Source organism: Festucalex cinctus, chromosome 7 (genome assembly GCF_051991245.1).
Source record: "Festucalex cinctus isolate MCC-2025b chromosome 7, RoL_Fcin_1.0, whole genome shotgun sequence".
NCBI classification, from domain to species: domain Eukaryota; kingdom Metazoa; phylum Chordata; class Actinopteri; order Syngnathiformes; family Syngnathidae; genus Festucalex; species Festucalex cinctus.
The window spans coordinates 467604-710124 of NC_135417.1; the positions used below are offsets into that span (position 1 = coordinate 467604).

The 242521-nt window shown below is 39.6% G+C and overlaps 8 protein-coding genes across 24 annotated transcripts; 6 read left to right on the plus strand and 2 right to left on the minus strand.

The window, feature by feature from the left end:
• The first annotated feature begins 2881 nt into the window (after positions 1-2881).
• tp53inp1 (tumor protein p53 inducible nuclear protein 1) lies at positions 2882-12905 on the plus strand. Its single transcript, XM_077526660.1, has 4 exons — positions 2882-3129; positions 5218-5541; positions 7898-8384; positions 9675-12905. The coding sequence occupies exons 2-4, from the start codon at positions 5409-5411 to the stop codon at positions 9892-9894; spliced, it is 840 nt and encodes a 279-aa protein (XP_077382786.1). The 5' UTR covers positions 2882-3129; positions 5218-5408; the 3' UTR covers positions 9895-12905.
• Positions 12906-13488: 583 nt separating this feature from the next.
• ccne2 (cyclin E2) lies at positions 13489-19825 on the plus strand. Of its 5 annotated transcripts, none has more exons than XM_077527061.1 (12): positions 13489-13865; positions 15498-15536; positions 16055-16136; positions 16265-16321; positions 16934-17076; positions 17163-17298; positions 17439-17585; positions 18323-18418; positions 18508-18642; positions 18742-18853; positions 18947-19104; positions 19268-19825. In XM_077527061.1, the coding sequence occupies exons 2-12, from the start codon at positions 15523-15525 to the stop codon at positions 19382-19384; spliced, it is 1197 nt and encodes a 398-aa protein (XP_077383187.1). In that variant the 5' UTR covers positions 13489-13865; positions 15498-15522; the 3' UTR covers positions 19385-19825. The 5 variants fall into 5 exon arrangements, with proteins under 5 accessions (XP_077383187.1, XP_077383188.1, XP_077383189.1 ...); XM_077527062.1 differs by lacking the exon at positions 13489-13865 and adding an exon at positions 13873-13945; XM_077527063.1 differs by lacking the exon at positions 13489-13865 and adding an exon at positions 13950-13964.
• Positions 19826-22156: 2331 nt separating this feature from the next.
• LOC144022314 (neural-cadherin) lies at positions 22157-132933 on the minus strand. The gene is made up of 34 exons (XM_077527019.1): positions 131739-132933; positions 70401-70589; positions 67567-67792; positions 64904-65108; positions 63292-63403; positions 62971-63220; positions 61812-61954; positions 60045-60217; positions 59811-59979; positions 59413-59583; positions 57108-57280; positions 56698-56865; positions 52023-52272; positions 50861-50988; positions 50562-50748; positions 50347-50490; positions 43723-44006; positions 41215-41844; positions 40151-41147; positions 38612-38705; positions 34483-34667; positions 33497-33732; positions 31733-32010; positions 30596-30813; positions 28828-28955; positions 27444-27574; positions 27240-27351; positions 26994-27174; positions 26727-26896; positions 26388-26652; positions 25308-25491; positions 24638-24888; positions 23533-23690; positions 22157-23448 (listed from the first exon to the last, which is right to left on the minus strand). Exons 1-34 carry the CDS (start codon positions 132682-132684, stop codon positions 22951-22953), a joined length of 8634 nt encoding a protein of 2877 aa, XP_077383145.1. The 5' UTR covers positions 132685-132933; the 3' UTR covers positions 22157-22950.
• Positions 132934-170453: 37520 nt separating this feature from the next.
• On the plus strand, positions 170454-172468 carry gbp (glycogen synthase kinase binding protein). The gene has a single exon (XM_077527987.1). It carries the CDS (start codon positions 170586-170588, stop codon positions 171102-171104), a length of 519 nt encoding a protein of 172 aa, XP_077384113.1. The 5' UTR covers positions 170454-170585; the 3' UTR covers positions 171105-172468.
• A 1524-nt stretch (positions 172469-173992) lies between these two features.
• On the plus strand, positions 173993-184518 carry dpy19l1l (dpy-19-like 1, like (H. sapiens)). Its single transcript, XM_077527396.1, has 22 exons — positions 173993-174352; positions 174627-174651; positions 175160-175247; positions 175524-175661; positions 175852-175972; positions 177539-177632; positions 177890-177947; positions 178025-178116; positions 178471-178570; positions 178683-178760; positions 179037-179123; positions 179183-179242; positions 179344-179424; positions 179690-179791; positions 179861-179932; positions 180027-180112; positions 180484-180508; positions 181797-181916; positions 182008-182182; positions 182263-182362; positions 182442-182567; positions 182685-184518. Exons 1-22 carry the CDS (start codon positions 174004-174006, stop codon positions 182845-182847), a joined length of 2340 nt encoding a protein of 779 aa, XP_077383522.1. The 5' UTR covers positions 173993-174003; the 3' UTR covers positions 182848-184518.
• An 88-nt stretch (positions 184519-184606) lies between these two features.
• pkdc (protein kinase-like domain containing) lies at positions 184607-187024 on the plus strand. Of its 3 annotated transcripts, none has more exons than XM_077527398.1 (3): positions 184607-184986; positions 185399-185784; positions 186199-187024. In XM_077527398.1, exons 2-3 carry the CDS (start codon positions 185408-185410, stop codon positions 186788-186790), a joined length of 969 nt encoding a protein of 322 aa, XP_077383524.1. In that variant the 5' UTR covers positions 184607-184986; positions 185399-185407; the 3' UTR covers positions 186791-187024. The 3 variants fall into 3 exon arrangements, with proteins under 3 accessions (XP_077383524.1, XP_077383525.1, XP_077383523.1); XM_077527399.1 differs by lacking the exon at positions 184607-184986 and adding an exon at positions 184997-185218; XM_077527397.1 differs by lacking the exon at positions 184607-184986 and having other exon boundaries at positions 184997-185784.
• Positions 187025-187403: 379 nt separating this feature from the next.
• herpud2 (HERPUD family member 2) lies at positions 187404-193872 on the plus strand. 10 transcript variants are annotated; one of them, XM_077527301.1, is made up of 10 exons: positions 187404-187465; positions 187572-187663; positions 188015-188291; positions 188570-188647; positions 188904-188996; positions 189067-189194; positions 189276-189371; positions 190204-190545; positions 192230-192362; positions 193448-193677. In XM_077527301.1, exons 3-10 carry the CDS (start codon positions 188145-188147, stop codon positions 193592-193594), a joined length of 1164 nt encoding a protein of 387 aa, XP_077383427.1. In that variant the 5' UTR covers positions 187404-187465; positions 187572-187663; positions 188015-188144; the 3' UTR covers positions 193595-193677. The 10 variants fall into 10 exon arrangements, with proteins under 10 accessions (XP_077383427.1, XP_077383423.1, XP_077383432.1 ...); XM_077527297.1 differs by lacking the exon at positions 187572-187663 and adding an exon at positions 193702-193872 and having other exon boundaries at positions 187415-187511; positions 193448-193634; XM_077527306.1 differs by having other exon boundaries at positions 187415-187465; positions 188096-188291.
• A 3429-nt stretch (positions 193873-197301) lies between these two features.
• tbx20 (T-box transcription factor 20) lies at positions 197302-209310 on the minus strand. 2 transcript variants are annotated; one of them, XM_077527296.1, is made up of 8 exons: positions 208967-209310; positions 206846-207137; positions 205435-205599; positions 204227-204335; positions 202966-203124; positions 202669-202745; positions 199744-199856; positions 197302-199662 (listed from the first exon to the last, which is right to left on the minus strand). In XM_077527296.1, exons 1-8 carry the CDS (start codon positions 209094-209096, stop codon positions 199340-199342), a joined length of 1368 nt encoding a protein of 455 aa, XP_077383422.1. In that variant the 5' UTR covers positions 209097-209310; the 3' UTR covers positions 197302-199339. The 2 variants fall into 2 exon arrangements, with proteins under 2 accessions (XP_077383422.1, XP_077383421.1); XM_077527295.1 differs by having other exon boundaries at positions 199744-199859.
• Positions 209311-242521: the final 33211 nt, after the last annotated feature.

Here is a 242521-nt window from a genome sequence, read left to right on the forward strand (position 1 = left end):
ATTTGTTCTCACTTTCATTATTCCTAATTCATTTTTCCCTACATTTTCTTTCTACCTCTTTTTTGACATTTTTCCACTCTTGTAATTTTCCATTCCCCCCACCCTGTATCTATGCCTTATTCTCCTTTTGTTTTCCATTATTTTCCTTTTTGAATCCTTAATTTCCCCCTTTTTCGTTTTCAGTTTCCAATCTGTTGATTTTAGTCTTTCCCCTTTTTTTTCTTCTGACATTTTCCACTGGATTTTTTTTTTCATTATTCAATAAAAATTTTAAATGTTAAACAGATTTATTTGAAAAATCTGAATAGCATAGGCTTCTGTATGCAAATAAAACAAGAAAATTGAGAAATTAAAAAAAATGAATAGCTTTAAAAAAAAATCCTAATAAATCAAAAGAAAATAAAGAAAACCATTTAAAATACAACATACAAAAAATACCCCCCCAAAAAACAAATAACCTAATTAGACTTTATTATTATTATTATTATTGTTATTATTATTATTATACGCGATTTTTTAAGTGCTGCTAATGAATTTAAAAGACTCTAAAAACCAAATTTCAGCTGCCTTGATACATCTATTTTTGCATGTTTGATTGGATTGTTGTTGAGACGAGACGCAAGCAGATTTGTGACTTGGAGGACTTTGCAACTGTTTTGAAGTCAAGCAATCTGATGCAACACCATGCATGAAGCATGTGCGTGTGTACATGTACGCGCGTGATTTTTGCTCCTCTGGGTGTGTGCACATATTTGTGGCCCAACACTCCACCCAAAGTATGAAACAGCTTGTAAATATGTCATGACAATTACATGGAATTGTGTGAATAAATGAAGAAGAAAGTCAAAGCAAAAAGCAAAAGTGCCACACAGTCGGATCGGAGGTCAGTGTTTCTCGTAGGCACCGCCCACATTCCCCTCCGTGTGTTGACACTGAAGTGTGGGAAGGTCCTGACCCTGTGGACCCTCCAATGAGGTCACCACTGACAGTAAAGAAAAAAAAAAAAAGACTTGTGATTTTTATTTTTTATTTTTTTTTAATGTGCTATATAAAATAAAGTTTTCAACAGTCTTAACAAATTTAAACAGTAGGACGTACATAAACAAAAATTTAAGAAATGCAAAAAAAAGCTAAAATATACAACAAGCTAAAAAAAAATACAAAATTATTTTATTTAATAATTAGAGTCATAAAATTATAGACAAAAATATTTTTAAATACTAATAAACCAATAAAAACAAAACAAAAATAAAACATAAAATGTAATGTGTTTCCCAGCCTTGACTTGCAACTGTTTGTAGTATAAACATTTCCAAATATCGAGGTGTGTCTAGTTTTATATTTCATTGATGTCGTTGATTTTTATAACAGCAATGTGACGCATTGCATAAAGCCTCCATTTAGTTTCCTTTTCCATACTGTACATCTTGTCCCATTTCCCAGTAGAGCACAGACGAAAACAGTAGGTTATTGACCTCTGCGTGAGCCCATGCGCTACGTATGCAGTTGTGCAACACGCAGCAAAACACAGTTATGTAAAGGCAAGCCCACCCAACTTCCACATATGGACGGACGAGGCTCTTTATTATTGTTTTGCTGGAACACTGACACACTGCTCCCAACTGGAAACTGGAGGAGGACGTTTTGTCCACGACCATTGAACAACTTGTGTGCTTCATTACTTGAGAAGAAAAGTAATGTACAGTGCTTTAACTGCAGAGAGACCGCTATGTTTTGTTTTGTTTTTCAGGGCAAGATGATATTTGGGCCCAATATTCATTTTCAGTCAAAGCGAAAATATTGACATCAAAATTTAAACCCCACCAAAAATACAAACTCAAACATTTGACTTTTTTATGTATTACTATAATTTAGTGAACTGGTTATTTAGTGACATACATGTATATTTAAAAATGCGAAATGAATTTCATGAAGCAATGTCCCTGGTGGAAAGTTTTGGAAGGTCCTAGTAGCGCTGGAGCTGATGTAACGCAGAGGCCATCAAGGACGTTCTTATCAGTGTTGTGATGTCATCAGATGTCCAGGTGTGACCTGCTTGCACACAAATGGAAAAAACGGCAGGTCAGGCAAGTGGGCCTTATCTCCCGTGTCTGTTTTTCCCAATCTCGATTTATGGTTTTGTTTTGGTTTGGCTGATTCAAGTCAAGATTTACAGAAAACAAAGATACCAAGTCATGTGACGGAAAGCCACCAGTCGGGACGAAGAACGGAGCCACTGAGAACCAGACTGGGCCAACTCTATTTTTACTTTTAGTGCAGAAATTAATTGGGAAAATGCATACATGTCCTTCAAATGAATATCAGTCTAAATTGAGGTTTACTTCCAATTTTGACATAAAGAGGTCACTCCATTATCACACTCAAAAAAGTGTTCAGAAGACTCAAAAAGATTTCCTTATCTTGGAAGTAAGTTAATATGTACGTAATAGTTATTACCTTTAATGGCTGTTTGGACCTATTGTACACACTATTTTTCTTTCAGGAAATCTACATGGTACGGACTGGAATCTAACCTATGAAAGTAAAAAATAATAATACAAAAATAAAATACTTTTATTCTCATCCAGCTTTTTCTTCTTCTTCTTCTTCTTAAAAGTAAAACTACCCCCCTAAACAAAAAGTGACTTTAATTCGAAATAAATATTTGCTCATTTATTGCATTTATAATAGTGACAAAACGCAACCGGAACCGGAAATGGTCCGGTTTATGTAACGTTGCAGTGTTTTGGTGCTCCTGCGAGCGTTGCCCAGTCATGTCCTTCAGTGAACGCGGTCACGTGTGTTAGTGACAAACGGTGCTGCGCCCCGCGATTGGTCGAGACGCTGGTGTTGGCCCCGCCTTTCAATACGTCATGTCGATCAGCTGTTGAGGAGGCCTACACACCCGCACGCACACAACAATAACAAAAGGATCAGTCGGGGAAAAAGAAGAAACAACAGCCGATGTTAAGTTCTTAACGTAACGCCTTTTTTGTACTTTATTTCTTCTACGAAGAAAACGTCGAGTTATTCATTTTTTTTCTAAACGGCACGCATCTACCTCGAGTTCGAAAAGGAATTTAAATTTTGGTGTGTTTTTTTTTTTTTACGTCGTCGGCTGAGCTGCAGGTGGGTTCTTTGTTTTCTCCCCCCACACTCTTTTAGCTTTCGTTATTCGATGCACTTTCTCCACTATTTAATTTTTAAAATAAATATATATACGCACTCATTACTCTGAAGTTACAGGAACTTGGTTGTGTTTTTCTGATTAATTAATTTGATACCGCCGTATTCATGTCGTTGTACAATTTGTTCCACTTTAGCTAGCATATTAGCCGCTCGACGGTTTTTAGTCTAGTGCGTTTTTACTGCGCTTTTCCTTGGGTGCATTCGATTGTGTGTCATACACCGTGATAACATTGTTTTTCGGCAGACATCGGTTGGTCCAGCCCCAGCCGTGTCGAATAACAACCCCCTCCTCCTTTCCTCCCTTCTCTTCCACGCCCGGCTGCTAACGAGCTAAACCGTCTTACACAAACAGGCTTCTCAACCCCCAACTTTAATTATCTATCACTTCATGTCCAATAAAGACAGCCGATAAATCGACCGATCGATCTGCGTTAATAGTAAACAAACAAACATAATATTCGGTTGGTTGCACAGGTTTACACGGTAGTTTGTCTAAAGTATCCTGCTTTGTCAACGGGATTAGTTGGTGTCCATCCGTATCAACCCGTGTTTACATGTCGTTGCCGAAAGTAATTCACTTGTCAACAAATACTCACAAATCTGGGTCTGCAACTACCTGTTAGATTATTTTAATCTGCCATCAAAGTAACTGCTCATTGGGTGTTTACTGGTCCTGGGTTGTTGACTGGAAGAGGAACAGCAGATTATTCCCCCTCCCCCCCATGTAACGGTGTTTGTCGCCCGTTTTTTTCCTTGTCCAAACATGTTGAGAATGTTTATAAAGTTCATCGACGGCTCCAGAAAACGTTGAACTCGACACAGAAATGTACGAGTCTGGAGAGGTGGTCCTAAACGCAGCACAACCGCAGTGAACCCAAGTCGTGAATTTGCTGTGCGTTTAGGTGCTGGCGAGCAAATCAGACATTTGTAAAGTTTTAAGTAGCATGCATTGGAGTGTCAGCTTCAGTTTTAGTTCAAATGTGGTAAAGAGTTGTGTGGAAGCGTTCTTCTATTAAGGAACAAAATCCCACGAAGTAGAGTTTCTGACGAAAAACAATCACAACATGTGCTCTTTCCGATTCGGGTAAACAAAGAACTTGTGTACCATGAACGTCACGCGACTTCTATAACGACAACTCGATTTGAATCTTAGCGGAAGTAGACAAGGTTGCACAAACAAGCTCAAGTCACGAAACGTTATTTACGTTTTTCAAGGCTATGATATGGCAGTTTATGAAGTGGAAAACGCTTTCCCACTGGACAGCGGTGGCGAGCTAACGACGCGTCCACTGACAGTGATTATACGGGACAGTGAGTATTTTATAGCTACCAACACGGTAAAAAATGCTAAATATTTATATTGACGTCGCTATTTTTAAAGTTGAGGTCCACTACGGCGTTGTACGAGCTGAGGTCGAGGTCTTAAACGCACCACATCTCAGTTCAACCTGATTTTGGCAAGTCACGGGTAGTTCAAATGTCGCCAAATAAATCCGACATTTGAGCGTCTGGCGAGTTTGAAAAGTCCAGATGGCAGAAATACTGACTGGACAGAAATGTTCGCCCACAGTAAGTGTTGTCATGGCTTTAAATAAACCAACGAAGAGTCCCCGTGGCGCTGAATGACTGCGCTTTGTCCTTCAGTGTACCGACCAACTCTGAAGATTGGCTGCTCTGTGTGGGTGACTTCTTTTTACTGCTGTTGAATGAAACAACGTCTTATTTTGTCAGTTTAACAACTGAAAGCATCGCAGCTGTGGACAGGATAATATTGAATATTTACAACACAATAGAGCCACAAGTTGATGTAGTATCTATTTATCACAAGCTATAGATTTCAGACCCACACACGATGGGTAAAAATCTGATATAGAGAGATGTTAAAATACGAAAAAATAACCATTCCACAAAGCCTACTATTAAATCTTAAAAAAATAAATAAATAAAAAAAATTCCTCCGTGCCTGTTTTCTCTTTGCTGTCAAATGTCTGACTTGAATCGTTAAACATCACTTTTGAAAACTTTCAGGTCTCCTCGTCCTTTTCTCTGTCCGCATCCACACCACACGTCAAAGCATGTGCAGCCCCCTGGCTCTCCGATGAACCGCGCCCGCGCACCCTTGATGCACTTTAGCGCCCCGGCCGAGCGCCTGCCCGCCCGCAGCTGATGACCGAAGCGCCTCGCCGCCCCTCCCCGAGCCACGCCCACGCCCCAGCAGGATGTTCCAGAGGTTCGCCAGTGCCCTGTTCGGCGATGACGTCGCCACGCCCGAGCCGAGCTGCCGTCATCGCCACGACGAGCAGCCTGAAGAGGAGGAGGGTGAGGAAGACTGGATCCTGGTCAACTTCCTAGGTGAGTCTCGCCTTTGTTGTGCTCAAACCCGTCCAACCAGCAGCCGACCTTCATTGGTGTGTACAGTGAACCAAATAAGGGCTCCTTTGTACTTTGATCTGGCCTTTTGGGCATTCTTCTTCAATTGCTTGATTAAAGAATTTTTTCAATGATAGTTAAAAAAAAAAAAAAAAAGTGAAGCTGATCTGTGATTGGTTGTTACTCGAGACCTGAACACCATTGATGTAATCTGCAAGTGGCAAAATGGCCGCCCCCCTGAGATGGATAAAAATGGCTAGATTTTGCTGCTTAACTCATTCACTCCTAGCCATTTTTACTGAAGTAGCCTTCTTTGATCCCAGCTGTTTTACTGGATTTTGACTGATTTTGCAAGGCCCACAGAATGAATATATATATATATATATATATATATATATATATATATATATATATATATATATATATATAACATTGAACCTACCAAAAGAAAGAGTAGCATCTCTTCTTTCATCAGCAAAAAAACATGTATTTGTTAACGTTTTACAGCAATTAGCATTAGATTATAGATACGTTTCATCAATATTCACATTCCTGGTAAAAAAAAAAAAAAAAAAAACATTGACAAAAAGAGCTTGTTGCAACATGGCTGATCTCTTATACTCTACTGCCACCTGCTGGCTTTTTTTTTTTTTTTTTTTTTGTAATAACTAGCATTGCTTTAAGTCACCTCTTCATGTCAGAAGCTGCATCAAAGCCTTCGATGTGCTCTTGCATACAAAAAAACAAACAAATGTGTAAACACGTTTTGGGAGGGAAGGACAAAGTATTAAAAAACAAGTTTACACGTTTTTGGCATTGAATGAGTTAAGTCATATTCCACTCACAATATTAACCAGAATACCATATTTAGACCAGTGGCACTGAATAGAACATATTTATTGGTAAAAAAAAAAATGTGGGTTGACTTCCACTTTACGAAACATTTTGTATCATCTCAATTTCAAAATGACCTAACCTATCTGTCTGATTTAAATATTTACACACCTAAAGTTTGCTCACCCTGGTCCATAAGTAATAGTGTAAATAAACAAGTGATCCGAGAGTGTCATGCCAACTTTCTGCCTGAGGTTTGAAAATAAGGTCACAGTCAAAACATACACTATGAGCCTGCATGACACAAGTCGAGTCGGCTCAGATTCCACAAGCGTGTGAATTATTTTTTATTTTTTTTGGTGGAGTCATTGGGTGCAAGTGCAGACCGCACAAATCTAAAAATGGACCCCATATCCAATTTTTACTGTATTCGGATACTATTTATAGTGATGAGGCAGATATTTTTCATTGGATGTCATTTGCTGGTGCACTTAATGAAGTATCTTGTGGGTAAGCCCGCGGGTGTGGCCTCATCAAGTGCTAGAATTAGGGATTAGGAATGGGGGTGATGTGTTAGAGGTGGGATTAGGGAATTCTATCAAGATTAGGGGTTAGATTGAGGATTAAAGGGGAAGCAAACGCCAAAATTGTTTTTACAATGATATAAGTATTGGGGTTAGGTGTATAAAAGTTGGCATGAGGGTTCGAAATTCCAGTTTTGGGATGAGGTTCGTGTAAGGTCATGTCATTCACTGTACCTAATGAAGAATCCTGTGGCTAAGGACATGGGCGTGACGCGTGCCTCCAAACAGGAAGTAAACAAACAGTGCACGGGTTTATTTGCAAGGTTCTTGCATCATCCCTTCAGTCAATTGACTGTTTGTTATTAGGCCAAAAAGACAATTCCAGATGGTGAAGTCAATAAATTGCAATCTTTGAATTGTGGTTCCTCAAAAAGAAAAAGTTAGACAGGTTATTTTTAGCTTCCGGCCAGCTGAGATCTCAACTTCTTGTCTGGGTGAGTCATTCGAAGCAGACGCTGCTCTGTGTGCGCGCTTTGGCCTCCATGTTTGGTTTCCTTTCGGGCTTCAAAAATAATGTCAGTGTTTGTTTGTAGAGCTGTTATTAGTGAGCCTGTGGTCTGGTTTGGTCACGTGACATGGCTGCTCACCATCAGGGGAAAAAAATATGAACACAGCGCCTCTTGTTGGTACACACGAGACACTGCACTTTTTTTTTTTTGAAAGCATTCATATTTTTCTTCTTCCCATCATTTTAACATCTATCAACTTCCATATAATTTATCCTATGTTCACAAAAAAATCACACCTTGCATGCAATTTTTTTTTTTCATTCCAAAAATTTAGTTTTCTCTAAATTCCACATTTTCAGTGTGGTCCATCAAATTACATAGCTGACCCAGCATTTATTATCCGTTTTATATTACAAGCTTGAGTTTGACTTTTATGAACAAAAATTGTACCGATTATTATTGCATCCTCAGCTGACAGCTGCTCAAGCCAGCGTGGCGACGGCCTCTCCGGTTCCGCCGTCGGCCAGGGTGAAGGCGAGGACGAGGAAGACGAGGAGGACCTGGTGATGATCCCGTCCCCCATGGCCAGCCCTCCCATCCGCTACGCCTCCTGCATCTCCCTCAACTCCACCGCCGACACCGACCCGGATGGCGGCGCTGAGGACGACGAGGGCGAGGAAGAGGAGGAGGGCGACTTCCTGCGTGTGGACGCGTCGTCCCTGGAGGAGAGTTGGTTCGTCACGCCGCCGCCGTGTTTCACCGGCCGCGGCGTCCAGTCCGTCCTGGTGGAGACCAGTCCTCTGGAGAACCTGCTGATAGAACACCCCAGCATGTCTGTCTACGCCCGCCCCAGCACCCACAGGCTCAACCCGGAACCCCTGCAGCGGTCGCTGGATCTGGAACTGGCCGCCCCCCCCAAGGAGAAAGGCAGGCGTGCTTTGGACGGTTCGCGTCACAGGTAATGATCTCGCCGATTGGTTTCGGGGCAGGGATTGAACGTTTGAGGTTTGGGGATTGGGATTAGGGATTCAGGCAGTCGTGAATGAAGGAGTTTAGTGTTAGGTCAGGGGTCTGCAGCCTTTGACTCTGGGTCCACGTGTGGCTCCCTCCGGATCTCTAAAAATTAGTAGAAATTGAAATATATATATTTACATATTTTAAATGATTAGATGAAATAATTTTTAATAATTTACATGCAAAATGAATGATAAAATATTCAATGAAAGAGTCCAAATGTGTAAACTGGTAGAAAAAGAGATGGAAGGTAGATTAAAGGTTGTTGTTTTTTTTAAACCCCGAAACATGTTGAAAAGTGACCATAAAAAGGGAAGAGGAAAAGCAGAAAATTACCATATAACATACACAAAATTATGAAAAGCTCAGAAATCTTATTTTAAAAATAGCAGAAAAAAACATTCTAAAAAAAGAATCATAAACTGTTGCAAAAACAAAAGGCAGACAATTACCATAAAATGTCTTTGGAATTGCAAAAAAAGTCAAAAAATTAATTTAAAAAAGGCAGAAAATGTTAAAAAGTAACAATAAAATGTCCAAAAAACAAAAGAAGAAATCCCAAAAATTACCACATTATGTGCACAAAATTGCCAAAAAGTCAGAAAATTAATTTTTAAAAAGGCAGAAAAGAAAACTTGAAAAAGTAACTATTAAATGCCCAAAAAACAAAAGAAGACATCCCAAAAATTACCATATTATGTACACAAAATTGCCAAAAAAGTCAGAAAATTAATTTTTAAAAAGGCAGAAAAGAGGACTTGAAAAGGTAACTCTAAAATGTCCAAAAACAAAAGAAAAAAAATCCCCAAAATTACCATAAAATGAAAATTGATAGCAAAAAGGCAGAAACAATTGTTAAAAAAAAAAGAAAAAAAAAGCCATCAAATGTCCAAAAAAAGGGAAGAGAGGCAGAAAATGACCATAATACAGTATATCCTAAAATTGCCAAGAATGTCAGAAATTTGACAGAGAGACACAAATGTCTAAAAATGTATGGGGAAACTAAGTATGAAAAAGTACATGTACAAAAAATCCAAAAACAAAACGAAAAAACAAAGCTTTGTTCATCCTAATGTTCAAAGATTTTGTGGCTCCACAGATTTTTTTGTTAATTATTTGGCCTAAAATGGCTCTTTTGAAATTAAAGGTTACTGACCCCTGTGTTAGGTAACCAATCCCAACTGTAACCCTTAACCGTCACCATACCCACTAAATCTGTCCCCCTCCCTCACAGGCCAGACATGTCGTCGGCCCAGCGTCGCGCGGGCCTCCACCAGTCTGCGTGCTACGCGGCGGCGCTCTCCACCCGCGCCGGCCTCCTGCCGCCACGCCCGGGCCTCGCCGGCCAGCCACTTCTGTCCCGCAACGCGCTGCGCCGCCTCAACCTGCTGCACCCGCCCAAGGCCGGCCCCACCCACCTGCACCAGCCCAGCCAGCGCCACCTCAACTTCTGAGGGCGTCGCCTTCGCCTTGGCGTCGCACAACAAGCACCAGCAGCACGTCCGGGACGGCATTTTCACAGCCGAGGCGTCTGATTGGGTAAACGAGCAGCGTGGGAGGCCGTTTTGTGTGTGTCTTCTCTTTCATGGACTCTTCTTCCTCGTGTGTAGAATCAGCGCTGTAGGTCACTTTACTCAGAGGCAGGCTCACTTTTAATATCCCGTCGCATCATGATGACATCATTACCCGACAACCTATCACGATACTTGAACATCCCTTGTCACATTTGAGTGCTGGAAGGCGGGATTCGAATTACTGTATGTGGGGAAGGGGGTCTTTGGGGCTTTTTATTTATTTTATTTTTTTTAAATCACAGCCATTTGCCCGAAGGTAGATTGCCGCATTTACTTTTTTTTTTTTTTTTTTTGCATTTGTTGCTGAAAAACAAAAATGTTTTGGCTAGTTTTGTGCTCAGGCCAAAGCCCTGTCTAATATTTGTGTCACTTTGGCGCCATCTTGTGGCAAAAACTATGTTGACGTTAGCTGAGCATCATCTTGTGCATACATCTGAAAACTGCCACCAGATGGCAGCAAAGCACAACTTTTCTACTACAGGAGATGGCCTGTCTCAACGAAGCGCCTCTCCTCACATCAACATAGTTTTTTGCTCCCAAGATGTAAATGAGATGGCGCCAACGCAATATATATATTCGATGTATATATTCGACATGTGGCCTGATCCATAAAACAGTGGACAAGTGTGATTTCCAGCAAATAACGGAGGATCAGTTCCTCAAAAAAATAAAAATAAAAAGAAATGGGCGAATTTAAGAATAGATAATCACAAATATTATTATTATATATATATTTGTTTGCAATTCTACTATTGAAACTCCAAAAGTTGTTTGTATGTAGATACAAAATAAAGCATTTTCACAATATTTAGACTAATGAGTAATCCTGACAAAAAAAAAAAATTATGGTGAAAGTGTAGAGGTTTTTCACACTGCCCTCCTGGAAAATTTTCCGCCTGTCCCTTTTGGACAGTCACTGCGGCTTTTCCGTATTCTGGTTGCAAACCCTGACCTGAACCCTCTCGCCCCGTAATGCAAACTTGACGTCTTTTTGCTCTTTATTAACCCCAAGATGAAACCTTTTAAAATGCTTTCTTTTGATAGGTGTCATCATTTTTTTAATGTCTTACGTTCCAAGTTCAAGCTCAAACCTGCTTGAATGTGTTATCTCGTCAAGTCAACGTCAACTCGATGAGTGTAAATAGAGAACCGAACTGATTGTTCTTATTCTAACAGAATATTCACTCCAATGCGGCTACAGGGGAAAGTTTTAAATGTGATCCTGCCTCTGACTTTTTGTCATTTTCACCATATTTTCTTCAACGTAAAAGAGGAAGAAAAAAGCTAAAAAAAATTAAAAAAAACTGGGTTAGATATCACTAAACTTGCCTTGTTTAAACAGTAGCTTTATAATGAATAGAAATGTAAGAAAAAAAATGTATTTAAAAAAAAAAAAAGTTCAAAATATTTTTTTTGAAAAGTGAAAAACATTACATATCAGTATGAGGTTGTGTGTGTGTGTGTGTGCGCATACGCGTGTGTTTGCGTCACTCGTGGTAGAGTTGTTAGTTGGGTAAAAGAAAAAACTAAGAAAATGGAAAGAAAAATGTTATTTTTCGGATGTTTTTCTTTCTTCTTAAATAAATCTGCAGTCCATTTCTCAGGGTCACAACCAATCACTTTTTACTCGGAAAATGCAGATTTACTTGACGGCTGATGATGATTATTATTATTTTAGGTTTCGTTTGCTTGTGAGACATTTAGTTTGTCCCTGGACTGTTGATTGAGACATGTTTTGTTCTTGTTTTATGTTAAGTGTAGTAGTTACACTCTTGGTAAAATGAACCAAAAAAAAGGGTAGCAAGAATCTGTAATCTTTTAGTATGATATTAAGATGATGCTTGTAACTTTTGTTTTGTTGTTGGTATTGGCGCTCTTAACATGATGATGAGGCTGATGAATAATAATCCACATTTGCGTCATGGTGTAAACGGTATATCTATGTTGTTGTTGTTTTTTTATTATTATTACTTTTAAATGTAATTTTAGTGGATGTTATGGAAGAAGTGGGCAGAGTTTTGCTTCCTGACCATAAGGAGTGTATATTGTACCGTACTCATGTTGTATTTAGGATGATTATTTAACTAAAACACAACAGTAAAGGGCACATTTGACAAATGATAACAATCAGGACTTGTGCGTCATTTTAAAGCACCAACAAATGAAACCTGGTGCATTTGAAAGTTTTTCGTCATATCTTGAATGTCAGGAATCATGTCATTTTTTCCCGTATCTGACAGAAGGGATTGCAGGTTGTTTCTATCAGTCTGTTGTCATGAAAACTAACAGGGATTTGACATGTTTTTTTTTTTTTTAATTGTTCAATGCCTTGAAAAATTGTGCATCACGTGCCTTCCAGGTTGAGATGTTATTAGGACAATGCATCGATGAAGAACTTGGACTTTTTTTTTCTGTCTTGTGGTTTGAAACATTCAACAAGAAAACAAGAGACCCAAATGGATGTCAACTATGCACCACACTCTCTCTCACATCCTTTTTTTCTAAAGACTTGCAAGCGAGCAGACGGAATCATGTAGCAAAACCTCCAGTTGTTTATTCTCAAGAGTGAAGAATATTATATGGCATTTGGACTTGGAGTTTTCTTTTTCATCAAGTGTTACACGTTTTTGTTTTATTGTGTAGTTTACTGGAATTATATCGCACTTTGCCAAAAGTAAAAAAAAAAAAAGAAAAAAAAAAAGAAAAACATGGTGCAGGAGTTGTAGGGTTAATTTTTTTATTTATCAACATATTTCCTCTATCTTGTATATGTACGACTTTTCAACTCACCTTGCTTGGAAATCTGATGTGTGGGGGTCGTCTGTTTTCAAACTGTAATAGTTCATATGTGTGATCTTTTAATAGTCGCAAAATAAATGTTTTCATACTCACGTCCAGTTGTCAAAGTGTTTGTGTATGCATGACTATTATACCGCCCCTGGTGACCAAGTTGTACTGACTAGAAAGAGCTGCAATGAATGATTTGTTTTAAAAAAGTAAACTTACGAAGTGCATTTTTTTTGTTTGGCTTTTTGGGTCAGATTAAACGTATTAATAGCATTTGTAAATCAGAATTCCTAATTTATCTATCTATCTCATGGGGCTCATGCTAGATACGTAATGCAGTTTTTATTTAAAACAAAACAAAACAAAAACCTCAAGGGTGATATAAATCCACTGGAATTGTTATTTGGGTCCTAAATTTACATTACAAATGTGTCCTATATGACACAATGTGGGTATAACGTTGACAAGTCCACATTTTCACTTTGTTGACAAGTTTGACAGCAGCTCCACGTGCTCGTCTGTTTACATTTTGGTTGGGAGTCACGTGCCCAGCCCGGCTCGGCCTTCTATTGGCCCAACGTCTCACCGAGTCCGCCCCCAAACCCGGAAGTTCCTCTGGCTGTGGGTGAAAAAACTGTCCAAAAATGCCACTTTGCGACCACTTTGCCGTGCCGTTTACATTCCGAACTACTATATGGGGTGTGCCGCGTTGTTTAAATCCAACCGGAACAGACGGAAAGCCTTATTCGCGTGGAAAAACACCGTGAAGTACACTGGCCGATTGAAATGTACGCGGTCTGCGTGGGTACAGCGGGAAAAAAAGCTCGACGAATTGGCGAACGTTTGTCCCGAATGAGCGTTTCCGTAGCGATAAAGTCGCACCAGATCCGGGGCTCGCGTAGACACGACGGCCAAAGAATATTTCCTCTCGTTTTCAAACTTTTGAGCGCGTTTGTATGCGAACCGGGAACGCGCATGCGCAGTTTCCGCGCGGCAGAAGAGGCGGATACAAGGATTGGCGCCGGCGCGACAGCTGATCCACTCATTCATTCTTCCCCCTGAAGGTAAGACACACGCTCCGATGACTGCTTTTACGCATTTTTAGGCCATTTTTAAAGTTGGTCTCCACACTTGGATGCGTTAGGTGATGTTTGTCTTGCTTGGTGAGGCGAAAACAGTCGTTTTCGTCGTCGTTTTGTTGTTTAAACCACAAAAGCTCGATTTACGGCGAAAATGCGTGTCATTTATCTACGTTTTATGACCTAAGATACAAATTACACACACAAACGCCATGTACTTGGTATGTTACATGTCATTATCACCGTGTTCGGTGTCATTTTTCACTTTTGAACGACAATTGACGCGTACGTACGAACACAAAAGTATAGTTGACAGTCCTCATTCACAAAGTCGCTTTTGTCGTCTGAAGTTACTTTTTTAATTCTCGCTGTTGTCGTTCGTGTAGCGAGAGGCGTAAATAAACCCGGCGTTTGTTAATATTAATAGTTGTGCTACTATAACAGCATAGATAGCAATGTTGACCCAGTTAGCAAACCGGCTAACAGCAGCTAATTACAGTAGCTTCCCTCCCAAACTTGAACTCGTATTAAAACACGCTCAACCGCTTTCAAATGGCCACAAATGTGGGTAATATAGAAGATAAGGCTTTAATTTAGCCCTCGGGGGTACGAATAAGTCAACATTGTCATATTTGGGGGGCTTTTAAGGCTACTTTGTGGCCGCAGAGCGAGTCGACCTTCGGGGTGCTCCTACAATCCTCCCGCTTAGCGCTGCCCAAATTGGCGCGTCTTTGCGTTTCTATTCTCGCTTAAAGTTGATATTTCGGCCATTTTCCTTCGCTCAAAGTTCGTCGAGGGGGTTTGGAAACGTTTATTCTAACACTGGATGTTTAAAATGTGCGTTTGAGATGGGTATTTATTGAGTTTTTTTTGTTTGGAAGCGAGGGAGCAACAACCCCCCCTCGCCTTCCTCAGTAGTGAATCAGTCTGTCTCTTAGATTCATTTTTGTACATTAAATCCACCATTTTGTTGAGTCTCAATCACATGTGTATAGCTTATGGTTTACTTTTTGTCATTTACATCATGTTTAACTCCCAATAATGGTAATTACATGTGGAATAAGCCTTTATAAGCTTTAGTTTTACACCCCTGTTTAAATCATTGTGACATATGCAAGTCAACCAATGTGTCGAAAACCCACTGACACAAAAGCATATAATGTGTAGTACACTGTTATTCCACATTACTACAACATACAGATAACTGTAATAGAGTAGTATTGGCAAAAAAACTAACAAAAACACACCAAACACTCACAATACTTTTAAACTAAGTTAAGTTATGGATAAAGTGAGTCAGACTGACTACCACTTTGACTGTTATTTTATATTCGTTATTTCATCCTAAATAAACAATTTTGTAGCTTTTTGTGATTAGTTGTGTATTACAACATCAAATGTATGTAATATTGGGCTTTATAAGCTTTTCAGTGACTCTTTTGGACCCCTGTTGACTTATAATTGCCAGTTGTGAGACAAAAACAACAAGATGGGTCTTTAGCACATAGGTGACGATCAGCCACAGTGGCTTCAGAATGTGACTTCATCTCGGGTCCTCCATCTTATGACGTACACTGACATTTTATGGCTTTTTTTTTGTTTTTGTATTTTTTGCAGAAGCACAAGTCCGGTCACCGCAACCATGTCCAGACGCAGGTGAGCGCCTGGTGCTGCTGCTGTTTGTGTGAGGGATGAGAGTGGGTGGGGTGTTGGTTTCAGGAGCGAAAGGGCGGGTGAGGATTTTCTCCTTTCCGCCAGCCCCCTGCGCGGCGGGATTAGGCTGGGCCGGGTGGGGCGAAACCGTTATCATGTTATTTAAACGTGTCCCTGCGTCAGTCAAGGCAAATCATGTAGCTTATTGTGAGGCGTATCATGTTCCAAGAGCCAAGAGCCACCAGTCGGTGTAAATCTGCAACAGAGATCTAATTAAAACATTTTGATTGGTTTTACCTCTCCCACACACTTTAAATACAAACTTATCAATCAAATCTTGCTATCCGAGATGCCACGGAGGGGCTAACAGAAACGAGTTACGGTCATTATAAACAACTGCTACTTCATCACACAAAAGCAAAGTTTTCACACCCAATTTTAATTTGAGATATGCTTCAGTGCACCCACAAGCATGATCGAAAAAGGATGATTCTAATCCTAATTGTCATGTTTCTCCTTAGTGGTCGCATCACCCTTCAAGCCAGAGACTCAAATACGCCCGAACCCACCATCAGAGCGCCACTGAGGAAAAGGAAGTGTGAGGTTAGTTGATATATGTCACCGGCACTCCAGACACTTGTTAAGATATTAAAACCACACTTTTTTGCATATATGTCCTCTTTAAAGTTAATATGTTGGTGTGACTGGTCTCATGTTTTTCTATCTGGCAGCCCCCCAAGAAGAAGAGTCAACCTGCTGCCAAGAAACAAAGCTGCTATGAAATTCAGGTTTGTGTTGTTTTTTTTTTTTTTTTGCACGTCATGAGCACACCGATTGTGTGGTGAGAGCTGATGACTCTCCTGCTGCTTCTTGCCTGCCTTTAATTATTATAATTGCATTTACTCAAGTCATCGCTAGCCTACAGCAAAAGCCATTTTTCATTTGCCATCGCAATATCAATAGAAAAAATACTAATGTGCTTTCTAAAAAAAAAATTTTTTTTTTCTCTGTTTAAATTGTCAGTAATGGTTGGTTTAATTGTGGTAATTTGACTCCTGTTTGTTGATTTTTATTTTTAGATTTTTCTTCTTGTTTTCCAAAAACATTCAAAAATAACTCTGCCGTTTATGCTATTAGGCTAAAGTAGTGTCAGGATGACAGTGTTATGTATTTGAAAGCAATTAAATGAAAGTGACTCCCTGTCACCACAAGGTGTCGCCATATCACCTTTGACCTTTTTTTGTGTGAAATGCTGAGATTTACATCTGTCACTTGAATTGCTTAAAGTGGCTATAAAGCCTTTTAAAAAGTCAAGTCAGCCATTTGATATATTTTTGGTCTTATCATGGCAATCATTTAGAGTATTTACTACTATTTTTGATTTATTTTTGGTGGTGTAGAAGTGCTGGTCAGAGGAGGGGGCGAGCCCGTGCGTCCTCATCGAGACGCCGCACAAAGAACTGGAACCCGCCGACCCATCCAACTTCAAGCAGTACCGCTTCAAGAACCTCTTCATCAAGTCCTCGCCTCTACCTCGTCTCAGGTACCGCCCTGCAATGCCTCACTAAAATGGCCGCCTTGCGTTACATCAAGCACGGTATATTTACTGTATGTTGGCGCTCGTCGCAGTTGGGCCAGCTCGGACGACGTGTGGGTCAAGATGCTCAACAAGGAGCTCAAGTACGTCCACAACAAGAATTACATGCAGAGACACCAAAAACTGCAGCCAAGCATGAGGGCCATCCTTCTCGACTGGCTACTGGAGGTCAGAACCACACACACATGCACACGCATGCACACAAGGTGCTTTATAAACAGCAAGAATTTGGAATGTTGCATTAATACACAAAATAAACAGTTACTGTAAAACCCTGTTTTTAAAGTTGTAAATAATGGTTTGCTTAGGTGAGCGAAGTGTACTGCCTCCACCGGCAAACGGCGTACTTGGCGCAGGACTTCTTCGACCGCTTCATGCTGACTCAGGAGGACGTCAACAAGGACTACCTGCAGCTCATCGGCATCACCGCGCTCTTCATTGCCTCCAAGATCGAGGTTAGTCACATGACACACAAGTACAAATGAATTTTTACTATTTATAATCAGATAAGTGTAATTTCATGTTCAATGGTTATTAAAGCTAAATGCAAAAAAATGTTTTAATTAGATAACTTAAATTGAAGTAAAAAAAACATGCTATTTATAACATTTATGTCATAAAAATAATTACATTAAAATGTATATTAGTGCACTTTGTTTAACTACCACTTTTATAATAACAATTTTCCTCTTCATAAATAAAGTGAGTAGGAGTGTGACGATATATCAATATCGCAATAAATCGTGATACTTTGTCTCCTAATAGATTATCGATACGCCTACGCAAGTATCGCGATATTTGTAGATAATTTTGCATATGAAAAATGGGTATTATAGCTTCAGTTTTAACATTTTAAAACATTTTATTTTTCAACTTTTTGAAGCACACCATTTCTGAGGAATATTAATATTGATTTATCCATCCATCCATTTTCTTGACCGCTTATTCCTCACAAGGGTCGCGGGTAATATTGATTTAATACTTAAGTCATTTTATTTATGTTACTAATGAAAAATTGTGTCACAGTTTATAAAATGAACCAAATGACTATGTAACTGACTGAGATCTTACTTGACAATAGTGTTGAAGAAAGACACAATTTTTTTTCACAGCCAGTGGTCTGCATATTTTTTGTGTTGACCATCTGGCAGTCCATCTTATAAATGTCTCAAATGTATATGCTTGACCTCAGGAAATCTACCCGCCCAAAATCTCGGAGTTTGCCTACGTGACGGATGGTGCGTGTGACATGTGGGACATTCAGCAGACGGAGCTTCACATCCTCAAGGTGGCGTCTTCACTCTCAACTAAATTCCCGTTGAAGCTTAAAAGAATAAAAAAAAAAATCAAAACATGACATTTTTTGACTTGTTGTAGGCATTAGACTGGAATCTTTGTCCCGAGACTCCCATCTCTTGGCTCAAGCTGTACGCTCAGGTGGAGGCCCAGAAGGACGATGAAAACTTCCTGGTGCCGCAGTTCTCGCAGGAAATGTACATCCAGATCACGCAGGTAAGGACTTCCTGTTGCTAACATGCTAACAAGTGGATGCTCACGTGGCAACACTTGAAGACTTCCTGTTCTGAAGCATTGTGTTTTTTGTCCTCTCAGCTGTTGGACTTGTGCATGATGAATATCCGCTCGTTGGACTTCAGCTACAGCGTCCTTGCGGCTGCCGCTTTCTGCCACTTCTCCACGTTCGACATCGTCAACAAAGTGTCCGGTAGGTTCCATACTGAGATGCTGCTAACTCCAGTATGGAAACTTGCTGAGTCAGCCCAATAACTTAGATTTTGCATGTTTTACGTGCGTCAAGGCCTGACGTGGGAGAGCGTGTCCGAGTGCGTGCGGTGGATGAGCCCCTTCATGGACACTCTGCGCTCGGAGGCCAAACCGAAGCTCAAAACCTTTGACAAAGTCAAGACCGAAGACCGACACAACATCCAGACGCACGTCACCTACTTGGACTTCCTGGTTAGCCGACAGTTATTTTGGTCCTCCATTTTGTTTATGGAAAAAAAAAAGAAATCTACTTCCTGTCTTGTGAAATCCAACAATACCTGAGCGTTAAAGTTGGATTAGTTATTATTTAAAAATTACATTCAATAAAGAAACTGTTCTCTGATTGTGCCTGCAGAGAAAAGCTCAAGAGCGCCACACTCAGGACGCCGCTGACTGCCCGTTATCGCCAATTGTTGCTGTGGCGACTGTCTTGACTCCGCCCAGCAGCACGGAGAAACCGACCAATCACTGAGCGGGGGTGGGACCTCGATGGCCTTCCTAGCAGCCAAAAATCAGAACAAGTTTAATTTCAACACAAAATGTGATTTTTGTGAAAGACTTCCAGGTGCTCCTTCATTCCATCCCATTAACCGGCATGGGAAAATGCAGCTCTGTGGTTACCATGGTGACCACTTCATTTGTGGTTTTTATGTTTTTCCTGACTGTTTCATTCCTGGAAACTTGACCTGAGCCGTCGCCGCCGCATGCACGCAGCCATAAACTCGTATTTATTGAATTAAACAAAGAAAAAAAAAAGAGGAATCTGGAGATCTATTTATGACCACATGTCCTCATTTGTGCCTTGGGATGCTCAGACATGTATTTTGTTTGTGTACATAGTTTCACTTTTTTGGAATGCTCTTTTTTTTTTTTTTTTACAAAATTTTGCAATCTTTTAAATAATAAAAAATAAATCAGCACTCAGCATTGCTATTCATTGATTCATAGTTAATTTTTATTTTGTTTTGACTTTTAAAAATGTTCAAATTATATTCCTACTTTATTTAGCCTGTCTCATTCACTTCCATGTCTCTTGTCAAGTAATGTTTTGTTGCACTACCAAATACATTCACAAGATGGCAATATAAAGCAGCTATTTTAAATCGGTATCAAAATCCGGTCCTCGAGTCCTGCGGGTTCTGGATGTTTCCATTCTCCAACACAACTGATATATGAAAAAAATGTCTCGCTATATACATGGTCACAAAAAAAAAAACGCCTTACTATACATGGTCGTTTTTCTATTTAAAAAAAAAAAAAAAAAAAAGCCTCGCTATCCATGGTCATTAAAAAAATGTCCTACTATAGATGGCCGTTTAAAAAAACAAAACTATACATGGTCGTTTTTTTAAAGTTTTTTTTTAAGGTCTTACTATACATGGTCGCTTTACAAAAAAAAAAAAAATAAATTTAAAAAAAAGCCTCGCTATACATGGTCATTAAAAAAAAAAATAAAATAAAAAAAACGCCTTACTATACATGCTTTTTTTTAAAGGTCTTACTATAGATGGTCATTTAATTAATAAAAAAAATAATAATAATAATAAAACGCCTTACTATACATGCTCGTTTTTTTTAAGGACTTACTATAGATGGTCATTTAATAAAAAAAATAAAATAAAAAAAAAGCCTCGCTTTGGTATACATTAAAAAAAATGTCGTTTTTTTTAAAAAGAAAAAAAAATGTCTCACTATACATGGTCACAAAAAAAACGCCTAACTATACATGCTCGTTGTTTTTTTTAAGGTCTTACTATAGATGGTCATTTAATTAAAAAAAAAATACAAATAAAAAAAAAAGCCTCGCTATACATGGTCAGTAAAAAAAATGTCTTACTATACATGGTCGTTTCTTTAAAAAGAAAAAAAAATGTCTCACTATACATGGTCACAAAAAAAAAGCCTTACTATACATGCTTGTTTTTTTTAAGGTCTTAAGATGGTCATTTAATAAAAAAAAAAAAAAAAAAAAAAGCCTCGCTATACATGGTCATTAAAAAAAATGTCTTACTATCCATGGTCGTTTTTTTAAAAAGAAAAAAAAATGTCTCGCTATAAGTGGTCACAAAAAAAAACAAAAAACGCCTTACTATACATGCTTGTTTTTTTTTTAAGGTCTTACTATAGATGGTCATTTAATTAAAAAAAAAAAAAAAAAAAAAGCTTTGCTTTGGTATACATTAAAAAATGTCTTACTATACATGGTCGTTTTTTTAAAAAGAAAAAAAAAAGTCTCACAATACATGGTCACAAAAAAAACAAAACGCCTTACTATACATGCTTGTTTTTTTTTTAAGGTCTTACTATAGATGGTCATTTAATTAAAAAAAAAAAAAAAAAAGCCTCGCTTTGGTATACATTAAAAAAAATGTCTTACTATACATGGTCGTTTTTTTTAAAAAGAAAAAAAAAATGTCTCGCTATACATGGTCACGAAAAAATGCCTTACTATACATGCTCATTTTTTTAAGGTCTTACTATAGATGGTCATTTAATTCATAAAAAAAACAAAAAACAAAACAAAAAAACGCCTTACTATACATGCTCGTTTTTTTTTTAAGGTCTTACTATAGATGGTCATTTAATTAATAATAATAATAAAAAAAACAATAAAAAATAACGCCTTACTATACATGCTTGTTTTTTTTTTAAGGTCTTACTATAGATGGTCATTTAATTAAAAAAAAAAAAAAAAAGCCTCGCTTTGGTATACATTAAAAAAAAAGTCTTACTATACATGGTCGTTTTTTTTAAAAAGAAAAAAAAAATGTCTCGCTATACATGGTCACGAAAAAATGCCTTACTATACATGCTCATTTTTTTAAGGTCTTACTATAGATGGTCATTTAATTCATTAAAAAAAAAAAAAAAAAAAAAAAAAAAACGCCTTACTATACATGCTCGTTTTTTTTTTAAGGTCTTACTATAGATGGTCATTTAATTAATAATAATAATAAAAAAAACAATAAAAAATAACGCCTTACTATACATGCTTGTTTTTTTTAAAGGTCTTACTATAGATGGTCATTAAAAAAAAAAGTCCTACTTTAGATGGTCGTTTAAAAAAAAAAAAACCCTTACGTACATGATCGTTTTTCTAAAAAATAAATAAATACATAAATAAATAAATAAAAAGCCTCACTATACTTGGTCATTAAAAAAAAATGCCTTACTATACATGGTAATTTTTTTTAAATAACTTACTATACATATACTGTTATTTGAATGAAAAAAAAAAGAACAATCAGGGAAAAAGTCATTTTTATTTATTAAAATTAATGTACAAAAGGAAATATTCTGTCAGGTAGTTATAAAACGTCCATATTTACATTGTATCATACAATTCAAATAAGCAACAAACAAGACCTTTTCAATTGAATGAAGAAGCAGCAGCAGCACACATACTTCAGGTGCGTAGTTTACAGGGAAAGAGATTTTGTGTTTAATTTTAAACTCAATTGACAACTGAAAAATATTTCCCCACCCAAAATCATCTCTTGTCTTGTAGTCTTCAGTGTTTCAGATTAAATGTGTGTATATATATATATGTATGCATATATATATATATTTTTTTTTTTTGCTGTACTGTGAACATGTGCAGGCATTAAGGTAGTGCCTTGGTTCAAATGATTGTTTATTCTTTAAAAAATAAGTCACAAGTACATTCCTAAGGCAGCTGAGGACTTAACATTTTTAATCTTGATATTAGGTCGAAAAACAAAACAAAAACATGACCAGTGAAGGACAAACTTTACCGAAGGAACTTTTACTTTTGTTTTGGACTATTTGGACCTCGGGAAATCAAAATAGAGTTGAAGGGGAATTGGACATCTGAAGAGGATGCAAAGGGTCTTAAAAAACTCCAGTTGGAAAAACGTTCAATGAATGTTGCCACAGAGTTTTGAAAAACGTTCACTCTGCCCACTTGAAAGATGGCGGATGTCGTCTATTTTGTAATCCAGCCTTCAAGTTTTCACTTCTGGCAAAAGTGACACAACGTCCAGAAATGAGAATGAGGCAAAAATGTCACGGGGCCCCCTAGTGGCTGGGAGGTCGCCGCATGGCTGTCCCGTACGCGAGCGCCACCTGCGGGCGGTCGTACATGTCGCTCAGCGTCTGGAATTTGGGTCCCCAGCGCGACAGCCTCTCCTCCGACGTTTCCCCTTCGTCGTCCTCCTCCTCTTCCTCGTCGTCGTACCCCAGCGAGCTCAGGCTTCCCGCCGGCGTTCCCGATCCCTCGTCCCGCCACACGTGGAAGACGTCTTCCGGGAGCGCGTCGGCGTCGTGGTCCGCCTCCCACACGATGCGAGACACGTAGCTCTTGAAGTCCACGTGGGAGCGCGACGATGGGGGCGGGGCCTGCGCGTGGGGGCGCGGCTGCGGGATGCTGAGGTAGGGCGCGCAGGAGGGGGCCGGGGGGTGCACCTCCTCCTGCGAGCCGGGAGACGATTTGATGAGCGGCGCCGTGGTGCACGAGGACGACTGAGAGAGGCTGGAACGCAGGGGGCGCTTCAGTTCCGTCATGTCGTAGCCCTTCTGCACATTCAGACACATTCCGTCACACTTGCGTTGGGGGGTTCGAGATGCGCGTGTGGCGGTGTTACTGGTGATTGCGCTGACCTGATCCTGCTCGCCGCCGCCCTCCTCGTTATAGTTGAGGATGTTTTCGCGCACGTCCTCCCAGCTCTCGTGCTCGGCCGGGATGTGGTAGACGCCGCGCTTGCGGAACTTGTTGCGGCTTCCCTTCTGGTTCCACACCGTCACCGCCACCAGCACCGCTACACAAACACACGTACCAACACACATTTCAGTTTTAAAATTGGACAAAAAACATAAAATAAATAAATAGAGATGGAAATTTAAAATGTAAAATATGTCAATAGGTTTACAATTGACAAATTGTAAGAATATTATTAAAAGTGTACACTTTAATTTCATATTAATAAACAAACTGTGATTTTTGATTACATTTTTAAAAAAGTGTTAATTCAATTATAATTCATTTCTCAATGAATTATGAATTAAAATGAATAGCAAATGTTTTGTATATCCATTCATTATCTGAACCGTTTATTCTCACTCATACTTAAAAAAATGCCATTCATAAATGCCACAAACACACACAAAAAAGTGTTAAAATGTGCAAAAAGGTGTATTTATTTTATAAATTAAAAAAGCACAATTTTAATTGGTACTTTTAAAGTTAATTTAATTACGAGTCCACAAATTATTGAATACAAAAGTATTATTAAAATAAATGTGTATTTATTTTATAAATTAAAAATACCTAATTTTAATTTGTACTTTTCAAAGTTAATTTAATTACAATGAGTCCACCAATTATTATGTTAAAATAATAGTTAATAAAAGTTGACCAATTTTTACAGTTAGTTAATCATACATCATTTTTCTATCTTCATTTTATTTTATGTGGAATAATACCTCATGTAAATAAGAAAAAAAAATCTCATTTGATAATCAATTTAATTAATTATAATCAATTAACCAATTATTTAATAAACTACATACACAATATACTAATATTTACTTTATTTTATACTGTATATTAAAAAAAACACATTGGTCTAATAAATAATCCCACAATAATTTTCTAATTTTTGAGATTTGTTTACATAATAAACTAATAGTTACAAAATTTTATTTAAAAAACATGTTTTTATATTTAAATTTTATTTATTTATATGCCCGAGAGAATGCAACTGACCAAAGAAGACGAGCAGACACATGCTGATAGCCAGGATGGAGCTTGGGCTGAGGGCGGCCAGCCGATGTCCTCGGTACTGGCCCAGTTCGCAGCGCTGTCCGCGGAAACCCTCGTGGCAGCGGCACCGGAAGCCGTCGGCCGACAGCGGCTGGCACGCGCCGCCGTTGCGGCATGAGGCGGGGCCGCACGGCGACGGCACGCAGCGCTCCGCGCCCGACTCGTCTGTCAACGTCACCTGACCGCCCGGGCACCTGGGAGACAAAAGGTCATTCATAGTTCTCACTTCAACTTTCGGATAAAATCACGACGAGTAAAGTTCTCCAAATAAGTGGTGACGCCGCTGTGGTGACTGTAAAGTTTACTGTAAACCTGACATAAAAAAATAACATAATGACACTACGAAAACCCACTAGCTTAATGCTAACACAATGGAAGATGTCATAGACGCGCTATAGAAATTAGCATCAATGTTATGTAAATAAAGATGACTTGACTTGATTATAAAATGTATAACATTGTGCTGCTCCCCACCTTGGCCACCTGGGGGCAGTGTAAGACAGGCTGACAGATATACATAAACAACTATTTATCTAAAATATTTACAATTGTGTGTTAGCATTAGCTTTAAATTTTTCTCCGATGACAATAAAGTTGAATCTAATATGTGTACCTGCACTGGTGTTTCCTCCACAGGTCGACACAGCGAAGCGGGTCGGGGCAGGGTTGCGCCCGGCAGGCGTCGCTGAAGCAGCCCAATGTGACGCCGCGCCTCTCCAGCACGCTCACCAGCTCACCGCCGCTTCGCCCGTCCAGAGGGAGCACTCGGCTGTTAAAACGAACATCCCGCATGCAACCTGAACACGAGACGCATGAGTTACTTTAATTCAATTGTCACTATACTATAAGCACTTGTTACAAATCAACCATTCAAATTTAAACTTGTTTAAAATTGTATATTTAAACACAAATATTCTCAATTTTATCTAAAGAAAGTGCCTAATGCTAACATAATGTGAAACATCAGACAGGCTAACATAAATTAGCACATATAGTAATGATAATGTCCAGTGGAACCATAATACTAGTTTAAAAAACAACAACCAAAAAACATATACTATTATAACTAACAAAAGTCTACTAGATTAATGCTGAAATAAAATATGAAATGTCACTGACAGACTGATAGACGTTAGCATAATAGTTACAGGAATTATAATGTTCAACCAAACCATAATGTTAGAGCTAATGAAAGTTTGCTAGCTTGATTGTCTCATAAAATGTGAACACCAACCGAAATTAGCATATACGTTACATTCATAATAATGTTCAACAGAACCATAACATTATAGCTTACAAAAGTCTGTTAGCTTAATGCTAACATAAAATGTGAGACACCATAGACAGGCTAATGTAATTAGCATATATGTTACAGCTCAGTACAATGTCCAGTACATAATATTATAGCTAACAAAATTCTGCTAGCTTAATGCTAACATGAAAAGTTAAACGCGTTAGACATGCTAATTTAAATGAGCATATATAACTAAATAAAATGTTCAAACAAACCAAAATATTATAGCTAACAAAAGTGTTGTAAGTTTAAGGCTAAACCTGTGAAACGTCATTGTCAGGCTAACCACTATTAGCATGGATGTTACAGTAAACAACAGGAACAACAGCATACAACACTGCTTAAAAATCTGTGCTATATGAAGGACTAAAAAATGTAACGCCATTCATCCATCCTCACCCTGAAAGTCGCCATCTTCCCCTCCGTGGGCTCCCTTCCCCACCGTCACGCTTCCCGGGTCCACCACCAGCTCCCGCCGCTTCCCCAGCCGGGCCCGGACCTCCCGCGAGCCGCCGCCCTGCTCCAGCCGCAGGACGAACAGGTTGTCGTGACGACGGAGGCCCACCAGCACCCACTGGCCCACGTCCACCCGCTGGCCCGGGAGCCGCAGGGCGTGGGCCCCGTCGCCCAGGTCGGCCCGGACCGACAGGAGGCCCTCGGCGATCTGGGTTAGGGAAGATGATGTCATTGTGAGAGCCTTTTTAAAAATTGTAAACACCCTTTCCACGATGCTGGCACCTCCAGCAGGATGTACTCGTCGGCTTCCCGGGACGTGACGGAGAGCAAGGTGCCCGAGGCGGAGCGGGTGCGCAGAAGCAGCTGGATGTCGGTGCGCCGGTTGGTGCTGCCCCCGCCTCGAAGGTGGAACCTCAGCATGCTGTCGGAGTCCAAAGAGAACTCCGGAACCACTGAAAGATGAAACCAATCACAGGGAACTCAGACAGCTGTTGGCTGTCAAACTCTACTTTTGCCACAAGATGGCGCCAAAGCAACACATGCGCGCACCCGCGTCACACTTGTGCCCGCTGTGTCCCGGGTGACACTCGCAGCTGAAGGATCCCCAGTCGGCCAGGCAGGAGCCGCGGGCCCCGCAGGAGGGCCCGGCTGCCGTCAGACACACGCCGTCCGTCGCCCTGCACCCCGGGCTGCTGTCCGCGCTCTCGCCGGGCTGTGCCAGGTCGTACACCTGAGTCACGCACACGATGTGGTAATTAGCCAGTGAAAAAGAGTCACAATGTCGATATTGCGCACCTGCGTGTCCACGGCGAGGTTTCGGATGCAGCCGCGGAAACTCGCGTAAGGCATCTGAGGAGACGTCTGCTTCACGCCACCGAGCTGGAGAGGCTGATACACGTTCATGTACCTCAACAACAGTAACGAGAAAGGAGGATCAGCGATGGACGGATGGATGGACGGATGGATAGCAGCAGTTGACGGATGTCTTGTGGTTGCCACCTGTCGTTTCCTGGCGTTTGTCCCGCCACCCTGCAGCCGGACTCGTCCGTCTCTCGGGGGTCTCCGCCACCGACCCCCTCCGGCTCGCTCACCGCCGCTCCCGAGCACTGATCCAGGACCAGCTCCACGGCCTACATCGCACACATTTGATGACTATTAGCAGTGGGAAGAAGGAACCAATTGCTATACGTTATTACTTTTTTTTTTTTTTTTTTTTTTTTTTTTTTACTTTACTCGACTATGTAATTTTCTGATATCTTTTTCCCCTACATTTGAAAATGGATGTGTACTTTCTACTTCTACTTATTTTTACTTTTGTATTTAAGTGTATTTCAGAATTTTTTATTTTTTTTTTATTTAAGCGCAATCAAGTCTTTTTTTTTTTTTAACTTTTGTATTTAAGTAATTTTTTTCCTTCTGTACTCTAGTGTATTTCAGAGTTTGTACTTTTTGCTTTTTGTTTGTACTTTCTTTAGTTTTGTAATCAAGTATATTTCATAGTTTATTTTTCTATTTCATGAGTAAAGTTTTAAATCTAAATTTTTAACTCAAGTATATTTCAGATTACTTTGGTACTTTTGCACTTAAAAAAAAACCTTTTGTATGTTTATTATTATTAGAGTATAAACGGTTTTCCATTTCATTTTCCATTTATACTTAAGTACATTTTAGTCTGTATTTTTATTTTATTTTTGAAACTTTTGTATTTCGGTAAATTTCACAGTCTATATGTTTGCACTTAATTATATTTTATAGTATTGTACTTTTCTACTTAAAAAAACTTTTTGTGCTTGAGCAAATTTCAGTCTGTACATTTTTTTGTACATTTGTACTACATTTCAAAGTATTCCCTTTTTTTATACTCAAGTATATTTCAGTCTGTACTTTTTTTATTTTCCGCAGTAAAAAATATATTTTGTCTCGAATAAATCTGATAATTTCATTATTTTCATGTACAATTAATACCTTTAAAAACTAATTTTTCCACTTGCTGTCGACTGACGATGACATCACCTGTACTGAGGAAATAGGTAATGACCAATCATGGCTCACCTGTTTTCTGGGTTTGGTCAGCAAACTGAACCATGATTGGTCGTTACCTGTTTCCCCAGCACAGGTGGTCAGCTTCAGTCGACAGCAAGCGGCAAAATTTGTTTTTAAAGGTATGACTTGTTCATGGGCTCTGGGTGGAGGAATGGAACCGTCACTTGCCTTCAGTGCCCGTTAGCGTATCTTTTTAAGTACAGGAGTTGAATGAGTTTGTTTCCTTTTACCAGAGTCTATTTGTACTTCAACTTACTTACTTATTACTTCTTTTGCCAACTGTGCTCGTTATTGTCCTCGTAGAAGTTAAGTAAATAAAGAGCAAGTTACAAGTTCCAACCTTGCCATCGCTGATGACGTCAAGTCGATGCCAGCGGCGGTCCGCCACGTTGGATTTAGGCGGTAGCTGCAGGGTGAGCGTTCCGGAGCCGTGGTTCACGTTGAGGACCGGAACGCCGTTCTTCAACTCTGCATGGAAAAACTATTTCATCAATCCACGTAGTGATTATACTAATTGCCACTAGGGGGCAGTCATCAACTCTGCAGTGAGAAAACCATCTCAGAAGGCTTGGAACAGCAGATGCCAAATGATATCAACAGTTATGAAATATTTGCTGCATTAATTTTGCTAGATTAGTTAAAATGAACTCATTTATTTTTGTCTATTTGTATTCATTTATCTCATTAAATATTATTATTGTTATTTTTGTAAAAATGATTAATTTGACCTGTAAAGTTTGAGATTTTTGAAATTTAGAAAAAAAAAAAAAAGTTTAAAAAAATTATATAGTGGAGAATTATTTACTTTCAATTAATACATTTCTATTAAAAAAAACAAAAAAAAAACTTAATGAATGCAATTGCTTGTTCCTCAAAATTATACCCATAAACCCCACAAAAAGGTTATTTTTGAGATTTTTTACAATTTTTTTAACAATAAAAAGTAGCTATTTTTTGTTGAAAATGTAGTTTTTATTTATAACATAATACATACATTAAAAAAAATCTCTTACATAACTTTGTGTGCATAATTTGAAGAAAATGATGATCCATCCAGAAAATAGTCACACTGCTTCAATTATTGATTTATTTATGTATTTATTCATTATTGATTTAGGTTTTTAACATTTTGAAATATAAAAGTTTGATTGCAAAATGGAATAAATTCATTTTCCCCCTTGTTTCATTGTCTCCACATTTTGTAATGTTATTATCTTATTCCAAAATGCGGTTGTTTTTTTTCAAATCAAGAATTATTTTTATTTCGATTAAATTTGCAAACATTTTCACAAACTGTTTTTTCATGTTGTCATTATGGGTTGCGTATAATTTTTATTTCATATTACTTTTTACTTGCACTTTGGCACAAGGCTGTAACATGACAAAGTGAAGCTCTGCAAAGACTTTCCAGCTGCTCTGTAAAGTGATGGGCTTGTGTGTTTAACTGCTGTGTTAGCTGATGAATCCCATTAAAAAACAGCACGAACGCGGCGGGTCAATTCTTCCGTGCTGCTTTCAACATCCTCATGTCGGCCATCGCTATCGAACGCCTTTAATGACAAAAGCACTCCCAGCGATCAATGAGGCGGCCATATTTGATTTCCCCCCCTGGCCGGGAAACGACGACAAGCAGGCGGGCGGGATAATTACGTAAGTTTAATGGCGGCAGATTATGCAAGACGTGTCTAGCAAAAGGCCGGGAGCGGCGGCGGGGCGGGCTAATCCTATAACGCCACATCAGGACCACCGGGAGGTGACATTAACGTCCCATGATGCTCTTTGTCTGCTGACACGCCGCATTGATCTGGTCCCATTGTTGTGGAGAACAAGAGGATCAGCATGTTTGATAAGTACAAATCCAAGGTTTTAGTACAGGGAGGTAGTCCTTATATATAAAAAAAAAAAAAAAAAAAAAAAAAAAAAAAAGTCTATAAAATATACAGTGAGTAATAAAAATGGTCAAATAATGTAAAAAAAATTGGCTTTGTATAAAGGAAAGTCACAACACCAACTGTAATGTTTTCTATGTGTGCCTTTAAGGCTGTTAACACTACCTATCATCCATCATTCCCTCATTTCCCTCCTTCCTAATAAATATACTGACTCACCGATAGAAATGAAGTCTTGAGGCTCTCCCGGCTGGGCGACGGGACCGAGCGGCCCGTTGTAGAGCAGCAGCCCGTTGGCCGCCTCGGTCAGGAACTCCACGGAGATGTGGCTCTGGAAGCACGGCGTCAAAGGGGGGAACCATGCGTAGCCCCCGCCGCCGAAGCTGTGCTTGGTCTGCTGGCACTCTGGCCCATCAAACATGGGCGGACACTTGCACCTGACATGTGGAATGAAGTTATTCGAATGTCGCAATTTTCTTCTTATTCTCACTATTATATCTTATGACTGGAAACAACTAACCACGATTGAGCTTACTAGCTGACCAACTGATTTGAAACGGTAACAGACTGGCTGACCACTCGACCAAATAGCGGACTGGCTGACTGACTGGCTAACTAACTAACTAACTAACTAACTAACTGAGCAGCTGACTAGCTATTTCACCAGAATGACCAACCACTTAACTACCTCAGTAACGAGATGACCAACTAACTTATGGACTGACTGATTGACCAACTACTGTAATGAACTGACTGACTGACTAAGTTTATTAACTGAGAAGCTGACTATCTATTTCACCAGCCTGACCAACTATTTATCTACCTCACTAACCAGATGACCAACCAACCAACCAACCAACCAACCAACCAACTAACTAACTAACTAACTATTTCACCAGACTGACCAATGATTTAGCTACCTCACGAACCAACTAACTTATGGACTGATCGGCTGATCAACTAACTAACTAACTAACTAACTAACTAACTAACTATTTCACCAGACTGACCAACGATTTAACTACCTCGCTAACCAACTAACTTATGGACTAACTGACTGATCAACAAACTAACTAACTAACTAACTAACTAACTAACTAACTAACTGGGTCAGTCTGGCTGACAAACCAACAGGCCAACTAACTATCCAAACGACTAACTACTGTAAGCAACAAACCAGTGACAATTCAACTAACTGACCAACTAACTGATTGACTGAGTAGTTAGCTGATTAACTAGCCAACTAATTGACAGAAAGAATGATTAACCAAGCAAAATTTCATAAAACTTCGCAGAACGGAGAAGGAAAACCCCCCAGTAAATATGTAGTCTGCAACAGAAGATTGATTGGGCCACCTGTATCCCAGCGGACCATCTTGGCAGGCGCCCCCATTGAGACAGGGGTTGCTTGGGTAGGATGAGCAAGGCAGGTGCGTGGCCTCGCGTCCGTGGCAACCGCATCGCACCGTAGTCCTGGCCGGCAGGGAAACCAAAGACACGTTGCCCGAGCTGAGGGCCGACGGAGTCTGACCGAAGGACACTTGAGTGGAGCAGCCTCCGGAGAGCGCGCAGTCCGCGTGGGGACAGTCGTCCACGCCCACCTGGGAGATGGCCGCGCCCAGCACGGCTTCCAGCTGAAAAAGACAACATCAAAAAATGTGTACTTACTAGCAATCCAGACATAAACAAAGACAACACTTTTTACAATTACATTACAGTTTAAAATAAGTAAGATTACGGGTTAGGGTTAGAGTTAGATTTACGGGATTAGGGTTTGGCTGTTGGGGTTAGGATTTACGATTGGGGTATAAGATTTAGGGTTGGTTAGACTCTAATGACAAAATTCAGACAGGAGGTGTGTTATCTCATCATCATGTGTACAATTTGCAGTCGATCCAAACTTTTGACCTTGGTGGAGGTCTGTGATCTGCTGAGTGACATTTTAGTGTGAGTGTGTTTACATGGATGACTGACTCTCGGCACACTGTGTTGGGGTCAAGCAAGCAGCTGCTGTCAGGCTTTTAAGGCATCTTAAGTATTCATGTACACGTGTGTTTGTGTGTGTACATGGTGTGTGCGTGTACGTGTGTGTGAGAGACACATGGACATCCACTTCATGAAACACATTTGAGTATGAAACTGCTACAGTATTGACCCACAGTGTGTTAAATGCTTGACATTCCGTGCTAAGTGCACATGTGAAAACAACATTTTAAATCCTTCTGTTATATGGTCACCTACCTACTGACTGAATGACCAACCACTTTGGGAATTGACTGAAATCTTCTGTAACTCACCAATGGGCTCTTTGCACAGCTCGACTACTTCCTGAACTGAATACCACGTTTTTGTTTCCTGTCTTTCATGAGTGGACAAACTGATTAATCCAGGTGTGTCTGACCAATGTTGTTGTAGTTACTGAGATCAGGCACACCTGGATTAATCAGCTTGTCCACTCATGAAAGACAGGAAATGAAGGACTGGTGTTGAGTTCAGGAAGTAGTGGATTTGTGCAAGAGCCGACTGACTGATAGACTAACTGCTGTAACTAAATGAGTGACCAATGAATTAAATAGCTGACTACAAAACAACGGATTAACAGACTAACTACTGTAATTGACTGAATAACTACCTGATTGACTAACTGAGCAAATGGCAGCGTAAAAGACCAACTATTGAATCAAAATGGCCAACTCACAAAGTATTTTGGTAACTACCTTAATAACTAAAAAACGAACTAACTAACTGAATAAGAAACAAACAGACTAGCTTACGATCTAACTGACTGACTAAGTAACTGATCGACTGGCTAGCAAATGTAATAGACTGGCTGACGCACAAACAGACTACCGGATTAACGAATGACCGACTAACAGACTAACCAAATAAACAGCTGAACGGCCTAGTAACCAATTAACTGACTAGGAGGTCAATAATCAACTACTGTAACTTAGTAACTGAATGAATGACTGACAAAAGTAAACATCTGGGCTTAAAAATGCATGTTTTTTCACATTTAAATGTAAAGTAAACAAGTCCGTTTTTAGTGACCTTAACTGAGATGTAAAATGTGTATAAAACTGTAAGTAGTTGTCTTGATGTTGACTTGGTGGAGATCACCTTTGCTTTATTGGCCGCCACATAGCCATGCAGCTTCTCGGCCTTGTAGTACGGCGAGCCATGAGCGGCGAACCAAACGCTCAGCTGCCTTTCCTGCCCTGGTCCGGCATCTTCCATGGAGAATACCTGGACCTTCTCTGGTGCCGTTTGCAGGAGGTCGGCCAGCGCCCGACTCAAACGAGAGAAGCGACTCTCCTCACCGCTTCTAGACGAGAACAGTTCTTCCACTGTCATGTCTGAAAGGAGAACAAAGAGCCCACTTTCAGACCGTATTGAGCTACTTTTGGAAACTATGGAATGGATCTTATCTGACTGGTGTGGTGCATTTGATTCCATCAACTATTTCACTAACTAACTAACTAACATATCTTACAACTGGCTAATTGACATAACTACCCAACTAACTGACTAACTAATTACACCGCTAAATAATAAACTACCATAATCCCAGACGGACTAACTGACTGACATAACTGGAAAATACTAACTAACTAACTAACTAACTGATTTATCTTATGACTGGCTAACTGATTGACTGACAAAGTAGCTAACTGACATCATGAATAAGCTGACCAACTAATTACACCATTAACTAATAATTACCTTAATCACAGGCTGATAACTGACTGATAATTAGAAAATAGTATATAATAAAAACTAACTAACTAACTAACTAACTAACTAACTTACTACTGGCTAACTGATTGACTGACAAAGTAACTGACTGACATCATGAATAACTAACCAGCTGACTAACTAATTACACCATTAACTAATAACTACCTTAATAAAAGACTGACTAACTGACATAATTACAAAATACGATATAATAAAGCTAACTAACTAACTAACTAACAGCCTGGCAACTACCTGGCTGACCGAATAACTAAAAAAAACAAACAACAAACAAAAAAAATGGACTGACTATTGTGCTGAACTAACTCACCAACTAAAGAAAGCATAAGCTTTCCTGGCTTTGTACTTACTGCGTAGTCGGATGGAGGCGGCGTTCAGCAGCGCTTCCCGCGGCAGCTCTATCACGTCCACCTGTGCCGTGGACGTGACGTCCGGCCAGGCGGGATCGGCCACGCGCACCTGCAGCTGGTACGAGCCGGGCGGGACCCCCTCCCTGATGCTCAGCTGGCCAGAACTATGGTTCACGCTGAACAACCTGGACAGAAACAATGATTGAGATGTTTGTTTTGGGTCATCTAATGCCTTTGATATCAGTGCCGAAAACCATACATGGACCATGTTTGTAGTTAACAAAACAAAAATGCTGTAATAACCCTGAATTCCAGTACCATCTTTTTCAGCTACACGCCTGTTTTAACATCTCCCCTACTTCCCACACAGAAAAAAACAGCATCCAAACAAAGCCCTTTATGGCCAATAAAAGCCCCATTTAGTTTAGTCATGCAAACTTGCAAATTAAACACTATATTTTCCCACATTATGTTTTCAGCTAAATTTGCATACTTACATAATTAAACTGTTCCTTTTTGATTACATTTTTTAATAGCAGAAACACACTTATAAATATGTAATTAATATATCAGACCACCGTTGTACTTTTAATCTCCATAGTTTGGGAATCCTTGTCAGATGGCTTACGTCCAAAGCTAATAAAGGCCACAAAAATGAATGACTTCCTTAGTGATGTTTGGAGGGGAAAAAAAAGTCTTTCTTAGCGCCTTGGTTGCCCGGGCAACTGGCAAGGACGAGTTATGTCGTGGCACCTTGCCCAGACATCCTGTAGCGGTATAAAATATTAAATATCTGCATTAAAGTGAGTTTTTTTCCCCTCTAAATTGTGTCACTAATGTTTTGGTTCTGAGCTATATGATGTCGAGCATATATAGTGCACAGGGTGGGCCAAAAGTCCATTTGCACTTTTGAATAAACTTATTAAACGAAAGAAGGGGGTGGTGATGGGGAGGGGGGGTATGAAGAAAGGAAGAGGCAGGAGGATGGATGGGATGAAAGGAAAGGAAGGATGGAAAGAATGAACGACTGAAACCTTATCTCTTGTTTAAAACCCTAACTCTAGCTTGAAACCATGATTTGAAAGCCTAACCTGGGCTTAGAAACCCTACTTTGAATTCCTGGATCAAACTGTCTTGAAACTTTACTTTTAAAACATAGTTTTAGGGGTGTCAGGTGATTAAAATTTGTTATCATAATTAATCACATGGCTTCAATGGTTAACTCAAGATTAAAGTTTCATACCCTTGTGAACATAAAAATGGGAAAAAATGTTAAACTGGTAGAAATATGGCCGCTACTTTTCGTTTCGATTATTGTGAAAAAACAAGTGTGATATTGATTTGTATTGGTCATTTATCTGCCACTAGATGGCATAATTGCATTTGGAAGACATTGGTGACAGTGCTCAGTGCATTTTTCTTTTCATAATAAGAGCTATCTAATCTTGAAGTAACTTGTGAAATTCTACACATTTTTAAAATTGTAAAGTACAACTTGACCCCAGTCTCCACAAATATATGCATTATATTCAATTTATTACTGCAAAATTTTGACGTGGAAGTGTCTGCTGCGTTGTGACAGGAATTCCTCCAGTACAGGCTTTCTAAATCATTAAGTGCGCGTTAAAATAAAATTAGTGGCGTTAAAGGAACTTTAAATTAACTCAAAATTAACAAACTAATTTTGATACCCCTAATTATTTTCAAAACAAAAGTGATTAATATACATTATAATTGTGACAGCAAATATTAAATGTAAATGCATTTAAACGAATTTTCTTTTAAGTGTATACTGAGCCTACTTCTGGCTTTGACTGTATTTATGTCCATATATTTAAAGGCCTATCTTAAGATGCAGATGAGAGCAGATGTGCTCTGTGGTGCAACACGCGTGTTCCGAGCGTCTTGAAGTGGAAACCCTCACGCTCTGCCGCACTGGAGACGTCAGCGCCGCCCGGCTACCGTGCTGGATGCGCGCCATCACGCTCGTGTAGCGTTAAACAAGCGTACGCCGGCTCCGCCGCCGCGCCCTTCAGACTGCGCGCCAGATGGGCTCATTAGTGGCCAGCGAAAGCGAGCCAAAACGTGTCCGACGTGTCGACAGCATCGCCGCCACGCTTGGATTTGAACCCTAAAGACGTCACCCGCCGTGGCGAAGCACGTCACCCGTCGCCGCGTTGCCATGGAGATCCATAGCGTGAGGTGAACACCATGTAAACATGTTTTCACCACGTGGTCCAGTGGGTATTTTTTATCAATGTGCTATGTGCTGCTTTAACGTCTGAATTTTCACTTCATGGGCTCATCTAATCTTATCTCATTTGATACTCGAAAAGCAAAAATCAGCCTTTAAAAGATGAAGAATTGCTGTTTACACGGTCACTTTTTGTGAAAATATGGCAAGTTCTGAGTATCATCTTTGCTAATATTCTCTCTTGGAGCCGTCTGATCTTGGAGTCTTCACAAAGAAATTTCAAGACTTCTTAAGTATAAATAGCTCCGATCCTCCACGCTTTTTACCCAATCTTCTCCCGCAAGTTTCCATGTCGCCGTCTCTTTGTCACGGCACACCTTTGTACTGTCTGCCACGCTCTGGTTTAAATCTGTCGCTTGCTCTTTTAGCTCAACCTTTTCTTCTTCTCCTTATATTCATCTCCAAATGTGCAGAGGAAAACCTTTTTATCCATCTACAAAAACTTCATTGACTTCATTTGAAAATTTGGAGCGGAGTTATTAGTCTACCTGCTTCAAATTTGGTCACACAGCGGCAAAATCTTTAGGACCAACTGGTCTTGGACGATGAACATTTCTTTATTTCAGTGGGTGCAGACGCCTGGTTCACACATCAAGAGAATCGGGCTGTTTTTGTCCCGATATTGCCCCTTCCTGGCCAAGGACGTCAAACGCTCCCAAAAATTATTTGTCTTCTAAGATTATCTTATAAGATTATCTTTATATGTGAGATGTGTTAAGAGTAGATTTGTCCCGATAATTGGGTCCAAAACCAGTCGGGGCCGACAATCTTAAAAAATGAACGTGTTCAATACCCTACCCCAAATGTGACGTCAAACGGAATGTAGCCAATCAAGAGGCAACCTAAATGAAAAAGACGGAAGTGCGCGTATACGAAAACAACAAGCATATCAGAAAGCATGTCCGACTAGAAGCACAAAGTCCGGTGGACCTCCACCATGGAGGACCAGCTCGTGGGAGAAGTAGTCCGCAAACCACCATCATTACTTCCAGTTCGTCGCCTTTGTTGTCTTCCATGGTGCGTCTTATCGTTTCCCAGTTGTTTCAGTTGTTTGTGTTTTTCCCCTTCCGGTTTTGATTAAATCACGTGTAATCACGCGAGAGGTCTCTCACGGGGGAGCGGAATCTTGACCAGTGTTAAGATGATAATCTTTATGTTTGTGAGGGAGCTGTGATGAAATTATCTGTGCACCTTACACACAATACGACCAAAGCTGTTAAATGCCAGATTTTTTATCTTTATGTGTGGCATCTGACAAAGATAAAAAATATTTTAAGATTTGAAAAATCCTTATATGTGTACCAGGCTTTAGTTTGTCTTTGAAGGACCTGCAAATAGCTGCTTTGAAACAAATTGGCTGACTTGCTACTCCAGACTATTTTATATGTTTACTCATGATCGTCCTGTTGCTAAGTGAAACTGGCTTAAGGCGGCTGATTTTTCCAAAAATTCATCATCTGCATGTCTCTGGAGAATGTGGCGGGTGATTGGTAGAGACCCAGGAAGTGCCATAATATAGCTTTATAGCAATTGCTGAGCAATATCATTTCCTTTGTTTCTCTTAACCCTCACAGGAGAGTCACATTTTTCCAAACAAGAAGCTCTTACACTCAAATCATTAACATCCTTTCTGATCACAGCAGTAGCAGCAGTAGTACTGGCCTGGTCTCTACCGATCTTGAACAAAAATCCTGACTCCGCCCTGTCCGAGACCGAGACAAGACCAAGTAAAAATGGCTTTGATTCCGAGACGAGAACATGTTAGATTAGGCTTCTTAATGATTAGATAGGTGACTTGAGCTAGGCCGTTGTGTCGCTGTGACCTGTCCTGGTCTCAAGACCAAGACCAATCTTGAAAACCTCGGCACTACTTACCTGGATGGCTTGCCTTCAAATCGGTACGTCTTCTCACTCCAGTCGTCGAGATCCGGGGATGGGATTTGGCCCAGCACTGTTGTTGGCATGATACCTGGTTTCCAACAAAGGAAAGTCCAAAACAATAAATTAGCTTTGAAAAGCAATAAAAAAAACAAGCTTAGTCCCTTGCAGTAAGTTAGGATGGCCGACAGCTGGTCTGAACCATTAAATAAGTGATGTGTTCTGCAGCGAGACAGCGGAAGCACTCGACTGTGACAAAGATGTCTTATGAGCTGAGCGGTGGTTGTGTTCCGTTGATGTCGAGGACACACCGGGGGAGTGTAAAGGTTAGGACGACCAGTCACAAAAAGTTCATCATCAAATCCTGGTCGTAATCAGCTGACAACAAACGTAAAAGAACCTGCCAGTCACTCAAAAAACTTCCCAAAAGTCTTAAACTGAACTGGTCCTGTTTTTTTTTTTTTTTTTTTTCCTGATCTTGAAAGCAGTGAGTTCCAAACAACACAGGAAATGGTCCAATATTTCAATAATGGTACATTATAGGGGGGCATCTTTTTATGTCCAGAATCAACAATGTTCAAATTCTGGACAGAGATGACTGCTGGTTTGAAATAGGTGTGAACGAAGCAATGTCAAACTGGTGTGCCCCTCTCGAAAGAGGAGTTTTACAATTGTCTCACACTATGGGCAAAGTGGCCGCTAACAATCCGTTTGCCACTAGGCAGGTTAACAACCGGTCGTTATGCAAGACATTCTAAAGCTGCACCTTATTTATATAGTCTCTCGATCGTGGGTGGGTCAGGAACATATTGCCAGTGATAAAACGGGAGTTCTTCGTAAAGGTAAAATCTTTTCAACAACCAGAAAGACTCCAGTAGTCTCCATTCAATTCCATTCATTGTGCAGATTACCAGAAGTGGGCGGTGGGTGCATCCATGAATTTTTTTTGGAATTTCGTCTGTCACTCGGCAATCATCAACAGGGAAACTCTTCCATCATCGTCAATCCGTCAACATAATCAAGCCGAACCGCATTGCCGTCATCAACCCGTCATTCGTCGATTGCTCAGCAAAATGGGACCTCCATCATTGATGGATTGTCAAATTTATTTATGGATTGACGGAAGAAAACCCCCTTCCGGCAATGCTTATTAGTTAGTCAATTTTGTGAAATTTCTTGCCAATCCGCAATCTTCAACAAAATGGCCGTCTGTCATTGAGGGATTGACGGCTCTTCCATCAATATTGATGGAATGCCCACCTCTGTATATCACTGTTTCTCAGCCCCGGTCCTCAAGTACTCCTATCCAGCCTGTTTTTCATGTCTCCAACAGTCAACACACCCGAGGATCATTATCAGGCTTTATGCAGAGCTTGCTGATTAGCTAATCATTTGAAACACCTGTGTTGGATGTGGGAGACCTGTAAAACAGGTTGGATAGGGGTCCTTTGAGGACCGCGGTTGAGAACCACTGCTGCAGATTATCATTAACTGACTGACTGCAAATCTAGGCAGACAAACTTGGATGATACGTACCTTCGTAACTGTACACAATGAAGTTGGCATGTCCTGGCGAGTGCGGGTGGTCGTTCCGGTCTCCGATGACCACCGTCAGAGTGCTGGTGGAGCTCATGGCGGGCGAGCCGCTGTCGATCATGAGGATAGAGAGTCGGTACTCCTTCTGGCGCTCGCGGTCAAATGTCCGTAAGGCGGTGACGGCGGCGCTGCCGTTGCGGAAGTCAGTCAGATTGAAATAGGCGGCGTCCGCCGTGAGAGCGAGGAGCCGTATGGAAAAAGGTCCGCCGTTGGACGAGAGGTCGCGGTCGGTGGCGTGCAGCAGCAGCGAGCTAGCGTTCATCCAAACCGCCTGCGGTGCCGCTGTGTTCTCCCACACCACGGGTCGGTAGGGGGCCTCGAACTCGGGCCCGTTGTCGTTGATGTCCAACACGGTTACCATGACGATGGCTGTGCCAGTCAGGGCCGGGCTTCCGGCGTCGGTGGCGAGGACCACGACGCGGTGCTGAGAGATTTTCTCCCGGTCCAAAGAGTTAGCCACCACCACCCAACCGGACTGATCCACGAGGAACTGATTGAAGGGGTCTGACTCCTTGGCGATACTGTAAGAAAAGCGGCCATTTTGTCCAGAGTCCAGATCGGTAGCCATCACCTGGGCAACGATGGTGCCCACAGGAACATCCTCAGACATGGCCGGTGACTCATAAAACTGCGGTAAGAAAACGGGAGCGTGGTCATTAGCATCTTCCACTTGTACCAGACAGTAAGCCAGACTGAAGAAATCCGCATCCTCTGCCTTCAGAGTGAGGTTGAAAGTCCTCTCCTGGGGCTTCTCAAAGTCCACTTTCTTCTTGAGCTTTATCATGCCTCGTCGGTTCACCTTGTCAGTCTCCACTAAGAACTTCCTGTCATCATCTCCCCCCACAATGCTGAAGGTCACCATGGCGTTCTCGTCCTGGTCTCCATCGGTGGCGGAGACCACGAGAACTTCGCTGTTCACCTCCAGGTCTTCAGTTACCTGAAGAATGTGGCGTGTGTTATTAAAACCTTGAGGATACTGTCATGAAAGAGGAGGATTGACTCACCTGGGCGGTGTAGACCCTCTGAGAGAAGATCGGTGGGTGGTCATTGACGTCTGAAACCAGGATGGTGGCCGTCCCGGTCCCGGCCAACCCCCCTCCATCCCTGGCTTCCACCACCACCAGATATCGCTCCTCTGCCTCCCGGTCAAGGGAGCGCAGCACGGTGTAGATGGTCCCCGTGGTGGCGTTGATGGAGAATAGATTGAGGTTGATCTCGTTGCGGACGTTCTTGACGATGCTGTAGCTCAGCGCCGCGTTCTTGCCTTCGTTGGCGTCGTCCAAGTCCATAGCTCTCATCTCCATGACGGACGTGTCGGCGGGGGAGTTCTCAGCCACTTGGCCCACAAAACAGCCGTCCACTTCCAGTGCCGGGCACGGAAAGAAGGGCGCGTTGTCATTGATGTCGCGGACTTCCAAGAGGACGTCTGCGAATCCCGTGAGACCCGACCCTCCCTCATCCGTGGCCAGGACTAGAAACCTCCAGGCTGGACGTTCCTCGCGGTCTAGGCGGCGTTGAGCGAAGATCCTCCCGGTGCGCTCGTTGATCGTGAACTCGCCGCCCGCTCCTTGACCGTGGAGGGAGTAGCGCACAGCAGTCTGGTCAGCGTCTTGGTCAGGATCGGTGGCGGACACCTGGAAAAATAGGAACCACATCATCACAATCCTCCATGTTGGCAGAACAAACAAGGATTGACACTTCCATTCACAATTGCCGGCAATTTAGAGTCACGGTTGAGCCTCTGCAGCTTTAATTAATTTTGATCATACTTCATTGATACTGTGACCAAGCAATCCGATAACCACCTTGGTCTTGCTCACGTCTTATCACAATGTTTTTCATTAAGCAGCCACATAAAAATAAACATTCCCCTTTGCGTCCTTTTATCTCCCCTGGCGCCGCCACCCGGCTGTCAGCATGCAATTAAAACTTAATGGCAAAGTCGACGCGTAAGAGAAAAGCTAAATGACACCTTTGAGTGTTCTGTCTTCTTCTTGTTTACAGAAAGCTTTGATGTGATCCCGCTGCCGCCTCATCCTCCCTTTTATATGTGTGTTGCCGTGGCGACGCGACAGACGAAGGATTTTCAACCACGGTGCCGTGAGGGATCATCAGGTGTGCCACGGCAAATGATCAATTTCATTTACTAATTGGTTCCCTGTACAGTATATCTATCTACTTGGTGCTTTGCTGGACGGGAAACTGGCAGAGACCATACACAGAGCAGGAGGAGGCCGGAGCACAGGTGATGTGAAAACCATTCATTTCAAATTGGATTTTCCCCATCTGTTGGATTGTGTGAACACGGGGGGATGAAAAAGAGGGCAGGGGGATGGCACGCCAAAGCGAGCGGGGTGGGCGCACATCAAATCAATTCCAGGGGAAGCGGGACCGGGCGGCGGACCGGGTGACACGCCGGATTACTTCCCTGCCCTCGACGGCGCGCCTCCATCTTGCTAATCTGATTGAGAGCGTTACGGCGGGAAGGTGTGACCAATGGCGGATGAACAGCGCAGGATGATGAAGAAAGGAAAGAGGAGGGGGAAGAGGTGGAGGAAGAAACTTTTCAGAGGACGCCTGATTTGTGACCGGCACGTCTGAATCCGTCTGACCGGAACCTTGTCACACTCTTGTAATGTGTTACAAGAGTGAACAAAAGTATTGGGAAACCTACAGGAAGTAAACTGTGAAGAAAATGTGGACTGAAGTTTTAGGACAGACACACAAAGTGAAAAAAAAAAGGTCATGGAGAGTTTGGACAAAAGTATTAGGACACTTACAGTGACTGAAAAGTGAAGAAAATGTGGCTAAAAGTATGCTAAGTAGTGAAGAATCTAGAACAAAAGTAATGGGACACCAACAGAATAACGTGGAGATTGGGCAAAAGTATTGGGTCACAGATGTAGACAAAGGTATTGGGACACCACAGAAAATTAAAACATATGGAGATTGGACAAAAGTATTAGGACAGCCACAGGAAGTGAAAATGAAAGCAAATGTGAAAAAAAGTAATGGGACACTTACAGGAAGTGAAAAGAAGATAGTATGGAGACTGGACAAAAATATTGGGACATCCACGGGAAGAGAATGATTATGAAACAAATGTGGACAAAAGTATTAGGATACCTACACAACGTGACGAGAAAATGTTGAGCTTGGACAAAAGTATTGGGACACCTACAGCAAGTGAAAAGTGAAGACTGTGGAAAAAAGTACTGGGGCTGCTACAGAAAGTGGAAAGTGGAGAAAATGTTGACAACTATATTGGGACACTAATACTGAGTAGAACAAATGTGGAATTTAAACAAAATAAAGGAAATAAAGAAAGCCCTTATGGAGCTTGGACAAAAGTATTGGGACACCTACAGGAAGTCAAAATTTTTTTGAAATTTCGGCATAGGTTTTGGGACACCCCCAGTCAGAACAAACTCAACAAACTGTGGACTTTATCCCAATACTTTTTGGTCATATAATTCCGCCCCTCAAATTCCCCGACACGACCGACGACGCACCTCCATGATGAACACAGGCAGCTCGGTGAGCTCCTCCTGGATGACGGCGTGGTACTCGCTCAGGCTGAAGACGGGCGCCTCGTCATTACGGTTGACCACCTGCACCACCACCAGCGTCTCGTTCTCCCACTTGCCGTCCGATGCCACCAGCCGCAACTCGAAGCGCCGCTCCATCTCGTAATCCAGCGGCTGCGCCACAAATACGGTGCCCACCTCGGGCTCCACGTCAAAGGTGCCCATCGTGTTGCCTGCCGCGATCTGATAGCGCAGCTTGGCGTTGGCGCCTGTGATGGAGTACAGATAATTTTAACTAATTTGCTCCCAAAAACGTATAAAAACGTTCTATTTGAAATATTGCCATGGTCTCAAAAAAATAAATACGTTTTTGGGACGTTTATACGTTTGTTTGTTTTTGGCGAGAGCATACAAAAGGCTTTGATGCAGCCTCTGACCTGAAGAGGACGCTTAAAGCAATGGTAGTTAGTTAAAAGAGAAAAGGAGGGAAAAAAAAAACGTCCAGCAGGTGGCAGGACAGTATAAGAGATCAACCAGGGCCATGTTGCAAAAAAAGCTCTTTTCCCCAGTGTTTTAAACAGATTTGTGAAAAATGATGAAACTTAGCGATATTCTAATGCAAACTGATGCAAAACAGAAACAGATAGAAATATACTTATTTTCTCTGATGAAAGATGAGACTCTAATCTTTTTTTTGTAGGTTCCATGTTTTTATAGCAATAGAACACAATATCCTGTTGACCTTGCAAAAACAGCCCGGAGCGAAAGGGGGTTGCTTCAGTGCAAAATGTCTGGGAGTGAATGAGTTAAGACGTTTTAGTACTAGACATAAGATCTCAAATACATTGAGTAATGTGATAGATGATACATAACCAGGGTTATTATAGTTTTGGAAATGACATTTTTGCTATAATTATAGTTTTAGTTAGTTTTGTAAAATTAAAATGTGGTTTCAGTTAGTTTTGGTTTTTTAAAATTATTTGTGTTTTTATTTTATTTCAAAATAGTTTTTTTGAATTTTAGTTTTAGTTTTTTCGTTAGTTTCAGTTAACTAAAATAACCTTGTACATAACATGATAAATGAATAGCAATGCAGCTCCTTCAATCCCCGGCCACTTTATTAGATACACGTGACACTTGTGGAGCTTGTTGCACGGTGTTCACAGTGGACCATTTACATACCTTGCATATTGCGTATGCAAATAAGCAGCCTCTTGCATATTTACATTCGTATTGTATATGCGTCTTCATGAAAATCCTTGGTTTACGTTTGTCTCTGTTCGTTCTGTGGTACTGCTGATATTTCTATGTTGTTAATGTGCAGGTCCTGACTCGGTTCCATACGTCCATCTATCAATCCACATCACGTATCAAAACAAAAATATCAGTAGAATTCAAACAAAATTGCGTTTGGCACACTTGGCCTTGGTAAACACACATACACACACGCAGACAGATGCATGATGGGAGCCCAGAGGCAGGTCCGTCTGGGTCGAGGCTCGCTCAACATTTACTGGCACTGAGGAGAATTTAGCAGGCTATCACCATCTGTGGAAACATGCAGGACCTTCATCAAGCACACACTCCAACTGGGTGTGTGCGTGAACGCTGAAGCTCACTGGTCCTTCACAGCCTCTGCGCACGATCTGCGGTGACCAGTGTGTGTGTGTGTGTGAGTTGGAACGTGTGCGAGGGGAGTAGCTCCAGTGGTTCCTTGCCTGCAGCAGCCTCACTAATGATCAGGCGGGCCATATGGCATTGCCCTCTTCACACACATACGCAGGCGCGTGCGCGTTTACACTTGCGCATACACACACTGACGCTGATTTAATTGGCAACCCAGCAGGAGGCTCTAAAATGAGATGAAGGTCAGCAGAGGGCTCCTTGTGAGGTGGACCCGAGGGGTAAGTTGTCCCCCAGCTGTGACTTGCAGGTCCACGCTCTGAAGGACTCCTCATCACTCACAGCTCAAAAGTTTCATTACATCATCAGGAAAAAAAAAAGGCTCGAGTGGTCCAACACGTCAAACCGTATGTTCGGTTCTGTGTGGATTTTGTGATGTTTGTGTGAGGTTCTTTGTGGGTGCTATTTAGTTGGAAGTTCTATGTTAGTTCTTTTGTCTTCTTCTCTGAGAGTTTTATGTGTGTCTTTGTTTTCTGTTGTTGTTTGGCTTTGGTCTTGGCAACCGGCTCAGGGTGTACCCTGCCTGCTGCCCATAGCCAGCTGCGATAGGCTCCAGCAACCCCCACGACCCAGCAAATGGATGGATGGATAGCGTTGGTTTATAATACTGGGTCTGTGTTATTATGGTTGTCTTTTGTTATTGTGTTGGTTGCGTGACCATTCTATAAGGTTCTACATTGGTTCGGTGATGGTACTTTTTTTGGAGATCTATGTTCAGTTCTATGTTGGAACTGTTTTCCGTGTTGATTTTGTGTTTCCGGGCGGCACGGTGGTCTAGTGGTTAGCACGTCCGCCTCCCAGTTCTGAGGACTCCGGTTCGAGTCCAGGCTCTGGCCTTCCTGGGTGGAGTTTGCATGTTCTCCCCGTGCCCGCGTGGGTCTTCTCCGGGTACTCCGGTCTCCTCCCACATTCCAAAGACATGCATGGCAGGTTAATTGGGCGCTCCAAATTGTCCGTAGGTGTGCTTGTGCATATGGATGGTTGTTCGTCTCTGTGTGCCCTGCGATTGGCTGGCAACCAGTCCAGGGTGTCCCCTGCCTACTGCCCAGAGCCAGCTGAGATAGGCGCCAGCAACCCCCGCGACCCTTGTGAGGAATAAGCGGTCAAGAAAATGGATGGATGGATGGATGGATTTTGTGTTTCCTCTATTGTACTGATTCTGTTATGATCCCATCTTATGCTATTTGTGACTCCATGTTTGTTTCATAATGTGTTTATGTTGGTTTTATGTTGAGCCGCCAATGGTTTCATGTTGAATCTGTGTTGGTCTGTTTTCTGTCTTGGTTTTGTTTTGTACTTTTAGATCAGTTTTGTGACCAAAACCCAAACATGCTCTTATTGGGGTTCTGCGCATGCTCTATCTGCAAGTAATCACGATCTACAGTTCAAGAACTACTTTTATGCGCGGTGGCCATCTTACGTTGCCTAACTTGAAAACATAGATTTCCCAGTGGCACTCTCATATTATTTTCTGTCTCGATGGTGAAAATGCCACAGTGTGTAATGTGGATATATACACATATAAAAGTTCGTTTGGTATAATTCTGTATTTAACGTCTAATGTTGTTTTGTTTTTTTAAGTTGGTTTTATTGCTTTGGTCCTGGTATACAACCCCTAGCAAAAAGTATGGAATCACCAGTATTGGACGAGCACTCACTCAGACATTTTATTCTGTAGATCAAACTCAGATAAAAAGCATGAAACAGTCGAAAGGTCATTCCAAAGTGCAACATCTTGGCATTCAGAAACACTAAAAGAAATGAAGAAAAAACATTGTGCTGGTCAGTAAATGTTACTTTTATAGAGCAAGTGCAGGGAAATAAATATGGAACATTCCGAGGAAAAAAATATGGAATCACTCAATCTTGAGCAGAAAATAAGGACACACAATTATCTTCTTTATCTTCAATAAATGCACGAGTTAACATTGACTATTTGGACAGCTTTCGTATCCCTTTAATTAAAAAAATGTTTGGGGATGATGAAATCATTTTCCAAGATGACGATGCATTAATCCACAGAGCAAAACTGTGAAAGCATTCCTTGGAGAAAGACGCATCCAAGTCAATGTCATGGCCTGCAAATAGCCCAGATCTCAACCCAATTGAATAACCTGTGGTGGAAACTGAAAAGAAAATGGTACACTTCAAGGCTCCGACCTGCAAAGATGATCTGGCAACTGCAATCAAAGAGAGTCGGCACCAGATTGATGAAGAATACTGTTTGTCACTCATCAAGTTCATGCCTCGTGACTGCAAGCTGTCATAAAAGCCAGAGGTGGAGCAACTAAATACTAATGATGTGTATTGATTGTATTTTCTTTGTCTGTTTTTCATGATTCCATACTTTTTTCCTCAGAATGGAGTGATTCCATATTTATTTCCCCGCACTTGCGCCATAAAAGTAACATTATAAACATTATAAACAGCACAATGTTTGTTCTTCATTTTTTTGAGTGTTTCTGAAAGCCAAGATGTTGCACTTTGGAATGACCTTACGACTGTTTCATGGTTTTTATCTGAGTTTGATCTACAGAATAAAACCTCTGAGTGAGTGCTCGTCCAAGACTGGAGATTCCATACTTTTTGCTAGGGGTGGTAGTCTATGTTAGTACTATGACGGTTCTATGTGTCGGTTCTTAGTAGCTTACTAGACGCAAGTGTGTGCGTGTGTGTGTGTAAGAGTGAGGGTGCTCATCCATGGCGTATGGGTTTGCCTATGTGTTGTTTGTAAATGTGTTGAAGTGTTTAAGTGTGTGTTTGTGTGTGTGTGTGTGTGTGTGTGTGTGTGTGTGTGTGTGTGTGTGAGACGCTCCAGGCGACACCGGCGCTAAAGAGCCGACTCGGCAGAATCTTAAACAGCCTTTTGATCTCATTAGCAGACGCACTTAGTTCGGCACATTTTCCAGTCGGAGGGCCGAGTAGGATGCAGAAATCACACAGGGTGACAAAGAGCTGCACCGACTAATCAGCTTTACGGGGCAGCACGGGGAGGGAGTGGAGTGGGGGGAGGTGAGGGGGGGTTACAGGAGGGGCTTCATCCACACCGTACTTTGCCTTTCTTTCGCTCTACAAACTACACATCAAGATGAAGAAACACATCCATATATTAAAGGATTTTCTTCAGCTTCACATATAGTGAAAATGCAAATATTGGAATCAGTATGTTGTTGCTATGTTGGCCCTGTTTTTTTTTATGTTATTAAATGTTGGCCCTGTTATGGATCTATGTTAGGTCTGTGATGGTTGTAGTATGTTGGTTTCAAGTTGGGTCTGTATCGGTTTGCTTGTTGTTATGTGTGCGTTAAAATAGCACTCATTTGAAGGTTTAAAATTAGCATAACAACCATGCTAATTTCCTTTAGCTTGTCTATGGTGTTTTCATTATATGTTAGCATTAAGCTAGCAGGCTTAGCTCTTCTGATTTTCTTGAACATTTTGGTGTTTAAATATAAAATTTGTAATTTTCTTTTATGTATGGTCTTCTCTACCTGGTACAGGTGGGTTTGGAACTCATCTTCCAGGTTCACTTAAAATTGTACCTAATAAGGTAAATAAGGAATATGGACGCAAAGCCCCCACCAGAGAGCGTGCATCTCCCATGGCGCGAGAGAGCAGACGCAACAAAGGGTGCGAAAAGAAAGTGAAAACAAGGCAACCCCTTGGAGGCTGCCAGGCGTCGCCAGCATCCGCCGTCATCACGACGGCACAAAGAGAGGAGCCTGTTTTGTTGATTTGTGGCCTCCCGCTGCTCATTGGTGGAGAGCGGAGGAGGAAGACGAGCGAGGGACAAACACAAACACAAACATCAAAACTATCCTGCTCAGGGGAGCGTGGTGGCGCTCGCTAACGAGGGGAGGAGGTCGGCGGTGGGAGGAGGAGGGCTTGTGGAGTTTGGATACTGACATGTTACAAACAGAAACACCGAGATAATATTAAAGTAGTGTAAAAAAAGTTATGTGTCTTGTGGGGTCTGGATTGTGATATGTTACCCTTTTGTGACCCGTGTTTTTGGCACCACAAGAAGGCTGTTGAGTTTTCCTAGGCCAAGGGTCAGCAAGCCAACCTTTCCTAGAAAAAGAGCCATTATCGGCTAAATAAGTCACCAAAAATGTATCTGGAGCTGTAAAACATTTGAAGATTGCAATAAAGGAAACAGCGTAATGTCTATTTAGAGCTGCACCACAGCACAAATATATGCAGCATCCAATACATAGATTCTTTTTTTTTTTTTTTTTTTAATTATTGTTACACTTTTTTTCCTTTCTGTTAAATTTATGACATTTTTTAGTAATTTTATGGACATATGCTAATTTGGGGGATTTCTTCTTTTGTTTTTAGACATTTTATGGTTACTTTTGAGCATTTTATTTCCTGCCTTTTTGAAAATTAATTATCTGACATTTTGGGCAATTTTGTGAACATTTTATTATAATTTTTGGGATTTCTTCTATTGTTTTGGGACATTTTATGGTTACTGTTGAGCATTTTGTTTCCTGACTTTTTGTAAATTAATTTTCTGACATTTTTGGCAATTTTGTGAACATTTTATTATAATTTTTGGGATTTCTTCTTTTATTTTTGAACATTTTATGGCTACTTTTTGAACATTTTATTTTCTGCCTTTTTATTCAATTCTCTGCCATTTTTTGGCAATTCTAAAGAGATGTTATGGTAATTTTCTGTTTTTTTCCCCCTTTCTTCTGGACATTTTATGGTTACTTTTTGGACATTTTTAGGTAATCAAAATAATTTTTAGGTTATCTAAATCATTCATTCATTTGTAGAATATTTGATCTAAGAATAAAAACGTAAAAAAATATATCTATATATATTTTCTCATTTTTTAAGATATCCACAGGGAGCCACAGGACATGTGATTCCAGAGTCGCAGGTTGCAGACCCCTGTCCTCGGTCGTAACTGACCTTCATCATGGTCGTTGGCTGTGACGGTGATGATGACGAAGCCCACCTCCTTGTCCTCTTCCACGCTCACCTCATACACCGAGCGCGGGAATGTCGGAGCGTTGTCGTTTACGTCTGCCACAAAGATCCTGACGTAGGCCGTGTCTGGTAGGATGACATCAGTTAGTCAGATCCGTGGATTATGTTTTGTTCTACTCTGGTTCTGAGGCGGTTACCTGTGTTGGGCTGTCCCTGCTGTCCCACTCTTGCCGACTCGGAACCATCCTGTGACTGGACCTCGATGAGATAGGAGGCTTTCTGTTCTCGGTCGAAGGAGGCCCGCGTAGTGATGACGCCGCTCATTGGATCGATGCTGAATAACCCGGAGTCTCCGCTCTCATCTTTCAAGATGGTGTAGTGGACCTACAAGGACCAGGAAAGACCACGGCTGTCTTCAGAATCATTTACTCATTCCCTCATCACCATAAAGGTAATATGCAAACAATAGGCACGTGGGCGATAGCGAGGTTCTCACCATGCCGTGAAGGCCCGAATCCAAGTCGATGGCCGACACCTGAGCCACCGACGTGCCCACCTCGGCCCCCTCGGGAACCGTGGCCTCGTACGTGGAGGACAGGAAGAAAGGAACGTTGTCATTCACGTCTGAAGAAAGAAGACATCATGGTAGAGATGTAAAGAAGAGCTTCATTAAGCGTTTGCGTGATCAAGTGTCCTGTAATTGTTGTCTAAAAGGCGAAGTCAGCCAAAAAAAACGTTTTCTTGACAATAATATGTTCTCTGCAGCCCCCAGTAGTCTAAATACAGTATTCTGGTTAACATTGTGTTAGTGGAATATGAGTTAAGAAGCAAAATCCAGCAGTTTTTATCAATATCAGAAGGCATCCATTTTGCCACTTGCTGTCGACTGAGGATGACATCATAGTTGGTGTGATGTCATCTTCAGTCGACAAGTGGCTGCACCCTGGGATGGATAAAAACACTGACCTGTATACATTGTATGTGACTGGATAGCTGATAGCCCCTACACGCCTGTGCAAGCTGTTGAAGTCACAGGGCGGCCATTTTATTACTCCCACTTCACGAGCAGACTACTGTATCAACTATACGGTATATGTACAGATGAGACATATAGAGGTCGTAGGCAGTTAGTATAAGGCAGGAGATGGGGTTGGGGGTTTGTGCTAGGATGGTCACTATTTTTTAACAATTAAAAAACAAAACAAAAAAAACAACAACAACAACAACAACAACAAGTGGACCACCTTTTTCTTTTATTTCTCAGTTCCTTAGACCCCAATATTAGATTTGGCAGACATCTTTTTACAGTTATAATCGTATGCCGAGAAACGTTTCTTGGGAGAAGCAATATGGCGGCCGTCCGACCTCAAAAGTCTTGGCCTATCGGCTATCCAGTCATATATATAGATCAGTGGGTAAAAACAGCTGGATTTTGCTGCATAACTCATATTCCACAAATGTAATATTAATCAGAATATTATGATTAGACTAGTGAGGTCACATATAACATGTCAAAAAATTAATTTAGCTGTTTCAACCCTTAAAATTACTTAGTTGTGTTTTAACATACTATATATTGACCACAAATCTAAGAACAGATTAATTTGAAACTAAGCATAACCGTCTTCAAGGTTGAATTTGACCAAGGTCTTTTTCACCTGTGACGTTGACGTAAACGGTGGCGAAGGAGGCGAGCGGCACGGCGGCCACGTTTTGGACTCGAACCCTGAGAGCGAAGAAGCGCGTGGTCTCGTAGTCCAGGTTCTCGGCCACCAGGATGGACGCCGAGCCGCCCGCGCGGTTGGGTTTAATGTAGAAGCGCACGGGCATGTTGGTCTCGGGCACCTGACCCTCCTCCAGGTTGTAGGTGACACGCGGGTCACCCAGCGCAGATGTTGCCTTCACCGTCTGTGGTGACGCAAGAAAGGGGACGGCATTAGTTTGATTATACAGATTGCGTCTAATTGATTGGTCTGTGTCGGTTATTGATTAATTGTTGGGTCAATGTTGTTGCTGTGTTTCTAGATTGGGACTATGTTGGTTCTAGAATGGGTCTGCATTGGTTCTCTGAATTTAGAAATTTGCTGCTGTTCTGTTTTTTTTTAATCGCTTCTGACTGATGACAGGTGATTTTCACTTGCAGTCTTTTTGTATTTCTAGTGGTTGACGTAAAAGTTGGATGAAATTTGAGAGCGGAGTGGAGGTCGTTTGCTTTTTTTTTTTTTTTTCCACGGTGACTCTTGACGAAGATCAGACGCGCCGAGCGAGGGCGTCGCCATGACGACGCGTGAAAAGAACGCCTGGCGCGCTTTCACCTTTGAGCACTGCGAGGCTGCACATCATCCTTGTAAGGACAGCAAGGAGCAGCCTCAAAAGGGCGAACATCACAGAACATTCCCGAATATTCTGGAACATTCTTCACAGAGCGCGCATGCTTCTTGAAATGGAGGGGAAAGAAATCAAGTCAGTGCACAAGTTACAGTTTGACCTGTTATACAAACGTTCAAACAAGATGGACTATGTTGAGTCTATGACTCTTTTCTGTATGTTGTACGGTTTTTTTTCTTGTAGGAATTTGTTGGATCCGTAAATATGCTATACTGGTCTTTTAATGGGTCTGTTAGTTCTGTGATGGTTCAATAATGATCTGTCATCCTTCTATGTTGGTTCTGTGTTAGGTTATTGATGTGTCTGAGATGGTTGCACGTTGGTTCTGTTTGATCTGTTATGGTCTATGTTCATTCTGAGATTTGTCTTATGTTGGCTCTGTGTCATCCTACATTGGTTCTGTGATGCTTTTGTGTATGTTCTGTTTTTTTTTTTTTCTTTTTTCTCTTAGTGTTATATTGGTTCTTATGTTATGTTAGACCTTGGAGCATATCATTTTCTGGATTTTTCACAGAGCTCTAATTGTTGTATTTGACCTCGCATTAACCTTCACCTTCTTCTTCTCCACTCTAGGGGGGAAAAAATTGCAAACTTGACCTCAGCAAAGAACAGATTGAAAAAAAAAAAGAACAGGCACCAGGAGGAATGTGTCCATGGAAGTGACAGCGTTTTCCAGTCGTGACGCTGTGAGTGAGAAACGCTGTCCGAGCACTTAAAACACAGAAACACACTCAGCCGGGCTGTCGTCTGTACACTTAAACAACACGCTTACCAACACACTGCGGATTATTTCCAGCAGTTGAGTTTATTTCCATAGTATGAGGTGATGGTTATTAACACCAATAAAATCTGGAGAGATGAGAGATCTAATAAAATATATGACCCGTATGCTGTGCGTGTACATTTTATTTTGTGACCCTGTGAGATTATCATGAACGATTGTCTTGAGGAGCATTCATTAAATAACACATACATGTTTATTTCTGTTGTGCAAAGTGGTGGTTATCATGAATAACTGCCAAGTAACCATACTTGTTTGAACAAGAAAAACTGTTTGCGACCATTAAAACTGTTTAAGAATGGCTGGCAAACGTCTTTGCAACTTTTTATAACCTTGAACTAACCCTGACCAAAAAAACAAAAAAAAAAACAAAAAAAAAAACATTCGTTACATGTGCACATACTTTAAACCAGCAGTGTCAAACATACGGCCCGCGGGCTGGGATAAACCCTTTTGCGGGCCTGATCCGGCCCGCAGGCCGTATATTTGACAGAAAATTTGGTAAAGTAAAAAATAATTTGCAATGTCGGACCAATTAATCAACTGGCCACAATCAAAGCATATAAATTTATAAGTCCTCAGATGAGCAATGCAACTTGTACGGGGTATCGTGCTGGATGTCATTGTTTTACACACAACTTAAAGTTAAGGTTTGTTTATTTATTTATTTTTTTAAATCATAGACCGACATAAACATGTTAAACTCTTTGACTGCCAAAGACGTTTCATGATGATTAGTAAAATTCCAGTGAATGGAATGCGATCTTTCATTTCGTAGCCACATTGTATATGTAGTAAAGGCAAACAATATTCTTTTTGCCTTGAAAGATGAGTTAAAATGCTCAAAAGCGGCTGGCACTGTGGATTTTTTTGTTTTGCTTTTATAACGCCTGGCAGTCAAAGAGTTAAATACGACACAAATTAATTACTGGTAACACAATAGATATGACAAGGATTAACATCCTTATAACGTCATTAACTAATTTGCTCCCAAAAACGTATAAATACATTCTATTTTAAATATTAACAGTGCCCCAAGGACGTATTTATACGTTTTTTTGTTGTTGTTTTTTTTGTTTTTTTTTTATGTTAGAGCATACCGAAGGCTTTGATGCAGCTTCTGAACTGAAGAGAACTGTTGAAGCAATGGTAGTTATTACAAAAACGGCCAGCAGGTGGCAGCAGAGTATAAGAGATCAACCAGGGCCCTGTTGCAAACAAGCTGTTTTCCCCAGTGTTTTCAACAGATTTGTGAATCATGATAAAACTTAGCTATATTCTAATGCTAATTGCTGTAAAATGGAAACAGATAGAAATATACTTTTTTTTTTATCCTGATGAAAGAAGAAACTCTAATCTTTCTTTTGCTAGGTTCTATGTTTTTATAACAATAGAACACAATGTTCTGTGGGCCTTGCAAAAATCAGTCAAAATCCAGTAGAACAGCCGGGAGCGAAGAGGGTTGCTTCAGTGAAAATGGCGGCGAGCGAATGAGTTAACTGTGCCACACAATGCATTCTGGGAACAATATATGTGCAAAACAGGTAGATTTAACACGTCCAGAACACATACAGGCATAGTGTTGCCGTGGCTATTTGCATTCATGTTATTTTTTTGGAACAATATGATTACAGTTGAGCTCCGTAATTTAGGGCTGGCCCACAAATAGCGAAAATCTGCGTATAATTTGATGGCAATTGTTTTTAAGTTATATACCATTATTTACCAATCCGGCACACTTGGTAATATATTTTTCCTCCATGCGGTCCCTGAGCTAATATGAGTTTGACACCCCTGCTTTTCTTAGTCCAAAATAATTGTTTACTGCCACCATACACAATTCAAATAAAAAAAATAAAATAAAAATAATAATAATAATCTGGATGTTTTTATCTAAAAAAATTCCACTGTATAGTTTCCAGCAACCATTACGCCACAAACATGTTATGATACATACAAAGTTTTGGTGGAGATAAGTGAACTTTTGTGAAGTTTTAAAAATAACCTGAGCACATATGCCGTTAAGAAAAAAAAAATCTTAACACAACATGACAGACTGCCTCTCTACCTCGTTAGCGGTGTAATTAACAAGACGGCTAAATTTAAAACTAGCGCTCCTCCGGCGTGTGATTAGCACTCGAGCGGAGAGCAAGGAGCCAGACTGGGAGACTCGGGGGCCACTTCATTAGGTACACGACATCACTACATCCAAATAGGAGCTCAATAAAATATTCTAGTGTTATTGAGATGTTCGACTTGTGCATTTCTAATATTTTGGTTAATATATCACATTGGATTGTTACGAGAAACTAATCAATCATGTACTTTTTTTCAAATGAGCACATTTCGCAAAATGAATACAAAGAAAGCCTTTCACAGCATTTTGTGATGTGTTGCTCTACTTACAAACATTTTCACAACATAAGTCAAGAATTTTCAAATGTTTTCAGTAGGGATGGGCGAGTACCGATACCAGGTATCGGTATCGGGCCGATACCAGTCTTTTTTCCAAGTACTCGAGTACTCGTGACGCAGACGAGTACAAGCGACCGATGGCAGAGGAGGAAGACGTTAAGTGAGTCCTCCTTGCCTGTAACTGGCGCTAGCTTTCAGCAGTTTTTCACCAAAACTTCACCGCTTTGGAAATACTTCAAAATTGTGAATCTTAAACTAAAAGAGCATTTTTGTGTTTTATTTTGAGCGTTAAGACTATTGAAGAGTGACTGTGCTGTTTTTTTTTTGGTCAAAATTAAAGGAAATATATTTGTTTAAAAATATATTTTAGTGATTTTTTTTATTTGTCAAAATGTACTACTCGTTTCGGCAGTTGGTATCGGTATCGGTGAGTACTGAGGGTCTGAGTATCGGTCTGAAAAAAAGTGGTATCGAACATCCCTTGTTTTCAGTCACAAACCATCAATAAACACATCGATGGCAGCCATTTTGTGTTGTAACTGCATGGGTCCAGTTTTGGTTCAGTAAACTCATAGGTATGCATGTATATAGGGCATTATATAGTGTTTAGGGAGTAATTTTTTCACTCTTACTATGTGAAAGAACAGAAGTTGAATCAGGACTTCTACATTGACCAGAGTCTTATTTAACACTGGTATCTGTCCATCTTAAGTAGCTAGCAAGTGTGAGAATGTCTGAGTTGTACTTACCAGGATCTTGGCGTCCCTGACGGTGTTCTCGGGCACGGTGACCCAGTACTCGGGCTGCTCCCAGTGCGGCGGCTGGTTGTGGACGTTGGTGATGATGACGGTGAGCTCCACCGAGCTGCTGCGGTTGCCGCCGTCTGACGCCACGATCTGTTGGTTGATCTTGGACGTCTGCGAGGAGGAATTTTTAGGGCATTATCTTTTTTTTTTTTTTTGACTCATTGTAATGTGAGTAGTGTCAACTTTCTATTAGAATAAATGCTATGTGGCTATATTTCAAGCATTTGCTAACGATGCTAAAAACTCACGCCAGATAGCACAGATGGATTGGCCCAAAATAGTGTTCGTTTTTATTGTGTATGGACATTGGCAGCGAATTTTGATGTTTCAAAGGGCTCCCTCCATCCATTCACCTGTGAAATGGGTTGATTGACGTAAATCCATCCTGTGCTGGGATTGATGTGGAGGTACGCCGGCCTCTGCGGAGACAGCGAGTACGCGATGGCCGCGTTGCTGCCCTGGTCGTCGTCGTGCGCCGCCGCCCGCAGGAAGCTAGTCCCAACGGCCGTGTCCTCTCGCAGGAAATCTGAGAGAGGCCAAGACACACGGGGGCGTCAGTCCGCCTCCAGAAAACATACCACGGCCACGTTAAATATTTGATGCGACCGACATGACAGCAGATGTGTAAAATAACGTGGAGCGCAGCATTGTGTCGCCTCCGTTTTGCCCCGTGCTGCAAAGTCAACAGCTGACATTTGGACTTTTATGGAAATCCTGCAGACTTTCTGCTGACTGGACAACGAATGTCAAATGCTCATCACGCAAAGACAAAAACTAAAATGTTCGCATTGCTCTTACCTTGTTTACAGCATCACAGCCGCATCCTGTCTTAAATCCTTAATTTGAAACCTTAACCCTCATTTGAAATGCTAACCCTGTCTCGAAACCTTGTTCGTTTGACTTTAAAGCCCAAACTTGAAACCTTAATTTCAGCTTGAAAACCAACAGAACCCTAACCTTTGTTTTAAACTTGAATCATGGCTTTTTTTTTTTTTTTTTTAAATACAATGACAGATTAAAAAATAAAAAAATAAAAAAAATAAAAAAGACCTGTGTACCACAATAAAAAAAAATTTCTTGAAAACCACTAACCGGGGTTTAAAGGTGCATTGTGCCATTTAAAAACGTCATGCATGCTCCACCAATAACCAGATGAGTACGAAGAATTTTACTCTGACTGCACCTCGGAGTAGCGGACATGTGGCGTCGTGCTAGCATTAGCCTGTAGCATTAGCTAGCGAACGACACTGCACGGCCAGAGGTGGCAGTTGCGAGTAAAAAAGTGACAAACTGCACAAAGACAAACTGCACTCTAATCCTGTCTTGAATCCTTAAATTAAAACTCATTTTATAATTTTCTTATCACGTATCATGGTTTGAAACCTTTATTTGAAAATGTAACGCTTGTTGAAACCTTACACTAGGGTTAACCCACTAATTTGAAGACCCAATTCTGGCATGAAAGCCTAATTTGAAACCCAAATCATTTGAAACCCTGACCCCGTGTTAAAAACTCTAATTTGAATACCTAAAAATAATCTTAAAACCCGATTGAAACATCAAACCTTGTTTAAAACCCTAACTGAAAACCTTATTGTAAAACACAAATCCTTACCTAAAACCCATACCTTGACTTAGTTGAAGCCCTACTTTCAAACCCTAAACATGGCTTGTTGAAACCGTAATTTGAAACTCCCAACACTGGCTTGAAACCGAACCCTGTTCCCATTACAAACCCTCACCTCATTTTAATAATCTGAAACCTTCAACCTGACTTGAAACTCTAATTTAAATACGTAAACCTTGTTTGGAAAAATAAAAAAGTAGACGATCACATACATCATTTGGGAATTCTTGTCTAAGATTTGAGTTAAAACACTGCATTCTGTTATCATTAACTTTAATGAGCCAATCAAATATGGATTTTATTGTATGATGATGAATGCTAAAACACACTCACTCACGCACGCACGCACACACACGCCAGAACCATTCAAACGTGTGTGCTAAATAGTTAATGAATTCCTCGTGCGCTAATGTGACGAGGACGACTTGTGACGCGGCGCTTATCAAAACACACAGCCAAACAACACACATCACAAACAAACAAACACACCGAGGCCTGAAGAGCTTCTTCATCTCTCCTTCATCCCTCCTTCATCCCCGCCCGCCTCCCGGCCTGACGCCGATGCAGACTGACGGCTAACAGCCGACTGACAAACTTCACCTGATCCCGACAGAAGGGCTCAGGCGAAACAAATCCAAGGGAGGATGCGCCGAGAAGCGAGCGCAAGGATGTGTGAGCGTGAGATAACTGTGAATATGAATGAGCTCGGCAACAGATGTGCGCTAAGAACACCCGAGTACGAGTGACAGCTGTTAGCCCAAATAAAGACCTCATCGCAAATATATACTGCACAATGCACATAGCGTGAACGGAGTTTGAAACTTTCAACCTGTACATTAGCTCAATCTTTAAACAAGTTAGCTATCTTAACAAGCTAGGCCCGGTTGTTCAAGACTCAGTTATAGCTTTAACCGTTGGTTAAGTAGATTTAACCGGCGGTTAGTAAACAGTGGTTAAAATAACCGAGAATTGAACAACCGGGCCCTCTAGTAGTTTATGTTAACGCTAACGATTAGGAACCAAACACTCACACTGGTAGCGGCTGTTCTCGAACTTGGGGTCGTTGTCGTTCTGGTCTGCGACGAGGACGGTGATTTGGCAGATCCCGATAAGCGGCTCCTCGGCCTGGTCGGTGGCCGTTACCGACAGCGTGAACTCACGCTGACGCTCCCGGTCGAAACTCACCGCCGTCGTGATCACGCCTGATAAACAAAGATGCCCAATAAATAAGATGGTAGCTTCAGTTCTGACTAAAATTCGTTACATGATGCAATTAACTTTTAAACCAACTCTTAATTTTTCCTATTGAAATGAACTGAAATGACATTAATAATAATAACATGAGTTGGGCACTGGTAAATCAAGATTACAACTTGGATGTGTTAGACTGAGTGATTGACACCAGTGAAGACGTGGCACCGATACCTACCGCTGTCTGGATGGATGTCAAATCCAGACGACACCCCGTCCCTGTGCATAATCCCGTACTTGACTTCTCCGTTTACCCCCATGTCGGCGTCCTGGGCTTGGACCCTCAGCACAAAAGTCCCGGGTGGCTGGTTCTCCAGAACGGCGGCTTTCAAGCTGTAGTTCTGACACTACAGACATAGCAGTGATCAGATCACTTTGAATCTTGAAACTGTTGAGACTATCTGGTTGTCACCTCCTGGAAGACGGGCTTGTTGTTGTTGATGTCGTTGATTCCGACGATGACCTGAGCCGAGCTGCTGAGTGGGTACGGACCGCCGGACGCGTTGTCGTCGGTGGCGGTGATGGTGAGGACGTACTGAGGACCTTTTAGTCTAGGCGGAGGGCTTCGCCGTAGCTTAATGATGCCTTGAAACACAGGAAATACACACGGTATTGCAGTACAAATTGATATGATACTAATACCTACACTTAACCGCAAACCATACCCAAAACTTTAACTATATACCCTAGGCGGAAACCTAACCCCTACTCCCACACCCTAGCCCTAATTCCTACCCTACAACTTCCCCTACCCTAGATATATCTAACCCCAACCATAATCCCTACCCAAAAACCTAACATCAACTCGACCCTAATCCATCTCCTTAACCAAAGACCCCTAATACCTAGATGTTAACACCCACCCTTACACTAACCATTAAACCTAGCTGAAACACCTAATCCTAACCTTAACCCTTGTTTCTACCATATAGTACGGTTCAGTTCCATTCCATTTTTGGCATTTCCATTGTCTATTTATTGATCAGAATTTATCCATCCACACGACATCACGGTGTCCAAACCTAACAGGACCACTGAGCAGACACGGCTACGAGGCTAAGAAACAAGGCGACTTGCAAACTTAGCTGCTATGCTCGATTTATATTCCTTCTTTCTCTTTCAAGACTGATCATAACTTGATCCCAGAACTTTTACTTCACACCAAATTGGGAAGAGAACCTCACGTGGCTGTTGAAGGAATGTCAGTTAGCGTCTACTTTCAGCGTGGGTGGCGAAAACCCCGCATTAGTCCACCTTGTTGAAAAAACAGTCGTGTTTTCATGCGCGTACAATCAAGCGGGCATTAGCATAACCCAGCAAACAAACTAACACATAAGCAGCTTTGCCAGGGAGCCATCTACATGAAAATACTTACTACACACTTTGAAGTGACAAAGCCCAACATCCCAGCACGCCAAAGGCTATCTGCCGTGCGTGGGTAACAATAAAACACTGTTATAGCCATTTATGTGTTTAACGCTTTGGTGTGTGTACTGTATGTGTCTGTATGCGTGTGTTTAAGTGTGCTCGTGTGTGCGTGCAGCAGAGGAGTGCATGCTGGGCGATAAGGTGCAAAACACAAAAAGATAAACATGTGCAACACGGCTGAATATCAATAAATAATTATGTGTGTATTCGTGTTTTATATGCACGCCTGTTTGGGGGCTCACTAGCTTTGTCCCCAATATACCAGTTACCAAGGCAACAACCGCTGTACTTGTGTGCGTGCGTGTGTGCGCGTTGATGTTTCTGTCACTGTTGCATGTTGTTATGCTAATGCATGCTAACAAACAACATACCGACTATCCAGGGAAGAACCAGCATCAACACGGTTTTGTGTTTCTCATAAAAACAACTGCATGTTTATTATTTACATAAACCTGTGACAAATAATTGGAATTATTTATATTTTGCGATTTCATAGTTTCTTTTTTCGTTTAGAAAATGTATATGCTGTCAAACTAACTAGCTATTATACTACCTGTACATCTATAAACACATGGGGACCGCCAACCACAACTTATGGGTACATCTGCTAACTGTTTATGACCTGGTTCGAATAGTAAGCATTCTAGAGTGTGAATTTTTATGAAACTGGATTAAATAACAATAAACAGCCATTCCCAGAGGGCCTTCGCAACACCTGTTACCCAAGCTCAAAAGAGTGTGTCTTTCTCACCTTTCTGGTTGTCCAACAGGAAGTTGCTGTCCTCATTGCCGCCGGTGATCGCATACGAGACACAGTCACCATCAGGGTCGTTGGCATGGACAATGGCGACAAGGGTGTCGGGGCCCGCGTCCTCACTTAAGAACGTCTTGTAGCTGAAAACAAGTTAAGACGAGTGGAAGTGTGGGTGAGATTCAGATAAGTTGATAACAGACAGCCTATCTTCAACTATTTGCTATCTACTAACAACTAGCCTAGCAGCTTTAGCCTATATTCTTCCACTACTATGAATCTGGTAAGAGCTAGCCTAGCTTCTTCTTGTACTTGTTGTCTAGCTTCTTCTACTACTATGGTAACTGATAGTCTAGCTGCTTTTTGGCTACTAATATGGTAACCGCTAGCTTAGCTACTTCTTCTAGTTGTTGACTAATTTCGACTACGACGTTAACAGGTAGTCCAGCTGCTTTTCATCTACTAATATGGTAACTGCTAGCCTAGCTTCTTCTTCTACTTGTTGACTAGCTTCTTCTACTACTATGGTAACATAGTCTTGGTGCTTTTCTTCAATTTATCTGGTAATTGCTAGCCTAACCTTTTCTTCTACTACTTATTGGCTAGCTTCTTCTACTAATATAGTCACAGGCACCCTATATTCTTTTATTTTACTAAACTGGAAATAACTATCCTTTCTTTGTCTACTAATCCTCCAAGAGCTAATCTGTGTTCTTCTTCTTCTACTTATCTGGTACCAGCCATCCTAACTGCTTCTGGTAATCTCTTAACAGCTATCCTATCTTCTTTTACTACTGATCTGATAAATCTAGCCTAGCTTCTTCCTTTACTAATCTGGCAACAGATCTATTTTCTTCTTCTACTCATCTGGGAATAGTTAGCCCAGCATCTTCTATTAATCTGGTAAGAGATATCCAATCTTCCTTTAATATGGTAACAAATAGTTTCTTCTTTACCTAATCTGGAAAATCATATAGCTACCGGCTTCTTCTGATATGATAACAGATTGGATTGGATTCTTCTTCTACTAATCTGATGTCAGATAACCAAATTTATTTTAGTCCTAACAGCAACAGTTTCTTCTTCTATTAATAGGATAACAGCTAGTCTATATCTTCCTGTTTTTACAAGCGAGAGAGAGCGAGCGAGTTTGTCATACACGGCCTGCGAGAAGACGGGCGTCTCGTCGTTAGTGTTGGCCACCCGGATGCGTACGGAGGCGGTGCCGGTGCGCGGCGGCGTCCCTGCGTCCACGGCGACTACCAGGAACTCGTAGACGTGATTGGGCCGCTCGTAGTCCAGCCGGCGGGCGGCGGTGACTACGCCCGCAGACGTGATGTCAAAGTCGTCGCCGTGGACTGAGTAGGAGAGCTCCGAGTTCACTCCCGAGTCGCAGTCCCGGGCCAGAACTGAGGATGATATAAGACTTTTATACTCCCACAATGGGGAAGTGAGATGGAATGTGTTGATGCAATCCAACCTTGCAGCAGTGACGTTCCGGGTGCGACATTCTCAGGAACGTTATCCCGGGTGTAGATGGAGTGCAGGAACTCCGGGGTGCAGTCGTTCTCATCCGTTATGTAGACAACAACCTGTAGGCAGCATCTTGGTGTTATTAAGTATATCGCTCCATTTATAAACTTCCTGTTTTATTTGAAAAAAAAATGAAGACAAATGTGAGAGAAAATTCCTTCTCTCACTCTCAATCGTGACTCTGTAGCAAACGTTCCAACTCATTGGAGCTCAAACCCATACGCAGTTTTCCATCCCCGTAATTTAATGGGAGCGGCTGCTCATTTTCCAGTCTCGAGCTTTTGGACATGCCAAATGTTTCGGTAACGGTGGCGACCCAGTGGAGTATAAACGACTGGAGGTGCGCATGCGTTAGCGAACGGTTCCGGCAATTTTAGCCGGAAGCTGCATAAAATTTGATCAGTGCATTTCCTGAACTATAGACGCCGTGCCCCAATCAATGGCCGAGCTCAAAACAGCAGCACCTACCGAGGCAAGTAAACAGTCTCCCGGAGGAATTGAAGCGTGGAGTCTTTAGCATGTTGAAAACAAGTAAACATGCTTTTGTTATGTGGAGCGTCTTTGTTGCTCAACTGACTATTCTGTAGTTGCTAACCAAAACAGCAGCACATATCAAGGCATTTAAACAGTCCCTCGTTTGAATTGAACTCTTACCAATTTTTGTGAACACTTTCAAACAGAATATTGTGTTATGTATACACGTTTTTTTTCCCTCTTAGCATTCCAGTAAATTCTGACTTGTGGTCTCTCCACAATGTTGTGTGCCGGGTGACATTTCTTCTAAAATGTCCTTTGGGGCTGAAGGCAACACAACCTATAGAGGCTACCGTGAGGTGCACTATAAATAGTGTTACTGAGATGGAGGCAATGCACACACATCACGCACACACCCTTGGAGTGGATTAGCCAGCCGAGCTAATAGAGTAGCCAAAGCCTTTAGGGGACACTGGTAGCCATTTTAAAGCACTTACCAACATTTGGACAGCAGGGGAGGTGATAATGGACTCCTCCAGGTGTGTGTATGTGCACGTGTATTAATGTGAGCCGCTATGACATCTTCAGAGCTTCCCATGAGGAGTCAGCTAAGTTTCCCCACATTTACACAAGTTTGTGTGTCTTCGATTCTGTGTGTATAAGAAGTGTGTGCGTGTATAAGTGCTGATGCGACGGCGATGGCGTCTGATCACTGAGCTTGGGAACGCAGCTTTGATGTGCTGACTTTTCATCAAGCGCCCCGATGAAAATGAGGGCAACGGCGGGGTGCGCGCGAGGCGTGTGTGCGGGAGCGTGCGTGCTTGATGAGCGGCACAAGCGGCAAATTTAAGGGTTGCATCACAAAGTCTGATTCAGCAGCTGTGCTTGGAAGCTAAACCGTCATCGCTCAATGCAAGTTTGAAAATAAAAACATTTAAGTGTTGCAACTTCAACTAAAATAAGCTAATTGCTAAAAGTGCTATGCACCTCACACGTTCGACCTTTGACCTTCGAGGTTACATATTCACCCTGTTCTGTAATTTGATTCTATCCTACAACCATCAGTGTCGTGTTATTTCCCGCACCTCGCTGACGCCGCTGAGGCCCGTGTCGGCCTCGGAGGCTCGGACTTGCAGGGTGTGCACGTTGTGTCCGCTCTCGTAGTCGACGGTGCGGGTGAGGCCGAGGGCGCCGCTCTCCTGGTTGATGCTGAACAGGTTGCCGGGATTCGACTGCAGCACGTAGGCCAGCGTCTTCTTCTGGAAGGACACGGCCTGGACGGCACCCACGCTGCACGGTAGTAGACACAATTTAAAAAAAAAAAAAAGAAGTGTATTGTTGATTTTCATTTTTTTTAGAGCAGTATCTTACAGTAACATTGCAACAAATAATACTATTTACTTCATTCATTTTTTCACTATATGCTATGGATATAATGTAATGTATTAGGTAAATATTTAACTATATTACATTATACCGTTTATTGTGTATGGATTGCTTTTTTTTTTTTTTTTTTTTACTCTACAACTGCAGCATGGTTTGCATTACATAAACAATCTGTTCTCTGTTGCCTTACCTGAATAAATAAATAAATAAATACATAAATAAATAAATAAATTAAGTTGTGTCGTCAATTAATCAAAAATGATAACGGGGCTTTCTTTTACAATGTATATTGTATGTCAATGTAACATTATGCAAGATATAGGAACATTTAAAAACAATCGATAAATAATGTTTTTTTTTTTTTTTAAGAGATAGATCAATATGGTTTTTTCGGGGCCGATACTGATACTATTACTACTTATTAGTAGTCAAGGACACAGATATTGAAGCCGATATTTATTTTCACTAAAAAGGGAAAATATTAGCATCAAAATGTTGAAAAAATACAAACTCCAGCTCTTAAGTTTTATTATTTTTTTTTAATTTTAAAGCATATCTTTATTGAGCAACTTTTAGTTAGTAAAATATGCTGAGTTTTTTTTCCCTTTTTTTTTTATTTTATTTTTTTTAATTTTTTTTAAAAGTACTAAATTTGTACTTATCTTAGTTTTAATTTCAAACAAAAACAGAAGGTGCAGAGAGTTCCCAGGGTCGGCAAAAATGAAAATGAAAACTTGATTATTTTTATTTTAATTAAAATAAGTTCCCTCAAATGAACACTTTTTTTTTTTAGTTTTTTTTTTTTTAATGTATCTATTATCAGCCATATGATTTTTCAAAATGGATACCGATATTTCTCAAAATGCTGAATATCTGCGCTGATAATCGGTCTATCCCTAGTATTTTTTAATTTCAAATTAAAATTTATTGCAAACAAAGTTTGATAAAACTAAAACAAAATGTAAACACATTCAATCAATCAGTGCAAATGTACTGATTGATCTTAAAAGTGAAATATAACTGAACTGTACTGCGGCAATGATTCTTCCATGCACCACTAGAGGGAGCTCACGTACCACTAATGGCACTCATACTGCACTTTGAGCGTCACTGTTAGGAAAAAATATCATTAACTCATTTGCTCCCAAAAACGTATAAATACGTTCTATTTTAAATGTATTGTGTCCCAAAGACATATTACTATGTTTTTTATGTTTTTTATGCTAGAGCATACAGAAAAGCTTTGACTTTGATCCATCCTTTCAACTGCAAAGAACGGATGAAAAAAATAGTAGTTATTACACAAATGGCCAACAGGTGGCAGAAGAGTATAAGAGATCAACCAGGGCCATGTTGAAAACAAGTCGTTTCCACAATTCTAACCAGATCTGTGAATAATGATGATATATGATATATTCTAATGCTAATTGCTGCAAAACGGAAACAGATAGAAACATGCTTTTTTTTCCCTGATGAAAGAAGAGACACTAATCTTTCTTTTGGTAGTTTCCATGTTTTTATAGCAATAGAACACAATATTCTGTGGGCCTTGCAAACTCAGTCAAAATCCAGTAAAACAGCCGGGAGTGAAGGGGGTTGCTTCAGTGAAAATGGATGAGAGTGAATGAGTTAAAAATCAAAGTTACAATAAACATTAGCAATGGCTTTGTTCGCATGGCATTATGGGAAATGTAGTTCCTCTTCAATTAATGAATGAGTGACGCTCAAAATGTCTTCTTTTTTTTTTAAGAAATGAAAGCTGAACGCGACACGGGCGACACACCAAATGCATCCAAATGGATGCACTGCACACACACACACACACACACACACACACGCCGCACGTATAGACACATGCCCCCCAAACACACGACTCACAGGGTGGCATGGACACTCGGATATTATTAACACAATGTGCTTTGCGCCAGAAGCCCAAAGGGACACACACACAAACACACATGCACACGCACACACATATCCCTTCATGTTTATCCAGACCTCGCTTTTAATAAATATTTGAATTTGCCACACTTTCAAACTCTCAGCCTCGGGCCACACACACTCTTGCATCTGGGTCCTCTTCATCTGTCATCCAGCCCACCAACCTCCATCCTCCTCATCCATCCATCCATCATCCATCCATCCATCCATCACGCATGCTCCTCCACAACACATGTAATGCACGTACATAATACTACAAGTCCCACAATGCATTGCTCAGTGACTGACAATTTTATGTTTTATCCTAAATGTTTCATTATTAAGTTGAGTTATTTGTATCCACAAGCGGATAACATGCTTTGTAGTAAGTCAAATGAAGTAACACAGACAAAAAAGAAAAAAAGTAACGATGGTCACTCACGGCTGTCCGACGGCCATGTTCTCGGCCACATTGAGCTGGTAGGTGGCGTTGGTGAACTGCGGCGGGCGGTAGCCGGCGAGGACCGACACGGTGGCCGGCGGACCTTTGCGGCCGTCGGCGTCCACGGCCTGAACCCGCAGATGGTACTCGTAGCTGGGGGCCAGGGGTCGCCCCGTGGTCCTGATTTCGCCTGAGCGCCGGTCCACCTCGAAGCAGTCCACACCGCCTGACAAATAAAAAAAATATATTCTGTATTATTTCTAATTTCTTATTTACTGTTTTCTATGAATTACCCTTTGTATAAAAACATACAAAAACATTCTGAACGTTCATTAAACAAATAATTAAATAATAAAAAATAAAATTATAAAAATGAAACTAATCTGAATTCAATTCAAATGAATAAGAAAATCATACATACAGTAATACTACAATATGTATGTTCTGTAATATTTATTTATTATTTATATTTCTTACCTATTATTTTCTATGAATTACTTTTTTTTTTTTTTAGAAAAAATACTAAAATATTCATAACTTTCTTTGTAACATACAAATAAAATTATGAATATAAAATAATCTAAATAAAATTATAAACATGGATTATTATTAATTATTTATAAGTAAATTAAGTTCAATAATCATATATTAGTAAAATATATCAAAAATGAAATAAAAATCCAATTTAAAATTTTATATTACATCATTAATTATCATGTTTTGTATTTAATGTTACAGCATCAAAGCGGTTTAAGAAAATATGAATATTGTCTTCTACTAATTTTAGTGCATTGATTTTTCTGTAAAATCCTTAAAAAAAAAAAAAAAAAAAAAAAGTAGCCTGGATGAGAAAGGTTTTGGAATGAGCCCAAGGTAAAAGAGGACAGATGAAGAAGATGATGATGAAGAAGAGGAAGTGGGATCCTCAGCTGTTGACCAGAGGGCCTCCGCTGGTCGCAGCTGCATCCCACCTGTCAATCATTCCGTCCTCCCGCTACAATGATTCTGCTCATCATCACTGTGGTGGAGGAACACTGTTTTCTATTAACAATAGATCAGCTCTGGCCGAATTTCTGAAGCGTGTGCATCCTGGTGGACATGCACAGTTTGCACTGCAGGGGTCCCCAACAAGACTTACCCAGTACTAAATTAGAAAAACTGACACCAGTTTCAGCGATCAGCACGATATTTGGTGGACATATCGATACAAACAGGACAAATGAGATAGTCTAAAGGAAACATGTTTGAAATGTAACAGGAAGCTGATTATTTTGGTTTAAAGCAGCCAGTCTAACAACAACAAATACAAAATGTCTGAACAAAGATAACAAAGCTAATTTTGGAGAAGCATTCAATTATTTTTTTTTTTACATCTATGCTATGTCATACTGAGTTGTTTCTAATAATTTTGCAACCATGTTGAGTACTTGAGCTTGAAAAGTGAGACTTATTACTTTTGTAGTGGATAATTCTTGTATTGCCTCTTTGAAATGGTGTAACGTAACAAGTGGTGAGTATATAAATAGAATTGTGTGAAGTGGGACTTAATCTCACTTAAATCCACGTTGGCAAGATATGAGAATAAGTCAAATTAGTGGTTTATTTGCGAGGACACGTGTCGTCACATTATGCCAAAGGGATGCAGTTTAAAAAAAAAAAAAGAAAATCAACTCTTAAAATATCTTCTTCTTCTATTGCTCTTAAAAAAAATAAAAATACAAAAATCCACAGCCACCGGCGCCCATCCGCCCACCTCGCCGCCTCTCCGGAGACGCTCTTATTATTCCCCAACGTGGGAGCTCTCTCGGCCCCCCAGGGGAGCGTTTAGCATGGGGGGGGGATCGTGCCGTTTAACAGCATTTTTTTTCAGCATTCTTGACGCTAATTGAAATTCAACAAGTCACTTTTTATTTAGATAAATCTGTGGCTCTCCGAGCTAAAGCAGGTTTGTCACACATGCAAATTCCTCTGACAGGTAATACATATACATTCTTATTTGCATGTATGCATGTCATGTATGTATAAGGATATATATAAACAACTACATTTAACACTAACGGTAACACTAACACTGTGATTTTATTCCACCATTCATATGTTTGATTTAACACTTATTAATATTTACATTCCAAAAGGCCTCTCCTTGTTTGCTTAGCTTGCTTTTATGCCTTTAAGGCTATATACTTGCACAGTAAGACCCCCAGGGGCTGAATAAATGCAAAAACAAACATCTGTAGTGTTAGCGCTAGTGTGTTATTAGCATAACAGTTGGTTCAAGAGTTTGACTTTTATGCTTTTTGTGCTTTCAAGGCCACCATAATTCCTAGTATATAGGGGCTAAGGTAAAACAAAACAACAAAAAACATCTTTACTACTATTGCTAATGTGCTAGTAGCATAAACAAGCTAACAAGAGCATACAATTATTTTGTGGAAAACAAAAGTGCATCGCTCACTATGTCACAAACAAAGCTGTGCCAGTCGATCTTTAAAACAATAATCAAATCACTTAATTAAAATTACTATGAAAATTAAATCAGAATGAAATACAACAGAAGTGCCCGCTGATTTTTAGCAGATTTAACACGACTATGCGGACAGCCACATGGCTTTGTCCAGTCAGCATTTTGCCTGGCTTAGTTTTTAAAGTAAATAAAACCATTTCCTTTCAATCAGTCTTGGTACTTTAGTAATAATAATTACCTTAACAAACCAAAAATACATCAAAAACTTGCTGTGCTGTGATTGGCCAGTTTGTGTTAACAAAAACTCCATAATGATAACGACACAACAGGTTATAAACATTTGATTTTCATTTTAAATATAAATGCTCACCGTCCAATAGAAGGAACTGAGGTTGTCCGAGGGTGCCGTCACGTTGCCGTGACGACAGGCGGTAGACCACAGACCCGGGGGCGGCGTCAGGACCCACGGCCGCCAGATAAGGTGCCGGGAACATGGTCCATTGCAGGTGGGCCTGACTGAGCGAGCTCAGAATCAACCGGCACAGGTACCACTCGTCACCTGCAGGAGAGACACAGACGACTCAGTCACATGCCAAGCAACAGGTGACGCCAAACCATGAGGTCATTGGAGCCAATCAGAAGGCTGATGGAAGTCATTAGTAGAAAAGGGAAAATATAGTGCTACTGACAGTGATGTTAACTTATTCCTGAATTATACAAAATCTTCTGGAATCATAACTTTGGAGCAGATCTGGATAAAGACGCAGAATTTTCCACTTTTGGTTGTTATGGTCGGTCATGTTAGCTTTTTGCTAAGCACAACATGCTACGTTCTTGTCATGGTTTTAACTATTATGTGAACGAATAGCGTCATGTTAGCTTTTACCTACATTGCTTTGGTTGTTTTTCTATGGAATGTAGCATGATGTAGTGGCTTTGGCAGCATTTGTTTAGATAGTGTTATGTTAGCTTTTTGCTAGTTCAATGCTAGGCTTTTGTCGTCAACTTGACAAACTCAACTGTTGTTTTGTGTGTTCTAGCCGTTGTTCTCCTTTTGTCGCCGTCGTTAGCTGTTGTTTCGGCACCCTTCTTTGTTGCTAAACTAGCTAGCGCTGCGCGTTGTTCAGTAGGTATCATGAAAGCCGGTGTCTCTGCAAGCCCCGAGGGGACACGCTGACATTAGTCGACGAGCTCATATCGCGCCTTTTATCTGCTTCCTGTTCCCCGGGAAGACAACAGCTACATTTTTTTCCCCCTTTTTATGACGTTGCCGACAAAAAAAGATGCAGGTTTTGTTTTGAAACTCTGGGTCGTGTGCTTTTTTTTTTTTTTTTTTTTCCGTGGAGGGATTTGTCGAGAAGGCTGGAAAACAACAACTCCGTGTCAACTTCTGCCAACAAATTGTGTCAGAGGAACGATGAAAAAAAATGATACTTTGGACCAACTTGAATGACTAATTTGCTATTGCTAAATTTATTAACTGATTTATTTTGATCCCACTCACAAGTATTACTTTTGCTTTAGTCAAGTAATTACATTAACAAGACCAAAGACTATTTGTGTACAACTGTAAAAATTTATTCCATATGGATGACTTCTGAAGTCTTTTCACTTTGTTCAGTAAAGTGGAGGAAAAGGTGAAGATGAAGTCATCCTCACGTCCTCCTCTGCCTGGATGCTCGTCACTCCTGGCTGGTTAAATACAGAATAATGGTGTCTATTTAAAGGGTCTTGTTTTACATACGCTGCACCCCTCCAGCGGCGTAATGGAACGCGGCCCATTAGCACAATCAACATCAACGCGGCCTGACGGCTCAGAAAGGAGACTGAGGAGGAGGTGGGAGAAGGAGCAGGTAGAAGGAGGTTTGAGGGGGATAGGACGAATAAGGAGTAGCAAGAGGAAGAGGAGTTGTGGTGTCATTTGAACAAAATGTCTGCTGTCCTAAAACATCAACAACAATGTGACTTGAACATGACTCAGATGAGTTCAAGAGGGTGTCTGCGTTGTTCCTCGTCATGTTTTCGTTTAAAAACATGATCAACGCTTTCAATTATTCAAACATTGACTACTTCCTGTCTGCTCAGACCAGCAACACAATGGGCGAAATCATTTTATGTTCTGCATACACTATAAAGACTATAGTGATCATTCACTCTACAACAAAAACAAAAGCAATTAAGTGTAAATCTATTTAGCTAGCGCCTTAGTAGAAAATAAGGTACCATGATCCCTCTCTCACATTTGCTCCACTCATCCTAGTCGCCACAATAATGTCAAACCAACATACACATAAGGCAGCTTGCCGGAGCGTACCGAGATGTTGAAAAGGCAAGCGCTGACCGCAGAGACGCACACGTTTGCGCTTTCACGCGTGTCGACGTGACGCTTGTCTGACACGAACGGTGCGCTGTCGGAAGGATTGTTAGGACGGCGGGACCGCCTTCCGTCGCTCTTTTGTCACTTGATGTCCGCTGCATTTTTCATGCGGCGAGGTGACGGCGCAAAAGCGGAAAGCAGAAAGCGAAACCCTCAGGCCGGGGGGGGGGGGCAGCCTCCTCACACCGAGCAGCTCATGAATACGAGTTTGGTGAGAGTCAAGATGCCCGCGAGGGTCACTTCCTGTGGCCCGTTGAGTTTGAGGCTCAATGAACTTCAGCGCAGATGAGTCTCAGGGTCAGATTCGACTTCCCGTAATGCCCTCCTCATTAGCCATGTTTTCAGCATGGCATGAACAGGACAAAATAACCTTACTTGCTGTGGTGGTCCCAGACTTGGATTGACGTGGACAGACTTGGGTTAACGTGGACAGACTTGGGTCTTGGGTTGATGTGGACAGACTTGGATTGATGTGGAGACTTGAGGTGACGTGAAGACTTGAGGTGACGTGGAGACTTGAGGTGACGTGGAGTCTTGACTAAACATGGAGAAACCTGACTAAACGTAGAGAAACTTGACTAAACGTAGAGAAACTTGACTAGACGTAACACTATCAGCACTGCACACCTCAACAGAACAAGACAAGGCAAGACAATGCTCCCATAACACATGAACAAACACCACTCCCTAAATACAACACTAACGAGACACTAACAAGACACATCTGGGAAACAGCAGGCAGAGGGCACTAATTAGCAACACAAAGGGGAGGGGCGACACACACAGGTGGACGAGGTTAACTATGACGAGACTAGGGGAGACAAAACCAGACAAAAGACCACATAAGCACCCAAAACTCAACCCCAAAACTGAAACATGACAATTTTGGTTCGGTCATAGTTATGTGTTGATCTATGTTGGTCCTGTATTGGTTCGTTGATGGTCCTGTATTGGTTATTTCATGGTCTGTTTTTCCTGTGTTGGTTCTGTGATTCTAAGTTGTTGTTGTTTGGTTTTATGTTGAATCTATGTTTGTTCTGTGATGTTCTAGGTTGTTACTGTGTGGGTCTTCTGTGGGTTCTGTGATTTCCTGTTTCAATCCTGTGATTGTTCTACTGTATTTTGGGTCTGTAATTGTCATAGCTTGGTTCCATAATGGTACTATGCAGGATTTATGTCACTTTTATGTTGGTTCTGTGGCTGTTCTGTCCTGTTACCATGTCGGTTCTATGCTAGTTATATGTTAGTTTAGTTATAGTTATGGTATGTTTGTTGTATTTATAGGTTTGTAGTGGTTTTATGTTGGTGCTGGTTTGTGTTATTGTGTTGCTTCTGCGCTGTCCTAGGTCCTGTGTTGACGCGATTCTGGGTCTACATTAGCTCTATGTTAGCACTGTGTTGTTCCTTTCCCATCTGAATTTGTTCTGTGATGCTTCTAAGTTGATTGTGGAAGTGTTTTGTGTTGGCTTTGTGTAGAATCTATGGTGGGTTTTGTGCTGTCTGTGATGGGTTGTGTTGATTATAAACTAGTGCTATGTTAGTACTGTGTTGAGACTACATATATTGGTTCTGTGATTGTTCTATGTTGGTGAAACGCTAACTATGTAAAGTAGCTTTTGTGTTGTTCTAAATTAGCTTTAGATCATAGCGTGTTCAGTCGTCATGTTTTGTTGTGCTTTTCACAACTTTTGTTGACAAATCACAAAAGTGTCCAGCTTGAGTCTGAACATTGTTGAAGTTCATCATGACAAACCTTCACATCAGCTGAAGCCAAATAAGGGCAGGAAGTGAAAGATGCTAAAAAGTCTTTTAGCGTCAGCGTGTACACGTTTGTGTACTCATGTTTGTGTCACACCGGCAGCTTTTTCACCACACGGGAGGAAGCAGACGCGAGCCGACTGCTACTTGATGTTATTCAGCGCGAAGGCGCTGTCGAAATAGACGAAGAAGGAGAAGAATCTCCTGCATGCCGCCTCACCGGAGGAGCGTCAATTAGCAAAGGGAAGGAAAACAAGATGCCTCTGAGGGAGGAAGGAGGGGGTGGGAGGTGGAAGGGGGGTGACGGGATGACGGGAAAAGAAATAAATCAAAGACAGACAAGAATGGAAGTAAGCTTTTGCCAACTCATATTCATTAGTGTGGCCAAGGAGTAAATATGCTAATTTTTGTTAGCCTGCTGATAGCATTTTGTGTTATATCTTAACATTATTGTTTGATAAAATGACAGCGGTGCCTTGAGATATAAGTGACCCGACTAATGAGTTTTTCAGGATCATTGTTGGTTCAAAACGTCTTTTTGTTTCCATCCATCCTTTTATTTCGTTCAACTTATGCAGGTTTAGGTTGCAGGGCTCGAAAACTATTTTAACTGCATACGATCCTGTGTGTGATTGACAGGGTGGGATACATCGCCATGGCAACCCAGAGCGGCACAGGTGTCCCCCAAGGGGGCCGGGTGCCATGGCGACATGTCAAGTTGACATGTGAGAAGCACTCTGTCGTTGCCTCATCTGTGTGTGTGTTAACACGCGTGTGCGACGCTAGCAAAAGCGCGCGACTTCAGATTCCCGCACAAGTTACAGTGAGGTCACGTAACGGCGAAAGGACGCGACGGCAGCGAGGCGAACTCGTCTCGACCAGCGAGCAAACAAACACGCTTCTGTTGGTGAACCGGGCCCTCCATCTGGTCCGTGGGATCCAGCGGACAGGGAGGCCTGCTGCATCCTAATTAGCAACCTTATAGACTGGCCTACTTTACGCAGCCTCTCATACGCACACACACACACACACACACAAAGACAAAGTCCTGCAGGCACACAGTTAATTAAACCTCATTCGCACTGCTGATGATGAGCAATGCAGGAAATGAAAAATAATAATCATTAAAGCCGCATGCCTTTTTCATGGCGAATCCTCAAAGCGATCGTCAAATTATGACACCATGCTTTGGACAGCAGTGAACGTGGACCGGAGTGTGTTTGATTGATGTCATAACCCACTGCTGTATAGTTCTTGTTGTGATGTAAGTGTGTGTTTTTATATGCATTTAAGTTTGTGTGTATCCCTGACCTGCCCTGCGATTGGCTGGCAACCAGTCCAGGGTGTCCCCTGCCTACTGCCCAGAGCCAGCTGAGATAGGCGCCAGCACACCCCGCGAGGGCGGCACGGTAGTCGAGTGGTTAGCACGTCCGCTTCCCAGTTCTGAGGTCTCCGGTTCGAGTCCAGGCTCGGACCTTCCTGGGTGGAGTTTGCATGTTCTCCCCGTGCCCGCGTGGGTCTTCTCCGGGTACTCCGGTCTCCTCCCACATTCCAAAGACATGCATGGCAGGTTAATTGGGCGCTCCGAATTGTCCCTAGGTGTGCGTGTGAGTGTGGATGGTTGTTCGTCTCTGTGTGCCCTGCGATTGGTTGGCAACCAGTCCAGGGTGTCCCCCGCCTACTGCCCAGAGCCAGCTGAGATAGGCGCCAGCAGCCCCCGCGACCCTTGTGAGGAATAAGCGGTCAAGAAAATGGATGGATGGATGTATCCCTGACTGCCAGTACCCAGCTGCCGATTAAAATCGGGTGATTATTGGTCTTCAAACATCTGCCAAAACAATTGGCCAACTGGGCAAAATGGCCGATTATTTTCCCCTTAAAATGTTATAAACATTATCGAAGAAAACCGAAGTTTCCGACGGTTTAAAAGTACCCTGAATGCACCATTTTGCTCACGTAGCATTAGCAACTAGCAAGTGTGTAGCGTATGTTATTAGGATTATTCTGTTGTCCCCAAAGCGTCCTTTAAGCTGTTTAATGACATCCCAGTTGGGGTTAACTGTAAAACTAAACAGATTACACTAAGAATAACATCCACTCTAAAAGCGAAAGGAGGATCCCATTCAATGCTAACCGGACGTTAGCATCGACTTCGGGAGTGTTTTTCCTTCAAATAACAAACATTCACACACAAATGCTGTTGGAACACATGGCCACGGGTAAAATAACACTACGCAAAAGCACAAATTCTTCCCAATGTGTGAAAAATGAGTTATTAGAATACAATCATAACTTTCTTCTGTACTCACTTTAAATGTGTACACCATGGATGCACGGCACCACACTGCCCCCAAGAGGCCAAAATGCACAGGAACAGTCAGTATTTATTAGGGCCCGAGCAGCGACCGCTGCGAGGTCCCTATTGTTCCTGAAGGAATTCTTATTAGGGCCCGAGCAGCGGCGGCGGCGGTGCCGCTGCGAGGCCCTATTGTTTTTGTAGGAATTCTTATTATTAGGGCCCGAGCAGCGGCGGCGGCGGTGCCGCTGCGAGGCCCTATTGTTTTTGTAGGAATTCTTCTTATTATTATTCTTATTATTATTCTTCTCCGCAAACAATCGCATTTTTGAGACACTAAACGTGACCGAAAACTCACCAAACTTTACACGCACATCAGGCCTGGCGAAAAATTTGATATTTTAAAGTCGCCATACATGATAACAGAAAAATGGCTCCTTAGCGCCCCCTACATAGGTTAAACGGATCCCTGTCCCGCTACGATTGTCCGACGGCTATGAAAATTGTGTGGCACCTGTAGCACATCCCAATGAACAAAAACCTCTTTGAAGTGTGTACCCTAAAATAGACAGAAAGTGAGGTATGAGTATTTAAATGTCCAATTTTTGCCAATTTTTGCACATTTACAGGGGTCATACTTTTGCCCGCTTCTCCTACACGGTTAACCCGATTGACTTCAAACTTGGGATGTACCATCTCAACACCTGGGACAACATCATTGTGAAAAATGAAAAGTTTTTGATATACTATATGACGGCGGCGGCGCATCAAATTTAGAGTTTAAAAATTCTTACTTCACGAGGCATTGCCGGTTGTACGTTTAATCTAGAGCTACGAAAATTGGTACACATATGTAACAGGCTATGACCTACAAAAAACTCTTTTTGAACCATATGCTAAACCTAACAGGAAGTCCACCATTTTGATTTATTTTGGAACGTGTTGCCATTTTTTTGGCCATTTCATTGGAGTCTTATTTTAACGAACTCCTCCTACAGTGTTTATCCGATCATCTTCAAACTTGGTGTGATTCATCTTAAGATGTTGAAGATGAAAAGTTATTGAAAGCTTTGTATTTCGTCGCACGCTGTTGTCATGGCATGCACTGTTTGCAAAGGAAAAAAAATATCCTTAAAGAAGCATTGCCAGTTGTACGAAGCAGCTAGAGCTACGAAAATTTGTAGACATATGTAACAGCCCAAGATGTACAAAAAAGTCTCCTGGTGCCCTGTGCTAAACCCAACAGGAAGTCCCCCAGGGGCCGGGCATCACATTTTGAGCTAAAAAAAACCCCTCTTTAACAAAGCATACCCGGCTGTACGTTTCACCTAGAGTTACCAAAATTTGTAGAGGTATATAACAGCCCTCGATTTACAAAAAACTCTTTTTGAACCATATGCTAAACCTAACAGGACGTCCGCCATTTTGATTTACTTTGGAATGTGTTGCCATTTTTTTTGGCCATTTCATAGGGGTCATATTTTAACAAACTCCTCCTACAGAGTTTATCCGATCATCTTCAAACTTGGTGTGATTCATCTTAAGATGTTGAAAATGAAAAGTTATTGAAAGTTTTTTATTTCGTCACATGCTGTTATCGTGGCATGCACTTTTTGCAAAGGAAAAAAATCCTTCTTAATGAAGCATTCCCAGTTGTACGAAGCAGCTAGAGTGACGAAAAATTGTAGACATATGTAACAGCCCAGGATCTACAAAAATGTCTCTTGGTGCCATGTGCTAAACGCAACAGGAAGTCCCCCAGGGGCCGGGCATCACATTTTGAGCTAAAAAACTCCTCTTTAACTAAGCATTCCCGGTTGTACGTTTCACCTAGCGCTATGATAATTTGCAGGCATACATAAGAGCCCACGATGTACAAAAAAGTCTCTTGGAACCATGGGCTAAACCAAACAGGAAGTCCGCCATTTTGATTTATGATGGGATTTGTTGCCATTTTTTGTGGCCTTTTTCAGGGGTCATATTTTAACGAACCCCTCCTACAAAATTTATCCGACTGTCTTCAAACTTGGTATGTTTCATCTTAAGATGTTTAAGATGCAAAGTAATCGAAAGTTTTTTATTTTGTCACACGCTGTTGCCATAGCAATGCATGGGAATTGCACACCATATTTTGCGTTTTGATTAAACACCTAAAGCTATGATAATTTGCAGGCAAACATAAGAGCTCAGGATGTACAAAAAAAGTCTCTTGGAGCAATATGCTAAACCAATCAGGAAGTCCACCATTTTGATTTACGTTGGGATTTGTAGCCATTTTTTGTGGCCTTTTTTAGGGGTCATATTTTAACGAACTCCTCCTACAAAATTTATCCGACTGTCTTTAAACTTGGTGTGCTTCATCTTAAGATGTTTAAGATGCAAAGTTATCGAAAGTTATTTATTTTGTCGCACGCCGTTGTCATGGCGATGCATTGTTTGCCAAGTAAAATGTTACTTTTTTTTTTTGGTCTAAACATGTGCAAAAACTCATGAAACTTTACACACACATCAGGCTTGTCATCAGCATGAATATTTTAGAGATTTCTTATTCAATTTGCAATAAATGGTTCAATAGCGCCCTCTAGACATTTTTATGAAGCTTTTGCAAATGTTTTGTGTTTTATGATTCAGCTAGATTTGTAAAAATTGGGATACCTATCAGCCTAAGACTTACAAAAAGGTTTCTAAAGCCATATGCTGAATCAAAAAGGAAGTCTGCCATTTTGATTTACTTTGGTATTTGTAGCCATTTTTTGGGGCCTTTTATAGGGGTCATATTTTCAACAGAACTTATCAGATCGTCTTCATTCTTTGGCGTGTTTCATCTTAAGATATTTAAGATGAAAAGTTATTGAATTTTTTTATTTTGTCACACGCCTTTGCTGTAGCCATGCATTGTTTGTGAAGAAAAATGCTTTTTTGAGAGTCTAAATATGGGTGAAAACTCACAAAACTTTGCACACGCACCAGACCTGTCTAGAACATGAATATTTTATTTAGAGATTTGTTGTGCTACTTGTAATAAATGGCTCAATAGCGCCCTCTAGACATTTTTATGAAGTCTTTCCGATTATATGATTCAGCTAGATGTGTGAATATTGGCAGGCATGCCGAATATATTCAAAAAGTATTCTATATAGCCATGTGCCAATCCATTTTGATTTTATTTTGTTAATTGTGCATCGTTTTTGGCCTTTCCATGAAACTTTAAAAACACAAAGCATGGCAAAAACGTTTACAATTTAGATGGTTTCCTATTTGACAGTACCCCAACATGCCAGTACCCCGACGTGCAAATACCCCAACGTGGCCCGGGTTGCGAGGGCCCTTTATAGCTGCTCGCAGCTCTAGTTATTATTATTATTATTAGGGCCCGAGCAGCGACCGCTGCGAGGTCCCTATTGTTCCTGAAGGAATTCTTATTAGGGCCCGAGCAGCGGCGGCGGCGGTGCCGCTGCGAGGCCCTATTGTTTTTGTAGGAATTCTTCTTATTATTATTATTCTTATTATTATTCTTCTCCGCAAACAATCGCATTTTTGAGACACTAAACGTGACCGAAAACTCACCAAACTTTACACGCACATCAGGCCTGGCGAAAAATTTGATATTTTAAAGTCGCCATACATGATAACAGAAAAATGGCTCCTTAGCGCCCCCTACATAGGTTAAACGGATCCCTGTCCCGCTACGATTGTCCGACGGCTATGAAAATTGTGTGGCACCTGTAGCACATCCCAATGAACAAAAACCTCTTTGAAGTGTGTACCCTAAAATAGACAGAAAGTGAGGTATGAGTATTTAAATGTCCAATTTTTGCCAATTTTTGCACATTTACAGGGGTCATACTTTTGCCCGCTTCTCCTACACGGTTAACCCGATTGACTTCAAACTTGGGATGTACCATCTCAACACCTGGGACAACATCATTGTGAAAAATGAAAAGTTTTTGATATACTATATGACGGCGGTGGCGCATCAAATTTAGAGTTTAAAAATTCTTACTTCACGAAGCATTGCCGGTTGTACGTTTAATCTAGAGCTACGAAAATTGGTACACATATGTAACAGGCTATGACCTACAAAAAACTCTTTTTGAACCATATGCTAAACCTAACAGGAAGTCCACCATTTTGATTTATTTTGGAACGTGTTGCCATTTTTTTGGCCATTTCATTGGGGTCTTATTTTAACGAACTCCTCCTACAGTGTTTATCCGATCATCTTCAAACTTGGTGTGAATTCATCTTAAGATGTTGAAGATGGAAAGTTATTGAAAGCTTTGTAGTTCGTCACACGCTGTTGTCATGGCATGCACTGTTTGCAAAGGAAAAAAAATATCCTTAAAGAAGCATTCCCATTTATACGAAGCAGCGAGAGCTACGAAAATTTGTAGACATATGTAACAGCCCAAGATGTACAAAAAAAGTCTCTTGGTGCCCTGTGCTAAACCCAACAGGAAGTCCCCCAGGGGCCGGGCATCACATTTTGAGCTAAAAAACTCCTCTTTAACAAAGCATACCCGGCTGTACGTTTCACCTAGAGTTACCAAAATTTGTAGAGGTATATAACAGCCCTCGAGGTACAAAAAACTCTTTTTGAACCATATGCTAAACCTAACAGGACGTCCGCCATTTTGATTTACTTTGGAATGTGTTGCCATTTTTTGGGCCATTTCATAGGGGTCATATTTTAACGAACTCCTCCTACAGAGTTTATCCGATCATCTTCAAACTTGGTGTGACTCATCTTAAGATGTTGAGGATGAAAAGTTATTGAAAGCTCTTTATTTCGTCGCACGCTGTTGTCGTGGCATGCACTTTTTGCAAAGGAAAAAAATCCTTCTTAATGAAGCATTCCCAGTTGTACGAAGTAGCTAGAGCTACAAAAATTTGTAGACATATGTAACAGCCCACAATGTACAAAAAAGTCTCTTCGTGCCATGTGCTAAACCCAACAGGAAGTCCCCCAGGGGCCGGACATCACATTTTGAGCTAGAAAACTCCTCTTTAACGAAGCATTCCCGGTTGTACGTTTCACCTAGCGCGATGATAATTTGCAGGCATACATAAGAGCCCACGATGTACAAAAAAGTCTCTTGGAACCATGTGCTAAACCAAACAGGAAGTCTGCCATTTTGATTTACGATGGGATTTGTTGCCATTTTTTGTGGCCTTTTTCAGGGGTCATATTTTAACGAACTCCTCGTACAAAGTTCATCCGACCGTCTTCAAACTTGGTGTGTTTCATCTTAAGATGTTTAAGATGCAAAGTTATCGAAAGTTTTTTATTTTGTCGCACGCTGCTGCTATAGCGATGCATTGTTTGCCAAGTAAAGTGCTGCTTTGTTTTTTTATCTATACATGTCTGAAAACTCATGAAACTTTGCAAACACATCAGACTTGTCATGAACATGAATTTTTAGAGATTTATTGTGCAATTTGCAATAAATAGCGCCCTCTAGACATTTTTATGAAGTATTTCCGATTGTATGATTCTGCTAGATTTGTGAAAATTAGGACAGACCCCTATCAGCCTAATACCTACAAAAAAGTATTATGTAGCCATTTGCCAAACCAAAGAGGAAGTCCGCTATTTTGATTTTATTTTGGGAATTATACATCATTTTTGGCCTCTTTCATAGAACTTTGCACAGACAAGGCATGGGAAAAACTAACATTTTAAATGGTCCTTGTTCCATGTAACAGTACCCCAACGTGCCAGTACCCTGACGTGCAAGTAACCCAACGTTGTGCTCAATAGCGCCCTCTATGCATTTTTATGGAGCATTTCCAATTGTATGATTCAAGCGATACACAACTAAAGATGACTTGACCTAGATTTTTGAAAACTGGGAGGCATACCTATTAGCTTAAGACCTACAAAAAGTATTCTGTAGCCGTATGCTAAACCTAAAAGGAAGTCCGCCATTTTGAATTTATTTTGGGAATTGCACACCATCTTTGGCCTTTTGCACTCACAAAGCTTGTCAAAAACATTTTAGATGGTCCTTGTCCGATTTGACAGTACCCCAACGTGCCAGTACCCCGACGTGCAAGTACCCCAACGTGGCCCAGGTTGCGAGGGCCCTTTATAGCTGCTCGCAGCTCTAGTTATTATTCTTCTTCTTCTTCTTTTTCTTTGTTATTATTCTTTTCCGCAAACAACCACATTTTTGAGGCACTAAACATGAACGAAAACTCACCAAACTTTACACGCAGATCGGGCCTGGCGAAAAATTTGATATTTTAAAGGCGCCATACATGGTAACAGAAAAATGGCTCTGTAGCGCCACCTACATAGGTTTAACGGATCCCTGTCCCGCTACGATTGTCCTATGGCTACGAAAATTGTGTGGCACCTGTAGCATATCCAGATGAACAAAAACCTCTTTGATATGTGTACCCTAAAATAGACAGGAAGTGAGGTATGAGTATTTGAATGTCCAATTTTGGCCCATTTTTGCACATTTACAGGGGTCATACTTTTGCCCGCTTCTCCTACACGGTTAACCCGATTGACTTCAAACTTGGGCTGTACCATCTCAACACCTGGGACAACATCATGGTAAAAAATCTAAAGTTTTGGACATACTATATGACGGTGGCGGGGCATCAAATTTACAGTTTCAAAATTCTTACTTAACAAAGCATTGCCGGTGGTACGTTTAATTGAGAGCCACGAAAATTGGTACACATATGTAACAGACTATGATCTACAAAAAAACCTGTTGGTGCCATATGCTAAACCTAACAGGAAGTCCGCCAGAGGCGAGGCATCAAATTTTGTGTTTCAAAATTCTTATTTAATGAAGCATTCCCGGCTGTACATTTCACCTAGAGTTACCAACATTTGAAGACATATGTAACAGCCCTCAAGGTACAAAAAACTCTTTTTGAACCATATGCTAAACCGAACAGGAAGTCCGCCATTTTGATTTACTTTGGAATGTGTTGCCATTTTTTGGGCCATTTCATAGGGGTCTTATTTTAACGAACTCCTCCTACAGAGTTTATCCGATCATCTCCAAACTTGGTGTGATTCATCTTAAAATGTTGAAGATGAAAAGTTATTGAAAGCTTTTTATTTCGTCGCACGCTGTTGCCGTGGCATGCACAGTTTGCAAAGGAAAAAATTCCCTCTTAATGAAGCATTCCCAGTTGTACGAAGCAGCTAGAGCTACGTAAATTTGCAGACAAATTTAACAGCCCACGATGTACAAAAAAGTCTCTTGGTGCCATGTGCTAAACCCAACAGGAAGTCCCGTAGGGGCCGGTCATCACATTTTGAGGTAAAAAACTCCTCTTTAACGAAGCATTCCCGGTTGTACGTTTCACCTAGCGCTATGATAATTTAGAGGCATACATAAGAGCCCACGATGTACAAAAAAGTCTCTTGGAACTATCTGCTAAACCAAACAGGAAGTCCGCCATTTTGATTTACGTTGGGATTTGTAGCCATTTTTTGTGGCCTTTTTTTAGGGGTCATATTTTAACGAACTCCTCCTACAAAATTTATCCGACTGTCTTCAAACTTGGTGTGCTTCATCTTAAGATGTTTAAGATACAAAGTTATCGAAAGTTATTTATTTTGTCGCACGCCGTTTCATGGCGATGCATTGTTTGCCAAGTAAAATGCTGCTTTTTTTTTTTGGGTCTAAACATGTGCAAAAACTCATGAAACTTTACACACACATCAGGCTTGTCATAAGCATGAATATTTTAGAGATTTCTTATTAAATTTGCAATAAATGCTTCAATAGCGCCCTCTAGACATTTTTATGAAGTCTTTCCGATTATATGATTCAGCTAGATGTGTGAATATTGGCAGGCATGCCATATATTTTCAAAAAGTATTCTATATAGCCATGTGCCAATCCATTTTGATTTTATTTTGTTAATTGTGCATCATTTTTGGCCTTTCCATGAAACTTTACAAACACAAAGCATGGAAAAAACGTTTAAAATTTAGATGGTTTCCTATTTGACAGTACCCCAACATGCCAGTACCCCGACGTGCAAATACCCCAACGTGGCCCGGGTTGCGAGGGCCCTTTATAGCTGCTCGCAGCTCTAGTTATTATTATTATTATTATTCTCCGCAAACGATCACATTTTTGAGACACTAAACGTGACCGAAAACTCACCAAACTTTACACGCACATCAGGCCTGGCGAAAAATTTGATATTTTAAAGTCGCCATACATGATAACAGAAAAATGGCTCCTTAGCGCCCCCTACATAGGTTAAACGGATCCCTGTCCCGCTACGATTGTCCGACGGCTATGAAAATTGTGTGGCACCTGTAGCACATCCCAATGAACAAAAACCTCTTTGAAGTGTGTACCCTAAAATAGACAGAAAGTGAGGTATGAGTATTTAAATGTCCAATTTTTGCCAATTTTTGCACATTTACAGGGGTCATACTTTTGCCCGCTTCTCCTACACGGTTAACCCGATTGACTTCAAACTTGGGATGTACCATCTCAACACCTGGGACAACATCATTGTGAAAAATGAAAAGTTTTTGATATACTATATGACGGCGGCGTCGCATCAAATTTAGAGTTTAAAAATTCTTACTTCACGAGGCATTGCCGGTTGTACGTTTAATCTAGAGCTACGAAAATTGGTACACATATGTAACAGACTATGACCTACAAAAAACTCTTTTTGAACCATGTGCTAAACCTAACAGGAAGTCCACCATTTTGATTTATTTTGGAACGTGTTGCCATTTTTTTGGCCATCTCATTGGGGCCTTATTTTAACGAACTCCTCCTACAGTGTTTATCCGATCATCTTCAAACTTGGTGTGATTCATCTTAAGATGTTGAAGATGAAAAGTTATTGAAAGCTTTGTATTTCGTCGCACGCTGTTGTCATGGCATGCACTGTTTGCAAAGGGAAAAAAATATCCTTAAAGAAGCATTGCCAGTTGTACGAAGCAGCTAGAGCTACGAAAATTTGTAGACATATGTAACAGCCCAAGATGTACAAAAAAGTCTCTTGGTGCCCTGTGCTAAACCCAACAGGAAGTCCCCCAGGGGCCGGGCATCACATTTTGAGCTAAAAAAACTCCTCTTTAACAAAGCATACCCGGCTGTACGTTTCACCTAGAGTTACCAAAATTTGTAGAGGTATACAACAGCCCTCGAGGTACAAAAAACTCTTTTTGAACCATATGCTAAACCTAACAGGACGTCCGCCATTTTGATTTACTTTGGAATGTGTTGCCATTTTTTTGGGCCATTTCATAGGGGTCATATTTTAACAAACTCCTCCTACAGAGTTTATCCGATCATCTTCAAACTTGGTGTGATTCATCTTAAGATGTTGAAAATGAAAAGTTATTGAAAGTTTTTTATTTCGTCACACGCTGTTGTCGTGGCATGCACTTTTTGCAAAGGAAAAAAATCCTTCTTAATGAAGCATTCCCAGTTGTACGAAGCAGCTAGAGCGACGAAAAATTGTAGACATATGTAACAGCCCAGGATGTACAAAAATGTCTCTTGGTGCCATGTGCTAAACGCAACAGGAAGTCCCCCAGGGGCCGGGCATCACATTTTGAGCTAAAAAAACTCCTCTTTAACGAAGCATTCCCGGTTGTACGTTTCACCTAGCGCTATGATAATTTGCAGGCATACATAAGAGCCCACGATGTACAAAAAAGTCTCTTGGAACCATGTGCTAAACCAAACAGGAAGTCCGGCATTTTGATTTAGGCCTTTTTTAGGGGTCACATTTTAACGAACTCCTACGAAATTTATCCGACTGTCTTCCAACTTGGTGTGTTTCATCTTAAGATGTTTAAGATGCAAAGTTATCGAAAGTTTTTTTTATTTTGTCGCAAGCCGTTGCCATAGCGATGCATTATTTGCCAAGTAAAATGCTGCTTTTTTTTTTTTTTTGTCTAAATGAGCGAAAACTCATGGAACTTTACACACACATCAGACTTGTCATAAACATGAATATTTTAGAGATTTCTTGTGCAATTTGCAATAAATGGCTCAATAGCGCCTTATAGATATTTTTATGAAGCTTTTGGAAATGTATGATTCAGCTAGATTTGTAAAAATTGGGATACCTATCAGCCTAAGACTGACAAAAAAGTTTCTAAAGCCATATGCTAAACCAAACAGGAAGTCTGCCATTTTGATTTACTTTGCTATTTGTAGCCATTTTTTGGGGCCTTTTATAGGCCTCATATTTTCTACAAAACTTATCAGATCGTCTTCATTCTTTGGCGTGTTTCATCTGAAGATATTTAAGATGAAAAGTTATTGAAATTGTTTGTCACGCCTTTGCTCTAGCGATGCATTGTTTGCAAAGAAAAATACTTTTTTTTTTGAAAGTCTAAATATGAGCGAAAACTCAAAACTTTGCACACAGATCAGACCTCTCAAGAACATGAATATTTTAGAGATTTGTTGTGCAATTTGTAATAAATGGCTCAATAGCGCCCTCTAGACATTTTTATGAAGTATTTCCGATTATATGATTCAGCTAGATGTGTGAATATTTGGAGGCACACCTATCAGTCTAATACCTACAAAAATTATTCTATAGCCATGTGCCAAACCATTGTGATTTTATTTTGTTAATTGTGCATCATTTTTGGCCTTTCCATGAAACTTTGCAAGCACAAAGCATGGCAAAAACATTTACAATTTAGACGGTTTCCTATGAAACAGTACCCCAACATGCCAGTACCCCGACGTGCAAGTACCCCAACGTGGCCCAGGTTGCGAGGGCCCTTTATAGCTGCTCGCAGCTCTAGTTATTATTAGGGCCCGAGCAGCGGCGGCGGCGGTGCCGCTGCGAGGCCCTATTGTTTTTGTAGGAATTCTTCTCATTATTAGGGCCCGAGCAGCGGCGGCGGCGGTCCCGCTGCGAGGCCCTATTGTTTTTGTAGGAATTCTTCTTATTATTATTAGGGCCCGAGCAGCGACCGCTGCGAGGTCCCTCTTGTTTTTGTAAGAATTATTATTATTATTATTATTATTATTATTATTCTCCGCAAACGATTACATTTTTGAGACACTAAACGTGACCGAAAACTCACCAAACTTTACACACACATCAGGCCTGGCGAAAAATTTGATATTTTATAGTCGCCATACATGACAAAAGAAAAATGGCTCCTTAGCGCCCCCTACGTAGGTTAAACGGATCCCTGTCCCGCTACGATTGTCCGACGGCTATGAAAATTGTGTGGCACCTATAGCACATCCCAATGAACAAAAACCTCTTTGATGTGTGTACCCTAAAATAGACAGAAAGTGAGGTATGATCATCTGAATGTCCAATTTTGGCCCAGTTTTGCACATTTACATGGATCATACTATTGCCCGCTTCTCCTACAAGGTTAACCCGATTGACTTCAAACTTGGGCTGTACCATCTCAACACCTGGGACAACATCATGGTAAAAAATCAAAAAATTTTGACCTTCTATATGCCGGGGGTGAGGCATCAAATTTAGAGTTTCAAAACTCTTACTAAATGTAGTATTGCCGGTTGTACGTTTAACCTAGAGCTACGAAAATTGGTACACATATGTAACAGACTACGACCTACAAAAAAGTCTGTTGGTGCCATATGCTAAACCCAACAGGAAGTCCGCCAGAGGCGGGGCATCAAATTTTGCGTTTCAAAATTCTTACTTAAAGAAGCATTCCCGGCTGTACGTTTCACCTAGAGTTACCAAAATTTGAAGACATATGTAACAGCCCTCAAGGTACAAAAAACACTTTTTGAACCATGTGCTAAACCTAACAGAAAGTCCACCATTTTGATTTACTTTGGAACGTGTTGCCATTTTTTTGGCCATTTCATAGGGGTCTTATTTTAATGAACTCCTCCTACAGAGTTTATCCCATCATCTTCAAACTTGGTGTGATTCATCTTAAGATGTTGAAGATGAAAAGTTATTGAAAGCTTTTTATTTCGTCACACGCTGTTGCCGTGGCATGCACTTGTTTGCAAAGGAAAAATATTCTTCTTAATGAAGAATTCCCAGTTGTACGAAGCAGCTAGAGCTACGAAAATTTGTAGACATATGTAACAGCCCACAATGTACAAAAACGTCTCTTGGTGCTATGTGCTAAACCCAACAGGAAGTCCCCCAGGGGCCGGGTATCACATTTTGTGCTAAAAAAAACAACTCCTCTTTAACGAAGCATTCCCGGTTGTACGTTTTACCTAGAGTTACCAAAATTTGAAGACATATGTAACAGGCCTCGAGGTACAAAAAACTCTTTTTGAAACATATGCTAACCCCAACAGGAAGTCCGGCATTTTGATTTACTTTGGAACGTGTTGCCATTTTTTTGGCCATTTCATAGGGGTCTCATTTTAACGAACTCCTCCTACAGAGTTTATCCGATCATCTTCAAACTTGGTGTGATTCATCTAAGATGTTGACGATGAAAATTTATTGAAAGCTTTTTATTTTGTCGCACGCTGTTGTCGTGGCATGCACTTGTTTGCAAAGGAAAAAAAATCCTTCTCAATGAAGCATTCCCAGTTGTACGAAGCAGCTCTTGCTACGAAAATTTGGAGACATATGTAACAGCCCACGATGTACAAAAAAGTCTCTTGGTGCCATGTGCTAAACCCAACAGGAAGTCCCCCAGGGGCCGGGCATCACATTTTGTGCTAAAAAAAAAACCCCTCCACTTTAACGAAGCATTCACCGTTGTACGTTTCACCTAGAGCTATGATAATTTGGAGGCATTCATAAGAGCCCACGATGTACAAAAAAGTCTCTTGAAACCAAATGCTAAACCAAACAGGAAGTCTGACATTTTGATTTACTTTGGTATTTGTAGCCACTTTTTGGGGCCTTTTATAGGGGTCATATTTTCTGCAAAACTTATCACATCGTCTTCATTCTTTGGCATGTTTCATCTTAAGATATTTAAGATGAAAAGTTATTGAATAATTTAATTTTGTCACACGCCTTTGCTGTAGCGATGCATTGTTTGCAAAGAAAATGTTTTTTTGAGAGTCTAAACATGGGCAAAAACTCACAAAATTTTGCACACAGATCAGATCTCTCACGAACATGAATATTTTATAATTTGTTGTGCAATTTGTAATAAATGGCTCAATAGCGCCGTCTCGATATTTTTATGAAGTATATCTGATTATATGGTTCAGCTAGATGTGTGAATATTGGGAGGCATACCTATCAGCCTAATACCTCCAAAAATTATTCTATAGACATGTGCCAATCCATTTTGATTTTATTTTAATTGTGCATCATTTTTGGCCTTCCATGAAACTTTGCAAACACAAAGCATGTCAAAAACATTTACAATTTAGACGGTTTCCTATGAAACAGTACCCCAACATGCCAGTTCCCCGACATGCAAATACCCCAACGTGGCCCGGGTTGCGAGGGCCCTTTATAGCTGCTCGCAGCTCTAGTTCTTCTTCTTCTTCTTTTTCTTTGTTATTATTCTTTTCCGCAAACAACCACATTTTTGAGGCACTAAACATGAACGAAAACTCACCAAACTTTACACGCAGATCGGGCCTGGCGAAAATTTTTAGATTTTAAAGTCGCCATACATGATAACAGAAAAATGGCTCTGTAGCGCCACCTACATAGCTTAGACGGATCCCTGTCCCGCTACGATTGTCCTACGGCTATGAAAATTGTGTGGCACCTGTAGCACATCCAGATGTACCAAAACCTCTTTGATATGTGTACCCTAAAATAGACAGGAAGTGAGGTATGAGTATTTGAATGTCCAATTTTGGCCCATTTTTGCAGGGGTCATACTTTTGCCCGCTTCTCCTACACGGTTAACCCGATTGACTTCAGACTTGGGCTGTACCATCTCAACACCTGGGACAACATCATGGTAAAAAAAATCAAAAGTTTTTGACATACTATATGACGGGGGCGGGGCATGAAATTTGGAGTTTAAAAATTTGTACTTAACGAAGCATTGCCGGTTGTACGTTTAAACTATAGCTACGAAAATTGGTACACATATGTAACAGACTGTGACCTACAAAAAAGCCTGTTGGTGCCATATGCGAAACCTAACAGAAAGTCCGCCAGAGGCAGGGCATCAAATTTAGCATTTCAAAATTCTTACTTAATGAAGCATTTCAGGCTGTACGTTTCACCTAGAGTTACTAAAATTTGAAGACATATGTAACAGACCTCGAGGTACAAAAAAGTCTTTTTGAACCATATGCTAAACCTAACAGGAAGTCAGCCATTTTGATTTACTTTGGAACATGTTGCCATTTTTTTGGCCATTTCATAGGGGTCTTATTTTAACGAACTCCTCCTACAGAGTTTATCCGATCATCTTCAAACTTGGTGTGATTCATTTTAAGAGGTTAAAGATGAAAAGTTATTGAAAGCTTTTTATTTTGTCGCACGCTGTTGTCGTGGTATGCACTTTTTGCAAAGGAAATAATTCCTTCTCAATGAAGCATTCACAGTTGTACGAAGCAGCTATAACTACGAAAATTTGGAGACAAATGTAACAGCCCACGATGTACAAAAAAGTCTCTTGGTGCCATGTGCTAAACCCAACAGGAAGTCCCGTAGGGGCTGGGCATCACATTTTGAGCTAAAAAACTCCTCTTTAACGAAGCATTCCCGGTTGTACGTTTCACCTAGCGCTATGATAATTTAGAGGCATACATAAGAGCCCACGATGTACAAAAAAGTCTCTTGGAACCATCTGCTAAACCAAACAGGAAGTCCGCCATTTTGATTTACGTTGGGATTTGTAGCCATTTTTTGTGGCCTTTTTTAGGGGTCATATTTTAACGAACTCCTCCTACAAAATGTATCCGACTGTCTTCAAACTTAATGTGCTTCATCTTAAGATGTTTAAGATGCAAAGTTATCGAAAGTGTTTTATTTTGTCGCACGCCGTTGCCATAGCGGTGCATTGTTTGCCAAGTAAAATGCTGCTTTTTTTTTTTTTTTTTTGTCTAAACATGCGAAACTCATGAAACTTTGCACACACATCAAACTTGCCATAAAAATTTACATTTTAGAGAGTTTTTCTGCAATTTTCAATAAATGGCTCAATAGCGCCATCTCCACATTTTTATGAAGCTTTTGGAAATGTATGATTCAGCTAGATGTGAAAAAATTTGGATACCTATCAGCCTAAGACTTACAAAAAAGTTTCTAAAGCCATATGCTAAACCAAACAGGAAGTCTGCCATTTTGATTAACTTTGGTATTTGTTGCCATTTTTGGGGCCTTTTATAGGCATCATATATTCTTTGGCGTGTTTCATCTTAAGATATTTAAGATGAAAAGTTATTGAAATTTTTTATTTTGTCGCACGCCTTTGCTGTAGCGATGCATTGTTTGCAAAGAATTTTTTTTTTTATATGATTCAGCTAGATGTGTGAATATTGGGAGGCATACCTATCAGCCGAATACCTAGACAAAGTATTCCATAGCAATGTGAACAAACACAAAAAGCATGGCAAAAACATTTACAATTTAGACGGTTTCTTATGAAACAGTACCCTAACGTGCCAGTACCCCGACGTGCAAATACCCCAACGTGGCACGGGTTGCGAGGGCCCTTTGTAGCTGCTCGCAGCTCTAGTTATTCTTCTTTTTCTTTATTATTCTTTTCCGCAAACAATCGCATTTTTGAGACACTAAATGTGAACGAAAACTCACCAAACTTTACACGCAGATCGGGCCTGGCGAAAAATTTGATATTTTAAAGTCGCCATACATGATAACAGAAAAATGGCTCTGTAGCGCCACCTACATAGGTTTAACGGATCCCTGTCCCGCTACGATTGTCCTACGGCTACGAAAATTGTGTGGCACCTGTAGCACATCCAGATGAACAAAAACCTCTTTGATAGGTGTACCCTAAAATAGACAGGAAGTGAGGTATGATCATTTGAATGTCCAATTTTGGCCCATTTTTGCACATTTACAGGGGTCATACTTTTGCCCACTTCTCCTACACGATTAACCCGATTGACTTCAGACTTGGGCTGTACCATCTCAACACCTGGGACAACATCATGGTAAAAAAAATCAAAAGTTTTTGACATACTATATGACGGGGGCGGGGCATGAAATTTGGAGTTTAAAAATTTGTACTTAACGAAGCATTGCCGGTTGTACGTTTAAACTAGAGCTACGAAAATTGGTACACATATGTAACAGACTGTGACCTACAAAAAAGCCTGTTGGTGCCATATGCGAAACCTAACAGAAAGTCCGCCAGAGGCAGGGCATCAAATTTAGCATTTCAAAATTCTTACTTAATGAAGCATTTCAGGCTGTACGTTTCACCTAGAGTTACTAAAATTTGAAGACATATGTAACAGACCTCGAGGTACAAAAAACTCTTTTTGAACCATATGCTAAACCTAACAGGAAGTCAGCCATTTTGATTTACTTTGGAACATGTTGCCATTTTTTTGGCCATTTCATAGGGGTCTTATTTTAACGAACTCCTCCTACAGAGTTTATCCGATCATCTTCAAACTTGGTGTGATTCATTTTAAGAGGTTAAAGATGAAAAGTTATTGAAAGCTTTTTTATTTTGTCGCACGCTGTTGTCGTGGTATGCACTTTTTGCAAAGGAAATAATTCCTTCTCAATGAAGCATTCACAGTTGTACGAAGCAGCTATAGCTACGAAAATTTGGAGACATATATAACAGCCCACGATATACAAAAAAGTCTCTTGGTGCCATGTGCTAAACCCAACAGGAAGTCCCCCAGGGGTCGGGCATCACATTTTGAGCTAAAAAACTCCTTTTAACGAAGCATTCCCGGTTGTACGTTTCACCTAGCGTGATGATAATTTTGAAGGCATACATAAGAGCTCAGGATGTACAAAAAAGTCTCTTGGAGCCATATGCGAAACCAAACAGGAAGTCCACCATTTTGATTTAGGTTGGGATTTGTAGTCATTTTTTGTGGCCTTTCGTAGGGGTCATATTTTCACGAACTCCTCCTACTAAATTTATCCGATTGTCTTCAAACTTGGTGTGTTTCATCTTAAGATGTTTAAGATGCAAAGTTATCGAAAGTTTTTTATTTTGTCGCATGCTGTTGCCAGAGCGATGCATTGTTTGCCAAGTAAATTGCTGCTTTGTTTTGGTCTATACATATGCGAAAACTCATGAAACTTTGCACACACGTCAGACTTGTCATGAAAATGAATATTTTAGAGATTTCTTGTGCAATTTGCAATAAATGGCTCAATAGCGCCCTCTAGACATTTTTATGAAGCATTTCCGATTGTATGATTATGCTAGATTTGAGAAACTTAGGACAGATACCTATCAGCCTGAGACCTACAAAAAAGTATTTTATAGCTATTTACTAAACCTGAGAGGAGGTCTGCTATTTTGATTTTATTTTGGGAATTATGCATAATTTTTGGCCTTTTTCATGAAACTTTGCACACACAAGGCATGGGAAAAACATTTACTTTTAAAATGGTCCTTCTTCTATGTAACAGTACCCCACGTGCCAGTACCCCGACGTGCAAGTACCCCAACGTTGTGCTCAATAGCGCCCTCTATACATTTTTATGGAGCATTTCCGATGGTATGAGTCACCGAGATTTGTGAAAATTGTGAGGCATACCTATCAGCCTAAGACCTACAAAAAGTATTCTGTAGCCGTGTACTAAACCTAAAAGGAAGTCAGCCGTTTTGAATTTATTTTGTGAATTACACACCATCTGTGGCTTTTTGATAAAACTTTGCACACACAAGGCTTGTCAAAAACATTTTAGATGGTCCTTGTCCTATTTGACAGTACCCCAAAGTGCCAGTACCCCGACGTGCAAGCACCTCAACGTGGCCCGGGTTGCGAGGGCCCTTTATAGCTGCTTGCAGCTCTAGTTCTTCTTCTTCTTCTTTTTCTTTGTTATTATTCTTTTCCGCAAACAACCACATTTTTGAGGCACTAAACATGAACGAAAACTCACCAAACTTTACACGCAGATCGGGTCTGGCGAAAAATTTGATATTTTAAAGTCGCCATACATGATAACAGAAAAATGGCTCTGTAGCGCCACCTACATAGGTTTAACGGATCCCTGTCCCGCTACGATTGTCCTATGGCTACGAAAATTGTGTGGCACCTGTAGCACATCCAGATGAACAAAAACCTCTTTGATATGTGTACCCTAAAATAGACAGGAAGTGAGGTATGAGTATTTGAATGTCCAATTTTGGCCCATTTTTGCACATTTACAGGGGTCATACTTTTGCCCGCTTCTCCTACACGGTTAACCCGATTGACTTCAAACTTGGGCTGTACCATCTCAACACCTGGGACAACATCATGGTAAAAAATCTAAAGTTTTTGACATACTATATGACGGTGGCGGGGCATCAAATTTACAGTTTCAAAATTCTTACTTAACGAAGCATTGCCGGTGGTACGTTTAATCTAGAGCTACGAAAATTGGTACACATATGTAACAGACTATGATCTACAAAAAAGCCTGTTGGTGCCATATGCTAAACCTAACAGGAAGTCCGCCAGAGGCGAGGCATCAAATTTTGTGTTTCAAAATTCTAACTTAATGAAGCATTCCCGGCTGTACATTTCACCTAGAGTTACCAATATTTGAAGACATATGTAACAGCCCTCAAGGTACAAAAAACTCTTTTTGAACCATATGCTAAACCGAACAGGAAGTCCGCCATTTTGATTTACTTTGGAACGTGTTGCCATTTTTTGGGCCATTTCATAGGGGTCTTATTTTAACGAACTCCTCCTACAGAGTTTATCCGATCATCTCCAAACTTGGTGTGATTCATCTTAAGATGTTGAAGATGAAAAGTTATTGAAAGCTTTTTATTTTGTCGCACGCTGTTGCCGTGGCATGCACAGTTTGCAAAGGAAAAAATTCCTTCTTAATGAAGCATTCCCAGTTGTACGAAGCAGCTAGAGCTACGAAAATTTGGAGACAAATGTAACAGCCCACAATGTACAAAAAAGGCTCCTGGTGCCATGTGCTAAACCCAACAGGAAGTCCCGTAGGGGCCGGGCATCACATTTTGAGCTAAAAAACTCCTCTTTAACGAAGCATTCCCGGTTGTACGTTTCACCTAGCGCTATGATAATTTAGAGGCATACATAAGAGCCCACGATGTACAAAAAAGTCTCTTGGAACCATGTGCTAAACCAAACAGGAAGTCCGCCATTTTGATTTATGATGGGATTTGTAGCCTTTTTTTGTGGCCTTTTTTAGGGGTCATATTTTAACTCCTCCTACAAAATTCATCCGACCGTGTTCAAACTTGGTGTGTTTCATCTTAAGATGTTTAAGATGCAAATTTATCGAAAGTTTTTTATTTTGTCGCACGCTGCTGCTATAGCGATGCATTGGTTGCCAAGTAAAGTGCTGCTTTGTTTTTTTTTTATCTATACATGTGTGAAAACTCGTGAAACTTTGCACACACATCAGACTTGTCATTAACATGAATTTTTAGAGATTTCTTGTGCAATTTGCAATAAATCGCACCCTCTATACATTTTTTATGGAGCATTTCCGATTGGATGATTCAAGCGCGAAATAACTAAAGATGACTTGACTTGACCTAGATTTGTGAAAACTCAGAGGCATACCTATTATATTATTATTATTTTTTGTACCTTACAAGATTATCTCTTGTGCCACATTAAACCCCTTTGCAGGCCTGAGCCAAACCACGGTCCATACATTTGATACCACTGCTTTATTTCAATGGTCAAGTACTTCATAACCACACCTACTTATGCTTGTCCTTGCATATATAGTAGACAACAAAGAGCTCTTTCAACAAAAGACATTTCCATCTACAAAGTCATACAAGGTAAGCACTCTATAAATTCTGCAATCACTACACTTCTATTCCTAAATTATCACTTCAAATACCAACAATGGTTAATACAGCTACAAATTTCTTGTATGTTTATGAAGTATGATACTGTATTTATTTCTACTCCTTTGCTTTTCTACAGAACATGAACAAATCACCAAGCAAATTCTCTTTTGATAAAGACCCTCTAATCATCTCCATACGCAAAGATTGCCAACTTTTTTCCGTAAGTATACAATACATAAACTAAACAGGACAACTTTCTCAATCATATACAGTATGCCATACATATATGTATTAAGTTCTCATTTATTAACAGGTTTGTTAAAGGCACCTTTAGTGTGTTTTTCTGTTTGTAATGTTTCTCCACGAGCACGTCTAGCCATTGATATCATGTAGAACACATATGCTAACCTTTTAGAGACAATTGAAGCTTACTTGCACAGTAGCCACTATCTTAACCACTTAATTCACATGTCTACTTGACAACTTATTACATGTAGTGAAATGGTACTTTGTGCGTCTTATGCTTTTTTCTGAACACTGCTTTTCAACTCTTTCCTTAAAACCAATACATGCGGTACTGTTATACTGTATAAATATATATGTCCGTGTGTATATATTTGTATATTCTTTCAAATAAACTCGTTTTGACACACACAGCCATTGAGTAACATGCAACACGACCACAACGTTTTGCACCAACACGTTACACTTACATAACCATTTATGTACCTGTCGTATCCTTACTTTTATTCATCATTTCATCACACAATCCTAAAACATTGCTTTTTGACCCAGATGATTCAACTATACCATTTTTGCGTGTCTTATTACTTACTAGCTATATTATTTATTAACGGGCAAAAACTATGAATATAAGATCACCGTCAAATATTACGTCTGTAATATCCATATACAGTGCATTACATAATATGCATTTGTATTAAGACACTACCATGCTAAAAATATGCACACGACTGTTCTGTAAACTACACCTAAGACAACCAAACTTCACAGATCTAACATGATTCTTCATTCTTTTTTGTTCTACAGATGTATCAAATGCTGCCACAGAGACAGAAGAAGCCACTGAGGACATGCACGAAGACGATGATCACAATATAACAGGACAGGTTAACCCCCCTGAAGTTTTAGCCCGCAGGTCAAAGCGTCCTAGGACTAATTCATCCATGGAGGTTACATTATCCTAAGACAGACTATGTGCTAACCCAAACTCTTTGACCCCAAGGGATTCATCTGTCCCAGAAAACTTTTACACTAAAGAGTTTATCTGTCCTAGGGCGCTGTTAACCCCAGGTTAAAGTGTTATTTAATCTGTCCTGTTACAACAGCTATACATAAACAGCTGCATTCCTCTCCTGTTCCATCTCTCGCACTTCTTTCATCTCTTTTTCTCCTCTACTTATACCTATGCTTGCTCATGTGCTTTTTTCCCCTTTAGATGATGTCATTGGTTAGCCTGCTTCAAAGCTACATTTTTTCTTGAATAACTGTCACACATTTACTGTTTGCTGGACCCTACAAAACTGTCACAATACTTCACTATGTCATGAATACATATGTGTTGCACAGCGACACCACATTAAGAGTCATCAAAAAGCTTTTTATTTGATCACACACCATCTCTGTGCCATGCAATGTTTTCAAATGAACAGATGCTGGTTTTGAATATCAAACGAGCGACTTTTCATGAAACTTTGCACACACATCAGAAAGTCCACACTTTTGAATTTATTTTGGGAATTGTGCATCATTTTTGGCCTTTTACTGCACCTTTTTACACACAAGGCACGGCAAATGCATTTCTATTTTCCATGGTCCTTGTCTATTTAACAGTACCCCAACGTGCAAGTCCCCCGATTTGCATATACCCCAACGTGGCCCGGGTTGCGAGGGCCCTTTATTCTTATTGTTTTTTCAGTTGCTCTTAATTGAGTAGTGTATTCTATTCTTATTTTACTTCATTATTTTTATTTTGTCATCGTCCTTTCCAGTTATTTTTAAAGTTATTTCAATGATTTAAAGAATGTATTTTCTAAAATTCAAGGATACAAACATCCAAGGATTTTTTTGTTGTTGTTGTTTAGCACACATTTCCACATGACATGGCACGAAATACAATCCCATGATTTATTTTTTTTTTTTAAATAATCGGCCGATTAATTGTAATCGGTATTTTTTTCTACCAAAAATCGGTATCGGCATCAGCCTCAAGAAATGCATATCAGTCGGGCCCTAACCCCCATCTATAAGAATCCTGTCAGAGACTCTCAGGAGAAGCGTGCAGGCCAAGTGAGGAGCAACATGAAAAGTCACTTAGGGGCTGCGAGTTGTGGTTAACGTGGAGAAGATGCACTTTTAAACAAGGGAACCAGATGTATGAAAATGAAGAAAAACACATAAAAGGAAGAAAAGATGATTTGAAAAGGATGCCAAAACACATCATCATACTGAAATGTTTAGTCTCTGTCTTTTCACAAAGCAATGAGAAAGGGAAAAAATAATTCAAGAGTAAGCGCCATTTTGACAAAAATAGTAGCAGGCTGCCTATCATGGCATCATTCAGCGTTGCATGTTGTTAACACCAATAAAGGATCCCAAGTGGACTCTCTCCCATCAACCTGATCCTTTTTTTTTTTTTCTTTTTTTTTTTTATATATAATACATCTGAGGTCAGTTTGAGTGCCTGCGCCATGATAGCGAGACTTGAAATGAAATATGGCCACTGAGGAAAAATGATGAGGTGGTTGCATCAGTGACGTTATTGTTCCATTCCCGCCAAACCCATTCCCTCTTTCCCACGGAGCCCAGCTCGCCAGACCCTGCAGGGCCCCTAGGAGGCCCTCGGCACCAGTCCGCTTCAGCTTCACACGCCTCGTCGCTATGGACGATCAATGGCGGCCCGGCCAGATGAGAGGAGAAGGAAACATCAAGACGGCGACCGAAAGACGAAATATTGAAGCAACCCAAAAAAACAAACAAACAGAAAAACACACACAAAGAGGGAAATAAAAAAATTAAATCAAAGCGTGGAAAATGTGATGTCAAAGACTGAAACGGATGGGAAAGGCATCATGGGAAGTGGGGCAAGCGGACGGGTCGAACAGGATTTACCGATAATTCACAGCATTTGTTTTAATCACCTTCGAGGAACAGACGGGTGGAGACTGTCTCCACAGAGGCCAGTTGATGTGTGCGCGTGCGTGTGCTTGCATGCGTGTGTGCATGCGCAGGTCTGCCGTGCAAGAGTTACGCCAGGAGATGAAACTAGGGAGTAAACATGAAAAAAACTTCTTAAGTAGAAATAGATTCAATTGCATACTAAACTGAACTGTTGGGTGAAAAAAAAATTGCCAAAAAGTGGTCAGTGAGTCGAATTTAGGGTCTGTTAATATTTGGTATATTTGATTCAAAAGGCCAAATTGAACCAAAAATGTGGATTGTGGCCCAAAATGGAAGACTTCTTGTGTCTTTTATAGCATGGTTTCTTTCTGAGACTTTTTTTGTGGGTCTCCTCATGATAGACATGATAGACATGCCTACCAAATTTCATGTTGCTAACATAAATTAGGTAGTAACTGGACAGAATCTATAGGGTAAGTTTACCTTTGAAGGACCAATGGAATTGCACACATTTATCATAAATGGTTGTTTCAAAACCAAATGGCACGCTATATGTTTGTTTCATGACATGGATTGTTGAGACTTTTTTGTGGCTCTACTCAAGATAGACATTTCTGTCAAATTTCATGTTGATAAGTAAAACTGAGTTTGTGGGTTGAAATTGTTTTTAATTCAGGAAGTGCTACTACCTAAACATGCTTGACACCTAAAATGGCATCTTAAATGCAATTTATCAGACTTACTTTGTCATTCTGGCATGACTTCCTGACACATTTTTTGTGCATTACCACATTTCACGTTGCTGAGTAAAACTATAGCTTTGGGAGCTAAAATGATTCATAATCCAGGAAGTGATACCTACCTGAGATGTTTGACACTTAAAATGGCCACTTAAAGCCAAAATGAGACTTGTGTGTCATTTTGGGTAGGGTTTCTAAAAACTTTTTTGTGCGCTACCAAATTTCATGTTGTTGAGGTAAACTGGCTTAGGGGGCTAAAAGTGTTTTTAAAATTTGGCGGCTGCTACTCTAACTAGCGTTACCAACCAAACCAAGCTTGGGGGAGGTAGTAGTAAGAGTTTGTATCGCGCTTCCAGAGGACTCCTGGGAGGATGAGGACGAGGATGAAGAGGATCCGGGATATGTGCTTTGTGTGCAACGTGGTCACGGCGCCCGAGGAAAAAGAAGAATCCGCTGCGATGCGCGAGAAGAGCGGGGCTCGTCTGAATTATGAATATCTGAGGACTTTTGTCGGCCATTAAAAAATAAAGCGCTAAATGTTTAATGCGGCGCCTCGTCCATTATTGATAACGCGGCGCGCTGACAAGTGTGCGAGTGCGTCCGCCACGAGCGTGTGTCACGCCGTTGTACACGCGTGTTCTCCTGTGAGACGCTTTCGTCGCTATCTATGACATGCTAACAGTTGCTATGCCAACTTAGCAGCATATAGCGTATTTCGAAAGTGCTAAGGCAGATTGGATGAGATTTAAAAACTACTTCTTCATTTTATAAAGTGCTAACATGCTAGCAGTTGGTATGCTAACAAATAGAAAGGTAGCAAATTGAGTTTAGAAAGTGCAAGCAGATACTTACTTTTACATTATAGCCTACAGTCAGGTACTGTTTTGCTATCATGCTAACTGCTGATATGCTAACAAAGAACAAAATAGCAACAAAAAAGTGCCAAAATAATAAGGATCTTATTACTTAGTAGGATACTCTTTCGAATGATAATTGATAAATTGCTAACATGCTAACAGTTGACGTGCTAACAAATGGTAAGAAAGCAAGTCATGTACAAAATGTACTTAGAACTCAGTACTTTGAGACAACGTTTGCATTTTATGTACGTGAATGTGGGTGTGAGTGTGTTCGATTGTGTATTTGCTCAGCAGCTCAAAGTGCTTTCAACTTTGGTGAAGGGATTTCCTCCCCGTGAATCAAAGGGAATTATCTTCGGCCGTCATCTGCAGCGACAAAGACGCATCGACACCAGAGCGTCACTGTGCACATTCTTTCATCTGTGTGTCTTTGCGTGTATGTGTTTCCAACATGTTCGTGTATTTCTCTGTGTGTGTCGTTTTCACTTTGGCCCAGTGGAAGTCATCGCGTTCCTTTGTTGATCCGGGAAAAAATCTGAATATGATCATTTTGGTTATTTTAACCAAAAATTCCGGATAACCAAATGTTAGTATTTTGTAAATGGTCATTTGAAATAGTGTCTTATTACAGGTCAGAACATGACTTAAGTCCTTATTGACCTGCCTTAGTGCTTTTTGTACCCACGTTGTCTTGTTAACTGTTAACATTTTATCAATTCTCCTATGAAATAGTGCCAAAATACAGAAAATCATATCAAATCCTTAAAGATATACCTTAGTGTAAGCACGATGGTAACAAAGCAACTGCTTTTATGTTAGTTACGGTTCTATCATCTGAAACCTATGGTCTGCCTAGGTACCTTTTTTTTTTTTTTTTTACACAGGTTGCTGTCTTGCTATATGTTAGCATGATAGCCTTTTATCAATTGCTATTTGAAATAGTACCTGAATTCAGGGCATGGTATACAAATATTTATTGATCTTTAATGCACTTTTGGTATGCCAAATGTTAGCGTGTTAGCATTTTACATCATCACATTCTATGCTCATGTTGCTATGTTCCTATATGTTAGCTAGCTATTAGCATGCTAGCAATTTATCAATTCAAATTAGAAATCTTCCCAAATTAACACATAAAACATTGAACAAGTGTGTGTGTGTGGGGGGGGGGATACAATTAATTCCATTATATGACAATGAAGTGCAACTATTTATAGGGCCCTGGGCTTGATGTGGAAATTATGACAACAACACGCACGCGCGCACAAAGATGTGCAAATCCAGTGAGCACAGTAACACAAATAGAAGAACACACAAACTGTGATGAATGGAATTAATCCACAGTGAGTCTCTGATCAACTTGGATGCACTTATGAATATCACGCGCTTAACGCACACGCACACAAACATACACAAAGGCTCAGATTTGTTCCATTATGAGAACAAACAGCAACACATATCCAGCATTCAGCCAATTTGGTCCAATCTTGTAAAGCTGCGCGTATGTGTGTGCGCTTGTGTTGAGGGGCGGCGTGGTGCGTCTCCTGAGTCCTGTCATGGCTTAAGTCCATTGTAGGCGATTGTGAAGTGTTTGCCACAAAGCAGATTGTTCAGCCTCACTTGGTGTGTGTGTTGTGCATATCTGTGTGTGACGGTTGTCATAAACTAAAAGATGTTGCAACAAAGATAAATGTGTTAAAAGCAAATTATTGTGACAATCCAGATAATACAGACAATATGCTTAATTTGTACATCTGTTTCTGACACTTTTTATACTATATCAGCATATATCAGCTGTTAGCATGTTAGCATTTTATCAGTTGTTGGAAAAATGATAAACAATCCTTAATAATTTTGCATGAGCAATTCTTGTAATCATGATTTCATGTTAGCTTACCCAACTGTTAGCATGTTAGAATTCTACGGTACCTACAGTATGTGAGTAGCTATATACTTCAGAGGCATGAGATGTTCTAAAATTTCCATTATAAGTCGACAAAGGTTGTTATCATCCAAACGGCTAGCATGCTAGTTGTTAGCATTGTCCCATTGTGTTGCGGGCGGGATTGTACATGAACTCAGTGATGTTATATGTGTCATGTACAACAACACAATCTCACAAGTAGAGACAAGCATCAGCTCTGAGCATCGTCTCAGGAGAAACAGCTGTGAGTGAAAACATCGGAAGTGACCAAAGTTGTGATTCTGCTTGTTGGTTTATTATTTTTTATTTTTTTTCCCCGTCCTGTTTCACTTGCGTGTTCTCATTATGTCTCACTTCATCCACTTCTCAGCTCCTGTTGGACTCAACGGCAGAGTGAAGGTGACTCACGTACCAGAGACAGTCAAGGAAATGCTAACGCCTGCCTGACTCATCATCTGCACTGATGGGACGCAAAAGCGCACATACACAGACAAAAAACAAAAAACAAACCTAAACTAATTTCCTGCTATCTTGCTGTATACCGAGTGATAGCATGTTATCATTCTAGTGATTGCCACAATATAGGGTGCCGTGTAAAATCCATATTGATCTGCATTAGTGCTTTTTCAACTGCAGCTACTATCTTGTTGTATGGTCAGGTACCATCTGATAGCATGTTAGCATTTTAATCCATTGGCATGTGAAATATGGTAACGGAATACAGGATATGAGATAAAGCCTTTATTGTCTTGTGTGTTGTTTGTTTTTGTGTTGTTATTTTATAAACTATATACATTTGAAATAGCACCTGACTTTAGAAAACAATATCTGTGTTTTTTTGTACTCGGGTTGCTATCGTGCTCTAGCATGCTCACTGTTAGCACGTTAGCAATTTATATACTGCCAGTTTAAATTAGAACTTTTTGATTAATATCTTATAGGTGTATTCAAACTGTTAGCATGTTAGCTTCTAATAGACTGTCTTTATAAACGCTATCCAATTATAGGGTAACGTCAAATCCTCATCGTCCATTTTGAATTCAGGCTGCTATTTTGCGATATTGTAGCATACCAAATATTAGCATGTTAGCATTTAGTACCCGACTAGAGGCCATCATTTAAAACCCTCTTCAGCAAGCCTTAAAACTTTTTGTACTCAGGTGGTTAACATTTATATAAACTTTTCTGGTTATATACTCAAATGTAAACATGCTAGTATTTTATTAACAGCCAGTTGAAGTCGTAACCGACGGGGCATGAGAGTGCAAGTGCGGGAGCATCCAGGAGGCGAGCGGGATCATCTTCGCAGACGCAACGCGAGCTCCCCGAGGAGGAGGCGACACCAGGAGGAACTTGTCATGGAGCCGAGATGCCAGAGAAACGCTCCTCCATTATGAAGGAGCGCAATCTCAGTCAGTCGGTCGGGGAGACGCAGAGCAGCGACAAAAAGGAAGGATGGATATAACCGCGTTCATTCCCTCATATTTAATCTGTTTTGACTCCTTTTTGCCAAGCCAGAGATAAAACAAAAAGGAGTCGCATTAGAGGAAATATAAAAGAAAGATAGAAGGTGCAGAAGAAAAGCTAGAGGCTACAAGAGGAAAGGAATAAGACAGAAAGAATACATAGAAGGAGTAGAGGAGGAGAGAATGCAAAAATTGAGTAGATAAGGGGAGAACAGGAACAGAAAAAGGAAAAGGAAGAAGAATGGAGAGGAGTAGATCAGGGGTGTCCAAACTTTTTCATTTGAGGGCCACATACATAAAATCAGAAGGACGCAAGGGCCACATAATGTTATGAAGAGAAATTGTGTTTTGTCCTTAAAATTGTACAAATAATTTATTTCTGCTTTTGCATATTTAGGAAAATGCTACAGTATATAAACTATTTTATTTGCAATATGCCAGTGGGGTTATTTTAGTTAGTTTTTATAAGTTTTCTCTTTTTATTAGTTGTAGTTCTTTAATAAATGCTTAGTTTTAGTTTAGTTTTAGTTAGTTTCATTATTAGTACTAGTTTTTTTTTTTTTTAAATGTGTATTTCTTGTGCGCAATATTTAAAAAACACCATGGGCGCAACGTTATCTGGAGGTGCTTTTCTAATGGCTGCTGCTAGATGACGACACTTCTGTGTGACATACTTTCAAACGTCATTATTCCGGTTGATATCAAAATAAATCTACTAAAAATCACACCAAAGACTAAAACGAAGGACATTTTTGCTATAATTATAGTTTTAGTTTTGTAAACATAAAATGTAATTTCAGTTAGTTTTTGTTTTTTAAAAAGCATTTTCGTTTTTATTTTTTCATTAATGAAATTTTTTTGTTATTTCGTTAGTTTTAGTGAACTAAAATAACCTTTAATAGCACCTGTGTTTTTCGACACCCTACCTTCTTACTTTGACCATCTCCAAACATTTTTGTTTTTATTTTATTTGAACTGAATAAAAATGCCATTTTTAGCATATGTCGCGGGCCACTAAAAAATGGACGGCGAGCCGCAAATGGCCCCCGAGCCGTAGTTTGGACACACCACTGGAATAGATGGGGAAAAAGACGAGCAATAGGAATAGGAAAATCAGGAGTGGATGAGGAGGCAAAATGTCAAACAAGGAGTGAAACGAGGTTTAGAAATACAAGAAGAGGGCTCAAGAAAAAGAAGAAATAGATGGAGAGACTTGAGGAGGAGAGGAAAAACAGAAGACTAGAAAATGTAAAGTGTAGATGAGGATATGATGAGGAAGAGTAGAAGAGGAGGTGGATGAAAAAAAGAGTATATGAGTTCATCATGGTGAGCGGAAAGAAGAAAAATTAAAATAATTAACGGAGAAGAAAAGAAGGGATGAATTCAGACAAAATGAAAGGAGTATATGAGAGGAGCTGAAGAAATGAAAAGTGGACGAGAGGGGGAGTGAAAAAAAGGGATATAATAACTGGAAGGAGTGGATGAGAGGAAAAGGTGAATAAAAACAGGATTAGAGGAAGGGAATAAATAGAAGGAATTGATCATAGGAGCAAGAGAAGAAAAAATGGGATAAGGGGAGGTGAAGAAAAGGAGGGATGAGTAGAGAAGAAATAGAAGACAAGTAGGTGAAAAAACGGAGGATGAAGAAGGAGAAGGGTGGAAGATAAAATGTTATAAAGCCTCCTGTGAACTGGAAAACACTCCTAGGGTGTGTGCGTGTATGCGTGTGCGTGTAGCCTGCAGGGTTGCTGCAACTCTTCGCCCTGATGTCCATCCGGCCTCGATTACAGCAGGGCCCGCCAGGCTTGCATCACACACACACGCTTCATTATTTTGTGGGTGTTGATGTAACTTGTTCATTCGTTCACCAGACTGACTCTTCATCTCATCCTTTGTCCTCTTTTCATTTGTTCTTCACTTCCCTTCCTTGTCTTCAACTTCCTTGACTCCATTTTGTTATCTCCACTTCCTTGTATTCAATTCCTTATATTCGCTTTGCCCACGTGGTCTCGGCATTCTTCTTTCCGCGTCGTCATCTCCACTTCCTCGTTCATCTTACCTTCACTTTCCTTAACTTCCTTGTCTTCACTTCCTCCTCCTCTTCAGTGTTGTTCACACCTCAGGTGCGATTGGCGCTTGATGCGAAATGAAACGTCTTCATTCGCAGTTCATTAACACTTTAACACTCACTCATACTCAAGTGGAAATCAAATAAATAAACAAATAAAAACTCCGGCATCCTTCCTCGTTAATTTGCACTGCTCTCGCTCGCTCTCGTGGCTAATTACCAACGCCTTTGATCTGTCCGTTAACCCCCCAATGCACCCCCCACCCCCTCACCCGCCCCCCCTGTTAACGCTTCAATTAGTCAGCAAGCATTCAGGTGAGGATTGATCCCAGCCCACCAGACTCTTAATGGACTTAATTAAACAGAGAGGCCAAATGTGCGCGTGTGTGTGAACAGTGGGGCTGACCGACGGTTACCGTGGTAACGCCACTGCTGCAAAACCCCCGCCAACTAAAAAAAAAAAAGAAAAAAAGAAAATAAAAACACACAAGCTCCAAAATAGTTTTCACGGTAAATTATGAATGAGCGCGTCGGTTTGACGTTTCCTCGCCGCAGGAAGTGATGTCACATTTATTATGCGCCGGCGAGATGGCGTCTTGCGCTTACAAATGAAGCAAACTGTGATTTAAGAAAAGGCTGAATGATACGGAAAGCCGTTTGAACACTTATTCCACATCTTTTATATCCACTTTAAGTTCCACCTAGTATACTCTTTGTCATCACTTGTGACAGTAGAACAACTAGATTGTACTAGTAACATTTTTTCAACTATGAGGCTCCACTTTTGTCCCATTAGTATACCATTACAGTAAACCTTAGTGGAAAACCACTGTGCTGCACTGGTAGCAAGTAGGCATGCGTCATGCATTCGTTGCTTTCTGGTCCCTTACTAGCATCGAAATGTAGTTTCGCCCCACTAGCAACATGTAGTTGGTTAGTTGTTCGACATTAAATGTCAGTCATTTTACTAGTGCAACCTGTTTGCTCTAGTGATTAATTTTCAACGAACATACTAGTACAGGGTGTCAAACTCATATTAGCTCAGGGGCCGCATGGAGGAAAATATATTACCAAGTGGAAAATAACGGAACATAACTTAAAAACAATTGCCGTCATTTATGCGCAGATTTTCGCTATTTGTGGGCAAGACCTAAATTACAGAGCTCAACAGTCATCATATTGTTCTGAAAAATAACACGGACCCAAATGGAACGCGGCAACATTTTGCCTCTATAAGTTCCGGACGTGTTAAATCTACCTGTTTTGCATATATATTGTTCCCAGAATGCATTGCAGTTAACTCATTGACTGATTTTGCAAGGCCCACAGAATATTGTGTCCTATTGCTATCAAAAATGGACACTACCAAAACAAAAGATTAGAGTCTCTTCTTTCATCTAGAAAAAAAAGGTATTTTTCTATCTGTTTCCATTTAGTAGCAATTGGCACTAGAAGATAGCAAAGTTTCATGATTATTCACAAATCTGTTTTAAACTGTGAAAAAGAGCTTGTTGTAACATGGCCCTGGTTGATCTCTTATACTCTGCTGCCACCTGCTGGCCGTTTTTGTAATAACTACCATTGCTTGAAGCATTCTCTTCAGTTCGGAGGCTGCATCAAAGCCACCCATATGCTCTAGCATAAAACAAACAAACAAACATACTATGCTTCTTTGGGAGCATAGTAATATTTAAAATAGAACGTATTTATACGTTTTTGGGAGCAAATAAGTTAATGACGTTATAAGCACGTTAATCCTTGTCATAGCTATTTGTGTTACCAGTAAATTAATTTGTGTCGTATTTAACACATTTATGTTGGTCTATAATTGGAAAAAATAACAATAATAATTAAACAAACCGTAACTTTAAGTTGAGCGTAAAATGACGACATCCAGGGCGATTCCCTGTACAGGTTGTGAAATTACAAATTTTATGTTTATGTATTAAAATATATAATAATATAATGTTGGTCTTTATAATGGTACTAGGAGCTCTCAGTATTTAGGTCGTACTTGGTTTAAAAGCTTTGAGAACAACTGCACTGTCTTACTATTTGTAGCAAGGTTTTTCCACTCCACTGCCTTTGACTACAGCGGATTTCTACACACTCGTAGGACAAATTTGACATACTAGTATGGTAACTACATGTGCACTAGTTGACAACTGTCTGCTACTCGTACTAGTAGTGATCCATCCATCCATCCATCCATGTGAATCGCTTACTCCTCACAAGGATCGTGGGGGTGCTGGAGCCTATCCCAGCTGGCTATGGGCAGCCAATCACAGAGTACTAGTAGTGATAAGATCAAATTTAACAGAAAAGCCATACCTGTAAAGCTACAGGAATTTTCAGCCATTTTGACTAGAAGTGTGAAGCGTCCATTTCAGGATTATTTCTCCATTTCCAGTTATCCTTCAAAGAAAAACTCAACCAGTGGCTACCAAATTTAAACTATTAAACTAGACGAATGGAAGACGCGGCATTGTAAAAATTTCAAATTTTCATCACTGCTCAAGTGCTCATGGGTGTAGTATGGCGGCGAGCTCTGGTAAGATTTGAACTTGAAGCCAAACGTCCTCAAACATAATACATCTGTTTAAACTTGACCACATTTCCATAACGCCATCGCACATTGAGGGTCTCATGCACTTGAATGAGCGCGTAATGTAAGCGGGGACCCCAAATGGTTAAACACGTCATCCGTCCGACTCGTCATAATTAGTCAGAATATGTTACAAAATGTCTGAGGGGCATGAAAAAGATGAGAAACGCATCACTTCAATGACACGAAGCAGCCAGCCGTGAAGCTGCTACCGTGTTTGTGTGCGTGTGTGTGTGTGTGTGTTCATGCTTAAGAGACAATGAGGCGTATTGAGGACAAGGAGGGCATGACAAACACAGAGTTTATGCCCTCTGTCATGTCAATAATGACTCACACACACACACGCACTCATAAGTGCCGCCTGCTGCGTGCCGTCACCTGCGGGACCCCAGGGCGCCCTCGCCCATTGTGCCCCCAATGTCGTTTCCTTCCTCTAAGGTCCCGCCCCCCTCACGTGTGATTGGCAGCCGAGGTTAAAGGGCGGCGCTGTTGTGTGAAAACATTGACGGTGGAAAACACAAAAGATAACAGGCGAGAATCTTAATTAGCAGGAGTGTCATTTAAAAAAAAAAAGAAAAAAAAAAAAGAAAAAAAAAAGTATGGGTCGCTTCATTAGGAACACCATCAACACATCCATTATGAGCATTCGGCCTTTTAACAGAGTATAATTATATGAGAAATTAAGACGTATTTTATCGTATAAAAGTGACTATGAAAGTCATTATTTGAGAAATTAATATGTAATTTTATTCTAAAATGTGATAAAATGTTATTAGAGATGCTGAGACATAATTTCTCCATTAAAGCCATAAAATGTCATTATTTGGCAATTTAGAATTTCATTAGTGATCAATGGGAATAAATGACATCAAAACGTGATTAAAAAAATATGTTTCTTCATAAAATATATTTTTCTTAAATAATTACATCTTTTATATGATCAATGGGAATAATTGACATCAAAACGTGATTTAAAAAAGTTATTTTTTCAAAAATTATATTTTTCTTAAATAATGAAATCTTTTGTGATTTCAATTTCTCAATAACATTTTTAAATCATTTTGTACATGTCTGTTTTTTTTCTCATCGACCACTAATAAAATTATCATTTGCCGAATAATGACTTTCTATATTAATGTAAAATTATGTCTTACCATCTCTCATAACATTTTGTCACATTTTAGTATAGAATTACATATTATCATTTTAGTTACTCCAAATGCTCATGAGAACATTTTTAATCAGTCTGCATCATTTTACATTCAAATGAGGGGTTTTAATTGCAACGGGGGGCAAAAAAAAAATCCTCTACCTCATTGTATAAGAACACACTTGTTGTATGTGTGAGCGCGCGCACACAAACAAGCCGGTGCCCCCCCGCATGACCCCTCCCATAATTGCTGTCAATCAAAGGTGCAAACAAACACAAAAGGCTGCGCCTCTGAGGACCCGCAAGCGGCCGCTTAGATCAGGCGGGGCGGCGCACTTTCAGCCTGTCAGGGCCGCTCAATGGAGTCTTTTGTGGGGCTCTTTAGCCCACGTCGGGGGGCATAATTGGCCCGTGCAGCAGAGACCCCAACAAACCAACAATGCATCATTCAAGCAAGTTTGCTGCATTCACATGACGGCTTTGATTGTTTGTGTCTACACATTAAAGATAAAGATAGCACTGGTCTACTTTAAAATGGTGTTTAAGTTAAGGAACAAATACTTTATAGTGTTCTTTAAGATCCGGTAAAAGTGAGATTTGTTTTTCGAAACAGTTTATACTACATGAAGAACTACATGAGAGGCAATTCCCCTGCTATTAAAGAAGATGAGCACCAATTGCAACGTGCAATTAGCTCACTAAAATAAGTCTTTCTTTCTGAAAATCTGCTAGCGTTGCTGTTTTAGAGTGCATCGTTGTTGGCCATGAGTATGTGCATGAAAAGTAGGGGATTTTTATTTACTTATTCATTTATTTTTAATTTGGACTTAATAGCTAAAGTGTGGACCGGGGCTTTAGGCTTGCAAGACCACTCTAGAGTGCCTCATTGTTAGCCATGAGTGTGCACATATCAGTGAAAAGCGGCAGAACGAGGATGGGAAAAAGAAAATGTGACAGCCAGCGTGCGGACGAAAGCTCTATGCTGGCGTAGAGTGCCTCATTGTTGGCTATGAGTGTGCGCACTTCATGCACAGGGTCCCCCCCACCAAAAAAAAAAAAAAAAAAAAAAAAAATCAATATTATTAAATTTTTTTATTTTATTTTCTCTCCTCCCACATTCCAAAGACATGCATGGCAGGTTAATTGGGCGCTCCGAATTGTCCCTATGTGTACGTGTGAGTGTGGATGGTTGTTCGTCTCTGTGTGCCCTGCGATTGGCTGGCAACCAGTTCAGGGTGTCCCCCGCCTAATGCCCAGAGCCAGCTGAGATAGGCGCCAGCAGCCCCCGCGACCCTTGTGAGGAATAAGCGGTCAAGAAAATGGATGGATGGATGTTTTATTTTCTTCTGGTATTTTTCCCATTTTTTCCATGTTTCTATTTTATGCATAAATGTATATTGAATATTAGCCATGTTTGAAGACTTTAAAACTATTTTATTGTTTTATTATTTTCCAGGCGGATGACTGGTTAGCACATCCGCCTCCCAGTATTGAGGACTAGGGGTTCGAGTCCAGGCTCCGGCCTTCCTGGGTGGAGTTTGCATGTTCTCCCCGTGCTTGTGTGGGTCTTCTCCGGGTACTCCGGTCTCCTCCCACATTTCAAAGACATGCATGGCAGGTTAATTGGGTGTTCCGAATTGTCCCTAGGTGTGCTTGTGTGTGTGGATGGTTGTTTGTCTCTGTGTGCCCTGCGACTGGCTGGCAACCAGTTCAGGGTGGACCCTGCCTACTGCCCAAAGCCAGCTGAGATAGGCTCCAGCACCCCTCGTGACCCTTGTGAGGATTAAGCGATCGAGAGAATGGATGGATGGCTGGCTGGCTGGCTGGCTGGATGGAATTCGGCAACATCATTGTCAGTAGCACTATATTTTCCCTTTTCTACTAATGACTTCAGTCAGCCTTCTGATTGGCTCAAATTACCTCATGGTTTGGCGTCACCTGTTAACTTAAACCTAAGGTACAGAGCATTACATTCATAACACATGACACTTAAACATTTAATGTCATATTATTATCATTTCATCTGTTGTTGTTTTTGCCATCACCCCGTTTGTATCTTGGCTGGTGTGTTAGCTCAGCGCGAGCCAGCTAAAGCTCCTCACCTCTCTGCGGGCCGTTAAATCCGACCAGATGCCTGTTGTGCTAATCCGGCACGCAGCAAAGGGGTGAGGGGGCCCGGCCAGAGCCCTGCGGTACGCCAGGCCACAGAGCGGATTCCGGTGGTGTCGGTTTTAGGTTTTTAGAAGACCTGACACCATCCCACAGCAGATGGATGCCGCTGCTGTGTTTTTCTTTCTGTTTGTGCATGTGTGTGTATGTGCGTGTAGTACAAATAAACAAAATGCCGCCTGTGCTCCGGTGAGCAGGATTATTGTTGTTCAAGTGAACAGCAGCTGTTGTGGGTTTCTGGCCTGTAATCCAAAAACACGGCATTAATTATTAAACGAAGCATGAGCGGGAAATCATTTGAAGCGATTGTTGTAGCTAACATCAGGAGCTAAGATTAATCTTGCTTAGCTCCATCGTTAGAGGTACTCTTAGAAGTAATGTTGGAAGCTAACCTAAGGAACAATGGAAGTTAACATTAGAAGAAACAGTGAAGCTAATTTGGAAGCTACTAATCAAAGTAACATAAGCGGTAACTTTGGAAGCTAATGTTGCTCTTTCTTAGAGTCAACATTAGTGGTAATGTTGAAAGTTAACTCAAAAAGCAGACATAGAAGCTTTTAGATGCTAACATCAGAAACATAAACGCTAACATTGTGAACGGCATTAATGTTGAAAGATAATGATGGTTTTTCCTTAGCTCAAACATTGGAAGCTAACTCATGAAGAATATTGAAGGCTATCTTTGGAAGCTAACAACAAAGCAAACATTAGAGATAATGACATTTCTAACTTCGGAATTTCACGTTTGGAGGTGATGTTGAAGCTAATTTTAGAAGTTAACATTGGAGCTAATGTTGGAAGCTAACATCGATTTTCCTTAGCACTAACGTTCAATGTAACTTTGGACGCTAACTTGAGAAGCTTATGTTGAATCTGAATTTGTGATTCACAATTTATTGTACCGTCGCTGTGTTAGCATATGAGCTAATGCTATTAGTGAGTAAGGGTGAAAAAAAGCCAAATGGTGGCTAGACTTGTGGCCTGGACTCTAATGAGGCTTGCTGTCGCTATCACTGCTAATTAAGTCCACCGCTTCGCTAAGACGTGGCGCTAATCCTGTTAGCGCGCAATCGAGGAGGAAGCGGGAGGGAAGGGGGCGAGAAGATGTGAAAATGGAGAGATGGAAGGAGTGGCTCCTCTCCACGCCACACTTTTATTTCCCAATTAGCCGCGCAGGAAGTCGTTAGCAGCATCGTGGCGCGGCGACGCTTCCTGTTCTCCTGATTAGCCGCCAAATCTGCATCTTGTTCCTTCATCACAATCTGCTCCACTTCTTCTCATCTTTTGAGCTTTATGGAGACAAATTGGGTGTTAGCGGAGTCTGTCGCGGGTGCGCACACACGTTCAACATCATGATGACCCCAATAAAAACCTCATTCAATTAAAACGGGAGCGCCCCTATGGACATTTTCCTTTTTTTTTTTTACTGGCAATTTTGTCATACTTCAAAGAAATGTGACTTTTCATAATAGAGTGACGTTCTATAAAGTGAGCATTGTTATAGTTTGTCACTATTTAAAACTTGCGCAAAAATTCAATATAGACAATCTCATTTAGTGTTTAATGAAGCTAATACACGTGTTTTTGGAATGTATGTGGAAGTGCCCAGGAAAGAAATGCGAGAGATTTGAGCGTGGTAGCTAACAACTGTGAGGCACATTAAATGCTAACCACTAGCGCACCATGCAGCCAATTTACTCACTTTATTTCCTATAACATGACTTGTTTGAGAAACTTCATCTGCTACTTGAACTACTTGAGCAAACACTTTTTCCCGCCTGCGTATGTGTGCGTTTTCACTTGAAAGCATCTTTGGCAACATTGTGTGTGCGCGTGTGTGGGTGTGTGTGTCCGGTTGCCTTATCGGTCCCAGTCGCAGGCTCCGGAGCCCTGCGGTACACATTCCACCAGCTCTGAACACAACGCCAGCTGGCACACGCACACACACTACAGCCTCAACCAACCCTGCATTTGGCCCTCACACATCGGGGGGATAACGCCCGAGGAAGTAGTGACAGAATGAGGAAGAAGAGGAACATGTTTTTGATCAAAGCCACCTTCCAACGGCGAACTATGACCCCTGAACTTGTGTGCATGTGCACATGTGTGTATATGTAGCAGCGGGAGTGTAATGTGAAGCAGACTGTTTGCAGGGGAAAAGGATAAATAAGAATGATGGGATGACAATATGGTGCTAATGGAAGGAAGGAGGGGGGAAATGGAGTCGGGTGGCTCGCAGTCAGCGGTTCTGGGTTTGAATCTCAGAATTTTACATGCACTCTGAACATAAGTGGTAAATAAAACCCAGGGATGGATGATGGAAGAAGAGGAGCGAAGAGGAGGCTATAAGCCATTACATTAGGTACACCTGCACAATCTACATGCATAGAAAGAAGAGGGCAATTAGGATTTTATAATGGTAAAGTCACCTAATTTACATAATCCCTCCCCCACACCAAGTTTCTCCAAATGTCTTGGGAGCTTGGCTGTTTGAAGATGCAGAGCTTCCGTTCCAAGCCATGGAAGAGCTATCATGTCAAAGCCAAAAGGTAAGCAAAGCTGCAATGCTCGCAGTAGGGCTGGGCGATAAATCGAATTAATTCGATTAATCCGTCCATTTAAAGTACCATGATGTGAAAATTAGCTAAATCGTGAAATCGAGGTATTTATAAATTAAATACACATCCTCCCCCTTGAGCGGCTCGCATCTGCTTACGCTCGTTGTCTTGTTGGGGTCCTTCGTTTGGTGGCTGGCCTGCTTGCTGATGACATCACGCTACTAAAGCCTGTTTGCTACTTCGGCCAAATACTACGCTGCCTACTCGTGCACATTATGTCTGCTGCAGAAGACGAAGACTTGATACCAAGAAAAGGGACTCATATGTCCATTATATGGAATTGGTTCGGCTTTTACAAGAGCGACTGAGAGCATACTACAAGCGTGTGCAAGGTTTGCCGAACAGCTGTTAAAACGAAGAGTAGCAGCACAACTAGCTGATTATTATAAGCTGTTGATCTTGAAGTTCTGTTATATACAAATATTATTGTGAGTTGAGTTGTATTTTTGCTCAAGTGGTAGAATACTGGATGGGTGGTTTACAATACCTGTTTACAACTGTTAGAACTACTTACTTCTGATATTTAAGTTATGCAAAAGCTATGAGTAGCTTTTTTTTCGCACAAGCTATGTATGTAGCATTTAAGTTGAGCAAAAGCTATGAGTATCTTTTTTGAACCAGCTATGTGGCATTTAAGTTATGCAAAAGCTATGAGTAGCTTTTTTTTCCGCACCCGCTATGTATGTAGCATTTAAGTTGAGCAAAAGCTATGAGTATCTTTTTTGAACCAGCTATGTGGCATTTAAGTTATGCAAAAGCTATGAGTAGCTTTTTTTTCCGCACACGCTATGTATGTAGCATTTAAGTTGAGCAAAAGCTATGAGTATCTTTTTTGCACCAGCTATGTGGCATTTAAGTTATGCAAAAGCTATAAGTAGCTTTTTTTGCATAAGTTATGTATTGCATTTAAGTTTAGCAAAAGATGTAAGTAGATTTTTTTTTGCACCTGCTATGTGGCATTTAAGTTTAGCAAAAGCTGTGAGTAGCTTTTTTTGCACAAACTATGTGTGTTAAATTTACGTTAAAACCGATTCAAAATCAGATCAGTGTACGTTATTGTCTGAACATTTTGCACAAGATTTATTTTTTGATAAATCAAACCTTGTTTAAATGTTTTTTTGTTTTTTGTTTTGTTAAACTTGTGATTAAAATCGATTAAAATCGTAATCGTCCAGAATGACAGAAAAAAATCGAGATTTTAATCTTTGGCCATATTGCCCAGCCTTAGCTAGCAGCGTTGGGCTAAGTTGTCGACATGAGCAATTTGTGGTGCATGACGCTACAATGTTTGACAAAGTGTAATTTGGTGGCTTTGTGACGAAGTGCTGCCTCCGTCAGTGAAAACACAAATATGTATCAGTGGGTGTGTAGTGGCTTCTATTTACTTCTATAACTTTGAAAAATTGATGCTAGATGGTTTACAACAGCTGCTAAAATATGCTACAAAGCTGTGAGCTTGAGCATCCCAAGTTGTCATGGAAACAGAGATAGAACCACACCCCCTTAAACAGAGTGATTTCAAGTACAAAAAGTGTATGTGAAGTATATTTTAAATGTTTATTCTTTGTGAATTTGGGCAAAAAAAATCAACTATTTTAACCCTTAAATTGTGGATGATTTTTTTTCCTCCTTTAAGGCAAGATGAAGATGAGGAGATGAAGAGGAGGAAGTGGAGGAGGTGCTGCTGAGGTGTCCTCAGGCTGTATGTTCAGCTTTACTCCATCAAGCTTGTTTTGGGCCCGAAAAAGTACCATGCTGAGTCAGGTGTGCGTGTTTGTAAATGTGTGCGCGCGCGTGTGTGTGTGTGACCTGAGGATGGAAGGATGAAAAGAAAGTTGAAGATGAAGGAAGAGGATGTTCACACTGGGCGAGTGAGCCGTCAGATCAGAACCGGTTTGAAGTCGGACGCTCGTGACTGCGAGTGGTCAAAGAGGCTCCGAGGGACGTCTAAGGACACACAAGTGCTGCCTCCAGCTGTTGGACTGCTGCTCATTAACAATATTTGCTAATTAGACGGAATTTTAAAAAAGCACAACTCAGCAGATCTCGCATGTACTCGGGCTGCGTTGGAAAATAAAGTAAAAACTGCAAAGTTTGGGTTTTGGATGACACGCAGTATGTTTACATGAACTAAAGAAAACAGAACTACAGTGCTAAATCGTGGTTTATTGCTAGCGCGCTGGCTATATTTTTTAAAGTAACAACTTTAGGGTAACGTTAATATATTTTGTAATGCTCCCTTGAAATGAATGTTTGCAACCAGCTACAAGAGTTAGCATGTGTACAATTGTTAACATACACGCCATAAACTCTCTATTGAGGCTGATAGCTAGTGAACTAGCTAACTAGCATGGCTAACAATCAGTTCATTTTGTTTTTAATTCCTGGTAGACTGCTATGTCTGCACTTCCATATATGGGCAGGTTGTCAACTAATCATTTCGCATTTCACATTTACTAAGTGCAGTGTGAAAAGAGCTTTGTATGCTTATATGTGGTAAAAAAAACAAAACAAAACAAAAGTGACCGCTTAAAAAAAAATCTACGGGGGTGCAAACGAAGTTGCTGAAAGGCCGAGCTTTCGTCACAAGGGCCCCTTAACGAGCAGCTTCTAAGCTTCTTCCCCGGGTTCAAGCTCTCCTTCCTCCCCTCCGTCGTCATTCCTCTTCTCCCGTCTCCTCGCTAACCTGCCCCAGCGTGCCCACGTCGCCGCTGTCATCTCGCCGCGCCGCCGCCGTCCATCACCCGCCACCGTCTGTCATCAACCCTTAACCTCCCCCACGCCCCTTGGCGGCGTTTCCCGACGCGGGGCCTCCTCGGACATCTGCACGCCATTCATCCATCTATCCCGTTTTCCGTATCGCTTATTCTCACTAGAGTGAACTGGAGCTGACTTTTGGCAAGTCAGTTGCACCTAGGACTGGTCACCAGCCATTCACAGGGTGCGTAGATGAAAAACGTGTTCACATTCACACCTATGGAGAATTAAGTCTTACATAGTTGTTTATTTGGAGTTGCGTCGCCTCGGCAACAAAGTATAAGGAACATATATCAGTATGATGCAGAGCAGTCTGCAGGTGTGCATAATCTCACGGTCTACGAGTGACTGCATGTGATTGGGTGTCAGCTGAAGGGCCGCCGACATGGCGTCTGTCATCAACGCGGATGGAAGGCGACACCCCCCAAAACACACACGCACACAAAGGCACCTCTTTACGTCTCATTGAGAAAAGTGAAGTATGCAGGTAGTAACCAAAGTTTGAGTCAGAGAATATTACAAGAATTAGCAGAGAGAGAGAGAGAGAGAGAGACGCCTGAAGATTAAAGCCAACAAAATGGCGTCGACGTATCTTCTTGAAACACTCTCTGGGCCTGGAAGCCACTTTCAAATGTGCCTCCTCCTCCTTCCTTGTCTTAATCATCCAACTTCAAAAAGCAGCCATCTCCAGAAGGGCAATACTAGCAAAAATCATTATTTTTACTCCTGTTTGTTCAGGAAATACGACCCAACCTTACAACAACAATGTCAGATTAGGTTGTTTTTTTTCAAGGTTTATTTATTTATTTCACAAAGAAAGTCCAATTTTTTTTCTAGACAAATGGTCAGTTTTACTAAGAAAAAAAATTGGGGGTGAAATACAATACTAGTAGAGTACAACAGGAAAAAGTCAGAAAAAGAAAAAGAAAAGTTAGAAAAAAATCAGCATTTTTCTAGAAAATGTTTTCTTAAAAAAGTAATTTAAAAATGCTCAGAAAGCCATATTGTTAGGAAGTCAGGTTTTTCTCAGTCCGAAAATTGCAAGAATATAAATAGATTTTTTTTCTTAGAAAATGTTTCACACATCAGAGAAAGAAACCACATAATATTATGAGGAAAAAAGAAAAAAAATATTTTTTTTCCTTTTCCAGATAAGTGATATTTTAATTAATGCAGAAAAAAAATCATGGATCACTAATATAATCATTACAATAAATCGATACAATTTTTTATTAATAAAATAAATAAATAAATAATTAATAATGTAAATAATAATAATAATAATAATTATTATTATTATTATTATTATTATTATTATTATTAATTAACAATTAATCGTTTAAATTAAAAAAGAATATATATATAAAAATATATAAATATAATATATACATTGTGGCACTAATAAAAGCATTACAATAAATTTATACAATTTTTTATTAATAAATAAATTAATTAATAATTTAAATAATCATAATAATAATAATAATAATAATAAGTAATAATTATTAATAATTAAACATTTAAATTAAATAAGAAATGAATAAATACAGTAAAAAGAGTTCCTCCACTTTTTGACTCTGCTCACAAGTACATTATGGTCCCCTTCATCTGACCATTATTATATGGATTTTAAACATAGAAGGGCCAAAACATGCCTTGTAAAAATTAAACTGCACTATATAAGTAGCCACCAGAGGGTTCTAGAACTGCACAAGTGGAAATTAACCCGACTTTTTTTTGACAGATGTGATGCTTTTCATATTGTGACATGACAACGACATATTATATATATAGTTATATTGTGGCAATTTTAATATTGCGATATCATGATATTGCAGTTATCGTTACATCCCTAGTAATGTCACAACATTTTTTGGTCCTTGATAAATACGACTACTGTAGGATGACAACTTTTTCTCTTTAAAAAAACCCCAACTCGATTGTCATCTCATTCTGTGATATTTATAATTGCAACCAAAACACTGCAGATCAAACAACTTCACACGTAAACATTCCCGTATGACAACAAGACAACGTTGTGCTTTCTGCTCGTGACGAGCATCATCGCTGACACACACGCACACTGTACACGCACACGCACACCCCATACATAAAGTCACACACACTTCAATGAAACTAAAGGTCTAAACTTGTTTCAAGAGTCACCGATAGCTCTTCAGGGAGGACAAAACGCACACGCACGCACGCAGACGAGCCCGAGGCTGCGAGCGGTTGGTCGTCTTGTCAGAGCTGATTTGAAGCTGCAGTGTCGCAAACACAAACCTGCTTCATATTGGATTACCAGCCCCGCGATGAAGAGGTGTGCGCTAACATGTGTGTGTGTACGTGTGTAGTTGTGCGGGAGGGGGTTCCGTGCCAAACGGTCCAGCCTCAGCAGTCGTTAACACCTACTTGAGCCAGTTTGTGTGTGCGTGCACAGGTTCATTGTCATCACGAATCTACCTCCCCATGTTTCTGTTTAATGTGTGTGAGTAAATGTATGTGCGTTGGTATATGAAGTATCTTTGTGTACAGTAGTTACATCATAACAGATTTGACTTTGCTGTTTATTGGGCAAACACTCCCAAGATTCACAGCATTTCCTTTAACAGGAAGTAAAATAAATAAATCAATAAATACATTTTAGCGCACAGTGTGTGTGCATGTGCGTGTCACTTTACGCACCTTTCCAGGCTTATTTTTACCAGGGTTATGATAGTTTTGAAATTTTTCATTTTTGTTATTATTTTGTTTTGTTTTTTTAAATGTAGTTAGTTTTAATTAGTTTTCAGGGTGGTTCTGTTAGTTTTTTTTATTAGTTTTAGTTCTTTAATAAATGCCTAGTTTTAGTTTAGTTTTAGTTAGTTTCAGTATTAGTTTTAGTTTTAAAAAAATGTGTATTACTTGTGCGCAATATTTTTTAAAAACACCACGGGAGTGACGTCATCTAAAGGTGCTTTTCTATTGGCTGCTGCTAGATGATGTGTGACACACTTTCAAACTTCCTTATTCCGGTTAATATCAAAATAAATCTACTTAGAATCACATTTAAAGTCATCCCCAAAGGCTCATGCATTAAATTAATTACCAAAGACAAAAACGAAGGACATTTTTGCTATAATTATTAGGGATGTAACGATAGGGTCAATATCGTGATATTGAAACTGCCACAATATTGTCGTCGTCATGTTCACAATATTTAAAAGGAACACATCTGTTAAAAAAGTCGGGTTGATTTCCATTTGTGCAGTTCTAGCACCCTCTAGTGGCTAGTTTATTAGTGCAATTTAATTTTCATTAGGGATGTTTTGACCTTCTATGTTTAAAATCTATGCTAATTGTCAGATGAAGGGGAAGCTAATTTGCTTGTCAAATGATCAATGTGTGCTTGCATTAGCAAGTAAGTGCCTCAATATTATTAGAGATTGTGGTTTATATACATTGCTGTTATGTACAAAAGCACAATATTGTGCTTTTTTTAGTATGAGCGCTTTTTTTTTTTTTTAATATCACCAACCCGCCCCCACAATATTGTGATAATTATCTCATTGTGACCTTCATGTCGTGATGTTTGCATATTGTTACATCCCTAATAATTATAGTTTTAGTTTTGCAAACATAATATGTGGTTTCAGTTAGTTTTAGTTTTTTAAAAAGCATTTTCGTTTTTATTTTATTTCATTAACGAAATTGTTTTTTGAATTTTACTTTTAGTTTTTCCGTTAGGTTTAGTTAATAACCTTGATTTTCACTGATGGAGCTGATTTCTATTGTGCAAGGAGGCAATTCTTAATAGAGTGAGTAATTATTTCTGTTGTGAAGTTGCACATGCGCAACGCATCGCCACGGCAACGCAATTGATGGTCAACTCACCTTGTATGTAAAAAAGAAGCTGACATGTAAGCATGAAAGCAAGTGTTTGTGGATTATATGCGCGTGTGTCCATGTGGTGAAAGAAGCATGTGGGTCAGGTTTCCAGAGACTGCTGACAGCTGGCTGTGTGTGTGCGTGTGTGTACGCGCGTGATGGGAGTCAGCCATGATTGAAGTAATTATTACAACAGTCCCGCTTGTCCTTTCTACTTGTGTGCTTTAATTGACTACAAACAGACCTGAAGTCACCCCGTAACCTGGCAATGACACAGACATCGCACAATGCAACACTGCAGGGGACACTATTACAAAGCAGAAATATTATATAGCCCATTATACAGTGTATTTCATATATAGGACCTTTGATGACTATATTCAAAGTGTGTTGGCTTTCATCTGCTTGAACTGCAAAGAGAAAATTACCCAAAAAGTAGTGTTACATTAATATTTAGAAATAATTATAAATCCTATTAATAAAATCTAAAACTTATATTAAAACTAGTTCTGTCAGAGTTAAATTTAACTAATTAATTAATCACAAAAAAATGATCGCATTAATCATGTATTAACACAGATTAATCACACTTAATTTTGACCACAGATGATCCTTTAATTGACAGCGGATGTTTACATTAAAAGGTAGCACAGGTTGTGTGTGAGCAATAAACATAACTACATGCATTCAAGTAAAGCATTTAATAAATGTTGGCATATAACATTCAGAATATTTGTTCATGTCAAACTATTGGGTTCATTTTTTTCATTTTAAATTATGCAAGTACTCTAATAAACTGATTAGAAATAGAGGCGTATGAGCGTGTGAAGTGGATAAAAAATTCTGAAGACGTCCTCATAACATTAAATATAAAAAAAAATAATTTCAATTTGGCGGGCAAAAAATTTTTTATTTAAAAAAAAAAAGTCTTAATAATTAAGTGATTAATAGTGATTAATCAAAATTCTAAGATGTGATTAATTTGATTTAAAAATGTCATTGTTTGACAGCTTTAATAAAAACATATTTTTACAAAATAAAAAACAAGAATATACCCATTTTTAAAAAACAACTTCTAAATTATAATGATTTAAACTATAAAATGCATTATTTAAAAAAGAAAAAAATTGTTTTATAAATATATAAATATATATATATATATATATATATATATATATATATCTCTACCAATTTAAATCATTTTCCCCCAACATTTTTAAAGTCACTGTAATTTACAGTTAAAATTCTGCAAATGCGGTATAGTTGAAGCTCCTCAAGTGAAATTTTTGTAATTAAAAAAATATATATAACTAAATAATATATAACTATAATATATAACTCTCTTAATACTCTTAAAAGATTTTGATGTTGGTAAAAAAAAATTAAATAAATAAAAATGCCCCCCCCCCCAAAAAAAATAAATAAAAATAAATAAATAAATAAATAAATTAATTAAAAATAAACAATGGAAAATGGTAAACATACATGTATGAAACAGTAAGAAACAGTAAGTGAAAATGTATATCTAAATCTAAAATTAAATAATTTAAAAAAATGATGGAAAATGATAAAAAAAAAAATACAAATTTAAAAAACATGAAGTGCACATTTACAGTTCAAAATCTTTTTCACATAGCTGAGGTTTCTCAGCAAAGTTTTTTGAAGTGCATATATTAAAAAAGTTCTGGACTTCCTGATGACTGGGTTGCCTTGGGGGACGGATCCCCCCCGGGGGAGACGCACTGGGAGCAGATAAGCTGCACGGCAGAAGAAAAGCGTGTCCCCTGGTCCTCCTCTCACCCTGCAGAGGGACTCCCCGAGAGGGAAAGGCCACTGGGAGGGGGCCAGATAGAGCACGAGGGCGTCACGGTGGAGATTGACGGACAGGCTGAGGAGATGGAAAGCTTCCTAACAGCATTTGCCACGCCGTGTTTCAAATGACTTTCTTCAAGTCTGCTCTTTAAACTTTTAATAAGAATATTGATAATAAACCAGTGGTGAGCCGTCCATAGCAGCAAGATGTCATAAAGTGGCAGCAAAGCACTACTTTGGTCCAAATGAAGCTCTTCAACTCACTTGATGCCCCAAAAATGGCATCAAAGCATTACTTTTGACTAAATGAAGCTACTCAACTCACTTCAACATAGTTCCTCAGCACCAAGATAACACAAGATGGTAGCAAAGCACTACTTTTGACCAAATGAGACTCCTCAACACACTTCACTATGCTTCCTTTCCTTGGCACAAGATGCCACAAGATGGCTGAGAAGTAATACTTTTGTCCAAATGGAGCTCCATAACTCACTTCAACATAGTTATTCAGCAACAAGATACCACAAGATGGCGTCAAAGCATGACTTTTGTCCAAATGAATCTCTTCACCTCACTTTGCCAACGCTCCTCTGACTCAAGATGCCCTCAAATGGCATCAAAGCATTACCTTTGACTAAATGAAGCTACTCAACTCACTTCAACATAGTTCCTTAGCACCAAGATAACACAAGATGGTAACAAAGCTCTACTTTTGTCCAAATGGAGCTCCACAACTCACTTCAACATAGTTATTCAGCAACAACATATCACAAGATGACGTCAAAGCATGACTTTTGTCCAAATGAAGCACCTCAACACACTTTGACATCATTCCTCAGCACAAGGCACTATTAGAAGATGGAAATAAAGCCCTCATTTTCCCCAAATAAATGTGCTCAATTCACTTCAAAGCACTACTTTTGTTGAATTGGAGCTCCTCAACTCACTTTAACATAGTTTCTCAGCACCAAGATATCACAAGATGGTAGCAAAGCACTACTTTTGTCCAAATGAGACTCCTCAACTCAGTTCACTATGCTTCCTTGGCACAAGATGCCACAAGATGGCAGAAAAGCAATACTTTCGTCCAAATGGAGCTCCTCACCTCACTTTAACATATTCACGTCATTCCATTCAAGCATTCTAAGTGGATCAAGATAGAAGAGGCTGGAGGAGAGGAGCAACATGGAGACAATTAGCTAACACACGTCAACACACATGCGGGTACTAGCATCATGTGCGTGTGTTGCCCAACGGGGGGGCGTGTTTGTGTGTATGTGGGGGGTGGGTGACCACACGCACATGCATACACAACACATGACCAACATCTAACACATCACAGCTGAGCTCAGATTTGTGTGTTGTTTCGGTGATTCTGCAGGGGAGGGGCAAGTGATAAAAACATTTTACATTGATGTTTTTTGCTATTGTAACACAGGATCGTCGTGAAGACGAGTGTTTGTGGATCGCTCCAAACAGAGGTCGTGGAAAAAACAGTCGGAGAGGGAATAGCTCCAGCTTTCACTTTATTTCCTTGTCTCGTTCTAATTCAACTTCCCTCACAATCGTTCCCCCTCCTTTTTCTCTCTGTATCCTTCCACGCCACACGCTCATCTCCCACAATGTAGTTCCGGTCCCCCCAAATCAAAACAAAATAGACCCCAACAAATACATATAATAATATGAAAATAAATCCTCTTACACTATTATATTATATATTCACACAATTTTATTTATGCTTTAACACAAATATCTCAGATTTAGGTCGTACTTTAAGGGATACATTATAGCAATAAAAAGTTAATATTTTGTCTATAATTAATTTGATACTTTCATTATTTTTCACGTACAATTAGTACCTTTAAAAACACATTTTGCAACTTGCTGTCGACTGAAAATGACATCACACAAAGACTCAGGTAACCAATCACAGATCAGCTGTTTTCTAGGTTTGGTCATGTGACATTCACAAGCTGAGCTGTGATTGGTTACCTGAGCCCTCATTTTCAGTCGACAGCAAGTTGCAAAATGTGTTTACAAAGGTACTAATTGTACATGAAAAATAATGAAAATATCAAATTTGTTATAGGCAAAATATTCATGTTTGACTGCCAAAAATGGCTAAGTAAGTAAAGAATCCCTTTTAGTTTTTATTATATTTATTAGTTGTTTTTTTATGAATGCTGTATTTTTTATTGTTTTTAACATTTTACATTATTTTTTATGTTATGTAATGCATTTTGCAAAAGTTATAATCTTTGTGATCTATTTTCATTTATGTGATTTTTTTACACTTACACATCTGAAGTGTCTATTTTATTTTTTTCTTAAACACATTTTTATAAATACATTTTTTTAATTTTATTTTTAAGTATTATCCATTACAGCTTACACCTTTTACTTAAAAAAATTAAATATAAAAAAATGAATAATATAAAATACCATTACAAAATAAATGTTTTTTTTTGTTATTATTATTATTTATGCTTTTGAAGGTCTGTTCACGGCTTGGAGGATTCAAGGAATGTGATTAGTGTTTCCACGGTTACTGTTTGGTCTCTTGGTTCCATGGGATGCGTGCTGATGCTGATTGGACGACCTTGTCCTAGTTGGCCTCGCCCCAGGCTGCGGCTGATTGGCCGTCAATAAGCCATTAGGACGTTCCACTAAGGCCAGAGCGAAACAAAACAGAGCATCGACGACTCACACAAAACTACACTGAGTGTGGATAGCGCCCCTAGAGGCCATCGACTGCATTACAGATGTGAGTTGAAATTGCCTAAGAACAAAAAACGCTTATAGTGAAGTTTAGAAATACTTTTAAGTAGCAATTTATGTTAGTGAAAGACTCACTTTAATATACTTACTGATGTTAAGTAAAAAAAAAAAAGGCTATTTCTTTTAACTAAAAAAGAAATTATTATAATTATATTATTCCTATACGTCTGTGTTACAAGTGTACTTCCCCTTAAGTACAGTATTGTACAAAACTGGTTGTCAATTTTATGTTAAGTAGGGTTGTTGGTATTTGTTGAATTTAACTAATAAAGTAACTTGTAATCTAACTTATTTACAGTACTTTTAAAATCAAGTAAATAATAGCTAAATAGCTAATGCTATGCTAGCTTCATGTTTGCTCTGTGATAGCTCCCCAACTGTGATGCTAAGCTATCACAGAGCAAATATGAAGCTAGCATAGCATTAGCTGTAATTTACTTGATTTTAAAAGTACTATAAATAAGTTAGATCTATAGCTCCACAACTGTGATGCTAAGCTATCACAGCACAAACATGAAGCTAGCATAGCATTAGCTAGCATTTTTTTTTTTTTAAGTTTGTTGCTGCTTTGTTGTCCTTTAAAAGGTCATTTCGGGGAGCGTCAGCATGTGGCCACCATAATTTAGCCGCCGGCATTTTTTGCACACGCACACACACAAACATTAGCACACACACCAGCGAGAAAACATGCATATTGAGAGTGGTGTGATCAATGTTTGTGACAATGACAGACACACAAATACACTCTGTGTGAAGCTCGGCTGCCTCCGGGACACACAATCCGATGGTGTTTGCAGTTGCGCGCGCACACGCACGCACACACAACGGTGGCAGGTTGCTTCCCGCCTTTGGCTAAATCCACAAATAAAGACAATGGAATAAACCGGAGCGACAAACCTTGTGTGTCACCTCGGGGCTCACACGCACACACAAAAAAGCGGCGACACAACTGGACGACGTTTGTGTGTGTGTGCGTTTGTGTATCCACAGTGTGTGACTATAAATATTAGTTAACGGCTTAATGAGGGACGAGTCGGTCGCAATAACTGTGGCCGATGGGAGCGTTTTTCTCATTCCGATGTTCACATAAACACTTTTGGTACACACAGAGGAAGACTTGTGTGCTTGTGTTGCTGCAATAAAAGTCTTGTTTTAAATAATAACTTTTTACAAGCGCACACATTCGCAGCCATATTCTGCCTCACTGGGTTCTGTGTGAAAGGCACAGGTGGATGGATAAAGGCACAAACGGATGCTGAAATATGCTGGATCTTTGCATTGCAAAGAGGCACGCATGAGCTCTGTGGAGTTAAAAATGTTTCTTGCTGCTGTGTTCAGAGTGTTGTTGTGTGAAATAATCATAATCATCCTCTTTCTGCGCTGCGTTTGAATTTTCCTGGCCGCGTTTTCAGCTCGTTACAAGCCTTTTGTCTCGGTGCGGCACTGATCTTTATTTGGCTGAAAATAATCGTTTCTCTCGCGCCGCAAAGACAACTTTAAGGGTTTATAAATGACTCTGTTTGTGCCTATGATCAAGTCTTTCCTTTGTTTTTTCGCCGACAGTAGAGGAAAAACAAATTGTGATTCTCTTTCGGTCTCAAAGTGTGTCGCCGGAGGCTTGTTGGCGTTGAGGAAGCAGCGTAAAATAGGTTGCTGCCATGCAGAGAAGCCAGGATATTGCCACAACTGAGTTGGATTTAATACTGTGACACGTCACAGTATCGGCATCATCAATGACTGGAATTGATGATTGATGGAAGTGCCCACCTTTTGGCATGAGCTTCGGCACTTTCAGTGAATGCTTGATAATGCAAAGCCTCACAAAAATACACGGATTGATAAGGACAATGCATACTCACCTCAATCGACAGAAGTACTCCTGCTCGGTATGGACATTTTTTTCAGTCTTCACATTATCAAGCATTCGCTGAAAGTGCTGAAGCACACGCCAAAAGGTGGGCACTGCCATCAATCATCAATTCCAGTCAATGATGATGCCCACCTCCGGTGACACGGCATGCGACAGTCGGATAATTACGTGATAACTTGGTCTACCCTATTCGATCGACAATCCAGGGAAAACACGGAAACATTCCGGCTTGAACAGGCTGCGAAAGATGTTAGCTTAGTTTAGCTCAGTTTATCATGATTCAAACAAGGTTTGAACAGTGAACGGTCTTTGGTTAAAGTGTCTTGTTGTTAGCTTAATTCCTGTTAGTTACCTTCTGTTAGCTTATTTTATTTTAGCCTAGCCTGTCTTATTTAAGTATTCCAGTACCTTACTCATATTAAAAACTGTTTAGCCATTTAAGACGTCTGTTGTTAGCATAATTTCTCTTAGCCTAGAAGGTTTTTGCTTTTGTTATATTCAAACTGGGATTGCCTAATTATGATGTTAGCTAACTTTACCTGTCAAACATATTTTTCCAATAATTCTAATGAACATCATTCAACATTGAAGATGTCTATTGTTTGTATCATTTAGTTTAACCTAGCCTGTCATAGTTGACATAACTTACTCAAATTGAGTACCACGTATGTTGGCGATGTCTGTTGCTAGCTCCATTCAGCTTAGCCTAGCTAGTTAACTTTTCAAATACCTCACATGGATTGAACACCAGTCTTATGAAAATTGATATTGTGAGCTCGATTTAGCTTAGCTGAAGTTTACAATATGTAAACAAAAAGCCATGTGTGGAAAGGTGGGGTCACATGTGCAGCACACAGCAGTAGCACCTGATGAAACAAAGGAGAGCTCCAGGCAGGAAGAACCGCACAGCCCTGGAGATCTTTCAGCACCTGTGTAACCTCAAGACCACAGGAGGGACTCTTCCAAAGAGGCAACCTCACCCTGTGAGGGGTGGAATCAAATGGCCCAAGATGGAAGACTTATGTGGGTTTACCTTTTTTCAATTTAGCTTACCTTCTGTTTCCCCTAAAGTTAGCAGAGCCTACATTCAACCATAAACCCTTGTCTCTTGTCAATTCCGGGGACCGTGCCGACCAGTCAGACCCCTGACGTGGCGACACATCCGCCCTGGTTGGACGGGTGACAAAAAGCAGAGCACCTCAATCAGAGCTGGAGTTTATACTCCGTTCAGCAGCGTGTCCCACAAATCACACCAAAGGAAAGGCCAGCTAGGCCCGACCGCTGTAACAAAAACAAAGCTTCCTGTCGGATGGGCCCAGGGGTCTGGGCGGCGCACCCCCCTATCAGAAGCGGGGCCTGGGGGGACATCCAGGTGAGCAAACATGGCTAATTAGCGCAAATAAACAACAGCCACGCGGCCAGCTCTCACTGATTGAACAAACGTGACCTGGATGCTAAGCCGCCGCCCATATGGGGCTAGTTTAGCGTCTTGCTTAAACATTTACTTTGCTGGTGGCAGCACAGCAGGGCTGTGGAGTTATGGGGGGCGGCGGAGAGACCAGCATCTGGATGTCGTTTCATCTTGTCAAACAGGACGTTGTCATCTTCAACACTCCTCTACTTTGTTTTGAAAAGAGTTTACTCTAAACTTCGCAGTTTGGATAAAGACCACATCCGCCTTTACATGAATATGATGTCAATCAAGTTTTTTTAAAAATTAGGTATTTTTATGGCCCCAGCAAAAGGTGTGGAGGCCCTCTTGAAATTTTGGTGATTTTCCATATGCACAAACTCTCCAGATTTTGAAGACTTGATTATTTACATTTGGTATCAGAATGCATGATCCCTATAAAGACGCTCAGTAAAGAACCCTTTATTTTCTTTATGTATTTATTTACCATTCTGCACTTAAACCAGTGACATGAAATTTGGTAGTTATGTCTGTCATGAGTAGACCCACAAAAAGTTTGAAGAATTAACCTTGAAAAGATACAGGAAGTCTATTTTGTTTGAAGTAGCAATTTTATGGTAATGTTGCCCATTTTTAGGGTAGACCACAAAAAGTCCCAAGACTCCATGCTTGAAAAGAAACAGAAGATCCGCCATTTTGTTTTGATGCAGCCATTTTATAGTCAATTTGCTCAATTTTCAGAAGTACTTTGAGCGTTTTGAAAATCAGCCAGAGCCTGTTTCACTTAAATTCAGTATGCATGTCTGTCATGATTAGACCCACAAAAAAAGTCTAAAGAAGCCAACCTGAAAAAATGCAGGAAATCTGAGATTTTGGTTTGAAGCGGCCATTTTAGAGTTGATTGGGTCGATTTCCAGGGTTCACACATGGACGAATGGACGCTGCAATTAATTCTGTTCTCGCAGAATTACTCACCGTTTCTCGTTGAACGTTGAACAGCGAGAGGCACTTCGTACATTTCTAGCTGGTTAGATGTTCGTGCTCCCAAGACCAATCCCCCCCACTGACAAGAACGTAGACGAAATTTTCACCCGTGGCTGTGATTGGTTAAAACAAACGTGTACAATGCCGCATAGTCCAATCAGCTCAAATTATTGTGCAGAATGTCCCGCCTTTCCCGAGCAAATTACCATGGCGAGGTACCAGATGGATATTGCGGAGAACTCCCTTGAGTGAAGCGCAATATCAATCTGGCTATTGCCAGGTTAAGTTTCACGGAACCACGTGAAATTTGGTCAGATACATACTTTATTTTGCCTCACTGATTGCGACGTATGCTGTGATGTATAAGTGTTACAGCTCATTTCCCACCATAAACACACCGCTGCGTCAAGCTAAAACACTAATCAGTGCATGTTTTTAAACCCATAAAATACTAGGCACGGCTTTTTCGTCAACATGAGAGTGAAATCTCGCAGGTGATTGGTCAAATGCAAACAACTTAGCAAAACAAACAAGGATGCAGATAAAGTGCCTTTAACAAACAAAAGCACACACTTGCTGAGAGTGACTGTCTTTGTTGTTGTGTTTGTGCTAATACAGCAACTGTGTGTGAAGTGTGTTAAAGTGTTTACACACACGAGTAGGGACAAAATAATATAGATGATGCTGTAAAACACTTCAAACTACAACGACAAAAAAGATAGCTCTGACAGAGTCAATCAAAAGTTAACATTATATTTTTACACTTACACAGACTTGCACACGTGTGGACAAATTATTGGCGGTCGTGCAGATACTTTTGTTAAAAAAAAACAACAACTAGATAACTGTTTTCAAATATAGGAATCAATTAAGTAAGAAAAAAATATTAAAGAACAAGAACAAAGCACTTGCACTTTGTTACTGCCCACTACTGGCAATAAAGAATGTGTTAAATTAATAGCTTTGAGAATGTCAATCGAAGCGAGCATCTAACAAACATAAGCATGCTCACATGAATTTTGCCAGGATTCCCTACATAAATACTATTATGTATTCATACAATAAATCCCTTCAAAACATTTTTTAGTCACTTCAGAAGTATTCAATCCAAAAGTCAGCTTAAAAAAACCCAATGAATTAATTAAGAAAAATATTCACTTCAGGTGCAAAAGAGATCAAATGGAAACGAGTGTTGTTCCTACCTCTGTGTTTGTGGATCTTGACCATCACCTCAGCGGGCTCCGGCAGGCTGCGCGCCAAGAACACTCTCCCGGAGTCCCTCTCAATCTGCACCGGCGAGTCGGCGTCGGAGATCACCTCGAACCATCGCTGCTCGAACCTCCGGTCAGGCACCGTGAACACCAGGTCCCCGACGCCGGCTTGATCCGGGACGCTCACGGCGTGGGTCACCTCCTCTGCCAGGGCGCGCGACCTCCGCGTGGCCGGCTTGGTCCTACCCGGTCGGCGCACCAGGACCTCCAGGAAGACCGGCCCGTCGACCTGCGGCTTTTCCCCACCGTCCTTGACGTAAAGCCGGGTTGTGACTCGGCTCAGCCCGCGGAGGGAGCCAACGAGCGTCAACTGTCCGCTTTCGGGGTCCACGCGGAGCAAGCCGGACTCGGGTTGTGCGTAAAAAGTGACGCGTCCGTTGACATCCGCGTCTTCGTCCTTGGCGTCGAACCGGGCCAACTCGGTGCCGAGAGGGGTGAACTCGTCCGCCTCCAGGGTTCTATTACCAACCGTGAAGCGGGGCGCGTTGTCGTTCACATCCGTCACCTCCACCTGGATCAACACCGGACCACCCGCACACCGCTCCACGGTCAGCTCGTACATGGCGATGAACTCCCGGTCCAAACATTTGGATGACACCAGAACAAGGTGGCGCCGGCGTCCGTGGAGGCGAACGAGCCGGAAGTCGGACGCGTAACTCCCTTTCAGCGTGGCCCCACCACCGGGGCAGACACCGGCTAACACCGGCACGGCCACCCCGTCCACGGGCGTCCCGGCCGGGGAGTTCTCCGCGATTCTTCCGGAGTAGTGAGACCGGCGAGCGGAAGTGGAGAGCAGGTGGACGAAGAGGAAGAGGAGGAGGAAAAAGTGCAGGGATACTTCTTTTTGGGCCATGTTTCCATTTAAAATCAAGAACATCAACAACAGTCCTTCTATACTCCAATTTTAACTCTATTTAGTCAAACTTCCTTCATTTAACTCCTAAATCTGTTTTCAAGTGCTCAAAATCCATCCTCTCCTCCATGAAACAAAGTCTGTTTAACGTGATGGTTCTCTATGAGTTCAAGAAAATCGTTTTTTTTTTTTTTTTTTTTTGATTAACATAAAAATATAAAAATGTGAGACGTATAACGCTAAGGAAAGGCGAGTTTGTCCATCGCTGGATGGAGGCTGAATGAGAGTGAAAAGGGGGGAGAAAGGAGACCGGGAGAGGCAACCCAACGGGCTCCATGTGGCTCTGTGGGCAACGCCCACCCCACGCGGAGATGGACCAATCGGGAAGCAGGAGTGAGTTTTGATTGACCGGTAGTTTTGGAGAGACACAGTTTTGGTACCTGCAGTGTTGGCTCGGGGGGCACGAACAGGCAAATTAGTTACTTAGTATCTTCTAATTTTTCTTCAAAAAATGCTGATAAACATGAAATGGAACATTTAATGTCTTATTTGGTGGAGCCGATCATAGATTTTGCATAAAATGCTAATTATTGTCGGATCCAAATCCAGCCTATCAGTGTAAAGTCTGGTTTAAATTACATCGGCCAGCAGTACTGATTGTGAAGGCCCTGGGCAGATTTGATTGACATGGCAACACATTGACGCCGTTATCTGATTGGACAAAAAAAAAAAAAAAAAAAAACATCCACATCCACTGTTTAGGCTGTATTTTAAATTGATATTGTCTCTAATGTAGTGGTTTGTCAGTATCATTAGAGTGTTTTTGTTTTTTTTGTTTTTTGGTAAATAAGTAAATGCTGCGTCATTGAACGCAAACACAACAAAGTCTCATCAATACACACAGCGACACCTGTGATCAATCCACATGCTGATTGGCTGGCTCCATTGCGGTCACCATAGATCACGTATTGATCCCAAAGGAGGTGAAGATGGTCGCTCTTGTGTTTTTTGATTAATTGCTTTGTGATGACATCACTTGTTAGCAGCCCTGCGGCGCTCATCTGTCAGCTCAGATGTTTTGAATTGGGGGAGAGAAAAAAAAAAAAGCACACTTTTGCAGACATGAATGTGTTTTCTTTGCTTTGAAAAGAGTGACAACTCAAAGCTGCAGTAGAGAAGAGGAAGCCCCCCCTCGGAGACGTCAGAATTATCTCCACATGTTGGCGGCGGCGGCCTGATGAAAGCAAAGCGACGCTTTGAGAGCGAGTGGCGAGATGGCAAAATGATGTGAAGGATGAATGGAATCACTTTGCTCTTTTTATTAGCTTGTTCTCGTTTAAATGCAAGCGCCAGTCAAAAAAAAAAAAAAAAAAGATTGAAAGGGACATCAAAACCACACCCGAATCAACAGGGTTCTTCTTAGAGTAGGGAAACATAATAATTCCTGAACGTTTGAAGGACTTTGTTGGAACATTAAGGAAAATAGAGACTTAACAGGAAGCATGTGCTGTACTTTCTGATCTGCAGAAAACTTAATGTCCAAAATGGCTTTTTTTTTTTTTTCCCCACAAATCTATGCGTATTGCAATCTTTGCGAGGGAACGCAAAGTTTTTTTGTTTTTTTTTCCCTACCATGTCCCCTTAGAGGCTCCGTACAGCGATGTTCTAAAGGGTTTATATTGGTGATATGTACTTTACACAATAATTGTATGTCACTAAGCCTTATTTCACAACTTTCAAGACAATGTCAGAAACATGCTCGTGTGTTCGCAAGGACGAACTAACAAACTCAAGGCAAATATTCTTTCCTAAACGTCAGACCAAACGTAAACACAAACTAGTGTTCCCACAGTTAGCTTAAAACAGTAACTGAGTTACTGTTGTACTTACTTTAGTTACTTTATTACTAACTACAAGTACTTTAGTACTTTTTTATTGATTACTTGCTTGAAAAAGTAACTCAATTACATTACTGGTTATTTTGAAGGGATTTGTTGACTCATTGAGCCATTTTCAGCAGTAAATAGTTAATATTTTGTCTATAATTAATGTGGTAACCTCATTATTTTTCATGTACAATTAATGCCTTTAACTCTTTAAAAGGTTTAATAACGATTTGTAAAATCACAATGCCACCATAAATGTTAAATGACATCAACTACTTATTTATTTATTTATTTATTTATTTATTTATTTATTTATTTATTTAAATCAATATGGATGTGCAAGATCTAAGTGCAGTGCTGCCAGTTCAATGGGTTGTGGAATCAAAAACACCCACTAACTATGGCCAGCAGATGGCAGCATGTATCTCTTTTCAAAGGGCTGCCGGTGGAAGGAATTACAATGAAACATGACTAAATCTGATGAAATTTGATGAAATAGAACATTTTCAAGGATGACGTGAATGATCAAAGCCTTTGTCACATTAAACCTAATTCAGAGAGTCACTAAACAAAAAAATGTAGTGTCAAAGTCACTGTTGTGGAGAAAATATATCTTTTCACTAAAAGCTTGTTTTCTCTTATCTTATCTTAGCTTCTCTTATCTCTTCAATTTTCGCTCAATGTCACTCAAATTACCTATTTTGAAAGAGTGATTACTAAAGAACAAAATAAGGTAGAAAGTAGTTTTTTTTCTAATGAATTAATGGAATATAATCTTTCATTTTGTACCCACACTGTACAGTATTTGTAGTATAAACACACAATATTATATTTGCCTTGAAAGATGAGTTAAAATGCTCAAAATCGTCTGGCACTGTTTTTTTTGTGTGTTTTTTTTTAAATAACGTATGGTAGTAAAAGAGTTTTTTTTTAAAAGTATTTTTTCTACTTGCTGTCGATTGATGATGACATCACCTGTGCTGAGGAAGTAGGTAACGGCCAATCATGGCACCTGCTTGGTCGTTACCTACTTCCTCAGCACAAGTGATGTCATCATCAACAAGAGGAAAAAATAGTTTAAAAGGTATTAATAGTACATGAAAAATAATTAGGTTATCAAATGAATTCTGGACAAAATATGAACTTTTTACTGCTGAAAATTGTTCAATGTGTCAAGTATCCCTTTAAAAGTAACTGAGTTACTTTATTGATGACTTTGTTTATTTAAAAAGTAACTTGGTTAGTTTAATGATTACTTTCCATTATTAGATTATTAGTCGTTACTCAAAAAAGTGCACAATTTGGATTCACGCGTTACTGACATCACTGATGATGACACACAGAAGTCATGTGAGCACATAGTGAAGTACTCGAATCAATCTATCAACAAACCAATCAATATTTAGATGGTGCTTTTCATGCAGAAAATGAAACTGATTTAAAAACAACCCTGAATGACCAAACTTTTGAAGTTGAATGACCACACGGGATCGTCCCTCAAGTCACATGACCAGACCGTGTTGTCCCTGAGGTCACATGATCACACCGCGTTTACAAAATAAATCACAATGATCACACAGAATCCTTTATGAAGTCACATGACCACACCTTATCTTCCACATTCAGTCATAGACAGATGGTTTCAATCAGTATTCATCTGTTCACAAAATGTCACGCGGCAATCTGACAACCATCAACCTGAGTGACACACAACTGTTAGCGTGCGCGCGTGTTTTCGCAGCAGATGGAGACCAGCCGCCAAATGACACTCGAAATTGTGCGGCATTTCCCAATCACAGGTGACTGACAGGCAAAGTGAGTGATTATCTAACACGCACACACATGCGTAGCCCATACGCACACACTTAACGGCCGCTAACTGTAATTATAATTAGGCCTGACAAACGAATCAAAAAATGTAGCCGAGTAAAATATGTGATGGCTGTTGGGCTCTTCAGAGTTGAAGGCGTGCCAGACACACAAACGCACACATTGAGTGGGTGTTTGAAGCTATTTCTTTCCACTCTGCCTCTAATAACGGTGTTTTCAAAGAGCTGTCAATCCACTGGCGCCCGCGTCTCCTGCGCGCAGATGCATGATGGGATGCGATGTGATGTTTCCACAGCAAACGAACTGAAGGGATGTGTGGATGGACTCAACGCAAAGATGAGAGTCAACGGCTTTATATTCCTTGCTCGCATGGCTACTTGACACTTTGTTGTGGCTCGATTTATGATAGACATGTCTATCGAATATCATGCTGCTAAGTCAAACTGCACGGGTTCAGGGTTCAGGGGCTGTTATCTAAAAACAATAACAAAAACTCTTGATTTTTAGCAATTTTGCGTCATCCGTCTATCTAAGTATATGTGGTTCAATTTTGGTAACAATCAGGCAAGTTCTCCTTAAAAGAGAAATTAACCTAAAATGGCTGTCTTAATCCAAAATAGCAGACTTTTCAGGCATGGTTTTTTATTTTAATTTTATTTTTTGTATGTGTGGGGCTACTCATGATAGATATCACAGTTTATGTTGCTAAGTGCAACATTTCAAAACATTCGAAGGACCCCTGCATATTAACCAACTTGACCCTAAAATGGCCTCCTCAAACCAAAATGGTAGACCTATGTCTTTTCAGATTTAGCTTCTTGAAAGTTTTTGTAGGCCTACTCATGATAGACTTGTCCAACAAATTTCAAGTTGATAAATGAAACAGGCTTCAGAGGTTGAATTTTCAAAACATTCAAAGGACCCCTGAAAAAAAATGACAAAATTGACCCTAAAATGTTTGCTTGAACCAAAATAGCAGATTTACTGTCTTTTCGGTAATAGCTTATTGAGACTTTTTTGTAGGTCTACTTATGATAGACATGTCCACCAAATTTCATGTTGCTAAGTGAAACAGGCTTCAGAGGCTGAATTTTCAAAATATTCAAAGGACCCCTGAAAAATGACAAAATTGACCTTAAAATGGTTGCGTCAACCAAAATAGCAGAATTCCTGTGTCTTTTTGGTAATAGCTTCTTGAGACTTTTTTGTAGGTCTACTCATGATAGACATGTCCACCAAATGTCATGTTCCTAAATGAAACAGGCTTGAGGGGCTGAATTTTCAAAACATTCAAAAGACACCTGAAAATTGAACAAATTGACCCTAAAATGGCCCCCTCAAACCAAAATGGCAGCACGCCTTTTTCTTTTTAGACTTGGCTTCTTAAGACTTTTTTGTAGGTTTACTTATGATAGACATGCCCACAAACTTTCATGCAACTAAATGAAACAGGCTTGAGGGGCTGAATTATCAAAACATTTAAAGGACATCCGACAAATGACAAAATCGTCTCTAAAATGGATGCTTCAACCAAAATGGCAGACATCCTGTGCGTTGTGAAAAATGTCTTGTTAAGGCTTCTTTAAAGACTCACACATGATGAACTTGCCTACCAAATGTCATGTTTGCTGAGTACTAAATTTGGTAGAATTTGGACAAAATTTGTTTCAAGCACCCCTGACCCTAAAATGGCCTCTTCAAACTAAAATTTCAGACTTCCTGTCCTTTGCTTTTTACTAAGTCTAATCGGCATACAAATGTCATGTTGCCAAGTCAAACTGGCTACAAGGGTCTGAATTTCCCAAACATTCCTGGGTGCATAAAAATGTTGGCAAATATCTTCTTTGTGTTTAAAGCAACACAAATGGAGGTTTTAACACCCTTAAAAGGGATCATTCGCATAAAAAAAAAACAACGTAATTTCCTCTCTGCTGTTAGGCTTTTAAAATGTGTGGTAGTTAGAGACGGCTTGTTTGGGCTATAAAAGCCCCTCGTGTGCCAGTGTGGACCCAAAAAAATAAAAAATAAAAAATAAAAAAAACATCATTACGATTTTTAATGCTAACTAAAAATATATTTTGATGTCCTCAATCTGCAGCTGCTGGAGCAACGACGACATTAATTACACGTCGTAAAGGGATTACACGTGCACACTAAAAGGGATAATATGCAATATTGCACGTGGTGCGTTTACATCACGCGTGGTAAAGCCGCTAATGTGAGTCGATAAATTAGCTGCAATAAATAACAAGATTGCTTAGCGGGCAAGTGAGAGAAAAAATAATAATGTTTGTGTGTGCGTAAAGTCTAAAGACGATAAACAACTAGCATGTTGGAAGTATGTTTACTCAAATTAGCACTGTGTATGAAGTCACATGACCACAAAGTGAAGTTGCTGAGTGACTTTACCCACCATGACTGTAAAGTGTAATTCTTTGTTTTGTTTTTGATGACTTGAAGAATAGTGTGACAAGTTGGATGTTAAGAGCCCCGTCAAGTCTTTTTCCTTTGTGATTTTGACACAGGAATGTCACAGAGATTTTATTAAGAGACCTCAGGGAACTCGTGAATTGTGTGGGGGGAAGCACAATATGTCACTTTCTTTCAATTGTGGCACCTTACCCGTCTATTTCATTTGTTCCGCATCTTTCACAGTATAGGTTCCGAAAGTGACGCCAGCGACTTCCAAGGAGTGACTTAAATCCCTGACGACACAGACTCCATATTGTCGAGTACGTCTGTCGTGTTCTCTACATCTGCACCCACACAACTTCAACTGTTTAAACACACGCAGACGGACAGGAAATGGCCGTCAACCAGTCACTCAATCAATGTGTGTATGCGCATCGCGCCCGTGCGCCCTCCCGACTGACCCAGAGGATCATCGTCATCATCAAAGAAGTCATATTGGCATCGCTTCAGTGTTGGAAAAAGTAATGGGACGCCTACTAGAGAAAAGCGAAAAGGAACGATTCAGTTTCAGAAGTATTGGGACACATACAGGAAGTGACAAAGTAGGGAATTTGAAGAAAACATTTGGGACATGTGCAGCAAGTGAATAACAATCAAATGTGGCATTTGGACAAAAGTATTGGGACACCTGCAGGAAGTGAAAAGCAAATATGGAGTTTGGAAAAGAAGTATTTGGGGACCTCTACACTAAGTACAAATTTTGAGTGTGGGCAAATGTATTGGGACACTCCGAGGGAGTAAAAATTGAAAAAATATGTTGCCAAAAAATCCAAGAAATTTAAAAATATATATATATGGAGTTTGGGGGGAATGAAATATTAGAACACCTGTCCTACAGCAAGTGACTAATAATAAAATGTGGCATTTGGATTAAAGTATTGGGACACCTGGAAGTGAAAAGAAAATATGGAGTTTGGAAAGGAGTAAAAAAATGAAAAAAAAAAAACATGGCTAAAAGTATCTATGAAATTAAAATAAATAAATAGTAAAAAAGGAGTTTAGGGAAAATAAAGTATGAGAACACCTACAAGCAAGGGAATAGTAATAAAATGTGGCATTTGGACAAAGGTATTGGGACACCTGTAGAAATATTTTTGGGTAAAAGTATTGGGACACACAACACAGAAAATGACACTGAACTATGGAGTTTCGACAAAAGTATTAGAACACCATAAGACGTGACTGGTAAGGAAATATAAAGTTTGGACACAAGTATTTGGAACATAAAAAGCTGTTCGGTCACACCCAAGAATGATAAAAGTCATGGCAGGAGGGAGCTTCTGAATGAGAGTCAAATCAGCGTGATATTGAAAGGATGGCGAGCGACGGCTTGGTGAGGCCCGGGGGACGCGTGTAGGGAAAAGATGATCAAGATGAAGCAGGCGCTGCGGGTAAAAAGCACTTTGTCAAAGCAGGAAGGCACAAGTAAAGCTGGAGGCCAAAAAGGAAGTGGCAGGAAGTCCCAGTAGAGACAGAAGGGGAGTGCGTTCCAGTCAAGACGGGGGTTGTGTTGGAAATCACTACTGTATTATACCCTGTATAGTGAGTTCGCCATTTTGTATTACTGTTTGAATTTAGGTTAGGTCTGTTTGGCTCAAACACAACACTGTAGAGAACCCCGGTTAACATGACTGTGATTGGTTCTTTCTGAACAAAGGCACATTATGAGGGTGTGCACACTTATGCAACCACTTCAACTCAGTTTATTAAGTTTTACAGGTCAGCGGTGGAATAAGTTTTGCAATGATTTATCTTGGTCTCCTTTTTTAATATGACGAAAAAATGGTATTTGAACAGTGGTGTGTAGACTTTTAATATACACTGTGTTTAAAAATCCCTAAATAGTGATTAGGAAGTTGGGAATTAAGTGAATAAGCTCTAACACATCCCGGGAAGCGCCACTTCCTCAACGGAAAAAATAAAAGGAGTCTTCGGTGAGCGTGGAATCCCTCCGCCTGATCCGCCCGTCATGGTCGAGTCCGCCACGCGCGTTAATGCGCTGTAATACGTCCACCACTGCGCCGCGCCACCACGTACTTTGATGATGATGATGATGCAACACGACGGGCAGCTGAGACGCTTCCCGAGAGGAACACTTCACTGAGACCAGACTAGGGCACGTCCATGGCGGGAGGAACTGAGCAAGGATGGGAAAATCTTTCTTTTTTTTTTTAAACTAACAGAACAAGCCCAAAGTCACAATAACAATAATACTCCAAAATATGTTTAACATGATTGGAAATTGCTAGGGTTTCAAGTCAGGATTTCGTCACAGTCAACAGAAGCTTGTCAACAGCAACGTGAGATCAATAAAAACAATCAATAATTGATCATCACTTCAAGTCTTAATTGTCCTCCGTGTAGTCATTCACTTATTTACTGTCTTGACTGCTGTTGTTGCAGCACATTCAAAATCTTGCTTTTGTTCCGCACCAGCCGAGCGGAAAAGCGGAGGCGTTTTCTACGCGTGACGGCGAGGAGCAACGGACCACCAGCACACCAGCGAGAGACAGGTGGGAGGGAGAAAGACAGTCCAAAGAGAGATAGGTGGGAGGGAGACAGGCGAGAGATATCTTAGTAGGAATAATGTTGCGCAACATCATCGCAAGACGTAGTGAGACAATGCTGCAAAACATAGGAGCGTGGCATTTTAGTATGGAATATTAGCGATGTCACGTTACGAAAACTCATTATGTCATCGCGACAAGTTGCGGCATCAAGTTGGCGTAAAACAATGACGCACATCCGAGCGTAACAACGTCATTTATGAACACTGTAGTGTGAAGTCATAGGTTAGCTTAATGTTGTCTGAGAAGAGAAGGTAGTAACATAGTAAGCTAGATAGTGTAATGTTAAGAAAGGAGTAAGATTTAAGTTAATTTGTTAAAATGTATATTTACCTATACATTTATGTTTCTAGAATTATTACTTACACATTAATATATATATATATATATATATATATATTATTACTTTTTTTTTATTATTATTATTTTTTTAATACAAGTAGCTAAATCGACGTGTTGAATCTGCTGTTATAATTCACTTGCATTTACCTAAAGTTTGCTAGCTCCTGATTGGTTAGTGTTGGTCAGCTGATGGTCAGTTGTCAGGAAGTGTTGTCCTGTAGTTGCGTGTGTGACGAGTAAACAGCGCTGTTACAGAAGAAATCCGTCTCCATCCTGCTTTCTTTTCCTATAAAAGTGTTCCATTAACCACCAGCGAACACTCACGTTACAGATAGCATAGCAACACGTAGTCACATAGCGGTGCTACTAGATAGCATATCATGACATCGTAGCAGCATATTAGTGCAAATCATCTTAGCAGGATAGTATAGTAAGATAGCGTAGCTAAGTAGCGTAGCAAAACGTCACAGAAACACATGAACGATCGTAGGAAAATAGCATGGCAAGATAGTGTAACTTGGCAGTGTAGCAAGACATCGTAGCAAAAATTATTGGTGTGAAACAGGATAGCATAACAAAACATTGTAGGAGCCTTTCCCAGCTGTCTTCGGCCACATATCAGTGCTAAACATTTTAGGGGGATAGCATAGTGTAGCGTGTTAGGATAGCTAGGCAAAATAGTGTAGCAAGGTAGTGTAACTGGTAGTGTGGCAACACATTTCAGCGACACATCATAGCGAAACATCATAATGAATCGTTATATAGCTAAACGTCCGCGTGAAAGCATATTAGCACAGTGTAATATCACAGCTTAGTAATAAAGCCAGTGTTAAATAAGCAAGCTACGTAAATATTAGCACCTTAGCTACACGTTAACAGATGCAACATGTTTATTAATGACCCAATCCGGTTCTTAACTCGCTACCGTCACCTGAAGGCTACGGGTGATTATTACGATGTGAATGTTGCAAATATGGCAGCCGGGGGACGAGCTGCGGGAAAATGTGTCGGGTCAGTGAAGCGTGAACCCCAAAGAATTTTTAACGCGTCCACAGGGCGACATCGCGAGGTGACTTCCTCATGAATATTCATGAGGACTTAATGTCACCTGACCGGAGGCAGCTAATCTCACCCCAGGTTAAATAGCAAAAAATATCATTTTATGTGTAAATTAGATTCCGCAAACATATTAGCTCATATTTAAAACATGGTGAGTATAATAGGTTTTGAAAACTGCTTTTATTTTCAAAAACAAATGAAGGTATTTAATTAGATGTATGACACATTCTGACTACTTTTTAAATACAGAAATACACATCCCTGATATTACATATGAAGGCTGATTAAAATTTTGTCAGACGGACAAAATTATTTTCTGCTATTTTACACAGATGTCGTCTCATTCCTGATACTATACGGCAGGAAAAGAGAGCTTCATTCCGATTCTTCATTCATCCCCGACTCTGAAAGGCAATGTGAAAGGGGCTTTAATTTGACACCGACTTCCTAATAATGATTCATAGTTTTACTTTATTGATCCCAAAGGAAATTCCAATCGTGTTTGAGTGAAGTGCTTGTGTGTGTATTGTGACTCTCATCCAGTCTGTTTCATCGCCCACGTTCTTTCATCTCCACAGCGCGCCTGAAAGCGGCAGACAGACGGGAGAGTGACGACGACGCCCGCAGGTCCCTGGACGCACCACCAGACGTCCTCCACAATTCAGCACGTAAGTCATGAAATCTCCCGACGACATCACGCCTGTCACAAACATACACACGCGCACTTCCAAAGAAGACTTCCTGTCTCATCAGATAATTTCCTCCATGTAGGAGGTATCGTTAGGAATCCCACTGACTCGCTTTGTGACTTCCTGGAACTAATTAAGCGATACTCACGTCGTGTAGCAGCGTAACTTTAGTAGCGTAACTTCATAGAATACATTGTAGTGCTGCTTAGCGTTTCCTCGAAGTTTTATTTCGTGACTACTTCATAGCAAAATTTTGTGACATAACTGTCACATAGCAACATTTCACACCTTATAGTGTTACTTTGTAGCGTAACTCTATAGCATAACTCCGCAGCATAACTGCTTACTGTAATTTCGTAGCACAAATATGATAGCGTAACTCATTAGCATAACTCTACAGTGTATCTTCGTAGCACAACTCTCTAGCATAACTTTGTAGCGTAACTTAATATCGTAACTCAGTAGCGTAATTCCTTGCGTAGCTCGGAAACATTACTTCCTAGCATTACACTTGGTTGTAGAATTACTTCGTAGCATTACACAGTAGCATATTTTTGTAGCACAACTTTGTATCATAAGTCAGTGTAATTCCTTGCGTAGCTCGGAAACATTAATTCCTAGCATTACACTTGGTTGTAGAATTACTTTGTAGCGTCACACAGTTGCATAATTATAGCATAACTTGATATCATAGCTCAATAATATAATTCCTTGCGTAGCTTGGAAACATTACTTCCTAGCATTGCACTTGGTTGTAGAATTACTTCGTAGCGTAACACAGTAGCATATTGTTGTAGCATAACTTTGTAGCGTAACTTGATTTCATAACTTGGTGTAATTCCTTGCGTAGCTCGGAAACATTAATTCCTAGCATTACACTTGGTTGTAGAATGACTTCGTAGCGTCACACAGTTGCATAATTATAGCATAACTTGATATCATAGCTCAATAGTATAATTCCTTGCGTAGCTCGGAAACATTACTTCCTACCATTACACTTGGTTCTAGAATTCGTTGCGTTACACAGTAGCACATCTTTGTAACGTAACTTTGTAGCGTAACTTCATTGCGTAACTTCGTAGCGTAACTTGCTATCGTAACTCAGTAGATTAACTCTAGATTAACTCGTGTAATTCCTTGCGTAGCTCATTGTAATGTAACTCAAAAGTGCAACTTGGTAGCATTACTTTGTAACGTTAGGTGATATCGTAACACGGTAGTGTAGCGGTGTTGCTTTGTGGAAATAATTTGTAGCTTAACTTTGCAGTTTATCACTGTAGCTTGGTAGCATTACTTTTTATTGTCACTTCGTAGGCATACTTTGTAGCTTAATTCCGTATCATAATGGCTCTATTGTAGCTAGAGGTGTGCAAAATTTCCGATTCTTAGATTATTCACGATTCGGCCGTGGAACAATCGAGAACGATTCACAAACGTCCAAATTCCGATTATATAAATATGCCAAGGGAAGCGAAACGAGCGAAAAGTACGCGGAACTGAAACGCAGTAGCGCGCGCGGTCTTCGGGACGCTTTTTGGGACGGACCGAGAGTACACATCCACAACTCACGCCTCGAGATTCAAAACAACAACAAGCATGGCTGAGCTGACCAACCCACCTCTTCGTGAGATCAGACCTGCTCCGAAAAGGCAAACAACTTCAGGCGGAAGTATCAGCTAGCTGGCTGCAGTGCGTCGGTTAGCGTTCTACAGGGCGCCGCGCAGTGATACGAACGAACGAACAGAAAAGTAGTGGCTGGCGGTAATGGCGTCTGACTTTATTCAGAAAAGAGTATTGTGGTGGAAATGTATCACGCTTTTGAAAACAAAAAGTTTTTAGAAGAAAAACGCTTTATTTCCGAGACCCCAGCCAGCTTGCTGGACTATTTTCTTTTTTATTTTCTTCTCGTCCAACGTCGAACTAGAACGCGTGTCACCGAACGCTGTCAGAAAGAAGTCAGTGCTGATCGCACACACGGGAGGTGAGGATCAAATTGAGATTCATGTTAAAAAAGCCGAACGATCCCATTAATGTTTACACGTTCATGTTTACACAAGTTAAAAAGCAGAAAAGCACTTGAGGGTTTTTTTTTTTTTTTGTACCTCTGAGAAACTTTAATGTTTACATGTTCATCTTTACACAACTTAAAAAGCAGGAAAGCACTTTTTTTTTTTTAGGCATTTGTATTGAAGTAGTAGTTCACATTGTCTTTCATTTATACCTCAATGCACTTTTGAGTGGATAAAAATAATATATTTTTGCTCAATGCTATGTTTTATTCTGTTGAAGACTGAATATACTTAAAAGCTGTTGTTACAGAATGAGGACTTGAGTATTTTATTTACTGTTTTGAACTGTTAACTTGATACTGAAATAGTAGTTTATTTAGGCCTGAGAGGACTTTTGTACTATTTTTGTAACTAATGTACGAAACATTAAAAGCACAAAAATACATTGTTTTTTTTTCTGCTGCCTGGGGGGGAAATCAATAATCGTTTTATAATCGAATCGTAGCCTCTGAATCGTAATCGCAATCGAATCGTGAGGTGCCCCAAGATTCCCACCTCTAATTGTAGCCATACTGTACATTGTAGCCTGACATCATAAAATCAAACAATGATGTCATTCCTTCTAGTGATTGAACAACATGAAAGTGGAACACAGGAAGGAGACGTTTGTTTGTCACCTGACTGCTGACCGTGCCTACATTAGGTGTATGTGTGTGCGTGTGTGATAAATTGGGTCGCAGAGGGTGTGTGCCTGAGGGCCCCTTGTCTGACACCCCCCTCCTCTAAACGCTCACGCTGGTGCACGACTGCAGCAGAAAAAAGTAAGAAAAAAAAGGATGGACGTGCTTCCTGGTTTGGGATGAGATGAGCACGCTGGAGCAGAGCCAGTTGGCGTGGCTTCAAAGAGGCGTGAACGCCAGCGACCGCTCACACCGTGCTACGCTTTTCCTTTTTTTAGTTTTAATTAAAATGCAAGGGAATCAATGCTGATGCTGTGTTTGGATGTCATGCGACGATAGGAAGTATACTCAATTTAACCACATGAACTTGACTATTCTGGAAATTTAGTCCTGGGGTAGTTTTAAGATATTTCTTCATATCCAAAAAACTTCGAAAAGTACAGTGGTACCTTATGACAAGAGTGCTTTGTCTTGCAAGTTTGGCCTCATTTCTGTTTTGTGATACAAGCAAAAATTTCAGACATGAGCGTGCTCCAGTCCCCTTCCGCTAGCTGATGGCATACAAAATGCAGCCACCATCGATTCACATTGGTTTCCGTGCAGTGGAAGGACAATATCAATAGGTGGCGCTATTTTACCGTTAACCTGGTTTGCCAACCACAAATGAAGAACAAAGACCGACATTACATTAGGTACTGTCGTGTTTTGTGCTCACATTTTCCATGTTCACAGATTTTTCAAATTAAAACACATTAAGATATTTTTTATGTGATTTTTGGAGGGGCTGGAAAGGATTAATTCCATTCATTTAAATGTTGGAACGAGTGTTTTAAGATGCGAGTTTGGTCGCAGAAGGGATTAAACTTGTATCTCAAGGCACCACTGTATTTGTGTTGCTTTTTGGATATTCAAAAAAAAATATTTGAAACATACAATATTAAATAAACAAAGCCAAAATAATCCAAACAAATTTTAAAAAAAGTACTAAATTAATTAAACAAATAACATAAAAAAAACACATTAAAAATGTTAAAAAACTCTCATTAAAAGAAAAAAAAAAGTTCCCCACATTAAAAAAATGTCGTTAGTTTTAATTTGCCCTCCATGTTGGATGTCACGTGTTGACAACAAGTAGATATTGGAATATTTTGGATGTACAGTAAAAAAAAAAAAGTGTAAAATACAAAACATCAAAATGATCAATTGATGATTTATGGGGTCTGTCTGATTATTTATCATTTTGTGTTTAAATGATCAATTGATCATTTATGAGTAAAATTAAAAAAAAAAAAAAAAAAAAGTAAAATAAATAAATAAATCCATCCATCCATGATCTGAACTGCATATCTTAAGGAAAATTTAAGTGTAATCAAAATGAACAAAAATTACAAAATGTTTCATAAATATTGTCAAAAGCAACAATGAAATAAAAATCTGAAAAACTTAACTGAAAACATTTTTATTCTTTTTGGTTAAACACAACTAAGGCTTTAAAAAATTATTAACTAAATGTTTTAAGATGCTACAGAGCACCACTAAACAACTACAGACACAATGAAAAACATAGTCAAATAGTGATTGTTGAAAAGTCACTTACAAATGTTTATTAATGACTTATTAAAGCTTTATGACACGATTACGAACCTGCCATTCATCAACCTTTACGAGGGTAACCTTGGGGTAAAGTTAGACCACAAAGACATGCTTTTGACAGATACTATAAATCACTGCTTGCTTTGCTCAATTAAAACTAAATTATTTTAATTAAAAAATAAACATAAATAAAAATCGACTGTGACTACATCAGCAAATGAATTAACAAAGCTAATGAATTGAAAACAAATGCCTGCCTGCCTGTGCACGCTGTGTGCTGCTGCAGGTGGAGGCTGAAAGCGCAATTTGACCAATTTCACGCATGTTTTGTTTTTGCCCCCGACACCGCATAGGTGCGTGTGCGTGTGCGTCTGTGTGTGTTCGCTTTTGCGTTGAAAATGAGGTCAGCCGCGATGCTTCCAACACACTCCTTCCCGTCTCTCTAACCTTTAGAGAATCCTGCCGACACTCAGATTAACTCTCAGTGAGGGTAAATCCTGGACGACAGCTCGAGCGCACACACAAACGCACACAGGCTCTCAATTTCTCAATCTGGGGAAAATGCACAAACATGAACTTGAAAGTCTGCAAGAAGCAAAAGCTCAGACGACGACACAAGCTCTCAATCTGTCTTTAACTCTCTGGTGTATACGCACACACGCACGCACACACACGGTGAACTTTGGGGACGTGGAGGTAAAAAGCTGACTTGATGTGACGGGAGGTGTGCCGACTCGGCACAACTGAGCGAGCGTCTTGCGCGACTTGACGCAAACCTGCAGCAGCTGTCAGCTCAGAAAGCATCGACTAGCTTTTTTCTTTTACGATTATTACTACATCAGCAACATCGTTCACACCCACACTATAGCTCGGATTTTACAGATTATCTTTTTTTTATAACGGTATACTGTACAGGCAAGTTAATTTCGAGTTGCACACCTTCAGTGTAGTACCACATTGTGCCACAGCATGCAGGGCAGCACTGAGCTATACTGGAAGAAATGCAACGTGATTGAAAAGAATCCTTTTTTTTTTTTTTTTGTTTGTTTCACTCACTCACACAAACTTACATGGTCTCCCAGGCGGGGATGTGAACCCACACCAACCAGCACCGAAGACAAGTGACGGTTCTACTCCACCTGGAGCCCAAAGAAGAAGAAGAACAAGAAGAAGAAGAAGAAGAAGAACAAGAAGGAGGAGGAGCAGTTTAAAAGTGTTTATTCGCCATCGCAAAGTTTTACTCATTCAAAAGGCTACTCATTAAATTATTAAGTGGTCTGCAAAAATAATGAATTTTAATCAGCCTGTCCTTAAGGGTGTAACACTTTGGTTTTAAAAAAAAAGTGTGGGTAATTTTCTGACGTGATGTTTGAAGTGAGTCTACACACTGGAACGTATCCCCCATGATAAATGTACAGACAGTAGGTGTCTCTTCAAGGCAGGACTATCATCGTACACAAGACGTTTAATTCAGATCTGACCTTGTGGAGCTGACTTATTACACTTTCTTCTTTTATGCTGTGTCATCAAATTTGCTCCGCCCATTCGCAATCATGGAAACCCAAATCCTTTGTAAGTTAGCATCGCCAGTGTGTCTCATATATGTGATGAGTTGGTCTTTTTTTTTTTTCTTTTTTTTTTTGGAAATGGCCTAAATGAACCTAAAATGGCCGCTATAGACAAAATGGCAGACTTCCTGTGTCTTTTCAAGGCTTGGCTTCTTGAGACTTTTTTGTGGGTCTACTCATGACAAATATGTTTACCAATTTTCATATTTCTAAGTGACTTCAAAGTCTATTTATTTATTTTAGGTGTGCACCGATCACAATTTTCCGGCCGATCATCGATCTTTTAAAAAATCTGATCTGCCGATCCCGATTTTTGCCGATCACGATTTTTTATTCATTTATTTATTTATTTATTTCATTACAAGCAGCCTAAACCTTCAGTGTTCAAATCTTGGTTTATTGGAAAACATTGAACAATATTGGAAAAATAATACAAATGGGTTGTTTTAACTGCACGTGTAGTTGTTCTTTCAAGTACAAACGAAAATCCCATTAGTCATCTCAGCAGAAGAGGACAGTGGCTTTTTTCAGACCTCTGAAGAGGGAGATGAGATTGGTGGAAAAGATCGGTTTATTTTTAAGGGGTTGGCCGATCACCGAGGTTCCAAAATTAAGGAAATCGGGGCCGATTAACCTGCCATGCATGTCTTTGGAATGTGGGAGGAGACCGGAGTACCCAGAGAAAACCACTTTATATACATGGCTACCAAATTTCCTGTTGCTATGTGAAACTGTCTTTGAGGGCTAAATGTTCAAAATCGCTATATTGTGTCCCTTCCTATTAGGCGGATGCAACAAACACACACACATGCATACATACAGTATACACACATGCACACGCCCCAAGGAAGGGGGATTATTATTATCACCCACACACACTGGTGGTGGGCAGGATATATATTTTTTTTTTATTTTTTTTTTTAAAGTCACACTGAAGTACGAGGACACACACACATGCACAGTGATGCGTAATCTCAGGAAGACGGGAGCAGGCACAAGATGAGGATTTACAGCATCATGTTGCTCTTTCTCACTCCCAGTGGCCCCTTTGCCACACACACACTAACACACGCGCAGACGCACACACACACACACACACACATAAGCCTGCATGAAATAAGACCCCCGTGCGGCATAAATCTCCACAATGTCAACTTTAGTGAAAACGATCACTCAGCTGAGCTGTGATTGGTCGATTCCCAGGAAGTATGTAGGCTACGGTGCATCGCTAGTCAATCTAAAAGCAACCATTACGTTAGCTCAATTTCTTTTTTTTTTGTTTTTTTTATAGTGAGTCCATGTTGTTCGCGAAGATTCATCCTGATCCCCGATATAAACAAAACCAGCAATCCTACACGTCGACAACAGTTTTTAAAGTTTTTTTTTTTTTTTTAATATTCCCGAGGTTTTGGGTTAATTTTTTATTTTTGTTTTGTTTCCATTTCGGGTCGTCGTTGCTGTGTTTGCCATAAACCGAGACGACCGCAGAAAGGCTGAATGGGATGAAAAGGACTTAAAATGCTAATGAAAAATTTAGAGTTTCAATTTAACGGCGGTGCAAACAAACGCCGGCGTCAGGACTCGGTTCGGCATAAGCGGAGCGGAAAAGGCGGCGGCCAAGCTGATGATGATGCCATGCGACAACGAGCTTTTAAAAGACAAAAATGATTTGCTTTGTTTTTTTGGTTTGGGAGATTTTAGAAAAAGAAAAGCACGTAAGTGACACAAAACATAAACCCTGTCATGATGAAACCCTAACTTAAAACCTTCTCTTCTTGACTAGTTTGAAACTCTAATTTGACACCCTAATGTGAAACCTTATCTCCGTCTTGATTAGGGATGTAACGATAACGGCAATATCGTGATATCGCGATATTAAAACTGCCACAATATATCGTCGTCATCATGTCACGATATTAAAAACAGCACATCGATTAAAAAGAGTCGGTTTGATTTCCATTTGTGCTGTTCTAGCACCCTCTGGTGGTTAGTTTTTTAGTACAGTTTAATTTTCACAAGGCATATTTTGGCCCTTCTATTTTTAAAAATTCACGCTTTTGCTCAGATAAAGGAAAACCACAATATTGTGTGTGTGTTTTTAGTATGAGCTCATTTTTGTACAATATTGTGACCTTTTTTTTGTGTCGCCAACCTCCCCACAATATCCTGATAATTATCGTATCGTGACCTTCATATCGTGATGATATCATATCATGATGTTTGGATATCGTTCCATCCCTACACTGTAAAAAAATAAAAATAAAAAATAAAAAAATTGTTGTTTTTACGGGGAAAACCGGCAGTGCGGAAATGCGGAACAACTTTACAGAACAACTTGTTTATTTTACTGGTACTGAATGTACAATAAATACTAACTGCCTGTAAAAAATACTGTGCAAATACAGCTCTTTTTAAACTTGTATATTCAGCAGTCATTTACTGACAGCTCAACAACAACAGGTTAGCATGGGTTAGTGGTTGAGTGGTTGGTTTGAACCCTGAGGTTGTTGGTTCGATCCCAGTGCAGTCTGACAGTGTTAAAAATCCATAAGGTAAATCTAAGTCCAGTTGTTTTTGATGCTGTGAAATGAGTTGTTAACCACCAAGCGCTTTGAGGGCCTTGTAAGGTAGTAAAGCGCTATACAAATGAAGTACCATTTTCCAAGCACATGCTAATTTAATAGTATTTTGTGCTGCAAAATTTACATGCAGATTGTGTTTATTATACACTGAATCCCAGTAAAATTCAGCAACAGTTACAGTTTATTATGCATTCAATACGAGTAGAATAAACAATTTGTTCTGTAAAGTTGTTTACATTTCCCTAATGTATTTTTTACATAATTTCCATGGTAACCACAGCTGCCAGTTTTTCCCTGTAAAAACATTTTTTTTTTTTTTTTTTTTACAGTGTAGTCTTGATACCCCAATCCAGTTTTGAAATCATAATTTAAATCCATAACCCAGGATTGAAACTCTAACTGTGTCATGAAACCCTAATTTTGAAACACAAATTCTGAATTACAACTTTAATCCTGACTATAAAACATAATTTGAATCCACAACCAAAATTTGAAACCCTACATGGGCCCTACCGAAAACCCTAACCCACATTTGAAATCCTAATTTGGAACTCTAATTTAAACCTAAACCAAGGCTTAGAATCCTAATTTGAAACGTAAACTGTCTTGAAATTTTAACCCTGTCTTAAAACCTTACTTTGAAACCCCAACCCTGGCTTGAAACCCTAATTTAAAACAATTACCCAGGATGGGAACTCTAGTTTGAAACCCTAGTGTGAAATGTTAGTCCTATCTATTGAGGATAAGTGGTTTGTAAAATGGATGGATATTGTAAAACTCTGACCCTTGAAATTTTGATCTTTTACTTTGAAACCCTAACACTGGCATAAAACTCATATAAACACCCTGACGCTCATTTGAAGCCCTAATATGAAATACTTACTATACTTAACACCCTAATCCCATCATGAAACCTTAATTCCAAACCCTATCCCAGGCTTGAAACCTTGCCGTTGTCTCGGAACCGTCATGAGGCATTCCAGCGCACGGGACAAAAGAGGCTCCACGGCCGGACCGTCCGTCGGTGCCGGTGGCGCTTTCACGAGGATAATTTACGGCGGCGTCAGCGAGATGGATGAGGCCGTACGATGTGGCAACGCGCGCGTAAAACTTCCGCGCAGGCACAAGTCGCACACGCACGCACGCGCGCATAAGTCATCGTCGTCAGCGCAGGAGGAAGACGACGGCGTCAACCTTGAGGCCGCGTACACAACATGAATCAAAGAAGAAGAAGAAGAAGAAGGCGAGCCAGGAGGGAAATAAATCCGCACTTGAATGGTCGGCGCACAAATACACTACAGAAAGACCGTACCACAAACAACTGAATGGGTATTTGAAACCCTAACTTGAAAGCATAATCCTGTTTTTATTTTTATTTTATAATCTTAATTTGAAAGCCTCAATTATAGCCTCTCTCGGAACTACGTTTTTACACGCTCACACTGTTTTAAGACCTGATCGTGGTCGAACCCAACCCAGACTTGAAACCCTAACTTGAAACCATATCCTGTCTCGGGCTGGGTATTGCCGCCAACCTCACGATACGATACGTATCACGATACATATATATCCCACATAAGACACATTTTATTTTATTTTTTATTTTTTTAACAAAATATAGGAAAATTGGTACACTGAGACACGTGCCATGTTAAGTTTATAAATAAATTAATGTTGACATTCTTCCTCTGCTTTCATTTTTCCTAGCAAGACACAGTGTCCAATCACTGTTGAGCTATTTTTGCATTAATTGAAGGCAATTAACTTCAAAGACGCTGCTGGTTTTTATTTTTTAGGTACATTGCAAGCGTAAAGTGCCAATTTAAAGTTAACGAGCAATATCGATTCTGACGCCTGCGTATCGATACGTGTATTGTGATTAGGCCCGAAACGATATATTGCCGTATCGATTTTTTGAGCACACCCCTAATCCTGTCATGTGACAAAGTTGTAAAGCAGTGAAGTGACTGGCGGCCGTCGCACCTTTAAGTGACGATTCAGCAGGAATGAGTGACTGCTGCTGCTTGTTGTTGCTGTTGATCATTTAAATGTCCAGCGGACGTTTACAAGCATGCCGCCTGTTACTTCATCTTCGTCACGGATTTACTGCACTCACACACACACTCACACAAACAGTGTGAATTATGCTATTTGGCTGCTACGTCGATCACGTGAGTTTGCTGCTGCTACACATTCAAATGAGAAAGAGATTTGTGGCCCACACATATTGTAATACTGTAATACAATTAAACACGCATGAATCACAAAATTAAGCTAGCATTCATTGAAAGCCTGTGGAGCATTTATTCAATATCATTCATATCCAGGTTATGGTCCACTAGTGCACGCTTTGTCCTCACTAGTAGTGAGACAATTCAACACACTAGTAGAACATTTTCCTCTGCAAGTGTAATTTGGTAACCTGGCAATAGCCTGGTACCGCTCCACAGTAATTTGGTCGGGAAAAGGCGGGACATTCTGTACAATAATTCGAGCTGAATGGACGATGCGACATTCTACAACGTTTGTTTTAACCAATCACGGCCACGGATGAAAATGCGTTGGTGTCCGTTCATTGTTCCTGTAGAAGAGGGGGGGGGGAGTATGAACATCTTACCAGCTAGAAATGCGCCTCTCGCTGTTCAAAAACATTCATCAAGGAAACGGTGAGTAATTCTGCGAAAACAGAATTAATTGCAGCGTCCATTCGTCCATGTTAGGTTTGTTTTTTAGCCCCTGCGTTGGCGCTGGCTTTCTGGTTCCGCCCCCAAACACAATGTCGCTCTGTGATTGGTCCGAACCGTCAGTGGTTCGGGAACGGCAGTTATCTGCGGGAGCGGTACAAGATGGTATTCTCCGGAGTTTGTGAACTCACAAATACCGCGAGATTCATCTTGCGAGAGCAAGGTTACTAGTGTGTAATAATGTCAACACTGCTACTAGCAGTACTAGGAGTGGGAGGAATGGTACTAGTCATTTGACTTGTTTTCGCCTTGCCTTGTACTTCTTATTTTCAACACTAGATGGCGCTATCTGTCTATCTAGCTCTCTATGTAAAACACAACACGAACAATAAATTCGACCTCCCCCACCACACTGTTTTTTCTCTCTCTCAAATTAGCTGTTGTGTTTGAACATATCCAGTGGGGTCCTGGGCCGCGGGTCACTACAAAGCATGCAAGCAAAGCAAACAAAACACGTCCAAATTGTCTTGCTAACAGAAAATGTGATAGTACTGCCCCCTTTCGGTGGTAGGAGGATCGACACGATAAAAGCACGTGCACTGTCGTAATAGGAGGAAGGATTTGATTTAAAAGCCAAGTGCAAAACAAGACAATTTATAAATCAATCAGTCATTCACTGTTGCATATATGATGGTGGTCGCCATTCGCCAATGTGGTCACCAGTTGCGGGTCTGAGCCAGCAGGAGGCCACATGCCTGCTGTGAATGACTCACTCCAAGTTCGATTACTGGGCAAGAGAGAACTGCAGCAATAAACTCAATTACCTGGTCCTTCATGGACACCTCGTTAAGTTCACACTCTAATTCGAGCCTATGTAAATATACTGAATTTTACAATCTTTTAAATAGGTTTAATTAAAAGAAGAAGAAAAAATGTATCTTGAGATGTTTGTGTCTATGTACCTAATGAAGTGGCCATGTAGATAATAATAATAATGTGATCTACTGTAATGTATATTACAGTGCAGTCTTATTAGCAAACAGTACAGTATATGTACGTACGTTTTTCAAGAGACAATGAAAAGGGGAAAACGTTTCAGACCTCACGGCAAATGTTTTATGGATACATGCTGCCCTCCAGTGGAAGTATGCAGCAGCACAGCTTTACTGCTGACATGTTTCCACGTTAGAAATGTAGATAACTGGATAACAGATTAATTTGTTATTTAAAAAAAATGATAATGTGATAATGTTTGTTATGGTCACGTGGTGTGATCTATTATGGTTTCCTTAAAAATATCAGAAAATATTTGTGAGGAAGCTGATTTGGTTGCCATGTGGATACAGGTGGATATGGTGCTTTGGTTGCCATAGTGATGCAGGTGAGGATGGTGCTCAAGTTTCCATTGAGATACAGGTGTGTGTGTGTGATGCTTTGACTAACATGGTGATGCAATGTGAATGATGCTTTAGTTACCAGAGCCACAGCAAGTGAGGATGTTGCTTGAGTTGCCATGGAGACGCCCGTGATGATGATGCTTCAATTTCCCAAATTAGGATTTGTTGGTTTCCGCAGTGATGTAGGTGAGGATGACACCTGCGTTGTCATGGAGATAGAGTTGGGTATGATGCTTTAGTCACCATAGCGATGCAAGTTTGAAGGATGCAGAAGTAGATGGTTAGTTGCGAGAACAATGCAGGTTAGTTTGATGCTCTGGTTGCTATGGTGATAGCGGTGATAGATGCATCGTGATGCTGGTGAAGTTGGTGAAAGTTGGTTTCCCTGAGAAGCATCCATTTTGTGTTCTTTCGGTAACCATGGTAACAGCACAGACACAACAATGAGGACCCCAGCTGTGGCCCTCAACTATTTATGTGTGAATAAAATATGACAGCTGAAACGTGCTGACTCAAAAAAAAAAAAAAAAAAAAAAAATTACACCAACTACGGCGTATTTGAACAAGCAGACAAATAAACAAATATTGACTTACTGACTTTGCTGGGGCAGTCATTGACCGGGCGCACACGGCCGGCAAACAGCGACGACGGACTTTGCAACGTCACAATGTGAGCCAATCGATGAGCTCACTTTCTATTTTTAGCATCCAAGTCGGGTCAGTGTGAAGTTTCAAAGATGCTGGCGGCTTCCTAGAAAGACGCAGGGGCCGGGAATAGCATCAGATCGTGTGTGTGTGTGTGTGTGTGTGAGGTGCGTCGACATGGAAACAACTTTAGAGGCACTTAGGATGTCAAATTAGATTTCAGTGATGCTCATGCAAATTATTTATTGGACTCCCGTATATTTGTGGTTCATGGAAAAACTCACCTATCAGAGAGTTTCTCTGATGTGGAAAAAAAAAAAAAATGAAATTTTTGAATTTGAGATTTTTTTATTTTTTTTTAGCCCACATGACACCACACCCCAACATGTATAATCTTCTTCCATACTGTACGTTCTGTGCCTGTAGCCCCTTCAGACCCGCATTTTTTTCTGCTATGGGCAAAATGTATTTATTTTTACTGATTTTGACTATTTTTCCACATAAAAAGAACATGAAAATGTTTTTATGGGTCTGAAGGGGTTAAAATACTGTACAGTCATGAAGTGTCGTAAAACACGTGGCATACACATTGCTCGGTTTTAGTAACACATAATTGTGTGTGCAGTTGTTCACATATAGATGGCAGGATTATTCCCATATGGTCTAGCAGTTAGGATTTCTGAGTTTCACCGAGGTAGCCCGGGTTCAACTCCCGGTATGGAAAAAAGAAGAGTTTTGCATGTTATGTAATCAAACTGAAAGGAGGGAACGTCAACATACATTCTTAACTGTTTGCACGCGTGCGCTTGCTTGATAAGGTCAGACAAGACTGTAAAACAAAGTTTGTGTTTATCATTGAATGCACACAACTGGACGTTGGTGTAATTGTTGGGTCAGAGATACGACTTATTGATTTCCAAATGCTTCATTTTTGGACCACAAGTTATAGAACAATTCAGTCCTTCCAAGAATAAGACCAAAACAGAGTATAGCGTTAGCGTTAGTATAACTACTTTATATGCGCCATCAATATATAGGATCATCTTTGCCACTGAGTATGTGAAATTCACCAGACATATAACGGATACAGACCAGAATGCAAAAAGTTAATATCCAGTTTCATTTGTGAAGCAGATAACGTTGGCTGAAGGACAATCAGAAGTGCGACAATGAACTCTTTTTATATTGTTTTGTTTTTATTCTATTGTTTTATTGCAATGCTCTTATCTGTTTTATCTTGACATTGTATTGCTTTATGATGTGTATTTTAATGTATTTATGTATAAGGGACTACAAAAAAAATAAAAAGGACTACTGCAAATTAGCAACAGCTGCTAGAATCTGGCACATTTACAACTTAATTTGTTGTTCATTAATGTGCATTGTCCCTTTCAAATAAAATGATATGAAAATCTGTATATTTCCAAATCATGACTGTTAAAGACTAGTAAATTCATTGTTCGTAGACAAACATTCAGAAGTACTGCATGTGTTTAAGTCCTATAATAGCCACAGACATGATTTTGGTACCAAAATGTCACCAATGGCCATATTTATATTTAACTTTATATCAAAACATCTATATTTTCATTAAAAAAATAAATAAATAAAAAATAATAATAATAATAGACAAAAAAAAGATCCAGACTACATGGAAAAAAAATGTATTAAACTTTAGTATTTGTTGGTTTTAAAATCAATACATTTCAAGTTATAAAGGAAAAAAATTGAAGCAGCCATTTTGTACTGAAGCAATCATTTTGTATTTGCTTAAGTATGAACTTTACTCATATTTTTCAAGTATATTAAATATATATATATATATATATATATATATATATATGTATCATTATATTTATTTATTATATATTTTATTTATTATTAGTAATTTTTCTTTTATTTATTATATTATATGTTAGCTTTAATTTTAAAGCATTGGCCTTATTTGTCACTATATGTCATTTTTGGAAAACAACTTCCTTTTTTTTCCTGTTCTTTGCAGTACAAAGCGTCCTAAAGACATGCTTGGTTGAGTTTGGTGCATAAGAACACAGACAACGATAGCAGCAGTTGTCATTGAAGACCTCAGATTTCATAAAATTAATGTTTTCTACCCTTTTTGCTCTCCTGGTGTCCCCATACTTTTGTGCATATCGTGTTTATATGTAAAAAGACATCAACAATGACTGTGGTGTTTTTTGTTTTTATAATAGAAGTCTACTGTTTATCCAAGCATAAATGACTCCTGTTGTGCATGTGCGTGTATGTATGTACATGATGGGGCATCGTTCAGCTCCCAGTTCTACCTGCTTACCCGCCCAGTGGAAGTGAGTTAGATTGCGGCTCATTTCTTCCTTTTAGATAAGAGCAGAAATAGAAAGCATGAGAGCGTCTTATCAGCTCAAATGACTTTACAAATCTGTGTGTGTGTGTCTCTTGGGACAATTAAACCTCTATCGGACCGGAATAAAGCTTCAAAGTTTGCAACCATAAACATACAGCATTAGTTTCATTTTGAGTGTGCGTAACACCTGGACACTTCATTGGGTACACCTGCACGGTCTGAATCAGGGATGAGCAGGTTCATACTCCAGGGACTCAAATTTGAGTTTTATAATGGAGATATTGGCCAGGTCAAAAAATAAATAAATAAATAAATAAATAAATAAATAAATAAATAAATAAATAAATATATATATATATATATATATATATATATATATATATATATATATATATATATATATATATATATATATATATATATATATATATATATATATTTATATATATATATATATTTATATATATAGCCGGCAGGACTTCCTTGTTCGCCTGCTCACTCAACCAATGACAGGCAGTGTCCAACCCAACTCACGCTTAGGACCGCCCCCTCATTTGAATAACATTTCGACTTGGCAGTATGGCCCAAAGCTGCCAAAATTAAAACTAAATAAATAACTAAATAAATAACTAAATAAATGACTATATAATAAATGACTAAATAAATAAATAAATTACTAAATAAATAGATAAATAAATGGCTAAATAAATAAATAAATAAATGACAAAAAGTGAAAATAAAAACAGATCGATTTCCATTTATATATTTCTTTTTTAATATAATTTTCGTATTATATTTTTTTATATTCATTTATATTGTCACTTTTAGTCATTTATTTATTTATTTAGTCATTTATTTATTTTGAATCTTGGCAGTTTTGGTCCTCCATAGTATGAAGCCGACGTCTGTTTGTATTTTTTTGTTTGTTTGGTTTTTTTTGGTAGGCGCGATGCTTATATTGTCACATAATTTCTGTTGGTTTCGACAGTCAAAATGTTCTAAAACAGCTAGGATCTCAACTTTGAAAACTGTCTGGCAGTAAATGAGTTTCTGGTGGAAAAAGTTTTGAAATGTCTTGGCCTCATTATTTCTTTTTGTGTTTTACTCTATATCTACTGTAAATCTCTGCTCAGTAGGAACAGCTGTTACAGAAGGAAGCAAGCTTCTCTGTGTCTTGTTCTTGCTGTTAATTACGCTTCATATCTTCCAGCAGAGCTCAGTGCTGCCCCACATGTTGTGGCACAATGTGGTACTACATTGAAAACATGCCTGCATGCTATAAGAACAATCTTTAAAACGTTCCCTTAAAAACAGCGATATAGTAGGGCGCAAGCGATGTGACGCGGCTCACGATGTTTATTTATTACGGTTGTCGTGGTGCAACTGTACAGATTGTCCTCAATGAACTTAAACCAGAGAGGATCAAAATATATATGACATTATATAATGTGAATATTATTAGTTGCAAACCATATCATGGGTTCATTCGGTTCATGAGGTGAAAACAGGAGTCGACGTCTAAACCAGTCAGCACTCCCTCACATACACACATGCACACACGTGCCGTAAAGGAACGTTACATAATTTGGTGTTTTGCGAGTGGAGGATATATGTGGGGTCACTGTGCCCTCCTCCAGCGGCTCAGTCAATCAAATCGTACTGTCTCTGCACAGCTTCTTCTTCACTTGTGTGGAACGTCCCATAAAAGACATGTTGTGGTCTCAGTTTTTTTTTCTCAGGTTTTTTTCTGGCATTATGTAACACACTTGATGTGTACAGCGCTGCCGATTGCATCATACGGACTCCTCCTCGTAAAGAAGCACCACTATGGGTTTACTAAGCACGTGTTCTAAAAGATGCGTGTGGTTCTGATGAGCAGGGTGAAAGGGGGGTAACGAAGGAAAAGATTCTTTTGAAAGCTGAACTTATGTGACAAAAAGACTTCTTTCACACAGAGATCCTGCAAAATAGCTGCATCAGAGCCGAGTGTCGGATTGTGCCTTTCACATAGGACAATGACGCAGAAAAATGCGTAAAAATGTTTAGGCATGAAAAAAGAACAGGAAGTATTCTTGAATACTGAATAGTCTTTCACACAGTGATCCTGCAAAATAGCTGCATCAGAGCTAAGTGTCGGTTTGTGCCTTTCACACAAAACACTGACACAGAAAAATCCGTGAAAATGTTTCGGCATGAAAAAAGAACAGGAAGTATTCTTGAATACTGAATAGTCTTTCACACAGAGATCCTGCAAAATAGCTGCATCAGAGCTAAGTGTCGGTTTGTGCCTTTCACACAAAACACTGACACAGAAAAATCCGTGAAAATGTTTCGGCATGAAAAAAGAACAGGAAGTATTGTTGAATACTGAATAGTCTTTCACACAGAGATCCTGCAAAATAGCCATATCATCTGTGCCTTTCACATTTCAAGTCAGACATTAATTTTCATGAAACATGATAGAAATCTATAAGAAGTACATAAAACGGGACTACAAAAAAGAACAGGTATGGTATGTGGTGTTATCTATGTTTGCCTAAAAATGTTGTCATTTCAGCTTACAGAACTACATTTTGAACTTGAGAAAACACATTATGGTTTTCTATGTAACCTTTGCCTGGTGAGCCTCATGCTGTTTCACAAGTAAACACATTTCATTTAAGATTATTTGTTAAGCGTGTACTTGCCTAAATATATGTTATTACATAAAGACTTAATATATTGTTTTAGTTAAAGTTATATTTTCGAGCAGTATCTGAACTGCACATTCCTATTCTACAATTTTGTCTATTTGACATCCATTCTTTGATTAAAAATAAATAAATCAGAAGACACTTAACGGCTGCTTGGTGCTTGTGTTCTGTTTTTTTTTTTTTTTTTTTTTACATAGTACTTACTCGAGGAATGAGTTTGCGGACTCCGCTTGACTTATATTATTTTTAACGCTGCATAAAATTCACTTAATTTGATTGATGAGCTTTGTTCCAATACTTTTGTCCATGTAGTTCACTTAAAGCGCCCTCTAGTTGGTGTCGTAGTCAAAACAGAAACAACCAGGGTCAATGTATTGTTGGCATAGCGTCAATGTGAATCTCCCCTTGTAAAGAAAGATTACATAACCTGAAATGTGGGTGTACTTTTTTAAGTCCCACGTGGATGATTAACGGTCCCACCTGGACGTGAACGCTAAGAGTGGCAGCCATTGTGTCTGCAAATTAACAAATCATTGTGTCTGTGAGATTTTGGTGGTGGTGGAGACAGGGTCAAACATTTCTTACAGTGTGTATCTGAGTGTTAGCATGTAGCATATATAGCGTGTTGCAGAAACAGTACAAAACAAACACAAAATACAGCATGCTATATACACTCAATCATCTAGCTAGCATAAATCATAGATAAGCATGTAGCATTAAGATCGAACATGTTTATATGTTCAATCACGAGTTGGTTGGCCTTAAATCAGGATTAAGACCATGGAATATATGTAGCATCGTAGCATGTAGCATACAGTACAAAACAACAAACAGCCTGTAGCATGTGCGGTTAATATTCTAGCATACATCACATAGATAGATACACATGTAGCAGGCTTAGCCGTGTTTGTGTGGCCAATCATGAGTTGCGTGGCCTTCAGGCGGGTTCAACGCCATCATTTCACAGTGTGTATTAATAAACATTTTTCCTCTTCTTCGTCTTCTTCTCTAAATACGCTGCTATTAGCCGGAGATCACGTTCCCGTGCGTGTTTACAAATGTGCAACACATAAATCCTTTCATAGTACTGGCAGCCATGTGCCTCGCATTCCTCGGGAGAGAGGGAGTATAAAAATGGTCGCTCGCTCGCTCGCTCTCTCTGAATGAAGGAAACAAACTCTGTGAACTTGAGCGTCTGGCCTCCCGCCAACTGCTATCAAAGTTGATCCTCTTGTGTTCTTTTCCAGACGGGAGCACGGCCACAAAGGCAAATGCTTGACGACGTCAACAAGGAGTGCTTTGGAATTGTTCGGCTAATCACAAAACTTTAAATATTTAACTTTGGTCAGTGTGTTTCGAATATTTGTACTGTCTAAAGGGTGGATAAACTTTTGTCCTAATTTTTAGAAAGCCCACATGGGCCAAATCATGTGTAGTTGACGTAAAAAACAAACAAAAAAAGTATACGTAAAATATGTAACACTGTTTAACTATAAAATTATTATTATTATAATAATTCCAATTATGATTTCTTTTTCTTATCTTTTATAATTCAAATAATTAAAATTCTTATTTTAAAAGACTCATTTTAAATAAATAAAAGATCTCTGTATGTAATTTTTGTTGATAATAAAATAACCAATGTTATCATTTTTAAATTTGATACTATAATTCATTAAACAATCATTAATCAAATAAATAGAATATGTTGAATCGAAATGTAAGAGTAATTCATATAACAATAAATAATAAAATAATTTATCCTCTTAGTATTCATTTTAGATTTATAATTAATGTTATTATAATCACTTAATAAAAATAATATAAAATATTATATCTAAATGAATAAATATGAATGAATAATGTGAATAAATTCTCATTTTAAAAATTCTATTATTGTAATGTTTATTTTAACAATTACAATGAACTTCATGATCATTTATTAACCAAAATGACATCAAATTATGTATTATAAGACTTAAGAAAATAAATTAAGTGACAAGTCCAGCATTTGCAAATAAATAACAATTTAAAATGTAATTACATTATTTTATTTATTTATTTTTTTAGAAATGGGCTGTAAATTAAATTACATTAAATTATATATTTATGTAATTAATACCCGCGACCCTTGTGAGGAATAAGCAGTGAAGAAATTGGACGGATGGATGTAATTAATAACCCCTTTTTTTGAATTTTAATTCTTTTTATTTATGTATTTTTTACTTTTTTGGGTTCTATTTCTTTGTTGTTGTTGTTTTGTTGGAATTATTTTATGAACCATTGTTTTCTGGTCTGACAGTTTCCACTACAAACAAAATAGATTTTATTTTATTTTTTTTAGCCTATTGTGTTTGTCATAATTATACGCCCGCGTCTGCGTACATAGAGGCGATCAACTTTATCACTTAGTCATTGTGTGAGGCTTTCCCACAATTTGTATACAAGCCATGATGTCATTGATGAGAAATTGCCACAAACTCATCAACATGTTTTTATGAGCTTGCGTTTGCTGCATCCCCCCCCCAGGTTGTAAATACTGGTGCATCTCAAGCGATATCCAGCAGCGGCTCATATTTCAAAATTGACGCCTGTCGTAGTATTTTAATGCTCCTGATGTATAAATAAATGACTCCCAGTTTGAGCAGTTGGGACGTTGTCCTTGTGTCCCGTTCGAGAGGTTTTACCTTTGATGGCCTCCTGCAGGCTCCAATAATTCAGCACACATGCATGCTCATAGTTTAGTTATTTTATTTGTCTTATCTGTCTAAGACAATTTTATCTCTCTATTTATGCTATCAGACGGATATCACGAATGCAACCATGTGGTCAAGGACAAAAGATGACAAGTTCATGTGGATAGTTGTCTTAACACATTGAAAATATTTCTTGAAAATAGGCCAAACACAAGGGTCAACCTTTTTTAATATTATTAATTTCATTTTATTTTGGATTATATTGTGTAATATTTTTGCTTCATTCATTGTTTGATTTCATTATTGTTATTAATGCCTGGTATGTTACTTACCAATTAAACACATATTAACAAATGTAGAAAAAAAATCATTAAAATTTATTTTTTAAATATCAATTCAACTAGAATTATTTGAAATCAAATCAATTTTTAACAACCCATTACACTTAAATTCAATTGCTAATTAGCCATAATCAATTTAGAAATAATTAAGTCACCAGTCTAATGGATGCATGGATAAATTATACTAAATTAAAAACATATTAAATAAAATTTGATACAGTATAATTTTGTACCTTAACTTCTATCAAAAATTAAATTATATTGAATTTAAAATAGGGTCCAGAAATGAAATGAAATTCCATTAAAAACATATCAGTTAAATTGTGATAACGTGGAATTTTAATTTGAAATAAAATTATCAATAAAAATATTTTTTTTAATTGAGGAACGGTCTATCAAATAAAATAAAATAAGATGAATAAAATTTGAATTAAAGTCTATCTCAATTAAATCATTTTGAAAGTATCTTTTAACAAATACAAAATTAATTTTCTAAAAATGCTTATTTTTGGTCCAACATAAATTAATGAACGAATTACATGTATTATATATATATATATATATATATATATATATATATATATATATATATATATATATATATATATATATATATATATATATATTGTATGAGGAGCATGTGTTTGTCATATTAATGTGCCTTTGTCAACAAATATCCACGTGGTGATGAACTTTATCACTTTATGATCTACATAAATCATTTTTACAATCCACCTCTCTAGTAACAAAGTTGAGGATTGTTACTAGACAATCGCCCCAGTGTGCTTCTCTTCCAAACAAACAAACAGAACAAGGAAACACGTGTTCCAATTCCCCTCAAAAGGCCAATTTCACTTCCTCTTTAAAACAGAACATTAGACACATTTTGAGATGACTCATTTCTTTTTTTTTCTGAATAGGAAAAGGCGTAAAGGCAACAAACAGGCTTTTCTCCTCCACTTCCGGTACATTCCTCTGCTCGGAGGGCACGTACCTCTCCATAGTGGATCGTAATCATTCTGTTGACGTAGCGTGTGCTCATTTCTCACACATCCTCTCCTATTGTTTTATCGGAATGAAAGCAAACAAAAAATATTACAGTTGGGCGAGTATGTGACAATAAAAAAGTAAACGGCTCCAGCTGCATTCGCATGACATCATTTCCTGTACTTCTTTCTTTCACCGAACTTGTGTGACCTGTGAGCAAGCAAAGATTTTTTTTTTGTCTGCTCCTTTTTGAAGTTTCTGCTCTCGCCTCACCTCAACAAGTCTCAACTAGCTCTCAAGTTTATTGCCACACACTTGATAGTTGAGTTCTAATATATTAGCCATCCGCCACTATAAATGAACACAAGTGCAGTCCAAACACGTGCGGCGAGAATGATCCGGCTATGTTTGGCGTATAATCCCGCCAACAGATGGACAGCGGCACGGTGGAACAACAAGACAAAAACATGCTCAATTACAGGATTTGATTTAACCTTTAATCTCAGTCGTCGAATGTTTTGATGTTGTTGTTATTCTCTACGTTTTTTTTGTTTTTTGTTTTTTTACTTGTTTTTAGGTTTCACAAAAATAACAAAGCACTCCACACATTCAAAACGACTTTAGACGACATAATATGCAAGTCAGCCAACAACGAGGCACTCTAAAGTGGCCACACAATCAGCTATCGAACATAAACAACACGGCTCATTAGGCGAGCATTAGTTAAAGTCTCTTTAAACTATCCAAAGTGAACATGAATTTTCTGGGTGTAGCAACAGCTAGCTAGTAGCTAGCTAGCTAGTAGCTGCACATCACAATTTCGCCAGGTAACGATGCCAACAAACATGCTCAAGTTCTTATGCAGCAGGGGGAGGGGTGACTTAGGCCGGACTTCAAAGTAGGTCACTACTCACCGTTTTAGCCACACCCCAAAAAAAAATAAAAAATCAGGAAAACTGAAATGCTGAAAAACAATTCATTGCTATATCTCCATAACTGAGTACTACAAAAGTTCTCAGTCTTTACACATTTTCAGCTATTATTTTAAAACATGAAGAATGTATTTAGAAACAAATGTCTGAATTCACTTCACAGGGTTTTTCGGCAAGTCACAAATAATGTTGTCATGGTTAGGTTTAGTCAAGTCAAGTCACGTGTTCTATCAAGTCAAATCACCTTATTAATGCAGTCTTAGCTCCAGTATCTGGTAAACAAAACGGCAGGAAATCAAAGGTATAGCCACCTCAATTTCTTCTTACTATTACTCTTCACAGTATACTAGTATTATACGGAAATGTGTTCAAGTTGACTCGAGTCCACATCTCTGACACAAACTACTACTACACTCACAAACTGTATCCAAAAACGTCATTTTAACAGCCTTTGTTGCCATGTGTTACCTAAAAATGTCTTGCAACATGACTCAAATAGTACAGAAGAGGTTTGCCATTGTTATTTTTGTGACGTGTCACATACCATGGAACTCTAATAGACACCGTGCCCCAAATAGTTGCAATGGTGGGTGTGTCAAGTATCTTACGCCATCGACACTGTTTCACACGTTGACAATGAGGAGTCAAAATCTTCAATTTGTGCTCCAGTAGACTCCGACATATTGACTGGCCACAATGTTGTGTATGCCCCATATTTAGGTTGTAAACGAGCACCTGGTGCAGTACTAAAGGTGATCTTGCATTTGTGGGGAGATGCTGTCTTCAGGGAAAATAAAACATTTCTAGAAAATGGTAGTCACTCCACAATGTTGTGTGCGTCCATGCTTTCGTTGTAAATTGTTCTGTTCACAGTACTAATGATGATCCCACTACTTAATTACTGTAGTGTTCAAGTTATTATTGCTAAAATAAATTAAAAAAAATACTATCGCTCCACAATGTTGTGTGCGTCCAATGTTTAAGTAGGAAACAAGTTCCCTGTGCAATATCAAAGATGATTTTTTATTTTTTTTTCTTTCGCACCAATTAACCCATTACAGTAGCCAGATATCTGGCTGATCCACAATGTTGTGTGCACGTGCATCCATGTTCATATTGTAACGAAGTTCCATACACAGTATTAATGATGAGCTCATGTAATATGTAAACAACATCTTAAATTAGCCGTCCAATTATTAATGTTAGTATACACTCCTACATGTGGTCACTCCACAATGTTTTTGTTGCAAATGAGTTCCTGATGCAGTTTTGAAAAGGGTTGGTGACCCCGTAAAGATGAGCTTACGTTTTGAGGATATGCCATCTTTAGCAACAATTCAGTAGAGTGGCATGTGGCCGCACCACAATGTTGTGTACATCCAGGGAGCTATGCTACTTGATATCTGGTTTAAAACTGTCATTTCAATTTTGGTATTAAACTAGTTTCACCTGTTATTAGTTATATCAGTAGCATTGTTTATTATTCAAAAAATGTTTTTCGACAAATACTGACAACTGTTGATATTAAACTTTGAGAGCCGTTATCAGATGTTTACTAGAGTTCCAAAACTTTTTGGGTCACGAGAAAAAAAAACTTTGTGTTTTGATCTGTGAAAAAAAAAGTCTTTGTTGTGTCAACACTTCCAGTAAAAGTCAAAAAGTGAATTGGGCCTTCACTTCCTCGTGCGCGTAAAAGTTGTTTTGTGGTCAAGTGTTTACTAAAACGTGATCAGGCTGCTTTGAGAATAATGTTTGGCTTCATGCCGTTGCTGGCACTGACTTTCATTTCCAACATTTTTTGGTACCACTCCCAGCAGCGCCTTCTCCTCCCACTCTCACTCCCCCCACCCCCGACATCGTCTTACTTGCCACTTGCCTTTGAGCCACACAAGAAGTCTGAGTAGGGGCCCTCCGATTGGTTCACCACGCCACGTGTTGGCAGACATAGTAGCTCCTTATATGGTGACAAGGGCTCTCATTGACTGGAGCATCAGGTTTAACTGTGGTGTTTCTCAGAAAACACAACTGAACACCATGTACTCCCCACTGCAACACACACACAAGCCTATTGTCAGTATATACATGCTGGGTGCCACGCTGACTACACATGGCGACCATGCACTCAAAAATACTTGCTGAAGACTGTTTTCAAAGCTTCGAGTGAAGACAGGCACACTTTTATTGCCTCATTTTAAGTTTGACACAATTCTACTGGTGTAAAATTCCTATTTTGTCCTTTTGAGTGCCCTTGAGCACTCTCTTGACAAATACTGTACCTTGATATGATTTGGTTCATTGGTTGCACTCGAGTGCATTTAGAATATTGTCAAACAACACAGATCCAAATTATACAACCTAAAGGTTTTGTTTTAAGTTCATGTGAGGCCACTAAAAAAATTTTAAAAAAAGTTTAAAAATCGTTTTTGATATATTTTCACTTGTGGTGTAAAAACAGAAAAATGCGATGAGAAAAAAAAAAGATTTTAAAATGTGTTTTCATGAAAATGCATTAATGTGCATATTTATTCAAATGCACCCCACCTTTTTTTTTTTTTTTTTTTTTTAATTAGTTTTGGTTCAAATGAGGATGTTGTTCTAAAAAGTAATGCGTGGTATTTCTTCTTCGAAACCAAAATCTTATCTTTATTGTTTCATAGGACACAGCATGTTTCCTTAGATGCATTCAAATACACTTTTTTAAAATGATGCATAAGATATAAACCATTCCTTATGTATTTGCTACTCACCAACACACAAACTAACAGCTGCTAAAAAACTGCAGTTTTTAGTTTACATTCAACTTCAGGTTGCAGCCAACCCAAGAGACATGATTCGTATCGTGATAGTGAAAATTTCAATTTCAGCAACCCATGGAGGCTTCAATCATGTGCACTCAAACAACTTTACATAGTTTGCAAAACTATGCAATGATAGGGAATACAACTCTGGGCTTCATGAATGCGAGTGCCAATTTGAATGGAGAACTTGAATATTTTGATGAAAAAAAAAAGAAAGAAATGTATGTGTCTACTCTGCATTTATTAGTAATATTTTATGCTGGATCTTATTATGGCGTTCTGTTTGCAACTGGAGGTTGATTTTAAAATGTATGAATAAAGTTGAGTTGAATTGAGTTAAAAAAAAAAGAAAAGAAAAAAAGAGTCAAATTATCAACACTTTTTACAGACCACTTGGTTTGTTTAGGTTCAAATGGTTAAAAGGTTGCTTTCGAAAATGCAATGATTTTTCGTCCCCCACAGGATGTATTTGACGTGGATGTAAAACAAAAGGTTCAAATAACACCAATTGTTCCTAACAGAACACCCCCCCCCCCCCCCACACACACACACACACACACACAATTTGTTTGTTTTGGTTCATATGAGGATGTTATTATGGAAAACAGCATTGTGAATTAATATGTTCTTCCTCGTGATGCAAAAATATAATACCCGAACGTTAACGGTTGCTTTTATTCCCAGTCTTACCGAAAACGTGCTTTGTTTGGTTTGGTTTCCCTTGACAAGCAGTTAGTTACGTAACGTCCATTTGTCGAGAAGAGTCCAAAAGCAGGACAGCGGTTAGTTAGAGTGAAAATTATCAACGTCTTAGTAAATCATTACATCGATACTGTTAAAAGTAGTAGATTTGTTTGACACAATAGTTGAGTGCGTAATGTGTTTATAAAACGTCTCACTGATTTTTTAACACGAGTCTGGTGGTTTTGTTTCGAAACACCCCCTGTCGGCCCCTCGGCGGGAGACTTGGTACGTTCATCTCTACACGTCATCCATTGTTTACAAATCAACGGAGCTTGTTGGGAGGCTGGCGGCGTGGCGAGAGCGAGGACCGAGGAGTGGTGCGAGGAGCGGTTCCTCTCTCATTCATCCCCGACAACAACAACAACAACAAACCTACTGGCGCTCACGATGCCCTGTCGAAAGGAAAACTACATCTTCCTGGAGCAGTCCGTTACCGTCGACTCCAAAGAGGTGGACGCGCTGGTGACGAGGATCGGCGAGGCGCTGCAGCTCCACAACAATAGCGGCGGCCACCCGAAGAAGACTTCCTGCTTGCACGGACTCACCACCGGCGTGGGGAGCGTGGTCAACCCCGCCGGGGTCGTCGTCGGAGGCGGAGGAGGACTGGGAGGCACCACCGCCACGGGGGCGCCGGTTCCAAAACGGCAAGGCTGCTGCATGCGGCTGCGGAACCGCGGCAGCAGCCGGGCGAGCCCTTACCACATCCCCGGCTCCAGTGACCAGGAGTGGGACCAAATCAAACCGTGGAACAAAAAGAGGCTGCGCGCCGACGAAGACGACCCGCACCGCCTGCTTCAGGAGCTCATCCTGTCGGGCAACCTGATCAAGGAGGCCGTGAGGCGACTGCAGTTCTCCGCGGCGGACTGTGGAGACTTCCCCAAGGCGGCGGACAACGTGGCTTGCTGACGAGGCTTCAAACACGGCTCCTACCCCCTCCGCGGTCGTCCATTTGACTTTCATGTTAAACCGGACAAGACTGGTAGCTGTGTTTTATCCCCCCTTCTGTTTCCCCCAAATTTCTCATTTTTCGTTTGACCCGGAACGTTGGCACCGTTGCGTCAGCGCCAGGCGATTAGCCCGCCAGTTAGCTGCCCGGCTAATGAGTCGTGTTGTTTATGTTTGAAAATATCGACTCATGAGGAGGGGTGTGGGGTTCAAAGGGCCTTCCGAATACACCGGAATTTGCTCATTTTCATCGACATTTCTTCCTTTCCTCTCAGTTGAATGACATTTCACATCGAGGGTTTTCACGTGTGTGATTTTTGAGGGTAAAATGGACGCCATTTTCAAGACGACGCAAAAAAAAAGAAGCATTCACACACGTAAACACGTTTGTTTTCTCCCACCTCATCCCTTAGAATCTGTTGTCATGTTTGGAGGCTGTACTGCAAACTACTAGCCTTATCTACCCCCACATAGGCCTACATGAACTTTATCGTGGAGGGAAGTTATGGTGATGTGTGTGGCCATTTTGTTTACACTCGGGGAGAGGAGACAGGAAGCATGTGTGTACCTTTGTCTCTCATTTGACTTCCCTTGGAGCAGCTACTTTCACTACCAAAAACCTCATCTAGGACACAATCTGTGTCATTTTTTCTAAAGCAGTTTTTCTACACGGCACTGTAAAAATGTGGTTAGCGGTACGGGGTTTGAATCCCGGTTTCTGGTTTCCTCCCACATTCCATGTAACATGTTAATTGAAGACTCTTAAATTCTCCATAGGCAGTTTGTTCCTGCAATAGGTTGGCAACCAGTCCAGGATGTTCCCCTGGGATAGGCTCCAGCTCATCCATAGTCCTTATGAGGAGTATCGGAAGTTTTTTTGGGTCCTACACCAAGCAATGTGACAACAAAAAAGGCTCTTGTGGTGGGAAGCCTCTAGGTGTCCTCTGAAAGGGGATCCCGGTGGGCAAAAATGCAGGATAGTGGGGGTTGGGGTGTCAGGGTGCGGGAGGCGGGCATGTGAAAGCAAGGCCATTTCCCACAGGGCTTACTATTACTTGGGTCTGTTTGTTTGCTTGTAAAACGGGGGGGAAGTGTCTGGTCGACGGTCACATGACGACACTTTTGTGGTGCTCTTCACCTTTTTGGAATTCCGATGAGTTCTGTTGTTTGTGTTTTTGTTTTTGTTTTTTTTTGTTTCTCCTTTTTGTATTCGTGCTCCGTGTAAAGAAAAATGCACGACTGCTTCGTAACGAAGTACCTTGCTAATGTTCCTGAATATTCAGGGCCTTTTTTGGTTGTATTAATAAACACTTTGTTTTTCCAAACTTCTTGTTGTTGTCTTCCTGACTTCCGGGAACGCCTTGTTGTGACTCAAACCTCATTGAAAGTGTGTCAGACTACTTTATCCACGTGTGCGTGTGTGAGCGTGGACAACGTGGTGTTGGCGGACACATGTTCATTATGAGCCTATAAATATCCCCCGAGCACCCCCCCCCCCCCTCCCTTTCTTCCTCCATGTGGAGGGGAGCACAGTAGGCTGTGAAAAACATGTTTTGCAGCGTCCTCCATGTTGTTTACAGCAGCTCCCTCTGCCGCTTCTGCTCAGTCACTGAGTGTCATTTTTCCTAGTAGAAGAGGAAGCTTCAAACTATCACCTTGGCACCACAACTGCCGTGATGTTTTCTTCTAGGTACAATGGAAAGTTAAAACACCGGACTAGTGAACCCTCATTTAAGTTGCGTATTTGTCACGCCCAGTTGTAGTTGACTGTAAAAAGATACAAAACAGAGGAATAAGCAGGTAAATTTAAACACTAAAGTGTTCAACCAAACCATAAAAGTTTGTCTAGCAGTCCACTAGCTTTTCTCCACTTGATGACTTAGTGTGTTTAATGCTAAATGTACTACTTTGAAATTCTTTTGTCACATTCCCCCTAATGATACATTTGAACAATGAGACCCTTGTGTTATTGTGGAAGCACCAAGCATGTGGACCGTGGCTTGTGACATAAGATGTGACTAAAAAATGTCAGGCAGCCGAAAGGAACATCTGAACTTTATTTGGAGTTAATCAGAGTTAACATAAAAGAATGAATAAAAGTCACAATTTTTTTTATTGAAATTCTGTTTTGGAAGCATGAAACTTGCATTTGATTTGGGCGTCAGGGAATTCAGTGCTCTCTCCGGGTAAATTGGAACTTCCTGGCCGCGTGGCGTCACCATGGTAACGAGACAAGCTGTAGTTGCACTGAACGTGCACTTGGAGGCAGCATTTTACCAGAATTGACAATGTCTTGGAAATAGTGTGATACAGTACTCTAAAATCTGGTATCGATCCAATTTTAAGTCAATACTGGTTGATATCCTCAATACATATATCGATATACTTTTTAACAAGGAATGTGCGTCATGAAATATTTCATTCTGAATTTTTTTCATGAGATCTGTTCAGGTTGACGCGCTGGTGACGCGCACACGTAGCACATAATAATTATGGGCTACATGTGCGGGTGTGCTGTTCGCCAGGACAAGCCTGAGCCAAACAAAAGAGGCCCTTATATCGGCACTTTAATTATCGACCATGTAAAGTGAATGAATTTATTTTTAAATATACAAAGACGATTTCATCACAGTTTTGAAGTCTCATTTTATTTACTTGCCGAATTTTGTAGCCATTCAAATTTGGCAGTGTTGTTAATAACACTCCTCTAAATGTCAGTCAAGTACTGAAAACATTTATTTTCACTTAATTCACAGTTGACTTAAGTATCCATCACAAGACATTGATATCAAAAGAAAGCCCAACATCGATATCACATGATCGATATCTAGGCCGATCCGCCCACCACTGTAGTAAACAAATGAAAGCGTCTGCAAGAGCGGAGCTCAGGAGTAGGCACGCGCCGCCGCTCTGTGGCCGCTCAGCTCCTGCGCACCTCCGGCTTTCTCTCTCTCTCTCTCTCTCCCTCGCTCGCCTCCTCCCGCGGTTCTCCATGGCGGCCAAAAACCGAAAGCACACCGGCAAGAGCGACAAAACCGAAAAGAGCAACCCACACGCTTCTTCTCCTGGTGGCAAAAGTGGCGCCAAGCGAGCCGCCTCCGCCGCTGCTGGCAGGGATGCCAAAGCCGCGAACGGGCTATCGGGCATCCGGCACAAGCTGGGGCTAAGCCACTCCACAGCGGCCGGGCTAGGATTCACGCTTCTCCTCGGTAAGCGCCGGGACGCGATAGCGTTGCTGGCCTCGATGTGGACACCCAAAACTGGGTTAAATCTGTGTGGCTAACAAACTTGTTATCTCCACCGTACATCAACATCCCGGCTAACGTTAGCTCACCTGTCTGTTAGCTCACGAGCGTTAGCCATCACTCATTGCTAATTCATTTACCATTAGATTTTTATTTATTTATGTATAAATCTTTTCTCGTATAATTCGTTCCTTGACGTAAACTAGGGTGTTTAAATTGTTTTTCTGTCTGTCCACAGCTGCTCTGAGCGGATATCTCCACTGGTGAGTTGTAAAAAGCTCGTTTTGTTTTTTAAAAAAAATTACTTAATTAATTTTTATAACTACACCTTTCAATACAATTTCAAACTAATCATCCTTAAAAGATGCACAGTTAAAATTGGGAAAATACATTAGGCCACATTTAATTTAGATAGAGGTCAGAAAACTCCCGGGACAGGTCCTCAAATAAATATATTTATTCCAGGTACAAACTACAAAATTAACAACAACAACAAATGAACCCTCCTGGAGTCTGAGGGAAGCCTCTACATTAACAACAACGCTTTGAAACCGCAGTCATGCCTTCGTTACATCTTAACTGTTATGCACCTTATTTTATAGTTAGCCAGTTAGCCTCAAATGTCTCCAGGTGGTCCAAAATAAAGCTTCTCTCCTTCTTCCTGTGCATTTTAAAGTTCATTTTAAGATTCTTTAATTTGATTGTAAATCTTCGAGCATTTGATCTGACCTTTCCTGGTTACCTTTTATTATTGTAATTCTCCACTTGCAGGTATCATCTCACGCAGCTCTTTGAGAATGACAGACACTTCTCACACTTGTCCAGCCTGGAGAAAGAAATGGCTTTCCGCACAGAAATGGTGAAAACAAACTTTGTCGATTTTCAGATAAAATGATATATTTATTATTGTGGTTGAGTTTTCCAAGTGGTGAAGTGCGCTGCATCACACTGAGAGTTGTTTTAAATGCATGTGACACAAAAAGTCAACATTTCTCCACTTGCAAAGATTGTGTGCTGTTGATTAGCTGTAATACTTCCTTCCTCTCTTCCTGGTTTCATAACCACTCCTCAGTCCTCAATGTATGAGGTGAGGCCTTTTAATTGATGCACTGTCTGTCTTGTTTCTGGATTGCAGGGCTTGTATTACTCGTACTACAAGACCATTATTGAGGCGCCGTCCTTCCTGCAGGGCCTGCACATGGTTATGAACGACCGGCTGACCGAGTACCCACTTGTCATAAACACCCTCAAGAGGTTTAATCTTTACCCAGAGGTACTTTTTTTTTTTTTTTTTTTTTTTTTTTACATTAAAACTGTGAACAAAAAAATAAAACATACTTGTGAGTTCATACCTGTAATTATAGCATTATTTGTTGATGCAAGATTCAAGACTGATGAAGCCTTTCCAAAAAAAAAAAAAAAAAAAAGCCTTTTACTGATTATGTTTGCTGTGTCCACCTGAGGTGGTTCTGGCCAGCTGGTTCCGGGTGTACACGTCTGTCATGGGCTACTTTGGCGTTCCCACCAAGATGTGTTGGTCCATCAACAGAGGAGAAGGCCTGACACCGGTGGACAGTTGTGAAGGTACTGACGGGTCTCTGACCGAAAGCTCTGACCGAAGTCCTCCAAAATGAAAATGGCACACAAACACTTTGTTTAGAGAGGGCTCACTTATCGATTAGTCAAAGTTTACATAAATGTGATGCAACAGAGAGAGATATATTTGTTCTCTGTTAGACTCTGGTGGAATTGTGAGAGGGACAAACAGCATCAGTTCTTAAAAAACAAAAAAAAACAAAAAACGAAATGAGATCAAGTTAATGATTAACTCATTCAGTCCCAGCTATTTTTACTGAAGCAACCTCCTTCACTCCCAGCTGTTTTACTGGATTTTGACTGATTTTGCAAGGTCCACAAAATATTGTTCTATTATATCAAAACATGGAACCTCCCAAAAGAAAGAGTATAATCGCTTCTTTTTTTTTCATCAGGAAAATAAGTATATTTCTATCTGTTTCCGTTTTTGCAGCAAAAAGCGTTTTCAACATGGCCCTGGTTGATCTCTTATACTCTGCTGCCACCTGCTGGCCGTTTTTGTAATTACAACCATTGCTTCACTTGTTCTCTGAAGTTGAGAGGCTGCATTAAAGCCTTCTGTATGCTGTAGCATAACAGAAAAAAACCCCATAAAAAACATAAATGCGTCTGTGGGACACTTGAAACATCAGAAATAGAAAGTATTTATACGTTTTGGGGACCAAATGAGTAAATAGAGAACACACTGAAATTCATGGAGCTCTTTGGCTGGCTCTGGGCAGTAGGCGGTGTACACCCTGGACTGGTTGCCAGCCAATCACAGGGCACACAGAGACATACAACCATCCACACTTACAAGCACACCTAGGGACAATTCGGAGCACCCAATTAACCTGCCATGCATGTCTTTGGAATGTGGGAGGAGACCGGAGTACCCGGAGAAGACCCACGTAGGCACGGGGAGAACATGCAAACTCCACCCAGGAAGGCCGGCGCCCGGACTCGAACCCGAGTCCTCAGAACTGGGAGGCGGACTGCTAACCAGTCATTTACCGTGCCACCCCATCTATTTCATACATTCTAAATTATTCTGTCTGCTTACATGATTATTTTTGCCCCTTTTTTTTTTTTTTTTCCCTGTGGAGAAATATTGTATTTCACCTGTCTTCTAAAAGCTATTTTGACACCTTATTTAGATTACCAAATATGTTTTTTTCCCCCTTGACTTATCATCAACTACTTTTTAAACCAATTAAGTCGGCTTAGATTTTTTTAATTATTATTTTTTTTAATCAGGTTGGATGAGTGTTTACTCACCTGCCAAAATGGGTGCTGTTAAGAGTCTTAGCCACTTATTCATCAGTCCTGTGCAATTGCATGATATTATAATAGAAGTTTTCAAATCCAGCAAAAACATAACCTGAATGGTTAAAAATAAAATCTACCTGTTCTGTAATCGTGTTGGCTATGGCCACACTGAAAGACTTTTTTTATTTTTAAACAGCAGTTGTTGTTTTTTGCAAGTTCTACAGGGTTGCACACAAATTTTATACTTACCATATTTATCACCTTAGATTATATATATGTTAATATTGTATGTGTCTTGTACATCAGGCTTGGGCGATCCCGCTTACTTCTACGTGACATGTGTGTTCCTGCTGAACGGGGTGATGATGAGCCTGTTTTTCCTGTATGGCGCTTACCTCAGGTAATAATTGCAGTTTGGCTGGTTGGAGAAAAATTGATCAGGATGAAGTTAACGTAGATGTATTGCTTATTGATCCGACCACATAATAGATTATAGATGCAGATGACCTCCCTTTTGGGAGTCGGACTGACTTGCTAAGATCCCAAATAGCAGATTGCGTGTACTGTTGGTTGATGTGTTGCATGTGATGTACTAAGATTGCTGTGCTAGTGTCCGAAATTCTAAGGACAAAAATTCTGACTTACGCTCCTTTCCAGCGGCAGCCGACTGGGCGGCATCGTGACTACCGTGTGTTTCTTCTTCAATCACGGCGAGGTGAGTACACCTGTTAAAATGTTGATATTTTTTTAAAAACCATCTCATCTGTCACCTTTGATATCCATGTATGTCAGAGCACACGCGTGATGTGGACCCCTCCTCTGAGGGAAAGTTTTGCCTACCCCTTCCTGGTCCTGCAGATGCTGCTACTCACGTTCATCTTGAGGTACATATGTTGATGATGGAGTTACTTATTTATTTATTTGTTTATCTATTTATTAATTAACAAACTTTATTCAACAATTAAACATCAGATATACCCTAACAAGTACCTTTTAACAGTTGTGTTGAAATGCATTTTGAAATGCTTGCTAGTGACACGTACAGGACTGGAGTATAACATCACTATTTGTCATTTTACGATAGACTTGTTTAAGATTTTTTTTTTTGGTCTTTATAAATATGTTTTTGATGAAGCTCTTATGCATACCATTGAATTGTGTATTTAATGAATTTATCCAGTGGGTGTCTATTTAACTTGGTTTTCCCCTCATTGTATTTATCACCCCCCTACCACCAGGACCCGGAACCCGAGCAGGATGGCTCTGGTCGCTCTGGGAATCTCCACACTGTGCTTCATGCTGCCATGGCAGTTTGCCCAGTTTGTGCTGCTCACTCAGGTAAAGAGCAAGGCAGACAGAAAGTCCAAAGCAACAGTTAATAGAACAAATTACCTCAAATAAACACGAATGTCAGAGTTTTACAGTTTAGTTTAGTTTTTTACTTTTTCAGGTGGCTTCCCTGTTTGCATCCTACATCGTGGGTTACCTTAGTGCGGCTAAGATGCAGTTGCTGTTGGTCACTCACATGGTATGGTGGATCTTCATTCTCTTCTCTGCTATATTGTAAATGGGTTCACTCTCCAATCATCACTCATGGACTCAAAAGTAGAAATGCCATTTGTGCATTAATTCCTTCATTTAATTGGATTCCGCCCTACTGTATTGAACAGATGTGTTTAAGATGAGTTTTAATCCCCAGATAATACTCGGTGCCAAGTGGTTGACGACACTCAAGCAATTTGGACTTATTGCTGAAATGTTGTGCTCACGGGCGCCACCTCTCTTTTGTTTACTCAAACTGCAGGTCGCGTTGGCCTTCTGTTTCGGGCTAATGTTTGGCAACGCCATGCTGCTCACATCCTTTTACGCCTCGTCACTGGTCTCCATCTGGGTGAGTCGAGTCAGGATGATTATGAATTGATGCAAATCGGTAATTATTTTCTTTCTCAGGCTATCATTGCGTTGAGGGGTTGTTTCACACGGATCTTCAGAACTGGCCTAGTCTTCTGGGTAGGAATTATTTATGTGCTTACTTTATAGTATACTATACTCTGGCTGAAACAAACATCTTTTTTTTTTCTTCTGTTTGAACTTCCTTTTGTCTTCCACAGGTCATGCAGGCTTTGGTTTGGGTGGGGTCCACTGTTCTGCTCAAATTACTGCTGTCCACCATCCTTGGTGCTTCAGATGATGTGAGTTACAGTCTCTTTATAAGTTACTGTCATGTCACCTTCCCTGAAGTGCTACCGTGACCTAGACTAGACTACTATTTTATTATTATTATTTTTTTAAAGCTATTGTCATTTGAAATGTTACAGACGCATTAAAATGCACTGTAGCTTTAGAGTTACTCTCCAAGTGAGTACCAGAAGTCAGTTGGTGTCCATAAATAAATTTTTTCAAACTAGAAAATTCTTTTGTGTATTAATTTTTTGCTTTTACGCATTTGTTTCCTAGGCTCACATCAGTGGCCTGATCAAGTCCAAGTTTACCAGCTACAAGGACTTCCACACGCTCATGTACACGTGTGCTGCAGAGTTTGACTTCATGGAGTGGGAGGTGAGAAAGGAATCGATGCATGCGATTTGTGCATGCGGCTTTTGTAACGGCTCTATTTCGCTCCGCTAGACTCCGACGCGCTACCTGAAAACGCTGCTGCTGCCCGTCAACTTGTTGCTGGTAGCTTTGATTGCAAAGACGGTAAAGAGGTTGATCTTCGATGTGATTAATAATCGCCACTGTGAAAATAAAATGCACAAATTGAGTTATTGTCGTGTTTTAAAATCCTTTCCAGATTATGCAGGATGTCATCCGCTACCTGAGGGATGGGGGCAAGGCGTTTGATCAAAATCATTCTCATAAAGGCGAGGAGGTTATGAGGTCAGATGATGTCACTGTACACTTACTGACAGTTCGTTTGCAACACTTGTACTGTCTACCAGGAATTTTGAGTTATATTAGGAATAGGCCACAAAAGTTTCCATCAAGTAAAAAGAGATTTAGTAAACAGTGATAAAGGTTGTTTAACAATTGATTAATGAATGAGCAGTTGAAGTTATTTTACATTTTCAATAATTCCTATATTAATTTTCTATTTAGATGTTATTGCGTACACACAAAACACAGTACACTTAAACTTGATTGACACACACAAAAGCACGACCTATACTCACACAGCACACACAATATTGTGCACACAGCCATGACGAAAATTTTTATTTCCATAATTCAGCTTCTCTTCTCTGTTATAGGTGTGAAGTTGTTACTAAAGGAGAGGTGAGCAAAGTTCCTCCATATCACCTTGCATATTCTATATTCTGTAGACTTACAAGTGCCCTAGCTCAGGGGGTGGCCATTTTGACACTTACTGTCGACTGAAGATGACATCAATGGGTCAGGCAACGGCCAATCAGAGCTCACCTGTTTTCTGAAGCTGTGCTGTGATTGGTTGTTAACTGAGACCTGAACAACATTGATGTCATCTTCAGTTGACAGCAAGTGGCAAAATGGCCGCCCCCTGAGATGGATCAAAATGGCTGGATTTCGCTGATTAAGTTATATTCTACGGAAGCGTATTGCATTCACTTGGAAAAAAATAAAAATAAATAATAACTCCTGTTTTTCTGACAAATTTTTTGGGAGAGCTTTGTTTTTTTTTTTTTTTAGTATTTTTTTAGTTTTTTTCTGAATATTTTCTTTCTGTTTTACTGAATTTTTTTTTCAGTCATAAAAAAAAAAATGCAGAAAACAGAAACAAAAAAAATTACTCAGAAAAACAGGAGGGGGAAAAAAAAGTTATTCCAAAAAACAGAAAAAAAATAAAATAAAAAAAACAGAGCACCAACTTCTGTTTTTCAGAGTAATTTTTTTGGACCTCTGCACTCCAAATGACTTGTTGCAGACCACTGACGCCAGTGCAAGCCATTGAAGTCACAGGGCGGCCATCTTGTTACTCCCACGTTGCGAGCAGACTACTGTATAAACTATATGGTATACATACAGAAGAGATATACAGCTCGTAGACAGTTAGTATAAGGTCGTAGGCAGGGTGGGGGAGTTTGTGCCGGGGTGGTCATTATTTTTTTAACAAGAAAAAAAAATCAAAACGGAACAAAACACCCACCCCGCCTCTGGTCTTATACTAACTGCCGACGAGCTGCGTATGTCTCATCTGTACCTATACCAAATAGTTTATACAGTAGTCTGCTCGCGACGTGGGAGTAACAAGATGGCCGCCCTGTGACTTCACCGGCTTGCACTAGCGTGTATGGGCTATCGGCTATCCAGTCATATATACAGGTCAATGGTCTGAAACAAGTCAGTTCAAAGGTCCAAAAAAAAAAAAAAATTACGCCGAAAAACAGAAGTCGGTGCTCTGTTTTTCGGAACATTTTTTTTTCTGTTTTTTGGAGTAATTTTTTTTTCTGTTTTTTTTTTTTTTTTTAATAATGTTTTTCCCCGTTTTTCAGAGTATTTTTTTCCCCCTGTTTTTCAGAGTAATTTTTTAACTTCCTCTTTAAACAACGTATTTGAATATAAGAGTGCTTCCTTTGTACTCCTGCAGATGGCGTATCACAGTCTACAGCTTCTAGCCTTCAGCATGTTGGCCGTCCTCATCATGCGCCTGAAGCTCTTCCTCACGCCGCACATGTGCATTGTTGCCTCGCTGATCTGCTCCAGACAGGTGGCTCTTAAAACGGCGGCCCCGCCGAGCTCACATTTTCACTTTTACCATCAGTGAGCCTCACCCTCTTTCTCATCTGTGTTCTCCCCAGTTGCTGGGCTGGATCAGGGACAAGGTCAAACATCGGGCCGCTGTGTTCCTCGTGCTGACCCTCATGGCGGTGAATGGGGTGGCCAATCTGCAGGCCCAGTGGGGAATCATCGGGGAGTTCAGCAACATGCCGCAGGAGGAGTTGCTGGACTGGATACAGGATAACACGCTCCCTGGTGAGAGATGGCATGCATGGGATGCATGACTTTGTAGATTATGCGCACATTCAGTTTTTTGTGTGTGTCATGTGATGCAGATGCTGTGTTTGCCGGTGCCATGCCCACAATGGCAAGCGTGAAACTGTCCACGGGTCGGCCCATCGTTAACCATCCCCACTACGAAGACGCCGGTCTAAGGTCAGTGGGATTCACGTGACCACTCGTAGTCATGTGATTGGACTGCGATGCTAACGTGACTGTACGTTGTGTTCCTCAGGGAGAGAACCAAGCTGGTGTACTCCATGTATAGCCGCATGTCTGCAGAGACTGTCAAGAGCAACTTGAACAAACTGGGAGTCGACTTTTTTGTTCTGGAAGATTCTTGGTGCACAAGGAGATCCAGGTATGATACACCACTACACAGTAGAGCTGAGATGAAATAGTGATATTCAATCTTGGACAATGTTTTCAACATACAGTTTGTTTGACAATAAAATTGTTTTTTTCCACATTGCACAAGGCCCGGCTGCAGTATGCCGGAGATTTGGGACGTGGAGGACCTTGAGAATGTGGGTAAAATTCCTCTGTGCACTCACATGTCCAGGAACTCACGGCCACACTTCACCACGGTATTTGCCAATCACATCTACAAAGTTCTCAAAGTGAACAAAGACGCAAGATAACGGCACTCAATAGCTTCTGCTTTTGAACTTTGGCCAGAATCTTAAAATGTACGTTTTTTTTAATGCAGTGGTGGAAGGAAAGTTTGTTACAGGACTTTTGTTACTGTTTCATGATGGAAGCCTTGGACTCTTCTTGGGTGTAGGAGCCTTTTTTTGTACAAAGTTCCTGGAAAAAGTGGTACAGTAGATGGTGTGGCATTTATCCACCTGTTCCTTTTATACAGAACTTGGTGAAAATAGGAACTTGAGGGGGGAAAAAAATAGAATTTATTCACCTGTGTGTTTCACACACAACCTAGCAAAGTAGGACGCCTGAGTACTCTTTCACAAAGCGACTTAGCTTTCCGCAATCAGATCAAGGAAAAACTCTGAAACCTCAAATGCAATCAAGACTTTGGTATGCTCTTTCACACAGAAGTGGCAAAATCGCTGCATACTTTTTTTTTTATTTATTTTTTTAGCAAAGGTAGAGCAGACTTTTATCCGACAGTGTTATTGTTTTTATAACATAGGACACAGTCAAGAGGGATATTGCTTGGAATTGAGTACATGGGAGCAACACAGTATTAATTCACCTGTGTCTTTCACACAAAACACAGCAAAGCAGGATATTGTAGGTCCCACAACCAGATAAATGTTGAGGTATTTTATGAGGCTTTTTCCACACAGAGATGCATCAAAATCTCCACATCATTTTTCCACCTCTTCCTTTTGTACAAAAGTGGAATATTGTCAACTTTTTGTTGCGTCAGTGTTTACACATTTGCCTTTCTACAGAATCCAGTTGAATTAGGACATTGTGCGCAATCACACAGCAGCATAGCATCCTGCTGTCAAAGAGTTGGTGAGGGGAAACAATTCCCTTTAACCGGAAGAAAACAAAGACTCAGTAGAGTAGTAGTTTCTCAAATATATCTGCCAAAAAAAATATATGTATCAATCCTTTAATACAGAACCCAGCGAAAGCAGCATATTGACAAAAATTTAGCGCAACTCAACAGGCCTTCTAATCAAATATTTCCCACTGTCTTTGACACACATCCCAGTGAAATGAGATATTGTCACTCACTAATTCATTTGATTACGGCTCGGACGCTACCTCTGAATCCGTATGAAAGGGGCTACTAACAGGACAATAAAATGTGCGCACGCAAGGATGTTTTGTATCGTGGTTTTGCAATTGACTATTTTTATATAATTTATTCACAGGCTCTTTATTTTGTGTTACAAAAAAAGTTCTGAAGTTTTACAGAGGCATATGGTACTGTATGAAATACCGTTCAAGCCGTGCACCTTGTTCAGTATAGTTGTCCTGTGTTTTAAAAGTATACTTGTGATGTTGTTTTTAGGCTCTCACACTGCCAAATTAACTGAAGCGGTTCATCACACCCTAACACTGGCAATGTCTGGAAAAATGAAAGGACGCAGAAATATGAAGCTAAAGTGACGTTGAGATGACTTTAGCGTAGCTTAGCATTGTAACATTGGACTAAATAGGAAGCCTCAATGTGCCAAAGGGAGTGCTTTAACAAAAAAAAAAACAAATATGTACAGAGCTTTTTCTATGAATGTTTTCAATCATTTCTAATATGTTTAGGGGTTCCTCTTGCTGTGTACGCGTGGTGCACGTCTTTTATATTTGTTTTGTATTGAAATAAAGGGTACAGTTGATGAAGTTTGTCTTTTGAATTCATTTACAGTAGTATTCCTTGTGTATTCTAAGGTTTGTTAGCAAGAACAGATTTGAGTTTGTTTACTACTTTAAAATGGTATGTAGTTTGTTTAAATTGATATTTTGGAGTCTTTTGGGATTTAGAGTGCCAACACAAGCAGTTAGTTTCTGTTTCAAGGGAAACCTGAAATTTCCATATTGTTTCCCCAGAAGTGGTAAAGTGATGCGTAAGTATCAAAAGTGTACGACTATGTTCCTCCTATTAACGGGCGGTACGTATTTTGACATGAACGATATTAGAAGTATTTTTACGTCTTTTAGAAGGCAGATTGTAACTGTAATGTTTGTCCAAATGGACTTGCCGTACAACTTCCGTTCTGACAGATCCAAGTACCAGAGTTCGTTTCTTTTAGCGCTTTCGATATCGTCCATTTCTCGTATTGTCATAGGAAGTGGAAACATCTTTGGTAAGTTGAAAGTGTACAAAGGAATTCGTTACTAAAATTGGCGACACTGAACGACATTTAAGATCGTTTCTCTCAAATTTGTTGCTACACAACTGGTTGCGACCATGTAGTTTGACCAAACTGTGTTGCCGTACAGCTTCCCGTCTTACTTATTTTCTGGAACCCGTAACGTTTACCAGGGATACGTCCATTGAATGAATGTTTTTTTGTCCACCATGACCATGGGAGACTAGTTAAGTATCACGCTAAACGGGTCAATAAAAGGTCTGTGATAAATAACGAGTTACTTCGTTTACTGTTTTCGCGAAAGTGTAGCGAGGAAGCGTCCAACCATTATAGTTGTCTCATGCAGCTTTTTACACATTTGTTTTACTCCCTATTCGTTACATGTACTCATTCCAATACTGAAAAGTGATCATAAATGAGGCCGGAGCACCAGGACGCGGTCCTTCGGGCGTGCGGCGCTGCCTCGCTACGTGTCGGTGCCAAGATCCAGACGCTGTGGAGCGGCTACGGCGAGATCGTCCGTCTGCACCTGGAGGGATGCGAAAGGCCATCGGTGGTCGTCAAGCACGTCAAGTTCCCCACCAAGGGAACCGAACACGTCGCCTCCGACCCTGCCGCCCATCGTTCCCACATGAGGAAAGTGAGGTCCTACGAGGTGGAGACCCACTGGTACCAGAACTACGCTACCAATTCCAAGTGTCGGATACCCACCTGTCTCACCGCTTGTTCCCATGGAGACGAGATGCTCATCGTGCTGGAAGACCTGGATGTGGCTGGTTATGACCAAAGAAGGTATTGTTGGCCTATGTAGCCTAATTCTTTTTTACTCTAAATGAGGCCATGAGCAAGCCCTTAATTAAATTTGGGAACTGGGTAGTAAAAATTCTAGTAATTTGCAAAAATAACTGCCCCCAAGCCACGACCCTTGTGAGGCGTAAGCGGTTAAGAAGAGTTATCACCGTCAGCTGATATTTTGACACGATGGTATCGAAAAACAACAAATAAAATGTAGGAAACACTTGTGGAATTTACACCCCATGATCAGTGACAGAAAAAATACAACGTAGTAAACAATTGTAGATTTTGCACTGTGACCTGGATTTCATTATAGTAATTACAAATATGTAGTATTAAATTTAATACAATTGGAGGTTTTGTAGCAAATGCAATGTTATGCTAAATAAGCCGCTTTTGTTCTACCTACAGAACAAGCGTGAAAGATTATGAGATGAGGGCGTGCCTCAGCTGGCTGGCCCACTTCCATGCTCGCTTCCTGGGCGTAGCCCCACAGGGCCTGTGGCCAGTGGGCACCTACTGGCACCTGCAGACACGCCCGGATGAGCTGGAGGCCATGGACGACGCCAGGCTGAAGGCGGCAGCCGGCGCCGTAGATGAGGCGCTTAACAGCTGCCACTTCCTTACCATTGTGCATGGCGATGCCAAGCTGGCCAACTTCTGCTTCTCTCCCGGCGGACGAGATGTGGCGGCCGTGGACTTTCAGTATGTGGGCGGTGGATGTGGGATGAAAGATGTGGCATACTTCCTGGGCAGCTGCCTTGAAGAAAGGGAACGTGACAAGAAGGTGCCAGGCCTGCTGGACTACTACTTTTCTGAGTTAAAGCATGCGGTGAGCAGCCAGTTGGACTTTGCAGCACTGGAGGAAGAGTGGAGGGAGATGTTCGCCTTTGCTTGGACAGATTTCCGCCGCTTTCTGCTGGGGTGGATGCCAGGACATTGGAAGATCGACCGCTACAACAAGAGGTTGGCCGATGAGGTTCTGTGCAAGCTCAAGCTTTGAGTGTAAACAAAGACATGACAACTTGAATCTTTTTATACACTATTTAAAAAAGGTTTGGATTATTTGGCTTTTGGGCCCAGTATCACAAAAGCCCAATGTCTCGGATAATGACAAGTAGAAAGAGCTCATTTAAACACCTCTGTCCGCTTCCAGATTAGAAAATAAATAAGACTTTAGAGATGCGTGTTCTTTGAATGCAAGTGCATGATTCAAAAATAAAATCATTTGAATGTATGGCTTAAAAATTGTTATAAAAGTGTTTGACCCAGTTTGCACTCAGCATTTTTTGTTTTCAAATTAATGCCTCAATTTTCCTTTGAAAAAAAATGACAATCTAGTTACATCCAAGTATGTTCCAAAAGTTGCAGTTGTGATGAAAAAAAAAAAAAAAGTATTCCAGAGACATGTTTGGTTAGTAACATTTTGACGTGAACATATGGGTGAATTAAAAAAAAAAATTACGTATGTAATATAATGTGATTTCAATATTTTGAACATAATATATACAAAACTGTTTAGACTACCAAAAATAAACGATAAGTTAAAAAAAATTGTACCCATGTCATATTTTGCACGATGTCGCTCCATTGTGACGTACCCAGGACGCACATTTTTGTACGTCACTTTTTCTTTTTCTTTTTTTTTTACTTCGGCAGTGACGTTATCGACAACAAGGTCTGAGGTGGCGACATTCCATTTCTCCATCAGGACATTCAAACAGGTACACATGGAGAAGCCGTTACCACACTGAAGTTTCTTTTGCTTTTTTTTTTTTTAACAGCGCTGTCAAAGCCGCGAGTTGGCCGGTAGAGAATCGCGAGGAGCCGATATTTTGCTAGCCACCTAGCTAGCAGCGATAGCTGCCGAGCTAAGGTAACGCTGGTAAACATTACAGTGGAATACTACTACGGTTTGTGTTTTAAAATCTTATCGCCAGGTCACCCCCATCCAGTTACACATTTAAAATGGTTGAACAACTATGCTTGATCCCAAATTGTTCATACAGTATATCATTTGTCACATCAAAAGAGATCTGTATGACGTCGTAAGTCATCCATTCGTCTGTGTTTGATATTTAACAAGATAAAAATTCCATTGTGATCGAGATGTCTTTGACGATGGTAACCTGGCCAAGAAAGAGGTCAATAACACGTCATAAGAACAGTTGCAAAGAAGTGACAGTAGAGTAAAACCGTGATTGAGGTGCAATGATGTTTTCACCAGAAATTCCAGAATAAAGCACACAGGGATGATGTAGAAGAGCAAGCATTCCCAGTGAGTCGTTGAAGGGCGCTTCCTCCTCAGATGGTCGCTGAATCCCCCTTGAACTTTGTCGACTCTATGACGATGAGCTATGGAGTCGGGGGCAGCAGACACCTCTGTCACCCTGATCATCAAGGCTTCCGATCAGAAGCATGAGGACTGCACCATCAACTGCTTCCTGAGCTGGACGGTGGAGAAGCTCAAGAGTCACATCGCCACCGTGTACCCCAGTAAGCCTGTGAGTCACGCTCAGACGTCTCTGTCATGGTTTCATGAAATGAATGTTTGGTATAAGATGTTTCAGTATGATTTGTGCTTGTAATTAAAGCTTGTATTAATGTAATTAAAGTACATTTTAAGCGGTAAGTTGATAAAAAAAAATAATACACGTAATTTCTGACATAAATCAAGAGGGGCTGGTATTCAATTACTTTTCTGCCAGTGAGTAGTATTCTGGTGTCTGCTTTTTACAAACATTCTAAAATAGTCTGTCTATTTCCTCAATTTGTTCTGCAGCACTCCAAAGATCAGCGGCTGGTGTACTTGGGGAAGCTCCTGCAGGACCACCTGCAGCTCAGAGACGTGCTGCGACAGGTACATTGCTCACCACAGCAAGACCCCAGATGCGTATGGTTGGTGATTTCGAAAAATAGTGGCTGGCGCACTGTGGACTGCCAGCCCGGAAAGATGCATGAAGTCTGCCATTTTGTATGGGGGTTGCCATTTTAGGTTCAATTTGGGCATTTGCAGTGGTCCTTCAAAAGTCAGTATATTTTTTTTAACCTGTCCTAACCCCAAAACTTTCTGTCGTATTTTGACATCCGTCCTTGCCAATCACGTGGACCGGCAGCATGACGAGTATCACATGGTGCATCTGGTGTGCAACTCGCGCTCACACCCGGACTCACCGTCACCCCGCAGAGTCTCCACTCTCAACGCCAATGTGAGTGCACAACCGTTTCTCGTCTCCATCACGTGTCAGCTTCTGATTGGTCCTCTCGCCTTTTGTTAAGAGTTCCGAAACCGCAAGGTCAGCACTTTATGAAAGTCCCTCCATCTCGGGAGGTCCCGCCGATCTCAGGCATCGAGGTGTCAGCACCGTCAGCTTGAACCCTCAGAGCTCCGCTGGCGTCCCTCAATTGTAAGAAAAGCACATTTCCTTGTAATTTCTTCTTTGAGGTTGACAAGTGTGCTCCTTTTCCGTGATCATACTCACCATCAGGCCTCATAGAGGAGCTTTGCAAGCTGGTCAGATGTTGACGCCCATGCAGATGTTGTGGTGGCAGCAGATGTACGTGCGACACTACTACATGCAGTAGTGAGTATAATATTAAAACACTCTCCCTGCCAAACATCCAAAAACCAACTCCGACATTGCCAGCTGATTTCAAACAATTTAACTAATATTTCAAGGCAAACAGAATATTGTGTGCTATGACTACATAAACATGGTGGATACCACATGAAAGATTGCATTCCATTCTTTCATAAGAAAAAAAAGTATGTTTCTACCTTATTCTGTCCTTTAGTAATCACCATTTGTAAAAAGGCAATTTGAGTTACATCAAGCGAAAATGAAAAAAAAAAGAGAAGACAAGCTTTATGTGGAAAGATACATTTTGTGCACAACAGTGACTTTGTCACTGATATTTTTTGTTTAGTGACGCTCTGTGAATTAGATTTGTGACAAAGGCTTTGATCATTCACGCCATCCTTGAAAACATTCTATTTCATCTCATCAGTCAAGTCTCATTGTAATTTGTTACACAAGGATCCAATTGAAAATAGATACAATACTGCCATCTGCTGGCCATAGTGTTTTTGATTTCACAACCCCAATGGCAAAACAGCGCTGCACAAAATGTTACACTGCCCCAGTGCCCATTGAGTTAAAAAAAAAAAATGTAGTAAAAGTCAAAGAGTAAAAATGAATTAAATCAGCCTTTCAAAAGTTTAAAACTAAAAAGTCTTGAATTTAACTGGTTTTGATCCTCACCCCTGAAGCCTCGCCTAATAATCACACACTAATTAAAAATTCAACAGCCCTTTTCATGCAAACAATAGACACCAGGATACTTTAAGGTGGCAGAAAGATTTTTTTAAAAATTCGAAACCAACTCAATCTTTCTTCATCGATCTTTCCTTTGCAGTCAAGCTGCGGTGGTGGCCTCCCAGCCACCCAGCTTCCCCGCCACCACCTCACAGCCGCCTCCTCCCCAGCCCAATGAAACCGCGCCGCCCCCGCTGGCGCCCGTCCCGGCCGCCGAGCCCCTGCCGGAGAACCTGGCGCTGCCTCCTGCAGCCAACGGCAACATCCAGATGAACGTCCAGGGCGGAGGCGGCGGCGTGCTTAACGAGGACGAGCTCAACCGCGACTGGCTGGACTTTGTTTACATGCTGTTTCGTATCTGCGTCCTGCTCAGCTTCGTCTACTTCAACTGCTCCTTTGGCCGCTTCGTGGTGGTGGTGGCGGCCATGATACTGGTCTACCTGTGAGTCACTGGGATTTATGTGGGATTTTTATCATTTTTTTTTTTTTTCAAGAGCCGCAGGTGCTTTTTACTTATTTGTTCCTGTTTGTATTTTTAATATGTTTGATGTTTTATGTTATGAAATCATGCCAGTAGTTGGTCTCACAATGACTTCTCAGTCATGTACGACACGTAGCAGTGATAAGGAGGTTCTTCCTATATCATAAGGCCAGATGAGTGGATGCGATACGTTATTTTAAAATACGTACGTAGAATACTTTTAGTATGTAAGTATTTTAATATGTACTTTTGTACTATTATAGTTTATGAATGTACATAATACACACAGGGTTTCTTTGTTACTGATGAAAACTTTTTGAACTAATTTGTTTATTTATCCATCCATCCATTTTCTTGACCGCTTATTCCTCACAAGGGTCGCGGGGGCTGCTGGCGCCTATCTCAGCTGGCTCTGGGCAGTAGGCGGGAGACACCCTGGACTGGTTGCCAACCAATCGCAGGGCACACAGAGACAAACAACCATCCACACTCACACGCACACCTAGGGACAATTCCGAGCGCCCAATTAACCTGCCATGCATGTCTTTGGAATGTGGGAGGAGACCGGAGTACCCGGAGAAGACCCACGCGGGCACGGGGAGAACATGCAAACTCCACCCAGGAAGGTCCGAGCCTGGACTCGAACCGGAGACCTCAGAACTGGGAAGCGTTCGTGCTAACCACTCGACTACCGTGCCGCCCTTGTTTATTTATTTATTTTTGGTTTGGTTTATTGAAAATCGAACACGCAATACAAATTATAAAATAAAAGTGAAGGAAAGAAAATAAAAGCCAAAACCGAAAATAATTATCCTCAAAGTCAGAATTCATATGTTCAAATGGAGTAGGAAGAAGTACAAGAACCGGTAGTCCTACCGCTGCTAACTTACATCATGATAATGTATTATAAGTTATATTTAATAATATATTATTAAGATAGGAAAAAAAAAAAAAGCGAATGAGGGGGGAAAAAAAGTGGAAAATAAGCAGAACATGCATTTTACAAATAGTTTAACTGTAAGTTATAAACACTGCTGCAAAAAGGTAAAAAATAAAATAAAGCCCCACATATACAATTAATCTAATCACAATATGATGAATTCACAATATGATTAATAACTCGTATGGCTCTTTTTTTTTTTTTTTGTAGCTTAAAAACATACTGAGTGGTAGTTTTGGATGTATTTCCACACAATAAGTCAAATATGGCAGTAATAATACACAATATAATGTATATAATGACTTCTTACTTAAAAATCTTTGCTTTTGTGGAGAATACCAAAGGTTTTGGATATTTTTATTTGAACATTTTCTATATGTGATTTCCAGCACAATTTTCCATAAATTACAACGCCGAGAAATGTATTTATTTATTTATTTTATTCAGTGTAGCTCAACTCACCATTTTGACATGTTTCATACAATTCATAGTCCCACCGTCACTAGAAATGACATCTTTTTCAGCTATCCTACTTGCCAATTTATAGGTGGATTATGTAAATTAACTGCTACATAACATAGGAAATATAGAAGAGATTGCTCACAGGCACATTTATATAAATAGGCAGATAAAAGATTTGCATGCAGGATATTAAAAAGTTGTCCCTTGTACACTGCCTCAACTAGAATTACAAAAATGTTTTAGGCACCAGGTGGGCTGGTTTCCCTTCAGGACGCTGGAGCAGCAGCAGCAGCAGCAAGAGCCGCCAAACTATCAGAATCCTGGAGAGGCCCAAGCTTGGGAGGAAGCTGACATGCAACGGGGCATACGGGAATTGGTATGTTTTGTTTTGACCTATTTCATATCAGCAGAAACTAGGGCTGAGCAGTTGCTTTTATTAGATGGTTTATTTTTATTATTTTATTGATCTCCCGTAACTCATTTGCTCCCAATAACGTATAAATACGTTTTTTTAATGTTCTAAGTGTCCCAAAGACGTATTTTTACGTGTTTTTTATTTTTATTTTATTTTTTTTATGCTAGAGCATACAGAAGGCTTTGATGCAGCCTCTCAACTGCAAAGAACGGTTGCACAAATGGTAGTTATTACACAAACGGCCAGCAGGTGGCAGCAGAGCAAAGGAGATCAACCAGGGCCATCTAGAAAAAAAAGCTCAATTACTTACAATTTTAAATAGATTTGTGAAAACTGATGAAACTTAGCTCTCTTCTAATGCTAATTGCTGCAAAACGGAAACAGATAGAAACAGACTTTTTTTTCCTGATGAAAGAAAAGACTTTAATCTTTCTCTTGATAGGTTCCATGATTTTATAGAAATAGAACACAATATTCTTGCAAAATCAGTCAAAATCCAGTAAAACAGCCGGGAGGGAACAGGATTGTTTCTGTGAAAATGGCTGGGAGTGAATGAGTTAATGTGAGATTCTCACACTAACAACATGGCTGCGAACAGAGGAGCTAGTTTACAAAAGGCCAATTTAGTGTAGCCAGTTTAGCCACTATATTTATCCTCTTTTCTGACCGCTTTAGTGAATATTTTTCTGAATAGTATCTAGCAAATAAATTCACATGGTAACAAACAAGTATGACCAAAAAAGGAGCCTGGCAGAAGGCAATCAGAGTGGAGATAACAGTTGAGAAGAAATGTCTTAATTTAATGTAGTAGCTCCCTCTGCTGGATATAAAAGTACTGTATAGAATATATTTAAAAAAAAAAAAACTTTTTTTTTTTTTTTAAATCTGCGCATCATGCAGACAAACAGGAATAAAAAGTAAAAATGAACAGATAAGGTAAAAATGATGTAAATTACAAGCTGGAAAGTGGTCACCGCCAAGCGAAAAGGTAGCCAAATACAACCAGACGTGAGGGTTAGTTAAACAGAATGTTTGTGGGCCTTTAGGAGCGGGTGATGGACGACGGCGCGGAGGATGCCGAGCAAGAGGACCTCGGCTTGCTCACTACAGCGTGGTCCTTTGTCAGTACCTTCATCACCTCACTTATTCCAGAGGGCTGGCCCCAAAGACGACCTGTGCTGCGTCCTCGTTAGTGCTTAACAGGCCTCAACCAGTCTGTAAACTAGCTAACCGTGTATAATATACACACTAAATACTATAATATCCAAATACTTTGTCAGACCTCATGAACCATATACACTGTATATGGTTCATGAGGTCTGACAAAGTATTTGGATTCCAAATTTTGGAAATACGGTATAGTATCTTTCAAGCTGTGAATGGATGCTTTAAAGTTTATTAAATGTATTTATTTCATTTAAATCATAGCGATGCTTATTCCTTTTTGGAGAATAAAAAACTTTGAAGTCTGTTTTGATTTTTCTTTGTTGTAAGTTCTTTGCTGTCCTGCAGGTGCCAGCATATGCTCATGTTAAAGGCAAAGAGCACAGAGAAGACCTTGACATTAATATTCATGAGGAGTGCAGAGCAGGGATTGGCCAGTGAGTATTACTTTATATTACGGTAATGGAAAGAGCAAAATAATTTACTCATACCTTTATACTATGTGTCTTAATTAAAAAAAAATGTTTCGTACTAAAGTGCACTAAATGATAACAGGCTAAAATCATGCTAAAAATTACTCCGCCAAAGCCAAAAATATTTGTATGACGTGCAATGACACTCCAGTTCTCCAGATGGCAGTAATTTGCATTATAGTTCTCATCTGCACGTGCGCAAAGGCACTTTCTATGCTGTTTAGCATCGCCACCTGGCGGTCGTTAGAGATTCAGAACCGTAGTTACTTTCGTAACTGTCAGCACCATTAACTCATTTGCCTCCCAAAGACGTATAAATATGTTCTGTTTAAATATTATTATTATTATTATTATTATTATTATTTTTTGTGCTGGAGCATACAGAAGGCTTTGATGCAGCCTCTGAAGATAACGGTTGAACCAATGGTAGTTATCACAAAAACGGCCAGCAGGTGGCAGCCGAGTATAAGATCAGCCAGGGCCATGTTGCAACAACCTGTTTTCCCCACAGTTTTAAATAGATTTGTGAATGATGACACTGAGCTATATTGAAATGCTAATTGCTGCAAAATGGAAACATATATAGAAATATACTCCCCCTGATGAATTAAATCAAAATCCAGCAAAACAGCAAGGAGCGAAGGGGGTTTGCTTCAGTGAAAATGGCTGGGATGTATGAGTTAAATGTAGCAAAAATTATTATACATAAAAAAAAAAATTAATATATATGCAATTGAGAATAAAAAAAACTTTGAAAAATGACAACTGTACATGAATATATAGATATATGTACAGCAGCAAGCATAGTCAGCAGCATTCCATGTAGCAAAATACTATACAGGTACCAGTAGCATTGATGCATATAAATGCATATTTAAGCATAAAAATAATAATAATAATAAAAAAGAAGTCATTAACGTTTTTTTAAGTAATTAACACCAGTAATTAGCTCTTAGATTTGATAACTAATCGTACTATATGTCAGATGTGAATGTACAAAGAAAGCATCAAGAATAGACATCAGCATTAAACGACATGACGCTATGCACTTCAGACGAGTCCTCTGAAACGTCCTAATGCAATCGGCATGGATTTTTGTGTAGCGGGCTCAATTAATTATGCATGACATGGGCTTGACGGACGTCTGATTTGGTTACGTCCCTTCCCCGCCGCGAGCCGTCGATCCAATCGGGTTAGGATCGTAAGCACCCCACCTGACCTCCACCCCTCCCGCCCGCCTCCCATCGCTCCTTATCTGAGCTGAGGTTTGTTTTAAGAGTGTTTGGATGCTTGTAGGACGTTTCATCATCGTAATAAGTTGTTGTTATGCAGCCTGTTTCCCTCCTATCAAACCTTGTCTTTGTAGGACATGCTCACTTCATTACACCGTTTGTGTGGCAGTTTTCAGAGTTTCGAGGTCACACAAGCGCACGTAATAATAATAGTAGGATTTAGTCTACTGATTGATTACATAGCAAAATGTGGCTAATTGCTCCAGTTAGACTTACTGGACACTATAGTAGGTACACAGCTCAGTTCAAGAGCTTTATGAAGCATTTTTTAAATGGATTATGTTAAAATTTCTTGTTACACAGCACAGAAATGCCAATTATTTTTTGTTAATCTTATTCCACGTATTTAAAAAAAACTTATGACAAAAAAAAACCATAAACATAAAACATAAAAGTCATGAATTCAGACTCCTAGCAAATTCAGTCGCAAACCAGTATGCATGTTCCCGAAAATCACTTTATAAATGTAAATATTTTTAAGCTTTTTATGCTAAACGCATTACGGCGACGTTTCCGTTTAAATTCCGCGTCCACTTCCTGTCCAGTTCGCGTTTCATCACAAACATTTCGCTCGTCCTTGAAGCACTTTGGTGGTGTCTTAGCTTTTTGAAAGCACTTTGCCGCTAAATGCTCGCAGACACGCCATCCATCACCCGGCCTGCTCTTAACCTATTAGCATATTGTTAGCAAGATGGCCGCCGCCCGCCAACGCTCCCGGACTGACCTGTTAGCTCGTCCTATAGCGACCGCGAAAAGCCCGAGTAGAGGAAAATGGGCCAAAATGCTAAATTGACAGAAAGGCAGGGGTGGCAAAAGTATCCACATTCTGTATGCAGCAAGTATGTCGTGCAAAAAGCAACTTCAACTTCTACTTTAAAGTAATGTAAAAAAAGAAATGTACTGACAGAATGTTTTGTACTTACCATATTTTTCTGATTATATTCAGTCAACCTTTTTTTCCCCATAGTTTGGTATGTCCTGAGACTTATACTCAGGTGCTGGTTATGCAAGGAATACTCAGATGTATCCGAATATTTCGTCCGTTCTTGGTTTCTTCGTACTTTTAATTGGAACAGTTTTATTTTCATATGTTTTTTTTTATTTTCATGGATTCATTTATTTTTTTATTTATTTTAACATTTAATGTAATTATTTGTCGCATCTATTAATATTGGTAATGTATTTATTTATTTTTATAATTTCATTATTTTCTCAACTAATAGTAATTTGTCCATTTCATTTTTTAAAAACTTTTTTTGTTTTGATTTATTCATTAACTTATTCATTACTTTATTTGTAATTTGCCTATTTTTCTGTACAATTTTAATTTACTTTCTAATTTAATAAACACCTTTCCCACTTTTGTAAAACTTTTAAAGTACATTGTTAGATTTTATTTCTCCATTCAATAGTGTTTCCAATGTTTTGTGTTGAATTTATTCATATTTTTTATTTAATTTTGATATTCAAAAGGAATGTCTTTAACTACGTATTATTCTGTGCTTGTTATTTATTTTATTCATGTGTCTTTATTTTCATGTTTCTAATTTTTATGAGTAGTAATATTTTATTCTACCCATGCTGAATTTGTTGTACTTTCATTTCTGATTTGTTTTAACTCCATAGAAACTTTCCCTTCAATTTAATATTATCCAAAAAAAATCTGTGTAGATTTGATTATTTTCAATTATTTCCATATTTGAATTTATTTTTAATTTGCTTTATTTTCCCTGTGTGGCTGCACTAAAAAGACCAGGCTTCTTGTTTTATAATGTACTTTTACCTACAGTCTGCCACCAGAGTGTGCTGTAAGATCACTATTATAATTGGTCAACTTCCAAATATCAGACAATTACAACAATACAATATACTATACATTTTTTAAATAATAATAGATATGTTCATCACGTGATGTGCAAATGCAAAGAGAAAAAAAAAGTCAGCATTTGGGTGGTGATATATATTTCTCAAGTTTGACAAATAACTTTTTTCAAGGTGATACAGTAGACATTTTCAGACAACAAAATAAATATATTGCACTTAAAAAAAACAGTCAAAACAAGGCAAGATTGTTTGGTGCTCAGATGACAACAGATAAACAAAGTGTGTCATTTGTACATTTTACATTCATGGAAACCAAATAAATATTCAGCTGGCCTGGACAAGGAAAAATGTTTTATGTACACATTCATACTCGCCATCACAACATGTTAAGGATATAAAAATTGTATATTAGAAATGAAGGAAGTTGTCCTTGAAGTGAAAATATGATTTCAGAAATTTTGTGTGAAAAAAATAAAAAAGTCAATTGTGAGGAGAGTCAGGTTGCCATTTAGTGAAGTAATATTTTTTTTCCAGTATAATCCAACATTTGGACAGCAATGTGAATACCTGTTGTGGATGGTTAAAATCTACAAACCCAAGTTTTTCCAAATACCTCATTTTCAAAATTTATTTAAAAAACAAAAAAAGGGGAAATTCCTTTATTTCAGGTTAGTCAGGGTTACTTTTGACTCCCATTTAACATGAGTTTGAATGTGACTGGTTCAGTCACATCCAGTTGAAAAGGGTGTGCACACTTTTGCAACAATATGATGTATATTATTGTTTTTACTTTCCCTCATAAAACGGTTAAATAAAAATAGTATAGTATTAGTATTAGAGTATTTTTTTCTTGGTCTAATTTTTTAATATCACAAAAACAGGTATTTGAACAAGGGGTGTGTAGACTTTTTACATCCACTCTACTCCAAATTAAATAAGGGATAAATAATGACATGAGAAGCATTGATGACAATTTCCAGGAAGACAAAAACATTTTTCTTATCCCTTTTAACTAAAACTAAATTCTGCCGGTTAGATTACGCTAACATGCTAACAAACGGGATGTTTACTTTGTCGTTTTTAACATGAAAGTCAACAACTCAAAAGTGTAACTTTTTTTTTTTTTCTTTTTTAAATGATTTAGTCCAGCATGCGTGCTAGCGTTTGTTTGTCTCTATAGTGAGCCAACGTAGCGCTTCAGTCCACGTTTCTTACATATTATCAGTTGACATTTGACTGCACAGGTATTTGGAACCACGTCGTCGTCTCATTGCCGTCAAATGTTGCCGGCAGCCTCCCGAGTCCCAACAAGGATCCAAACCAATCGGGTTGAAAGGTTTTCATTTTCTTGTCTGCCTTTTACGAGATTCCTGAATCTTTTTTAACCACGAGTATCCTTGAAAGTGGTCTTAGTTTTCTTATGGTTGTGGTTTCTTGTTTACAAAGGGCCACATTGAAAAGGAAATATATATTATAGTACAAGAATAAAGAAAATGAAAAATAATTAAAAAAAATTGAAATATTTTGAGAATTTTTTTCCCTAGATTTATTTATTTTTAAATATTAAATAATTAAAAATGTAACAATGAAAAAAGTAATTATGCACATATTTTAATGTAATTTTTTATTTATTTAATTTAATTTAAATTACCTTTTTTTGGTCATTCTACAAATATTTTTTTTTTATTAAACGTATCCAACTTATCCATCCATCCATTTTCTGAACCGCTTACTCCTCACTAGGGTCGCGGGGGGTGCTGGAGCCTATCTCAGCCGGCTTTGGGCAGTAGGTGAGGTACACCCTGAACTGCATGGTCGCAGTGTATTCACCTTATTAAAGAATAAACTTATTAAAATCTTGAATTTATTATTATTATTATTATTATTATTATTATTATTATTATTATTTTTAAATAACTATTAATGAATTTTATTCTTGTAGTATAATTACTTTTTCATTGTGGTCCTTTGTAGGTTGCATCATGTCTACCAGCATCCAAGCTCGACTGACTTTTTTTTTTTTGGACAACATGGATGACTCCATTTTCTGGTCCTTGAGTACCAGGATGTTCCATGAGTGTTCTTTCTTAACACGTCTTTGTCCTTTTGTAATCGTTTCCGGGTCAGGTGACCTATTTACACCAGATGAGAGTGAGGCGGTTCGAGGAGTTGGGGCGTGACGGAGTCATACGAAGGGCGTCATGACAGCGGAGTGTCGCAGGCCCTGGATGGCGGCGTAGGGCCCCTGTTGGAAGTAGTGGTGGTATCGCGGCATGTGGAAGGATGGGAAGGACGGGCCGCCGGCCTGCAGCGCGCCGGGCGCCAGTGGCACGCCCAGACGGCCGTACGGGGGCAGCGAGCCCTGGATGGGGTGCGGCAGGGAGGCGGCTCCGCCCGCCCCCATGGCCGACAACGACGGAGGGGGCTGGAAGGTCGAAAAGCCCGCCGACGCGCCGCCGCTCACCCAGGAGCTCAGCGACAGGTTGTCCGAGGCCGTGAACGCCGAGCCTGCGGGCATCCAAAACGTCAGGTACACAGAATTAGCTTGCGCGACCTTAGCAGCCTGCTGCGGTAAACGTGAGTAGTCACCTCTGGCGTGTGGCGGGTGGCCGTCGTCTGGCATGTGGTCGTCGTCTCCGGCGTACGTCCGGATGGGCGAGCGGGCGTACGAGTGCTTGTGGATCAAATTCTCCACACTTTCCCTGCAGCAGAAATTTAAGAGCAACAGCCCGAAATAAATCTCCTTTGTTTTACAGTCCTCAACACAACACCTATATACTTATATATTAGGTGTGTATATCTCAAATAAAAAAACAACTTGATAGTATGTCACATTGGGTGCGATAAGATTTAAGGACTGTCAGATGTGATCGGGCTGCCAGATTGTATAGAGTCGCCTGCAGATGACGTCACGCTACAGGATTGTCTGGAAATTGTCTGTTTACAATTGTACAAAAAAAAAAAAATATGGACTAAAATTTTAAAAACGTAAATAAACCTAAAAATATAAAAGCATGATACTTTAAAGAGTGAAAATTAAATAGATTGAAGGGCCTTCGCGCTTGCCTGTGACGTCAGTACAGAAGCGCTAACGAAGTTAGCTTCGGTTTGATTTCTTTTTCAGTTGTTCACAAATCAATCACAATCACAAAAAACAGTCTTAATGATAATATAAACACATTAACAATCTAAAAAGACAATATTTGTCACATCTGAGACAATCCATCCATTTTCTTGACCGCTTATTCCTCACAAGGGTCGTGGGGGGTGCTGGAGCCTATCTCAGCTGGCTCTGGGCAGTAGGTGGGGGACACCCTGGACTGGTTGCCAGCCAATCGCAGTCTGAGACAATCATTTTGTGTATTTATCATTTATTCAATATATTTTGCGCTTATATCATTAGGCGTTTTTACAATTTCAGTCCGTACATTTTGTTATTTAAATTACATCTTTAATATTTTCTTTCCAATGTTTTGACATCAACTGGATAATTTCCAGCCAATCCTGTGTAGCGGGACGTGTTCGTTAGGCGACCCTGTTACGATCTGGCAGCCTGATCACATTTTACGCCAACAACGGTTCATTCAGTGATTCTGTTTGAGAGGGTATGAGACAAGTTTTTTGTTGTCATTTTACATACAACACATCCAAGGAACATTAAAGACAGTGACACCTAGTGGGGGGAGGCAGCAATGTGAGAACTCCAAAATATGCTTCTCTGGTGGGGGTGCACACTAAAACGCCTAGCGTAAAACATCACAATGAAACTGGTGGACGGGTGTCGGCTGAGGGAGGGGAAAAAAATCCATACATTATGAAAATTGAGGCTTATATTTTGCAGGAAAAAAAAAGTCTTATAATATTAAAGTCATACTTTTTAAAATTTTGCAAGAAACAAGTCCTAATCTGATGGAAAATAAAGTCATAATATGTGGGGAGGGGTGGGGAATTAAGTTATAATAAAGTAGGGATGGGTAATTAGAATTTCCTCAATCAATTCGATTTCGATTAACAAGAGTTCAGTTTGATTCGATTCTGATTTTCTTCCTGACTCGATTCAATTCTTCTTAAATATCAATGTCAGAAATCAGATTATTAACAGTATATATGACTGAGACTAGCTGTCACTATTTTATTTTTTTGCTGGGGGAAAAAAAATCCAAATCTGAACAAAAATCTTTTAATTTGATCTTTCACAAGAAAATTTATGATAATCATGGATCTTTACGCAGTTACGGTGACACGATAATTTCTTTTAAAATTTACTTTCAAACAAACATGATTATTATGTAATTTGTCTTTTTTTTTTTTTTTTTAACAAACTTAAATTACTTGTTGTGACATCATCCATATCATAATCAAATCTGACATTTTTTGTTTATTTCATGTGTGCGCCCGAAGTGCATTAGCTCATTTGAGTCTTGTCACGCTGCACTTGTCAAGCCCACTGACACAAATTGTTAGCGTGCACGCGTGTGTTGCATGATGCCATCCGTGCGTCCACATTATCCCCTCCCCACTCCCTCCAATCAGGTTAGTAAAGTGCAATATGTGTCAGCAGACCAGTACAAATGTGTGCGCTTTTATCAGGACGACCCCGTGGCAAAATCCCACAATGCCAAGCGAGACGGGAGGGGGGGGGCGGGGCCTGCTGGCTTCAATCACTCAAGAGTCGTCCAATTGGATTAAAGTGTGTTTGAGTGCAGCCGCATGGCGACTGTCGGCTAATCGCATTTCCCCCTCTGCAGCTCCCCAAAGATCAATTGATCAGCTCCAATTCACAGCCCTCAAATACACTCTGACACCACCTCCAAGCGTGTGTGTGGGTAGAAAAAGTCTGCACACCCCTGTTGAAATGCCAGGTTGTGACATGAAACGTTTACCACCATTAATGTGCCCTCAATGTAACCTCATTTGGAAAAAGAGCGGAAGCATTAACAAACGAGATGTGTTTGCATAAATGCGCACACCCTCATAACTCAAGATGTGGCCGTTTCATAATGAACCAGTCACATTCAAGCTCATGTTAAATGGGAGTCACATAAGTAAGCCTCCATAAGTACCTTTCTGCACTCCTGATTAACCCCAAATAAAGTTGGATGTTCTAGGAGGCTTTCAGTAGCATTCTGCTGATTAATATCTGTGAACAGTGAGATCATCTGATACCTGTGCCCTATAATAACCTCATTTGGAAAAGAGAGCGGAAGCATAAACAAACAACTGAGATGTGTTTGCATAAATGTGCACACCCTCATAACTCAAGATGTGGCCGTTTCAGAATGAACCAATCGCATTCAAGCTCATGTTAAATTGGAGTCAACACTTTTCTGTGCTCCTGATTAACCCCAAATAAAGTTTGGATGTTCTAGGAGGCTTTCTGTACCCTTCTCCTGATTGATATCTGTGAACAGTGAGATCCATTTGATACCACAGCTCGTGCTTTACGTGACTTAAAAAAAAAAAAACACAGGAAAATACACACGTGCAAAATGGCATTCCCAGAATTCCCTGTACCTCTCCATGTCCGTCAGCCGTGATGAATCCCGAAATCCTTTGGCGAAGGGGTTGCTGTCAATCTTCAGCTTGGTTATCTGAAACACACACGTACACACGTTACCTTTCATGTTGAGCCGTGTAGAGCTGAACGTAACTTTCACACAGACCACACACAGTAAAAAGCAAGCAAGATGAAGGTTTTGACATTGTGAAAGGGGTTAGTGAAGGAAGAACTTCATTCTGGTAAAGGATATACCCTTGACACTCACACGGGGTGGGGGGAAATTGACCAGCCGTGCGAAAGGAGCGACTCACCAGCTGGTTCTGGTACGCGGTGACTGCGGTGAAGACGGTTTCCACGAAAACAAACGTGCGGAATTCCTCCGACTTGAAGTTGAGCAGCGAGGCCGTGTGCTCCTTCTTCTTGATGATGTGAACCCGAGGCTGGTACTTGTGCATGGAGTTCAGGATGATCTGAAAGCGCACACGCAGTTGAGTCACAGATGACTACAGTGGGCCAACTCCATTTTCGGCATTTTTAGGTGCGGAAATTAGTAGAGAAAAGGTTTGTCCTTTAATTATTTTCTAAATGAAGGTGTATTTTGACATATAATTTATACTGGCAATATACCGAGTACTGATACCTCTTGTTCTTTTGATATATAAAATTTCATTTAACACAAAGACAAAACGTTTCTTTCTCTCCTCCTCTTTTTGTCTCAGCACGGCAACAACTACTGCAGAGAAGGACTAAATGTCATATATTGTTTGCCTTAAATATCAGTAGCTTGGTATTGGCATCCTCCATAAGTACCTGATGCCTAAAAATAAGGCCAGTATTGGCCCCTACCAGTACCTGGCATCGGCACTCCCCCATCCCTAGATGGAAGAATCAGAAAGTAAGCCGTGCTTTAGCTTGGGTGCCAGTCCATCTGCATGTTAGTACTGAATGTTATTTATCATCTGTCATTATGTAAGGACTACATTGCAATTTATATTATCGCATTTTTCCCCTGTAAATTTTTCCCGTGTCAAAATGAATATTAATTGGCAGATAAGTCACTCAGATATAAATCCATCAGATTTTATTGCAGCCGTAAAACTTTTAAAAGTGTGAATATTGGAATTAGCCTACTTTTGTTCACAGTCGTTCAATTTACGTTCCATACTTTTGTCCATTTGGCGCCATAATTCATTCACATTTGTGCTCGGGTGTAATTTTGATTCATTTGCTCATCAGGGGGGAGTTTTAATGTTTAACTGAGTTGAAGGTTAACAATGCTCAAATAAAAATTGTGGAGGGAAATATCTTTAAAAGAAGTCAAATTATTGTATATGGCTCTTTAAAATTGATAACATTCACTGTATTATGGTAAATATTAAGTATTAAATCTATGACTGTCGACATATTTATGTTTCTTTGAATATTTTATCTTAATTAATTGTATGTTCTATACTGTAACGACATCTGACGAAATATGGACGTAAAGCCAAATATACATATACAGTATCAAAGTTCACTTTAAATAGAATTTACATTATTCAGAAAAACAATGAAACAAGAATACAAACTGACGTGTCCGTGCTGGTCGAGCTCGTTGTTGGTGAGTTTGACCTTCTCGAAAGAAACCATTTGCTTCGTCAGCTGCTCGCCGCTGAACGGAGAGTCAGGATGTACGTACAACCTGTGAACGCAACACCACCACACAGGCGTCACATGCTCGCTTCTGATTGGTCGACAGCCCACACACAAGTAGCCAATCAGCACTAGGATTTAGCAGATTTATTTTTATTTTTTAATTAAAATTATATGTTGCGCATTAGGCATTTTTTTTAGTGGTCTTTTTTTGTTTGTTGCTAAAATAAAAACAGGAAAATATTACAAGTAAATAAAATGAAATATAAAACGTTTTAATTGCCTTATTTTAAATTAAATGTTTTGTTTTGTTTTTATTCTATGCACAGTTTGAGACTTGAATTGAATTGCATATTCACATTCATTCGATATTCCATTGGAGTTCAAATTATTGGCATTCCATAAAAAAAATAAATTAAACGAATTCGCATTTTAAATACATTGTTAACAACAAATTTGAAACAGGAGTCAAGGAAAATTGTGGAAAGTTATGTATGGGTGATTTCTGTTTACGTAATGATTTATGCTCCGCCAGCACAAATAGTTCCGCATACGAGGCGTACCCTAAAGCGACAACAGTGACCAAAAGAATGAAACAAATGAAGCTTGTTTCATTTTCACGGACAACTTTGGACATTAGACCACCCCACGTCACGTCGCGCCACGCTTTCATATCATTTGGTGAGTTCCCCACGATGAAAAAAAAAAAAAAAAAAAAAAAGTCACGCGAAGTAGTACGGTAATATAGCAGTGGTTAGCCGCGTTAGCACGATGGCAGAACTAGCGCTAGCTTCTGTTCCTGCTTGTTTGTGCGCTCAATGTCTCATTCACATCACCTGACGACCATGAATACTGTAAATCAAATGTTATTTCAAGTAATGCTCTACATTGCAACGTATTTTTTATTTTTTTTTACCAACTCGGCAATATTTACTATTGTTGATGCCTGTGTGGCGGAGTGATATGTGCAGTGAAAAGCCTCGCCGCAGGTGTTGTCCAATTAAATTGTTTGGCTAGAACTATAGCTGTTTGTATAATGGCTTTTAGAACATTTATTTCAGAAAATGACATTTCAATCATGAATCATTTAATTCAATTCAATCATTTACGTCATTTGGCGGACGCTCCACGACGTTTGCTTATATTACCGAGCAGGCAAAGGAGGGTCCGCCTTGCCAGCCACCAGCCACGAGGATCTGTGGTAAGCGTATCTGTAGCGCTTGTTGTCCACCGGGACGATGTCCATCAACACGATGTACTTGCATTCATGCTCCACACCCGAAAAAGACACCCGGATGGTCGGGAACATCCGCCTGCATCACATACAAGTTGCATTGCTATTATTTTAAAATTATTATGCCTTTGATTTTGAGCCGTCTTTCAGGCCTCAAAGTCAAATTACAGTGAGGAAAAAATAACATGCAATATGGAATGGCAACAAGTACTCAGTTCAAATAAATTATAGGCCTATATGTCACCCTCGTGAGATAAGCGGTTCAGATAATGTTATTGTAGTATAGTTTTTTTTTTTCTAATAATGCAAAAATATTTTGAAAATAAAGAGTAAAATCATCAATAAAGCACTAAAAGTCCACCTTGGTCATTAGTTATTCTGCAAAAAATAGTATGACCCAAATTGTTTATAAATGATTTAATATTGTTATTGTTATTTTTTTTTAATTGGGGAAAATGTCACGTTGTTATTATCAATATTCTTTTAGCAAATATGATAGGACATTAACAGTAATTAAATTCACAAAATTGTCATCTATAGAGAACTAAATTGTAAAATGTTGCACTGCAAATGATTATTTCTATTCATACTATATTATTGCATTTTTATCATTATATTAAAGTTATATTAAAGTACGTTTTTATTATCATATGCAACAACATTGTTAAAGTGACTTCGTCACAATTTGGTAAATTTATTAATTCAGTTTTGGAAATGTCCAACATGTTCATGGTTTGTTAATTATAAATAATGTACTATAACCAAAATTACACTTTTAATGCACGACAACTTACAAATGTTTTTTTTTTTTAGCAATAGAATGGATTTTGTTGCTATTATTATTTATTATTACTATCATCATCATTTGTATAATTATTTTTTATGAACAAAATGTTTTTTTTTAAATGAACGAAATAAATATAAATGCAGCAATAAAATTAATGTTTACAGGATTTATATTGTCAAAAAGAGTCATAATTACATGTTAAATTGTGCATCTTTTAAATATCAATAATACGTGCACTAATATAATTGTTACGATGTCTTTCAAAATGACAGCGTATTTGTTTTATTGTTGATTTCTTTGTTTTCTCATTTGACAATTGAAGAACTTTGATATTATCTGTGAAATAAAAATTGCTTTATAAAATTATTATTATTATTATTATTATTATTGCTGTAAATGGTAAAAGATTTATTCATTTTTTTCCCCTCGAGCCGTGGCAGGTGCATGCGCAGACGCAAGGCAACCTTTTTTGAATGTTCTTCCGTCTGTTTGCAATATTTGGCAGCTATGAAACAAAAAATTTTTTTTTAAAGCTCACCTTCCCGACTTGGTGATGATCATCTCGGTGCCGAGCTCGTGGAACTTGTCCCAGAGTTCTTTGGTCTCGAGGCTGCACGAGATGTTGGCCATCTCCTCGCTGCACGGGAGCGGCGGGCTGGTGGGGATGAGCGGCTCCGTGCACGCCCCCGCGGCCGACAGCGGCGCGCTCCCGACCAGCTCTCCCGCCAGCGGCTGCAGGACGTCCAAAGACGAGGAGGAAGAGGAGGAGGATGAAGAGGAGAGGTCCGAGAGAGGCGGCTGGCCGCACGGCGACTTCTCCACGAACTGCTCTGCGAAGGTGAAATTGGAATTTATTAATTAATATTCACATGCCACTTTAAGAAGGGAAATTCATCACAACATCGAAGTAATAGCGACATGTTTTTTTTTTTCGCTTACACTGTAAATATTTACCAGCATTTCACAACAATTAACTATTTTACAGTAACTTTTTTGTAATTAACTTCCCCTGTAAATCATCATATACACCAGTATAAACTACAGCATCATTTGAGTTTACAGCATTTAACTGATTTTACAGTAAAATCCTGCATTAAAGAAAACCCTGTTATATCACAACAAAGGTCTGTAATATAAGTATACATTCACAATAAATTGCTGTAATCCTTACTGTGAAAATAATGCAAAACTGATCCAATAATTTATTGTAAAGTCACAGTCAAAAAAAAAATAAAATACAGTGTAGGGATAAAAAATTTAAAGAGAGTATAGCAAATATCTTTTAATTGGATAAAAAAAAAACTTTTTGAAGCGTGCAGTAAAAAAAAAAAAAACAGGTTTATTTTAAAACAAAAATCACATTAAATTATTGACACCTATTCAAAATAATTAACAATTACAATACACACAATATCACATTATTAACAAAACGAAATACACAAAAAATACTGTATATACAAGCTGTTATTCTTATTAACGAAAGGGCTACCTGAAATGCATCCCAACACGTGAAGTGACAATAAAATGACAATAATAATTAAAACATCTTAAAAAACACACGAATGAATGAAAGTTATCATTAAATGTCATCTTATTTTTTCGAAAAAGAAATACAATAACAGTTAAACACACTGATAAAAGTTGCATTCAGTAGGCCTGTTCTTATTACAAAACCTAAAATGAGCAAAGTGCAAATTAGCGAATAAAAATGATCTTTAAATAGGCGTTCTTATTCTTTAACTGAATATTATCACATAAATAAATTAAAATAAAAAAACTAAGTCAAGGCATAAACACAAGTGGTCATTAAATACAGTACAGAAATAAAAGCACAATGCAAAAATAGGGCTATACTTGTATGAATAGAAGTTGTCAATACACTTTTCTTTATTGTTTAGAAACATGCAACTACACGAGAAATCCTGTTTACTGGTGAATGAGTGATACTTCTATAAATATATTGTCATTAAACGTATATCTGAATATAATTCCATGGAATAAAGTAAAAATAAAAATACAAGTTGTCATCAAATGCTGCTTCAATGGGGGTAAAAAAATAATAAAAAAAATAATAATAAAGAGCCACTGCAAAATGATCACCTTGTCTCCATTTTGCAGTTTATAGGTGTAAATGAAATGAACTTTTTTTTTTCATTTGATAAACTTTAACAACATAATTCTGATTCAAAATACAAATGTTGACAATGAACAGAACATTAAAATGGGTCGAAATACTGAAAAAGGGTTCAGCGGTATTTATTTATTTATTTATTTTTGGTCTCAATTTTTTTTTACCCACAGTAATATAGTCCGATTTATTAACGCAATGGAAAACCTTAAATAAATACCAATACACATAAATACACAGAATTTGTTTGAACGGTTGTCCTTAAAATAAAGTCTTTATAATTTATGCTCTCGTTCTGTCAGCGTTGTTATATTTTCACTGCAAATTTTATTATGACGTCCTACTTGTGCATTTTAGACATTTCACTTTCAAAATGTCGAGAACAAAAAAACAAAAAAACAAAAAACGTAAACATGACAAAGTTTTCCCCCCTCTCCTTTCTTTTTGTTTCCTTCCAGTCTGATTCACGCAAACGTCACAAAAGTGAAGTTGACCCAAACGGTGTCGCTTTGTAGGCTGCACGTGACGTACCGAGCGGCTTGATGGTGCTGTCCCCGCCGTCCTTGTCCTTGCTGGGCTTGCCGCTGGACATGAGCGCGGCGATGGAGAAGGCGTTGGCCCGGGACGACAGCTGCGGCTTCGGCGAGCTGCTGTACTCCATTTCGCTCCGCAAAAAAAAAAACAAAAAAAACAAAAAAAAACAAAAAAAACAAAAAAAAACACTCCGCGCAAACTTGATAATAAGACAGAAATAAATCCCCTGGCTTGATGGGCTTTATAAAGGCCAATGTGGTCGCATGATGGAGGAGGAGAAGAAGAAAAAGGATGAGGAGGGCATCCAGGACTTCCAGGTGACTTCCAGGCCGGTCCGGAGGTGCTTTACAGATCTTTGTGGAAAGCTTGCAGCCAACTTGAGCCCTTTTTTTTCCTTCTTCACTCCAATCATTTTGCAGAGGCTGACACGTCACGCTGTCCCACCTCGGTAGCCAATCAGAGGAGAACTTGTGGGAAGCGGGTGGGGGACAAAGACGTCATGGTCAACAGGAGCTGCATGGGAGGAAGTCATCTGCTATCTTCTACTTCTTCTTGGGTATATCAAAACATATTGTTATGTAGTTACTATTCCAAAAGCTTCCTGGTTTTGGAAGGGAGAAAAAAAGAAAAAGAAAGAAAAACAAGAATGCCAAAAAAAACAAAAACAAAAAAAGTAAATATAACCCTGCCTTCACGTGCTATGGGAAAGATGGACGTTACCACTCTGAAACTCCTAATTACGACCCAGTTCTGTTCATGTTATTTTGTTGTTATAGCAAAATTGCATATGCTACGTAATTGTGTACATTCTAAAACAGCCTGCTTTGCTAGCGGACGTTAACACCCTTATAAGTGTTAATATTTCTTGCCATTCACAAATCCTTGTGCGCTCTCCGCCATGTTGAAACTTGAGAAGTTCGTTCAACTCGGAAATCAAAATAAATTCCCAGTTCTCCAGTAGAAAATACGACGTGAGGGGGCGTTCACGTGCAATTTTCTACCCAACATGTGGTATTTACCATAATTACGATACCACATGAAGGTAGCACCTGTTTTTATATTAACGTTTCGTAACTGTTAGCTTAGCATTAGCTTTAAGTTCAGTGCCAAGGGTCGAATTTAGATTGAAAATTTGATATTTAACAACTGCAAACAAGAGTAGCATTACATACATACATAACATTGAAAAATATGTTTACTTTTTGAATCACAATTTAAAAAGAAAAAAAAAATTCCAGACTTATTAACATTTGAGCACTATATAATACGACCATTTTTCCAAACAATCTGTGACATGACTGAAGTTTTTTTTTTAAGAATAAAGAGCGCCACGTGGTCCACATTCAAAATATGTTCCTTCCGGCTTCTGATTGGCTAGAAAGAAATCCTTAAAGGGATAGTGCGACCTTTGTGAAAGAGTTTTCCTTTGATATTAGCAGGTACACCCTCAAATCATGGTATTTAGTATTGTTTCCTCATATCGTACACTCACAGCAACAAAATTGTCCTCCTTACATCTCCTTTTTATTGCTAGTTCATTTCTATATCTCACAAATAAGCCTTCAAGAAGCATTGAAACAATATTTTTTTTTCTTCTTCCTCACTTTTAAGTCGATAAAGATTGATAGTTCCGGTCTAGACGTCACCTCAGGCAACACGTTTGTGGAGACGCCATGTTGTTTCCTGCTGGATAGCAAGACAGATAAGAAAAAGCAGCAGACAAGTAGAGATGTCACTTCTTGAAACCGGAGATTACGAGGTACACGTTCCAACATTACACATCGTCACACAACTCCTTTCACACCTGTATCATTCTGTGGCGCAATCAGGAGACAGTCAGTCCGAGTTTTGTTTGGTCCGAGTTTTGTTTGACACATTTATATTCACAAAATGATGAACAAGAGTGCTATTTAAAAGCTTTATACTGTGTGTTGTGTCCTCTAAAATGCCGCAAATGTGTGTGCGGGTCCTCAATGTGACTCCGTGTGTTTGTTTGAGAACGATGTGCGAAGGTCTTAAAGCCTTTAGTGGAGTCCAGAATGCAAATGCGCCAGTGCAGATATTTAATAAGAGACCCGCGCTGACAAAGTGGATTAGCGTGCGTTGGCGTCTGCAGTGGATAATGTGCTAAAAGCTTTCCCTTGCGCTGCTCGCTGGATATTATTCACACTTTGAGGGGCCGGCGGGGCCTTGAAGGGGCAGCGCGGCTCCAAGCCAAACAGTCAAGTCACTCAAACAAACTGCAAGACTTTAAAAATGTCATTTTAAATTATATTTACAGTGGAGGATCATGGGAAATTATGTTGATGATGATGGCATTGTAGCGTACAATGCAACCTGATGTACAACGCCTTTAAAATTGTAAAAGTTTAAGCTGCCATAATGCTTGAGGCTTAATGCTAAACATTAGCATTTAGCCTTTAAGCACCTGTTTTTCTGGCGGTGTTGTTAGCATTTTTGCGATTTTAGAGAAGGTTAAACTATGAGTATTTCAATCATTACTTAGTTATGAAAACAACAAAATATAGTCTGCCATTTGTTTTTCTAAAGTAATGAAAAAATAATGAAACAAAAAGACAAACAGCAGACGTTAGCATTTAGCGTTTAGCGCCTGTTCCAAACATGGTGCAATTACAATTTCCTCTGGGTGTGTTTGATCTCTGAGCAGTGTAGAGGCAACACTATTTGACTCTATTTGACCATTGTAGCACTTTTAGCAAAAATAAATCTCTATTGGTAATGAAAGCAATGACTAATAGCAGATAAACATGAGCATGTAGCCTTTAGTGCCTGTTTCAAATATGTTGCATTTAGCCGACAACTTTTACAGGATTTTTGTTTTGCTTTCTGAGGCAAAAATATATAAACATTTTATTGGTTTCAGCTAAATTAGAAATATATTTCTTGCAAAAGTTAAAAAAAAAAAGACTATTAAGCATTTAGCCTTTAGCTCTTGTTTAAAATATATTGCAATTACGACTTCCACAAGAGGGTGTTTTGATGTCTGAGGTCCAGAAGCTAAAGAATATTTAGCAATCTAGTGTTTGTTTGTTTTTTGCCAGATTTAAACTATTTCAGGCTTTAGCCATGAAAACAATGGTCAGTAGCAATTTACCATAACATTTAACCTTTATTTTGTAAAACAAGGACATCTTTCAAATAAAAATATGGCTATTCTCAAAAAATGTTTTTTCGCGACATTATTTATTTTTGCTAAAAAAAAGAAAAAAGAAAAAAAAGTCTATTCCTCTCAGTGTACAACTTCTTTCCTCAAAAAATTACTCCACTCATTTTATCCCCCGCCAAAAAAATAGGACTAATCTTGAAAAATGTATCATTTTACTACTTTGAAACTATATTAATGCATTAATTTAGCATTTTAGTCTTTTTTTTGTTTTTTTTTTGTGATGCAGACAAAGACTGTAAGCAGAGTTTGGGGGCTGTGCAAGGACTTAACCGTGGCCCGGTCAGGCATACGGGTGACAGCCCTTTGTGTAATAAACAGAATCGAGCTTGCGGTAATGGGGATTTACATTGACAAAACAGGGGCATGTACATACATTACACGTCTTCCTGTAGGCAAATAGTCGGCGTAATCTGCTGAAAAAGTGACCACGCGGGGCCAAGAAGGTCGGCTCGCGACAACAGCCATTTCATTACAGGCCGGGCTCAAACGTCCCGCCGGGCAATTCAATCACGGGGCGATTATTTTTCCACCAAATTCCACTCTGAGGGGAATTGGCCGTCGCGGGCGGGCCGACCTCGCGGCACGAAGGCCATTTATCCGGCGGGATAATGGCGGGGATGCTTCCATTGTCATATCCCTGAGTGCAACGCAGATCTTGTTATGTGCCACTCACCCATCACACGCTTTTCATTCCCGAGCCTTTCTAAGGGATTTATGGCTAAAGTAGAAAACGCTATATTAAAAATACTGTCACCTAGCACATTGTTACTTTGTTTTTGTCAGTGACACTTCAACTGAACGTGACGCAAAAGATAATTTATTTGCAGCCCATTCCGAGGCAAAACATTTGACGTTTTGTAGTTTACCAAACCACATCAACTGTGCTTGCTAGCGCAATGCTAACACATACTAGAAAATTACTAATATTCACGTTACTGATATGATACAGTGTTAGTTTATACTGTATTAATGTACTTTTCCACTCCTCCCGACTGGGAGTGGAATTCATTTCCAGTTGCATTTAGCATTTATGCTATTTTGCTTAAAGTCAGATGTTCTTCCCTTTAACGCATGCTAGCTGTGTTAATTGTAGGTTAGTTTAGCATTTAGCATGACTTCTCCATCTTTTCTAGCAAATCCATTCATGAAAATGACACTTGTCAGAAGTGTAGCTTATGCATCAAAACAGAGGCTACGATTACTGACGGAGGAGCGACTCCGGTGCGTTTAGTTGAACATGTAGTCAGCCGAAGCTCGTTGCTAGCTAGGTGCTGCCGGCGTTGTTTTTAAACCTGTAGCAGGGGTTAAACTCAACAAAAAAGTTTTTTTTAAAAATATTTAAAAAAAAATCTATGTCAGAAAATTTCACCTATCGTGTGTGGTCTGGAACACATCTTCCTGCGCTAAACATGGATTCACTAAATGAAAAACTTAGCGCCTTAGCACTCGTGCTAACATTCGATTGCCTCTTTGCTGCTTAGAAATGAAAACGGCAAATGCTATGTCCCTGGAATGGCTTATTTCCATTCATCCCAGTGAAAATGAATTCCAATTAGATGACTGAGCAACACTTCACAGTCTACTCTCATCCACCTGCTGTTAGTACACGCGCACACACACGCACACAGTCTGTCTGGTTCATATGACTAATTAGCGGAGCGTCACACTGTGCTGCTGCTTTTGATGTTAATTGCTGCGTCAGTCAGTCGGGTTAAGTTCAAATGCAGGGCCCCACCCCCACGTCCTCCTGAGCCCCCCCCCCCCCTACGTTACCCCTAGCCCTCCCCCTCAAATTGTAACCTCCACCGTAATCCACTTGTTCACCCAAACACGACACTTTAGTTCACTTGAGTTCAACTGTGCGTGTTATTTTTGGTAACTAGTAGCAGTAGGTGGGGAAAGGGGACCGAGCTGAAAATGGGAAGAAGACAACAACTTATAAAAGAGAAAGATGTCTTCCATTGTTGTTTCCATTTTGTTTAGTTCACTGACACCTTGTAAGATTACAATTAATGTTTACATGCAAGAGTGACTTTCACTCAATATTGCAACTTTTGTCATGTAAGATTATGACCAGGGATGTACTTGGGCCAAAATTCAGACCAGGAAACTTTTCATCATAGCGTGCAGTAGCTACCGGCAAAAATATTTTTATCTCAGAGTGTTTCTTTTTGTTCCCGTAGGGGGCAGCGTAACTGAGGTAGGAAACAAGTGTCATACGTTTAAATGAAATGTTCAACTGTTGTGAATATTGGTCGCCGTCTTCTCTTGAGAGTATTTGACCGCGACAGACGCGCGAGTAGCTAATAACAAGCCGACAGCCTTTTTGCAGCACGGCGATGACATTTTAGCGGCAGCAGCCTGGTGCTAAAAGCTAAAAAAGGACCCGCGCCTCCTCCTGGGCTACATGTCTTCAACAAGCGACGCTGTAATTGTGTTGTGATTCCACCCCGCTGAGCAGCCACCATGCTAAATGTGGACATGCTCACCACAAAATCACTTCACCCGCTTGTACTTTCACTTCAGCTGCAAAAGGGGGAAAAAAATGTGTTGCTTATTTTGCTTTTGGAAAAAAATGTTTTATTTTTTGTTATAAAACTGTCACAATATTAACTTAGAGAATGTACATTACAAAAGTAAATTATTATTATTATTATTATTATTATTATTATTATTATTAGTATTATTAGTATTATTATTATTATTAATCAATTAATTAATTAATTTATATATATATTTATTTATTTATTTTTAGAAGAAACATTTCTTTATTATTCTATTCTGAAGAAACTTTTGAGCTTAATTCTTTCAAGCCCAAAAACGTGTAAAAACGTTTTTAATACTTTGTTATTCACTCACAAAAACACGTTTTTACACGTGTTTTATTTTATTTTTTTATTTTATTTTTTTTCCTAATGCAAGAGCATTAAAAATGATGCAGCATCTGACATGAAGAGGTGGCTTAAAGCAATGGTAGTGGTAGGTGCAGGTGGCAGCAGAGTAGAAGAGATCAGCTAGGGCCATGTTGCAACAAGCTCTGTTTGTCAGTGTTTTCACCAGGAATGGGAATATTGATAAAACTTAGCTATATTCTTATGCTAATGGCTGCAAATGGAAACAGATACAAATATACTTTTTTTATTTTTTTTCCTGATGAAAGAACAGACTTTCTTTTTGTAGGTTCCATGTTTTTGTAGCAATAGGACAAATGTTCTGTGGGCCTTACTATTTTTTTTTTTTATTACGAAGTCAGACTTTGTAATTGTTATAATCTTCTAAACTCAAACCTCAACTAACTCAAGTGTCCAACAAGTGGACTCGTGAAAGTAGCAATGGGGCTAATGCTGTAATCTGGCGCTCTCGCGTCTTGCGTTTGTCTTGGCTGTAGCCGACTCTCCAAATTGAGGGATTAGCACGACGGCTAAACTAACAGCGAGCTAACTGGAGCGGAGCCAAGCGGCCCCGAGGTAAAAAAGCTCCATTGTTGGAAGTGTTGTTATTGCTCGCAATAATCTGCACTTAGCGCTTAGCGTCCGTTTGGGGTGAAAGTGGAAGGAGAGGATTACGGCCTTTGGAAAAGAACGCATCTCAACCCTCGCAGGGACGAACTATGAGGCTGGAATTGTACCTACAAACTTGGAAACAGAATTGCTCAAAGGCACACACTCACCCCTGTGAAGTAAAAATAAATGTTTTCTAAATATGACACACAACAGAAAAGCGTGTGGTTAACAACCGCGTCAAGTTTGACTTTCTCTCTGTAACATGTGCACACTCATGGCCAGCAACGAGGCACTCTAAAGTGGCCACGCCAGCCCAATATCCCAGTTCACACGCTAGCTGTCAAGTCAGACTTTTAAACAAATATTTCCCCTTTCCTTGCTCTTTCTTCCTTCTGTGCGTAACATTTACGCACTTACGGCCAACAACGAGGCACTCTAAAGCAGCCATACTGGATTGCTTTCTTGTTATGTATTAATTGTAAAGGCCAAAGAGAACATCAGTAACTAAAGTGGAGTGTGAGTTAGCTTCAAGGCTACTCGTCAGTGGTGTTAGCCTGATGTCAAGTGAAAGTGCTGAGGGGGGAAGTTGGGGCTTAAAGACGGCCCGAGGGGGCCTCTTCCTCGTGCCTCCAGTCGAGCGGAAAATCTCAGCAAATTAGTTACCGCGACGACGGCTGGTCGGGGAGCTTTCATCCAGCGCAGCGGCACAAGCGCCCCCCACCCCACCATAACCCCTCTCACCCCCTTAACAACATCTTCACCCCCCTTTGACTCTCCCTGGCCGCCATCCGAGCGTCCATTACCCTACTGTTAAACGCCTATCCAGCATTAGCACCCCGAAGAGGTGTCACATAAACACCCGCTAAGAACTTTCGGACGCCTCCGAGGGACGCCCCTTCAGCTGGCTGCTTGCCACTTTTTTAGGCACATCCGGGTAAAACCAAAGCATCCTAAAATCATATTTACAGAACTGAAAGTTTAAAGTCAACTTTATTGTCACGTTTCTGGTAGTTGGCTAATGTGACACCGTTAGCATTAAACCAAAAGCATAGATGGGAGACTCACATTTTGCTATCAAAAGCTCTTCGTGTTGTGTTTTTTTATGTTTTGTTGAAGGAAAGCATTATTTAGATGTTTGAGCTGCCACAATAGCAAAAATAGTACTGTTAAAATCAAAGTTATGCTTGAAATGTATGCGTTAAGAAGCCAATATTGAAGCATCAATGCTAAAGGAGTACTTCATTTATTTAGTTACATAGCCAATAATTTGGATGCTCAATGTGTTTCACAGTTGCAAAATCAATGGTGCATTTTCTAACATGATTTCTTTTTTATGTGCATCATTGACGAACGTCGGAATCCAGCACATGACAAAATGGACGCCATTTTTATTTGTGTCGGGATTTGAGATGTGTGATATTGTGGATGTGTTATATCACAATGTGCAAGTGTGAGTTCGAGAAGTCCATTCAGAGGTGTGAGCGTGTATGTTCCATATCTTTTGGATTTTAGCAGCTAACGCGTTTCCCCCGAGTTTCGCACACAAGCTGTGCATGTACGATACATTTACTGTACTGTGTGCATGCACTTCTCTTGACGGACCCTAAGGAGGGTTTCCTTTATTAGCTTAGCGTCGATGGAAACTTTCCTTACCTTACACACAAAAACATTACATAACAAGATGGCAAAAAAAGCGTTTATTGGTGATATGGTGTGAATAGTAAGAAAGATTAATTATATAATATTGTGATAGCGAGTTTATCTCTTATCATGTAATACTGTTCACATAGAGTGGAAAGTGAACAACAACAGGAAGTAGTGACACATCCTACAAAAATAAAATCATAACAGCACTAAAACCTTTGACAAACACTTGTTTCCAGTCATCCACACTTCCAGTCAACAGCTATTAGTCGCTAGCTATTAGATGCTAGCGGGAGACGCTAACATAAACATTTTCCAAACAAGTTTCCATCGTCACTCAGCTGCTTCTTGTCATCAGACTGATGGACTCAAAAACACCAAAGTGGTCACACAAAATCCAAAGTCACAAACAGGAAGAGACAACTACCAAAATAAATGTAAAAGCAGCACTAACATCGCTTAACAAAATCAACACGTGCTCAGTAAGCCACACTTCCACTAGCTAGTTAGCAACTTTTGTGAGATGCTAAATAGTCGTCGGATTCACCACATCACTGAGCTTATTTTAGTGTCTAGTACAGCTCTTGAGCTCAATCAGTCAACAAAGCTCCACAACTCCTTCTGATAAAAGAGCAGACACTTCTTGTTGTGGTGTGTCGCTAATTTGAGACGCTGACTAATTGCGGCTTGCTAATGGGCTTCGCAGGCACCATTAGCGTCTGTCAGATAACTAATCTGGGAACTGATGCTAAGCACATATAAACACAACACATATATACAACACACAGAAGGCTAATCCATTGTATATGAAGATTAGTGAGGGTAAATAAAGACAGACTGTATACAACTGTATATAAAGACAGGCAGAGTGTATACAAAGATGGACAGCTCAAAGCAAAATAATTTAGAAAAAGATGGATAGAACGTATACATAGGAAGATGTATTAGTTGAGACCAAATATAGAGGTGAATGGTGACATAAAAATGGGCAAAATAATATAAAATGTGTGAGTGAAGACATTTATTGCTACGTTATCTTATTTTGCTTCAACGAGCAGCTTTTTTTGAACAAATGATTTTCATTTGGATCTTGTGTGACCGGCATGCTGTATTTCAGTCCATGTTGACAAGAAGGAAGTGTGTGAAGACGTTGACTACGTTACCTCATTTTGCTAACCGCTATTTTGTAGTAGTTGTCAATGAGCAAGTTGGAGCTTGTATAATTGGCATGGTGCAAATGAGTCCGTCTGTCTGTTGACAAGAAGGAGCTCTGAGTAATGCTGCATTCCGACTTCAAACCAGGAAGTGTGTACGGGAACTCGGAAATTCCACTTGCGAAGTCGGACAAAAAAAAGTACCCCAACTTCAATGTGACGTCACTCTACAATGGCGCCCCCTTTGGAAACACAGACCGTGAATGGTAAAACACAATTTACTCAAGTATAAAACTAGATAGTTTTCGTCATTCATAAAAATTCGACATAACTTCACGTAAAACAACATATGTGACAGTATGCCGATTTCTCCATAAATGAAATTATACGGTGAACTGTATGAAATGCTTATGAAATAAGATAAAAACGATAAATGAATCAAAATTGCGAAAAGGCAAGTTTGCTGGAGGTCAAAATGAGTTTTGAGGACCAAATAAAGAACAATTTATCTGCCATTTTGGTTGTTTGCTTTCGCCACGAACGCGGTCAGAGCTGGGAAAAACCAACTCGGATATATCCAACTTCCGAACATCCTCGAATGCAAAATAATTACAAATTGTCACGTTAGCTTGTTTTGCTAGCCACTAGCTGGGTTTCTTCATTCAGCAGCTTTTTACAAAGAAAATTATTTGAATTTGAGTCATGTGATTGATGTGGTGCGTTTGATTCTGTCTATCTCTTAGAAGGAGCGTTAAATGAAGACATTGCTACGTGATACGTTAGCATAATATGCTAGCTGCTAGCTGTTTGTTTGAGACTTCATCGAGCAGATTTTTGTGTACAAAATGTTTCAGTTTAGATCTTTTTTTATTCATGTGACGCATTTAAGTCTGTTGACTAGAAGTGCTAAGTTTAGTTAGCTTCTTATGCTAGCCGCTGATCAAAAGATAGTGTTCCATGTGAGGATTTTTTTTTTTAGATGTTTGTTTGTTTGTTTGTTTGTTTGTTTTGACACATTGTGCCTGCTGTCAAAACCAAACAAAAGAATCGCAACTGTCTTGAGAGTTTTTGCGTGGTCACCAGCTCAGTTGTGGTCCGATTGTGGCTCCGCTTGTCTTATCAGGTGCTGTGAGTGCCGCGTAACGCTAACAGTGACGGGCTGCTGTTCCCAGGGAGGCGGGGATGTGTGTGTCTGTGTGTTGTCTGTGGTATGATGTGATGGGTTGCCTCACTTGTTCCGTATTTGTTCATGTTTTTTGTATTAGGAATAGGTAGACTACATAACGTTGGCCACAGATTTATAACATATTCCAATGCTTGTTGCATTGTTATGCAGGTGGATGGAAGCTCGATTGGTGTATTGGCTTTGCCAAGTGGTGAAACTGGTACATTACAGTTTCGTGATCAAATCGGATGAAGGAAACACGCACTTTGGTGCACTCAACTTTCGATAATGATAAGATATAAAATGAGAACATGTTCAAGAGGCTTGAAAACGGTCGTAAATATTTTGTTTAACGCCGACAGAAGCAGACCGGGACGGTTAACAACAACCGGGAAATGCGGGAATTGATAGTAAATGGCGGACATGACGTGTTGTTAACTTATTTACCCATCAGGCTCTGCTTCCTGCCGCATTAACTTCTTCATATATTTTTTTTTCGCTTTTAAAAGCTTTTCAGAGTGATAAGCCACAAGCACTCCTGCCTGCGGGATACATGCGTTGTCATGGCAACCAGGAACTCAAATGCACTCACAAACACACGGGACATCATTACACTTGAGTATGTCATTTTTAACATATGGGCTGTTTTTACAGTTTGTTTACGCTGTATTTTCTTGTGAATTTTTCCTTTATATAAAAAGGATGGTTTTTTTTCTAGTGCTTTACATGTAAATAATGCTCTTCACGTGAGAATATTGACATTTGTGTTGCACTTTGCATGCTCAAACCATGACAATGATGCTCCTTGCATGCTTTTTCATGAATTGAATGAACGTTTGGCCTCTGCGGTGTTGAGCTAGCATCCCTCCTGTGGGTTCTGCCCGAGGCCCATCTGCTGTTTATCTCACTGATAGGGCTGACGCCAGGAAACCACAACACACACATGGACACACACAAGGACACAAAATCAAAAAATGGATTGTTAACTAATTTGTTCATGCTTTGTAAGGAAGTCATAAACTGTTTTATTTATATTGTATAAAAGTCAGGTGTGTCACAATACACCTGTTAGTCAGCAATAACCAAACATAGTTGTTTGATTTCAAATTCAAGTAAGTTAGGGTTTGAAGAAAAAACTATGGTATGAAAAGTTTCAAGTTGGGGTTTCAAATAACTAGGTCATGAAGCCAGAGTAGGGTTTCAAATTCATTTATGTTTAGGGCGTCAAGACAGGATTGGGGGTTTAAATAATCTCAGAATTAGGGCATAAACACAGGTTAGGGTTTCAAATTGGTTCATAATGTAGGGTTTCAAATTAGTCAAGTGTATTTATATAGCCCATAATCACACAAGAGTCTCAGAGGGAAATTATAGTTTCAAGTCAGAGTTAGGGTTAGAGTTGGGGTTTGAAATAAAGGTGAGGTTGAAAATAAGCACTTGAAACCATGGTTAGTGTTTCAAAGTCAGATTTCAAGCTTGGGTTAATGTTTCAAGTGAAGTCAAGTCATCTTTATCTTTATAGCCCTTCCAAAATTAGTGTTGTAATTGATTGTGATTTTTTTTTAAATTAATTTTTTATTGTTCATTTTCTGAATCTGTAGTCTTACATTATTATTATTATTTTATTTATTTATTATTTTTACATACTAACTACTGCTTATTAAGCATATATAAAGCCTGTATTAATGAAGACGTGTCAAATTATTATTGATGTAATAATAATAATAATAATAATAATAATAATTATTATTATTATTATTATACAAACTACTGCTTATTCAGCATTTATAAAACCTATATTAATGAAGACTTGTCAAAATTAGTGCCATTTTCTTATGGGCACTAATGTTAATAGTTATGTTTAATTCCTTAATGAAATTTGCAATTTAAATATAGCCTCACTGTGATTGGCTGAAGGACAGGAAGTGAGAGAAGGCTCATGTTTTTCTCCCACGCTATCAATAGGACGTCTCACTTCTCCTTTTTTTCCTCTTTCTTGTTCTGGTGCTCAGGAGGAGCCAGCCAATAAAGATAAGCTTGACAGAGGAGTCATCCAATAAAAGATAAGCGTCCGAGTGGGCCGGCCAATAACAGATAAGACGGTGGTAGGTGGTTAGGGGTGTGTGTTTGACTCTGACTTCCTGGCTGGTCTTGGTCGGACTGATAGGCAGCATTCTGCTGATACGCTCGGCGACTTGTTGAAGCACATTCTCATACTCATCCTCATTTTCCAACGCTACATTACGTATTGTAAAAAGTCATCTTTGAAGTGTATATTAAAAATTCAATATACATGCAAATTAACATGAATGAATTAAAGCCTAACTAAAATGTCACATAAATGTGATACAGCAGAGTGTATTCAAATATTATTTATTCTATGACTTTATATGTAATATTTTTATTCCCTTCCTTTAAAAAGTCACCATCTTGTTGGATTAACAAAATTCTTTTTTTTTTTTTTTTAGGTTCATGCATGTATCATCTTCAGCATGTTGCACTGCCGCCGCGCTTCCCAACCGCCACGCAAGCCGACGGCGTCGTTTCACTACTTGTGGTGTTGAGGCCTGCTGAAAAGCCAACAGAGAGCAGGCAATGAGCTAAGTGACGCTTCGCTCTTTGGTGCCTCGTGCATAAACACACACACAAACACACCCCATTCACCCCTACGCACACACAAGATGGAGGCAAAGAGCACACAACAAAAGCCACGGCGGCTCCGACCAATCAGCACTCAGCCGCCAGTCGACAGGCCGCTCTTTTGTCCATCATTCAAGCGCAGACAGACGAGAGCACAAACAAACCAGGGGAGGGGTGCCTTTTGCGTGTGCGTGTATGTGTGTGTGTGTGTGTTGGGAGGGGGGTGAGATAAAAGCCCTCCCCCCTGCCCGCTATAATCCAATTACAGGCCTGCAAATTTGATTGGCGCCCCGAGAGTGTGCCTTCAGCTGTCCATCATTAGCGACTGCAGTGTGGCTTTTGGGGGGGGTCTGTCAGTGCATGTGTGCGTGCGTGTGTGTGTCCATGTGACAAGGAGCAGGTCTCTTTCTTTATCTCCACTGCCTCAAAGACGACAACTCCGTCTTTATGTGTCTGACGTATATGTCTGTGTGAGGGTTTTGCGTGTGCGTGCGTGTGCCTATGTATGTGTGCGTGTGCATGTGAGAGAGCATATACATTCTATGAGAGAGCATGTGTGAGTGTGGAGAGTAAACGTGTACTACACATCTCTGTGTGTGTGCTGATGATATTTTTACCTTCCAGTTTGTGTGTATTGAGGGTATTTGCTTTGAGTGAATTTGTTGATAATTTTATGTGAGTGTGTTTGTTGATGTTTTTAGATTATTTGTATTTTTATTTTATTGTGTGTGTGTATATATATATATATATATATATATATATATATATATATATATATATATATATATATATATATATATATCCTGATCCCGATCACGTCATTTTCAGCTGATCAGTGTCGGGAGAAAATGATCGGGGTTTTCATTTTTGGCATTTTTATTATTATTATTTTTTTTTTTAGGGGCTACAAAGCAACAAAATCATCCAGAGGTCAACATATTGCCGAACAAAACGTTTTTTATTTTATTTTTTTTATTTTGTGCACTTCTGATGGCATCCCCCCAAATTATTGGGATGGTTTTGCTCAAATAAATAAATAAATAAATAAATAAATAAATAAATAAATAAATAAATAAATACATAAAAACAATTGGAAGCACTTTTCCCCCTCCTTAATACTTTGCCGAGGAATCGGATCTGGATTTGGTATCGGCAGATCCTCCAATTAGGTGACTCGGACTCGGGTGCAAAAAAATGTGATCGGGACATCCCTAATATATAATAATAATAATAATAATAATAATATAATTTATATATTTACTTTATTTTAGTTATATTTGTTATTTTTATGTTATCTTTGTGTTATTTTGTGACCATGTGTATGTTTTTAATGTTATCTTTTACATTCATGTTTTTTTTGGTTTTTTTTTGGGTGTCATTACTATTAATTTTGTTGTGTGTTTTTGTCTTATTTTATTTTGGTGTGTGTTTGTGTTGTTGTTTCTAAGTTTGTGTGGATGTTGTTGCATTCTGTTGACATTATTTTTATGTCCATAAGTTCACGTTAATTTTTTTCATTCTTATTTTAGGTTATGGGTTCTTATTTTACATTTGTGTGTGCGTGTGTTATTTTTCATTGGTTGTGTTTGCTTGTGTTATATTAACGTTTGTGTTGATGTTACATACCTTTTTGTGTGTGATTGTTACGTTCTTGTATTTGGTTTCATTTCTGTGTGTGTTTTTTTTTTTTGTCAATGTGTTTGTGTTGACGCTGGTTTTACGTGTTGTAATGTTTTTATGCTCATGTGTGGTTTTAATAAGTAGTGTGATTGTGTTGTATTTGTGTTATTTTGATTTCAATGTGTGTTTGTGTTGATGTCACTTTTAATATATATTTTTTTTGACCGTGTGTGTTTTAGTGTTGTGATTGTTTGTATTGATCTTGCGAGTGTGTGCCGCGCGGGCGCAGACGCGGCGTCTGGCGTCCGCTGACACGTTCCAGATGTGAAGTTGAGAGCGCGCCGCCGCCGCTGAAACAAAACTCGGGACAAGTTAATCCGGCAGAGCTCGTCTTTATCAGCGTAAAGCCAGCCAGTATCCTCCTCATTCTACTAACCCCGCCCCTCCACTGACCCCCCCACCCCCATGACTCATATACACCCCCCCTTAGCCCCCATCCAGTGATGGATGTCCTACTTTGCAAGCACTTGTTCAAGCGTCCGTTTCTTTCCGTGCAGATTATAAACGTCTCCATCGCTCAAAATGTCCTCGTGCACTTGTTGCGGGTCTTTCACTCGCTCGCTGCGTTCTCACAGCAGCCTCTCGATGTTCGCATTTTGTGGGCGGGCTGAGAGAGTGAACATCACTAAAGCCACTTAACAAGACAATGACAAAAACGACAACATATTGACAATCCGAACAGGCCTACTTTGCAGTTTGTTTTCATAGCCGTAGATTAAAATACTCTATTTAAAAGTGCCTGCGATTGGCTGGCAACCAGTTCAGGGTGTTCCCCGCCTAATGCCCGAAGCCAGCTGAGATAGGCTCCAGCACCCCCCACGACCCTTGTGAGGAGCAAGCGGTTAGGAAAATGGATGGACGGATATAAGTAAAAGTGCTGGTTAAAAATTCATTATAGCATATACAGTAGGGATGTAACGATAAGCACAATATCGCGATATTTAAACTGCCACAATATTGTTGTCGTCATGTTCACAATATTTAAAAGCAGGACATCTGTTAAAAAAAGTCAGGTTGTTTTCCATTTGTGCAGTTCTAGCACCTTCTGGTGGCTAGTTTTTTAGTGCAATTAAATTTTCATTAGGGATGTTTTGGCCCTTCTATGTTTAAAATCTACGCTAATTATCAGATGAAGGGGAACATAATATGCATGTGTAGGAAGTCAATATGTGGAGGAACTCAATGTGTGCGTGCATCAACAAGATAACATAATAATAATAAAACATAATCATAATAATAACATAACATTGCTGTTATGTACAAAAGCACAATATTGTGTTTATCTTTTTTACAATATTGTGACCTTTTTTAAATATCGCCAACCTCCCCACAATATTGTGATAATTATCATATCGTGAGCTTCAAATCGTGATATCATATTGTGATGTTTGGATATCGTTCCATCCCTAATATACAGTGGATACAAAATGTCTACACACCCCTGTTCCTGCCAGATTTTTGCAATATCAATAAATGAGACCAAGTTACAAAAAAAAAACAAAAAAAACAAAAAAAACTTGAGATAATGTGGTTAAGTGTCCGTGCATCATGTTCAAAATCAACCAATCACATTCCATCTCATGTTAAATGGGAGTCAGCATCCACCTGCCACCATTTCAAGCACCTCTGATTAACTCTGTATAAACTTCAGCTGTTCTGAATTCTGATATGTTTTTCCTTACAGTTGGCCTCTTGAAAAAGTTAAATCTTCTCTTTGCAACCTTGGTTCCAAAATTTTGCAGAAAGTTTGCAGGGATGCTCGATTATGAAGAAAATATTAATCACGATCAGGCTGGACTAGCCATCTGGCAAACAGGGCAGATGCCCGGTGGGCCGGCCTATTTGGGGGCCGATACTTTTTCATGATTATTTTCCTACATTTTACCACAAGAGACAGGGCCAGGCTATTAATCCATTTCGAATATAGATTGCAAACTGAAACATCATAAATAAACATCAGTGGCAGAACTATATGTTAGGCAAGACTGGCTGGGCCGGGCCTAAGTCAAAAGGCCTGGGCCGATATTTTTGTGCCAGTCCAGCCCTGATCACAATTAATTTGGTAATAATTGAAATCACACTTAGGACAATCATTTGTTTTTTGGTGCAAAACAAGAAAATGTTTGTATGTAAAAAAAATAAATAATATTAAGGCAAATAAATTTATTTTAAACTATAATTCTATAATTCCTGTATTTATGCAAGTTTGTTTTGAACCAAACAAAATTTATTAAATTAGTTATGTTAAAATTTAAAAAATGAGCAAATGTATACGTTAAAACAATGCAAAATTAGTATTAAGAATCTTTTATTTTTGTTTATGATTATGCCACTTTTGTAATTAATTGCACATCCCTAACAGTAACACATTTGAAAAAATTTCCCAAATGCATGTGGGAAAATGTGATACGGTCCAATGACATCGAAGTAGAAATGTTTTAATTGATTTATCATAAATCCCTGTTTTTTAAATACGGGTGTGCAGACTTTTTTTTTTTTCTATATCCATTGTATAATACAGGGAACCCCTATTTATTGTAGGCGGTACATACAGTCGAGACAACCCCCCCCCCCAAAACAAAACATCAAAAAAATTCTTAAATAATGTTGCCCCTCCCACATGATTTAAACACATTTCTATATCATACGTTGTACATTTCCATTTTTACTTACATCAAGAAATGGAAACCATCATATAAGATTAGAGGCGGCGCTTGCTTCAAGCTGTTTATTTGTCACGGTCATTTGTAGTTTACTGTAAAACTGACCAATAAAGCAAACGAAAGTAAAATGTTCCAATAAACCATATCCTTTTGTTTAATGAATGTCCGCTAGCTTAATGCTAACATACATGGGCTATTGTAAATTAGCATAAATGTGATGAATGCAAACCTTCAAACAAGTGCTACTTTGACGCACACGGAGCAGCAACAAACAAACGGAGCAGGACTTCATTATTTGTCAGCCAACTATTTTTTTTTTCTTTTGGCCTAGTTGTGCTTGTTTTCAAGTTGTCACATGTGATTTAAGACTTTTATTGAGCCGAGCTGAAATGAGGATTTACAGGCCAACACACGAGACGCCGCTCGTCGGCCATCTTGGCTTTCATCTGGCATCTTTGAGCTTCCCGGATGCAGATGAGCGCGGCGTTAACAGACGAGCCACTTTTGTGGAGAACTTCAAAGTGGATCTTGTGTGTGTTGCGCTAATTGTCCCGGCGCGGAGGTGGCTTGTTTGGGTTAGACTTGCGGGCATGCACGGGATCACAAGAGGAGCTATGAGAGGGAAGATTTGGGAGGATTTGAGGAGAATGGCCAATCACTTCGGCTCTCCAGTGTCTCGCCTGAGGCACGAAACTTCTCATGTTCATGTGTGAGATCACACTTGGAAGTAACACAAGAAAAACACTTTTTTTTGTTTTTTTTTTGTGCGTACCTATTTTAGAAGACTAAATAGTATGTGTCAAGTCAAATTGATGTTTAACAAAAGCCCTTCTCAAGAACTCCAAAAATGTAAGAGGACAGGAAAATGCCACTAAAGTTAGGAATTTTATTACAATTTGAGAGAATATTCTACTAAAATATGTAATGTGAAAAAATCATTATGAGAAAATGTCACTGAAGTTAAAAAATATATACAGTTTTAGGATTCAATTTTTACTGAAACAATGTAATGAAACGATATGAAAAAAAAAAGAACTTAAATTTGGGATTTAATCAAATAAAAGAATAACACGAAGTCTGGAATTTAAAAACAATTCTGAGGAATTTTTTTCTAAACAAAAAACATTTGAGGAAAATGCCACTCAACTTATGGAATACAACCAAACGTTGTGGGTAAAAAAAAATTAAAAAAAATGCCTCTACACAAAATGGTGGAAAAATGGCATAAAAGTTGTATTTGGGGACAAATGCCACTGAAATTGGAATTCAATTACAATTTCGGGGAGGATTTGTCTAAATTTCATAGATTAATTAAATATTCTGGCAAAATGCCACTAAAATTATAATATTTTGGGGAAAGTTTGGACTTTAATGAACCAAAATTCTATCAAATATGCTGGGAAAATGCCACTAAAGCTGAAAATGTAACAAAAAGCTTGTTGAAAAGTGCCACTAAAAGCTTGTAATTTAACCAAATATGTCTGGGGAGAATTCAAGTCAAGTTTACAATTTAGCCAAAAACTGCATTTCCAATTGAAGAAAATTCCTAATTGTGCTCTGATCTCGTCGTGACTTACTGTGACAGCCGTGAACTTGGCACGTATGCTGGCGGTACGAGCCGCTCCTTCATTCACACCTGTTGTGAAAGAAGCTTTAGCGGGATCTCAATTTTACTCGAAGAATCCCAGAAATATTCCCACCGGGCCCTTCACTGGTACTGTTTACACGCCGTTAAGCCTGGCTGTATTTATGACTCCGCGCGCACACCTACGGCGCTCCCGTATCTGCATTTTTCACACACTATTTCTCCACACGAGTGCTTAGCGCACTGGAGAAACAAAACAGATGCGATTGTCAGCACGCACTTTAATCCTCAGGCATCCCAGCACGACTGGAACGGCGAGGGGCGAGGCCCCCCTCATCACCCGACAGCCTCCACTAATCCTACTTTCCTTCTTTTGTATTCTGTCACACGCTTTCGTCAAAATAACACGAGGATGAAAATGTACACATTTTTATGGATTTTAGCTTGTTTTAAGGGGGTGGTTCGGTCTCATGCAAATGAGCTACTGCTCACCCCGCCCCCCTCTTAACTCATTCACTCTGAGCCATTTTCACAGAAACAATCCCGTTCACTCCCGGCTGTTTTACTGGATTTTGACTGATTTTGCAAGGTGTTCTATTGCTATCAAAACATGGAACCTAGCAAAAGAAAGATTAAAGTCTCTTCTTTCATCAGGAAAAAAAAAATATTTCTATCTGGTTCCGTTTTGCAGCATTTAGCATTAGAATATAGCTAAGTTTAATCAATTTTCACAAATCTATTTAGAATTATGAGTAATTGAGCTTTTTTTCAACATGGCCCTGGTTGACCTCCTTTGCTCTGCTGCCACCTGCTGGCTGTTAGTGTAATAACTACTAATAACTAATATACCGCCCATTGATTGCATGCGAGTCTCCGGTGCCTTTCACAGATGTTTATTGCTCAGCAATACACCGTAGAACTAAAAGTTTAGACATTCAAAACAAACATATTTACTACAAACATGGCATTGTATTAGCATCTAAGCTAACGATAGATAATTGAAATGCTACTGACCACTTTGGCCTGCTCAATCAACGGCAGTCTTCTTCAACAAGCAATCATCACAGCCATGAATGCTTTAACAGCTTCTTAAATCAATTTTATCCATTTGCTCAACTTTTCCAACGAAGAATGATGACAAAACGCAACCAGCCTCGAAAGAAAGGAAAAGACGTGTCGTCCAATGCTTGTGGCTGTGTCAATTTACGGAAACGCTGTTAGCCCGCAACTTCCGGTTTAACATGTCAAAATAAAAGCATCATGTTGAAAAGGGAAGTAAAGGTGGCAGCAATTACAACTAATAATAAATAACTAATAATAACTAATAACTACCATTTCTGCAACCGTTCTTTGCAGTTGAGAGGCTGCATCAAAGCCTTCTGTATGCTCTAGCATAAAAAAAATAAATAAAAAAATACGTATAAATACGTCTTTGGGACACTTAAAACATTAAAAAACAAAAAACAAAACGTATTTATATGTTTTTGGGAGCAAATGAGTTGCAGCATAGGGACCCTGACAAGAAGGAGCTAGGGACAACGAGGTGAGCAGCTTCTACTTGTGACTTGACTTGACTTGACTTGTTGCAGTACAACTCAGTATCCGTCACCTAAGTCTGGAATTTAACTAAAATTTGATTGAATTGTGAAAAATGCCCCCAAAAAAACAAAAACAAAAAACAAAAAAAATACCCATCACTGTTCAAAAGTTCAGATCAGCATTAAAGGATTAAAGCCACCTCAAGTGCAGATCTCGGACCCTCGTCGGGGGCCTGAGAGCTGGGTGGTCTCAGGAAGCCGGCGTTCCCCTTCGTCGGCTCGTAAAAGGCGACGCGGGCAAACAAGGGCCCGTGACGAATGGCGTGCGACTTCCCCGAGGCGTCAATGAGCGAAAGTGCCAAAAGAGTGAAAGGAGGAAGTGGCGAACACGGCCAGGACATTTTGAATGGGCTGCGTTTTGGACAGGAAGTCGAGCTTGTGGCTCAAATGGCGGTCAATGATGGAGGGGCTTTTGTCTTCCACGCAGCGCACTCGCATCCATCTTGGGAAAGACGTGAAGCTGTTATTGACAAAATCAACATTGTACTTTTTTTGTTGACATTTTTACCTTTAGTTAAAGAAATGGATATTTTACTGTGTACTAATAACTATTAATCCGTTATTTTATATATCAAAATATTCCATTATATTAGTATATGTAATCCAAAATAGCGCCCCACAGAAGGGAGAAAGACAAAACGGAAAGATGATAATAAAAACAAATAAAAACAAGACATTGAAAAAAGAGAATTAGAAACTGAAAAAACTCAATATGAAATATTTAATGAAAAGAAAATAACCAAAGGAAAAAAAACTTTTTTTTTCCCTATTATATAGTATAAATTTTTCAAGAATATTGTGTCATTTTTTTGGCATTCACACTAGCTTTGACTTGTCTTAGGTAGTACTGTAAAAGTGTATTAGCATTAATAGCTGATATTATGTTTACTGATTTTATATTTCTGATTTTTACTTTATCTTTGTATGAAGCTATGGTGTTTAAAATGCCCTATAAATTGAGTTGTGCTAAATGTTACAATTTTAATCTGGGATAAGCAACTTAATTAAATAATGGTTTGACTCATGAGAACACGCACTTCCTAATAGGTATGTAACGATATCCAAACATCACGATACAATATCACGATATGAAGATCACGATACAATAATTATCACGATATTGTGGGGAGGTTGTCAATATAAAAGGTCAAAATATTGTAAAGAATGAGCTCATACAACAACAAAAAACACACAATATTGTTTTTGTACATTAGAGCAATGAAAAATATATAAATATAATATGTATATTGAGGTACTAATAAAAGCATTACAATAAACTATTTTTTTTATTAATAAAATAAATAAATTAATATTTAAATTACATAAGAAATTAATCAATACAGTAAATTGAGTTCCTCCACATATTGACTCTGTTCACATGTTCCCCTTCATCTGACCATTATCGTGGATTTTAAACATAGAAGGGCCAAAACATGCCTTGTGAAAATTAAACTGCACACAAAAAGTAGCCACCAGAGGGTGCTACAACGGCACAAGTGGAAATCAACTCAACTTTTTATTTTTTTTTAACAGATGTGCTGCTTTTAATATCGTGATGTGACGACGACTAAATATTGTGGCAGTTTTAATATCGCAATATCAGGATATTGCAGTTATCGTTACATCCCTACTTCCTAATTTCATTTTTAAATATGAACACATTTTTTTAAAATTGTAAACACCAAAATAACAATTAAAAGAAATGCTGACAAACCTCCAATGTGCATCTTCTCTGAAAAAAAAGTAACAAATAAAATAAAATAATTATTATTATTATTTTAATCTGTATTAAAAAACAAAAATAAAAAAAGTTTGTCAAGAATCTGCAGGCATATTTGAGGGTCCACAGTGGTACTGTCTAGGAAACATAAAAAATAAAATAAACCATTTTTTTGTTGCAATTTTATTATTTCTGTAATTCATTGGGGTCCCCTCAGAGAGTGGGAACGGGCCACACATTGCCCGCAGGCCACTAGTTGCCTATTTCCGATTTCAATAGAAATGCCATTTAAAAAAAAATATCAGTTCAACTATGCAGCTATCTGGCTACATTTCCGCCATAGTTGTCTGCTCTCGTGTTGTGTGTTATCAGTGTTGAACATAGTTTGTGTGTTTATTTGTGCTAGCATTGTGTGTATCTCCATGAAGGATTCAAAGGAGAAAATTGTTAACCCTTCGTGGTCCAAGCATGCATATTTCCCAACTATAATGACTCACTCAGGAGCGCCCCGTGAAAGGTTAAAAAAAATGTTTCACCAATTGACACCAAATCGGATTTCATAACAAAACACATTCAAAAGTCTCTGGGAGACCCGTGCCTGAAAGTCGGCCATTTTGTTTAATCTGTCACATTCCATCTTTAATGTTGAATTTAGCTTCAAGTGATTTTCCTTTAAAGGTCCACCAAGTGTGACTCGAACATGCGTGAGTCAACAGGATATGCCGAGACGCCAGGAATGCTAACAGACAGCCGGCCTGCGCTGCGCCGGCTCCGACTCTTATCAGGCAGGTCCCCGTTCGCAATCAACAAGCGGGCCGAGCGCAGGCCTCCTGTATGTATAGACAATCATAATAACCTCCTCTTGGAAGAATTCACGATTAAAAAAATGACACAAACACACGCGCATGCCTCACATAGCTGCCGGCCAAACACGGTGCCTTTTGATGACATCATCAGCTAATCGGCACGACGCCCCCCCCCCGAGTTTGTGTTTATGGAGCCGAGTTGGAGATTAGGAGTGACTGGAGCGTTTCCACTGCTCACTGTTAGGCAGCCCTCCCCCCCCCACTCCATTTTGTGAAGCCCCCCTCCCCTTATCGAAGGCCTGGCGACTGGGCTACTGCCGCTATCACCACGACAACGTGTGTGTGTTGCCTCAAAACGGGTCAAACGCGTCAGATACGTCTGTCGCCACGGCGTCGTCACGCAATGGAAACTTCAGCAGCACCAATGCATCATGAGAGGACCGTTATGGGAGCTCTCAATCGAGTGCACGTTCAGAGGGTGACGCGAAGATTAATCAGCCAAATTGCTGATGCCACGCTCTAGGCCACGCCCCATAACGGCACAAATACACTACAGTTATTATTGTGACTCGGCTTGTTCCGGTATACAGTATTTCATTATCAAACCGGTTTGTTTAAATGTAATTTACTTGAGTATTTTGTGTAACACCTTGATGCTTTTAATCTCTACATCTGAAAACTGATATCGGTACTTTCTACTCCAGACTTCATCAAAAAGGGCTTAATACTTGTTTACGTTAGCCTAGCTAACACGTTGTTTTGATAGCGTAGCCTAATCTTGCCAAACAATATTGCGTGCAATTCAGTTAAAATTAGTTTTTACTTTTCTACCTAAGTATAATTCAGAGTCTTTAGTCTTTAGTCATAATCAAGCTAAGATTAAAATAGTATTTGTACTTCTACTTGAGTTCTTTTGCCACCTCTACTCACTGCAGAGACATAATTGACAAATGCGATGACTTCATGTTGTTGGATAACATGCGACGTACTAGCATGAGCTTGTCTCCACACACGACACACTGACATAGAACACGCACTCATTAAAAAGATGTGGACAGCGTGGGAACAAGTGCGGCGCTGTTGAGTGGAAGATCAACATGGCGCCGTCACACTTCTCCTTATCATGCACGCACACACAAAACGCACACACACAATTTCGCGCGTGTGCATGTGTGTATACTAGCAGGACCCACAATATGATAAGATCCTATAAAATGACCTTTTTTTTGTGTGAATTGGATTTAAAAAAAAAAAATGCTGAAGAGAACTAATAGGGTAGCATGCTGTTTAAGTGTTTAGCACGTATGTCTCACAGCCACCAGGTTCTGGGTTTGAATACCAGCTCCGTGTTTGGAGTTTGCATGTTGTCCCCATATTTGTGTGTTTTTTTTAGGCCGCATTCTAAAGTCTTGTTATCTTCATTAAGGCCTCTAAATTGTCAATAGGTGTATAAGCATGAAGGCTTGTTTGTAAAAAAAATAAAAAATAAAAAAAATAAAATAAAAAATAAAATAATGTTTGTCTACTAGGGATGTAACGATATGAAGCTCGCGGTACGATAATTATCACGATGTTGTGGGGATGTTGATGATATTTAAAAATGTCACAATATTGTAAAAAAAAACAACCAAAAAGCGCTCAGACCAAAAAAAGCATAATATTGTGCTTTTACATAACAGCAATGCATATAAACCACTTACAATCTCTAATAATATTGAGGTGCTTTATTGTTACTTGAGTTCCTTCACATATGTTTCACAGGCATATTACGTTCCCCTTCATTTGACAATTACTGTAGATTTTAAACATTAAAGGGCCAAAATATCCCTAATGAAAATTAAATTGTACTAAAAAAAACTAGCCACCAGAGGGTGCTACAACTGCACAATTTTTAACCAGTGTGTTGCTTTTAAATATCGTGAACATGACGACGACGACATTGTGGCAGTTTTAATATCACGATATGGCCTTTATCGTTACGTCCCTATTTTCTACATGTGCCCTGCCATTCGCTGGCGACCAGTCCAGGATATATATATATATATATATATATATATATATATATATATATATATATATATATATATATATATATATATATATATATATATATATATATATATATATATATATATATACTATAAAACTATTCTTAACTTAAAAGTCAAGCAGTTCAAATGGTTTCAGTTAGTAGCCTGTCTATGGTGTTTTGCATCGTGTGTTAGCATTAAGCTAAAGGACTTTGCAGGTCACTGTATGTAGTTTGGATAAAGACACAACATGTAATTCCTTATTTTGTGTTTACTGAAGACAAAAAGCAATCCAGTGAGAGACTTCTAGTATTTTAAAAACTCTTAGGTGACTATGTTTACAACCATTCTGAAATGGTTCCACATCGCCAAAAAGCTAAAGAAAAATAAGTGTGGTTTGTGTGCGAAATACTTTTTTTGTGTTTTTTTTCCAAGAACAGCATTACGATACTTTTGTTAATGAAATCTAGTCTGTATGTTCAATTGGGTTATATGGGCCGAATGTGTGTGCGTGTGTGCGCGTGTTGTTGCATGAGGACATTGTGCTGAGCTCGGGTCTTCAGCAGCCTCTTTCTCCATTAATGCTCCATTAGCCAAATTAGAGGCCTAATTGGGAAAGCGAGGAGATCGCTAATGTGCGTGAGTGCGTGCACGCGCGTGCGCGATCGAGTAAGACATCCAAAAGGACGTCCGGGAGGACACAGAAGGAGCGAAGGTGCAATTGGACGCCGATGACAGAAGCGGCCGCCTTCCCGCCTTAAAGGGCCGCCGGCGGTCGCTGACGCCATTAGCGGCTCGTTAGCTGATTAGCTCGCCTGGTGGTGGATGAGCCCCGGGCTAGGTGTGTGTGTGTGTGTGTGCCAGGTATAGCTAATTGTGTTTACGGTCACATTGTGTGGGGGGGAGTTGCTTCTCCTTCTCATGACATAAATCAGGCTACATTCACACTGCAGGGTGTGATGCCCAATTCAGATTTTTTGTTAAATCGCATCTTTTTATGTACTCGACACTGTAAAAAATAACGCTGCAGTATGTTTATTATTGTGGCATACAAGCGTCTATAATATTTGGGTGGCCCCGTTTAGTGAGGTGAGACGGTTAAAATATTAGGATGAAAATTCTGTGCTTTTCCTCCAACATGATTGACAGCCTTGTTTAGCCAGAAAACATGGCAGCATCCACGTATTGTGTCACGACGTCCGGCCAAAAGGATGATTGACACCCAGATATTTGCGTGTGGTCCAATAGTCTGGTAAGCTAAAATGAATGAAATGTGACTAAATAATAGGACATAAATGCTTCTTTAATCGTCTTGTACTTTAACAGGATGACCGCAAGGTGACGATGCCTTCACCTTTGACCCAATCGATCAATAATTGTAACATCGGTTGATAATCTTTTTCTGTGAGAGTCTCTCCGGGGTCGAGAAGCAATCGATTAGGCAACAGAATAAATCATATTTCACTTTTTAGTCACCTCACAATCATTGATTTGTGGAAGATTATCAATCAAATGATGACACGCTATATCAGAGGTGTCCAAACTAAGGCCCGGGGGCCATTTGCGGCCCGCCATCTATTGTTTTAGCGGCCCTCAGCAATTTAGGGCTGGGTATCAATTCAGATTTCCAGAATCGATTCGATTCGATTCACAAGGGACCGATTTGATTCGATTCACGATTCACGACAACAATTTTCGATTCAGTTGAGGAATTCACGCAGTAGCTTTTTTAGACAGTCCAAATTACCAATGCTGCAAATAGTAGGGCACCATGTTTCATCACTTCACGTCACAATTTCACAATGCAACGCTTCACATTTCCAATCTCCTTGATGTCTACAGGTGTGCTTAATCAAGTGTCCTGTTTGTTTTTTGTGAGTATGTTTTTTTTTTTTTTTTTTTTGTACGAGTTTCTATATCTTTGATGATTGACAATTACTCCCCTGTCCATCTCTCGCTTTCTCTCCTGATGAAGTCTTTCCCGGTTGTTCCGACACAAACACATCCGTCTCCCCATCTGCGACATTTCTCTGCAGGGGGATCGTAATCGAATGACAGCCCCCGCCTCCACGCCCTTGTGAAACCAATTGTAGCGCTATTATCTTCTTAGGGCCCCATTTGTGTGTGGGGGGGGGGAGGCACTTAGAGCGAGATAGTCACTGAGGGCTAATCTCATATTTGGATTTCTTAGTCATCAGATTGGCCAATGTCAAAGCTCCAGTGGGTCGTCGAGACCTCCTGACCGACGGCTGTTTGTGCGTTTTAGCATTGAGGGGTCGCCGGCGTGGGCGTTTAGCGCATTGGCGGACGTGTTGGACGCCGGGAGGGAATATGGGTGATTGATGGACTCCTGGATGATCAATGTCAAGCAGCTAATCTGCCTGTGTGTCGCTATGGCGTAAACACAACATAATTTGGCGTGTTGTTGAAAAATAATCCATGTTTCTTAAGGATTTACTGATACTTCTTTACCTCCTTTGACACCCATAAGGTAGCATTCTGTATAATTTGGTATTATTTCAAATATCATATGATATGTCATATATCATATCATATCATATCATATCATATGTTCTCAACTCAACTTTATTTATATATAGAGCACTTTAAAAGCAACCATAGTTGCATACGAACTTCTGTTGTCTTTTATTGATCTTCAAGAAGTTCAGTCACATCCAGGCTTCGAAGTGTCCCTCTTGCTGAGCAGGACATAGATCTGACTGTCATCTGCATAGAACTGAAACAAATTCTTGCTTTCAAAAGATGGAACCCAGGGGCAGCAAATAAAATGAAAACAGCAACAGCCACAAAATTGAACCTTGTGGAACACCATACAATAGTGGGAAAGAAGGACACAGAGCAACCAAGGCTAACACAAAAAAAGAAAGTTTTGTTTTTGTTTTTTGTTGTTGTTTTTTTAGTAGTAGTAGTAATAATAATAATAATAATAATAATAATAATTTAATTTAACCAAATTAATTCAAATTAAAAATATTGACAAAATAATAATAACTAAATAATAATATTTCATTATAATGCAAAAATACAGTATACAGGTGACTTTCTGTTCACCCTTGCAATATATTAGAATTTAATTTATTTAAATTTAATGTAATCAAATTAATTTAAATGAAAAATAGTGACAAAATAATAATTAAATAATTTATTATGCAATATACAGTATAGTATATAGGTGTTTTTTTCTGTTCATCCTTGTAATTTGTTAGAATTTAATTTATTTACTTAAATATTGAATTAATTATAATATAATCCATCCATCCATCCATTTTCTTGACCGCTTATTCCTCACAAGGGTCACGGGGGGAGCTGGCGCCTATCTCAGCTGGCTCTGGGCAGTAGGCGGGAGACACCCTGGACTGGTTGCCAGCCAATCACACATTATAATATAATATATAATTAATTATATATTAATATTATATATTATTATTATTATTATTATTATTATTAGTGTTATATTGTTATATATAATATATATTAATTAAATAATAATAATTAATTATTGCCCTGTGATTGGCTGGCAACCAGTCCAGGGTGTCCCCCGCCTACTGCCCAGAGCCAGCTGAGATAGGCGCCAGCACCCCCCGCGACCCTTGTGAGGAATGAGCGGTCAAGAAAATGGATGGATGGATGGATGGATGGATAATTAATTATAAATCAATTAAAATTAAAAGAATTATTTACAAAATAATAATAATTAAAAAATATATAATGCAATATACAGTCCAGGTGACTTTTTCTGTTCATCCTTGGGGTCATTTTTTTCAGCAAGCCTAGCTGTGAGAATATGTACCCCGCTTCCATTTTAAAAAGATGAACCCTAGCCATCACATGACTTTTTCTGTGTATTCCTATGATCATTTCATCATCATATGAGGTATTTTGGAGGGTCTTGGAAGAACATGATCAATCTTTTTATTGTATTTTCTGTCACTTCACTTTGAGTGGACAGCATCTGGTGTGATGTCGCTGCCAGAGGGCATGATGGGTAGCACTTATTACCTCGCCCCCTCACCACCTCCACCAGCACACACACGCACACACACGCAGGGAATATTCCGGTAGTGGCGGGACGGGAGAAGCCGGGTTTCAGCCGGTATTGATCGGCGAACGTAGGATTATACAGTCTGGCTCTATAGGCTGAGCGGCCTTTCATTCCCGCGCTGAATAGATAGACTGACTGCCACCGCTCTTTTACGATGTGGATCGATGCAAATCGGCTTCCCGCCCCGCCGCTCAATTGTAACTCAATTCTGTTTGCCATAAGTAAAACTTTTCCATCCTGATGTGATTACACGGGGAGCTCCTCAGCCGCCCGTTCAAGCGACCTGCCTGCACTCCTTTACTCGTACTATCTTTTCATATCATTTGGAATCATATGGTAACCTATCGTTTTATTTATTGTTTTGTATTTTATTAGTTTGCATCCTATGGCATAATATCATGTCAACCTTTCATATCGTTTGGTATCGCTTTGTGAGGTTTGTCTTGTTTCCATGTGAGCAAAATGACACAATTTCCCAAGTCATTTTTTAACGTAACATCTTTTGTGACAATGAAATTAACTACTGTACATTTTTTTTAACCAAATGTTAATGTTTCTGCTTTTCTTATGCGAACGTAGCATGAAAACATCCTGGCCCGAACAGACAGTAACGAGACAAGTGATGTCGTATGATTGGAAGAGCGCATTGTGCGAGAAAGCACAGACAAATGAATCCCGCCTTTGTCCCTACGACGGCAAAATTCAATCTCGCGACTCGTCACAAAGCTCACAGCTGTAGCCGCAAACAAAAGCGCGGCTAATATTAGCCCAAGAGCCCGCCGCCGCTAACTTGATTTACGGTTTTTACAGTAATGCGTTGGAGGAGTGCAGCTGCCTCGTGGTGCACGACGAGCGTCTTCGTCGGGAGGCGACAGGTCAACGGCTGTCAGTCAAATGAAGATTTGATGTATCAGCTGATTGATGATCAAAGTTTGGCTAGTGTGCTGAAACCAAAATCCACATTGAAACCCTACTTTGAAGCCCTAAATCTACTTGGGCACTGTATTTTTGAATTGGTTAGAACTTGGTTTTATCCCTACATCAAAAACCTACTTTGAAACAATTTTTATTTTGTTGTATTTTAGTTTTTAGTTGCACTGTTTACTTGGTGCCTTTCCTCACATGGTTTCTCTGTGCCCCGCCATGTTTTTTTTTTTTTTCTTGTCATTGCATTATGGATGTTTTGTTTAGCACCTTGAGTTGCATTTTAATGTATGAAAGGTGCTATATAAAAGTTTGATTGATTGATTGATTGATTGATTGATTGATTGATTGATTGAAACCCTAACTCTAGGTTAAAACCTTACTTTGAAATTCTAAAACTAGTTTTAAACACTATTTTTACATCCTAACCCTAATTTAAAAACCTACTTTAAAATCCTAGCCATAATTTTTTAACTTTGAACGCCTAAAATGTGTTCAAAACCCTACTTTAAAACCCTGACCCAGTACCGTACTTTAAAAGTCTAATCATAGTTTACAACCATACTTTGAAAACTGAACCCTAATATAATACCCTACTTTGTAATCCTAGCCATAATTTTAAAATCCTACTTTGAAACCCTAGCCCCAGTTTAAAAGTCAACTTTGAAACCCTTTCCTTAATTTAAAACCTTACTTTGGAAGAATCTCTTTCCCACAATGCTTTGCTGCGCCCGTGTGTCTGACGCTGCTTTGTGGCGCTGGTGGTGAAAAGCGCTTGCAAGAAGCTGCTGACAGGCGGCTGAATCAGGACAGAAGCAAAGAAAAACGTCGCAGATGGATCTAAGCATGCCCGCCGTCATTAGCCTCAACGTAATCGCATCATTTTAGTCATTGGGAAGTTGTCGGGGGGAGGACGGGATGGGGGTGGGAGGGGGCGCTGTCGGGAAGTCCTCACGGCTGCTACTCTTGATCCTGATATTAAAACTGATGATGCCAAACGACAAAGTCACTTAGCAGCTTTTAATTCTTTCCGTATGTCACTCAAAAAGGGGGAAAGAAATGCTGCTGTCGGTGTGTGTTCTTGCAAGAACGTGGCAAGAGAAGTTCAATTTATAATAGTGTCAATGTTAAAATGTTAACTATTTCATTAACACAAAAAATTATACCATTAATCATGTATTAACGCAGATTAATTACACTATTAATTTTGACCGCAGATGATCCTTGACAACGGATGGTTACGTTAAATGTAGCACAGGTTGTGTTTGCGCAATAAACATACATGCATTAAAGTAAAGCATTTCATAAATGTTTGCGTATGAGATTCAGAATATTTGTTCATGTCAAACTATCGGGGTCATGTTTTTTTCCATTTAGATTATACAAGTAATTAACTGATTAGAACAAGAGGGTGATAAGAGTGTAAAGTGGATAAAAAAAAATGTTGAAGACATCCTCATAATGTTAAATGTCGAAAGAATTAACATAACAGGTGCTGTTTAAATTTCTTTAAATTTGGCAGGCAAAAAATGTTGATTAAAAAGCCTTTTTAATTAAGTAATTAATCAAAATTCTAAGATGTGATTAATCTGATTAAAAAATGTCATTGTTTCACAGCTCTAATTTTATAATATAACAGAAAAGATAAAATTTTTGTAATTTTATTTTATTTTTTTGCTTCAATTCAATGGTCAGTGTGCTGCTCCCAACTCCTGTGTGGTATAATGCAGACATACGGGTAGCCTATACATGGAGAGGTCAAAGAACATACTATAAAATATGCCTTTGACTATTGTTATATGCATTTTATCCTCCTGACTACCAGCAATTCAAATTTGTCCTCTGTAGTGGACATTTTTAAACCTGAATATCTCCCACCCAGTGCTTACGATTGAATGAACTCCTTTTGTGCTCTATAGAGGACATTCAGAGCTTTCCAATGATACCAAACGTGTAAGGGTGGGGCTTTGCTACCTTTGATTGCATCATAAAAGAAAATGGCCTCCCTCAGCACTTTTTAGGGAAGGGGAAAAGTAAGTGTATAACACTTTTTATTGAACAAATTTAGGCTTAAACACATTAAAGCATTGTTTGAATTATTTTAACTGTATTTGAGCCTAGCATTTAAGTTTTTAAAAAAATGTCCTCTGGAGTGGACACATCAAGCTGGAAAATAAAAACTTTTTTTTTTTTTTTTTTTTCAAAATTTCTTTTGTAGTATTCCAGTTACTTCACAAAGATTGGGGAATATCAAAATAAACATGATTGGACAATATTTTTTTTTTTCCTGGTAGTCAGGAGGATATGTGTCGTTCCACCATTTGTGCTCAAATATGTGTTGGTTAAGCCGTAAGAACACGGCAATGATGCTATTCGTTAGCTTGTCAATGGTGTTCAGCATTGTTGGTTAGCCTTATGATAAATGGGCTTATCTAAAATAAAGTTCATTCTCTTTGTTTGATGTTTAGTTTGACAGTAAACTTCAGCTAGGAGTGGAGAATAAACAGTGAATCGGGTCACTCATATCTTGAGACAGAACAGTATTCCAACACATTCACACATACGCACCCCGATGTATTTGCACTGCATATTTGCTCAGGCCAGGCTGCTCACTGACAGATGTTTCGGCCTCTGACAGATTTAAAAGGTTTGCGTCTTCATTCTTCAACGCCGGCGGCCACCCGCTAAACGTGTGTGTGTGCGCGCATGTGTTTATTGTCTCACGGCAAGGGCCCGTCGTGTTGTCATCACATTTCGTGTGCTGACCACCGCAATTTGGACACAAGAGTGAAATTCACTCAGTGTTTCGAAAGCGCACATGTTGCTTTAGGGTGTAAGGTCAAGTCAAGGTTAAGCGGTCGACCAGGAAAATGTTGATCAAAAGATTCTTCAAGCTTTTCACCACCAAAGGAGACAAAAGGTACATTCACAGGCAGCTCACGAAATGCTACCTAGTTTGGTAACAAAGTTTGCAAGTTAATGACAAGTCGGCATTGACCAAGTCATTGTTTACTTATACAAATAAATAAGGAAAAATGTCTCGGTTATTCCCTTTTTTTTTTTTTTTTAATTTATCATCACCATCAATTAAATGAAGAAGCTTTATAAATACTAATTTGTTAAATTGATGATTATTTACTACTAATAATATCTAACAAATAGTTTTTTAGCTGAAAAAATGTCTATATTT

What these genes read in the sequence shown, in the direction of transcription:
- pkdc (XM_077527398.1), top strand. Translation starts at nt 185,408, where the DNA reads ATGAGGCCGGAGCACCAGGACGCGGTCCTTCGGGCGTGCGGCGCTGCC. An exon ending in GCTGGTTATGACCAAAGAAG is followed by an intron (nt 185,785 to 186,198) that starts GTATTGTTGGCC and finishes TTCTACCTACAG; the next exon opens with AACAAGCGTGAAAGATTATG.
- LOC144022314 (XM_077527019.1), bottom strand. Translation starts at nt 132,684, where the DNA reads ATGTTCTTGATTTTAAATGGAAACATGGCCCAAAAAGAAGTATCCCTG. An exon ending in CGCCTCCATCCGACTACGCA is followed by an intron (nt 33,733 to 34,482) that starts GTAAGTACAAAG and finishes TTCTCCTTTCAG; the next exon opens with ACATGACAGTGGAAGAACTG. An exon ending in CAAACGCCAGGAAACGACAG is followed by an intron (nt 27,352 to 27,443) that starts GTGGCAACCACA and finishes ACTGTTGTTGAG; the next exon opens with GTACATGAACGTGTATCAGC.
- ccne2 (XM_077527060.1), top strand. An exon ending in GCAACCATGTCCAGACGCAG is followed by an intron (nt 15,537 to 16,054) that starts GTGAGCGCCTGG and finishes GTTTCTCCTTAG; the next exon opens with TGGTCGCATCACCCTTCAAG. An exon ending in CGGAGCTTCACATCCTCAAG is followed by an intron (nt 18,419 to 18,507) that starts GTGGCGTCTTCA and finishes GACTTGTTGTAG; the next exon opens with GCATTAGACTGGAATCTTTG.
- dpy19l1l (XM_077527396.1), top strand. Translation starts at nt 174,004, where the DNA reads ATGAAAGCGTCTGCAAGAGCGGAGCTCAGGAGTAGGCACGCGCCGCCG. An exon ending in CGCTGATCTGCTCCAGACAG is followed by an intron (nt 181,917 to 182,007) that starts GTGGCTCTTAAA and finishes TGTTCTCCCCAG; the next exon opens with TTGCTGGGCTGGATCAGGGA. An exon ending in ACAGGATAACACGCTCCCTG is followed by an intron (nt 182,183 to 182,262) that starts GTGAGAGATGGC and finishes CATGTGATGCAG; the next exon opens with ATGCTGTGTTTGCCGGTGCC.
- gbp (XM_077527987.1), top strand. Translation starts at nt 170,586, where the DNA reads ATGCCCTGTCGAAAGGAAAACTACATCTTCCTGGAGCAGTCCGTTACC.
- tbx20 (XM_077527295.1), bottom strand. Translation starts at nt 209,096, where the DNA reads ATGGAGTACAGCAGCTCGCCGAAGCCGCAGCTGTCGTCCCGGGCCAAC. An exon ending in CAGCACCATCAAGCCGCTCG is followed by an intron (nt 207,138 to 208,966) that starts GTACGTCACGTG and finishes TCACCTTCGCAG; the next exon opens with AGCAGTTCGTGGAGAAGTCG. An exon ending in ATCATCACCAAGTCGGGAAG is followed by an intron (nt 205,600 to 206,845) that starts GTGAGCTTTAAA and finishes TATGTGATGCAG; the next exon opens with GCGGATGTTCCCGACCATCC.
- tp53inp1 (XM_077526660.1), top strand. Translation starts at nt 5,409, where the DNA reads ATGTTCCAGAGGTTCGCCAGTGCCCTGTTCGGCGATGACGTCGCCACG. An exon ending in GATCCTGGTCAACTTCCTAG is followed by an intron (nt 5,542 to 7,897) that starts GTGAGTCTCGCC and finishes TTGCATCCTCAG; the next exon opens with CTGACAGCTGCTCAAGCCAG. An exon ending in TTGGACGGTTCGCGTCACAG is followed by an intron (nt 8,385 to 9,674) that starts GTAATGATCTCG and finishes CCTCCCTCACAG; the next exon opens with GCCAGACATGTCGTCGGCCC.
- herpud2 (XM_077527301.1), top strand. Translation starts at nt 188,145, where the DNA reads ATGGAGTCGGGGGCAGCAGACACCTCTGTCACCCTGATCATCAAGGCT. An exon ending in CCGTGTACCCCAGTAAGCCT is followed by an intron (nt 188,292 to 188,569) that starts GTGAGTCACGCT and finishes TTTGTTCTGCAG; the next exon opens with CACTCCAAAGATCAGCGGCT. An exon ending in TCAGAGACGTGCTGCGACAG is followed by an intron (nt 188,648 to 188,903) that starts GTACATTGCTCA and finishes GTGGACCGGCAG; the next exon opens with CATGACGAGTATCACATGGT.